This window comes from Leopardus geoffroyi, chromosome A2, assembly GCF_018350155.1.
Source record: "Leopardus geoffroyi isolate Oge1 chromosome A2, O.geoffroyi_Oge1_pat1.0, whole genome shotgun sequence".
NCBI classification, from domain to species: domain Eukaryota; kingdom Metazoa; phylum Chordata; class Mammalia; order Carnivora; family Felidae; genus Leopardus; species Leopardus geoffroyi.
Genome location: NC_059331.1, coordinates 32485812 through 32767096, shown reverse-complemented (window position 1 = coordinate 32767096; position 281285 = coordinate 32485812). Strand labels below are relative to the sequence as shown.

Genomic DNA, 281285 nt, shown 5'->3' with positions numbered 1-281285 from the left:
TCGGTGTTGTGACAAAAGCAAATAAAGTGAATGTGAGGAGACCCATGTGAGACCAGATCAGATTTTGGGTAAGTATTAAAAGTGGGCATAAACTATTCTGGAGGAGTGTTTTTTGTTTGTTATTTATAGGTATATTTATTCATTTGCAGTATGAAAGATGATCAAATCTCTTAGGTCTTTAAAATGTAATTTCTTTGCAAAACATGTCTGAGTCGAGCCCCCTCCTTACTGTTTTTTTTTATTCATTGAGAGAAAATTGTTTTCACCCCAAACACGCATTTTCTGCCCTGCTGACTAAAAATGAAATATGACAGGAGGGAAAAAAAAAACGCACCAGGCTTCCTGGGAGAACCATTCCAGAACTTCTCAGCTTGTTAGGAGTGAGGAGAAAGCCGAGCGGTTGTCGTAATGAAGTCATTTCTAGCAGCTGCCTTATGTGTGAGACCTGCCTGTCTTACCATAAAAAGAATGCTCCTTGACAGGAGAGTTTGTCTGAGGAAAGACAGAAGTTCTTAGCCACTAACTTCCTCAGAATGGTTGGTTTATTCCTTAAATGCACTTGCGCTGATTTTCTACTTTAGGGTAGAAGAGTTGGAACCTTTTATACAAGAGTTTCTCATTTTCTTTTGAGTCTCTGTATAATCTGAGTGAGATTGTGTTTGAAAAGCTATCTCTAGATGCCAGAAAAGTAATATGCCCTGGATTATGGCAGATTTTGTAGTTTGGACCAACCCATCTGCTAATGACAGCCAGAAACCGGGACAAAATGTTTTATATATATATATATAAAATATATATAAATATAATATATATATTATATTTATATATAAAAATATATATAAATATAATATATATATTATATTTATATATAAAAATATATATATTATATTTATATATATAAATATATAAAAAATATATATTATATTTATATATAAATATATAAAAATATATATAAATATAATATATATAAATACATATTTATATATAATATATAAATTTATCATATATATAAATATACATAAATATATATATATAAATTCATTTATTTATTTATTTATTTATTTATTTAAAGGCTTAAGAGTGCTAAAAAGGTTATGAAAAATTTGGGGGCCAAGATGGAGGAGCTAGAAGCCCTCGAGAGAGGTGAAACCAGTATTTTTGGCTGCTTTAATTCTGGTTGCCCTCATTGGTTCTGAAAGGAGTACCTGGATGTTTGCACACTGACAGCCTCGTGGGGCCGGGAAGACAAAAGTTGGAGTTCAGGACCTTCCAAGAGCAGAGAAGTTGTTAAAACACTATGGACTGGGCTGGGCACATAAAGAGCCCCTCCTCAATTAGACCAGGTAAACTGGGGGTAAACCTGGCTTCTTAGGGTCTGCAGTTCATCTTTGCCTTATCTGGGTGGTTCCTGAAATTACATAGAGCTGGTTCTAGATTCCTCCTGCTTCCGGTTGTGACAAAAGTAAATGAATGATTCTTTTTGGGAGAAGGTAACATGATTCGAGTTCTCAAATTATTTCTGTGGACGCCATTTTAACGTATAGGCCATTACATTTATATCCACAGGGAATCACGCAGACAAGGAGACTACACATGACTAATTACAGACAGGACAACAGACAGTAGAGATAGGCCCTACCCAGATGTTGCAAAGATCAAACACATTTTAAAATAGCTATGCTGAAAAATGAAAAGTCATGTCAGGAAACTGGGAAAATGACTCCACGGATTTTAAAAAGAACCACATACAAACATGGGAATTGAAAACTGCAGTAATTAAAATTAACATCTAAAGAGATGAGTTTAATAACAAATTAGGTATGGACGAAGAGAGCAGTAGTGAGCTGTAAGATGTCAGAATAAAAATGTATATCTCAAACTGCCGGGGCCCATCAGTAATGGGATGAGCTCGTGAGAGGTCTAGAATAACTCTACTGAGCTAGATTCCATGATCCCACCCTTTATGTGAAGAATTCAGAAGAAAGTTTTTGTAGAACACTGTTCAGAAATTACAGTGGATTGCTGTATTTATTGGTCAGGGGCCAGCTGCCGATAACAGAAGATAACCCACTTGACTTAAATAGAAAGGGATTAAATATACAAAGATGTAAGGACTTGCAAAACCCTTGGAAGGACTGAAGGAACAGGCTGTGGGCTGGGCTTTCATGGAAGATTTCCAAACATACAGTGCACAGGAGGTTTACCAAGGGAGCGACACCCTCTGCAATGATTAGAGCCACACCACAGATGTTGATTCCAAGACTGAGTTGCCTTGGTGTGACCCGTACCAGCAAATTATTTGCCCGGAACCCTTTTTCCTGCTACCTGTGAAGCTGGGGACCATCTATAATTATCTCGCCAAAATGCCTCCACGAATGCACTTGCCAGAATAAACAACATAAGCTGCTAAATTTTGCATGAGTATGTCTGCTGGCAGGAGCTGCCCTGTGCACATCTGAGCTGTAAGGGAGTCTGGGATGGGTGGTTTTTTTTTTAGCTTTCCAGCCTCTGGCATCCAATAGGGCATGCTACAAGGGGGTCGGAGCAGAAAAATGTGAGCCCGTTTGCAAAATCTATCACATTTGTTGTTTTTGTTTGCCTGGTACCGCATCATCCTGTTTCCTCTAGAAACAGAACTTTTTTATTTTATTTTTTTTCTATGAGGGAACAATTTACTCAGTCATAGACACTGACTCACATCTGCCAGTTAGATGAACCTGTCTCTCTAGAGTTCTGCAAGACTCTTCTTCAAGGCTCCTCCGCTAAAGCCACGAAAAAGGCTTGTTTCTACTACTGATAATTCTAAACATAGAGGATGTGAATGTGAAGGCCACTGGTGATGGATGATTTCCCATAAAGAGAGGGCGTATCTGAAAATGAAACTAAGCAGATTCAGGAAGATCTAAGAAATGGAGGGTGATACAGGTTTTTTTGATGTTGCTTGAACCTCTGGATCAAACCTGTGCCCGAGGCTCTTAACCTTTGGTTAAGACCTTTGGTTTCAACCTTTGGTTAAAGCCTCCTCAGTTTTATGGTCCTATAAATTCCCTTTTGCTTAGACTTGTTCTGGTTGGATTTCTGTCATTTGCAATATAGAGTTCTGACTCATAGTCATGTGAATTAACCTATTTTGATGTGCCTCTTCCTATATTTATAGATGGAAACCATCTCTCTGTATAAAAACGATCACAACGATGGTAGCAGAAGTCCACAGAAGTCCACATTTCATTGGTAAAGGCTTTGGGGGAGGGATTCTGAACGCCTCACTTCAGGCCTACATCAGAGCTCCTCGCGCGTGGCAGTCTGGACAATTCATCCCTTTAAGGTAGTGGGTAAACCAGGTCGTGTCGTTTATTTTATTTTATTAAAAAAAATTTTTTTTAACGTTTATTTATTTTTGAGACAGAGAGAGACAGAGCATGAACAGGGGAGGGGCAGAGAGAGAGGGAGACACAGAATCGGAAACAGGCTCCAGGCTCCGAGCCGTCAGCCCAGAGCCCGACGCGGGGCTCGAACTCACGGACCGTGAGATCGTGACCTGAGCTGAAGTTGGAGGCTTAACCGACTGAGCCACCCAGGCACCCCCAGGTTGTGTCGTTTAAAACTGCGGTGACCGCATTAGCAGTAAACGTTAGATTATGTCTTGTACTTTTCTCAGGAGTCTTCAGCAGTCACCCTTCTAGGTGTAGGACTAGATTATTTATTCATTTATTCATTCAACATTTTGGAAGCTCAGTTCTCTGGAGGACGACAGTTACCTTTCAGACAAAGAAGTAGCTATTGAGCTCTACTGTTCACAGGCTTTTCATGGTTCCACATCGCTTGGAAAAAAGGCTGCATTTTTGGCCCTTCACAATCTAGTCATCATGTGCCCCTGAAACCATAGATGCAGGTCATCTTTGCTCAGAGAGCCTTGCAGTAGACACACGGTGACAGTTACCTCTTTCCTAACAAGACTTTGCCCTCCCCTAACCCTAATACTGCCACTTTCTGCTTGTATCAATCTCTGGAATATGGACACACTTCCTTGCCTAGTTATTTTTCAAAATTGGGATCAGGTGGTCCTTCTTCTGTAACCTGATCTTTATACTAAGATCAAACCCTCCTTTGAGCTCCCTGTGTATTTTTTCACATTACTCTTATTAGACTTACCACGTCATAATTAAGACATTTTGTATGTGCTCTTTCCTTTCTTACACTGTAAACGTATATTCTGTTCACACTGTAATCTCTGACCCCAAACAAACTCAGTTCCTCTCTTGTATTCTGTTGTGACATCAAATGTTTTTTGCAATATTTATTACGATTGGAATTTTATAGTTACTTGTGTGGCTTTTGGATTAACTTGTGTCTTTTTTACTAGGTCACGAGCCAAAAGGGCAAGACAGATTTTGCTTACCAACTTATCCCTACTGCTGAACACTGTCTCTGATACATGATAGGTGCTAAAAATATTTAGTGAATAGATGGGTAAAATTTTGTTGAATAAATGAGTGAATCATAGATAATAGAATGTTAATCCCCTTCAGGAATGTTCGAAGCTTAAGAAGAGAAGACAAGAGAAGATAATGCTTTCTTCTACTGGAATGAACTCGCCTTGTCAATAACAGTGGAATTTTAAGGTGAGGGGCGACTTATTTTTTTTTATCATATATTTAAAAACATTTTTAAATGTTTATTTATTTTTGAGAGAGAGAGAGAGAGCGAGAGAGAGCAAGTGGGCGAGGGGCAGAGAGAGAGGGAGAGAATCGAAGCAGGCTCCAGGCTCCTAGCTGTCGGCACAGAGCCCCACACAGAGCTTGAACTCATGGACCACAAGATCATGACCTGAGCTGAAGTCGGACATTAACTGACTGAGCCGCCCAGGTGCCTCTCCCTGCAAATGTTTCTCAGATCTCCCTGCCCATCCCACTACTTATGCAACTACTGGAATTTACGATTACCTAGAGAAACTGAGAGATTAATTTCAAATTCTGGGCATCAGAAAGGATTGGATTTGCCTGTCGTATGGTAGCCTTTGGCATCGACTCCCTTGTCAGACAATCTTGTGAACTGTCAGGGGACTCCCATGCATTCCGTTCCTTCTTTTGGTCAAGGTCTTGATGGTAGTTGACAGTTAAAGCTGAGCTTTACCCAACAAGAAGGTTAATAAAGTTCAAAAATGAGTCCAGTGTTTTAGAGCTGCTAGCTTATCATTTAATTATCTCTCTGCTGGTTGGCATTAAACTGCAGTACAATGGTGTGTTTTTACCCCTGGCCCCTCATATGAGTTCCTGTGGAATCGCAATTTAAACAGCACAGCGTGCCAAGTGTTACAGCCCCCTCCCTTCCAGTAAGGGCCTAGACTATATTAAAAATCGCCTCTGCTCTACCTTTCTCCCTACTTCACTTTGATTGTGTATGTTTTTTCCCCCTTATCACAGAAGCAATACACATTTATAGGAGGGGAAAAAAAGATAAGCAAAGGGAAGAAAATAAAAAGACCAGCAATCCCACCAGGCAGAGACAGCCACTGATAACATATCAATTTATATCATTAGAATCGCTTGGGGAGCTTTTAAGGCATACCAATGGTTGTATGTCACCCCTGGAGTTTCTGATTCAAGTGGTCTGGAGTGGGCTTGGGCAGGGATCGTTTTTTAAGGTCTGATGTGCAGGTGAAAACCACATGTCTGGACATGTAGTATATCAAATGTATATTTTACCAAAACGGGCACTCTGTAATACAGTTTTATAACTTGATTTTATCATTTAATAGTTAATTACTAATGTCTTGCAATAGAAGGATAAGATATCTAACCCGTCTTTTTCATGGCCTCGTAGTATGGTTTGACTTCCTTAACTGTTTCCTTGTGGTTGGATAGGCAGGATGTTTTCACCCCTTTGCAAGGATGCAGAGTGCAGGAGTTGAGGGTGGAAATGGAAGCAGAGGAGGCTTTGGAAAGCTCAGTCACTGGTGCAGAGAAAACGAATCCAAGCTCATCTTGGGTTATGACGGATGACACAAAGACTGGAATTCCTTGGCTATAGAGCTATGATTTTCGGTGGGGAAATCTCTGAATAATTGCTTATTAGCCCGAGACATATCCAGAAACTCATTCAGTTACTTATTTCCCATTCATTCAGTTATTCATTCATTCAATCAACACAAACAGAGCATTACATCGGGCCCCCTCCCCACACTGGGAATACAAGATGGGTAACATTTTGTTCTTTACCTCAAGGGGCTTATTATCATAAAAGGGCGGAAAGAGATATCCAAATAGCTACACCGGTATTTACTGAGCCCTTATACTGTTCCGGGTGCTCTTTTAAGTGAATTTCCTCAGTTAATGTTCAACACCACCTGATGAAGTCACTTTTATTATCCCCTTCTACAGGGGAGGAGACTGAGGCCCCGAGAGCTTACGTTGTTCAAGGTTAAAAAGCCAGTGAGGGACAGAACCAGGAAATCAAGCTGAGGCAGTTTGGCTCCAGGGTCCAAGCTTGTAACCCCTGTATGCTGCTGCATTGATAAACATGTCAAAGGACAGTAGATACCATAATAGGATTCATAAAAGAGGAAGTGGTGAGCTTTAATGTGGGAAGGAAATAAGGAGGAAACATTTCAGGAAATGCTTTGGAGCTCAGAAAAACTATTTCAGTTTCTAAAGGAAAATACCATGAGAAGGGAGAATAGGTAGATGTGTGCTCTCCGTATCCCTAATGTTGTAAATCCTGTTTGCTGAGAATATTTTATTTCTGGGGTACCTGGGTGGCTCAGTCGGTTAAACATCTAACTCATGATTTCGGCCCAGGTCATGATCTCACAGTTTGCGAGTTCAAGCTCTGTATCAGGCTCCACACCAGCAGTGCAGACCCTGCTTGGGATCCTCTCTTCCTTTCTCTCTGCCCACTCCCCACAAATAATAAATAAATAAATAAATAAATAAATAAATAAATAAATAAATAACTTTAGAACATTTTATTTCCTCTCTACATCTGCTGTATCTATAGAAAGACTAATTGAGGTAGTCTTGTCGGTCTTGGATTGTGGGTGAACCCACTGATGGGACACTGGAGCCATCAGGCTGAGAAGGATGGGACACCCGCAGTGGGAGAAAGGCCAAGCTTGTGGCCCTTTGTCTAGGGGCGGGTGAAAGCGTGTCACAAAGGAATGGGGGGTAATGTCACGAAGGCTTTCCTCCTAAGGGAGGCCCCTGAGTCAAGAGCACACAAGATAAGACTCTGGAGAAAAATCTAGTTTTTTGTTAGGTCTGGGGAGACTGCTCAAGGAGTTCTGATCAGTAGATTTATCTGGAGAGGTATTCCAGAATGCCTAGTGTTAAATTCCACATTGCTTTAGGTCCTTGGCTGTCTGGAGGAGGATGCCGGTTAGAAGAAGAATCCCCTGAACTCATCAAGCAAAAAATAAGCACAGAAGTAGGTATGGACAATAGGGGGCAGAAAATCACAAGTGAGGATTAAAAAGCAGACCATCCCTGGGGGGTTAAAAAAAAAATCCTTATATATTTCTATACATTTTTAACAGACTAGGTTCTGGTCTTTGTTCCGTGACCATCTGGGTGGGTTTGTTTATACAAATATAGAAGTAGGAGCTGTAGAGATGTGAATTTCTCTGTTACAATGTCTTGGGCTGAAAGTAACACAAGATCCTTCCCCAAATGGACTTAGAGATTTTAAAAAGTTTGCTCAGGAAACAAAGTCTAGAGGTAGAGGGCCTGCAGGGTTAATTGATTCAGCACTCAAGGAATTTAGTTTTGTTAATCAGTGTAAGTAATGCCACACGCTATGTATTAGCCTACGTGCGCTGTTGTAAGAAAATACCATAGACCGAGTGTCTTGAAAACCGCAGACATTTATTTACAGTTCTGGAGATTCAAGATCAGGGTGCCAGCATGGTCAGGTTTGGTTGAGGACCTTCTTCTGGGTTGCACACTACTGAACTCCTTGGATTCTCACATGGTGGAAAGAGAGAGGGCTAGCTCTCTAGTCTCTTATAAGGCACCCATCCCATTGATGAGGGCTATACCCTCATGACCTAATCACCTCACCAAGGCCCCACCATCAAATACCATAAGTTTGTGTATTAGATTTCAACACATGAATTGGGGAACGATACAGTCAGTCTACAACATGCTTTAACAAACTAGTCCCGAGATCTCCATGGCTTAACACAGTACAATACTACTACTCATTTGTGTAAGTACTCTATGAAAATAGATACTTTTATCGCATCCAAGGACCTTGGCTTCATCTATGCTCCAGCTCTACCATCTTGAAGGCTTCAGAAGCACCCTAGCATGACCCAACCTGCAGATGGAGAAAGAGAAGGAATATGGAGGAACAAGCAGGACATTTTAGAGTCCAGGTCTAGAAGCTACAACTATCATAGTCTATGGATCAGGACTCCATTCTTTTGGCACTGTCTAACTTCACGGGAGGCTATTCAGTGTGATTTGCTATATGATCGGGAGGAAAAGGAAATGGGCTTGGTGAACTTAATATGTTATTTCTGTCTCATTGGTTCTTTCCATTTGTCTGCGGCCATTCTCAAAGTCACTTTCCTCCTCCTTCTGGTGGCAAGATGCCTGTAACACTTTTAGGTGTCCTATCAAACCATCATGGCTGAGGGAAGAAAAGAGACAATCTCTTTTTTGGGCTATCTCCTATGAATGAGGACACTTTTCTTATGAGCCCCTCAGGAAACCTTCTCTCACCTGTCTCTTGGCCTGGATTGGGTCACCTGCCCCTACCTATGTTTGTCAATCACTTCTTTGATAAGTCAAGCCTGTCCTCAGAGTTGGGGATAGGGGAGGTCCTCTGAAGCACGTGGTTGCTTGGATAGATGAATCCCTAAAAATCTCAGGGTTCTGTTAGGATGCAATAGAGGGAAATGTCAATCTTCCACGCATCAGCGTGGTGCATTCTGCAAACTTGGAAGGAACTAAATTGGTTTCCCTGGGCAATGAGTGTAGAGGGCACTAAGGAGGTGGACTGGTGATCTGACAAGTGTTCTGATCTGGTTGCTCTCTTCATCCCTTGTCTTCTAGCAAATTCTTCCTTGCCCTCAGGATACTTTTGTAGAAACAGGAAAAGGGCTGAATTTTTTCATCTGAGTTGACAAACAGCGAAAGAGAATACGGACGTGGAAGCTGGTGATCGAGGAGAAATGAGAAATGGCCGAAACCATTGGGAAGGCATCATAAACCTTGGTGTAAGACTGATCTGCCTTTAATTCATTCTCTGTTTTTCTCTTTCTCTTCATCCTATCCATTCATTTGTTTATCCATCCCTGGTACTGGTTCGTGTCCATGGTATATAAATGTTAACTCCCTGCCCTCAAGCAGCTCACAGACTGTGAGGGAGACATGCAAGTAGTCATAATATTGGGATCCAAGTGTTCACAGGATGCTTGAAAGCAGCACAGAAGCGTACTCAGTCCAGATTGACAGGCGACCCAGAAGGTTTCTGAAGGCTTAGTAGGAATAATGCACATAGAATGGATAGACTGCAGGTGAAGAATGATACTGGATAAGGACCCTGGAGGCTCCAGTTTATGCAGAGTCCTGGGGTCAGGAAAGTGAAAGGTACCTTAGGAATACTTTGAGTAGTTAATCATGGGCAAAGTCAGAACAATGGCTGCTAAATGCTATGAAGCATAACAAGGGGCTTGTTAAAATGCACTTAATGGAACCCATCACAGAGATTCTAACGAGTGAATCTGGGGTGAGATCCAGGAAACCAGCATTTTATTTTATTTTATTTTATTTATTTAAAAAAAATTTTTTTTGACGTTTATTTACTTTTGAGACAGAGAGAGACAGAGCATGAACGGGGGAGGGTCACAGAGAGAGGGAGACACAGAATCTGAAACAGGCTCCAGGCTCTGAGCTGTCAGCACAGAGCCCGACGCGGGGCTCGAACCCACGGACCGTGAGATCATGACCTGAGCCGAAGTCGGACGCTTAACCGACCGAGCCACCCAGGCGCCCCGAAACCAGCATTTTAAAGAAAACTCCCCAGGTAACTCTAAGGACAGGTCATTCTACAATCCACTATGAAACAAGGGTGTTGTGTGATGTGCTGGACGCTCGGAAAAAAAAAGCCGTGGTCTGTTGCTACTCAAAATGTGGTCCTTGAAGTCCTGGAGTGTCACCTGGAGCTTGTTAGAAATGCAGAATCCCAGGCCTCACTCTAGACCTTCTGAATCAGAACGCACATTTTAACAAGACCCTTAAGCAGTCTGATGAACATTGCAATTATTAATGTACCTCTGTGGAATTTGGGGGGCAGGTGCTATAAGTAAGTAGTCTTGTCGTTACTGGTTAGTTGCCGTATCTACTAAGTGATCGCAAGCCACTGAAAAGGTGCGGTTTAGGGAGTGGTGTGGTCAGATTTGTTCTTTCAATTGGAGATACTAATCGAGTATTTCTGTTTTGCTCAACATTCTCCCTATATTTTCCCTTTCTCTCTGTTCCCGAAAGTAGCCGGGCCTTTGACTTTTCCTTCAGCCTAGGTTTTTACCTCCATGATTGAGAACCAGTGTTGCCTGAAGACAATGCTTTTCTTGCCTTTTTGAAAGCCTAAGCTTGTAAAAGATATGGGACTAAGGGTCCTAGCTTATAGAGCCGAGGGAGAGTGATTGAGGTCAAGGATAGAGAATAAGGGAGTATTCCAAGGAATTTGGACGTACCTAAATGTGGTGAAGCTCACTGGGGACTGAGATGGGGCAGATCCATCCAATGCCCTATTCCTGGGTTGGGGAAGAGTGATGTGTACACAGCAAACCCAGAAAAGGACCATAAGCTGAAGGGGTCTAAAACTAGTCCAAGATGGCTATGTCCCCAGCAAAGCAGGGCAGCCAGAGTCTCCTTGGAGCAGTGTGCATAGATGCCCTAGCAGATAAATAGAACGTCACCCTCTTGCTTGGGGTTGGGTAAGACCTTGGGAACCGGGTGTTTCTGGGAGGGCAGAAACACCAATGATGACCGAGAATTTCCTGAATTCTTGAAAAGCTAAGCATTGGGAGTTAGACGATTTGATTTAAATGAATAAAAAACATAGAATTTCTTGTCGTCTTGAGATGAGAGATGAGATGCGACATTTAGAATGTTCCCCATAATGCTTCTTTTGTTGTGAATTTCAGGAGAGGCAAAAAATTATAGTAATGTGAACACAGTGGTTTTTTTTTTTCTTAGAATGAGAAAAAAATCACAAGTAACACATTTCAAAAAGCTGATAGATACCACACACATCACACAAAATCCAGAAAAAGAGCATTATACTTTTATTAGTTAACTGCCTGACATATCTCCATAGTTGAAGAACTTTTCATATGATATTTTATCATATTTTTTTCATAGTTTATTTATTTATTTTGAGAGAGAGGGAGAAAGAGAGGGAGAGAGCGTGCAAACAGGGGAGGGACAGAGAGAGAGAGAGAGGAGGGGAGAGAGAGAATACTGAGTAGGCTCCATGCTGTCAGTGCAGAGCCTGACGTGGGGCTCGACCTCATGAACCGTGAGGTCATGACTTCAGCCAAGATCAAGAGACAGACGTATACCTGACTGAGCCACTCAGGCACCCCTCATATTGTTTTTAAGGAGAGAATAGGAAGATATTAGAGATTCAATCTCTTCTCTCACATATTTGATCAAAATTTGATTTTTACTATTTGTGGCTTATAACGGTTATTTTCACCTGCACACATAGCAAGATCGTACATTGAAAAAATTGTTTTAAAAATTGTTGTCAAATTTGGGAAAACCTCTATTTCTTCCATATTGTAAGCTCTACGAATAGAAAGAGTGTTTTGCATATGAGCCTCTGGCTCTATATATTTCAATGTTTTTTTTTTTTTTTTTTTTTTTTCTTTTTAACATGTTTGTGCTGTCAGTTACTACAGGACACATTCATACTGAGATATGGCCTCCGGCTCAGGGCCTGCACATCACTACATGGAAACGACTATGAACCACATAAATACAATTTACTAAACCCAAATTAAATCTGTCTCCAACTTTAACACAATTCCAGCGGTGCTCATGGCCATTCCAGGACTTCAAATGAAAGCAGAAGTGTGAAGGAAGCCACATGGAACGAGACAGAAACACAGGGTGCTCAATGGCACAGTTTAGACTGTTGCCTCACCTTCTCAGTAAAGCAGAAACCTTCAAGAAGCCATCGGAGCTCTCTCCGTCTTTGACGTGGGAAGACTCCAGACAACGCATGCTGTAGTCATTGGTGCTGCCACGTTCCCATCATCCATCTGCCCTCTTTTCTCAGCTGTAAGTAACATTTCCAATAATGTTGGATGTGCCCCCCCCCCCTTTATCATTTTGTAGTTCTAGAACGACAGGATTGTAGGAATTCTAAACTTGCAGCAGTTTTCAGCCTTTCTGTTTTCCATCAGGCAGCGCTTTACTCTTGCTTGGTGGAATATCCAGGGCCTCCTTGCACATTTGAGTTTGGTATTATCTTTGAGTATCTCTCATATCTTCTACCGGGTGGTTACCATGTCTCTCTGGTTCTTGAGTTAAGGATGACCAATACATGCATGCTTATCTGGGGCCAGCTCTATGGATGCCACCACATACGTTATGCCTGCGTTCATCTTACAACTACATATATGTGTAAAATGTCATCTCTTCCATGAACCCACTCTCTCGTTCTCTCCAAGAGCAAAGGGACTCGTGCTCTTCTGAATCTCCCTTCCTGTCGACCGATAGTAGCTGTTCTCAACCTTGGCTACGCATCAGAATCATCTGTGCGTTGTTTAAACCAATCACAAGCAGGCAGGAATTTACCCCCAGTACATGGAATCGGCATCTCGAGAGGTGGAACAGAGGTATCTGCATATTTTTAAAAACTCTCCAAGTGATTCTGATGCACATGCATAGCTAAGTGCCACTGGTCCCTGTCTCTTGGGGGCTGCTTGTTCTTCCCCTCCTTGTGAAGCCGTTTTCTGTGGATGTCACTCTTCTCTCCTTCTGGATTTAAAACTCGGGATCTTATCAGTCTGCGGCCCCTTTCCTAATAGTTCCTCCACCCCAACACATGTACACAGTCTCTTTCGGTGCCGTATACAAAATAGGTAATGAAAAAAAAATAGGTAATGATTGCGTTGACAAATGTGATTATTAGCCTACGTTGAACAGTAATAAATACTGCAGCCAAAGAAAAACGTGCACGGTATCTGATAAAGGAAGTAAAACAATCTCAACATCCCAAATTTTTAATTAAGGAAAAAGTTGCAAACATCCAAGCCCTAAAAAGTTCATTGAAGAAGACTTCAATGAAATTTTAAGTTTAAGTAAAAAAAAAAAAGCTTTTTGAAATTGCAGAAACCTTTCATGTTCTTTAACAACAGATCAGTAAATACAGGCCACTCAGAAAAGACAAAAAGCCCCATACATTCGGTGTCCCTTCCAAGAGAAATCCTGTCATTTCTATCCAGGGCAGGCTACTTGATGTATGAAGTGTGTTCCAGTTTACTTCATGAGATAGTCAACCTGGCCTTTCAACTGGGCCCAGCTGGAGATCTGCACGTGACTCCAAGATGAACAAAATGCACACACGCCTTTCCAGCTCACTCTTATCTAAAATGCCACCAGGATTTATTCCTCTGGCTGAAAACTCGGTGCCATGATCGAAATGCAAATCCTAGCTAAGAATGTCCTGCTTTGCTGCCCTGAGCACTTCTACTGTCTTGTTAAATTCTCCCAGAAGCCTGGGAAGAAAGGCTTTACAGATGAGGAAACTGACAGAGTGAAGTGTTGGATTTGAACTCAGACCATCTTGGGGTTCATGGGCTCTGCAGTCTACCAAGATTTTAGGAACTACTGTGATTCATCAAGCTTTTGCAGTCACTTCTCTGCGTGACCACGTTTGATCAGCTGCACGGCTGAGATTTAGTTTTGATGGGTGGAGGGAATTGCTGGTCCAGAATTGGTGTGCTTGGGAAGGGGGGTGCCAAGGATCAAGAAAGGGGAGCCTCATAGTAGAGAGGTGAGAAAAGTTCTTAGTCTCTCCTGAAAAATGTCACAAAATGGACCTTCTCAGTCTCATCTTGTGACGGTCTCCTTCCTGCTTATTTGATTTTAACTCTGTGTTTATGTCTGCCCAACACATTGATTTTCACCTTTCCCGTGTCTCCCATTGGAAATGATTCTCCTCTCCTTCCCCCCTACTTTCCTCGCCTACTGCTATCAGGGTCCCCTTCTTCATGGAGAGTGAAAGTTCTTCAGGGAAACCTGTCCCTCCTGCTTAACTAGGCAAGACAAACCTATCACAATCACAACCTCTTAGAGCACTTTTGCTGGTCTATCATGGAACCCTGATGGGGTTCTGTGTGAAACAATAGACCAGCAGGGGGCACACTTAAAACAAAAACAAATACTACAAACAAACAAAAACGAAAACCAGGAATAAAAGATAAATGGAAAGGGGGCTTCTTGTTGTTCAAGACATGGGGAATGTCCACAGCCTTAGGCAAAGCTGAAACTCCTGGACCGGGTTAAAAAGAGCTCGTCAGAAAGCAAAGTCTGGCCTAGGAGGGGATGAGTCAAGAAAAGCACATGGACTGGTTTTTTAGGCACCCCTACTATGCATTCAATCCCCAGACATCTATCATAGGCCAATGTGTCTATCTTGAGATGATCACGGAGGTGGTGCTGGAGTTTACAAACCCAACGGAAATGGAACATTTGTCAGAAGAGCTGTCCCTGGAAGGGTGACGAGTACACTTCCAGAGGCTAGTTTATGCGGTCTCTTTGTGTGTCACCTTATCTCAGAGGTCAGCTTGGCTGCATCCTCTTTGCGTCAGTGATTCATAGAACATCCAAAGTTTTCTGGATCATTTTCCTACCAATATCTCGCCCAGAGAGCTGAGTAGTGGCTAATCAAGAGAAAAATACCCAGGCCCAATTTTTGAGGTAGGAGTAAGGATTTGTGCGTTATTTGGTATTAGGGTTCTGCCCTTACATTACTTATTCTTTGCAAGTAATCTTTTGCAAACCAGAAGCACTGACCATCAATTTTATGAGATACACTTCTCAGAAGTCTCCAGAGCATGCCACCATTTTTTTTTTTTTTTTTAATTCTCTGATCTGTCTCATTGAGTTTAGTTTTAGGTTGTGATTGGAACTCCTAATTAATCTCTGCAAACATGGAGATGTGGAGAGGAACTCAGCAGAAAAGCAATTAAAGAGCTCTCTATGATTGTTTTTCCCATTAACCAAGTCTATTGAAATCACTAGGCCAGCTGTGGCAAGTCTATTTAATAACTTTCTTTTCATTTCCTGATTTCTTACTCAGTTTCTCCTGAACTCCTCATTCCTGGGCAGCCTGGATTATTGTTTGCTATTTCCGTCCATATGCTACTTTAAAATAATCACATGTGGATTTATGTTGAAGTCTGCCCCTTAGAACTGATTTCCTTGGCCAGCAGTTAGCAATGATGGAAACCAATGTAACAAAGGCCTGAGATAAATGATGAAGGAATATAAACAAGAAATGTATCTTCCCCTCCCCAGCATAATGTTCAATAAGGTGCTGAAATAATAAATTTTATTTTTAATTAAAAATAAATCTTTCCCCGAAAAGGCCCCTCATGTAGTGAGGCACAAGGGGGCAGTGTTACGTCAAATTACATTAAATTAAACTTCACGAAGATGTGATTCCTTGTGGAAACTTGGAGGGATTAGATTAATCATGATGTTGGAAATGAGAATCCCTTGCTAGTGGCCGAAAGAATGTGAATAATGCAAGAGGAAAGTTCAAAACCCATCATCCAGTGCTCAGATCCATGGACCATGCTTCGTGTTAGCCAATAGACAGATCTGAGAAGAGGTGAGAGACTAATCTTCAGCGACTGAGCCTTATCAGGGACTTTGCAGGCCATGACACTCTTGAATCCATTCTTAATGGCCTTTGGATTTTAAAAGTCATGACAATATTTATAATTTGGTATTGTTCTAGAGAGCTCTAGAGAGATGGTGCTAGGCCAAAGAAAAGGTAGGGGGTGGGCGGGGGGAGATAGTTGAGAAAAAACCCTCATTATTGCAAAGTTTTTGTATCTCAGTGTTCTAGGGTCAGTGGACTTCAGGTCTTCCCTTAAGCATCTGGGCAGCTGAATGTGATTCAAGCTCCCAAGATGCATTAGTGTTTCAGGTTCTACAAGGTGCTAGCCAAGGGGTATGATTGGCCTATGAACCAAGTGGTCTTCATTGTGTGGGCTTTGTCCCTATTTGCATGCCTCATATTCTTCTGGTATCTTCCTCCTTCCCTCTGGTTATCATGATTTCGTTTTCCCTCCACAGGATACTTCCATCGACTACTCCTTGATGATTCCTCAGAAAGTCTCTTCGTCATCTTGTGCTTCATTTCTACACCTATAGAAATTGGTCAGAATGAAACTATAAAGTTTACACATGAAATAAAATGAGGTGAGTCTTTAGCATAATGACTGGCACATTTGTTTTTTAATAAATGGTAAATACTTGTATTATCACTCTGTTTCTTTCAGTCTGTGATATGAATGATATCACTTCTCTCATAATTTTAAGGTATTTTCAGCATCACAATATCCTTATTTTTTTTAATGTTTAATTTTTTTTTGAGAGTATGAGAGTGAGAGAGAGAAAGCACAAGGAGGGGAGGTGCAGAGAGAGAAGGAGACACAGAATCTGAAGCAGTCTCCAGGCTCCAAGCTATCCGCACAGAGCCAGATGCGGGGCTTGAACCCACGAACTGTGAGATCATGACAAGCTGAAGTGGGACGCTTAACTGACTGAGCCACCCAGACACCCCTAAAAAATTTTTTTTAGAGAGATTTACTAAAATTAGGTTGATGCTGTAATTGCTAACTTATCATTCAAGCTGGGACACCTTTGAAAGTGAAAGGTAATGCTATTAATAATTATGCTAGAATAACAGGCATAAAGCTGGACTATCTTAGCCAAATCAAGATGAATGGTCATGGTATTATACAGGTTTTGCTGAAGCAATATTCAGATTCGAAATGCAGGAAGCCTGTCAAATGAAGCTTTATGATCCAAGCATGCAATGAGAAATGTCCATTGCAGGAATTGCAGAGAGAAGGAAACATAGCCGTTGGAATCCTTTTCCCAATGTCATTGGAATAGAAGCTCTATCCTTATGCTTTTTAGTATGAAAATCTCCAATACCAACAAGAAAACCATGCCTATGTCAAGCCTCCAGCCCAATGCTTCTTAGAATCTAGGGCCTGTTTCTCCTGAACCTCTCTCTTTCTCTCTTTTTTTTTTTTTTTTCAGGCCAATTTTCACAGCCCTGAAAGCTGGGTGGGGAGTTTTGATTATTTCCTAGCACCTGGAGAGTTTGCAGGTCCTGTTGGGTATGGGGCTAGGCCTAGGGATAGGATACCATTGAAATATCACCTACTCAGGGTAGGACTGTGGGAACTCAGGCCAACTCAGTGCCCCACCTCCATGGTGCCATTAGATTCTGATTACATTAGATTCTGATCACATTACATTCTGTGTATTGTCTATTGAGGACAAGAAAATCTGTCTCATTCATCATTGTCACCAACCTATGAGGACAGTGCCTGGCACATAGTTCAATGTCCTTGAATTAAGGAGGAAAGAAAATAATGATGTAAGCCCCTGAAGAGTTGGAAGGAAAAGCTGCCAACACCCAGAAAGGACACACAAGATCCTTCCAAGGAAGACATAAAAATTATAATTATAGCAACTAACCATTTATTGTGCTCTTACTATGTGCCAGGGCTTGCTAAGCACTTTATCTTGTGATTTCATTGAATCTTTACAGTGCAGTAGTCTTATTTCCGTATTATAGAGGGGGAAACTGAGGCGCAGAGATTTTGACAGCTTGCCCCAAATCATATGGCTGCTAAGTCAATTTAGACAAATGTGAAGGCTTCAGACAGAGCTGCCAAAGGAGTTTCTGGGAGGTAAAACAAGGCAGGGGCTCTCCAAGGTGGGTGAGTGGCACTTCCATACTAAAGCTAACATGAAACCATCATTAACCCAAAATTCTATGATCATTTCCTTCTAAAAAACGTAGACCTATCCATCAAGACATTTACCTGTTCTTTCTCTGTTCTCTGAGAATCTTTTTTTCCACATAGTTTGGACTCTGGTGACTTCTCCACTTTTAAATGATTTCTCTTTGGAGAGGTTACTTGAGTTCCTTAAAAAAAAATCCAATACTGACTTAGCAAGTGCCACTTGCCACAACTGGTAATGTTTGTGGGGTTGGTGCAAAGGGTTTTGAGTAGTTAAGAAAGATTTCCTCTAAGTAGAGAAGAGAAGTCATTTACTTCTCTGGTTGGTATTTGCTGGTGAATTCACTCTAATTCTACTTGCCTATTACAGCTTCTCCTTGGGCACTTCCTGAGAGCCAGGTACATTTGCCCCTTTCCTTTGTCTCACAGATTAATGGGCAGCGATCTGCCTTACAATGTGCTGGCTCCTTGCATCCCTCCTGCTGAGTCAGAAACAATCTGCTAATAGGACAGATTCTAGCCTTTTGCAAAGATTCTTGCCTGCTGTTTTGACACCATTCCAGGACATGTTGTTGGTGGGTAGGAAAGAAGGAGATACGGGCAATTGGAATTGTTCTCCCAATATTATTTTGTAGCCCAGATATCTTAAAAGAGCGAGCACATTGTGTTTGGTGTGTGTTTGGTGTGTTTAATTGATCATTGTAAACAACAACAAAATCAATATTTTTAGTCTGCTCTGATTGTATGCTTGACAGCTCCTATTTAAGAATGGTCTAGGAGTTAAAACTTTATAGTTAAAGCTCCCTGCTATTTAGAGGATGGAGTATTTTTTTCCTGCACAGCATCTGTTTTATATCCCTCAGGATGATCTAGGTATTGACGCTATAGCAAACAACCCAGTATCTTAATAATGCCTAACAAGAAAGGTTTATTTCTTTCTCAGATGCATGTCTATGGTGTTTTGTCTGGGGGTTATTCTTAGACATTCTCTCCGAGACCCAGGTTGGGGAGGTTTTATCTAAATGCATGCTTCCTTGGTCACTGCAGCAGTGGGAATAAAATATGGAGAATCAGATATAGGCCTACAAAGCCTCTTCCAGTAGTGACACGAGCTCATATTTTGTAGGCCAAAGCAAGTCACTTGTCCACATCTAAATTCAAAGAAACTGGGAAGTATAAACTTATCATGTGCCTTGAAGGCAGAAAGCTAAAAATACTTGGTGAACAGCACTAATGGCCTCCATACCTTCTTTTTTCCCATCAACTTTTTATCATGGAAATTACAGACACAGAGAAATATTGAAAAGTTATATCTTGGAGTGAACATCCATATACCTTCTACTCCTAGACTCAACGATGGTTCAGTATGGGCATACTTGGACTCTTCTCTTTTTGTCTTTGTCTATCTGTTGGCCTGGCTCTTTCTACTTTGTGTGTGTGTGTGTGTGTGTGTGTGTCCGGCCCTCTCATAATGGTAAAATACATGAGTTTTGCTTTGAGAAAACAGATTTCCCATCTTTTTTTTTTAAATAAATTTTTAAAAATGTTTTTATTTTTGAGAGAGAGAGAGAGAGATTGAGAGAGAGAGAGAGAGAGAGACTGTGACCAGGGGAGAGGTAGAGAGTGAAGGAGCCACAGAATCTAAAGCAGGCTCCAGGCTCTGAGCTGTCAGCACAGAGCCTGATGCAGGGCTTGAAGTCATGAGCCATGAGATCATGACCTGGGCCGAAGTCGGATGTTTAACTGAGTGAACCACACAGGCACTCCTAGATTTCTCCTTTTTAATCATGTAATTGTAGGACACTGACAACTTGACTTCTCCCAAGCTCCCTTGTAGTTGCTGCAAGAGGAGACTCTTCTTCCTTGTCTGGCTCGTGCACTATGAGGAGGTGGTGTTCAAACTGCTGTGGCCAGTTTGCGTCCATGAAGAGAGAGCTAGGAACCACTAAGGGCTCAGCACGGGAAGCCTGAGGGGAAAGCCAACAAGGGAGGAATCAGACTAAAGCGAGAGGAAGGAATAGGTCCTTGATGGTGATGTTTGAGTCTACTCTGAAATCAGGTTTACTTCTGGGCTTTTCATATGGGTGAGAAAATAAATAGCCTTTTTAATGTCTACGAATGTAAGTAAGAGACTGGAGGAGAAGACCCCTGTGAACACCATGACACCTAAGTTGTGTCATGTGATACGTGGCTTGTGAATGATGACTGACTACATAAAAGTCGTCTAGCACATCTGCCTTTCTCATCTACGATCACCCATTTCATGATAATACAGAGTTACCATTTGTATAAACAAAACTGTCCTCATCTAGGCTTTTGATTTCTTATATTTTTCAGGATATTTGAAATTGCAAGTGGCCAGTACAAGCCAAACGTGGCTCATGTAATGGGTAAGCCTGGTGGTGGCTCATGCTTCAGGCATGACTGGCGGAATCCGGGGGTTCAAATGATGTTTCCCTCATCCTGCATGTGGGCTCTCCCCTCAAGGTAGGGAAAAAATGAGCTCTAGCCATCGCAGAATCACACTGACCCAGTTAAACGGTCCCAGAAGGAAGAGGTACTTCTCTCCACCTGTGTCCATATATGCCTTCAGGGAAGGCGCCTGCTCAGATCACTTGCCCTTTCTCTGTCCATTGCCATTGCAGAGGAATCCTGGAATAATTTTGTTCTCGTGGGCAGGGACAACATGATTGACCACACGTGAAATAGGTGGTGATGGTGGCGGGTGTCACTTCCAGAAATAAGGGTGCTAGTTAGATGAAAGCAATGGGATCCTCTCCATCCACCCGCGTACCCATGCAGCCAGCTACCCAGACAAGTGGGCAGTCATTCACTGACAGCGTATTGTAGCCATCGCAGTATGCTAAGCCATGTCTGAGATTCCTAAGGACAGTGAGACACAACTCACAAATCAAGACGGCGCAAGGTCAGAAGAGCTAAGCGGGGTAAGGGAGACGGTGGAAAGCCTACGAACGTTCAGCTGAAGGAACTATTCCCTATAGCTAGGGGAAATTGGGAATGACTTCTCAGAGATAGCATAGTGATGTAGTGCATGTGTTACTGGCACTTAAAAACTAGGGTTTGATTCGTGGCTCCTCTAGTTATTAGCTGCGTAACATTGGCACTCTTTAGATTTGCTTCACTGTCTCCAAAAGGGGAGTAAGATAGGATCTGCCTCATAGGGACATGGTGTGGAGATGAGGCACGCGTGAGCTTTTAGCATCACGCCTGGCGTGAAACAAAAGTTCAATGAATGGCAGATGTCATGGTTTTGTTGCAGTGGTTTTGAGAGCTTTATTTGAAAAGTTGCACCTGGAAAAGAAATGTGGCATCCTTAATGACATTTGTGAATGTCCTGAGGGTACTGAAAGCTGGCACGATCACGAAAACACCCGTGTCTTGTTTGTAGGAATGAGGGAGGACAGCGTCCCTGTTTTTCATGATGGACAGTAGCCGCATGGTGGGTGGCAGCTGGATTGTGTCATACCCAGTTGTGTGCCTGAGACTGTGCGTTTCCTACTGAAGAGGACAAAGAGACATCTAAAGAAAAATAGACGTGAATCATAGGGAAAAGGGCACTGGGTCTGTTTTGGATTAGTGGAGAGGAAATGGGTGGAAAACATTTGGTTGTTTGAGCATAAGAAGAGCTATTTAAAAAGTCCCAGGTTTGTGTGTTCTCCAGAATGTTTCTTCCTAGTAATAAAGCCTGCGAAGTCATGTGACACAGGAAAAAAGATGTAATTTGGATTTGGAAGAACGGGCTTTAGCCTTGACCCGACCAGGTTCTGCTTTGTGAATGGGGGAAAACTCACCTAGGGTGGTCAGCCTCATTTTCCCCACCGGCAATTCAGGGTGATGCTCTGCCTTCCTCGCAGGGTTTCAGCGGGCACGCGGGGGAATCAAGTGACTTAATGAAATATGCGTTGTTGGAGGAGTCGTTAGCACTATGGGACAGTGCAAGGACTATTAGGCACAGGGTACAAAGGAGTGTGGTGAAGCCAAGACGGCACCAGGACCCCATATCACAGTGTGGGGCTCTTCTACCTGGGGTGTGTACCAAAGCCTGGAATTCATAGTCCCGTCTTTCAGGATGACTTCTTTGCCATGAGGGCATTTCGATATTGTGTTTTTCATTTCGTTGAAAATCTAACAAAACAACGTAAGCATGTTCTACATCATCTGGTTCCCCTTATAAACAAGTATTGCCATGCAGTGCCCACATTTGCATTGGTGTTTATAACTGTGTTGGAGTCAAGAAGAACTACTTTGATTGTCCCAGGCTAAAGAGTGAAGGCAGACTTTATACACAAATTATAAATTCCTGCCAAGAAAAGGCTATGTAATATCATGAGGTACTGTAGGAGCAACGCGAGGAAATTTGCAAGTGGTGATTTAGGGTCAGCAAAAGCCTCTCTCATATTACAATTTGCATTAGTATGAATTTTTAGTTTTGTTTGGATTTACTTGTTTATAGTCATGATATTTATCAGTAAAAGAAAGGCTTGCCTGGTTTTTTTTATTGGTATTGTGTTAATATTGTAATAACAATAATTATCACTTTAAATTTTTTTTTAATGTTTATTTATTTTTGAGACAGAGAGAGACAGAGCATGAATGCGGGAGGGGCAGAGAGAGAGGGAGACACAGAATCCAAAGCAGGCTCCAGGCTCTGAGCCATCAGCCCAGAGCCCGACGCTGGGCTCGAACTCACGGATGGCGAGATCGTGACCTGAGCCGAAGTCGGACTCTCAACCGACTGAGCCACCCAGGCGCCCCAATAATTATCACTTTAAAAGTTATTTAAGCAAAGTTTGGGGATTGGCATGACTTTATTTTTTCATTAAAAATGACGCTTATGGTATTTGTTTGAGGAACGGTATTGTTGAATGTAAAAGCTTGCGCTTGAAATAAGCACATGAAAAAATGCTTAATATTATTGGTTACTGGAGGCATGCAAATTGAAACCATAGCACAGTATTACCACATGTCCATCAGAGTTGTTACAATGAAAAAGACTAACCCATACCAAGTGTTGGTGAGAATATGGAGCCAGTAGTACTCTCGTGTGGTGCTGGGAAGAGTGAAAAATGGTGTAGTCACTCTGGAAACCAATCTGGTAGTTTCTCAAAGAGTTGAAGACAATTAATGTATGACCCAGCCATTCCACTCCCAGGTATTTATGCCAGAGAACTGAAAGCATATATTCACACAAAGATACTATCTGAGTGCTCATAGCCGTGTTATTTGTAATCGTCTCAAACTAGAAATAATCTATATGTTCATCAACAGGTCAGTCGATTAACAAATGGTGGGATAGCTGTACAGTGGGTTATTATTGAGCAGTAGAAAGGCATGAACCATTGATACACCCTACAACATGGATGTATCTCAACATCAATGTGCTGAGTAAAAGAAAACAGCCAAAAAAGGTACACAGTTTATGGTTGCATTTATATAAAACTCTAGAAAATGCGAATCAGGGTGTATGTAGGGACAGAAAGGTCGGTGGTTGCCTGGGGGTGGGGTGGGCTCAGGGAGAGAGGGATGACAAAAAGCATGGTAAAGTCGGGGAGAAGGATCAAATCTTTTCTTGATTGCGGCCATGATTTCACAGATGTAGACAATTCACAACTCACCACCTCATCCCCTTTAAGTACTCATATTTATCTTATGTCAATTATAGTTCAATAAAGGTGTTAAAAAAAAACCACAGTGTCCCCAAACTTGCCACCAGGCAGGCTTGGCTTTTAATGTCAGCTTTGCCTCTCACTATTAATGTCAGTGTGGGGAAATTGCTTCATTTTTTGAGCGTCAGATGTGAAACGGATATACTACCTACCCCAGAAGGCTGTCATACAATCAAGTGAAATATATGTGCCTTCTAGCAAAGTACTCAGTACGTACTGAATACCCAGGATGGGGTATTATCCCCACCCTGGAGTGGGTATTGTACCTAGCAGAAAGCAATGTGGGTCATATGCGTAAACATCTACTCTCTGATTTCTGGAGATCATAGCACATTCCGTGCACTTCTGTGAATACTGCAGTATAAATGTACTGCCTTCCACCTAAGAATCTTGTATGCATAGATACTAACAATAAAAGCACCCACTGCCCAGGCTGCATGCTATGTTAGGGCAAACAGAATCTCCAGGTGTGAGAACCAGGTATCAGTGTTTTGAAAGCTCCAAGGTGACTCAGCTGTACAGGGACATGAGAGAACTCCATCTCTGTGCTCCTCAAGGTCTCATCCTTAGACCAGCCGCATAGCATGTGGCAGTTTCTTAGACATGCGGCATCTCAGGCCCAAGCCAGATCTGCTGAATGAAAAGCTTCATTTTTAACAAGAACCCCAGGTGATTTGTGTGTACGTGAAAGATCGAGAAGCAATAGGAGGGATGATCCTAGGGGGTCTTTCTGTCAAACACCGTGCCAAATTTTTTAGTATGGTGTGATCATATCCCGTTTTAAATCTTATTGGGAGGAATCAAGGGGACCAGAAGATTACACCTCAGAGAGAGAGGAAGTTCAGTGAAAAATTTGCTAGAGGCATTGCTTACTTCCCAGAACAGAAGGCCCTCAATTAGGCCTTTAGAAAATGATAATCTGGGATGACTGGGGACGAATTGACCTCAACAGAAACTCTGTATTTATATACTTACCAAATGGCTTCATTTATGAGGTTCATTTTCAGACACTTTCCAAATGCTGCAATTAACAGTTAATAAATTTTCCTTTCAGAAACCTGATTTCATGGGCCAATATTTTAGTTCGATTGTAACCAATCAAACTAAATTGTCTGTGTGCTAGGCTTTGTGCAAGAACTTTTACTATACTGTCTCATTTAACCCCCATATAAGCCTACGAAACAGTTACCATCAGGAAAATCATTTTTGTAAATAAGGGCAGCATGATATAGGGAACTCAGTGACTTGCCCAAGGTCCCATCCAGCTGGAAATTGGCAGCACAGAGATTTGAATCCATATGCGTGTAGATCAAAGCTTTTGTGTGTGCCAAGGCTAATCATGAAGAGATAAGTGAAGAGTATGATTCTGGAGTCGGCCCACAATATAATAAGGATTCCAGTTCCTGGGGTTCCTGGGTGGCTCAGTCAGTGAAGCGTCAGACTCTTGATTTTGGCTCAGCTCATGATCTCACAGTCGTGGGATCGAGCCTTGGGGTCGAGCCCTGGGGTCGAGCCCTGTGTCCGGCTCAGTGCTGAGCGTGGAGCCTGCTTGGGATTCTCTCCTTCCGTCTCCCTCTGCCCCTCCCACACGTGTGTGCGTGTGTGCTCTCTCTCAAAAAATTTTAAAAAAATGAAAATACATTTAAAGAAACATAGAAAAGGAGGGAAGGAAGGATGGAAGGAAGTCAGAATGACTTTGCTGCATATAACATGACTGTGAGGCAGGAGAGAAGATCCATAATGCTCCAGCGGACTAGCAGAGATCAAGTAATAATTCTTATGGACAGGAGCACAGCATTCAACCTCCCCCCAGCCCCCCAACTTAGAAGGCTCGGAGTAGGGAAAATAATGTAGATAGGAAGGATGGAGTTGTAGGAGAGATAGAAGCATTGATCACAGAATGTGCCCGCTTTACATCTTTGCCTAAATGGAGTGATACGTGTAACTATCATGTCTGGCACATGGCCTGACATCTAATAGCACTTAAATGGTAACCATCACTAGACCCAAGGACAGATCCATTGTTACTGTTTTCTCTCAAACAAGAGTCTCTGTAGAAACCAGCTATCTTCTCTTTTTCCGAAAGAAAGTCACTTCCAACTAGAAGCTCAGCCCCACCCAGCACGATCCTAACTTTATATCAAAGGTTATGAAATACCTCTGTGCAATTGCTCTCCTGTAATTCTTTTCTTTATCTAATGTAATTTTTACTGTCACTGAGTTTTAAACATATGTCTTAATTAAACAAGAAACACATATTTTTGTGGAAAAAGAGAAACACGTATAAGCAAAGCTAAGGAAAAAAAATCTAACTCCAATCTTTTGCTGTTTAGTATTTAGGTAATGGACAATGTTACTATTATAAATAGTGCTGACATGACCATTCCCATCTGCAAATTTTGTGTATATCCTTTATTATTTCACTAGGATATATTCTGCCAGCGGAACCATCAAAGCCAACTGTCACCGGTTTTGGTTGTGACCTCTAGCACTAGATTTGGGGGAGAAACCCCAGGTAGAAATTTATCTCTGTCATTGGGGGAAATGACTTGAGAAGTGGTGAGAATGTGCCCTTTCTGATTTATACCTACTTTTTCCTGAGACTGAGTCTGCTCTGGGGTGTCTCAGAGGTAACATTTCAAAATGGTATTTGGGAAACGCACCTAAGAAAAATGCCCAAGGACTGCGTTTTCAATTCTTCAGATTTTCCCCCAGGGTTTCCTGCATAGCTGCCTTTGGGCTCCAAGTCTGAAATGCCAATAGGAACCGTGATCTCTCTATTGAGTACAAAAGTTTCTTCCTTCTCCAAGAGAACTCAAACTACTATTTTAGGCACTTTTGCACAGCTTGAATTGTGGAAAATTGTATCATTTTACCATCAACAAAGACAAAGGTGCTCACATTGGTCATCCCAGTGATTAATAGAGCATCAGCACGGACAGATGCCAGATCTAAGCCAACCAATCACGCTCAAAGTATTTTCTCTAAAAGCAAAGTGAAAATTAGAAAGAAAATCAATTCTTTTCACTCGGAAAAGAAAGGACATAGACGAACATGGTGGGGCTTACCATTGGGAAAAACTCACCTCTGTCTACCAAGATAACACGATCAGTGATGGATGAGTTCCCCACAAGCTGAGGAAAAGACGAGCACCTTGGAGGTCCTAAATCAATTTGGTGTTAAGGACCTCAGATGATTTGTGCTGCCTTCAAATTACCTATAAGGAGAGAGATGTAGCTGCTGACTTGGAAATTAAGGATTTAAAATATTCTCCAGTGGTTCTTGGGGGGAATTCTATAACATGTTTGTAGCAGTGTCTCCAGTTTTGTGGCCCAAAATGGACCTCTAGTCTCAACACTCAGCTGACTTGTGTTTTTGCAAGGCTCTCAAGTGTCCAGCAACGAAGAGAGGTAGTCTAACCACATAGCAAAATAGGATTCCCATTGTCAGCCTCTTGTTTATAGTATTTGGCCAGCTGAGATGTTTTAATCGTGTGATCTTTATAAAGCACTTATGTGGAAAACCTGAACCTACAAATGTGTTAGAGATGGCAAACTAATTTTTTTGTTGGATGGGCAGATATGTAAGGCACTTCACAAGAGGATGGCCAAGTGGACAATCAGTATTTGAAAGTATTTGAAAGGTGCCCAACATCATTCATGACCATAGAAATGCAAATTAAAACCACAATGAGATGCCACTACAAATCCACCAAAATGAACTTGATCTTAGCCAAAAGGCCAAGAAGCGATACAAATCCACCAAAATGGCTAAAAGTGACTGCACATCAGAAAGCTGAAAACATGTATGTATGTCTCATGGCTCAGTAATTTTACACTAAATGTGTTAAATATCCCAAAAGAATGTGTTCACACGTACACTGAAAGGCAGATAGAAGAATGTTCATAGAAGTGCTATTTTTAATAGCCACAAAGTTAGAATCAACCCAATCTGATCAACAATAAAATGGATTTAAAAAGTGCATTACAGTTATACAGAAATCCAAAACCATAGAGTAAATACTGCGTGATTCCATTATATGTAGTCAAAACGCTACCCAGACTGATTAAGGTGTCAGAGGTCAAGATAGTGGCTACCTCTCACGGGGGAGGGGGAGTGACTGGGAGACAACAGGACAGAAGCTTCTAGAATGCTGGTTACATTCTATTTCTTGCCTGATCACATGAACAAGAACAACTTGCAAAAATTCATTAAGCCATACACTTATATATGTGGGGCATTTTTGTGCATGTGTGTTATACTTCACTGACATAATTTACTTACCTAAAAAAAAAAGGTTGCCATGAGAGATGCCTGATACATCAACAGGCCATCTCATTTTACCAGGTGAAGAAAAGGGCTATGATTGATTCAAGGATAATGGTTTTTATAATTATATCTTATTTTCCTCACTAAATGTAAGATGAAAATTTGTGGGCAAACACATTTTGCTAAATTGAATCTTGTTCTTTAAGGAGACCCTGCGATGAATCCATTTGACAAGGTCCTTGCTCTCTAATTCATCTTGTCTATGAACTAAGACTTCCAGTCATTAAGCTTGCTCCCCGAGAAGAGGACCCGGATGGCTTCAAATATGGGTCATCGGCTGTTGCTTTGTTCTTATTTATTTCTCTATTTACCCATTATTTAAAGTTAATCTATAGCCTCAAATAGCATCTACATTCACCACCGTATTCATTTCCTGGGGCGGCCATAACAAATCACTACAAACTGGATAGGTTCAAACAACAGAAATGTACTCTATCATGGTTCTGGGGGGACAGAAGTCTGGAATCAAGGTGGTTAAACTCCCTGTGAAGCCTCTAAAGGGGAATCTTTGTCTTTTCCAGTTTCTGGGGGCTCCTGGTATTTCATAGCTTGTGACAGCAAAAGTCCAGTCTCTGTTTCTTCTTCCCCTAGCGTTCAGTTCTCTGTGTGGCTCTGAGTTCGTCCCTCTTTTTTTTTTTTTTTTATTAAGTTTATTTATTTTTGAGAGGCGGGGGGGGGGGTGTGTGTGTGGAGAGGATGAGTGGGGGAGGGACAGAGAGAGAGGGAGATACGGAATCTGAAAGAGGCTCCAGGCTCTGCGCTGTCAGCATAGAGTCTGGTGCGGAGCTCAGACTCGGAACCTGTAAGATCATGACCTGAGCCAAAGTCGGACGCTTAACCTGCTAGACCACCCAGGTGCCCCTTTTGCCTCTTCTTAAAAGGAAGAAGGGCCATGCTAAATCCAGGTTTTTATATTGAACACCTTAACTAATTACATTTGCCAAGATCCTATTTCCAGATAGGTCATATTCTGGACATTTGCATGGACGTGAATTTGGGAGAGAGGAGACCACCATTCAGCCAACTACAGTGGGCTAAGCTGACCATAGCACTGCATTGGGTGTTCTTGGCTACAGGAACTGGGAACTCCCAAGAACCCCATCTCCTGAAATACTGATTTTTCCCTCCAGTCATTCTCCATTTTTTTTTTAACATTTATTTATTTTTGAGACAGAGAGAGACAGAGCATGAGCAGGGGAGGGTCAGAGAGAGAGGGAGACACAGAATCCGAAACAGGCTCCAGGCTCCGAGCTGTCAGCCCAGAGCCCGATGCGGGGGCTCGAACTCACGAACCGTGAGATCATGATGTGAGCCGAAGTCAGACGCCCAACCGACTGAGCCACCCAGGCGCCCCTCATTCTCCATTTTCTAGTCTCTGCTAGATGCCTGACATTACCCCGGACACAGAAGATAAAGAACTCAACAACTCATGTTCAGATGTGGCTAGGTGCCAGTATTTTAATCACTGAACCCTCTCCCTAATCCTGTCGTTTTATAGATGTTGCAACGGTGGTGGAAGACGGTTTAGGTAACTTTGTCAAAGTCACACAATTAGGAAGTAATTGCTCTCGGGTCTATCTGCCCGAAAAATCAAATGCCTGCCCTTAAAACTATACCACATGGCAGCAAGCATTAATTGTATGCTCACTACGGGCTAGGCCCTAAAATAGACCATAAAGCACAAAGATGAATGAGATCTCAAGACCCTGCCTCTGAGAAGCTCGGGACATACATACCTACTTACATCAACAGTATTAATGGTACACCATTCCCTCAACAAATAGGCAGTGAAATCCCCACATCTGTTAGGCAGGGTTTTAAGTGCTGGTGAGTGAATGGTTGACAAATGTGACACGTAAGACCCCTTCTTTCCTGGGGCTTACAGCTGGTTGGAGAAAACAGGATAATAATAAGTACACAAAAGGACACCTGGGTGGCTTAGTCGCTTGAGCATCTGACTCTTGATTTCGGCTCAGGTCTTGATCTCACAGTTCGTGAGAATGAACCTCACTTTGGGCTCTGTGCTGACAGCAAGGAACCTTCTTGGGATTCTCTCTCTCCCTCTCTCTCTGCCTCTCTCCTGCTAGTGTTGTCTTGCTCTCTCAAAAATAGATAAACTTAAAAAAATAAGTATACAAAGAGGAAATAGGAAATGTTGACAACATGATAAATATTATAAAGGGAATGGACTGGGAAATCAGTAAGCACTGATTTCAGTGCTTCAGTTCAGAATCACTCCTTCTGGACAAACAGTAATTTGGAAATGACCTTTGAAAGCAGAACCAAGGGTCGGCACTTGAAGTGATAAAGCCTAGTGGTTAGGTTACAAGGCTCTATATAAGCCCCAGCAAAGGCGTTTATGACTTGGGTGACACCAGGTGAGTCACTAAAAACCTCATCTGTAGGACAGAGATGACAATAGTCCCGCTTTATAGGGTTGTTTTACAAATTTAGTTAATAGACTTAACTTACACTGCACCTGTACATCGTGAGGGCTCAGCAGAGACTAGAACTCATATTATCACGTAGGAATAAGATTAAAGAAGGGGATGGGGTGATAAGGGATTGTTAAAGCTTTCCTGCCTCCCCCTACCCACAAGTACCACTATGCGTTGAGTGGACCTGCTTCCACAGCATAGGAGCCTGGAACTCACAGCAAGCCCACACTCAGCTTAGGGAGACAACGGCAGACCACAGGGGAGGATGCGGTGAGAATCTTGCTTTTATTTGTCCTTACAGTTGAGAGCCTTTAAACCAAGCCCTTCTCTCCTCCTCTGGGCACTGAGACTGTTTCCTACTACATCCACGCTGCTCACTGCCCAGCGGAGCCTTCCCGCCCAGTAGCCGGTTCTGTGTCGCATACACAGGCATTGTTGGTAACATCTCATCACACATGCAGGGGCACTTTGAATACCGACAGCAGTGACCGGCCGCTGGATACGGCACACAATTGCAGAGCGGATTTCTCTCTCTCCCCCTACCGTGATATGATAGATTTCATTCTGGGAGAGCTCTGTGGGCAAGATTTAAGTATGTTTTTCCCTGCTGTGAGTCTGGAATAAAGTCTTCACAGATTGCCAAAGCAGGTTCAGTGAATCACTCCTGCTTACTGGAGTTCTTCGCTCCTCTGCGTGGAGCATACAGCCTGATTTAGTAAATGTCACTCTTGCCTTCCATTCATCACCAGCCTCAGACACACTGCCAGGCGGTGAAACTCCGTTGCAGATGTTGCTATCAGCCTGTTACAGTAGTGAAGAGCCTTTGCCCACAGTGGCTTTTCTAAAGGGACATGGCTCTTTAGCATGCCAGGGTGACTCTGTGGCCTAAGAACCGATTCCTGAGACCAATACATAAGCATCAGCTCTGGAAAAAGCCTGTTTCAAAGCTGGCTGGCAGTTCCTGTTACCATGTAGAATTTTCTTTTCTGTTGAAGAGGTGGACCATCTGCCTTGTTTGAACAAAATATTGCCAGAGGATAAAAATACTGACTCAGGAATGGTGGGGCTCATGTTTGATTCTATTGCTTACTGTTTTTGTAGCTTTGGGCAAGTCAGTTCAGCTCTCTGATCCACAGTTTGTTCTTCTGTAGAATAGTACTTAATTTGGGGGGGGGGTGTTGTGTGGTATAATGTGTGTAAAATATGGGACCTGGACCCTAGTCAGCACTCAATAAAAGGTGGTGATTGTTAACACTGCTTTATTACTGCTGGGGTTCATCTTATTATTGATGTTACTTTAAACCAGGCTAATGGTTAGAACTTGGCTTTCCCGGAGAGGTTGGAGAGAGAGAGATTTGTTTTTTCTTCCATCTGGACCAAAATGTCAGGGAGAAATGTACCTGGTCAGTTCAGACATTGTGGAGGCTATTCACTGTGCTGTTAAAAAAAAGGGAGCACTGGATTTACAGCCACAAAATTTGACGTGGGGCTCAAGCTTCTCCACTAACTACCTGTTGGAATTTAGGCAAGTCACTTAGTCCTTTTGAACTTTCTTTTTCCCTCATGCAGCCTTCAAATGGTTGCCGGGAGGATTAATAACAATGTGTCATGCTTATCATTACAGTATCTACTATCTATTGAGTGCAAGGTATAGCTCAGGCATCGTGCTGAGGTCTTTAACAAATGTCAACGTATTTAGTCATCTCAACAATCCTGTGAGATAGATACTATCTCCAGCTTAACGTGACTCTAAAGCCTTATGTTTAACCACTCGTTGCTTGGTTAAAGGAGATCATGTCTTTAGAGATAAAAATTCTCCAGGTACCTGGGTGGCTCAGTGGGTTCAGCATCCGACTTTGGCTCAGGTCACATCTGGCTCTGAGCTGACAGCTCAGAGCCTGGAGCCCGCTTCAGATTCTGTGTCTCCCTTGATCTTTCTGCCCCTCCCCCGCTAGCACTCTGTCTTTCAGAAATAAATAAGCCTTAAAAAGTTTTTAAAAAAGATAAAAATTCTCTTTCTCCAAGTCTTTTTTTCTCAGAAAAAAAAAAAAAAAAAAAAAAAAGATTTCTCCAAAGTCTTTTGAGGCCCTGGGTCCCTAATATGACATTTAGGAAATTTTAAATTCTGACACAGGCCACATTCCCATCCTCATATCCTATAGCTGAGACCCGTGTTCCTTTACTAGAGCCATAATTTTTTTGCCATTTCCCAGAATGCCATTCTCACACAGGCCTCTGAGCCTTTGTGTATCTGTTCCCTCTGACTGTAATGTTCTTCCCCTTCAAAACTCTTCTTATTCCCTTAGGATCAAAACAAGTGAACTTTTCTATAACCTGTGACTCTGATCTGTCAGGTAGAGCCGGTCACCTTGTCTTTTGTGTTTTCTGGGCACCCTGCATATGACTCTCATAGAGCACATATCACTTTGTTCCAGGATTATCTCTGAGAATCTGTGATTATCTCTGTTCAAAACATTGGTCAGTAAACTTTGAATTCCCAGTATCATACACAGTGCCTGGCACAAAGTAGATGATTAATACATGCTTATGGAATGAATGAATGGAATGTGTCTCGTGGGGATTCCCCCACCCCCTTTATACCTCACTGACCTTCCCGACCTCACTTGTGATAGGAAAGAGTTCTTTCAGCTGAGTAATGTGTTAACACTGTAAGGTATGTTAGGACAGGCGATCTGTATTATTTAGAGAAAATTGGTTAGTGTTATAGTTACTCCCTTTTTATGCACAAAATTTAGGCAAATGGGTCTGGTCTGGTCTGGGGTTAGGGAACACTTGCCATTGTATGTATCCCAAGCACACAATTGCCCCCCAAATTCCACACAAGAAGTGTATCCTGAGACTGTAATCAGTACTGGTGAAAATATTTCCTTTTTTTCTTTAAATGTTTGAGAGAGAGAGAGAGAGGGGGAGAGAGAGAGAGAGAGAGAGAGAGAGGGAGAACCTGAATGGTGGAGGGGCAGAGAGAGAGGGAGACACAGGATCTGAAGCAGGCTCCAGGCTCTGAGCTATCAGCACAGGGCACGACGTGGGGCTTGAACTTACCAAATGCGAGATCATGACCTGAGCTGAAGTCGGACGCTCAACCGACTGAGCCACCCAGGGCCCCCAAGATTTGTGAAATTATGCACCAAGGTGTTAGCAATGTTTTTCTCTGGTGGGTGGAATTATAGGCATAAAACCGCTTTTGTGTAATAAAGATATTCTGAAATTATGTTTACTATTAAAATGTATCTGTATCTATGGCACTATTTGTAGGGTTTGTTTCCTAAATGCTCACGCTTCCATTACATTAAAATAAAAATTTTCTTCCGAAATGATAGTGAAATGGCTGTAACTGATCAAAGTCTCCTTTCTATTATTTGTGACAAACTCTTCTGAAAATGACGTCTTTTGGACAATTCAGAATTGGATTTCTGGGGTGAAAAATTATCTTAGTATAGCCAGAAGGAGAGGGTGAATTATAATTGCTTCTTTAAATGGATTGTATGTTGAGAGTTCTAACTGATTGATTTACAGTTGAAATCAGGCTTTCAAAAAATTCCCCAAATAGATCCACAGACCAAAATGGTAAACACATCCACACTCCAGAGATAGTATTATAATGAGACATTTAGAATAGAGATCATAGGAAACCACAATTGCAGGCAAGGTGCCATCTGCAAGGCTAATGTAATTATATAGACCCAATCTCACATAGTTTTTCTCTTCACCAAATTCTTCTGGTGCTGAAGTTCTAGTCCTTGATTATGTGATATCTTATATTCTTCCCTACTCGTTATTTGGAATCAATTTGTTTCTCTTCATCACATGGTAATTTTCTTAAGTAAGGATATGCCCTATATGTTTCTTCCCTAGCAAAAAACAAAACAAAACAAAACAAAACAAAAACAGCTAGGGATTCTGAGTAGAGAGTAGTAGATGAGGATCCTTGACCTTGACCTGTTTTTAATATCTCAAAATGTCAACCAGACATGGTATATTTTCCCACCTTAGAACCAGTTAGGGCAACTAAAATGACCATTTTCTTTGCCCTCGCTGGAGCTATATATACAGAATGGTAATCTTAGTTATTTCTTGTTTCCTAGATGTGCCAATTGGCTGCTAAGGACATTTCTGGGATGTGTGTGGAGGACCAATGATCAGAGCCCTATAGTTTGATAGTGAAAGAATTGCAAACTGTTGGCCAAGGACATACATGAACACAATGTTAATGTTATACATTATTTGGCTTGGGGTTGGGGAAGCCTATTTCATCAAGATAAGTTATTCACTCTGCTTGACATCAAATCGAGTTGACCGAATAGCAAGTTATTGACTGAGATTTTCAATTCCACTTGTTTGTTTTGAGACAGTAGTTTCCTGTAAGTTGCATTAGAATCACCTAGGGGAACTTTTATGTTACAGATTCTTCAGTTTTCCTCTTCTCTATCCCAAGATTCTGATTTAGTAGGTCTGGGGTAAGGCCTGGGAACATGAATTTTTAACAAGCCCCCAGGTAATTATTATGCACACTTAAATACAGGAATTTCTACTGTAGATCAAAATTAAGTAACTTATGGGGCGCCTGGGTGGCTCAGTCGGTTGAGCGTCCGGCTTCGGCTCAGGTCATGATCTCACGGTTCGTGAGCTTGAGCCCCGCGTCCGGCTCTGTGCTGACCGCTCAGAGCCTGGAGCCTGCTTCGGATTCTGTGTCTCCCTCTCTCTCTGACCCTCCCCTGTTCATGCTCTGTCTGTCTCTGTCTCAAAAATAAATAAACATTGAAATTCAGTAACTTAAAAAAGAGTAGTTAGGTTTAAAGTTTATTTTTAAGTCTATGAAAAAGTAAAGAAGCCTGCAAGTGACATACCTAGGATAATTGCTAGAATGTTCCAGCTCTTGCCATCTCTTCTTTCTCCCTAATCTTATCCCCAGAGACAGCTTCTGGGTAACATTCCCTAAATGAAATGTGAAGACTGTGTTACCTGCCATGAGATTAATGAAATTCTCTGCTGATAGTATGACTCTTTTCCCTCTGGCTTCAAGGATGTGGAGACTCTAAAGAATGGCTAATATCAAAATGACAAGAAACAACAAGGGTTAGAGAAGATGTGGAAAAAAGGGAACACTGTGCACTGTCAGTGGGAGTGTGAATGGGTGTAGCCACTCTGGAAAACAGTATGAAGTTTCTAAAAAAAACTAAAAATAGAAATACCAGATGATCCAGTCATTCCACTTCTGGGTGTTTACCTGGAAAAAAAAAGGACAACATTAAGAAGCTATATGCACTCCTATATTTATTGCAATATTATTTCTAATAGCCAAGCTATGGAAACCCCTTATGTGCCTATCGATAGGTGAACGGATAAAGAAGATGTGGTGTATATATATATATATATATATATACACACACAATGGAGTATATATATATATATATATACTCAGCCATAAAAATAATGAAATCTTGCCATTCCTGACAACATGGATGAAACTAAAGGGCATCATGCTAAGTGAAATATCAAAGACAATGGGGATGGAAAAATACAGCACAGGGCATATAATCAATAATATTGCAATAAGTGTATGGTGAGAAATGGTAAGTACAATTCATCCTTGTGGGCATTTCATAGTGTATATAAATGTTGAATCAGTATGCCATTCACCTGAAACTAACATAATATTATATGTCAACTATAATTCACTTAAAATTTTTTTTAAAAAAGGATATGAAGACTTGAGAGACAAGGGGAAAAAAAGAGAGACAGATGGCTTTAGTGCACATTCATAATTCTGTTTAAAAAAGGTATAATTTGCTTCCAGACTATCTGTGAATAGATACACATTAACCTAATTATTATTCGCCTCTTCTTATAAGATCATGTGTTTTTCCAAAATTATAGGCAAGCCAGACTCTTATCTTTGCTGGGTTTGAATTCAGGATGTTTTCCGGTTTGGAAGCTGAACCCCTAAAAATGTTTCATTTAATTGTAACAATGCAGGGAGATGTCCCACTGCTCTGAAGAAAGTTATAAATAGTTATGTAAATAATCAAAACCAACATACTTTAATATAAATAGAGCCTCACATAAATTGGAGATCAACATGTGGAAATCGACATGAAGGAATATTTGTAGTAAATGAAATTTTCTGTTAGAATGATTACATTTAAAATATTTAAGATTTGGGGCACCTGGGTGTCTCAGTCAGTAGAGTATCCAGCTTTAGCCCAGGTCATGATCTCAGTGTTCTTGAGAACCTCGCATCAGGCTAGCTGCTGTCAGCACAGAGCCTGTTCAGATCCTCTGTCCCCCTCTCACTGCCCCTCACCTACTCACGCTCTCTCTCAAAAAGTAACATTTGGGGGCACCTGGGTGGCTCAGTCCGTTAAGCATCCAACTTCGGCTCAGGTCATGATCTCACTGTTCGTGAGTTCGAGCCCCGTGTCGGGCCCTGTGCTGACCGCTCAGAGCCTGGAGCCTGTTTCAGATTCTGTGTCTCCCTCTCTCTCTGCCCGTCCCCTGTTCATGCTCTGTCTCTCTCTGTCTCAAAAATAAATAAAAACATTAAAAAAATTAAAAAAATAATAAACATTTGAGAAAAAAAATTTCAAGATTCAATGCTAAGTGATGAAATCAACCCCAAAATATAACTAGCCCGAACCAAATTTGGGAGTCTTTTGTGTTCCTAAATCCAATTCCACTCTGTGTGTGTGTGTGTGTGTGTGTGTGTGTGGTGGGGGTAGGTGGGGAGCTTTCTCAGACCAACAACAAGCAATGCTATGGACATCAGCTGGGTATCCTACAATTCAATTCAATTCTGATACTGTCTACCTGGAGAGAGCATCAGATTCCACAGTTGAAGAGTTTAGTCCTTCAGGACCTCCCCGCTCCCTTCAGATGCCAATCACAAGCCTAGGTTGTCACCTGTGCTGCTGACAGCTGCTGCAGATTGAAAGTTCCCGTGACCTCCTCAGGTTTGATTAATCCTCTAGAACAGCTCACAGAACTCAAGGAAACATGTTATTTACTAGATCACCAGTTTCTTATACAAAGATGTGACTCCGGAACAGCTAGATGGAAGAGATGCATAGGGCAAGGCACCGGGAAAGAACGGAGCTTACACGCCCTTTCCAAGCACAGCACTCTCCCTTACCTCCAAGTGTTTACCAACCTGGAAGTTCTCTGAACCAAATTCTTTTTTTTTTTTTTTTTTTTTTTTTTTTTTTTTATGCAGGTTTCATTACTTGGGCATGATTAATTGAATCATTCATTGGTCATTGGTTATTGATCAAATCTCCAGACCCTCTCTCCTCCTGGAAGATCATGGGGTGAGACTGAAAGTTCCAACCCTCTGATGACAGAGTTGATTCCCCGGGGGAACCAGCCCAGGTCCTTGAGTTACCTAGGGTCTTTGCAAAAGTCACCTCATTAACATAACAAAAGACATTTCCGTGGCTCTTATCATAAGAGATTTCAAGGATTTTAGGAGAGGTGCCAGAAATAGGACAGGGACCAAATATATCCAAGCAGTGCCCCCCTTATCCGAGGTTTCCCTTTCCATAGTTTTAGTTACCTGTGGTCGACCGCGGGTTTGGAAGCAGACCATACTCTTTGTGACGAATCGTCGGAAGGTGAATAGAAGCCTAGCGTGATCGTCCTTCTGACGAATCGTCAGCAGGTCAACAGAAACTAATGTTACTTATATACGTCCCGTTGCGTCTGTCATTTCACTTTGCTCAGTCTTGTCGTGTGGGCGTTTTACCTTCTCCTGTGGTCGCAAGAAGGGTGAGTACAGTACAGTAAGATATTTTGAGAAAGACCGCATCATTTTTTATTACGGTGTATTGTTATAATTGTTCCATTTTTAGTTCGTATTGTTAATCTCTTGCTGTGCCTCATTTATAAGTTAAACTTTATCATAGGTATGTGTGTATAGGAAAAAAACATAGTATATATGGGGTTTGGTACTATCTACAGTTTCAGGCATCTCCTGGGAGTCTCGCAATGTAGTTCTTGCATGTAAGGGGGACTCCTGTGTTTCTTACAAATCGCAATATCACGGGGAGGAATCCAAATTGAAAAATAAATACTGATGGTCATTTTTGTTTATCTTATTAAATTTATTGTAATTTCTCCTTTGTTTTCCAAACTCACTACACAAAGCGCATGATAACTTTCGGATCAGAAAGCAGATTTTTTAAAGACTGTCCGTCTCTACCTTGGGTACTTGCCTAACATTCATTTATCCACTCCTGTACAAAGGTTTGGATGTTACATAAAGAATACAGATCAATGTTTTGTGAAAGACATGCAGCTTTGGGGTCAAATGAGAGGGAAGCTGGGCCCTGGGGTTGCAAAGGTAGCAAGTGTCTGGTCGATTTGGAGTCACCCGCCCCCTCCCACCATATGAAACATTACCAACAACCTCAGCCCTCTTTCCCACAGAGTCCTGGCATCAAACATCCCAACACCCCACTAGTTACCAGCAATTGATTGGAGATGCACACAGGGAGCCATCTACTCATCTTTGCTGGCTTAATAGAGAGTCCTTGCCCCTAAGGCACTGTATCTAATTGGGAGACATGGCAAACAGGAGATAAAGCAAAGTATAAAGATTAATTCCTAGTCCAAAATAACCAAAGAAGAAATGCCAGAAGGCAGTCCGTGATTAATTGCCAAATGAATCATAGGAGGAGGGCATTTTATTTGGGGATGGTGAGAACAAATATTTTCCAATATGTACCAACACTGTCTATGTGATGTCAAAATATGTGGAAGAAAAATGTCTCCACCTCCCACTTTGCAGGTCAGATTCTTTTCCACTCCTGGATGGTCACGGCTGACACACACCTAGTTAAACAGTGACCCTGAACGTGTTGGTTTCTCTCTCTGGGTCTTAATTTTCTTTTACTTTAAAGTGAGTCAGGGGGCTCTGCTATGAGAGGTTGTGGCAAATGTGACAATACGTAAATATTTTGAAACCGTAGGAGAAGGGCATGACAGTTACCGTCGTAAAACCCCTCCAGAGCTTTTATTTTCAGGAACTCAGTTTATCCCACGGTTCAAATAATGGCCTCACCTTGTGTCTGCTGTGATAAGGCATCTTTTCCACTCTACTTGGGAAGATTTGCCAAACAAGTTGTGAGATGGTAATTGAATTTAACCCCCCTTTAGGGTGTCTGTATTGCTTTCTCACCTATGCTTGATAAGAGGTATATAGGCAGATAGTGGTGGTGACAAGGTGGTTACTGAGTGTATGAATTCAAGTTGTGTTGCTTCCCAATAGTGGGGTGGTGGCTACGTCACTTTAATTTGTAAAAGCACGAATTTTGTCATGAGGTTTCACAGCAGCAGAACATTTCGTAGTCTTTTTAGACTGCTTGCCAGCTTGAGGAAGCGTGTGAGGGCAGAGATGCTTATCCCATAGAACGGCAGGATAAGGAATGGCATTTTCCAGTGCTGTGCTAGGAGTCCAAAGACTTGGAGATTAGTGCCAACTTGGCTGCTTAGCTGTATGCCTCTGAGTGTTGTGTCTGTTTTTTTTTTTCTCTCTGCCAAACTCCCACTTTCTCCTTTTTTTTTTTTTTTTTTTTTTTGAGAGCGAGAGTGCTATTGAATAAGGGGAGAGCGGGCGAGAGGGAGAGAGAGAGAAGCAGGGCTCACTCAAAGTTGGGCTCATGTTTTTACTCAAAGCGGGGCTTGAGCTCACCCGAAGCGGAGCTCAAACTCAACCTGATTTGGGGCTCACACTCATGAGCTGTGAGATCATGACCTGAGCTGACGTCAGATGCTTAACAACTGAGCCACCCAGGTGCCTCCCACTTTCCCCTTAGGGTAACAGAAACCCGTTTATCATGATTAACTGACCCTTCTCCATTTAATGCACATCCCTGACTGAGGGATGGAATATGAATAGACCTGACCATTAAGAACAACGGTGTTTGAATGAGAGATGGTCCTGTGACCCAAACTGGGCCAATCAGAGTGAGTCCTGAGACCCTGCTATAAGTTTTAAGGAAGAAGAATTCTCTTTTCCATGGGAGGCTACTAAACTTACAGATGGCTGCCTTCTCACTCTGTGGATCACCTGCCTGAGAATGAAGCCAAACCAGAAGAGAAGAGATGTGCAAGAAGAGAAAAACATATCCCAGATAAATAGGGTGTGATCACCTAGACTCATACATTCCTGAATCCAGAAATACCCCACTCAGGACCTCAGGGGCCTGGGCATCAGGATGTTGGCTGATTTGCTTAAGCTCTGAATTAGGTTTCTGTCATTTGCAGCCAGAGTTCCTAACTTACTGGGTAGGCATTTTTCCATCAGGGCCTCAACTTTCTTTTCTTTAAAGGGCCAGCTCCTTAAAAGAAAACAAAAACTTTATTTTGCCATTTGATTAAAAAAAGAATGTGTGAAAAAAAAGCAGTATATGCTCATTGTAAAGTTCTTATGATATAGGAGAGGTTTCTTAGGTTGTGTCCACGTTTATCCGTTAAGTGTTGCCGTATAACCAATTGTACTCAAATCCAGTGGCTTGAAATAGCGTTTGTTATTACTCATGACTCAAATGTTGAGTTTGTTCTGCCGACGTGACCCAAACTTAGGGGATCCCTCTGGAGGTTGCTTACGTGTCTAAGGTCAGCTGGTGTACTCACATAGCCTCATCTGTAAATCTGGTGAGGCTGGCTGTCAGGTAGGGCAGTGATGTGTTTGGGCTGTTTCTCTTATCACACAGCAGGCTGGTCTGGGGCTTATTCTCGTAGTGGCTGAGCAGGGCCTAAAAGAGCAAGTGGAAGCCTTCTGAGGCCTAGGTTTTTCACTGTCAGAACTTTCCTCCTGCTGCTTCTGTTGGCCAGAGCAAGTCACAATGCCAGCCAGCCAAGATTCAGGAGAAGGAGAAACCGATCCACATTTTGGTGGGAGGAGTTGCAAAATCACATTGCAGGAGGCATACCCACAGGAAGGGGGAATAATAGGTCCTGTTTTTATAATCACTACTTAAATGCAGTGAAATAATCACTGTTAATATTGTAAAGTACTTTCCTTGATTTATACTCAGAATACATATCTTCTATTTCTTTTTATTTTGGAGAATACATATTTTCCGGAAAACATTTCGTTTCATTTTTGGCGGTTGCTTACGAAAAATCAATACTTATGTATTGTCCTGCAACTTATTGTTTTCAATTTGACAGTTTATCTTGAACATATTTTTATGTCTCTGCATATTAACCTCTTCTGTAGAGATTGAATGTAGATCATTTTCTTAGCTCTGGCTTTCTGAGAGTCTGGAATTTTGTGACTCATTATGAATCAAATTTCCCCAATCCTCAAGCTAATGTCTTCAAAGTGGCACGAGAACTGTTGGAATCCCAAACAGCTGAAAAGTTGAGCCTATAATCCTGGCTGAGAATATGTGTCAACTTTGAGTGTTGAGTGATTTCACCCTTGCTGGTTAGCAAATTACTTATCATTATTATTACGAATTTTTATAATGGTAATTACAAGATTGTCTCTATTGAAATTCTAGCAAATGACTCTCATTACCCCATGGAAGTATATGCTCAATGTTCTGGATATAGTTGTCTTCTGGTTTTCACCAATTTAGCAAATGCTAAATAAAATTGGAAGACAGAGTAAGCTACTGAGAAAGGGAGTCCCATTATGGTAAGTGAAATGCTCACCATGTTGATTCCACGGCATCAAGTTAAAGAGCGATGATGGACTGAGGATTATTGGGCTCTGGCTCTTTGGTTTTGAGAAGTCATGAAGTCTTGAGAGCTGCTCACAGTTCTTCAAAGCATGCCCTCATAGTTCCTAAGTACCCTCAGCCGGAAGACAGCTTATACTGTAGTATCCGACTTTGGAAACCTGAACAGATTTCTTTTGTGTTATGATTAAGATCTTTTGGGAAATTTTAGCTAATAGATGTTAGCTAAAGAATGTCAAGGCAGTTATGGATCCTATGGTAAGTGATTCATCACTGAAATAGCTGCTTTCAATCTTTTTTTCCTTTAGCATAACCAACATGTAAGCATCAGTTACATTGACAGAATTGATCGAACCTATGTGATATGGCTAAAAGTGGACTTCTGTATCTATTATAAGGCAGAATTTTTCCCTCTATTCTTTCATTTATTCATTCAAAAATATTTATTGATCATCTACGGTTTGCTATGGGAATATAAAGATGAATACCACAGTTTTTGTCCTCAAAGTCTTACATTTTAGTAAAGAGAAATTGATACCTATAATGTGATTTAAAGAGTTCCATGGACAAGAAGTAATATTATGGTATAAAGAAAATTTGAGATGACTTAGAAAGATACCTAAAAATAATATAATATATAATAGCTTATGTAATATTTCTTTCAGTCAGGTTTCTTCAGAGAAACAGAACTAATAGAAGAATATCTATCTACCGTCTATCTGTTATCTTCTGTTAGGGGAGAGAGAGAGAGTCAGGGAGAGAGAGAGAGAGAGAGAGAGATGGATGGATTTATTTTAAGGAAATGGCTTCCAAGATTTTGGAGGCTGGAAAGTCCAAAATCTGCAGGGCAGGCTGGCAGGCTACAGACTCAGGGAAAGTTCAAGTCCAAAGGCAATCTGATGGCAGAATTTCTTGTTCCTCTGAGAACTCCAATCTTGTTTTCTTAAAGCCTTCAAATGATTGGATGAGACTTACCCACATAATGGACAGTAGTCTGCTTTACTCGCTCTACTGATTTAAATGATAATCACATGTAAAAAAAAATACCTTCACAACAACATCTGGGCTAGCATTCGACCCAAGTTGACATATAAAATTAACCATCACAATCTACCCCTTGTTAATTTGTACCTATACACATTTCCTTAACCCATAGTTAATTTCCAAATAAAGACAATAACAAGGACATACTCATATCTGACATACATGTATCCTTCTTATATCTTAAAAAGCACCAATCCTTGGGCAATGTCTACTCTTCTCCTTGATATGTAACTTAAATATTATGATGTAAAGTTAACAATACTTAAGTACTATGATGTAATGTTAAACCATCTTAGGGTATATGATATGGGAATAAGAGAAGGAAGAAAAAGATATTTGTTTGATATATACACATACAATTGTTACAAAATGAGTAAGTACTAATGACAATTATGGTTTCTGTTTATTTAACTAGCCTTATAGTCATAACTGATATTTATGACTATCATCTACCACTACCCATTTTGTATTCATTTTGTTCCGATCAGGCATCTCAGCTGTTTGTGGTTCTTGTTTTTCTTTTTTAATTTCTGAAAGAGAGAGAAGGGGACAAGGGAAGAGGGAGAAAGAGAGAGAGAGACAGAGAAAGAGAGAGAGAGTGTTAAGCAGGCTCCATACTCAGTGCAGAGCCCAATGCGGGGCTCCATCCCATGACCCTGGGATCATGACTTGAGCCAAAATCAAGAGTGTGATACTCAGCTGAGCCACCCAGGTGCCCCTGAGCTGGTTGTGGTTCTTTACATTGTGTGGTGACCCAACCATTCATTCTTGAAGAGACGGGGCTTTAGTAGTCCTGCCTAATTTTATTTGTTATAGTTTTCCATTGACTTTAATCCCAAAGCAAGAGAGTACTATGGGACACCCTAAAGGATCTCCTATATTCCATACACACTCTTCCTAACCTCCATGTGGAGTGTGATCTGGTTTTCCCTTGGTGATTAGGATCAGTCGCCCCAGCCACCATACTAACTCCCTTCTTTCCTTGTTAATTTGGAGGCATGAGGAGCCCAAAGTGGTAGGGTGGCAGTCTTAACTTCCAATTGATGGAATTATTGTTGTGTTTTCTGGTGAAAGCATTCCTTCCCCTGGAACTAGGACCTCTAGCTCCACAGAGGATAAGGTTTCAGGGTTAGGAAGCCCCAAATTTTGTAAGGATCACTAAGGATATTTGCTAGTAGATCGCCCCTTGATTCCTGGAATCATCCATCTTGGCTATGGAAGAAAGAGCACCATATATTAGATGCTAATTCAGAGCATATATAGCCTCCTAGAGAACCTCGTCTCAGCTCTGCAAGGCTTTGCTCCCTAGCTAGCATTATAATTGAGTCTTTGAAAGATCATTCCACCAGTCTGACAAGCTTGCCACTCCAGAATACTGGGTAACATGCTAAAACCAGTAAATTCCATAATCATAGGCCCATTGCTGCACTTCATTTTCTATGAAGTGAGTTCCTTGATCAGAAGCACTTTTGTGTGGAATAACATGAATGTGGTTAAGGTGTTCTGTAAGTCCACAGATGGTAGTTTTGGCAGAAGCATTGAGTGCAAGGAAGGCAAATCTATATCCAGGTTAAGTGTCTATTCCAGTAAAAACAAAATGCTGCCTCTTTCCTGATGGAAGCAGTCCAGTGTAATCAGCCTGCCACCAGGTAACTGCTGATCACCTGGAGAATGCTGCTAATCAGGAACTCAGTTCTGGTCTCTGCTGCTGAGAGAGGTTAGGAGAGGTTAAGGTCACATAGCTAATAAGGAAATGCAACTCCAAAGTCTGTGTCTTAACTGGTGTACTCTATCTGGCTTGTGGCAATGAGAAATGGCCCCAACGTGAGCACAAAGTAAAATAGTTTTCAGAAAAACCCTGGGGTTTAGGATGAAGTACCTAATTAAACTCACAAGACCTAACTTTGATTACAAGTTAGCTAGTAACTTTTTATATGAGTAGCTCCCTTTATCCTTCTGTGCATAATTTGTAAAATGATCCTATTAACCCAAATCGTGAGTCTTCAAATGATGTTCATAATGTTTGGTTGTTCCAAGGTTCTAGCAGTGAGAGGGCAAATGGGTGGCTTCTGCGTAGCTCCTCACTGCCATCTTTTCTTTAGCCAGAGAATCTTAACTTTCAACAGTTTCATCTGTAGGAGACTGAAGATCACTGGAACCGAAGATCAGATATCTTCTGTCTTCAATACTATAGCAGCGTGATATTGAGATTCAGCCAACATTTACTATACCAGAAGTTCTTCTACTTATGAGCTTTAAACCTAAAACTTGTTTTCAGTTATGTATTGTTTAGTGGATTAACACATCCATGTGTTATTTGTTATGATTTTTCTTAGTTGGACAAGTGGTTCTTTCGCTCCACATGGTATTGGCTTGGATAGCTCATGAAGTTTCATTCAACTAATGACTGAGCTGTAAGGCTCCAGAAGTCCCGTTTCACATGTCTGAGGTCTCAGCACTGGCAGATAGTTAGGAAGCCTTGATTCTTTACCTCGTGTCTTTTCATACTCCATGGCCTCTACGTGAGGCGTCTCCCAACACAGGCTAGCCTGGACTTAGGTAGCATGGTGGCTTCTTTTACTTGTCATTTATGCTATATTTGATTGGTCAGTGCATGTTGCAATGACAGTCCAGGTTTAAAGGGAAGCGAAATAGGGGCGCCTGGGTGGCTCAGGTGGTTGAGTGTCCGGCTTCCACTCAAGTCATGATCTCATGGTTTGTGAGTTCGAGCCCCACTTTGGGCTCTGTGCTGACAGCTCAGAGCCTGGAGCCTGTTTCAGATTCTGTGTCTCCCTTTCTCTCTGCTCCCCACCCTGCTCATGCTCTGTCTCTCTCTGTCTGTCTCAAAAATAAATAAACATTAAAAAATTTTTTAAAAAATAAAGGGAAGAGAAATAGATTTCCACCTCTGATAGTAGGAGCTATGTGTACCTACAGGAAGGAGAAATTATTGGCTTGTTTTTGGTTTCATTGATTTTCTTTACTGGTTTTCGATTCTTTATTTCATTAATTTCTGCTCTGATCTTTATTATTTCCTAACGTCTACTTGTTTTGTGTTAGTTTACTCTTTTATTTCTTCTCTCAGTGTCTTACGTCTTAAGGTAGAAGGTTATGCTATCAATTTCTTTTTCTTTCTCTTTCTTTCTTTCTTTCTTTCTTTCTTTCTTTCTTTCTTTCTTTCTTTCTCTTTCTTTCTGAGAGAGAGTGCACACACACAAGCAGGAGAGAGGGGCAGAGAGAGAGAGAGAGTGCGAAAGCGAATCCTAGGTGGGCTCCATGGTCATGCTTACCACAGAGCACAATGCAGGGCTTGATCCCTCAACCCTGGGATCATGACCTGAGTTGAAATCAAGAGTTGGATGCCAACCAACTGAATCACCCAGGCACCCCATTTCTTTCTTATCTTTAAATATAGTCATTTATAGCTATAAATTTCTCTTTAAACACTCTTTAGCTGCATACCATGAGTTTTGGTATCATGTCTTATTTTCACTCAACACAAAGTGTTTTCTTTCATTCGTGATTTCTTCTTTGATCCATTCGTTATTTAGGAGTGGGTTGTTTAATTTACGATACTTTTGTCTTTCCACAATTTCTTTTATTGACTGATTTATAATTTATTCAGTTGTGGTCAAACAACATACTATGTATTATTTCAGTTATTTTGAATATATTGAGGGTTGTTTTGTGGCCTAGCATATGGTCTGTTCTTTCAAGTGAGTTCCTTATGAATAATGTGTCTCCTCTGTTGTTTGTTGGAGCATTTTACATATGTCTTTTAGGTCTACCTGGTTTACCTTGTTCAAGTCTTCTCTTAACTTATTGATATCATAGTTATATTGAAGGTAAAGTATTGCAGTCCCAGCTGTTACTGTCGAATTGTTTATTTCTTCTGCAGTTCTGTCAGTTTTGCTTCCTGTATTTTGGAGCTCTGTTGTTAGGTGCATAGATGTTTATAACTGTTGTATCTTCCTGACTGACTGACTCTTTACCACTATGAAGTGTCCATATTTATCTCTAGCAACATTTTTTTTGTTTTAAAAAATATTTTGTCTAATATTAGTGTAACTACTTCAGCTTTTTTGTTATTGCTATTTACATGGCATATATTTTCCCCATCCTTTTACTTTCTGTATAGTTGTGTCTTTGAATTTAAAGTGTGTATACTATAGTTGGATCTCTACCTTTTAATTGGATTACTTAATCCATCACATTTGATGTTATTACTATATAATGGGATTTATGTGTGCCATTTTACTTTCTGTTTTCTACATAATACATGTCTAATGTGCTCCCCTATCCTTCCTTTGTTTCTTCCTTATGCATTAAGTGAGTATTTTCTTTTCTTTTTTTTTTTTAACGTTTATTTATTTATTTTTTATTTATTTTTTTTTAATTTTTTTTTCAACGTTTATTTATTTTTGGGACAGAGAGAGACAGAGCATGAACGGGGGAGGGGCAGAGAGAGAGGGAGACACAGAATCGGAAACAGGCTCCAGGCTCTGAGCCATCAGCCCAGAGCCTGACGCGGGGCTTGAACTCACGGACCGCGAGATCGTGACCTGGCTGAAGTCGGACGCTTAACCGACTGCGCCACCCAGGCGCCCATAACGTTTATTTATTTTTGAGACAGAGAGAGACAGAGCATGAACAGGGGAGGGGCAGAGAGAGAGGCAGACACAGAATCCGAAACAGGCTCCAGGTTCTGAGCTGTCAGCACAGAGCCCGATGCGGGGCTCGAACTCACCGACTGTGAGATCATGACCTGAGCTGAAGTCAGACGCCCAACTGACCAAGCCACCCAGGCACCCCTAAGTCAGTATTTTCTAATGAAACATGTAAATTCCTTTAATGATCTTTTCACTATATATTTTTTGGTTATTTTCTTGGTGATTGCTTTAGGGCTGACCAAATACATATGAATTTATAAGAATCAACTTTAGATTTGTTACAAATGTAATTCTGGTATGATACAGACATTCTTCCTATGTAGTTCTATTCCATTTTCCCCTGTTTATGTTATTATTGTTACATATATAACATCTATACATGTTATAGACTCAATAATACATTGTCATAATTATTGCTTTATATAATTTTAAATCTGTAAGCAAACTTGAGAGGAAAAAGGAGACAAGTATATGTTTATAGAGTTTGTTATATTAACCTTCCTATTGACATTTTGCAGTTCTTTTCATTTCTGTGAATTCAAGTTACCATCTGGTGTGATTTCTTTACTCCAGTATAGCTTTGCTCCGACCCACCACCTTTGTGATGTTATTGTCAAATATTCAACACTTCTATGTGTTATAGGCCTAACTATACAAGTATATGCACCTTTTTTTTATACAGCTGCTTATTAAATTAGTTAACAGAAGAAAGTAAATGAAATAATCCTTTATACTGTCTTTTATGACTACACATACCTTTGCTGGTACATATTGTGTGTGTGTGTGTGTGTGTGTGTGTGTGTGTGTGTGTATGGATTTCAGTTACCATCTGGGAATATTTTCTTTCAGGCTAATGAACTTCCTTTAGTTTTCTGATAAGGTGATTAATGACAATTTTTGTAGACAATCTATCTCAAATTATTATAGAATTCAGCAAAGCCATGTGCTGGACCAGAAGCATATCAGCTGTACCTATTACCAACAGATGGCATTAGAGTTTGCATCAGTAGAATCACAAATGCACTTATGATCATATTGGTTGGAGCTTTAAGTTTAAGTAGAGGCCCTTCAGTAACGCTGGCCAGTGTGCTAAGCAAGCCTTCTGGGGAGGATCCCAGGAAGGTCAAAGAAGGGCAAGCTCCCAGGCATGGGCTAGGGCTTTGTAGTGGTCAAAAGTGGCTGCCTTGGTTGGTATGATTCACAAAACAGAGGATAGGAGGCTTCTAGCTTTGGCTTCTTTCTAAGACAAAGAAAATATTCTCAATTATGCTGTGGCAGCTTGAAAATGGGTCATATCTACAGTCTTAGCTATTTTGTGGTGACCCTGTAATCTAAACCAGCTCCTTCCTCTCTATTCAATTTGGAAAAATCATTAAAACGAAACAAGATCCCAATTAGGAAAGACATACTACATAATAGATAATTACTGTTTTTTCAAAAAATGAGTATCTTTGGATATACCTGGATTGGGAGAAGCAGTGCCAAACACCATGGGCTAGGTACCATGCTTTACATCATCAGCAGTTTCTCTCTAATGCTTCATGAAAACAACCCTGTGAGTCAGATGCTATTATCTCCTGTCTATAGAAGCAGAATCTGGAGCTCTGAGAGTTTTTAAGTAACACATCTAGTGAGTGGAAGAGAGTTGAAATTCAGGTCTTTGTGTCCCAAGTCTTATGGCAGTTTTGAGGGTCACAATGGTAAATTTGAGGTGTTGAGAGCACTTTTTAGTTCTTCTGCTTTAGCTTGGACCATTTTTGTTAACATCCCACCCTTTGCCATTCTGCCTGTACCCAGTTTATGGTCCGTGGTTTGCTCTGTTTTATGTGTAGACTGATACCCTAACTAATTATACATTCTATTTGATGGTTCAGTCATTTGGAAATTTTAGCATATATTTTTTTCTGTCCTTTTTACTGATAGGAATAAATTTGTGGTGCACATTTGCCTTCTAAATAGTAAAAAGTTAGACTGGGGTTTGTTGATGTGTCAAGTTGACTTGCAGGTTGTGACACCTTGAACATTCTCATGAAATTATTGTAATCAAAGCTGATTAGATTGCTGGATGGTGGGTGAAAAATACTGGCCTGGCTGTCATGCCATCTTATTGCATCACTCTGTCTACCATAAACCAGTTAACTGACTGTAGGCAAGTTATTTTGTCTTGCTGGACTTTAATTCTGTTCAACTAAGGGGTTGTATCTGATACTCTTAAGGTTCTTTGAATTTAGGACTAGGACTTTGCTATGGCCTCATTAGACCATTAGCTATGGCTCCCATCAGAGGTTAGGAGAAAAAGAACTCCGAAGGCCTAAGAGCTGGTGTTTTCCTTGTCCCTCCATCATTCTAGCTGCAGGGCACACAAGGCAATTGCCCAGCTGTCGGCTCATCCAAGCTCTTTCCCATGCAACCTGTACAGTTCCATTTGAAATCTCATGCCTTGTTACCTTCTGAGATTTTTTGGTTTCTGAATGCAGAGACTCACTTCCCACAATCTTAGTACCACCAGTATAATGATGGTACTTGTTGCCTTGTATTGAGCCCTACTATATTCCAGTGTTATGCTATGTTTTGAACACCTACTATAGGAACTGTTTAAAGCACTTTCCATAGATTATCTCATCTAACAATCGCAACCTGTCAGTAAAGTGGATTCATGATTATCCCTAATGTGTTAAGATGAAGAAAATGAAGACCAGAGAGAGAGTAAGAAGCAGAACTAGGTTTAGAACTCAGGCTCTCTGACACCAGAACCTGTATTTTCACTACCAGCCTGTGTCCTGTGGGAAGTGAAAGATCTCAGTACAATTAACCTGAAAGGGGATTCTGGGCATGTGGTACATCTTTTTAAACTGTATGTCTGCTTCCCAGCGGGAGAGGAATGGAATGAATATTTGGAGATAACCAGGATGTGTAATCTTGGGCTTTAGATAAAATTACTAAAAATAATTTAAGACCAGATAGGAAGTTCTCAGTAGTTCAGAACTAAGAACCACCTATCAAGGTAGGGAGCTAGAAGAAAGAAAGGCAAGTATGGTGTTACCATGGGTAGATGGAAAGGACAGGACCCTTCCATTCAAGTTGGATGATACAAGAATGAAGACCAATAAGCCAAGTGTTTGGGTATCATGTCCCCTGTCACAATTGCATCTAATGGAATTATAGGCTCAAGCAAACCACTTCAAAATGGCTTCTACCTTGGCATGCATGGAGATGTATGCCTATGGCATCAGTCATCTAGCCATAAGACCAAAGAACTGTTCTAACCAGTGTGGCCTCCCACCCATGTGAGGTGCCTTTTGTGGACAACACTGGGTGAGACTACAGAGTGGAGACAGTTGTCCTTTCTGACCTTGCTTCTATTCTTTGGGTCAAAGGTCGTAGGTGGAGAAAGGAACATCCAGGCTACTTCTCACCAAAAACTCATGTCTTAGTCTTTGTGCTCAGATTGTTCATTATCAGCTTGGGAAGGAACATCACTAGGGTTTAAAAGGTCAGAACCAACTATACAGTATCAGTTATTATATCGGTATTTTGGTGGTGGGCAGCACTTTTGTAGTTAAGCTTTCTGCTGACTTGCACTGTTTCTCTGTAGATCACTTATCTTGGTTTAATAAGTAGATGGCAGGTTATTTTGTGTGTTCTTGAATGAATTTGACATGTACACAACTTGAATCAAGCTGAGAAAATTCCCTGTTGCTGCTTTACTCTTTTACCTCAACTTTGACCTTCCCACACAGGAAACACGCTCACAAGAACGATCTTCAGGCTATCTGCTAATGCTGTTGTTCTTCAAGGGCAGTCTAACGTTGCCTTTGCGTAGGTGGGAAAATGGAGACACTTATTCAAGAATAAGTAGCAAACGTACGAAATCTAGAATGTACCCCTCTATGTAGGGGAAAGTTACTAAATAATGAATAATAATTCCTTTTACATAATACAAATATAATACAAATATACATAATACAAATTACAAAAATAGTAATTCTTTTTTTAAAAAAAAGTGCAATTGGGGCACCTGGGTGGCTCAGTCAGTTAAGCATCCGACTTTGACTCAGGTCATGATCTCACCGTTCATGGGTTCGAGCCCCACATCAGGCTCTGTGCTGACAGCTGGAATGTGGAGCCTGCTTCAGTTTCTGTGTCCCCCTCTCTCTCTGCCCCTTCCCTGCTTGTGCTCTGTCTCTGTCTCTCTCAAAAATAAACCTTAAAAAAAAAAAAAAGCGCAACTATTTCCAAAATAAAGCACTCTGGAGTCTAAAATCTCTTTTAAGCCTCTACATCAATGATTTTTATGCAAATTATTTCATTGTTTTTCTTGTGCCAAATGCAAGTAATGATAGTCCTTTTAAAAAGCTTAACAAAGAGCTGTTCTAATGGTGTCAATTTGGTTTTACAGATTCATTTAGCTGGAGGAACCTATTTACAATAGCCAAACAGGATTTTATGGAGTAATTAGTGGCTAGAAAGAAAGAGGAACAAACATTTTCTTGAAATAAGGGGATCTCAAATGCCTTTGGTAAGCAGATAGCTTGTGATGTTCTTCCATTTCCATCAGATTCATCCACTCTGAACTCTAGCTACCATTCCTACAGACCCAAAGTGCACCTTTGTTCCCAAGCAGTGGGGCCAGTGAGAGTGACTTCTGTGGCTTGGATCGGAAGAACTTGATCCAAAGCCAGTCTTCCTTTAGACCAAGAAAATTTTGATTCTGGCATATGTAAGGCTTGGAGAAGGTCTGGTACCATCATAAGGACCATCTACCATTCCCACTCTTCAACCATTTAACAACAAGTTAAAAGTAAATGAGGTAAATCTAGTTTTCATTTTCTAACACTACTGTTGACTACAATCCTGTAATATATAGAAATTCTCGAGCAGTCTAGGTTTGGGAAAACCCCTCCCTTCAATTCCCTAAAAGGATTTCTCTGCCAGCATTGATTTCTGTACCAAGAACTCTATCCTAAGACACTTGTGGCTTTAAGTTTGGCTTATGAAGATGAAGTGAGAATACCCCTGCAGGGATACTTCGACAGCTCCTAAAATGGCTCTCAATGTTCCCTGCCTCCTGGTATTCATGCCCTTGTGCAAGACTGTGCTGAACCTACTGACATGCTTTTTAGAGTAGAATAGGGCAGAGTGATGGGGTGTCACTTCTGGGATTAGATTTTAAAAGACTAATTTCTGTCTTGCTCTTACTCTCTGTCTTTCTCATTTGCTTCTCCTAATGGTAGCCAGCTGCCATGTTGTGAGTTGCCCCTGAGAAAAATTCATGTTGCAAAGAAATGAGGGTGTCTTCTTGGCAATATCCAGTGAGGAGCTGAGACTCTCAGCCCACATGTCATGAGAATATAAATCCTGCTAGTAATTATATAGGTGAATTTGTAAGTGGATCCTTCCCCAGTTAAGCCTTCAAATGAGACCTCAGTACTGATGCTTTGATTGTAGCCTAAGAGATCCTGAAACAGAAGACCCAGCTGAGCTGCTCCTGTGTACTTGGCTCATAGAAACTGAGATGATAAATGTTTTAACCCACTAATTTTGGGGTCTTAAAGTAACATTTGCATCCTAAAGTAGAATAATTATTAAGTCAAGTTCTAATCTTTATCCTAACTCCTCAGTTTTGTACTTTTATTCCTTTGTTTTCAGTTGGATTAAATATGTTAATGTGTATTAAAAATGAATTGCGTATTTTGTTTTCCAACATTAGCATGTAGCATTTGTATGAATAATTATGATTGTAATTTGTTTCTGCTAAAATTGTATCTGTCTCTTTAGCTCTTTCCTGACCCCTTCTTTCTAAAAGCATACTTAATTAAACAGAACTCTTTTTGCAAGTGTCAGAAACCAAATTCAAGCTAGCTTAAGGATAAATTAGGCTTTTTAATTCATGTGTGTGAAAAGTCCAAGGAGGTGGATCTTGGCTTAACTATAACTAGATGCAAGAGTTTCAGGCATCATGACCCAGTTGCTCTCTCTGTCTGTCCATTTCCTCAAACTCTCTGCTTTCCACACTTCTGTCTCTGCACTCTTGGTTCTCTTGTCCTATCATTATTTCCAGGCCAACTCTCTTCTTCCTGTCTGCAAAAATGTTACCCCACGGTTAGGGAATCCAGAGAAAAGGGCAACATCCCCTTTTTCTAGATTATGCAGTGATTCCCCCAAGGGTCTCTGATTGGCTCTGAAGGGTGACACAACCCCTGGCTAAGACCAATTACTATCTGTAGGATGGGCTACTCTGATTGGCCAGGTCCAGCTACATATCTGTCCCTGAGGCAGAGAACTCTTAGTTACCTGGTAGACAACCCCAGAAAAATCAGATGGAATTGGGGAGGGTAAGAGTTCCTAAAAGGGAAAAAAATACCAGGCAGCTATAAAGTACCACATATCCACTGAGGGGAAAGGTAACAATTTATTTTTTAGGATATATGGTTATTTGTTGCTGTATAACAAATCATCCCAACTTGATAGCCTAGAGCAATGATAATCATTTATATTATATTTCTTAGAGTACTGTGGGCTGATAGGGCTGAACTAGATGTTTCCCACTTGGGGTCATTCAAGCAGGTATAATCAGATGGTGGCTAACCTGGGGTCATCTTAAATACATCATCACTCATATATTTGGTGCCTGGCCTGGAAAGACTCAAACAGCTGGCATTTCTTGCTTCTCTCTCCCTCTCTGTGATGTCTTCAGTATGGTAGTTATAAGGTAGCCAGATTTCTTGCATGGTGGCTAGAGGTCTGTGTCCAAAAGGAGAAGAGACAGGAGTCTATGCCTCTCTAAAAGGAGAGAGAGCCAGGTGCATTTTAGGGATCAAGCTCCAGAAGTCACACACAAGTCCACTGCCTTCTCGTCCTTAGAAGGGAACCATGTTTAAAGGGAGTGGAATGAGATTCCACTCTTGAAGAGAGGAGCATCAAAGAATTTGTGGACACATTTTTGCATCATCACATGTAAATTTTAAAACATCATTTTTGTTTGAGCCAGAACTTACTGTGAATTATTTCCAGATGAGATCAAGAGTTGGCTGAGACCTAAGTGTGTTTGACAGAGGAAGGTGGTAAAGTCACTAAATCCAAAGAGGTTATTTCTAGAGTAGAAAAATGTTTTTAATTTATTTTCTTAATCAGTACTGGAAATCCCCAAGAAGCATATGATTTAATACTGAAAATTTATACACACACGGGTCTGTGTTTGTTGTTATATTTATTGACTTCAGCAATCCTCACACTGAAGGGAGGGTAGTGTATTTGGTCAGTGATAGACCATTGTAGTTCCTGTACATACAGAGCTCCTAGATACATTTACAGCCTTGTTTTCTTGTGGAAACTGCCATTTTTATTGAAGAAAGATATTCTGAATTGTAGAATTGCTTTTTGCTCTCCAGGTTTACCTAATCTTCTTTTATGCCATTATTTGTAGTATATTTCTCAAGGATTTCTAAATTTGTGTGTGTGTGTAAAGAAATGGCTTAAAATGTTTTATTAGCCAAACCAAATGAAGCAGCTATCCTTTTCTATCCGCGGAAAACTTTAATGGCTGGCCTTATCAACTCTGTTTGCAACAGTTTGGATTGTGACTTTGGACAAGTTATGTCATCTTTCTTTGCCTCAGCTTCTTTGTTGGGCCGCATTGGGCATGGAGTTTATTCAGGAGCTCGTGTCCAAAACCCATAAACCTTAAAGCCTGAGGCACTCAGCTTCACAAAAGCCCTCCCATGTATGTATCTTACCAAATTCCTTCTAGATGTGCCTAAACCCCGTTAACATTGAAATGGGCATGCTTGGCTTCTCAGCACTTCCCCCACTGCCTCTGGGTCACTACCGTATGCTTTCACTCTTGTGCTGATAAGATACTGGAAGAGATGGAGCATGCAAGATGGATTTTATGATCACCCCGTTCCTCTGTCGGTAGGATATAGTAAGAGGAAGAAACGCAAGCTGGATTTCATGATATCATTTGGGGGTTACCTTCTCTGGGAGCGGTTGAAATATGAATACTATGGCAACCTTGCAGTGCTGAGGCTAGACTCCTGCCAGTATGTCTCCTTGGGAGAGGTGGGGTAGGGACTCAAGCAAACACCAGAACATACTACTGAGCTTGAGCAGGATATATCTGTGAATTCTGGTGGTGGGAGTTGGGTTCAGACACTCTCTGTCTCGGAGCACAAGTGCCTCTCCTGATGTTTCAGTAAACAAACACTGTCATTATTTAAAATTAGGACATTCTTGTGATTTGTTCTTAGACATTGAAGTCTGTGAATCATCCCCTCAGTACTGGAGTTTCCCTCTGGAGTGTGTGGCCGTAAACACAGGGAGAACAATGAACGAGGCTGGCCCTTGGAAAGGGAATCCTCTTAATGCCTTTCATCTGTAAACACGGGGTCCAAACTAGGGTCACCTCTGGAGTCTTTGTCAACCATAAGCCTTTGCTTTCAGAATCTTATTTATCTACTTCTTAGTATAGTGCCCAGCAGACCATGAGAGTTCAATAAATATTCAATGAATGAATGAGTTTATCCAAACAGCAAGAAATAGTGGAAAGAGTATGGCTGTTGGAGGTGCACAGACTGGAGTTTTATTCCCAGCCTTACCTCTTTTAACTTTGACTTTGGGCATGCCATGTATGGTTTCTAATCAATTAGGAGCCAACCAGAAAAAGAAAAAAAGTTTATGTACTTAAAATTCAGGGACTATAAGGCAGAGAATTAGTTATATGGGTGATGGAAGAGAGGCTAAGAAAGCCATAGGAGTTGGCAGACAGCAGCTGGAGGAAGCTTGGAGCACCTCTAGGGGTGAGGGACAAAGAGGGGAGGTAGAATTACTGAACCTCAGGGTCTACAGTCAACTGGCACAAGGCCACTAAGTAGGAAGATGTAGGTTGAGCTTTAATTTCAGCTTATACCATGAAAATAATAGTTACTACCCATATTCTTTTTCAGACTACTTATGCCCTCTCCACCCCATCCAACCTAATTCTAATAGCCTCATCCTATTAAGAGTCACTGAAATAAGTCAAGTTTAATCAGTGAATAGTAAGCCTGGTTCCTAGCAGATGCTTAGTAAGTTTTTTAGCAAAATGAAATTGTAATGTAAACATGTGTGAGAGAAGTAGCAGATAGTTGCCATCACCTTGGTGTGAAATAGTTTATAAGATCCTTTCCTGGATGCTAGGTGACAGACGGACCTGGTATCCGCTCTGGTTCCTTATTCAGGGGTACATCAAGAGGTCAAAATGCCTTAAAAACATGACCAGCCCACATCTTTTGGCATAATTGAATTACAAATACATGGTCTAAATTCTCCCATCTATCCCAAAGGTATTACCTGGCAGGTATTCCTTGCTCTAAACCGAACTTTGGTATGTGTATCTCATATGCTTTTTAAGGATTCCTGACACCCTTAATCCTATCTCTCCCTAATGAAAGTAAATACAACCAGTAATGCTGAGACTTGGAGTAACCATGAATTAGCATTTAGCCTCTCTGAGGGAAGGCCCCTAGACTGACTTTTTAATTCTTCTAGAGAATTAAAATTAGACCTTTGCCTCTTTGCTGTGTAAAGCAGGCTTTTTGGTATTGGTCAAGATGACACTTCACTTCATGTGCTTAATCCCTGTTTTCTAAAAGGTGACGGACTTTGACTAGGAGAAAGCATTTAAAAGGTTCAGATAAAAATCTTCCTTGGGGGCTAGAAGAAGGATGGATTAAGCAGTTGAGACTTTCTTTTCCTCAGACACGACGTCTTTCAAAAAATACCTTTTGGCCCCACGTTTCTTACTATAGAGAATGTTTGTGCTTAAGAGAGAATTTGTGAATGTTTATGGACACAAAACCTTCATCTAATTTTATCAAATATAATGAACATCATTAGAGTGGTGTGTTTGTTTCCAGAAAAAGAAGAGGACAACATTAAGAAGTTATTATAAAGTTATTGATTTTTTCCCCTGTTGTTTCTCAGAATTGCCACACCCAGTCTTATCTCAGATTCTTTTGTTTATGTCCTGACAGGAACTCTCTTCAGCCAGCTCGATCTCTTCTGTCATTTGGGGGTCACTGAGATCTCGGGTCAAATGTCACCTGTTCAGAGAAGCCTTCCTTGACCACCCAGCTGACAAAGTCTCCATTTTCATAGAGCCGACCTTTCAGGGAAGACGACAAACAAACTGATGAACATTTAATGTTTAATGTGACAAGACACAAAGTAAGGATAAGGGAGACAGAGATCTGGATGAGAGGCTAGATGACGACCTTATTGGCCATTGAGCAAAGACTTCCCTGATCAGTGGATATTTGTACCAGGTAAGGGCAGGACCTTGCTCTGTGCATTTAAAGAAAAGAAAGAAAGCCAGAGGTTTGGACTGGAGTCACTGAGAGGGTGAAGGGAAGAGATGAGAAGCGTGAGGTGACTGTTCATGGGTCAGATCACAGAGACCATGATAAAACTTTGGTTCTGAGCTGAAGGGAAACAGGGCCTAATTTTCATTTGATGATTCTCGTTGTTTTATGGAAATTAGACTTCAGGAGAGTAAGGGAGGAAGCAGGGAGACCAGTTAGGGGGCTCTTCTTTGGCATTTCTGTGGGTGATTGGGTAAAGGATTCGTGTACTTGAATTCCCTTTTGGTTTCTGGACTGTATTTCATTGACTGCCATTCTCTAAACTCTGACTGCCCATAGCAAACTGGGATTTAGCTGGTTCATATGTGCCTCAAGCACTCCCAACGTACCAGCCTCGGTGCCAAGCACAAGGGTAAGAACTTGCCAACCCACAGTTATTGATATAACTGAAAGATGGCATGATCCTGAATGGGGAAAAGCCCCAAGTCTTCAGATGTAGCTGTTTCAGCTAGTGATTTCTTAGTTCCCTGAGGCTTATTTCACAGAAGGTGTTTCAAGGGGTGGGGTGGGAGAATGAGCTGCTTTGTTTCTTTACCTGCTTCCCTACTTGTAAAAATGTTTGTGAGACACGCACGTGGCCTGAACACCAGAAGGAAGATTAGCAGAAAGGAGGAAAAATCAGATTCATCCTTTGAGGCATCTGGCAAGGGCAGAGAGGTCCTGAGCTCAAAGGAGGCTCTTCTGCTTGACATAACTCATTCTTTCGGCTCTGTTCAACACAGGAAGAATTTTTGAGGCCAAGCGTATTCAGTTTGGGACCCCAGAGTGCCAAGGGAGAAGTGTCTGTGTGGTGTGAATATCATTACCAGGCTCCGGTGGCTGGTAGCCAGCCTGGTAGGCTCCCGTTGCATGACATTGAAGCGACCGCATCTCCTATGACATCCAGAGATGGCAGGAGGCAGAAGGACTCTGAAAAGACCAAGCTGGAAAGCTTTCCGGTGTCGTGTGTAGTACTGCAGAGCCTGATGTCTTGAGCCTCTTTGAAACAGAAAATGAATTATAGACAGATTTGTGAGAGAGTGGCTCTACAGAAAATGCCTTTGGAATCTTAGGGCCTTCCTGTCCCCCCTCCTTTACTTGTTATCAGCTGTTAATGCAATAGTTTGCATTCATCCTGGGTATCACGTTGAACTGGAGTTGAAAAGTGTCTGCAGTTCCAACAGGCCCAATGCTTGGGGAGATAAAGACGGTCAGGATGCCAAGACCAACAAATAAATTAAATCCGCGTCATGGTTACTCTGTTTTGCTAACACGGCCTGGTGCTCAGGTTAAAATTTATTACACGGAGCTTCTCAGGGTCTTAATTTTAACTTAAGTCGTAATATCCCAAGACTTAAAGAACTGCCTTTTGTGGCTTATTTTGCCTAGTTTCCTTGGGTGGGGGGCTCAGCGATTTGCATAATGCTGGGTTAAACGACCTAGGAATATATGATACAAGGATATTTTGTAGAACAGGAATAATCTGTGCTGTGAAGCACACCACGCTAGTAGCAAGATTTTATATATTGACCTCAAGACTTCTGCTGAGTCTATTACTGTCTCTATTTTCTGTCCTCCTTTTGAGAGTTGAGGAATGTAGACCACAGCACAGAGCAGATCATTGATCTATCAGGGTGCAACATAAACCAGACCTAGCAAGGTGACATCGACTGGACAGCTCCTAGAAGAATGTGAACAGTGGCTGTCTGTAAAGCAATGATTCACTGACGTGGGGAGCCGTGCAGACTCCAGTCCGGTCAATCTGCTGGCCACAGAAATGCTTCAGAGGAGTCTCTTCCTCTGTTCCCAGGTAGCATCCACTCACCTTTGATTTGGTTCCATCTATTCGGATCCCACTTCTCATTTGGAGACTGTTTTTGATGGATGGGATGGAGCAGGGCTGCTGTCCTGCTGCAATCCACAGCCTCCCCTCCGCTCCGTCCCACCCATTGTCAATTTAGTCTGTGTCACTGCTTCTCAGCCATGGATGACCTTGCTCCAGAAGATATTTTCTATGTGTGGAGTCATTGTAGATTGTCACAACTGGGAGGGGAGTGCTCCTGGTGTCTAGTGTGTACAGGACAGGGATGCTGGACACCCTACAATGCACAGGACAGCTGCCAACAACAAAGAATTATCCGGCCCCAGATGTCTAGAGTAAGAGGTGGAGAAACCCTGCCTGACGTGAATGATCTAATCCTTGCCCATCCCAGCCTCCTCTGCCCCAGTGTCTTCTAAGATGGATTCTGGAAAGAAGATATGCATGCATTTCGTTTTGCTTTAAGATTCCGTTTAGTAATCTCTGTCCCACAGGGAATACTGAGTTGTTCTTGAGAGCAAATCGGCTTTGGAATGGGGCAAATGGGGTTCCCCTCTCTGGGTTTGCTGGATACTATCTGTGTGGCCTTGAGCAAGTTAACCCCTGGAAACTCAGTTCCTTCGTTTGTAAAATGAAGGATATAATATCTGTGGTGAGGATTAGACAAGAATACAGAAAACGGAGAACCATGTCTTGCCCTTAGTGAGACTTGATAAGTGGTTGTTTTATAAAGAAGATTGAGCTAGACTTCATAAGCCAAACCTTTGAACAAGGCACTGCCGATAAGCATCTGTGCTAAGCAGAACGAGTGATTGCTGCATTTATTATTTTTATTGTCAGTGATTAGGAAAATATATGGCAGTTTCTGTGTCAAATAAAGATCCCCTGACCACTCTCCCCTCTGGGGAAAAACTTTGCTTTATGTGTGGCATATGATCTTTAGAATGGAGGCGTTGAAATCAAGATAGAAATACCATTATAAACAAAAGCAACTGAGGAAAGAGTGAACCCATAAAAAATTAAAGAATCACTTGGATTCTGTGGTGATATTTTGGAAATACTCTAACTGAAAAAAAATGCTATTTCTCAGGAGACGTTCTTTTATCTTGAACCATATCGCTTAATGATCCTGGCCTATACCTGTATCCACAACCTGACTCCCTAGAAATTTTTCTGAGGTACCAGAATTTCCAAGCAGGTTTCTCTGTAACCACACGAGTAGGGCTTCTAATAGGATTCTGAGAATGCCTTCAATATGGCTTATGATAGATGTCTGTGATAGAAGGCCCCTGTGGTTTTCATTTTGGAGTTGACTTAATCAAAAACAATCAGGATAACAAAAGAGGGTGAGAGGGAGTCGGCTTTTCCCAATTTTACTATTGTGTGGCCAATTTAATGTCAGCCTTTTCAAAGGGTTTTAAAATATAAGACAGCAGGAAAAACAATTTAATATAGAAATACCAGCATGGACTAAACTTTAGTAGACTAAATCAAGCATGAGGAAGTAGAGTGTATTAAGGGTACTGATTTTGCTTTTTTTTTTTTTTCCTCTAATTTCAATGCTCAACAGCAGAGTACCATAGAGTTTGCTTCTCCATGCATGAACATAACTGGAGAAGACTTTCATAAGATACACGCCAGCAGGTACTAGAGTACTTCTCATCAGAGTCTTCAGCCAGTCTGATTTCCCTGTTGGTTAAATATGATGAGAATTTAAGATAGGCCTAGACAGAAAAAGAGAGTGATTATATAATGTGATATCCACACTTATCCAAAATATTTCTTCTACTCAGCTGGAGTACCTGAAATTCCTCTGTAAATTTTCCTTTGAGTTAGAGCATTGTAAGCCCTAGAGCACAGATATGGTATTTTATGTGGAAACAGCAACCCAGTGGCTATCAACTTTGACTGCATATTAGAATCACCTGGAGAGTCTAAAAAATATTTATGCCATTCAATATCTATAAGAAAATATAATTTAATTGCTGTAGGGTAGAACTAGGCATCAGTATCTGTTAAAAAAACAAACAAACAAAAACGTCTTTCACACAATTTTCTAATCTGCAACAAGGCTTGAAAACAATTGCAATAACAATTTAAGCTCGGGTCCTTGGATATTTTTTTTCTGAATCAAAACATCTGCTGATTACCACACAGTTTATCGATCACAGTTACTCACCTTGGCATTGACTCATGAAGTAAAATCTTGGGTTGGGGTAAAGGGAACCGAGAAATTGGAGAGAAACGAAGGAAAGGCTCATGTAGGGTGGGCAAGCTCCTCCACAGCAGGGGGCGCTGCCCTGAGCTGTCAGAGCAGATGCTGCTTCATATGGTGTCCACTCTTTCGCATACCCCTAACTTTGAGAATCAGGGTATCAGGAAACCAGTACCTACTGACTCTTTCACACTGAATTCATCCTGTTAGCAGCAGTCTCCTAGCAAAAACCTAAGTCAGGGGAGGGAAGGGAGAGTTAAGAGTATTCAGGGACTAGAGATGCAGGGTGTGGGACTGGCTGTCTAGTTGGGGTGGGAAGGGTTTAATAATAGAGCAGCACTGGACTGATTTGGGATAGAATAACAGGTGTTACCTGCTTCCTAGGGCTGCGTTGGTTCAGCCAAGTTCTTGGGTATTGGGAAGTTTCATAAACATAGTGCCCTTTATAAGAATTCTAGAGATGAACCGTAACAAACTTGGAGCTAAAAAAAAAAAAAAAAAAAGGTCTTTTAATGAGAATTAATGGTTCTCAATAAACTCCTGAGGGTCACATAACAACCAAACTATAAATTGTAAAGCCTGAGACACAAGCAAGGGGTCACTGTAATTGTGTACATCTTTAAACCAGTGACCTTCTGTTTGCCTGTTGGTGGCCAGGGCGCTCTCTCCTGCAGATCCAATCATCTGTGTTTTTTATGAGCCTAAAAAGTTCCAGGGAAAAGAGCAGTCCTGTTTTCAAGTGCTCCTCCAATCCCAGCCTGGCTCTGCCAGCATTTCCTCCTACCCCAAAACCTTCTCTATAACAACCCTGGTCTGTTGCTATAAGGTAAAAGTTGGAAATACAAACTTAATTGAAAATTCATACTTAAAAGTCCAGTGTGTAATTGTCCTCTGATGTGGGAATTTTGCCTTGTCTCACATTAATCAAAGATGCTCTTTGATATTAGTCTACCTTTGACTCATTTCAAGTTGATTTGAAAAAATGATGAACACTGAAAAAGGTATGTTCTTGCGGCTATTGAGCATGCTCCAGAGTTTAAGATCAGAAATCTAAAAATCAATCCATGCCATGTGCTTTCAGACACATTTCTAAGCTGTAGTGATTTATTAAAAACATTTGCCAGATATTTTCTTGTTCCTCGTTTTCTACAAATGCTTAACTGCTCATGGACAAGATTTTCCTTGACAACAATGAAGCATTACGTTGCTGAGCGGTTATTTATGTGATTTTTGAGGTCACGAGGATATGTGATCTCACCATCACTACCACCTTCAAAGAAAAGGAGAGTTAATCTTATTTCCTAGCAGCCTACTGGTAAGTGAAAAATATCCTGGTGGCAAAGACAGGTTGTTACTGAAAGGTCATTCCAGCTCCACTGTAGAACAGCCTTCATTCCTGGTTCGGAATCAGTGTTTAATGTCTGTACAAATGATTAGTGACAGGTCTTCATATACAGCTTCAAGGCTTTCTTCTTAGCCCGAGACCCCCATCCAGCCCTTCTAAAACTGCCGCTGTATACATCTTTATTCATTTATTCAATTATTATTTATTTATCTATCTATCTATTTACTTACTTACTTACTTTAAAAAGTTCTGCTGTTGGTTTTGGACCTTCGGTAGAAGGCTTCAGTTAATTGTACTCAGCGGTTGCTGCCACATTATCATCATTGTTCTATGAGAGATTCTCTTCTGTTCTGTTTGTCCCTAGTCCTAGTGGGATGGGCTGCAGCCACCCTCATTTTCCCAAAAAGTTATCCCGGTGCTATCAGCATGGGCATGCAACTTCCCTGAAAAGCCAACACCTGTGCACGGTCCGTTTTGGCCTTCTTTTGCCTACACACAAGGCAGCTCTCAAAGCCCTATACAGGTGGAAGGAGATCTCCCTCCTGGGGCATAACCCATGATACATCTGGCTGCACTCTGGCCCACGAACATTTCTGCACGAGATGCTGTCATGAAGGGAAGCTGCATGTCCGACATCCTGCTGCAGTCCTTCCCTCGGGGACTTCTGCTGTGTCCATATGAGGTTTACAGGGTGTGTGTCAAAGCCTGCACTCAACAAAGATCTGCATGCACCTGTTTGCAGTCCTTTGTAACTGCTGCACAGTACTCTGTGATGTGCATCCATTGAATTTTACCTAGTCTGCTGTCCCCGTAGTGGACACCCAATGCCTAGCCACCATACACAGTGTAAAAGAACACAGTTATTCATGTCCCATTTTGAACCTGGGGGAAGTTTCCCTTGGAGTAGAATTTCCAGGTCACAGGCAATGCATATATATAATTAATCTGAATATTTCCAGGTGGCTCTACAATAAAAAATTGCCCCTCTGCTGAAAGCTGATTGGTAGTTGGATTCTGTTAGAAAATTGACCCTGGAAAGGTAGTCTAATCACTTGAATTGGGCACCTGAAGTCTTCCAAGTTTTGGAAATGGCCAGTTTCTGTCACCATGTCTAGAGTGGCAGAGAAAGCTGTTTTACAGAGACAGACCAAGTGGACTGTTCAGAAATACAGAGCATCATGCAGAGAGGTAAAGAGATCCAACAAATGGCTATCTAGTTCTTGGGTCCCATCCTCCCTTAACTATTTCCTGCCCTTGAGTTTCACAATATATTTTGTTCTCCTATCCCACAGCAGTATTCAGAGAATTACTGTTACTTCTGACCAAAATGAGCTTTTAACACAAAAGGGATGAATCCTTATAAAAATCACGGACAACAGCATCAACAACAACAAAAGCTTTAATCTGAATGAAAGTGTTGCTAAGTTTGCTTAAAGCCATGTTCTAGAGATTTTTGGAAATGAAGTCTTGGGTTTGAATGAAAGTCAAGTTTTATCAGTGATTTTTCTCATGAAAGATGGGATACTTTCATCAGATAGAAGCAGTCCTTAAATTTCTATTCAGGGGTTTAAAAAAATAAGGTAATAATATACATCAGAGAAGTTTCATAGGATGAGGACCCTACAGAAATTAGATTGCAAGTTGCTAATGTGAAGACAGCTGTTCTAACATCTGACTTTCAAGCAAAATTTTTGGCATCCTGCAAGCAGAGTGTGTATACAATGAGTTGAACTTTTCCTATTTAAATATTTTGTATTAGAGTATAAATTGCTCTTCATTTAATCATGAATTTTAGCATAACTTTAAAATTGTAGGTATTTCTTCAGTCAATTCACTCTGCCCTCACCTGTCCTAGAATGCTTGGATGGGCTAGACTCGAGTTTGAGTAGACACTGGTTTCATTAACGTTTTTTTGCAAGACTGGTTAAAAACTGTCTAGTGAGTTTCATTTCAGGGAAATGCAGTGTTGAGTCACAAATATAGGAGTTGAAGGATTTAAGATCACTGAAAATAGTTCCTTTCTTTTATGACCAAAAAGTATACAGAGAACAGAAAACCTTGATGGCGGGACATAAAATATGAAATAATGCCAAGATACCTCTTTCTCTTCTTTCTTTCTGGGTTGCGACAACACTAAAGCTAATGCGGCTGTTTCTATAGCTTTATTAAGAAAAATGTTTTTCATCGTGTAGGGTTACTTGTGAGATCATTTTTTTTTTGTTTTGTTGGAACTACCTCTTCCATCCCCATTTTCTCATATCTGACAGTTGTTCCATCCTCCGTGTGTCTTTTGCCCCAAAAGTTTATCTTTTCTTTCCTCCCATTGTATTTTTCTTGGTTCATAGCCCATATGTTGTGAATCTCAGATAAAATGTAGTAAAATTCAGATTTATGGCAAGAGAAAATCAGAATCAGGTGGTTTGCAGTTAAAGGAAAACAGGCTTGTGATGGCAAACATTTTGCAAAATCATATGTAAACCTGGAATATATTGGGTCTTCTTCACAGAAAAGAATAAGAAAGGTAAGTTAAAATGACCTTGATTTTTCAGTTGAACATTTCCACATGATCAAGGCATAGATTGGTACAACAGTTGAGGTTGTGAGAAAGCAAGAGCCAAGGTCCTGTGAATTCACCAAAAAGAAATTTAGCTTTTTCCAGTTTGTAAGCACTTGCTTTTCCCATGAAGATAAAAGGCAGAATTTCAAGGCCACAATTCTTTTGCTCCTAGGAAATATTTTTGTGTTCATACTATTGTTACAAAGTTTAACTTTTTTCTTTCTTTTTTCTTTTTAAAATGAATTGTTGGGGTTTTACCACATGTTTAAGTTTTAAACCTCTTTTAGTCTTTTAAACTCATGAAATGAATCAGGAAAAGTGGATGTGGGCACCCCAGTCCCTGGTTTCTAGGGTGTGGGATAGCCTTCTTCCCTCGAGTTGAATTTGTGTGGATACCTTTTGCTCCCTGTAAATAGAAAGCAGAGGTCTTGCGTGGAGAGACTGTGGTCATGACCTGTCAGCAACAAAGCCCTCTTTCCTCTTTGAGGGCTAAGTAGATGGGACTTGAGGGAGGAGTTTCCTGGACAGTCTCCTAAAAGGCCTACATTAAAAGCTGCCAAAAAGTGTAAAAATGTTTTATTTTGCCAATGTAGGGTTTCAAGAAAATGTTAAATTTCATTGTACTCTCTACCACTCCTTTTTACTAACCTCCAGCTTAATTCACACATTTATGCTGCTTGCTTGGCCTCTGTGGGGATTTTCTAATGCTTGGCTTTAGACAATAGACAAATGGCACCTCACACCGTTTATTCATTTATCCATCCATCCATCCATCCACAAAAGTTTACTTAGTCCTTTCTATTTACTAGGCACTGTATTATATGTTGAGGATGTAATGGTAACATTAAAATATCAAGTCTCTGCTATCCAGGAACTTGAGTCTATACAAAAGACAGGCGCTATTCAAGCAGCCCTACTGAATGAGTGCATCATTAGAAACATACCTAAACACTGTAAAGGAAAGACACTGCCTCTAGATGCAAGAAGGGGATATGGTCAGAGAATGCTGTCCCCAGCAGACCAGTTGAGATGGAATCTGAAGAGTGAGCAGGGATTAATGGAGAAAAAGGGGGTGAGAGAGCACTGTGGCCTAAGGAAGCATTTGTGCAAGGTTATGTGACACCAAGGGCTTGGTGTGACCATAGCACAGTGAGGTGATCTTGAGCTGGCTGAACACATGGGGAACTGGCTTCAGTTGAAAGGGTCAGGTGCACAGTGGCCATCTCTACAAGGGCATATCAATTAAGGTATTTGTTTTTTATCCTAAGAACAATGAATGTCACTGAAGACAGGGCTGTAGCCTGGTAGATATTTCACAAGAGACACCTTGGCTGCTAAGTGAAGGCAGAGGAGCAGCAGGGAAGCAGTGAGACCAGCCAGGAGAAAGCTGTTGCTGGGAGAGAATGGTGGGTTGGACTTGTGTGCTACAGGGGACTTGGAGAGTGTTTGGCAGAGCAATAGATAGATAAAAATGATAGTCCCAGGTGATGGGTTAGATGTGAGGGTGAGGAAGAGACAGGTATCAAGAGTGATTCCTAGATTTTTGGCTGTGCAACAAGAGGGATGGTGGTAAATATCAGCAAAATAGATTACTTTGGAAGAAGTAATCCTACTGCTTCTTGGTCATTAGTGTCTTACAGCCTCTCTCTGGTCACCTGTGTTTCATCTCCAAGTCAGTATACTCCAGCTACAACTTGAGAAAGATAGTGCCGTGGGAAGATTTTGAAAGGTGACAGGGAGCAAAAGAAAGAACACATTCAAAAAAATGTTTATTTATTTTGAGAGAGAGAGAGCACTCATGAACATGGTGGTTGGGGAGAGCAGAGAGGGAGAGAAAGAATCCCAAGCAGGCTCGGTACTGTCAGCATGGAGCCCAATGCTGGACTTGATCTCATGAACTGTGAGATCATGGCCTAAGCCGAAATCAAGAGCCAGATGCTTAACCAACTGAATCACCCAGACACCAAAACAACACATTTTTTACTGAGCACTTACGATGTGCCAAGCAATGAGTAAAACAGTGGGGTTTTAGTAGTAGGGAAAATTAGATCCTGTTCCTGCTCTTTTGGAATGCCTTGTCTAATAGGGGAGACAAGCAATAAATAATTAGAGTTACTTCATTAATTTTTTTTTTCTGTGATAAGTACCATAAGAGTAAGACAAAGTGAACTAATCAGGTCTGGTTGGGAGTGGGGGAGGGAGCATGGTCAAGGCAGGTACCCAAAGAGGGAGAATAAGAATAAGAATAATAAAATATTCCAGGAGAAGGAAATAAACATTTTTTGGAGGTCCCAAGGAATAAAATGCATGGAATATCTAAAAAACCAAGGGGCACCTGCTTGAGCATCAGTTGAGCTCAGTCTTTGGCTCAGGTCATGATCTCGCTCGCAGCTTGTGAGTTCGAGCTCTGCATCGGGCTCTGTGCTGACAGCTCAGAGCCTGAAGCCTCCTTCCCATTCTGTGTCTCCGTCTCTCTGTCCTCCCCCTCTCACGTTCTCTCTCTCTCTCTCTCTCAAAAATAAGTAAATGTTAAAAAAATAACAAAAAATAAAAATAAAAAACCGAGACAGCGATGTCCTTCCACCTGGTGAAAACAGGGGCATGGTGTGACAGTGATGTCTGATAGAAATGGGGTGGAGACACAGTCCTGGCAGTTAGGGCTTCACTGCTGTCATTTATGTAGGCAACTGAAAGTTGCTTTTTACACCTTCCCATTCTTAGAACCCAAAAGAAAAAAAGAGGAACTGAATGGATGGGGTGTGGTGCTAACAAGGCAGAAATTGTAACTACACACTAGTGGAAAGCAAGGAGGGTGGTCTCGAGGAAGAGTTTTGAACTTCATCTGTACTTCTGACTCAAGCTCTGATTCATCCCTTTTGTGTTTTGCCCTGGCATCCTTGGTCTGGGATTATTTTATTTTATTTCATTTTGTTTTTATTTATTTTGAGAGAGAGAGGGAGGAACAGAGAGAGAGGGAGAGAGAGAGAATCCCAAGCAGGCTCTGCACTGTCAGCACAGAGCCCAGTGCGGGGCTCAAACTCACGAACCGTGAGATCATGACCTGAGCTGAAGCCTAGAGTTGGTCGCTCAACAGACTGAACCACCCAGGGGCCTCTGGGATAATTTTATTTGATGTCCCTTTAGTTACCATTAGTTCTTGAGGTTACTTTTGGACCAGGGTTATAGAAGATGTATGATATGGCAGGTGAACAGCTTCCTTAAGCACCCCCTTCCTCCCCACCGTGGACATGTTTTCTCCCGTGTACTTACCTCACCACCTTCTTCAGAAGACAGGGGCATCATTCTTGCCCTGGATGAGAAAGGAGGTGAAGATGATTCGTAAAAAATAAGATGCCACAGTGACATAGTCTTTGTGGCTCTGTGCACCCTGCCTGCCTTCTTTTCTGACATGTATTTTGGTAGGAGATGCCCTGTGGTTCTCTTCCTCTTATTTTTTATTAAAATTTCCCTATCCTCTCTTCTCAGATTTGGTGTCCTTTGCCCTGCATAATCAGAATCCTTTCCTCATGTTGTAAGTTCCTTTTGTGAACTACAGGAAAAATAGGCCCCGTAAAGAGCTCTGTCTCATTTAATAACCGGCTTGAAAGGAAGAAACGTGTCAAGGAGCATTTTAATCTTTCCCATTTTCTAGATACACTCAGCTGAACATTAATTTGAGGCACCTCTTTAGAAAGGAGATCATGGCTTTCGTATCTCAGTGGCTTTCCTGATAATTTCAGTCATATGCATGTTCAGACATTGGGAGTTTCTTAATGGGCAGTTCTGGGGACAGCATGATTGGTTCTATCTGGGAAATGAAATAATCTCCCACTTGTATATTTCTGCTATCAAAGATGTTCCAGCAATAGCTTTTCTCGGCCTGAAGACAGAAAAACATAAATAGCTTTTAGATTTGTTTTGAAACACATTAGGCACCCTAGATTTCACTTGAGTTGGTGTGTGTGTGTGTGTGTGTGTGTGTGTGTGTGTGTGTGTGTGTGTGTTTGGGTCAAGGAAGGCACAGCAAACACAGGGCCATGGAAAGAACATAGAACAGGGATTCCAAGTTAGAGTCTTGGCTCTGTCTGCCTCCAGTCTAGCTGTATAATCCTGAGCACATTCTGCTATAGTGAACATTAAAATATCAAGTCTCTGCTATCCAGGAACTTGAGTTTGTGCAAAACATGGGGTCTCTGTTTCTTCATCTGTGAAATGGAAATAAGGATCATAATTCCCACCCATCCTCATCAGTGTGCTGATTTGAAGATATGGAGAAATGCTTTATGCACGTGAGAAGATTATTACAGAATTGCTTCTTTTCCCCCTATGGGATGATCATTCGTCGGTACATTCATTCAGTGATGCTGGGGAGTGGCATGGCCTGACTTGGTAGGGAGAGGTTGACTGGAGGGGTCACCAGTGGAGGAGGCAGAGGGGACCAGAAAAGAAGTGAGAGTGGCCTGGACCCCTGTGGTGATGAGAAGGTAGCAAGAAGTGGACGATTCAAGATGAGATGCAGTGGTCTGGTCAGAATCTTTCGAGGGGGAGATAAAAGTAAAGAACAGGATGAGTTCTTGAGGACAAATGGTAGAAAGGTGTGCTCTGAGAAGGAATAGGCTGGTGAGGCTTGGGAACTACTTTTTTGTTTCCTTTTTAATCCTCAAAATCGTATGTTTAGAAAGGCTAAGGAAAAAAGTTGCTTTCTACATAAAAGACTACAAGTCGTCAAACTGATGGCTTTTCATTTTATATGCATATGGCATGAGTAATTTCTTTCTCTATTAACTTCCAATGACCTTAAACTAATTTCCCGGGGTGTGGCAATAGCAAGCTCCCAAAGAAATTTGAACCTTGTAGCATGGTTCAAAATGACTTTTATGTCTTATTGAACAAAGGCTGACTTTTGGGAGAATCGCAATACCCATGGAAAGTGTTAAGACACAGACTCACAATGGAGCTGCCAACACTTTCATTTGGCTGTTACACATTCATTGTTAACAGAATCAGAATAACTATCAGTACCAATCTGCGTAGTAAAGCCTGCATTATAAATCTGCGTAATGGTAACGGGCCTGTTGCCTGACTAACTTACTCTTTTTTTAATATTGCTGAGTGACAAATGGATAGCACGTGGATATGAGTTATGCTGTTTGAAAATATCACAACAGCAGACGACACTGTTTAAAGACTGATTGAATTGGATTAACTACAAAAAGCATGCCTACTTTTATTACATTCTCTACTTCTAGATGGGCTAGTGCATAGTTTTTTATGATAGAAGTTAACGTACCATTATTATTCCACCTAAGTAAATGAAGGACACACATTTGTGCCACTTTTCATTCACATAGTACTGTGAATTTTCTAGCTATATTTTGTGGGAGTCATTTATTTTTGTAAAATTTCCTAATTACTCATGCATTTGGTGAGCATTTGTTATACCATATGATAGCCATTGTTCTAGGCAAGGGGATTCATGGAGGACAGGCAGAGATGATTTCTTCCCTTCTGAATGGGCAAGACTGACACATTCCCCAAAAGGAAACATGCAGATTCATAAAACAATTGCAAGGGGTAACATAATGCAGGGCCAAGTGTATTGTGGGGGGTACTTGAATTTTAGTTTGAGGGTAATGGGGTAGCTTTGTAGAGTTTTAGGCAAAGGAATATTAAGATCTAGTATAGATAAAAGATTATCATTTTGATACTGTGTGGAGGATATACCAGGCAGAATAGAATAGTCAATAAGCACAATAAAAGATATTCAACATCATTAGTCATTAGGGAAAGCATAATGAGATACTCACCACAGTGAGATAGCACTTCACGTTCCCTAGGAAGACTGAAATCAAAATGAAAGATGCGATAAATATTGGCAGAGAGGTAGAGGAATTGGTAGGTACTTCATATATTGCTTGTGAGAATGTAAAGTAGTGAGGCCACTTTGGAAAACGGTTAGGCAATTCTTCAAAATGTGAAATATAGAGTTAACCATAGACCCAACAATTCTGCTCTAGGTCTGTGCCCAGGACAAATGAAAATATGTGTTCACAGAAATACTTGTATATAAATGTTAATAACAGCATTACTCGTAATAGCCAAAAAAGTAGAAATAATCCAGATGACCATCAACTGATGAATGAATATAGAAAATGTATTATATCCACACAATGTAATATTATTCAGCCACAAAAAAGAATAAAGTATGATACAATGAGGATAAACCTTGAAAACATTATGCTAAGTGAACCAAGCCAGTCAGAAAAGACTGCATATCATAGGATTCCTTTTATATGACATGCTCAGCATAGGCAAATCCATAGAGACGGAAGGGGATTCATGTGTGTCCAGAGGTAGAGGATGGGGGTGAGGATTGGCTTCTGATGACTCTGGGGTTTATTTCTGGGGTGATGAACATGTTTTGGAATTAGACAGTGGTGATGATTGCAGAACTCAGTGAATATACTCAGCTCCTTGTACCCTTAAAAGGGTAAATTGGATGGTATGTACATTTTATCTCAGTAAAGACGTCAAGAAAAAGACAAATGAGAGAGGCGACCAGTAAGAACCAGTAATACATAGCCGGCGTCTCTTCTTGCTAATGTGTCACAATTGGACAGGCCTTGCAAGTGCTCCTGGGGAATGAAAGTGTCTAATACATACACACTAGCAATCAGGGTTCCCTCAAATTGCTCTCTGTACCTCACATACCAGCTCCACAAAATGACCTCCATTTCTCAGAACCAGTCGTGCACTTTTATTTTTACTTGCCTTTGCTCAGTCTGCTATGATTTTCTTTGCCTTCTTTTTCTATTAGAAAAAAAAATTACTAATTCTACAAGCTCATTTCAGATTCCTCCTTGAAACTCTTCTTGGTTGCCTGGCCCTTTAGTACATCATTCTTGTTTTCTCTGGGCCTATTACATGTGGCCTGTGTGTCTGTAAGAACTCAACCATGCATTTCAAAGAACTGCTTCGTTTTTGATGTTTTTCTTTCTTTTTTTTTTATTTTAAGTGTAATTAACATACAGTGTTATATTTGTTTCAGGTGCACAGTATAGTGACTCAACAATTCCATACGTTACTCAGTGCTCATCATAAGTGTACTCTTAACCCTCTTTGTTTAACTCATCCTCCTACCACCTCCCCTCTGGCAACCACCAGTTTGTTCTTTGTATTTAAGAGTCTGGTTTTTTGTTGCTGTTGTTGTGGTTTTTTTTTTGGGGGGGGTCTCATTTTTTCCCTTTGTTTTGTTTGTTAAATTCCACATGTAAGTGAAATCATATGGCATTTGTCTTTATCTGACTGATGAATTTCACTTAGAATTATACCCTGTGGGTCCATCCATGTTTTTTAGATGGCAAGATTGCATTCTTTTTTGTGGGTGAGTAATATTCCATAGATGTTTTCTAAAGAAGACCTACCAATGGCCAACAGATACATGGAAAGATGTGCAACGTCAGTCATTATCAGGGAAATGCAAATCAAAACCACCATGATATATCACCTTACACCTATCAGAATGGCCAAATCAGCAACAACAAAAAACATTAAGTGTTGCAAGGGTATGAAGAAAAAAGAACCCCATGAGAATGCAAATTGGTGCAACCACTGTGGAAAACAGTGTGGAGGTTCCTCAAAAATTAAAAATAGTATTACCGTATGATCCAGTTAATTCCACTCCTGGGTATTTACCCAAAGAATACAAAAACATTAATTCAAAAAGATATATGTACCCCTATGTTTATTTCAGAGATCCACTTTGATTTCACTCTTTCTTTCCTTCTCTTCCCCTTTCTCTTCTCCCTTCTCACCTCTTCCTTTCCTTCCTTTCTTCTTCTCCAACCCCTTTTGCTCTCTTCTTCCATTCCTTTTTGACAATCAGAAAGAAGTTTCGGGCACCTGGGTGACTTAGTCGGTTAAGCGTCTGACTCTTGATTTCAGCTCATGTTGTGATCTCAGAGGTTCATGGGATCAAGACCCACATTGGGCTCCACACTGACAATGCAGAGCCTGCTGGGGATTCTCTATTTCCCTCTCTCTCCGCCCTTCCCCTGTGCGCTCTCTCTCTCTTTCTCTCAAAATAAATCATAAATAAATTTTAAAAAACCTTTAAAAAAAGAAGGAAATTTCTTTGCCCTCTAAAGCTGCTAAAGTAGTATCTACTGTCTGTACATACTAGATCTAGTGTCTTCAGATCTGCCTGCAGTTGGTTTCCCAAGGCTACTTGTATAATGGAGATGTTCCTCTTACAGAGGTTCACCTTACTCTCATTACAACGTTTCCCTCCTTCCACAACTCAGCTTCTGCTGGAAGTGTCAAAAAGGATGTAACAAGCAAATTGTTTTATAATCCATTCGGCATAACTTCCCAGTAAATATTTGTTGAGCAGCTACTACATGCCAGGCACTACTTCCAAGGGATGGAGCAGGAATCAAAACAGTCAAAGTCCTTGATATTAGTTAAGATCAGAAAATGACAAGCGTGCTGCAGAAGTTTAAGTTAGGAGATGTGAGAAAGAGTGAGTGAGAGGCATCTTGAGGTTGAATGGCCAGAGAAGGTCTGTGGGGAGATGTCATTTGAGCTCTGATCTGAATGACCGGAAGGAGCAAAGAAAAAGCATTTGAGGCAGAGGGGACAGCTCATGCACAGCTCTAGGGTCAGATGGCATTTGGAGTATTAAAGGACCGGAAGAAGGTTTGGTGTGACTTGAGTTTGGCAGATGAGGGAGAGGAAGCAGCAGGGCCTCTGGAGGAAGAGCCACAGGCTAGATCTTCTGCGGAGTGTGCACGTCAGTGGAAGGGGTTGAGATTGACTCCAATTCCAAAGAGAAACCACTAGAGGAAAACGGGCATGTGCACAGGTTTGTAAATGTGTTGACATGTGGGCATTTCACGTTAAAAGTGGTTTTTCTTTTTGGCCTCCAAAATAGGAACATCCTAGCTCAGAAAGTGAAAAAGGAAGGTGGAAAGATAGACAAGAGGAGCTGACTAGCCAAGCATTGACCTGGTAAACAGGGAACAGTACACAATCCTGAGCTTCATGTGGCAAAGAGAGAACATCTAGGGGTGTGCTTGCCAGAGTTGCACAATAAATATCGTGGCTATGGTATTTTTGCATAATTTAATTCCGGCTTAAAGGCAACTGGAAAGGATTCTTTTTTATTAGAGTTTTAAAAGCCCCTTCCTGTTAAAAACGTAAACCCGTAAACCAAGATGGCCTTAAAAAAAGAGCCCTTTTATTGCCCCACAGAAGAGAATGTGGATCTCACAATGGAACTGAAAAAAGATCCTGTTGCTTAGAGAGACAAAGAACTATAGCAGCACATATTTCTAGCCAGGAATTTTAAAGAGCACTTTGGAAGAAATAATGCGTTACGATAGAGAGCTATTGAATATAGCAAAAGCTTTAATAACGTTTATTCCTCTTGGATATTGGAAATTCCATTCCTAGTATTTACCTTTAGGACAAGTTCATGGACCTACACAATCATTTATCTCTAAGGGTGTTCGACCATTTTTAAAAAAATAGTAAAGATTTGGAAACCTTCTAAATACCCAGTAATAGGAAAATGGTTAACTAAATACTCTGAGGCAATGTAATATCTTGCATTAGGCACAATAATGTTGTAGAAGAATATTTAATGAGAAGAAATGTTTCTGTGAAGTATGGTTAAGTGAAAAATATGACACTTTCCCCCAATAATTGGCAGTTAAGTGGAAACAAATCAGGTTACAAAATAGCATGTACACTTTGGCCTCAGTTCTGAAATTGTTTAAAAAGCCAATTGGAAGAAAACTTTTTCAAAATGTTAACAGTGGTTATTTCGGAGAGGCTGAGTAGCAGACGATTTTTTTTCCCTTTTAATTTATTTTCTGAAATTTCTAAACTGAATATAAATAAAAAAGTAATAAGAGAAATCCATTCATTTTTAATGGGTTATAACAAATTAATAAAAAAATTAACAATTTAATGAATAAAAATAGCTAAAGATTTACCTCCTGTGTGCCAGGCACTAATCACTTTACCTTTTCTGAAGTAAGTTTGTTTAATGCTTTTATTCATCTTCTGAGACAGGTACTATTATTAATTTCACTTACCATTAACAAAACTGAGGCACAAAGATGTTAATAACATACCCAAGCCACACATCTAACAAATACTTTTCCTCAAAACATTAATTCACTGGGTTTGGGATCCCACACGGCATGACATTCCAAGTCTGCCCTTTTAACTGTAGTACTATACTTCTAGCAAATACCTATACAGAAAGTAAAAAGTTTCTCTGTTGTCAGACAGATAATGAGATTTGTTTGCTCAATTTCATTTTTAAAGATTATCACCAGTTCCTGGGGCGCCTGGGTGGCTCAGTCACTTGGGTGTCCAACTTTGGCTCAGGTCATGATCTCACAATTCGTAGGTTCAAGCTCCACATCAGGCTCTGTGCTGGCAGCTTGGAGTCTGGAGCCTGCTTCTGATTCTGTGTCTCTCGCTAGCTCTCTGCCCCTCCCCTGCTCATGCTATGTCTTTCTCTCTCTCTTTCTCTCAAAAATAAATAAACATTAAAAAAAAAAAAAAAGATTATCGCCAGTTCCTTAGTGAGGAGTGGCCAGATACTGTCTTTTACCATCAACTTTCTAGAATGTAGACTTCCTTATAAATATGGAGCCTCTCCGATTTTGCGATTAAGGAGCACTTCTTTGTATTCTGGAATACGTAGTTACTTAGACACATGGATCATTCCAGACTTTCTGAGTCAGGATTTTAATGACTCGCCAATGGGAAAAAAACCAGGTAAGCTGACTTTGCATAATTGCCTTAAGTAGGCTTCTACCCCTCTGGGTTGGCAGTGGGCTACACCACTTGTATTTACTGTCTTTTGTGCCAGTTGGCTTAGGCCGGCTCTTGTCACGTGTTCTTTTCATAAGGCTAGAGTCTACTTTAGAAAGAACACACAATAAGAGACACAAAAGAAAACTTTATACCAGGAACGAAGCTCAAAAGAAGCGGGAGTGAGAACGGCCAGTAACTGTGACAGTCGTATATGTCATCTAACATATATTGTTAATAAGTGTTTGCTAAGTGCTGGGCATGGTACTGAGCATACATAACTTAGGTTATTCCCATCATTCTTCACAACGTGTGCTGTGAGATGGGTGCTATCATTCTCCCTACTTTATGCTAGAGGAAGCTGGTGCTTGGAGAAATAAATTGCCCAAGGCCATGCAGCCAGCGCGAGTCCTTTGAATCACAAGGCTATTGTTTCCACAAGGGCAAATGGCTTCTTTTACCATCACCACCCTATCTCCCTGACGCTTCTCCAAATAAGAATCCATAAATTACTGTTTTTTATTATTATTATTATAGTTCTGCTGGGTGGTAAAGAAATTAAGCTTTTTTCTTTTTGTGAGCTCTCCATGTTCTTTGTGAGAGAAGGAATCCTTTCCCTCCTATTATAAAAACTCTGTACTGAAATGTTTGTGTTCCTTTGGCCGCTCCTAAGGATTCCTGATCCTGAGCTGTGCTGGCAGGCAATGTGATGCTCCATGGTACGGAGATCTGGGAACAGTCGGATCGTTGCAAAATGATTTCAGTGGGCAATGAGTCAGAGTGGCTGGAAGCCTTTGGAATCTGACAAATTCACACCCTTCTTTATTTACCTGTCACTGTGGCTTACTTGGGGTATTCCCAGACTTCAGGGCTGACGTCCCAGTCACTCTGGTGTCTGAGCATGGCTGAAAGGCTTTCTTGTTTTGCATCTCTCTGGCCTGTCTTCTGTGCAGCATCCGAGGCCACAGGCGCAGAAAGAGCTGGCCACTGTCAGAGGATCGGGCTGGCTCTTGGCCGTCTGGGAGATCAGAGCCCCCATGTGGGGACAGCTCCTCTGTCTCTGCCTGCTGCTTGCCAGAAGTCCCTGTTTGTCAGCAGTTATGCGGTGGTCCTTCAAATTGGGTATTCCCACCGAATGCATGGTCATTGCCGCTTGAGTCATTTTCAGCTCGTTTTTAATGTGGCACCTTTTCCTCATTGGCATTCTATACTGATCTCCACTCTCATGTCCTGAAAAAGATACTCTTTCACCTTGCTGTTGAACACATGCTCCAAGTGACTACGGTGCTTATAACCTCACTTGCAGCATCGCTTTTCTGTTTTAGCTCATGCTTCAGTGAATTATGCATTTTAAAAAGAATAATCACTCATTCCCTTACATAAGAAACAACCAATGCTCATTTTTTTTTTTTTTTAAATAGAAGAGGTAGAAAAAAGAAAATGAAAACTACATGCAGTTGAAGTGGCCGGAGATGACCATTGTCATTATACAGGTGTCTTCCTTTTGTATTGGTGCATGTATCCTACACTTTATGGGTAGAGGTATACATATAGCCATACAGCTGTGAAAATTTATTTGAAAAATTGTCTGCACCTGTAGCTGGGTGACCAAGGAGGATGGACATATTCTCTTGAGAAAATTGTTGTTTTGTTTGGCTGATACTTATTTTTCTCATTTAAAACATGAATACATCGGGGCGCCTGGGTGGCTCAGTCGGTTAAGCAGCCGACTTCGGCTCAGGTCATGATGTCACGGTCCGTGAGTTCGAGCCCCATGTCGGGCTCTGTGCTGACAGTTCAGAGCCTGGAGCCTGTTTCAGATTCTGTGTCTCCCTCTCTCTGACCCTCCCCTGTTCATGCTCTGTCTCTCCCTGTCTCAAAAATAAAACGTTAAAAAAAAAAACACATGAATACATCACAGTATACAAATACTCAGTGTATACTTTGAGAAATTCTTACATATATATGTACATGTATATCTAGATCTAGATCTAGATGTCTTTATATATACCTATACAACAGCTATCGAGACTGGGACAGGATGTTTTCAGTGCCCCTACCCCTCCAAGATTCGCACTTGTCTCTTTTCATTCTCTCCTTTAAGAGAAACCACTGTTCTGATCTCTCTTCCCATAGGTTAATTTTGTTACTTATTGAACTTCATATAATTGGAATCATACATTAATTACCCTTTGGTGTCTGATTTCTTTTGATTAATATCACACCTGTGAAAGTCATCTATGTTGTCGAATTAACAGTAGTTTGCTCTTTTTTTTTTTTAACTGCATAGTGTTCCTTGTCTGAATATGCCACAGTTAATTTTGTTGATGAACAATTTTGAATTGTTCCCAGTTTTAGGCTTCCCATTCACTTCCAAGCTCATTCACGTATTTTTTTGGGAGGATTCGGTTACTTGTGCGTTGTTGGACAGCGTTTTGGCTCCTTATGTGCTGTGGACCACCGTCAGTTCCTTCCCTTACGTGTAAGCTTCTCCATTGAGCAACTGACAGCACGGTAGCAAAGACGCAAGAGGGTAGGAGAAAATGCCAGCAAGGGAGAAAGCTAGCAAGATGGAAGCTAGACTCTCTCGTAACGTCATCATGGAAGTGACATCCCATTACCTGTGCTATATATATGTATTTTTTTGTTAGGGGTGAGTCACCAGGTTTCATACATACTCCCATGAAAGGGGTTACCCTGGATGTGGATACCAGGAGGTGAGGATCACCGGAAATCCCAGTGATCACTGTCACAGGCTGCCTACCACATCTATATAACGTTTGAGGACATGGTGCTGATACACCACAGAAAAGCTCTAAGCATTTTTTACCACCTACAACTTCGCAGCTAGGAACTTCCATAAGAATAGTAGAAATGTTTTCCTTTGATAGGAGGCCATATATCAGTGGAGGTGTTTTTGGCATTTACTAATGCACTCAGTAACTTGATTTGAGAAGTCAACTGTGCAATACTGTATAATTTCAAACACTTTTCTAGCAAAACTGTATTACTTTTAATTAGACTGATTTAAAGCTGTTAAGATTCTTGTCAGAAATAATTTTTAAGTGGATGTGTCAAGATAAAAACAGCAGTTGTCAAGTGAAGAAAGCAGTAATTTGTGCATGTACTGTCTGGCTTATGAGCAGTTGGGTCTTTAAATGCTAACTGAGCATTTGTGCTTACAATTTCTTTTATAGAAGCCATTCTGGCAGTTAGATATTCAAACCGTTGGAATGCTATTGTTTGTGGTAAATATTTGTCCTATGACTAGCGAATTAAAATTTGTTCCTACCCTGTAATATAGACAAAAGCATCACTAAGAAGAGAAAGCATTTAAGCAATTCAGTTCAGCAATTGGTCAAACACAGAGCATGAGCAAAGCATTCTGGGTGATTACAGAGTGGAATAATAACAATAATGAGGACCACTCTTTGATGAAAGCAAATCAGGTGACTTTATGCACTTGGAAAAGCTTAAATTCTTTTTGGAATCTTTTTAGGCTATTAATTTCTTTAGAAAGCTTTTTGCTGTTGGGCAATGAAAAGGAGGGCTTTTGCCTGATCTCTGTGGCAGGATTTGTTAGTACCGGTACTTGATATTTTGGGTCACACGATTCTTTGTTGTTGTGGGGGCTGTCCTGTGCATTGTAAGATATTTAGCAGCACCCTGGGCTTCTACTCACTAGATGCTGATAGTTCTGTTCCCTCCACCCCAGTTGTGACAATGAGATATATTTCCAGACATTGCCAGATGGACCTGGGCTTGTATGGAGGCAAGCAAAATCACCACTCTGTGGGAATTAACACAGCTTTTGAATTAGGGAATCCTAAATTAACAAGATGTAATGTTATCTTACTTTTATACATTGCATTTATAAATCTGTTATCTTTTCTCTTGGTCCTCAAAAGCAAAATTCCATATGGTATATAAAAGATCATTCATTTTCCTATTTGTGGAGTCAATAAACATTCATCAAATACTGTGTGCAATTGGCTTTATGCAGGCATTGTGAAATATATGAAAAAATGGAGATTTTTCTTCTCAAGAGGCTTGAAATCTCAGAGGTGGTGTAGAGATTTAAGTTATATACATATACATATACATATATATATATATAGAGAGAGAGAGAGAGAGAGAGGGAGGGAGAGAGTTATTTAAGTTATATATATATGTATATATATAGAGAGAGATTTAAGTTATATATATATATATATATGGAGAGAGAGATTTAAGTTATATATATATTTATATATATGGGGGGAGAGAGATTTAAGTTATATATATATATATATATATATATATATATATATACATATATATATATATTTATATATGGGGGGAGAGAGAGAGAGAGGGAGAGAGGGAGAGTGCGAGTGTGCGCACTAAGTTTGACAAAAGAAAGAGGTAAAATGTATAGCATATTTTAAAGAAGAACTTCTCTATTTCCCTTGAAGACCGGTAGTAAGGGTACATTCATCCCTCAGCTGGGGTTCTGGAACCTGAGTTTAAGAGGGTGAAGTTGACCTGTAGTTTTAAGGTATGAGAGTAGACCTGGAGCTGGAGCTAGTCATCTGGGCCAGAACATTAAATCTAAGGGGCTAGGCAGAGAGGTAGAAACCCAGCCCAAAGCCAAAGGTTCTCAACCAGAAGTGGCAAGGTGGAGGACACACATATTTAACAGGACCAAAAAAGGGAGGAGCTTGGAGAAGTTTCCTGAAACACTGATAAACAGAACTGGGTCCTTTTTGTAGGAAACTGGTAACAAGCCCAAGGTGCGGTAGGAGCCGTGAGAGCACTACACTGTTTTCATGGGAGGGAGGTCTGCAGTGGGCTCACGGTTCTTCTGTTACCCATGTTGCCCAGTAGGTCAGCAGTTTCACATGGAGAGCAATTCCAAGCCAAATGCAGGCAGTACAAGACTAATTTTCAGAGGTTCCTGCTTCCAAGAACAGAATGCTGGCCAGCCGTGCAGCCAGCATCTTCACCATTAGAGCTTTGTGTGGGGGATGAGCCTCCAAAAACATAAAAACTGTCCCGAGAAGGTATTATTATCTACAAATCTCTTAGCATTGCAGTGCTCAAAGTATATTCAAAAGACTGTTAATATATGTTACCCTGAATAGTTTTATCAGTTAATTAGTTTTGGAAATACTAAGCAAAATAAGTTAAACGTATTCCTTTACCAGAGGACTTCTCAGAGCCTTTAAGATGTATCATAAGTCTCAGATGGAGGCATCAAATGTAAACATTTCCCACATTTATGTAATTACAAAGCCTTTCATCATGTAACATCTCATGAGAATACAGTCTATGCTACATGCTTTGTGTAACTCTGGTTCTGAGTGAGTTTGTGAAATGAGTGGCTAGACTTTAAGTGAATAGTGTATCTCAGGGAAAAATGCATCAACATGCGAACCTTCACAGATCTGCCTCCCTCACCTGCTGAAGAAAAACCTGACTTTGCCAGCTTGCCTCCGGGGCTCCTCCTGCTCCACCAAATAGATTTCTGTCTTGATCATCATCATCTTGGTCTTTATTATATACATCACTGCAAATGGTGAGGTCTGGAGATGCTAATTACTCTAGAAAGGTCAAAAAGCAAATGGTAGGAGGAAAATGATAGAGATATTAAGGGGGAAATGAAAAGTGGGACAGGTTTGGAGAGGAATCGTTGGTGTTAGGGCAGCACAAGTTCACTGACCTTTAGAGCCACCTTCATTCATCTCAGAATTGGAGAAAGAGGGAATGCTCAGAGAATATTTTTCCGGGAGTTACAAGAATAATACTTAAGCTGGCATTTTTCCATATCAAAATGTAGTAAACATTTAAATTGATTTTTATTTACTTGTGGTTGCTAGGCTGAATTTCTTTAAGTATGAAAATGAGATGAAGTAGAGCTTTAAGATGGTCTCCAAAAGGCCGGTCTTTATAAGGGTTATAGCGGGGAATATTTAGTGGGAAACAAAGGTCATCAGTTAAGGCACAGGAGGGTCAGAGTGTGTGAGTATCCTGGAAATAAAGGCTTAATGAGATAAGCCAGTGAATAGATGCTATTTTTGTCTTCCCACCCACCTTCTGGGAACACCAAACACAGCTCTTTTCGTAGGAACTGTTCTGGTTGTGAGGAGCTGCTAATCACAAGACCTAGCCCTGTGGCTGCTGGCGTGGGCACACAAGTAGGCCAGGCCAATCATAGCTACCTGTTTCCAAGGCTACGGGAATGAGTGCATGACCCAGTTCAGGCCAATCAGAGTCCTTTCCTGCAATTTTATATAGAGCCATGAGGGAAGAGAGATGCTCTGATGTGGCTAAGCAGGGGTGATGGAAAGCTGGAGTTTTCTGCACTCATGCTTCTTTACCATTCCATCGCTGAGGCTGGCCACTAGCCAGCAGCCAATCAGTAGAAAAGGAGGACATCAAGGAGAATCTGAGCTGGGAGGTGGAGAGGGATGGTAAAATATAATCACATTGTCTAAGTTACTGGGCTCCTTGAGGCCAGCTTAACCCTGGACTTCCCCATTACTAGAGCCAAACACTCCCGTGTAGCTTAATGAATTTAAGTTTAGTTTCTGTCACTTGTAATCAAAGGAGTCCCATGGATTTACCCAGCATTGTTCTGAGTGTCTTGAGGACAGAAAGGTAGAAATGGTTGCAATGAAGGGCCATGAAGAGGGAGATAAAAGGTGTTACTATAAGCTTTCTCATGAGCTCTGCTTAGAGCAGAACCTGATGGGGAACCTGAAGTCATACCAGGGGCGGAGAGGCGACGGTAAAGTGAGCAGGAACTGAGGAATTAATATCTTTTTCTTGCCCTGAGTTGGCTGCCCTCTTGCAGCGATAAGGTGAGATGAACTGGGTTCCTTGAATGGTGCTTTCATTTTGAATTACCTAAATTTATGCTCTAAAGGTTGATTTTTTTTTTTTTCTGTCTTGTCTGTTTCATCCCTGTGGTTGCTATGGTATATTTGGGTAAAAATAATAGACTGGCCCACGGTTTTTATCAGTTGCTTGTTTTAACCACCTCATTATGGTTAGAAGAGGCTATAGGTACAAAGAAAATATGGTGCTCCTTAATGATTCATCTGGCACGGCATTTGTGCTGTCGACGTGAGTGTGATGAAATAGTGGAATCTACCCACATGCGCTGAGCACAGTTACTCCCATCACCAAGGCAGGGCAGTGTGCTTTACTGCATTGTATCCACAGATTCTTCTCATGTACACTCCCCATGTATACCTTTGGGAAATTCAGTTCATGCTGCACAAATTAATGCCTCACTTTGTGTCTTTGTGAAAGGCAGTAACTAAACAGATGATATGCTTTGAAGTAGGAAGCATTTGAGATCTTGAAAGAAAAGACAGAGACCGTATTGATTTTTTTGCCGTGAACCTGAAACACAAATGAGAGCGCCGCCTCAGGTTTTTTTGTTATTTTATTTCTCCATCCTTCTGTTAAAAAGAAAGTCCTGATGTAGTTGCCTCTGGTCCTTACTTGTCACCTACCGTCTCTTCAATTCCCTCTACACCTATAGGGTTGACGTAGTAGAAACTCAAGTTGAATTAGAAATCCCTTTCTAAAAGCAATTGAACCAGGAAATTAACTTCCTCTTTGGTCTGTGTGCATGAGTGTGAGGTGTGGGCATGGCTTTGTGGAAGGAGGTTGGGCATGGCTTGTGGTCCTGGTCAGTAAACTCCTCACAAACTTGGCGGCAGGGCTAGGGAAATATTCACCATAATCCAGGCACTTTTCTGTCAAAAAAAAAAAAAAAAAAAAAAAGTCTCTGGGCTCTAGAGAGTCCTGTGGGGATTTGATAAATGTTTTAATTTAAAAAATAGCTTATACTACTAGGCATTGGATAAAGACACTTGGGGTGTGTAGCCAAGTGAATGGAAGGAACGTGGGGAAAGTGATGATGAGGATGATGATGGTGATGGTGATAACGATGATGACGATATGGCTAATACTTACTAAACACGTGTGAGGCATTTTTTGAATCATTCTACGTGTGTTCTCCTTTACTTGCTACAGTGACTTTCTGAGGTTGCCCACCTCTCAGATGAGGAAACTGAGGTACTGCGACAGAGCTCACACAGCTAGTGTAATGGAAGGGGATTTGGACCCAGATTTGTGGGACTTCAGGAACTGACTGGGATTCAACTAGTGAATGATAATTTGGTATGCTTATCCAGGGAATGGGTGTCTTGCCAGGCTATTTCTGGAGATGCCCAAGCCTATGTTGGGGGTTATTGTGAGGGAGATTATAAAGAGGCTTTTCATGTATTAGGCAAGGAGATTAAGAAGAAGACTCAGAGGGGAAAGGCACCTGGTGGGGGAATGACCTAAGAATTTGGACAAATCAGCTGGGGTTACATATTATAAGGATTTGGTGTCTTAAGCCTGAAAGCTTTAGGAAGCATTTGGAAGGCTTCAAGCTGAGAGGGACTTGCATTTTTGTAAGATGACACCGTTTCACTGTGAAAAATGGACCTGAGTGGCCGCAGGAAATTTTAGGAGGTCATTCCATTGATAACGTTGACATGGGGAAGGTGATCATGGCTCAGACTAGGCGCCTTGTTTAAAATAAATTCACCAATTTGGGCCGTGTCATCCCCACATGTTTAGTCTGCCACACTCCCATCCATCCCTCCTGCCTTGTGATCTTTTCTGTTGCGCATCACTTTCAGCTGGTCTGAAAACTTGGGGGAATTTTCTGAACAAGCCGCTCCTCAAATGTGGGTAGGCAGGGAGAATTAGCACAAATAAGTGACTTAATCTTGGCCCTGGATGGAGGTGTCTGGATGAAAGGCCAGTTACATCTTTAACTGAGATGGAAGGAAGTGGGTCTGAAGGATTGGGTTTGTCCTCAGCACCAGGCGGAAAGATTGAAGTTACTCTCTGTTCCCAAGTCAGGCATCTCTGGGGACTAGAAAAAGCTGTGAACTGAGTTGGGACGCATTGTTTTTAAACTCTGGGACCTTGGCCATGTCACTGAATGGCCTTAAGCCTGCCACTTTATCTAGATAGTGGGAATAATAATGCCTGCCCTCTGTTTCTCACAGATTCCTGGCAATATCCAATCCAATGGCGTACATGGAAAAGTCACAAACCATTCTATACACATTAACTGTCACGTCCAGTCAGTGAAGTGGAAGGCCATTTTTGGATGCAAAGAACAACCTTATGAGGCAAGCGTGCTCATTTCAAAATTTCAATTTTCTTAAGTATCTGAGTATTTTAAGGGTCATTTCTAGGATCCGTTTGTACTTTCTATTGTAAGTAGCTGCATAAAAGCTGGCATTTCTGTTTCGGAGAAGCAGTACTGCAGAGCGCTAAGAGCATGGACTTTGGAGTGAGATATAAGTTCAACTCTATGCTCTGCTTTTTGACACCTGTGTGAGCTTGGCAAAATTATTTAGCTCCTCTGAATCTTCGTTTACTCCTCTGCAAAATGGGTGTATTAGCAGAACAGGCCTCATAAGCCTGTTTTGAGAACTAAACGAAACGTTACATGTAAAGTTGTTAACACAGTGGTTAGTCTATGTGAAGAACTCATTAGGTAGTAGCTATCGCTATGTCTATGTTTTAAAATTTTTACCTTTTAGCTGCATTTCTCATTTAATTGTCTGGTATCAATGGGGGGAGGGCTGGAGGTCTGACTGTTATGCATGGTACTTATGCATGGTACTTACGCATGGGTACTCATTTATCCACTTAGGTAGATTCTGCATGGACATAGGAAGGGTCTCCTCCCCATCATTCCCACCCATATTCTTAGGAAATGCTCTAAGGGAAGGAATCAGATGGGAGAGGGGTAGAGACAGCTTGTTGTTGGAAGGCATAATGATGAGATCAAATGACATTAGGCCACTCCGCATTCGTGACGTTCCCAGGCCCCCTGAGCACCCACGACACTGCAGAGAAGTTCCCACCGGGCTTGCATCATCAGTGGTGTTCCCGCTTGCAGCCTCATGGGAACGCATGTGGGGGCCGCGTCCAGGGGTGATGCTGACGCACAGCTGTGCGCTGGTCCAAACAGTTCCGGGGAGGCACTGGGCGCCGGGCAAAGCCGGCACTTGTGATGTCACAGAGGAATCTCAGGGCTTGGAAGGCTGACAGAATGCCTTTGCCAGCCCTGGGCTGCAAATCAGAAGGGAATTCGGCCTCCAGAAAGTTCACTTTCACTCCAGCCTGGAGCCAGTCAGAATCAGTGCAGGGCTCTTAACAGATTATAGATCGATTCTGCTGAAATGGAGAAAAATGCAAAAGGGACATCTTCTCATTCCGAGTAGCACCCGCTGATCCTCTCTAAGCAGATGGACTGATGATTACTCCCATCAATAAGGAGGAAACGCTCAGCTCAGCCTTGCCGACCTGCGGATTCCCTCCTTCTTTGCCAAAGCTGAGAATGTGTATGGAACAAAAACTGTAGGGGGAGCTATTTTGTTTTGAATGATGAGTGTAATCTGCCTTTTCAAGTAAGCAAGATATTGAGAACAATTTCACTTTTTGGGGCATTATGAAAGTGCTCTAGAAGGAGGCACAGGTCATTATATAGGAAACTGTGTAATATGCATCAGTGTGGATCTGAATGAGGTACGAGGCCCATGCTCTCCCAGTTATATCACATGGTATTTGGGCATCTTGGGGTAAAGTTGGGGGCACAGTCTTGAAAGCAAGACAGCCCTGGGTCCAGATCACAGCTCAGCTACTTAGCATCTCAGCAGCCTTGGACAAGTTGCTTCATAACCCTGTAAAAGGGTAAAAAGGAAAGAGGAACGTCTGCACTAAGTTCTTGCTCGGATTTAATTTGACACTGCATTTAAAATTCAGCCAGTAGTCTGCACTCAACAAATGGTTTTTCTATCCTCCTTATTTCTCTAGAGTGTCAGATACCTCACTCTTTCATACTCATCTATGAATGTTGCGCTTCTAATTGGTTTCTTGCCTTTTATAAAGAAGATGCGATTGGGCTTACAAAATAGGGCACATACTCAAGATTGGTCCTGCTGTTAAGTGTCCTCTGCTCATTACTTTGATGGGATGGTTTGAGGATGAAGTCTTTGCTAAAGAGTATCTGATGCTGTAGGAGAATGTGTTTGTGCCTGAGCACAGGTCAGAAGAGAAACTAATGATGGAATGGCATTTGCTTCTGTGGAGAGGCCTGGGCAGTGACTTGAAAATGATTTTTTGAACAAAAGCATATTTCCTGGTATACCAAGGATATATGGCTGTGACAGCCCAGGGACTGCTCGGCTCCTTACTCAGACATAATACTGCTCAGGGTAAGTCTCCTCCAGAACCCAGAAGACTATAAGGTAACAGCAAGCCAATTTCTCTGCCTCCAACAAAATAAAGATTGCTTTGGAATCCATCTTATAAATCACAAATGGGGCTTACTACTAGGCCAAGGAAACAATTAGTAGTTATCCAGTAAGTGGAATCAATAGAGGAAAAAACAACCGACCCACAAAAACACAGCAACATATTACAAGGGAAAATGTTCTGCATATTGTCTTCTGTCGTGCTGGGCTAGGACATCTTAATGAAGAGCTATATTCTCTCAGGATGGTACCCCAGAGAGCTTATCAGAAGTGTTACTAAGAAGTCATGGTCTTAATTTTTTTTTCTCTCCAGCCTCGTGTGTACAAGAGAATTCCATATTTGACAGCATCCTGGTACTTCCTTTATTTAACAAAGACATCTTAATGTTTCCATGACGGTAACATGTGAGTTACCTCACGTCCAGTCTTAAAATAGTTGTTACACTTAAGGAGTATTATTAGAATAAACCTGGAAGGAAACACGGAGACAATTACTCTAATTCCCTCGTTTTATAGGAGAGAATCCAGGGGCCCTAGTGCCTTCTCAAGGCTGCACAATGACTGGGGTCAGGGCTGGCTTGAGAATTCAGAATTGTATTTCCATACCAATGCTCCTTTTATTTTTTGACATATAATAATTCTTCTTGGTCTAGAAGAAGATTAGAGTATTAACAGTAGTTTACATGTAAGAGAATACCACCAAACAGGCCCACTGTATAAATCATTGCAGAATATCATAGAGGAGGGACCACAAAGACCACAACGGTTGCATTTTACAGTCAAAGAACATGTGGCACAGAGAAGTTGAATGACTTTCTAGGAACAACCTGGCTAATAATCTATGGAGTCAAGATTTGAACTTGTTGGATCTGGCATATCTGGTACTGGTTAGAATATCTGCTGGAGTTGGCCTGGGGTTTTACTGGACTCATCTCTGTTTTAGAGTATTCTGAGAGATGTCCTGACCCTGCTTCCGCGGGCTATGAGGAAGCTTGCACTTTGGAAACACATGACAGAGGTTGGAAGTGTGGATTATTTATAGCCTGAGAGGAGAAAGTTGTTCAACTTCATTTCCATCCTTAACCACATGGGAGAATAGGTTGGAATAATAGGAAGACCCTCAGTGGTTGCGAAGTGTGTGTGTATACATTGTGGTGGGGACTGTATTATGCCTGAGAGTCCTTTGGTTTTCTCTTTTCCCTTCAGCTTTCTGAGATGCTCTGCCTTATAGCCCAAAAGAGGTGGCTTTCATGGCTCCTCTGACTGAACTCGGGGTAGATACAGATGGCCCCTCTGAGAACATCCCACCAGGGTTTTTGCAATTAGGCATAGTGATTGAATTAGTTAACTTTGGAGAGATGTGTTGGAGTCACCTAGACTTGTGATCCGAAGCCTCCGTCTCTGGGATGCCACAGTCTGACACGGGTTTGTAACCAGGAGGCAACTGTGTGGAGAGAGAGAGAGGGGTAGGTGAGGGAATGAATGCATTGCATATGCTTTCTCTTCCTCTATCTACAGGTACTTGAACCCTGATTTTTCAGCATCACCATGAGTATTGTGACCATAACGCCAACACAAGGGAAATGAAAATGGGTCTTAATAATATCATTTGGGTCTGGAACCTAGTTGTGCCCCAAAGCCAGCGTCTATCCTGGGCATTTCTGAAAAAGAGGCTTCTCTCTATCTCTCTCTCTCTTTTTTGATTTAAGTGACTTCGAGTTGAAGTTTTAGTCCCATGCAAGAGAAGGAGTTGTAACTGACACAGGAGCTTTGCACTGCCAGTAAATTGCTTTGCTTTGCAGAATGCAAAGCCAAGCTTCAAGAAGAAAGAAAAGAAGTGCTGGGATGGCTCCTTTTTGATTCTAGTTTCTTATTTATTTCTTGTTTTGTTGTTTTTGTAAAGAACATATAAGAAACTCTCCAACTGAATGCCACATGGTGCCTAGATCCTATCCTTCTTCAGCAAAAACGTTTTTCTGTTCTCTGGATCGTTCCTGGATACTGTAGTTCTAGAAATGAAGACATGGAGAGGGCTGGCTGGAGTCAAATTAAAAAAAAAAAAAAAAAGCAATCTGAAGGGGGTAGAAATGATCAAAGCAAAGAAAAAAGAGTGAAATATCCTAATCTGAAGATGATTTCGTTTTCCAAAAGCTCCTAGCAAATTGAGAAGGCAGCCAAAGGAAAGGCTTGTCTGGGAAGGTATGCATCAAATAAAAGCAACGGCCATGGAAACAGAAGGTCTGTCTTCTAAAATGGATTTCTGGCAGTGAAACTCACTGGCTATAGCCAGCCCAGACCGAACTCCTTTCTTCATCCTTGAATGAATCACTATGGTCCCAGGGATGTGATGCTGTGCTTGGTCAGACTTGAGTCACCTGTCCACTTCTGGATCTATGGAGATGATGGACATCACCCTGCTGAGATTATGGAAAGAGCAGTATGGGGAAAATCAGGATGCAAAAGAAGAATGAATGGAAGTCAGGCAGGTAACAAACAGAAACCAACAGATGAGAGTTCTCTTGAAAGCAGGCGCTGTGTAGAATCCAAGCTTCTTTAATGACATATTTCTGAATGAAACATTTCTGTCTAAGATAAGCATTTCTGTGGGATTTATAGGAAGCATAGCTGTCTCTCTGTGCTGGATATTTTACACAGGAATTGTTCTGAAATACTTAGAATGTTAAAAACCTGCAGAATACTTTTGTTTTACAAATATAACAATACTGAGAAAGTAAGGATTGGATATTATGAAATTGCGAAGACTTCAGTTTCAGTTACTTGTTTCTTTAAAGTTTATTTATTTATTTTGAGGTGGGGGAGGGGTGGAGAGAGAAGGAGAGGGAAAATTCCAAGCAGGCTCCACACTGTCAGTGCAGAGCCCAGTGCAGGGCTTAATCTCACGAGACGTGAAACCATGACCTGAGCCAAAATCAAGAGTCAGATGCTCAACCAACTGAGCCACCCAGGCACCCCTCAGTTACTTGTTACATGGCCTTATGATAGACTCAGGATTTTCTTCAGAGTACGTTAATATAAATAATTTCAGAGCCATAAAGACTAATTTTTGTGAAATTATCAGCCCTAGGCTCTTTGAATATACCACATTCAGAACTTTCTCAGTGATGCAGCTATAGAGAAGGAAAACACTAGCTGGGGTGATGAATTGGCTCACTGGAATGGTTCTTGGAATTACATCACCACCTTGCAATAAGGTTCCATAAAAAAAAAAAATACAAAGATTTGGGTTTGGTAATTTTCCCACCGCACTTTTCTTATTCCTTTCCAAAAATTTTAATACATCAATAACTTATTAATTTGAAATTCTTCCCTCTAACATAGGAAGTGTGTCTCTTTCTGAGAAGATGGATGCTCACCAAAAAATAAAGCATGTGGAAGGTAAATCGGTGTTTTTGGATGGATGCCTTGTTGGAAGAAGACAAGAGGGTGGTCATGCCATTCTTACCTGACTTTCCCTTCTTCCACTTGATACTCTGCCTTCAGAAGCAGGTAAACATGCCATCCATCATATTATCTGTTTCCTTTGTAGTAAATTTGACTGGTTTTAATCACTATATTTTGTTGACTTGATGTAATGTGCAGTATTTGAGTTGAAAGGGGGGCATGAACAGCTAAAATGACATCTCATTTTTTTCAGGGACCTTTGTTCTTAAACACAGGAAGTTGTAAAATCTCCAGTAGCAAATTTCATTAGGTTTAGGCAATACTATAACTGATGGCATTCTATTGAGTCAATGCCTTGAATGCGAATCAGGAGATTAACTATTGTGGCAAACTGTCAATCTTGACTCCTAAATTATTGTGAGTAGCGAATTTTTTGTTCTGGCTTTGAAGTTGAATTATTCTTTTCACTCAGTATGTCAGTCAGAAAAGAGATTTGTCTTCTCAGCTGAGCTCTGCCTGGTTTTCTTTAGGTAATTAATATTTCCCCTTTCTCCCACACTATGCCATTACTTTGTTATTATTCTCATTCATCAAGACCCAAATATTTCTTTAAAATTCTGAGGGGCTTGACAGGTTAAACTGTATCCCATTATTGATGATATTAAACAACACCTTCTGAAAAGTTGTCTTTAGGCTTTCTGTCAGATTTTCAGTAAAATGTCATCATATTTGTATCTTTATTTCTTTAAGAGAGAGGGAGAGAGAGAGGTCATTCAGAATCACTTGCTAACGCTCTCTACAACATGTTTTTAGACAAAAAAAATATGGTTTGGGAAAGAAGAAAAATATCAATTTTTTGGAAGCATTGTAAAATATCCATTATTAACAGGCATGTGAGCCTAAGTGCGCACACATGTATGTCCAGGAATGTTCATTTCTGCCATGTTTGTATCCCCTAAAAAACAAAAATAGAAACAACCTAAATTTCCAAATGGATGAAAAGTTAAATAAACCATGACACAATGTAATGTTATGTGTTATTTAAAAAGGATGAGGGGCGCCTGGGTGGCTCAGTCGATTAAGCATCCGACTTCAGCTCAGGTCACGATCTCACGGTCCGTGAGTTCGAGCCCCGCGTTGGGCTCTGGGCTGATGGCTCGGAGCCTGGAGCCTGCTTCCGATTCTGTGTCTCCCTCTCTCTCTGTCCCTCCCCCATTCATGCTCTGTCTCTCTCTGTCTCAAAAATAAATAAACGTTAAAAAAAATTTATTAAAAAGGATGAAGTACATTTACCTAGACTCGCTTGAAATGGAGCTCATGAAATATCACTAGGAATAAAAAAGCAATTGCATAATAGTATAGTAGAATCATTTTTTTGGTAAAATATATGTCTTTATCTTATATATGTTAATGTATATGAACTGTTCATTGTAGTTAGTTCTGAGTAATGAGAATTGTCAGTAATGAGTTGGGGAGGGCTTTTGTTGCACCTTAACATAACCTGTGTGGTTTTTTTTTTTAATGCTAAGCATGCATAAAGATTTTCAAATGCATATGGACAAAATAAAATAAGTCATTAAGCTCTCTCATTTTATAAGTGAGAGAACTGAACATGGAGAAATTCAATGACTTTCTTACTCTAGTCCAGCTCATTCGAGCCAGAGATGGAATTTGGATTCAGCTCTTTGGGCTTCAACATCTGTATGATTACTCCTGCATATTACTCCTCTTTCTTACATTAATCATAAACATTGTTTTAATAACCAATATCTGCATCTTTGAAATCAAACAGAAATAAACCCCTTGTCCCCACCACAAAAACCTTGGAATTTAAATCTTAGAAGCTTAAATCTTACTTTTCTTCACCATATCGACAAATCCACTTTCCTCTAGGAATTAGAATTAAATTTATGCTGCATTTACGCTGCTTTGAGTCACAGTTTAATCACACAACGCTAGGAAAGTCTCTACGGCTCAGCTCTTCTGACAAAGGTGCTCACTGTAGTGATACCTGTGAATCCATTTCACAAAGACTCGCTATCCAGGTGGACTCTCCATTGGGCTGTTTCTTCTGCTTATTTCTTGGTCTCATTCTTTCTTTTCTTCCTGTGTCACTGTCTGCAGGAAGTGGCTCCACATAGATGCTCCAGCATCCAAATACACCCTGCTGAGTAATTTATTCACTGTTTTCTTCCAGTCTTTATGTTGTAGACATTTGGACTTACTAAACTGTTGATTCTCTTTCCTTCTGGGGGATCTGAACTCTCTGAGTGCTGAGGAAGGAAACCTTGCAAGGGCGAGTGGAAGACGAGCAGCAGAACAGGGAGTTTCTGAGCGAAATTTCAATGTCAGCCAGTCATCGGTGTCCTCTTCCTTACCAACCATCAATGCAATTCTTGTCATCATCAGTGCCACCTGTTATTGGGCATTGACGAGAGCCTGGATTAGGCACTTGACAGAGACTTATGCCTCAGTACAGTCCTTTGGGCTGGATACTCTTAGTGTTCCATTGATACGTAAGAGGTGGAAGCAAATAAGGTAAGGCTTAGGTGATTTGTTCAAAGTCATACTGGCTAAGGAGTACCTTGCCTGTTTTGGAGGAGAATCTTCTTCTCTCAGGTTTCAGTCTTTGAGTTGGAAAAAAAAAAGGCCAAGAAACCATAATAAGACTCATCACAGAAGTGGAATTCTCTAACACTGTCTTTCTCCCAATGTATTCAGCTTATTAGTGTATAGGGGAGCTCTAACTTTCTGAAAACGTCTATTGATTTTCTTGTGTGTGTGGGGATTTACAGAGACAATTCGTAGGCCTCAGATGCCGTTGTAACATTCACTGCTTTGCTGTGGATAGGAAGGATGTTTGTGAAAGAAGGCCAAGTAATGTCATCATTTGGCCTCATTTGTGAAATGAATGGCTGTGTTCCTGGCACTGAGAAGGATGCCCTAAAGCCATTTGAAAGATGAAAGGGCTTATCTTGAAACAAGGTTTTCTGGAAGATCACAAACCAACCGTCTAAAATGTTAGTTCAGATAAAATGAGAGCAAAGAACTATTGGAATCTTCAAGTTGAAATTTCTAATTAGGATTTTAACAACTTGTACAGAAATTATCCTCACTGCAGCCTTTGCAATTGATTCTTCTTATAGGAAGGGGAGAACGTTTTCTTATCCCTTGCTTATGGACTTCAAAGATATACAGTGATTAGAGTGTTTTCATTTTGCCCAGCTTTGGTATCGGGGCGTTCCTGTTGGATTCTCTAGTCAAAATTCTTGTCTGCAGCTTGGAGCTGATTTTAATATAAATAGCAGGTTTGTCGTATCTCAGGTGCTTATTAAAATGTCATTTAGCAATTAGCTGAATCAAGAAAGGAACATAGTACACCTTTATTCTGCCTCGAAGCTTATAGATATCTACGTTGGGAATCTCACTTTGCTTCCATCATACTGAAGCAGCTGTTGGTTTGGGTGACTGGGCTATACCTTTATAAGGAGCCATTGCTGCTCTTTGGAGATATCTGAAGGGGAATAACTTCTGCTACCTTCTCTCTACTAACATCACCAATTTTGGAAGTGATAACAATCGATTCCCTAAGGCCATCAGCCTCTATGTAGTGTGTTATGAAATATAAAAATTACATTGAAATATTGTACACGTGTTTAGATTTCACATAATCTTGAAAGTTGGATATCAAGTGCTATCCTAAAGGAAAGAAAGAAAGAAAGAAGGAAAGAAAAAGAGAAACAAAAGAAGGAAGGAAGGAGGGAGGGAAGGAAGGAAGGAAGGAAGGAAGGAAGGAAGGAAGAAAAAGATGCTTTACCCCTCTAAAATCCAGACTGCAATAATGTATACGTCACTATTAGCATGGGATTCCCCACCCCCGCCCTGCCCCTGCTCCTGCTCCAACGGATTTGGGGGCAATCTCTGAGATGTTGCTATCACACTAAAGGGTTAAGTTTTTTAGGACAAGTCTGAAAGAGTTTAATTTTCTCAGCACGTTGCCTCATCTCTGGTAGCTGCCACAACATGCCTCATTTTGGTAGCACAGCAGTTGACACATTCTTTGGGCATGGAAAAAGTAACAAAAATCAGGAATCTCCCCTCCTCACTCTCACCAGTGAGAGCTATGAAGAAATATAAGGATTTGCATGCTTAGTATAATGAAAATATTTTTTTCCAGTGTTGTTTGGTTCTGAATTAATAATAAGCAAAAGGAAAAGAAGCTCAGTACACAGGGTGTGCTGTGCACCTAACAAAATTTAATAATTGGTTAATTGGCACATCAATTTTTCTGTTATTTTTTTAGAATTGACAACTAATCCACTTGCCTACTTCCTATTAAATACATTTCCACCCCCCCCCCCCACCCAAGGAAATGTCTCAAGTCTTCTTTTTTGTTCATTCTTTTCAAAATTCTGGATTAGGAATCTCAAAAAAAAAAAAAAAAAAAAAAAAGACATTGGGCCAGCTTCTGGAATAGTGGAAGAAGGACCTCCAAAAATTCACTGTTCCATGAAAGAAATGAGAACACTGGCAAAAGTGTCAAGATCAACTTTAGGGGATCTCTGGAAATGAAAACTGGCAAAAATCTAGGAAGGGTTTATTCAAAAACAATGGGTGAATCTTAGCAAGAACAGCACGATTTATGACACTTTTAAACTTGTCATAATTCTACCCTCTTCCTGAGCTCGGTAGCCTTGAAAACCAGCAGGCTTGCGCTGTCATAGCTGTGAAAATCAGCAGCCTTGCCAGCCACTGGAGGGGAAAAATGGCTTTGGAGCTCCCCTAAAGCTTACTCCCCAGAGAATTTCCACTATCTGGCCTGTCTGTAAGTTTGCTGAAAACAAGTTCCAGGACTTGTTTGTTTGTTGAAGTCATCATGATGTATATTATTAATAAGAAGTTCTGAACGAATATTTCGTGGTTCAATGACACTATTGAAGACCCAAGATATTCATTTTCCCGTCATCCTAAGTGAATTGATTCATCTTCCTTGTGTTGGTAACCTCATGGTCACAGGGTGGCTGCCACAGCTTTAGGCACTGTGTCCCTAGCATCCCATGCAGGAAGGAGAGTAGTATGTGGGAGATCAGTCTCCTTTAATTAGTGGAGAAGGTTTGAGAAGCTCAAATGTTCTCTTATGTCTCATTTCCCAGAATTGGGTCACATAGCCGCTCCTAGTTGCAAGGGAAGCTGGAAAAGAGAATATTTGACAAAGGAGATGAGAATTATCATGATTTATTCAGAGAAATTATGACTTATCTGTGGAAGTTCGGCACATTAAAGCCTGAACAAAAAAGGGTTTTCTTCTTTCTTTCTCTCTCTCTCCTTTCCTTTCTTTTCCTTTTTTCTTTTTCTTTCTTTCTTTCTTTCTTTCCTTCTTTCTTTCTTTCTTTCTTTCTTTCTTTCTTTCTTTCTTTCTCTTTCTTTTCTCTTTTCTTTCTTTCTCTCCCTCTCTCTCTCTCCCTTCCTTCTTTCCTTCCTTCCTTCCTTCCTTCCTTCCTTCCTTCCTTCCTTCCTTCCTTCCTTCTGCCTTCCTGCCTTCCTGACTTCCTGACTTCCTTTCTTTTTAATTTTTTTTTAAATCTGGGAAGATTTGGGGGCAGAAGGAAAGTAATAGTGTTAGTTACAGGCAAGGATTGTCCCTGATTCATCTTTTTAAATTGAAGTATAGTTAACATATAATATCCTGTTAGTTTCAGGTGTATGTCATAGTTATGTGATATTTTTCTACATTATGAAATGATCCCCCACAATAAGTCTAGTTACCGTCTCTTACTATGCAAAGTTATTACGGTATTATTGACTGTGTTCTTTCTGCTGTACCGTTTATCTCTGAGAGTTTGTCCTCCCCTCCCTCTGAAAACTTCTTCCCTGTGGTAACCAGTAGTTTGTTTCCTGCATCTATGAGTCCGTTTCTGTTTTGTTATATTTGTTCATCAGTTGTTTTTTTTTCCAGACTCCACACATAAATGAAATCATGCAGTATTTGTCTTTTTCTGAATTCACTTTGTATGATACCCTCCAGCTCCATCCATGTTGTTGCACATGGCAAGATTTCATTCTTTTTTTATCATTGAGTGACATTCCATTGCATACATACACCACATCTTCTTTATCCATTCACCTATCAGTAGACACTTGGGTTGTTTCCTTATCTTGGCTATTGTAAATAATGCTGTAATGAACATAGGGGTACACATATCCTTTTGAATTGATGTTTTTGTTTTCTTTGGATAAAAAACCACAAATGGAATTGCTGGATCTTATGAGAGTTCTTTTTGTGTGTGTGTGTGTGTGTGTGTGTGTGTGTATGTGTGTGTGGAACCTCCATTACTATTTTCCATAGTGATTACACCAATTTACATTGTCACCAATAGTATATGAAGATGCCCTTTTCTCCACATTCTCATTAACTTTTGATGATAGTTATTCTGACAGATGTGAGGTGACACCTTGTTGTGGTTTTGATTTGCATTTCTCCAATGGTTAGTGACGTTGAGCACCTTTTCGTGTGCTTTATGGCCATGTGTAGATCTTCTTTGGAAAAATGTCTCTTCAGATCTTCTGCCCATTCTTTAGTCTGGCTGGTCTTTTTGATGTTAGGTTGCATAAGTTCTTTATATATTTTGGATTTTAACTTCTTACTGGTTATATTATTTGCAAGCATCTTCTGCCATTCAGTAGGTTGCCTTTTCATTTTGTGGATGGGTTTATTCACTGTGCAGAAGCTTTTCAGTTTGATGTAATTCCGTTTGTTTATTTTAACTTTTGTTGCCCGTGCCTGAGGAGAATGGTCCAAAAAATATTGCTAAGATCACTGTCAAAGAGCTTCCTGCTTATGTTTCCTCTAGGAGTATAATGGTTTTAGGTCTTACATTGAAGTCTTTAATCCCTTTTGAATTTATTTTCAAATATGGTGTAAGATAGTGGTACATTTTCATTCTTTTGCATGTAGTTGTCCAGTTTTTTCAATACCAGTTATTGAAGAGTCCATCTTTTCCTTGTGGTATATTCTTGCCTTTGTTGTAGATGTATTGACCACATAAGCGTGAGTTTATCTCTGGGCCCTCTATTCTGTCCTGTTGATCTTTGTGTCTGTTTTTGTGCCAGAGTCATACTGTTTTGATTATTTAGCTTTTTAGTATAATTTGAGATCAGGGAACACAATACCTCCAGCTTTGTTCTTCCTTCTCAAGATTACCTTGGCTATTCGGGGTCCTTTGTGGTTCCATACAAGTTTTAAGATTGTTTGTTCTAGTTCTGTGAAAAAAGCCTTTGGTGTTTTGATGGGGAGAGCATTAAATCTATAGATTGTTTTGAGTAGTCTGGACATTTAACAATATTAATTCTTGTAGTTAATGAGCATGGCATCTTTTTTTCATTTATTTGTGTTGGTTTTAATTTCTTTCTTTGATGTCTTACAGTTTTCAGAGTATAGATCTTTCACCATCTTGCTCAAATTTATTCCAATGAATTTTATTTTATTTTTTTTTTGATGCAATTGTCAATAAGATTGGTTTCTTAATTTCTCTTTCTGGTAGCTTGTTATTAATATATAGAAACACAAATTGTTTCTGTGTGTTAATTTTGTATCCTGCAACTTTCTTGAATTCATGTATTCTAATAGTTTTTTTGGTGGAGTTTGTAGATTTTCTGTATATAGTAAAAATCTTGGTGTATGTATATATATAAATATACGTACATTCACAATGTATATATAGATACGTACACAATAGAATATTATTCTGAATACCACTATATGCTACAACATGATGCTAAGTAAAAAAGTCATCCAAAAGGCCACATGTTGCAGTGTTCCATTTATATGAATTGTCCATCAGCAGATTTATAGAGATATAAATTGATTATATTTATAGATTATTTAGATTTATAGAATCTTTAGCTGTTATAGATTATTGCAGGGATGGGGTGGAGGAGGAGGTGGGGAGTGACTTTTAGTGTTTAATGTATGGGGATTCTTTTGGGAATGATGAAAATGTCTTGGAATTCGATAGTGGTGAGGTTGCACAACTTTGTGAATATATTTAAAACACTGAGTTGTACATTTTAAAAGGATGAATTTTATGGTATGTGAGTTATATCTCAATAAAGCTGTTATTAAAAAAAAAGTCACTCCCCAGCTGTTTTCAATTAATGCTCTCAGGGCTAATGTGTATGAATGACTCAGCAGAACCCCGTTGTTTCTAACTTATATTTTTAAGAGAGCCAAACTATTTTGCAATACAGCAAACATATATTAAACAAAATGTAATCATCACATTTCACTGTTATAAACTGGATAAACAAAACAGATTTCTTTACAGGCACCATATGGAGATGGGATTCACCCATAAATACATCCAAGTTGCTTTGGTCATTTTATAGTGAGCTTGGGTTGGCAGAGAAAAAGAGAAAGGGAAGTTAAGGCAGAACAACTCAAGCCTGATGATTTTGCTCTTGATCAGCAACACTAAAAAGGCTTTCGTTGGATTCTTAACTGACCAGCCTGGCTCCCTTTTACTGATTACTTTCAACAGATAACAGTTTCTTGGCTAGGTACTGGTAATTATTTTAGATGTTGAGATTTTACTGTGATTAAATTAATTAAAATCTGTCTTCCTGGCATCCTAAGAAAAGACTATACCTCTCAGAGTTTAAGCAGTTTTTTTTTCCCTTAACTTGGAGAACGATTAAAAAGAGGTTGGTGTCTCCTTGAAAAAGAAAAACTCAGACTCCTCTACCCAGTACCATAATAAAAAATGATAATCAATAAAACACTTGAGCATTTAGCAATGAAGATGACTTTAGACCATTCCTCTGTGTTTTTTGTTGGTTTGACCCATTTCTTTCCAGGTAAATACCTTTGTTTACTTAATACTCACATCTTATTCTAACATTCCAATGTTAACATTTTTTTTCCCAGTCCCTGGGATGTACATGAATATATTACAAATAGATAATATCCTGCTGGCATGCTTTTAAATGCTGTTAGAAATAACCAAGTACATCATTTAAAAAAGAGCGCACGTAAGAACTTTTAACAGTGTGAGTTTTGAAACTTGAGTTTTTAGGTGTTCACATGCCTAAGTATTTACATTTTGCTCTGTGTTTGCTAACTTAAGTCTTACATGCTCGTATGATCTTGATATAACCAAGGATGTAAACCTGAGGAAGTGTAATTGTGAAATTGGATTGCAATTTGCATATTCCATGGAAGCAAACTAAGAATATTGTTTAGGCTATGTGTTGACAGGTTATTTCAGGGAGTGGTTGAAACATACATCAAGTATAACTCTTCCTCCTAGTGAACCTCTTGTGCTGTTTGACAGTTACTTTACTTTGGACATATTTGTATTAATTTTGTCACAAGAGGGCAAACAGGAAGACTTTGAACTGTCATTTGCAAACTGAATTATTTATATCATTTTTTATATTCTAAGGAATCTGGGGGCAGAACTTGTTGAGACCTGATTTATATTGTGGAATTCCCATGTGGATATGAATATGGTAATATAGAAGGATAATTGAAATTTTGTTGCTTTTTCTTAGTGAATGGTTTTGCTGAAGAATGCGTGTTAATTACAAGTTAGAAGAAACAATGTCTTTAGAATGTTGAACCTGTATTGGTGACCAAAGTAGTCTAGCATTGTCATAAACAACTGAAAGATCTCAAAATGTTCCTAAATGAGGTAGGGTGGTATTGTCCCAGGTCTGCTCAGCAACATGAATCCCAAAAGGAAGAATTAGATTAGTAGGAAATTGGGGTTGGCCTAATTTTGGAACAATTACATCCAGAATGGGAGTGCTTTTTCAGAACTTGGTCAGAATCAAAGTAATCTTCGAAAATTTTGGAGATTGAACTCAGGAATTTTAGGATAACAGATCCCCATGCATACATGTATGAATCCATGATATCATTTCTATGTTCCATTCATGCAGGCATCATTAATGGATCAGGATAAACTTTACTCTTAAACCCTAAGATAAAGTATGATAGCGAGCCTCCAAGATGTCCCCCAATAGTCCTAGCCCCGTGTATCCATGCCCTTCTGTGGTTCCTTCCCATATTGCATAAGGCTGGCCTGTTTTACCAGTAGAATACTGCAGAAGTGAAGTATAGGAAAAGTGTGACTTCTGAGGCCAAGTCATAAAAGACATTGTAACAACTGCGTTGCTCTCTCTTGCATCCCTTCCTCTGGGGGCAGCCAGCTGCCATGTCATGAGGACCTTCAAGCAAACCTATGAAGAATTCTAATGATGAGGCCCCCACTAACACTCAACACCAACTTGGTAGTCATCTGAGTGAACCATCTTAGAACCGGATCCTCCAGCTCCAGTGGTGTCTTCAGTTACTGAGACCTCATGAGAGGCCCTGAGCCAGAACCACACAGCTAAGCTTCTCATTTCCTGACCTCTAGAAACTACAAGAGATAGTAAATTTTTTATTCTTGGGGCACCTGGGTATCTCAGTCGGTTGAGCAGCCGACTTTTGATTTCAGCTCAGGTCATGATCTCATGGTTTGTGCGATGTAGCTCCCGTGTCAGGTTCTACACTGACAGTGCTGAGCATTGTTGTTTAGCCTGCTGCATTCGGGGGTATTTTGTTACAAAGCAATAGGTAACTAATGCACAGGGTGTGAAAGGTGATTCTAGCAAGCTTAAATGAGGCAATGGGGAAAATGAATGAGGGAAGACAGGTAAGGTTTGTAAATGTGGGCAACTGGACTCAATCCCATTGAAGAAACTTTAAGGATTGTTTAGTTTGTGCTGAGAGTTGTGTCACAAAGGGGTGGGGAAGCTTGTGTATCTTCACACCAACTGCCCTTCCTCAGTGACTGAAGATTGCCCAGGGGGCCATAAAATCCTCAGTACTTCCTGGCTGCCTTGCCCTTGGCCTTTGAAAGAATCAGAAAATCCTCAGAGAAGCAGAAAGCTGTAGGTGGTTGAAATGGAAGGCTGTCAGCCTGTAAAAGAACTGTTCCATCGAGGCTATAGGTGAACCCAAGATGGGAGTGGATTGAGTGGATTATGGGGTGGATTATAGAGTGAGGCTTCAATACTGTCTGCCATACAGCTTCGGTCTTTTTCATTGCCACACTTGGAGCAGCCATGCCCAAACAATTCGAGAGGAGATTCCCACTGGTCTTCCATAGTCCTCTAGTCTAGAATACACTCCCCACTCTTTGTTCTGCCTTTTCCCTCAACACCACTTTCCACCAAGTGAGGTCGTACATAACGCTCAAAGATCAAAGGTTAGCTTCCCAGGGAACCTTCCCTAATAATTCCTTGTTTGGCTAAGTTGCTGGTTGTTGCTTTAAATAGTCACATGGATGGTAATCACTTCTTTATGTGTTTATCTCTCTGACTTGCCTGCTGGGGAACTTTTGCTCATCCTTAATACTCCCTGTGTCTGGCATATATTAGACCCTCAAAAAATAGGAGCTAAAAGAGCAGAACTAGAGGCCTCGAGGTAAAGGTGCAAACCTCACTGTTCCACAATAGTCCCTCAGAGCTTATTCTCCCTCAGAGGTACTCACAGACATGTGTTTTACAACGGGTAAAAGAATCGTATTTACATACTTCTGGATTACTTGGATTACTCTCTATAGAAGGAGTAATCCAAGTGAGAATAAAGATTTTGCCAAACTGGGTTTAGGAAGATAGAATTTTAATCTTTAAGCCATCCCAGTACTTGAATTTGCTTACTGTATGTACTTTTTAAATTGTATTCTACTGGCTTGGTAGAGAAACTTTTTACTTAAAAAAAAATGGACTCTCCTCAGCAAAGTCATTGAACAGCTATGTTACCATGTTAAGTGTGGCATGAGGTTTGGTTCCCATTATTAAAGTTTGAAGGATATTGTTTATATGGGGAGAAGGGGGTGGGAAGTGACCAGCGCTATTTGAAAGCTGGCATTGTTTCTAAAGGTCCTTGGGGAATGTTACCATCCCCAAACATTAACAGATGTCATTCTCCTGTCCTGGATTGACCCAAGGCCCTTACCCATGGTTCGCTTGTGCAGCGATTTAGCTCGTGTGGATTTTGTCATCTTTCCCTCCAGGGCAGGACGAGCAAGTAGAAGAGAAGTGAGTTTCATTTTACCTCATTTTGCTTTGTTTTCCTCTCATCGCAGCCACTCTGCGGCTTATGTTTAGAGCATCCAATAGTTGCTGGACCTGGAGGATCCCTTCTTGTTGGATGCCAAGAGTTAAATGGATTCAGTACATTTTCCAGGGGGCATTATGAAAGGTGCTAACAGATGTCGATTTCAGCTTTGTCATTAAAGTGCTTCTCAAAAGCCACCTGATGTCTCTGGGTTAGAGCTTTTCTTTCAGCCTTTTCTCATTACATTTTAGCTCTGTTTTGTGAATAAACCTTTGAAGAAATCTGAGAGCTATTTTAGAAACCCAAGGAGTAGAACACTTGAAACGTCTAAGCTCTGAAATATGCGTTTGACCTTATTCCTCATGCCAATGGTCCAGAGAAGGCAAAGGCAGATGCTGAGTACTTACTGTGCTCTGAAAGATGATATTTCTTTAAAAAGTTAGCCATAAGTTTTATTATAATTGCATATATGCATACAATTACCCTCTGTGGTCTTTGTAAAAAAAAAACTCTTAAGATTTGGTGTTAAAAATTCATGTCATGTTTGGAAGCTTTGAGTGGTTTTGTTTATCCTAAAGGCGGATATAGTACATCTAGTAATATGCATTCAAATACTCTTTCTTTCTATAGTCACCTGTCATAGAGACAAGGAATAAATACCAGTATAGCTTTACAATGTGCATTTTCAGACATGGCTTGGGACCTATCTGACTTCAAGTAAACCATAGAAATCTCTTAATTCAGCTGATTTCATTTCACTTTGGTTCTAGTTGACGCCACGTAGTTTTTGATGGGGGCGCTAATTCAATTAGGATTGTGTGCAGTATTTGACTTTCAGCTAGTAGGAAATGATCTGGTACAGACATAAAATGTCAAGGATAGACCTTGTATTTGCTGACCAAGCATCCCCGCCCTTTTTCTTAGAGAAAAGCAGCCCAAGTGTCCATGTAGGAACCACCAACCTGTCATTTTCAGTCTTTCTCCCACTCCCCTAGATGGGGATGATTTTACTTTGAGGCTCCTGTAGTGGGCACAAGACTCAGACTGGGCCAATCCAAAAACCAAGTTTTACCAGATTATAATGATTGTTTCAGGGATGTATGGGCACCTGTCCTAAATCAAGCCTTCCTGAGAACTTTTGCTGGAATTAGCAGGGAAGAGTTGCACATATCTTCAGGATCTTGGATGCCAAGAATCTTAAACTCAGACTTGTCAGTGACCATGGTGGTAGAGAGAATCTTCCCTTGATATGAAGCACTTCAGAGAAGAGCTGAGGCAAGAGATGGTGAGAAAAAGAGTCCTGTGAGATCTAACCATGCCAGGAACAACTCACCTTAGCCTTCCCTCATAAATGAGCCAGTAAGGTCCCCTTTGTTGTTGTTATTGTTGTTATTCAAGCCCAACAGTTGGAGCCCAAACTAAACTACAGAACTGCGTGGGTGATCTTTCGGAGGGTGGACTGTGACTTCCTGAAGACTTGACTGGGTCCTGGGAAGTGGGGTAAGGAGGGCTATAAAGAAATGTGCTGGTCTGGCTGTCACTCCAGTTCTTTGCCTGGAGCACCCTCATTTCTGGCAATTACTTTTTTTACTCATTTTTGGGTAGAGGGAGCCAGAATGAATGCAGAACACGTGCTGGGGGTCAAACCCTTCTTTATACTAAGCCAACAACCTCATGCCAGTCCTTTCCAGGACTAAAAGCTTGAGCTTCCCATCTGTGGGCTGCATTTTCTTCAGTGTTGGATCAAGGTGGATACGTTTCAAGCGGTTTTGAGGAGCCTTTGCCTCGAGGTCTTGGGGAGGAATTCACTACAGGAAATAAAGGACATTAAGTCGTCACTTATGGGGTTTCCCTCCTGCATTTCCCATCCTGTTCAAACTGCAATGGTGTGTTCATAATTGCATTTGAAGAAGGAAAGAAAAGGCTTTTTCTTAACAGTGTTTGAAAACACCTTACATCTCTAAGCTTCCTTCTTGCTTGTTTCTCTGATATCTTCAAGATGTTAATCCCTGAGAACTTCATGTTGAAGTGTCTAGAGCCTGGTCTGCAACTCAGCTGAGCTAAATCTCTAGATTGATGCATTGAGCCAAAGATGCTGTGTTTACCCTCTCCCATTTCTACATCGTTGGTTTGAGTTCTTGGTGGTGTTAATGATGTTCAGATCACTGACTTCCTCTCTGAAAAGGGCCTACTTAACGTATGGCTTAATGTATTTCTTTCTTTTTAAAAGAAACTGTTAAATTTTTTAAAAATCACGTGAGTAGTACCTGTTCATTATAGAGAATTTAGAAAATCAAAATATGAAGGGGGAAGTTATCTTCCATAGTCCCCCTACCTCAAAATAAGCCACTTTTCTGCTGAAATCTCTCTGATAGCTTTCCATTGCATTTGGAATTAAATCCCCTCTCCTGAGCCTGGCCCACCACCCCCCTGCCAGTCCCCAAGCATATCCGTTGGCCCCCTTGCATTCTATGACTTCCTTGACTTCTTTTAGTTCTTTGGAAGGGTTCATGTGCTTTCACTTCCAGACCTTTGTGCCTGTTGTTACCCTCCTTCTTCACTTTGCTAGTTGCTGCCTGCCCTTATGGTCTCAGCTTAGAGGACCTCTGGGAAAGCTGCTTTTCCCAAAGGGGTCTTTATTAGGCACCTACTTCCAGAATATTATCTATTGTCCTGAGCAGTATCCCAATTTAATTTTGTCACTTGTTTATTTACTTTTATTTCCCCATAGCTCCATGATAACAGAAACTAACCAAATATTTTTCAGCATTTATACCCCCAGTGCTTAGTTCTCATCTGGTATAAAGTCATTACTCAGTATAGATTGGCTGAATGAATCAACGTTGTTCAACAATTTGTTTTAAATTGAGACTTCATTTTTTAAAAAAGGTTTTAGGTTCCAAGTAAAGTTGAAGGGAAGGTACAAAATATTTCATATACCCCTTCTCCCTCATATGTGCAGCCTACCTGATTATCAGCATGCCCCCCAGAATGGTACATTTGTTATAAGTGATGAATCTACAAGGATGAATTATAATCACCCAAAGCCCATAGTTTACAGTTTATTCTTTAAAATTTTTTTTTGTTTATTTATTTTTATTTTATTTATTTTGAGAGAAAGAGGGAGGTGCGTGTGTGTGCATGTGAGCACAGGCGTGGGCGTGCGAGTAGGGAAGGGGCAGAGAGAGAGTGAGAAAGAGAGAATCCCAAGCAGGCTCTGCACTATTGGTGCAGAGCCTGATGTGGGGCTCGAACTCATGAACCCTGAGATCGTGACCTGGGCAGAAACCAAGAGACGGCTGCTTAACGGACTGAGTCACCCAGGTGCCCCATGTTACAATTTATTCTTGGTATTTGGACAAATGTATAATGATATGTATCCAGCATTATGGTATCCTAACAGGGTATTTCTACCACCCTAAAAATCCTCTGTGCTCTGCCTGTTCATCCCCCCTTCCCCTTCCCAGCAACCACTGATCTTTTTACTGTCTCGATAGATTTACTTTTTCCAGAATGTCCTATAACTGGAATCATACAGTATACAGCCTTTCAGGTTGGCTTATTTCACTTCGTAATATGTACTTAAGTTTGCTCCTTGTCTTTTCATGGCTTCCTAGCTCATTTTCTTTTAGTGTGGAATAATACTCTCTTGTCTGCGTGTACGACAGTTTACCCATGCATGAACTGAAGGACATCTTGCTTGCTTCCAGGTGTTGGCAATTGTGACTAACGCTGCTATAAACATCCAGGTGCAGGTTTTTGTGCAGACATGTTTTTAACTCTTTCGGCTAAATACTGATGTATGTGATTGCTGGATTGTATGCTAAGTGTATGTTTAGTTTTTTAAGAATCTACCAAACTGTCTTCCAAAGTGTCTGTACTATTTTTCTTTTCCACCAGCAGTAATGAGACTTCTTTTTTTTTTTTAATTTTTTTTTTAACGTTTATTTACTTTTGAGACAGAGAGACAGAGCATGAACGGGGGAGGGTCAGAGAGAGAAAGGGAGACATAGAATCTGAAACAGGCTCCAGGCTGTGAGTTGTCAGCACAGAGCCCGACGCGGGGCTCGAACTCACGAGCCGTGAGATCATGACCTGAGCCGAAGTCGGACGCTTAACCGACTGAGCCACCCAGGCACCCCAGTAATGAGACTTCTTATTGTTCTGTATCCTCACCAACATTTAGTGTTATCAGTGTTCTGGATTTGGGCCATTCTAATAAGTGTTTAGTGGTATTTTGTTGTTTTTAATTTTGTATTTGTGTGATGGCATGATTTGGAGCATGTTTTCACATGCTTATTTAACATCTACATGTTTCTTTGGTAAGGTGTTTGTTAAAGTCTTTGGCCCAGTATTTAACTGTGGTTTTTTTTTTTTTTATTATTAAGTTTTAAGTGTTCTTTGTGTATTTTGGATAGCAGTTCTTTATCAGATATGTCTTTTGCAAATACTTTCTCCCTGTCTGTGGCTTGTCCTTTGACATTTTCTTTTGCAGAGCAGAATTTTTTTTACTTTTAATTCTTTCATGGATTGTGCCTTTGATGTCATATCTAAAAAAGTTATAACTATACCCACAGTCAGCTGGATTTTTCCTGTGCTGTCTTGTAGGAGGTTTATAGTTTGCATTTTTACATTTAAATTTGTGATCCATTTTTGAGTGAAGTTTTGTGAAGGATATAAGGCCTGTGTCTAGGTTCATTTCTTTGCATATGGGTGTCTAGTTGTGCTGGAACCATTTATTGAAAAGACTATCTTCACATCTTTATATTTCCTTTGCTCCTTTTTGAAAACCAGTTGACTGTGTATACGTGGGTCTACTTCAGGGCTTTCTACTCTACTGCTATCAGTGTACTCATTGATCTGCTTACGTATTCATTTGCAATACCATACTGTTTTGATTATTGTAGCTTTATAGTAAGCCTTGAAGTCAGGTAGTTTTAGTCCTCCAGCTTTGTTTTCCTTCAATATTGCGTTGGCCATTTTGCATCTTTTGCCTCTCTGTATAAACTTTGGAATCAGTTTGTTAATACCCATGAAATAACTTGCTGGGATTTTGATTGGGATTGCTTTGAATCTGTAGATTAAGTTGGGAAGATCTGACATCATGACAGTATTGAGCCTTCCTATCCTTCAACACAGACCATCTGTCCATTCATTTAGTTTCTGTGAACTTTTTGATACACGTTTTTGGTCTGTTTTTTCTCCAAAAATTTATTTTTTAAACATAGTTTGTGCCAATAGTTGAAGCTTTAGCCTTTCTTTGGGTGCCCTGTTAAACCTTGATGCAGCAGGGAGAACAGTTTCTCCTTGTTTTAATTGCTGTCTCTTCCATGCTGGGCATTGCCATAATTTATGTGCCCTGCCCCTGCTCTGTGCCAGGCACTGTGCTGGATGCCTGTCCAGATGTTCAGATCTAGTGTATTGCCTAGGACTGGGCAGTATAGCAAGGCTATATTACTCCCATTCTCTAGGTAAGAGAATGGAGGCTTCTAGAAGTTAAGTAACTTACCCAAGGACACACAATGTTTAAGTATCTAAATTGAGGTCTGAACTGGAATTTGGAAGTATGAATTCAAGGTATCGCTTTACCCCTACGATTGTTGCCTGCCTATGAACACAGGCCAGACTGTAAAGAAGTCTTTGTTGATCCATATTCAAGTTTTCACTGGATTCCAACAAAATAAAGAGCTTAAAAGATGAAATTGTCTCCTAATTCCATTAGCTTATCTGGATGGTGAGGTTGCATACGTAGTAGACATGAAATTGTAAGTAAAGGTTTGACCCATCTTAATATGGAACGTCTTTCATTGTTGCTGCTGCTGCATTGGAAGAGGTTGTTTAGCTGATCTGAGAATGAGATGTCTTCCCCAAGGATGACAAGGAAATAGTTCCTCACTTCCATGAAATAGAATTAAGTAATTTGATTTTAAAAACCAAGCCCTCCCTGTCCTGAAGGGAATGACAACCAAATTTTGGCCTGCTGAAATTAGGTTCTGCTTTAAATAAGGCACTGGTTTCCTGGCGGGCCAAACAAAGAAAATAGGTTTGTGGATGGTGGGTAGTTGAGCAGTAGTCTATGAGAAGAAAATCATAGAGAAAGGAGCCTAAAACCTGTGGCTCTGGGAAGAAGGGATTCGGCACTACCTAGGAGCTGTTTGGGAGGTGGTTGGTGAACTGGCCCTCAGAAGAAGCCGTGGGTCAGCACACTTATTAGCACACTACTCACTCCCACAAAATTACTAACTTCACATGGCATACGCCGAGCTCCAGCTGACTGACCGTCTAATCTTCATATAAGAGTATTTGAAGAACCCTTGGCAGGGACAGTCTGGCAGGAACACCTGACCCAAGGCCTTTCTCTGCCTCCATCTAAGAATTCATGAGTGTATCTTCCCTTCCTTCTCCCAGATCTACTGTAGATTTAAGGGGACCTCTTAAAGCAGGATGGAAATGAGCGCCCTCCTGTTGTGAAATGGGACTGACCATGGAGCAGACATGTCTCTTAAGCCCACTTGAATGAAGAGCCTTGCTTTGGGTGGTTTCAGAATGTAAGACTGGAATCAGAATGCAGACAGCACAGTCCAGATACCCTTTCATCTTTCATAGAAATGGTGCCACAACTAAGCTGTTAGAGGGTGGTTTCTGATATGTGTTCTGATGAAGTCGTGTTTCAGCAGAATCTTGCACAACTCAAGAACAGTGGTGAGCCTTCCTCATGATTTTGTAGCCTTATTTTTGCTTCTCTCTTTCTGCTTCCTGAATCTACTTACCCTTCCAGATTTTGTATTATGTTTGATCCTACCATGAAATTCTGACTCTGCTCTTCCTGTAAAAAGTCCATCCTCCTCAGTATTTTGTGAAGCATCAGTCGTTTCCCTCTAGAGTTGGGATGCACCTCAGGAAAAGGTTGTATCAGTTATCTGCAGCTAATTACTGTGACCTTCGGATCCTGGAAGTAACCTTCCCTGCAATGGCAGCCATCTGTGAAAGTGTGCTTTGATGGTTTACCTTGTAGATTTATATCACAGCGCCTGGCACAGTGCCCATAGCTCCATCCTTTCCATCCTCATTTATGGAATGAATTAATAAGTTTTTGCATATTTGCATGAGTAAAAAAGCAAAAAAAAAAAAAACACAACAAACCACATGCACCTATAAATATCAAAGTGAAATTGGGAAGTTTAGAAATTGGCAGAGTGAAAGGAAAAGTCATTCTCTTATCTGAAGAGTCCACCAAATACACCAATGAGAAGCAACATTGGTAACTGCCCGTCATGCCTCAGAGGTCACTGTATGTCCCATATCACCAGCCCAGACCAGTTCTCTTTGTCATGCCATGCACAGGTAGAGCCGCTCCTAGGTAGCCCTTGTAACAGTGACAAACTCCTTTCTCACTGCTGTGACATCACATTTATTGCTTCCATCTGCTATCTAAGTTTTATAACCTGTGCAACTTTGATGTCTAGACTGGCCTCACATTTAAAGAGTGAGTACATGGGGGATGAGGTAGTGGTAGTAGTCCCACAGCTAGAAGCAGAATCCCTTTATTTCACCTTTGGTTCAGAATCTTTTCCTCTTTAACTTCCTTTCCTTTCCTGCAAATTAGGACTCACGTGCTCAGATGTTTTCTGAGGTTGTAGTGGGAAATATAAACGAGGGAAGATGCCAGGTTTAAGATAAAAGGGAGTGGTAGTGAGTGTGGTGAACTCAAGCCTGTGCTCCTTCTGAAGGACAAACGTACATTTTAGCTCTAAGTATTCATGCATGAGAGGGCATTGACAAACCTTCTCTTAGAGAAGTCTGAAGTTTGGGACTGAGTTGGGGCACCTGTGTCTCCTAAGGCCATGAACATGTAAAAATGTTCAGCTTTTGTATTTTGGCCGCGAATTTTTTAAAAAGTTGAAAATCTATCATGTGGACTAAATAGCACATGTATTCAACACCTGCCTATAGTCTTTCACTGGAAAAATTCTGCTTTATACTTCCCATTGAACTTGACTGCAAAGCTAGCACACACATGTATAAGTAGTGTCTCAAATCATTTGATAGGTTTTAAAGTTTTAATTTAAGTTCCAGTTAGTTGACATGTAGTGTAATAATATTAGTTACAGGTGTACAACATAGTGATTCAGCATTTCTGTACTTTCCCTGGGCCTCATCAGGACAGGTGCACTCCTTAATCCTCATCACCTATTTAACCCATCCCCCACCCAGCTCTCTTCTGGTAACCATCAGTTTGTTCCCTACAATTAAGAGTCTGTTTCTTGGTTTGCCTTTCTCTCTCTCTTCTCTTTTTTCCCCTTTGATTGTTTTGTTTCTTAGATTCCACACGAGTGAAATCATATGGTATTTGACTTTCTGTGATTGAATTATTTTGCTTAGCATAATACTCTCGAGCTCCTTCCATGTCATTGACAAATGGCAAGGTTTCATTCCTTTTATGGCTGAGTAATATTCCATAGTGTGTGTGTGTGTGTGTGTGTGTGTGTGTGTGTGTGTATCACATCTTCTTTATCCATTCACTAATTGATGGACACTTGGGATATTTCCATAATTTGGCTATTGTAGATAGTGTTGCTATAAACTTTGGGATGCGTGTATCCCTTTGAATTAGTGTTTTTGTATTCTTTAGGTAAATACCAAGTAGTGGGATTGCTGGATCATTGGGTGGTTCTATTTTTAGCTTTTTCACAAACCTCCATGCTATTTTCCACAGTGCTTGCACCAGTTTGCATTCCCACCAACAGTGCAAGAGGGTTCCCTTTTCTCCACATCCTCTCCAGCATCTGTAGTCTCCTGATTTGTTCGTTTTAGCCACTCTGACCGGTGTGAGGTGGTATCTGAGTGTGGTTTTGATTTGTATTTCCCTGATGATGAGTGCTACGGAGCATCTTTTCATGTGTCTGTTGGTCATCTGGATGTCTTCTTTGGAAAGGTGTCTATTTGTGTCTTCTGCTCACTTTAATTGGATTATTCATTTTTGGGGTGTTGAGTTTTATAAGGTCTTTATATATTTTGTTTTATAACTCTTTACTGGATATGTCATTTGAAAATATCTTCTCCCATTCCATTAGCTGCCTTTTAGTTTTGTTGACTGCTTCCTTTGCTGTGCAGCAGCTTTAAGTAATTTGATATTTATCTGTGCCTCTCTATACTAATATCTGAAGATGATTTCTTTTCTAAAAACATCTTTATGTGAATTTAAAGTTCTCACTCTAATGCTACCCTTTCACTCTCTTGTGTTTTATTAAAAGAAACAAGGGTGCGCTTAAATTTGTGTCTCTTTGCAAGTAGGAGAGTTAGTGGTCAAGAATACAGTCTCTGGAAACTTTATGCCTGGATATGTGACCTTGGGCAAACTACTTGGTCTTGCCATGCTTCAGTTTCTTATATATATCAAATAGAGATAATAATAGTACCTATTTCATAGAGTTGTTACAAGGATTAACAGAGTTATGTGTAAATTGTTTAGATTAAAGCCAGGCACACAGTAAACACACAGTATTTTTTGCTATTTTTAGGATTATCTTGTTAGTATTTTTTGGGGAATTGCTTATCCTTGGATCTACCCATCGATTTTGTTTTTCGTGTAGATCACAGCTGAATGACGTTTGGTTGCATGGACTGCTTTTTACAACATGTTGGCAGATGAGTGTTAAGTGTAGCAAAACAAAATCCCCAGGTCTTCTCAGTTGGGTATCCTCTTGTGGGACTCAAGAAGCCCCCAGGACATGTAGACACTAGCAAAAAAGAAGGGACAGAACTGGGAGAGACCTTCCAGAGACAGCTTCTGAAGTTCTGAGATAGGGGCCCAGGCTGATTTAAAACTGAGATCCCTTTTATACTAGACTAAAACTATTTCTGATGTTGTCACCAATATGCCATTAAATACAGCAACCTCTGTTGCTCTGATGGCTTACTGGGCTATTCCTTTTTCTTAAAATTTCTACTAAGAGGTTTGAATCTTCAGAGTCATTTTCTGATGCTCTTGTCTTTTATTAACCTCATTCTTTTTTTTTTTTTTTAATTTTTTTTTCAACGTTTATTTATTTTTGGGACAGAGAGAGACAGAGCATGAACAGGGGAGGGGCAGAGAGAGAGGGAGACACAGAATCGGAAACAGGCTCCAGGCTCTGAGCCATCAGCCCAGAGCCTGACGCGGGGCTCGAACTCACGGACCGCGAGATCGTGACCTGGCTGAAGTCAGACGCTTAACCGACTGCGCCACCCAGGCGCCCCTAACCTCATTCTTTATCATTGAATGTAGTCATTATCTTGCAACACACATATACCATTTTAGAGCATACACTTTCTAGCTGGTTGAACAGCCTAGAACCTCCTGCTCAGGTAGAGGAACAAACCCATTTTATGTGGCAAAGGTGTGTCCAGAAATAAATCATGCAATATATTGCTTGTATTTCTTAATAGTGTACACAGCAAGGGTGTGATAGCTTTTGTGTATTGTATGGTGGTAGGACCAGTCCAGGATCGGACCTCAGAAACAACTCATAGTTGGACTGCCTACCTGTAGCATGCCTTTGACTTGAGGCTACCTTGATATGTGCAGAAACCCTCTAAGGAAGAGGAGATGAGCACATCTATTCAGGTGGCAGGCTCCATGAAAGGACTATGGAGCATCAGTGGGTTGTTGCCATGATGTTAAAATTGACGCATTTTCTCTTTGAGCTGTCAGAGAGGCAATGGTGGTTTCGCTTGGAGAGGGGTTCTTCTTCTTTAGAAAGGTTCTTTCTTAGATGTTCTTTCTCTGACCCCTTCTTTTGTATGGATCTTCTCTTTCATTAATCTTTTTTCTTCCCTTTTCAGGGAAAAGGCTGGAAGGGATTTCACTTTCAGGGAAAAGGATGGAAGGACTTTACTGGGGTGTGCTCGCCAGACCCTGCCACTTCCCACACTAACATTTATGAGGTAGAAAGAAGAGAACTTGGAGAATCTGTGAAATTTGATGTGGAAGACCGAAGGATGTGATCATTTCCTGAGGCAGGGGACATCTTGACAGGGTGACTATGGCAGGCACCCCTGGTCTCCTCGGTCTGCCCTAGGAACTCATTTGATGGTGGGCGATGTGTGTGAGATAAAGCATGGCTGGACAGTAAGAGGTCACTGGACTTCCACTGTGACCCCTTTGGGATTACTTCCCACATGCCTGGGCCTTATCACTTCCGTCGATCAGGACTTTCTCTTACTATAAAAAGTGCAATGGGACCAAAATCCATATTATCCACATCTCTGCTCATGTGCACCATGACCCTATTATGCTTGGGATTAAGTGATTTCGTTAGAGTTTTGGGCTTTGGTTCAAGAATTTGATTGTTCTTTGATGTCTTCTCTGATTTGTAGGAAACCAAACTTTATTTCTCTATTTTGATTTGCTTTTTCTTGAAGTGTGATTTCCCCCTCGATTGAAACAGAAATGTTATCAAGAGTAGAAGCATCGTGGGCTGTCTCCTGGGTGTTCATCGTATGATGTCTTCGTGATAGCCCAATTACAGGGAACAAAGCATTTTAGGCGACATCTCACCGGAGACTTGTAAACCATATTGTCACTTTGATTTCTCTTCTATCGCTTATTTTTGTATTTTCTTTGCTTTGGCTACAGTCCTCCATGTGGTTTTTAATCCATCCCAGGTGCTCAACTTTTAAAATGTATTTGTGTGGTCAACATGTTACACCAGAATGGCCTCTCTTAATCTGGAGTGAGTTTAGGGCTCATTTTACATGTGTTTGTACCAATTCTTGTTTCGAAAATTCAAAGGCCTTTCCATTTTTATGGATACTGTTAAGGAAGCTATTCATATCCTGGTAATCATATGATTAATACACACTCCATTTCATGGCTTCTAACATAGCCAACTGTAGATGAAATATTTTAGGTAGCTATGAATTCTATTTGAAGTTGTGATAAGAACTGACATTTATGTTTGCCACTGATAAAGGGATTTTTTAAATGTCCATTTACTGATTCAGCACTGGGAATTCTTTATAAGCGGAAAAGAAAATAACATAACTTTGACATCTTGGCCTCTGTTGCTGCAGAGTCTCTACCCTAGGCCTTAATGCAGCAAGGGTGATGACTTTGCTGTCTAATAGAATTTCTTGGAATACTAGAAATGTTTTACCCTGTATTGACCAATATGGTAGCCCCAGTAACCACATGTGACTGTTAAGTGTTTGAAATGTTGCTAGTGTGCCTTAGAAACTAAGATTTTGGTTTCCTTTTATTAATCTAAATTTAAATAGTCACATGCATCTTGTAGCTAGTTGTAGTATTCATGAACAGAAGGTTGATTATAGAGACTTCTGTTAAGTTTGTGAATTATTTTCCTGTTCTTCCTCACCTTGTATTTAAATCTGCCTTGAAAAATGAATAATGATGGTGATAATAACATTCTTGAGTCCTTATTATGTTCTGTGTGTTGTCTGTGCTATGTGTTTTAACATGCATTGCCTCATTTAACCTTAACCTCAAACTGTAAGAGAGCTACTATTTCCATTTCTGCTTTTTTGTTGTTAAAGTGGAGACAGAGAGAAGGGAGTTAACGTGCCCATGGTCACCCAGGGAATTGGTGTTGTAGCCTGAGGCCAAGTGATTCTACATGGGTGCTTTTGTATCTCTACCAGACGCTAAGCTGTTTATGCTTCTCCCTTGTTTATGATTTGTCTAAATGGGAGCTGTAGTAATTCCCTAGGGCTGCCATAATAAACTACCACCAATTGGGTGGCTTAGAACAACAGACATTTATTGTCTTGCTGGCTGTTTTGGAAGCTCCTACCCACAGGGCCCTGCTACCTCTGAGAAAATGTGGAGAAGAGCCCCTCCTTGCCTCTTCCTGGCTTCTGGTCGTTTGCTGACAATATGTCTTCAGCATCCTTGCCTGTAGGTGCGTTACTCCCGTCCTTGTAGTGACATGGTGCCTTCCTGTATGTCTCTGTTCATGTGGCTTCCTTCTTATGAGGACAACAGTCACATGGGATTAGGGGCCCATCTTCCTCCACTATGAACCCATCTTAAGTGATTACATCTGTGAGAGCCCTTTTAACCAATAAAGTCACATTCTGAGGGGTTAGGGGTTAGGACTTTAACATATCTTTTTAGGGGGACAAATTCAACCTAAAACAGGAGCCTACTTTATTTTGTTAGGATTAGTGACTTTTCTGCATTCTTGCATAATTTTATACCGCAAATGTCTGGAAGCACAGTATCACAATGGGGAGAGCATCACACTGGGAATCAGAAGACCTGGGGTTTGAATCCTGGGAGTACCTTAGTCCCACCATTCCTTGGTCTTCTCATCTGTAAAATGGGGATTGCAAAAGCAGCCATCTGATTCCCCACTTCTCTCCTTTTTTTCTGTCAGATCTTGCCAAGGGAAGGAAGCATACAGGCTGCGACCGGCACAAAGCCATTCCTTCCATAGGCTGAGCCTTTGAATTAGTGGCAGTGGCTTTTTCTCTCACAGCTCCTGTCTCCGTGCAAATGTCAGGACCCAGCACTTCCCACAAGTTTGGGGGAAGGCAGGGAAACGTCATGGCAGAAGGCAGTATGACTTTGCACTCGCACAGGTTTTCAAGACTCCCAAGATGCCGTTGTGTTGCACAATGGCTGATCCTGGTGGAAGAGGAGGAAGCAATGGGGCTAAGAGGCACCACCACGTGGCGGGATGCTGTGGAGAGAAAGCCGAGCAACAGAAGGCCCTGCTGTGAATCCAGCTACAGTGTCCAGCTGCGTGACCACAGGGGACAGACTCCCTCTCTGTCCTCAGTCATCTCCTCTACTGTCACATGGAATTAGATTCTGTGCTCACTGAGCCCTCGTCTGCCCTTCCTCTTATTGACTGACGTGGAGTTCAGCCGAAGAAAAGTTTGCTTGTTTGGCCCATAGTCATTTTCATCTTTTTCAGATTTGGCATTTCTTTGGAAGTGCGGAGGGAAAGTTTGACCGTTGATTACATGCAGTCTGCAGCTTAGTGCTGGTACCTCCTTGGAAGCTAAGGAATGTTCGTTATATGTGTGCTGCTCATCTTCCTCATGTCTAGAAGCCCAAACTTCAAATGCCTGTACTGCTGCTATCTAAAAAGTCTGGCAGTAATTCTTCTCAGTACCTCTTAATCAGTGTTCTTGCAGTAAGTGGTGTGGGGTGCTCTCCTCTCTACCCTCCAGGCCTCAGTCTTCTAGGACGCTTCCACAGTTCAGTGACTCAAGTCTCTGTGTGTAGCTTAGCAGCTAGGAGAAGACACAGGACATCAGTGGGCAAATAAAGAAGAGCTGGGGACCGTACCCATTCTTGTCTTCACGATTAGCCGTGCCTCAAATTATAAACAGAGACAGAATCTTGACTTTCACAGTATTTTTTCCAGCATTGGAAAGCCAGCGGCAAAAGATGTGCATCGCTCTAGTCATTAGCTGCTGTGGTCTGAGCAGACCTGCTCAGATTGTTAGATGTCTATTTGTTCCCACGCTCTACAACTTAGTTTCGTAAAGAAGCTGACTTGCTGGAGTAGGAGTAGTGTCCAGTGATTTGAAAAAGTATGCCTTGAAAAAGTAATGATTCTTGGGGCGCCTGGGTGGCTCAGTCAGTTAAGCGGCCGACTTCGGCTCAGGTCATGATCTCGCGGCCCGTGAGTTCGAGCCCCGTGTCGGGCTCTGTGCTGACAGCTCAGAGCCTGGAGCCTGTTTCAGATTCTGTGTCTCCCTATCTCTGACCCTCCCCTGTTCATGCTCTGTCTCTCTCTGTCTCAAAAATAAATAATGTAAAAAAAAAAATTTATAAAAAAAAACAAAACAAAAAGTAATGATTCTCAGGGCACCTGGGTGGCTCACTCGGTTAAGCACCCGACTTGAGCTCAGGTCATGATCTCATGGTTTGTGAGTTTGAGCCCCACATTGGGCTCTGTGCCAACAGTGTGGAGCCTGGAGCCTGTTTCAGATTCTGTGTCTCCCTCTCTGCCTGTCCCTCCCCCTCCCCCCCCCTCGCTCATGTGCTCTCTCTTGTCTCTTTCAAAAATAAACATTTAAAAAATGATTCTTATTTATTTAATTATTTTTAAAGTTTATTTATGTATTTTGAGAGAGAGAGACAGACAGACAGATGGGGCAGGCAGAGAGAGAGGGAGAGAGAATCCCAAGCAGGCTCTGTGCTGTCAGTGCAAAGCCCAGTGTGGGGCTTTATCTCACAAACCAGGAGATCATGACCTGAGGCAAAATCAAGGGTCAGAAGCTTAACCAGCGGATCCACCCAGGCCTCCCAATAATGATTCTCTTTTAAATGGACACTCTTAATTTGTTATGCAGCATTTCTTCTTAAAATACGATTTTTCCTTTCAAAGATTTTGTGCAAAATGTACACTAACCTTGCTCCTCACTTAGAAATCTTGAGTGAAAATTTATCTTCCAATTATGATTATGTCAATTTCCTAAATCATGTAATAGCATTTTAAAGGAGTTTAATAAATGTTTATTTAATATGCAGCATTGGGTTAGGTTGCATTTAGATGGAAATAAGGGGGAAAAAAATCCCCAGACAGCAGTGGCTTAAAGAAGGTTGAAGTGAATTTTTTTCATATTTTAGAAGCTAGGGGAAGTCCATCTAGGGATGGTATATGGCATCAGAGAACAAGGTTTCTTCTATACTGTTTTCCTGTCACATGTATTTTCTTTTCCATGTACGTCTCCTGGTCCAAAATGGCTGCTCACTTCCAGCCATTACATCAGTATTTTAGCCCGCAGTAAAGATAATGGAGTTGCAAAGGGCACTCTCCCTGTTAAGTAACTTTGCTACAAGTTGCACACACCATTTCTGCTTATATCCTATAAATCACTTAGGGCCAAGGTTATAACTAGTTGTAAAGAAGGCTAGTGAATGTAGATTTTATTCCAGGTTGCCTTGTGCACAGTTGAAAAAACAAGTGTTCTTTGATTGAAAGAAGAGTAGGAAGGATTTTAAGAGAACAGGTAGTGGCCTCTCCTCAAGCACTGTGTCCCAGGCCAAGCAGGTGTTAAGCTGTCTGTTCTCTGCTTAACTCTTGAGTCTCATCTTTCAAATCATTTTTTTCATGGAAATTCTAATGTCCTATAGAATGACCTCTCGGTTTTTCAGACTGCACTTTACTGGCATTGAACCTTTATCTGAGCTGTTTCCCAGTCTAGAATGCTCTCCTCTTTCTCACCCTGATCCCATATTCAACTCCGACTTGGCTTCTGGATCTTTGTTCAAGTTCCATATTTTCAACTAACACTTACATGGTCCCATCCACGTAAGGTTCTATCATCAAATGTTTTTCTAGAACCATGTTCCCTTTCCTTAGAGCATTCATCACTGTTTTCATTTATATCTGTCTGGTGACCTATGACCTCCCAATCCATGAGACTATCAGTACTCCCTGAGGGTAGAAATTATGCTTGTGGTTTTCACTGCCAAACCCTCTGGGCTATCAGAGTGCTCGGCATATGATAGACATTTAATAAATATATGTTGAATGAATGAATGTATCAATAAATGCTCTGACAAAAAAATTAGTAGTTTCACTAGAGTGAGACAATATACACAGTTTACTTAGTACATGCATGAAATATATGCAAATAGATAAAATCATTAAAGAAAAAAATTGAGAGTGAAGCAATCTACTGAATCAGTATATCTCTCTGATAGATTCCATTTTCCCTTCCACCATGATTTTTTGTTATTGTTGTGATTTAGATTTAGCATAATAGTAAATCCGGTCTTCACATTAGTGACAATGGTGGTTCTCTCTGAGTAATGAGTTTGTTGATAAGCTTTACATTTTTCCAGTAGGCTCTGTTGGTGGTGTTTTGATCTGATCATGCACATGAGGGAATGTGGTTCTGTTCCTACTTTGTACACATAGCTCTATTCTCTCTGTGTTGGTTTTCTCATTTAGAAATGGGCATAGTAAGAGCACCCAACTCTTAGATATGTATTGGTTTGGATAGACTGTGCTGCCCTAACATATCCTCCCCAAACTCAGATGCTCAACCCAACAAGGGTTTATTTTTCATTCACACAAAATCTGCTGTGAGTCAGGGGGCTCCCCAGGGCAACTGCTATCCATCCACTGGCTCAGCAGTCATCCAGGTCACCTCAATCTTGTGACATTGCCACTTCAATGCATACCTTGCTGGAAAAGGAAAGAGAGCTGGAAGACAGGGATCATTATTCCTCAGCTCTTAAATGCTTCAGGTTGGAAGGGACACATGCCACATCTGCACAGAGCCCATTTGTCAGAGCCAGTCACACAGCCCCCTCTAATGCAGAGGACAGGAAAAATCAGGGGAGCACATGAATTTCAGGGGGCAGAGAATGTATCAACCATGGGGCAACTGCACCAGTTAAATAATGGTTGATGCTGATGGGGATGATGGCGATGACAACGCCAACAACATTCTGATAGACATTCCCTTGAGAGCACACATTTCATTTCCCTTGATCCGTCACACTCCCTGCCTCTCCAAACAGGCAGTAATTAATACCACAAAGACCCTGAATAATATGTTTGCTTTATAACAGAACACACAAAAAAGAGCCTTGATGAGTGCTAGCCATATTGATGATGACGGGATTCTAATGAAGGAGTGAGAAATTGCAGCTAGATGTACCAGAGAAGTCTCCATAGAAATACTGAATACATTTGAACTGAATACATACAAATACTGAATACGTATGTGTGTCAAATAGGATTTCAAAGAGTAGGGGAAGTAGTCAGAAGGGAGGATGTTGGGAATTCCAAATAAAGGACTAGTAGGAGCAGTGCTCCTGAGGCATCACAATGTCACCCGTGATGGAGGGGAATGACACATAGTCTGGCCAGTAGGGAGGGAGTGAGGTGGGAATGAGAATCCCCTTGAAGGGATTGTCAGGATTGTTGAGTTGCTGCTAAGAAAGTCTTCTTCAACTAGAAAGATGCTGCAGCCTTTCTGTCCGCAAATTCCTGGTCTCGACTTGGCTCTCCTTCTCTGCTCCAGCTTTCCGTGTACCAGATCCCAAAGAAAGGAAGACACTCACATTTTTGTGATCTGTTCATCTGATAGTCTATGAACAAAGAAAGCCTTTTACTCCCCCAGACCCACGCTATGATTTCGGTACACTTTGTAATAAAAATATGGCAAATGACTTTGAAACAAAAATATCTTCTTATTTTTTGGATACTTTCATTGACTCTCCCTGTTCTTCTCTAGTAGTTGGTAGGGTTGGGCTATCTATCAGGCTTCCGTCTCTCTCATCTATTTGGGGAAAATAGGTTTGTAAGAGATTTTTGATTTGTCTTTTCATCTGTTGGTTTTCAAGTTTTCAGAGAGTGAGCGAATGTCACTGGGCTTTGCTGTCCTTTTTTTTCCTGAGGAACATGTCCTTTCTATCTCTGTGGAAACTCTCTGGAAGTGTTACCAGTATTGTTGCTAGAAGTGACTGATGCTTTGTGCTGTAGGAATTACTGCTTCCTCCTGGAAATGTGAGGCATTGTTACTTGATTGGACTAGATTCTCTTAGGGAGTGTTCAATGTTTCTTCTAAAAGTTACATTTCTCTTGGCTAACATTAACAACTCAGGCAACAACAGATGTTGGCAAGGATGCGGAGAAAGAGGATCTCTTTTGCACTGCTGGTGGGAATGCAAACTGGCGCAGCCACTCTGGAAAACAGTATGGAGCTTCCTCAAAAAACTAAATATAGAGCTACCCTACGACCCAGCAATTGCACTACTAGGTATTTATCCAAGGGATACAGGTGTGCTTTTTCCAAGGGACACATGCCCCCCCTATGTTTATAGCAGCACTATCAACAATAGCCAAAGTATGGAAAGAGCCCACATGTCCATTGATGGATGCATGGATAAAGAAGATGTGGTATATATATACAATGGAGTATTAATCGGTAATCAAAAAGAATGAAATCTTGCCATTCACAGCTACGTGGATGGAACTAGACAGTATCATGCCAAGTGAAATTAGTCAGTCAGAGAAAGACAAAAATCATGACTTCACTCATATGAGGACTTTAAGAGACAAAACAGATGAACATAAGGAAAGGGAAGCAAAAGAATATAAAAACAGGGAGGGTGACAAAGCAGAAGGGACTCATGAATATGGAGAACAAACAGAGGGTTACTGGAGGGGGTGTGGGAGGGGGGATGGGCTGAATGGGTCAGGGGCATTAAGGAATCTCCTGAAGTCATTGTTGCACTACATGCTAACTAATTTGGATGTAAGTTAAAAAAATTAAAAAAAAAAATAAAAGCCAGATATTTCATGATATCCCAAGAAGAAAGAGAAAAGAGAAAACTCATGGTGGAATGTAAAATGCGGAGTAGCCCAGCTCAGAGGATGAAGCTCAACCGGGAGTCTGTGGAGACTCAGGGGAAGAACATCGCCCCAGGCAGAATGTGGTGACTACCACTATTGCATGCCATGGACACATCCTCCCAAATGTGATTGGGAACAAAAATGAAGGCTCTCAGGGTGTATCGCTACATTAATCAAGGGAACCGGGATCCTCATGCTTTCTTTATGCATGCAGGAATAAATTAAAGTTAAAAACAATCCATCATAGCCACTCCAAGGTGCAGGCCCCTTGCTTGGAAAACGAAAAGCAAGGGAAGAGAATTGCATCTGGTAGTAAGGCATGTTGTTCTGGAACCAGCCGAATTAATGAGTACTTAGAAGAGGTCTGGCAGCCAAGTGAGTTGTCAGCTTGTTGGTATCACTCTAGTGGCTGGGGAATTTGAGATAATGGGAAAAGAAAGGGAGGATTGGGGCATTACAGGCTGAGAGAGAGCAGGCTGTATCAGATGCCCATGGGAGCAGAGAGCTTAGATGTCATTATAAAAAAAATGACCTGACTAGCAACAAAGATTGATGATAAAAGAAGAAAGGAAAGGGAAGGCCCTTTTGAAAGAGCTTTTGCCTTGATCAGGGGGTAATTTATTTACTGTTTAACATGGCAAGAGATGCAAAATGAGATTCCGGGGTTGGATAGGGGGTTTTCAGATTTGGCAGTCAGTTGGGGGCTTAAAATAGAGTTTTCTGAACCTGTAGGCCAAACAGGTATGGCAGTTTAGCAGTGTGTGCACGAGGAGGAATTAGCCTACAGCAGTGTGGGAGGACAGACATCTGGTGGCTGACGCTGCACGTGAATTTGCAAATAGAATGTGGAAGATCTGAGACCAGACCAAACAAGGAACACTGCCAAAGGTGTACGGAGGAATGTCTCTGGGCCACAGTGTGAAGTAGGTTTTCATCAAAATAAAAACTCTCATTTGCTGAGATTTAACCAGCAGGATTTATATTTTTAATTTTTTTCAAGTTTATTTACTTATTTTGAGAGAGAGACAGTGTGAGCATGGGAGGGGTAGAGAGGGAGGGAGAGAGAGAATCCCAGGCAGGCTCCGCACCTCCAGCACAGAGCCCCATGCGGGGCCCAAACCCGCAACAACTGTGAGATCATGACCTGAGCCGAAACCAAGAGTCAGACGCTTAATCAACTGAGCCACCCAGGAGGCCCTTCATCAGGCGTATATTATTTTACTTAATCTTATAACAAATTATGAGTTAGTTGAAATTGTTTTGGCTCTTTTATAGATGGATTAGAGGAAGACTCAGAGATGTTAAGTGATGTGGGCAGAGTACACAGCTAAGGTGAAGGGGCTTGAGATGAGAGGTATTGAACTCAGAGTTCAAGATCTTTTTTTTTTTTTTTTTTAATGTTTTCATTTATTGTTGAGCGAGTGAGAGACAGAGTGTGAGTGGGGAAGGGGCAGAGAGAGAGGGAGGCAGAGACTCTGAAGCGGCTCCAGGCTCTAAGCTGTCAGCACAGAGCCCCACGTGGGGCTCGAACCCACTAACCGCAAGACCATGACCTGAGCTCAAGTCTGACGGTTAAGTGACTGAGCCACCCAGATGCCCCTTGAGTTCAAGCTCTTAACTGCTGCCTCTTTTATGGGACTCTAAGGGATAGTGTACATGCATGAAGATCGAGGTAAACATATCCTGCTTCAGGCAGGGGTTAAAGGGCAAAAATACATGTTGAAAACCATGTTGTTTCCTATATACTTTTCTTGACTCTGTTGCCTCAGATCCCTGGCCTAATCTTTGTTTTGTTTTGTTTTGTTTATTGTCTTTTCCCCTTCCTTTATTCATACCTGCCTCTTAGACTGTGGTTTTGATCTACCTTCTCATTCAGTTTTGCTTTTTGTTTACAGCCAAACAGTCATCATAGGATAGTAATTAAAAGTGTGGCTTCTGATGCGGGGTTGCCTGGGTTCAAATCCCAGCTTTGCTACTTGACTAGCTGTGATGGCCTCTTACGCTTCAATTCCGTCATCTGTCTTATTTATCATGCCTGTATAACAAACCACTGCACAACTCAGTGGCTTAAAGTAACCACAACTACTTCGCTGTTCACAGTCCTGCCATTTGGCCAGGGCTTGGCTGGTCTTTGTTCCCTGTGGTCCTCTAACTGGATGTGAAGGAGCCAAGACCACCTCATTCACAGGCCTGGGAACCTTAGGTGGGGTGGATGGAACAGCAGAGGACTGATTGACTCTTTCTGTTTCTTCATGGTCTCTCATCATTCAGCGACGTAGCCCGTGCTTCTTCACACGGCATCTGGATCTCAGAAAGGCACAAGGAAACCTGCCGAATCTCTTAAGGGGGTAGGCCCAGAAATCACATAATGTCATTTTGGTTGCCTTTTTTTTTTTTTTTTTTTTGGTCTGAGAGTGTCATGAGGCCAGTCCAGTTTCAAGGAAAGGGAAATAGCCTCCCACCCCCCACCTTGGTGTTAGGAATAGCATGTGTGTCAGGGATAGGTGGAATTGTGGGAAACTATTTTTGTAGATCATCTATCACATGAAGATCATTGGGTTGTGGAGACAGGTAGTTCGTATTATCCTGACCACAACTTCCCGAGTCGTCAGGAGAAAAGTGTAACTTGGTAGAGACTCTGAGATTCTTTTTTGAGATAAAATACACATCAGTGCAGATTTCGAGCAGGACATGAATTTACTGGCAGCGAACCCTCAATATAAGCCAACTGGATGTATTAAGGTAAAAAAATGAAAACAAATACCATTTAGGTGACATTTTGTTTCCTTTAAAGGCAGAGGCATGCTAAGTGTTTCCAAATAGCTCATTCCTCCATAGCCATATAAATTATAATTTGATTTCCATGGGGGTTTAAAAAGATTATTACTGGGGTGCCTGGGTGGCTCAATCAGTTGAGCATCTGACTTCAGCTCAGGTCATGATGTCACCACTTGTGGGTTCGAGCCCCACGTCGGGCTCTGTGCTGGCATTTCAGGGCCTGGAGCCTGCTTCGGATTCTGTGTCTCCCTCTCTCTCAGCCCCTCCCCTGCTCACACTCTGTCTCTCTCTCTCTGTCTCTCAAAAATAAATACTAAAAATTTAAAAAAGTAAAAAAGATTATTATAGGAATGAGTTTGAAATAAAGCCAACTTGCCTAAGAAATCCGGAGTTTACAGGTTCTTCTTGTAAGTAGCTTATTGTAGACAACATGGAATAGTTTCTGTCTACCGCTTTGACAAAACCTATGTCACAGTATGTTACATGTATCATAAATATGTGGACCCAATCAGTGCAGGTGCACTCATGATGATGATTGCTGAGAGGTGTCAAAACTTCTGAAGAAAAACCCATGAGTGATGGGATATATAAAGTCATACAAGGTAGAATGAGACAGGGGCCTCAATAAATCCAGTAAGCTAAATATCCTGAATCTCATGTCTTATTATAGATATGAAGATTCCTGTTTTTCCTTTTTCCTGGAGGCTCTTCTCTATAGCATTTCATGCCCCGCTTCATAGACACAGAGCTGAGTGCTGAGTTCTTTAGGCCACCTCCATGGATGACCATTATATGCCCATTTGACTTACATGATATCAAATACACACAATAGGTAAGCCCCCAGTTACTGCATTCATGGATGAAATTAGTCCAATTATATAGGAAAAACACAGAGGAAGAATGGGTAAATGATTTCAGAGGTTTCACCAACATGGAAAGTGACACCTCACTCCTTGTTCAGGAGGCAATTAAGATTTCTTCATGCTCTGGAAAAATCTAGAGGCCATGAGAAAGGTTGACTACTAATTAGAATGTATTCTGGGTGATCTAGATGTAATTTAGATGGTGCAGGAATTTCATCTTCAGATGCTAATAGCTTGGTAAGATTAGACTCTACCTTCATACTTCTACTGTTGCGCTTTATGTATGGTGGTGTATTTGTTTGCCCCCTCTATTTGGATGTAAGTTAACTTGCAGTAACAGAGAGAGGCCCCAAATTATAGTGGCTGAAATAAGATGGAAGTTTTATTCCTCTCTTACAGAACAAACAATGAACAGTCTAGAGTGCCTATACTATACTAACCATGGATCTTCTATCTCTAGGTCCAAGGAGGTGGCTTTAGTTATTGTTATCTCCTAGCCACCTGGAGGGGGAAAAGGGAAGGTGAAGGCAAGCAGCTTCCTTAGAAGATCATAGTGTAGAAGTTGCATGTATCACTGATGTTCACATCCCATTGGCCCGATTTTGGTCACATGTCTGTATCTGATTAAAGGGAGGCTGAAAAAGGTAGTTTCTAGCAAGGTAGCCATGTGCCCTACTGCACTTGGATGGGTGGGTAGAGAATCTGTAATTAAAAGGAATAGCGTAAAATAAATACTACAAGATGATTAACAATTCATACTCCTCATTATACTGTGAGGCCTTTGAGGGGCAATACTTTTATTCATCTACAAAAAGCAGGTGCTCGTTAAATGTCTCTTTAATACAATCAGGTATTATATAATTTTTTCCTGAATGTGCATTTATGCTTATTTGTCTTTCTTTGAACATTAATTATGTTCAGCAAAAGCTTCATATTATAGTTTACACAAATTAGGCATTCACCCATAATCAGCAGATATTTGTGAAGTATCTATATGCAATACACTTTTCTATGCTCTGGAGATTTGGCAGAGAATAAGACTGACATAATCCTAGCCCTCCAGGGTCTTCTTCCATGAAGGATGGCAGATATTTAGTAAATACTTGTAAGTAATTAAGTAAATAATTTTAAGAATACATAAGTCACAAAGGAAAAGTTCCAGTTGTTATGGAATATATATTAAGGACCCCAACTCAATCTAGAGAATTAGAGACCCTTCGCTGAGGAATTACATGTTTAAGTAATCAATCAGTCAATCAGGAAATAGTTATTGAGTATCTCCTTTATCCTGAGTACTTTCCTAGGAAGTGAGGTGGAAAAGGAGTAAGATAAGAGTAGGGAATATTTAGATGAATAGAGTGGGGAAGAATATCTTAGGCAAAAGAGATGGCATGTACAGTGACCTGGAGAGAACCTGTGGTGTTCCAGGAACTGAGGAAAGTCAACATGGCTGGAGCTAAAAGAGAGATGGAACAGTGGAGGAAGGAAGGCTGGAGTGGTGTGTAGGATTCCAATAAAAAAGTCTTTTTGGGGGCGCCTGGGTGGCGCAGTCGGTTGAGCGTCCGACTTCAGCCAGGTCACGATCTCGCGGTCCGTGAGTTCGAGCCCCGCGTCGGGCTCTGGGCTGATGGCTCAGAGCCTGGAGCCTGTTTCCGATTCTGTGTCTCCCTCTCTCTCTGCCCCTCCCCCGTTCATGCTCTGTCTCTCTCTGTCCCAAAAATAAAAATAAACATTGAAAAAAAAATTAAAAAAAAAAAAAAGTCTTTGTGGGCCATCTTAAGGTTTAGGGTCTTCAGCCTACAAGCAATGGGAGGTCTTTGAGTGTATAAGCCAAAGAATTCCATTCATTCGTTCATTCATTCATTCATTCATTTTTATTGAACAAATGGCTTCTTTAACCTTTATAATAGGCAAGCATTGGTCAGGTCCTAGATATAGAGCAGCAAATAAGACAGGTGTGTTTGAGACTGCTAATTGCACTCTGATAGTAGTTTCCCCCTTTTTCTTTAATAATAAAATCCTTAGTGTAGACATACAGTCTGATACACGAAAGCCATCTTCGAACAGTACAAATACTCTGACATACAAATACCTCAAATGGAAGTCTGAAGGGACATCAGCTCATCAAACCTGGACCCCCACACTCATTTTAGTTACCAAAGTGTTCCTCTAACCTACCAGGCATAGGAGCAAGCTGCCCTGAATCTGCACTGCTGCCCAGAGGTGAGTGTGTTTTGTTTGATGACAGACTTTGTGGTTCAGTTCACCCTGCCAATCTCTATCTGCAAATCATAGATTTTAGACTTGCACAGTGACATTACTCCATGCTGAATCTGATTAACCTTTTGCAAAGGGTCAAATAGATACTTGGGAAGAGAAAGCAATGATTTGTGGGGGGTCCGTTGTTCACAGAGAAGTTGTACTTTGTCTGCCAGCAAGGATACTCTTTCCTCAACACTCTGAAATTAAGACTTTTGTCATTGAGCTAGAGGTCATGCTTAGAGCAGTTGATGGGTGTGGTTCACTCCTCCTGACTTGGTTTCTTCCTTCCCAGTACTACAGCATCACTCTGTCTTATTCCTTGGGACTGACAGATGAAGATGCTCTTTTGATTGACTAGACAGCAGATGGAGCATAAGGAATATCGTCCTGTGGACAAAATAGATGGAATACTTTACTCCTTTCTTCTCCAAGACAGCAGGGATTATAAGAAGGATTTCTGTAACCAAGGGTTGGAAGGGGCATTTAGATCCCGGATTTGACTCTAGTTTCTATCCATAACTTCTGACTTGTCTCATTGTCGTGGAAAAGCCACGTCACATTTCTCCTTAATCGGGTTCACTTTTTTCTATCAAGGTTAATGTCATTACCTGTTACTTATTAGAGAGCCATGAGGAGGTTATTTGGATGAACTTCACAGAAGAAGGGTTTGTGTCCTGGGTAACCAATTTGTTTATCTATGGGAAGAGCCCTGGCCTGGGAATCAGGGGACTCTTGTTTTAGTTTTAAGCTCTTTCTCTGATTCACTCATCTAGGGACCTTTAGTCATGCTGGTAATGACCCCAGCCCACTAACCAGTTCTCAGGAACTCTGCGGACAGGATATCATGTTTATACTCACTGAACTATTAGGAACGCCAGAGCTGTGAGTAATTATGCACACGGAGCTCAAACAATGATTATATGAACTCATATGAACATGGAGATCAAACAATGCTTATATGAACTCTTTCACTATAGTTGATAATCTGAAAGGAGATATCAAACAGTGGTTAGTCTTGGACTGTGGAGTCAGGTAAGCACAGGCTCACCCATCTGCTCTTCCGCTTTTAACTGTGTGAACTTCAGCAAGTTTCTTAACCTCTCTGAGGCTCAGTTTCTTTATCTACCAAAGAAGGATGATAAAATAGTACCTTCCTCCAGGATGCAGTGATGATTAAGTACATCCATGCATAGGGAGTATTTATCACAATGTCTGGCACCTGGTAAATAGTAAAAAGTAGCTTATAAGTTTGTTTAATTTATTAATACATAATAATAAGTGAGTGAGTGAGCACTTTTACATACCCTAAATGACTTGACTTGGAAGTCTTAGTGAAGAGAAAATAAGAGAATTTTGCATAAGCAACAAAGCTGTGACAGTGCGGTATGGACTGGGAAAAAAATGGTACTCTTTGGAAGCTGTGGAGTGTGGAGGTAGTTGGGAAATCCTCATGACAAGAAAACTCAGAAAATGGAAATTTCTTGATTGCCTCTAGAAACCTTATGTAACAGTATTGTTTGCCTTCTTTCCCATCCTTACCAAAAAAGAAAGAAACAGGAAGGAAGGAAGGAAGGAAGGAAGGAAGGAAGAAGGAAGGAAGGAAGGAAGGAAGGAAGGAAAGAAGGAAGGAAAGAAGGAAAGAGAAGAGAAAGGAAGGGAAAGGAAAGGAAGGGAGAGGAAGAGAAGGAAAGGAAAGGTGAAGTTCTCTTATTCTTTAGAACTCCTGCTCCACTAGTATTCCTTCAGCCAAAGGGTAGATCCTCATTTGTTTGATCCCATCAAGAATTCTTTTCGCCAATAAATTATTTTAGGAGTAGGCATGAAATCTAGTACTGGTCTTTAAAAAATGAGGAGAGGTTGGCTAGGGGACTTCTCAGAAAGAACTTTTCCAGAAGGTTCTATTTCACTCTTTAAGAGGCAGTCTTTTTTGCTACATCTTGTTTCATCCACATATGAAACTTGGAACTGTGTGGGAGCTATCTTGTGATTATGAGGAGAGCTATTGACTGCTTGAGGGCCAATCATGGAAATTATTTGTTCTCCTCAGGAGGCAAGTTACCCAAGAGTCAGAAGGGTGTCTTCTTATAAATGAGTAGTGAAGTAGAACACACTGAGTTCCTGGATCATGTGCATAGTATAATGTGATACACACACACACACACACACCATTGATAATGTTAGTAAGTATGAGATCTGATTACAGGTCTACAGCTAAGAAGGAAACATATGGTTGACATATTGGAGTCCATTGACTTTTTTTTTTTTTTTTTAATCTGTGTGATTCACCAGAAGCAAAATTAAAACTGATCTTTATTCCAGGGTAATTTAAGAAGAACAACCCAGAGGAAACTATTTCTTTCTCTCTCTCAGGTAGTATCTAGCCTAGTAGAAACCAGTAGAACTTACTCCCTTATAGAGTAGGTGAGAGCATTTACACCACTCTGTCCCCGCCTCACAGGTGAGATATAGAGGAGTTCAAATATTTTAGTCCCTAGTGAGAAATGGGATTCACTGGAAACTCAGGAATGATGCTGTCCATTTCTGGATGCTAGAAATCTGCTCTCCAAACTCAGATACCACAAGGAAACTGTCCTTCGGAGTTTTGGAGACCCAACTGAAGGGGACTAAGGACTGTCCTTTTATCTTTAGGTTTTTACTATTTTTCTCTATAGGTATGATCATGTGGCAGGCCATGGAAATTGGGCAAGTTTTTAAGCTCTGTTCATTAGAATTGTATACTTTTAGAGTATTATACTTAGTAACAGAGTTGAAAAAAACTTTAATATTGTGGTTCTAAAATCTCATCAATGGCTGTGACACTACTAGCTCATCCAATGGTGAATCAAACCCAAAAGCAATAATATAAAAAAGGGACTATCAAACCAACCATCTAATGTTATAATAACAGTGGCTCTTAGTAAAAGCACCTTCCTCTAGGGCTTGTGTGAGAAATATGTAGGTGCAATTTTGGTTTTCCCAAGGATTGAAAATATCTGTAGCTTTGTGCTTTTATGCACAGATGAAATCATCTGACTCCTTTATCATGAACTGTAATTTAGTACCCAAACATGCAGATATATTTTGCATAATATATTATGACAAGTGACTTTGTCCCCTTCCTATTACAGTTAGGGCATATTTGTGTATTTATTTTAGTGATATGTTGGTATGTTATATTGTTGGCAAATTTTATTTCAGAATATTCAAGAGGGTGTTGCAAAGTAATTGGCTGATAACCACTACTTTACACAAAGAGAAAACTTTCTTATGGTTCAACAGAAGTTTTCAACTTTATCACCAGTTGATTGAGAGTCGTGTGGATATAACCTTTCTCCTTCCAGAAAGCTTTTCATCAGTGCCAACTCCTCCTAGCTCTAAAAACATTTGAAGAAGAGAAAATTCATTATTGGCAAATAATTTAGTAATGAGCCCGTGGGGAGCGGGTACATCAGAAGAACAATTGAGAGGACAATTTTGTGTGTTTCTGGATATTTAACTAACCTGTTTCATGATTTACAGTACTGACTACCAAAGTGTATTTGCCACATGTGACTTTCCCTTTCCTCCCAGGTTATTTTTGTATTTGAGGTTTATTTCTTAAGCTGTGTTTCTTGGTTACCAATTTTTAAAAGAGCTGAAATCTGCATGACTATTGGATGTGGAATGTCGAGCTGGTTTTACTTGACAAAGCACACTGTAGTAAAAATTGCAACCAAAGTCGTTCCTGTATGCTTACAAGATTCTGGCCTCTTCTGTGCATAGGTTTACAGTTCGTTTCTTATAAGACCATAATCCTGAGGTCACGAGGCTTTCTAGAGCACTGCTTTCATCGGCAAAGAAAAAGTCAGTCTTCATTTCCAGGGCTGATGCATTAAGGTGGGACCAGCCATTTTGGCATGATGCAACGAGCCATACAATAATGTGTGTGCGTATGTATGTGGAAAAGTTTATTTCCCATGGCTTTTCAAGCCCCGAATTTGAGTTGAAATGTAAATATACTATCCTAGAAACATAACTCATTATGAAATTCTCAGGCTAACTCTAATTCAAATTACTTACAGAATTAGTCTGGACAGTGAAGCACAAAGAATGAGCTATATTACAGTTGAGGTTGAAGCTGAGTGCCCAAGGTCTAGTCCCTGATGCAGAGGTAAATAAAAAAAAAAGGGGGAGGGGTCCCAAATCATTGGTTAAAAGACTCTAGCAAGTGACGGGGAAAGTGAACAGTTCCAGATGAACTCTGTCAACATAAAACACATATTGGGAAGGCAGATTGTGAAGAGGTAGCTTGTGCCCTTACAGAACTTCGCATTCCTGTGGGAGTTTTCCCTTATGATGCTGGCACTCTTTCCCACCACCACCGTCTCTTTCTTGGCATGTGAAATGAAACATTTCTTCCTGTATGCTTTGGGGTGCCCCTTTTAGTGATGTCAACATATGGATCATTCCAAGGGTAAAAAGGAGCTCAAACTTTATTTAGAGAGGTGCAAGAAAGAATTCCTTTAATTCTTACAGAGAAATCCCTACTAATTAGAAAGTTCTAGCCCTGGAAGGTATCGCAAGTTGCCAGCTTATCAACAGGACCAGAATCCTAAGATAGGTATTTCCTTAAGCCAGAACAAGTAGAAATAGGACATGTGACTTAATTAGTATGTCCAAGATTTCTTTTTTGGAGAGAGAGAAAAAGATGAAAAAATGATCTTTAATATGAATTAATAGTACAGTTTATCTCAGGGGAAACAAAAGTCAAAACAAAAATATGAAATCACTTTGCCAGGGAAATCATTTATCAGTTGTGCTTACAGAGAAGTTATGATGCCTTTGATTTTGAAGGCACATTTGTCCAATCTGTCATTCTGTATATAGGAAACTTTTCAGGCTTACTATTGAACAGTTGGATTTGATGAAAATGTACTATAGATATCCAGCCTATTGGTAGTATTCTCTTATAAACACCTTATCATTTGAGTTCTAATGGAGAATTGTCACCCTAACCTTGATTTAAAAAAAAAAAGCACCCACAGATACTGAAATTAACAGTAATAAGCAATACTGTGTTGCCCATGACGGTTTCGGCTGTGAAATGAGAAACGTCTCCCTTACTTTACTCTATTGGAAATCAAAACATCTTAAAACAACATAATAGCATATGTATACAATGTTTGCCTTTTGGGTTTTCTGACTCAATTTCTGAAGTGAATGGGGGGTGTTTTTGTTCTTCTGTTTTGCTGGATGTGAGATTCTCTGAAGGAACTGAATTTCAGTGTTACAAGTAATTGAATCTTTCAGGGCAGAAACAATGGAAGATCAAATGGAGCCTAGCGTCTTCTTAGAGGAGCAAGTCGAAAATGCCACAAGTCTACCTACCCTCAGGCACATTTATGGCTTGGTGTCTGGTGAATCTTCAGATTCACACTCTCCAACCCCTATTGTCTATGCCTGGCAAAGGCAGAAGATTAGTATCAACAGGCAGACAGCCTATGCTGGATTTTTGGAGATACAGATCGTACCTTTGACTGGGTTATAGATCAAGGAAGCTTGCAATTTAGACAGTCCCTGGAAGGAGATTTGCAAATCAGGAAGAGGCATCCACGTTGATAGTGAAAAAAGAAGCCTGAGAAAAGAAAGAGAAAATGCATGAGGATTCTAATCTAGGAGACCAGTGATCTCATATTTTAACCTGGACAACTTCTGGCTTCTGTATTGTAGTTAGTTGGAAGTAGAGGCAAAAATGAGGGTATGGATCTTGTCTCTGTTGCATCCTGTATTCGGTGATGGCAGATGAAGGGGTCACCTCTGAAATCTCATGGGCAGAAGTAGGGTATTTGTTTACCACCAGTTAGCTTCCACTTGAATGTATGAGTTTGGAAATTTGCTTTCCTCAAAAGAAGTTTAAAGGGGATGTTTGGAGAGATCATTTACCATTTCTGCTCCTCCAGTAAAATGTTTACATGATTTACATCTATGGAAGGTAGGAGGATTAAGATTAATCATAAAATGCACTCTGTTTGAAATATGAGCACATGGCCGGCTGACATCCAGAACAGGAGTGGTCAGCGGTTCTGATTTCTGACTCAAAGGGTTACAAATGGATTTCTCTGGGCTATAAGTCACTCCTAGTCTTGACTCATTCTTTGGTACTACTGTTTATTGCTCTTTCATTGTTAATTTGTTCATTCGATAAAGAAGTATTACACTCCCTTTAGTTCTGAGCTTGGTGTTGGGTTTTAAAAACATTATAATTCTGTTAGAGTGGTCCTCACCTGCTGCCATTTTGGCTTCCTTACATTTCATTCTTCACCCAGAGCCAGAGTGAACTCTTTAAAAACGTAAGTCAGATCAGGTCATACCTTAACCAAGACCCTCTAATGCCTCTTCCTCTCCCTGAAAGTAGTATCTGAACTTCTCCTGCTGACCTCTAAACTCACAGCAGCTGGGCCTTACCCAGATAAGTGCCACACTTACTGTAGGTGTATGACCCAAGATGAGCGAGGAGACCAGGGTAAATATGTGCATGGTGTTAATAAACCTTAAATTTTTAAATATCTAATTAATGAAGAGAGATAGAGCACAAGTGGGAGAGGGGCAGAGAGAGAGAGGGAGAAAGAGAACCCCAAGCAGGCTCCATACCAGTAGCACAGAGCTCGACGTGAGGCTTGAACCCATGAACAATGATATTATGACCTAAGCCTAAACCAAGAGTTGGATGCTCAACCTACTGAGATACCTAAGTGCCCCAATAAACCTTAAATTTTAAGATGAAAATACATATAAAGAAGGTAGATGGAAAGTAATACAAGATGAGTTTGGGGAGGTTGGCAAGACATTTTAGGTAAGGGTAAAGGTCTTTATCCTAAATACAAGGAGAATCATTGAAGGGTAATAAGGTCTGATGTCTGTTTGTAAAAGTTCCCTTGGGGCTGCCATGGGGAGGATGGATTGAAGAGACCAAGGATATAAACTAGAGGCCCAGATAGGCGATTGTCGTAGTAGCTCAGGTAGTACAAAATGGGTGAATGAAAAATGTATTTTGGAAGCAAAATTGATAGGATTTGATTTTATTTTAGAAACTCAGTGTACTTGACTTAGGATTCCGTCAAAGATATTCCAACATCTTTTCTTGAAAATGAATGAAGCAGTTGCTAAGAGGTTTGTTTCCATTTGCCCCCCAAAAAGCATAATATTGTCAACAAAAGTGTATTACCTTGGAATAAAAAAATACCAAGGAGTTAAGACATGTGGTAATAATACTCATCTCCTCTGAGAAGGGGACAGTGAACAAATATACTATCTTGGATAACTAAGTTTAAGTAAAAAATTGTAACCTATAAGAGGGTTGAAGACTTTCTGATGGAGACCATCTATTGAGTGTAGCCATAGCACATTTTGAACATGTCTCATACAACTGCAAAATATCAACTGTAAAATATCTGCGAAGTATAGTTGAAAGCTCTGGCATCATAACACTTCCGGTGAGGTTCTTGTAGCTAAGGACCAGACGACTGGCTAAGGACCATCTTGCAATGGTACTTGTACGCTACCTTTTCACACTTTCAATTAAGATGGGCTAGTAATTGAGCCTCACAATCTGCTTGCTGCCTAGCAAGTCCTCTTCAGCAAGTTTGAGTTTTGCATGTGAACAGTTAGTCATTAGTCTTAATTTTGCACTGCGTGCAGCTGGTCCTCATATTGTTCAAAGCAAGTGACATCATGAATTTTCCCAAGATTCATTAATACCAGTGGTTATACGTTGGTTTCTAACTATTTAAAATACCTTCTGAAGTCCTCTATTCTTCCCCCAAGAACGTATTAACCTGAAATCAAAATTATTAATAGTTTGGATATTACCAACAGGAATTTTAGCCTTCTGTTTGTCTTTATAAAAACAACTTTTTAATCAGTATTATTTATAATGCTGTCAGCCTGCCACATTTGTCTGGCATGCACTCCAGAAGGGTTGCATAAGCCTCTTCTCTCTCCAAAGGGAGGTTTTAATCATGAATTTTCTCCTGTATTTGTATTTCATCTAACTTAAGGACTTGCTAAAAGTTATGTAGGTAACGACTGTGTTTCGAGTCCTTAGAAATTCTGCCCCTTGTTGCTTTCCTTTTCTCTTCCTACCATATCCCTACTTTTTTCCTTCCTTCTTGTTACCCGTCTTCTGTCTCCATGTCTCCCTCCTATTTGTCTCCAAGTGGTTTTATCTTCAAGCTAATTTATATGAGCCAGACCCAGAGCTATACATGAAGGCAGACAGAACCCTTGGCCTGAAGATAATACAACTAAATGGAGGAGACAGATTAAGAAATTGTAATATTGGTAAGAAGGGCTGTTAGAGAGGTACAGTTAAAGTATTTAGGTAGCTTATGGAACTGACTCATGTGCTCTTTATTTCCTTCATACATCCAGTTAACGAATATTTTTGGAGTCTGTATGTGACAGACACACTACTGGGATTAAGGAGCGTAAGTAAAACCTAGGAGGAGGCGGTCAGGAAGAGCAGTTGAATATGTGGTGATATAACTGCAAATGTGGTATATGTTATCATTGGAAAGTGAGGGTCCTATGATCATGTAACAGAGGGCACTACTTAGATTGAGTGTCAAAGGTGGACTTGTCCTGAGGACTTGATGTTTACACTGTGCGTTGAAGGATGAAGGAGAGCTACAAAGGCAGCAGGCAGGGGACAGTGATCTGGACAAAGACCCCATGGCAGGAGAAAGGCAGTGTAGCTGAAGAGCAAAAAGCTAAGGGAGGAAGGGGTGCAGCATGAATGAGGGAGCTGGCAGTTTGTGTGGGACCGTGCATTTCATCTTAAAGGTTTTGATCTTAATCCCAAGAGCCGTGAGAACACATTTAAGCAGAAGAGGAATGGGATCCTGTCCCTCTCAGCAATTGATTTTCCCGTAAAAAATCCTGGCTTTGACTTGTGGCCAATTTCTACAGTGGATTTGGTGGCTGGGGGATTGGAGATGAGTACCTAGTATTAGTGCATTAACTGTAATTAGAATTCATATGCCAACAGCCCAAGCCAGAAAACAGTGGGCCAATGAAGCATGGCCTGAGGATTTAAAAATCTACCAAGAGACACAGTGCTGTGTCTTGGAGGTTTACACAGTCAGCTTTGAGAGCAGCAATCCACCTAACATGATTTTTTGCCTTCACCATGTTTGTATGATAACCTGTGGAACACCTGAAGTATTATAGCCTTGGTATGGTCATTGGAAAGAACGTTCAGATCAGCAACCTCCCTTCCTCGATCTCTCCTCTTTTCCTCTCTATTTTTAATCTGAAAGATGTGGGTCATACCTATACCAGCAATTAGTGATAAAAATTGAATACTCACACCACATTTTGCGAACTTCAACACTCTTCTTGCCATCGGTATCGGCGTGTGTATGTTTCACAGGCTTCTTTCCATGGACCAATTGAAATACTGCCCCAGAGACAAAGAGCACCTAATGTCATGAAGGTCTTTGAAATTGTTCTGAAGTTAAATACGTGGTAATTTGTCCAAGTCAAACAGGATCGTGTATAGGTAATGCAATATTAAAGGCTATGTGTAAATTAAAACAAAATTCTTTATTTTGTTGTCATAAACATACCCAACCTGAGCTCAAATCAGACAAGCACCAAAAAGAGCAAAAGAGCCAAGGGTTTCTCTTATTTTTTTCCTAATCTCAAAGCTGTTTTAAAGATATATTTTATGAGAGTTGTTTTCTAAGGAGAGCCATCACCTCATCTCCAGTAACCTTTAAAGATTGTTTATGAGAGATTTATCTTGGTTTATATATTTTTTGAAATGCACAGATTATACACAGCAGTCACAAGACTCGGGGTTATTATAGTTTACCAAGTGGTTTATAAATTCCCTTTCCCACCATCACTTTTACTCCTGTAGGCTCCAAAATCAATACTCTGTTATGTACATAGAAAGAGTAAAGGCTGTCAGTGCTGAAGCAGTTCACTTAGCTAACAACCAGAGCTGAAATATTCTGTTTAAGTTCTACAAGTTGAAGATTATTTTTGATGATTTTTCATTCACTCCAGCCTTGGAAATACAGAGCTAAATCGGGGCGCCTGGGTGGCTCAGTTGGTTAAACATCGGACTTCAGCTCAGGTCATGATCTCATGGTTTGTGAGTTCGAGCCCTGCGTCAGGCTCTGTGCTGATGGCTCAGAGCCTGAAGCCTGCTTTGGATTCTGTGTCTCCCTCTCTCTCTCTGCCCCTCCCTTGTGCATGCTCTGTCTCTTGTCACTCTCTCAAAAATAAACAAACATGAAAAAAATTAAAAAGAAATACAGAACTAAAATATTAAGTAATTCAGTACAAAGATGGATGAAAGTCAACAAAATCATTATGAAGTAATGAAAAAAGTATCTTCCATTTTGGAAAGGGTATAGAATGATGACTGCTTATTTTAGTTTGCAGAAGAGGTCTTATTTTTATTTTGCCTTTCCCACGCTATTGTCTACAAAAGGACAGGAAAATCCCACAAACAGGTAACTCATCTAAAGCTGGGGTGCATAGTGGTTCCCTCTCCTCTGTTTTCACACAGAAGCGTCACCGGTCATGACACCTGAAGATAGTGAAGAAGAAATGTTAATATTTTTGCCCTCTCTCAATGAACGACGGCTGGAGACTCGTTGAACAACGCACAGCTTTTCTTCAGATTTGCTTCCCCTCCCCTCCATATTTATTTACAACTGCCCTCCATCTTTCTTCCCTTCTTGTCTCCACTTTTCCTTAAAATTCACCCACAGAATTACCCTGCCTGAATCTTTCTCTTTGCATTTCCCCTCCTTGGCTCATCTCTTCATTACATTTGTCTGTTCAGCCTGTCCAACCTCCCAGTTGTCTCATCTGTTCGTTTTAGACAACATCAAAGGCAAGAAGACTGAACAAGAAGTAAGGAGTCTTGCTCCTTGACAGGATAATTGGAGCAGACAGATAGAACTTAGACCCTTTGTTTCCAGATTTGAATGTTCACATCTGCCACCTGGGAAACCTTGTTCAAAAAGCAGATTTTGATTCAGTGGGTCTGAAATAGCACGTCAGAGTCTTCATTTCTTATCAGCTCCTGGGAGAGTCCGTTATTGCTGGATCCTGGACCACACTTTGGAAAACAGTGTCTCCAGAGAACACTCAAGCTAGGTACCACGAGAGAGAAGGATGTAGAGAAATTAGCTAGGCTGTATCTCCATGAACACCTTGAAAACGTGTGCTGTATTTGCCACTGTAGCCCATGGACTGACACAATTCACCATATTCAGCAAATGTATATGTGTTTTTCTAATGACTGAAAACAGCAAGCTTTGATTGTTCCTGGCTTTTCAATCTTATCTTCCCTTAACATTTGAAATGCCCAAGTAGTGCCACATTTCTTGGAGGAACTCCATTTATTCCAGACATTCATCGGACATGTGATTTACACTGAATCCAGAGGCACTGAAGTACTGTTGTCTGACCCTTGCCATTTTCAGAGATTCATTCTTCACTCCCAGGTACACTCACACCCCACACTTGGCCATAGCTCACTTCTGACAGCTTGGTTTGGATCTTAATCACGGCTCTCAAAAGTTTTAGTTAACATAGCTTTATCCATGAACTTAATCAGCAAGCTCTCCACTCTGTCATTTCAGCCATTGATCAAACAACAGCCACTAAATCAGAGAGAGCTCTGGCAGATCCCTGAAAACTAGGCCCATTCTTGAAGCTGAGCCATTGATGGAAACTCCTTGTATATTGCTTTTTAACCACTTATTTACCAGTTTCATTTTAACTGGATTATCTCAGAACAGCTCATTAACAGTGTCTAAAAAATTTTATTTAATACCAAATGTGAAACTTGCATTTTATTTTAAAAATGCGAAAAGTTTTGGGGCACCTGGGTGGCTCAGTCAGTTAAGCGTCTGGCTCTTGATTTCAGCTCAGGTCATGATCTCATGGTTCGTGAGTTCGAGCATTTTGTCGGGCTCTGCACTGGTAGCATGGAACCTGCTTGGGATTCTCTCTCTCCCTCTCTCTGCCCCTCCCCTGCTTATGCTCACTCTCTCTCTCCTTCTCCCTCTCTCTCTGCCCCTGAAAAAATAAATAAATAAAGCTTAACAAATTTTTAAAAATGCAGTAAGTTTGGAAGTGTATAATATAAAATGTGGAATTTGTCTCCATTCTTTCTGTAATCTGATTCCCCTTCCCAGAGACACCCATTAAATATTGTTTTTCCTTCTGGAATTTTTATTTGCATTTTATATAATGTGTCAGAAACATTAATGTCAGCTCGATAACCATGTCCTCTTCCCATTCTCAGTACCTCTGTAGCTCAGATGGGCCACAGGAATAGTTTAGATTTGTATGCTATAAGCAGAAGCGACATGGGTCATTGCTGGGCTGATGGATAAAATAGTAGTATGAGTTCTCTATGACCTCTGTGAGCTCTATGAGTTTTTCCTCTTTACTTTCAAAGGCTGAGGAGGCCCCATGTTCCAAGTAGTACAGATTCAAAATGGTGGAACCACTGTCAGCCTGGGTCTCTGATGACTGTGTAGGTTACAGCTCTCTCTTGCTGCATGTGTGTGATTCATGTACTATGAGGAAAACATACCTTTGTGTTTAATTACTAAGATGTCAGGGTTAATTAGTTACCACAGCAAAACCGATCAGTGTCTGATTAACGTATACATCTACAGTTATGTTTTCTTTTTATTTAATAAGATCAAACTATATATATTGCCCATCTTATTTTTTTCACTTAACATTTCTATACATCAATCCTTATAGGTGTATAATTATCCTAAAATTATAAAACCATTGTCTTAGAACCAGATTTTGACATCTTTAATAATCATCCGCTTAACACAGACTCTGACAAAATTTATCTGTATGGTAAATATTGAATATATACCTGTCTGCAAGTGTGTGTGTGTGTGTGTGTGTGTGTGTGTGTGTGTGTGCGTGTGTGTGTGTATGTAAATATTTGCCATTTATAAATGCATTTACAATAACTGTGTACGACTTTAGATGTAAAACAATATAACATGACAGATTCTGGGAGGCCTGAATAGCATTCCTGTGAAGAAAAAATATTGAAGGAAAATTTTTTAAAATGTTTATTTATTTATTTTTGAGAGAGAGAGAGAGAGAGAGAGAGAGAGCAAGCAGGGGAGGATCAGAGAGAGAGAGAGGGAGATAGAATCCTAGGCAGGCTCCGTGCTGTCAGGGTAGAACCTGGTATGGGGCTTGAACTCACGAACCATGAGATCATGACCTGAACTGAAACTGACTGGATCACCCAGGCGCCCTGAAATAAATTTTTTTTAAGATAAAAAAGTTACTGCAATGAGCCAAAAGCAAACAGCATCACTTTGTTCCTGCATGAAAAAATTTAGGATACCTAATTCTTAAAAAGTGGGCATAGCAGAAAACAAAGGAAAACATAAAGATAAAAACTACCAAAATGACTGAAAGTATAGCTAATTTTCAAGGGATGATAAATCAGTGTTTTTACATTTTTAATGGAATTTTAAGAAGAGTTTAATTAATCTAGGAATTTATTGTAGGAACATATAGCATAAGAAAACTACCTGAGCTTTTGTTTATAACCTTGATCTGTGAGATGAGGTCAGGGGAAAGTTTTTTTTTTTTTTTTAATCATCTTTTAAAAAGATTCAAAAGACCTTTGAATATTTACTTTAGGGTTCCTGTTTGTCAGTTCTCTTTCACTAAGTCGTGTGTGGTTAGAGCTCACCGTAATATAGGACTAGCTCAGAGAATCATTTCTGTTGTGGACATTGATTGATTGTACAGTATTTTGATTTCCACATCTTTTGCCTTTTCTGACAGTACCCTGATTTCCATTCAGGGGACCCGTTGTATGCTGTCTTATAACAGTACCTTTTGTGGTGACATCTGTTTTTCTGTCTTGGTGGGATAGAAAATCAAGCGCATCCCGTTTATCATGGAAGTGAAGGGGAGCCTGGATGTGTCCTCTCTCAGCTTCTCCTCCCATCCATTCTGGCCTGGGAAAAACTGAGAAAGAAAAGAAAGTGGAGGCAATGATGGGTCAGACTCTAAAGGCGGGTTCTGAATGTGCTAATGTGGAAGGACAGAGAGCCAGCCTCCGCTTTCTCTTTTTTTTACTTCCTTTCCTCTCTTTCATTTTCTTTTTAGTATTTTCCATTCTCTTTCTCCCCAATTTTTTGTCACTTTTTGTTTTCTCCCACTACTTGCCCTCTTAATCTTCCTTTCCTGTTTCTTCCCGGCCTGTACTTTGGCTTCCTTTGGATACTTAAGGCATCCATTCCCAGAAATCTCTTTTAACATGTCTCATGTCTCTTTTCTGCCTTGCCATCTGACAATGTTTGCATCTCTAATAAAGTTTTATCCTTCTCTTCATCCCTTCCCATATCCTTATCCTTTCATTATATTAAGATATTCAAAGAAAGAAAAATGTCTTGGCTGTGTTTTCAACAAGTCAAACTGGATGTAATCTCATTGTTTGCTAAGAAAAGAATTTCATGTTACTTTGCAGGGGTCTCCTTTGTCTGGATGTTTCACTCATCATTGGCTACTCTTTTTGACTGTGAGGAATGTACACTGTGCTCAAACTATGTTGTCTGCACAAACATTTGCAACAGTTTGGTCCTGAGAACTCCAGTCTTCTGCACATAATGATTGTTTTGCTCTGTTCTCTGAATCTAATTTTCATATATTTTTTTCATTATCTCAAGTGAATTTTAGCTGGAGCTGCAAAACCCACAAAAATGTAAATGGTTTTGTCAGTTGTGGACACAAGGCCAAATAGCTTCAAGCATCTCCCAGCCCCCTCAACTGTAACCTCTATTTCCTCTCTCTTATCCCTTCTCTGTCCCCTTCCTGCTCCCCAGCATACTCTCCCATTATATTTCACAGTAACAGTACTGTTAGAAAGACAATACATAAAAGCATATTCTATTGGAAACCATAAACCACTGAGCTGGCCATCAGAAGACCAGTATCATTGGTATTATACAAACGTCTATTATTTTTCAGCAGAGAAAGAGATGTTGTCAGAAATTCTTATTCTGTTCACTGTATAGAGACAATGAGGTTATACAAATGCATAGACCCAAGAAATATGATCAACGCCCTTGTGGTTTGTGTGATCAGTTTCTGTGATGAATGGCAGGCCACTAAGCAGGATCAGTTAAAGTAGAAGGAGGAAGCCTTGGGTTTATATTAGGTAGTGGTCCTTTAAGGTCAGCTTTGAGTATTTCCGTGTGCATTTCATCATGAATCTGATTATTAGCCCTGCTCATGATGATATATTTTGACTATCTCAAAGGAAACTTTGGGCACACTATTATTTGATCCAAATAAATAGAAAGAAAATATATTTAGAAAGACATTCTAATACCAGAAGGAAGTCCAAGATGAACAGGTCCAACTCCCTTATTCTATGACCTAGAAGCTGTAGCCTAAAGAAATTAGAAACTTGTTCAAGTCATGTAGGCATTTCTAGATCACATGAGGTCCAGAATCAAGCTCTTTGGTCTCTATGATTCGTGCCCCTGCCTCTTCTTTGAAATTCATTTCCTCTTTGAAATTCATGTTTGTGTAATTTTACTCTGTGATAATTATATTTGTATGTCTTCTGCATCGAAAGTCCTTTTTGGTAGTTGTAATAAATTCAACAAATATGTATTCATTCACATCTTTACTTGTTAAAGTTTATGACATGCAAAGATTTGTGCTTGTGATTTGAATGGGTGTGGAGGGAATATAGTCATATGAGTTTTCTATTGCTGATAGAACAAAGAATGACAAAGTTCATGGATTAAAACAGCTCAAGTTCATTGTCTTACAGTTCTCCAGGTTAGAAGTCTCACAATAGTGGTTAAGAGTTTGGGTTCTGGACCTCAACTGGCTTTGGTTTGAATGACTACCATGTGACTTTGGACAACTTACTTAACCATTCTCTGACTTAGTTTCCTCTTTTGTAAAATGTGGATATTGATGGTAACTGCTGTTAGGGCTACTGTGAAGATTATAGGAGTTAGCTCATATTAAGTACATAGAGCAGTGCCCGGCACGTGGTTAAGTACAAGAGAGAGAGAGAGAGATGATTCTTGTTATTATGTTACTCCTATTAAGAAAACTGAGCAACTTGGGGTGCCTGGGTGGCGCAGTCGGTTAAGCGTCCGACTTCAGCCAGGTCACGATCTCGCGGTCCAGGAGTTCGAGCCCCGCGTCAGGCTCTGGGCTGATGGCTCAGAGCCTGGAGCCTGTTTCCCATTCTGTGTCTCCCTCTCTCTCTGCCCCTCCCCCGTTCATGCTCTGTCTCTCTCTGTCCCAAAAATAAATAAAATAAACGTTGAAAAAAAAAAAAAAGAAAAGAAAACTGAGCAACAAAATTTCTGCTACTTAGGAGCGTACAGTTGAATTGTCACAAAGTGTCACAAATGAATTATCTAATTACTTGAATAATTCTAATGTATTAACATGAGTGGGCTTGGTGTGTCAGAGAAGACGGGATGTTTGGAGTAGGAGACAGTAAAAGAGAAGCCTTAATCCAAAAAGAAAGTTGAATCTGCGTGTTGCTGCACAAGTGTCACAAATGGACCTAATTTGTTCATTGGCCTTTGTCAAGAACATTCATTAAATACTGGCAGCCTCTGACAATAACAGCTGGGTAGGAAGTAGATGTCTCTTCTCCTACATATAAATTTTTCTATCAGGTAATATGGCATTTGTGAGTGCCTGGCTCAAACCGATTTCTGCCCCATGTGTGAAAGTTTACAAGCAAGCCTCTTCTATAATCCTATTTGCTAACTCTGCCACTTTAGGTTCTCTGGTCAACACCTTGAGTAAAAGAGTCACTCCAAGACAAATGTGGCCATGCTCTAATGGTTTGGATTAACTGACCCAGTTGTGTCAGGCAGCTGAAACAGCCATGATGTTTTACCGACATCATATATGTATGAATGTATGAATGAAATCCCTGCAGGAGCATTGTCAGGCTGCTGGCTCACCAGATTCCTATGCCCCACCTTTGTAAGGATGAGAGCTCCTCTGTAGCATTTATAATTTACATGTCTTGAATACCATTCACTTCACCAATGAAAAATTTACTTCCAACCCTCTGGTGTAACTTTAGATAGAGATATTTGACATGCTTGCTGTAGAATGGCTCAGTTACGGACTCGTGGTTGGGGTCTTTCAAATGTTAACTAACCCGACTAGTATTCTTCAGATTTAATCATCTGACTCTAGATTCTAAGAATAGATTTAATATGTACTCGTACACCTGTATATTGTGCAACCTATTAAAATATTTTCAAGTAAATTACATATAGTGGAACAAATGGCTATAGTTGAGGGTTTGTATTGTAGAGCAGCAGGCAGTAAGGTTGCAAGTGGTCTTTGCCTCTTAGGTGTTCTTGTTATTCATTCTTAACATTGCCAAATTCTCTATTGGATAAAACCTTCATCATGAAAATATAGTCTCAAATCTCTCCTAATAAAAATTTCCCTTGACTCCACCTTCCCTGCTGGATATTACCTCATTTCTTTGCTTTTCTTCATAAGCAAATCATAATAACTCTAGTTCTTAGTTTTCCTTTCTTACTTTTTTATGACAAAATATTTTTGAAACTTTCAAATACGTCTTGCAGGTACAGAAAAGTAAATAAAATGTATGTATACAGTTTAAGGAGTAAAAATAACATGAACACCCATAAACCCATTTCCAACTTGAGAGGTAGAATACTATTCACATCCTAGAATCTTCTTATGTGGCCTTCCTCAGTCAAGTCCCTCTGTCCTTTCCTTGCCCCAAAGTAAGCATATAATGCCTTCTGTGTTAATTATCCCCTCACCCATCTTTTATATTTACCACACTTATATGTATTAAACTGTTGTTTGGTTTTGAAAAACTCTGAAGTAAGCAGAAGTTTGGCTGTTTGGGCAAAAGACCCTACTGTCATCATTAGAAGAATGGCTCAGGAAGAGAAGCTCAACAGCATTTCTGGGGCATAGTCTAGTTTTAACTTTCTTGAAAATTTAAGAGTCTCTAATGTAGAAATAAGTGAGCAAGGTTAGCAGAGAGCCAGGAAAACAGGGGTTCCCACATTGGGGCATTGGCACAGATTCTGTCATCAGCAGAAATATGGTCAACACATTTGGGATGCTCTGTATATTCTGTTCTTAAGTGAACGATGACCTCCTTTTGAGGAGTATGTCAAAGCAGAATTTTTCTGTATGGTGCAATGTCCTTAGCTGATCCTTGCGTCAAGGACATAGAGGAGAGCGGGAATACGTCAGCACATTGCTTACACTGCCAAGTATAGTTAAGAATCTGGGGCATTCCATCTTTCGTTCAGGATAAACTGGCAGTGGGCATCTTGGTGATGGCAGCCTCAGGATTTCTGTTTCCATAGTCACCCTGAACAAATCTGGACTCACAGCTTTCTTTGGTGCTCGGCTGTCACCCTGGGATCTCCCATCCCTGCCATCCCAGAATTCCTTCCTTTGTCTCTCTTCAGTTTATTTTCTCATTTTTGACAGAAGCTATTTTTTGGTAACTGTTGAAGAAGGGTTACACAGAAGGTACATTTTTTTTTGAGAATGTGCATATTTAATTGTGATCCTTTTATCCTCATTCTTGACTCACAACTTAACTGAGTGCAGAATTCTACGTTGAAATAATTTTCCTTGCTTCCAGTGGTATGTTGAGAATTTCCAAGGCATTCTGATTTCTCATGCTTTGTTTATGACCCATTACTCTTTTGTCTTTTCTTTCTGAAAATCTGTAGATTATTTATCTCCAGTAATGTGTTTATTTAATGTTTTAATTTTGGCATTCAATGAGTCTTTCAATCTAATTACTAATGTACTTCAGGAAATCTTGAGTTATTTTGTTGATGATTTCTACTCCTCCCTTTGTTTACAGTGCTCCTATTTCTTGGAAGTTGGACTTCCCAGACTTTTTTATGTTTTTAGTTTTCTTATTTTTTCCTCTTCTGTTTTTCCTCTGTATATATATTTTTGTTTTCCTTTCTAACAGATCTCCTTAATTCTGTCTCCCAGTTCTTCTACATACTTTTTTATTTTTGATACCATATATTTATTTTTTAGGAGCATCTTGTTTTGTTATGAAATAAGTATATATATTCTTGGAAATATTTGGAAAGTATTAAAAATGATAATTTTTTGAAGTTTACTTTCTGTATGGTGTCTGTTTCTTTCAAGTTCCTTCACCCCCTCCCCGCCCCATATATTTTAATGGTCTCTTTCTTCCATATATCTGGTAATTCTTGACCATATGCTTATGATTGAGAGTTGGGGGCACTGAACCAATGGGATAACCTGAATATGTGGGTAGGGCTTGTCAACTTTGAGCTCTACTTCAGGACATTTGGGTGGGTCATTTTGGCATGAACCTTCAATGTAAGTATCTTTAGATCCTTTTCATCTTGATTTGATCAGGTTCCCTTGAGAAAGTGTCTCAAAGAGTAGATTCTGGATCCCTGTGGTTTTGGAGCCAAGTAGGAAAGCAGATAGGGAATCTTGATTCAATATTGAATATGCATATGGTCATTTAATCTGCTTGTTTTCATGACAACATTCACTTTATCAACTAATCCAGAGAACTTCTGTTTTATTTTCTATACAGAAAAATCCTCTAGACTTCTGTAGGGTAGCAGAGGGGTAGTTAATCAACACGGTAAAATGGAGGGAATCTAGACCTCTGTTTTTCAAACAACTTTCACCCAGTCCTTTTCATTTTAGTGAACTTCCCAAATCCCTTAGTTCTAGAGTTACTAACTATTGCTAATTCCTGTGTCTGTTGAGGACTCTGTGGTGTCAATTGGTTTATGCTCAGATTTTCTCATGAGTAGCTTGGAATTTAGCTTTCCTGAATCTCTTAAGCCAGTTGCCCCTCTCACCCATCTGCTTTCAAGCTTCCACATTATGTTGCTATTGTCTTTTCTCCTGTTCTCCCCATATTTGTAGGCTTGTGTCTTTATCATCATCAACAACAGCAACAGCAGCAACAACAACAGCAACTCTGTTGTTGTCTTACTGAAGTATTGGGAGGAAGTGAATTAGATGTGTGTTTCGTTCAACATGGCACAGACGTTGCCATTATTCTGCAGCTTGCTTTGATCTGGTTTCTGTTTCTATTGCATCAGTAAAAGTGATCTTATTTAGGTCACTAGAGACCTCCATGTTGTCTTATTTAGCAGGCATTTTAGGGATTCATTTTACTGGACCTCAACGCTATTTGACATTCATACTCATTCCTTGCACTCACTGTCTTGGCTTCTGTGGTATGGATATTTTCTGATTTTTCACCTGTTTTTAAATTGGCCCTGTCTACTGGCTTCTCCACCTTTGAGCCACACTGTAAATCATAGTTTTCTTTGGTTCCTTGTGTCATGTATTTATTCTGTCATCCTAGGTCAGCAATCTGTTTATCATAGCCTTAAAAAAACACCTGTATGTTGATTCTTGCCAATTTTCATCTCCATTATTGATCTCTGGGTTTCAGTCTTCTATGTCCAATTATTCATTTTTCTCATAGCATATTCCATTTTACATTTAGAGTAATTTGCATATATAATTATGCCCTTATTTTCTTTCTAGACTCTTAAGCCTATTAAGGAAGAAACTATATCTTTCTCACCATTGTTCACTTAGCACAGCACCTGTCATATGGTAACAATATATATATTGTTATATATTCATATATATATATATGTTCATATATATATATGAATATAGGTTAGATTTTGGCCCCATGTTCATTCCCCATCCTCATCATATTATGCCCTTTCTCTAGGACAGAGTTGGGGACTTCTCAGACCATTGGATACAGGCGTGGATCATGGTCCTTGTTGTTTTCTTTTCTTTTCTTTTTTATGTGCCTCAATCAAAACCTTAGAGAAAAGATTCAGCCACTTGGTAACATACATTTAAAATTAGACAGCTGAGGAAAAAGTGATCATTTATATTAGGAGAGTTGAATAAAAGTTTATTACTGAAGCTTCCATTCATTTTGTGGAAAACAAACCGCAAATTATCTGCATTTAATTTCTTGCCAAAAATCACATTAAAAAGGGGGTATGCTTCTTTTTGTTTTGTTTTTCTTTCCAGTTTCCATAGTTTTCCATAAGGGGAAAATGCATCATGAGATTAATCAGACACCTAATCATGTTTTTTCCCCAGTTCTGAAGTCTACATTCACTCCTGACATCTTTATTTGTTGAAATATCATTTGGGGGATCCAGGTAGAGCACAACTGAAAACCAGGGGATTTCCACCAACCTCCTGGCTCAAAGGTTCCCTTTTAGTTTTTCACATTGCCTAAGGATGGTAAGACAAAGATTATTGAAAAGAAAACAATGATTGCCAGGTAGTGTGATATGGAAAACTCAGTGTTGGCTGTTTAGGGAATAGCACCTCCCACGCTGTTGAAACAGCCTTGCTTTATCATGTGTTGAAATCATATTTTAGGTTCTCAGCCATGCTTCTATGTCTCTGGTGGCTAAGCCTGTCTCTGAAGTGAGTTCAACTGGGCCTAGATTAAAAACCAACTTAGTTCAAAGAACATTTCCACTATATACTAACCAGACCTGGCCAGTGAAACAACCCTTTGGGAGTTGTTTCCCATTTTTAATGATTTTAAAAGGTACAATTAGCTTGATAATGATTGATACAATTTGGTCAATAAAATAGTCTAAGACATTTTTTTTCACATGTATTTTTAAGAGTTACTACACAACAGATACTGTTCTAGTTACTCTAGATATTGTAGCAAACAAGCCAAAAAGTTGGAGGAAGATAGAAAATAAGCAAATAAAAAATATTGAAAATCCAAATAATTTTTGAAAGAAGAAAATAGTGTGATGTGATATAAAATGTCTTAGAGTTGATATGTGTTTATAGGTTCTTTAGACCAAGGTGATCATGGTAGATATCTTTGAGGTACTTTGAAGCTGAAATTTGAACAACAACAAGGAGTCAGTCCTAAGATGGAAGAAAAACAGCATTTTATATGGGAGAAATAGTGGGGGCTGAACATCTAGACCATCAGAAAGCTTGATGTGCCGGCAGAATGAAAAGACCAGCATGGCTGGCTGTAGTGAGGAAAGTGCGATAGTTTTTGGTGATAACATCAGAAGGGTCGGTGGGGATTGGATCAGGTAGGGCATTAAGCCTCAAAGACTACTCAAAGGACCCAAAGCCATAGTGTTAAGATGTTTTTCACAATAATACTAAAGCTTATTTGACTTTTTCACTTCTGTTCTCTCATGAGCCTATGAAAGAATTTTCCAGAGACGACATACAACTTTTCTTGTATGTAGAGTATACACACACGTCCTTCAAATGTGTGAGTTCTCAGGGCAATGAACTAACGTGAAATCTAAGGAAAGTCAGGCGGCTCCAAGGAGAAATGGTACATGAGCCATACAAGCTGATAAGAAACATGACAGATAAAAAATTTAATACATGAGATAAAGGCTAGGGATGGCTAACATGAAAGTATAGAAACCCTGAGAGCCTCAGAATGGAGAGGACTTGACACCTACTAACAGGCTCTTTTACACAGACCTTACTGGGTACTCATGAGAAAGAGTGGAGGCCGAATTAGAGTCCACGGTGAAGCTCTTTTGTGGTGCATGTGTAGAGGAAGGGAACAGCAACCTCTCTAGGAAAGGCATGAAGCCTGACCCAGGTCCTTCAGTTAGAACTATCAGAAGACATTTAAAATTAATATGATTAGGGGCACCTGGTCGTGATCTCACGGTTCGTGATTTTGAGCCCCGCATCAGGCTCTGTGTTGATGGTGTGGAGCCTGCTTGGGATTCTTTCCCATTAGTTCTCTCTCTCTCTCTCTCTCTCTCTCTCTCTCTCTCTCTCTCTCTCCCTCTCTCCCTCTCTCCCCCTCTCTCCCCCCCTCCCAAAAAGAAGTGAACTTAAAAAAATAAAATTGATATGATTAATATGTTGAAGGTTCTAGTAGAAAGCATGGACAGTATATAATTTCAGATGATGAACTTCAGCAGAGAGATGGAAATTATAAGAAACCATCATGGGGACCCTGGGTGTCTCAGTTGGTTAAGCATCTGACTTAGGCTCAGGTCATGATCTTGCAGTTCATGAGTTTGAGCCCTGCATCAGGCTCTGTGCTGAGTGCTCAGAGCCTGGAGCCTGTTTCAGATTCTGTGACTCCCTCCCTCTCTCTGCCCCTCGCTCACTCACACTCTGTCTCTGTCTCTCTCAAAAAATAAACATTAAAAATTTTAAGAACCATCACATGGCAATGCTGCATATAAAAAAAAGAAAACCTTTGACAAGTTCATCTATAGACTCAATACAGTTCAGGACAGAATCAATGAAACTGAACATAGGCCAATAGAAATTATCCAGTCTGAGACACAAATGGAAAACAAAACTCAAAGCTGAGCATACAAGAGTTATGGACAAATATCAAATGATCGATAGGATGCCAAGTTATAGATCTAAGAAACACAGGGAACACCAAGTAGGATTCTAATACAACCCCCCCAAAAAAACCCTAGCTGAACAAAACCCCAAAACATAGACACATGATAATCAAATTTCTCAAAATCAAAGATGAAGACAAGTTCTTGAAGGTAGTGTAAGAAAAACAGATTCATCTTATAAAGAGGAACAAAGATAGAAATTAAAAAAGACTGCTCATCAGAACTCCACAAGCCAGAAGGCAATGGAGTGACGTCTAAAGCACTGAAAAAAAAAAACGTCATCCCAGAATTCTATACCCAACAGACAATATCTTTCAAAAACAAAAGAGAAATAAGGACTTTTCAAACAAATAAAGACCAAGAGAATTCATTACCAGGGAATCCGTTTTATAAAGAATATTAAAGGAAGTTCTTCAGGCAGAAGAATATAATTCCAGGTAAAAACATGGATCTCTGTGAAGAAATGAAGAACACTAGAAATGGCATTAATGAACATTAATATCAAGTCCTTTTTTTTTTTTTTACTTTAAATTGCTCTGAAAGATGACTCATTGTCTAAAGCAAGCTGTAATATATTGTTTATTTAGGAAAATGTATGAGTATAATATAGAAAACAATAGCAAAAGGAGAGGAGAGAGGAACTAGAAAAATACTCTTGTAACTTCCTTGTACAAGATGGTGTGGAGCAGTATAATATTGAGGGTAGATTAATTAAAGATACATAAGCTCCAGAGCAAACACTAAAAATTATTTTAAAAGAGGCATGAAAATACCTCATCTTTAATTTCTAAAATGGTAAATATAAATAGCTATACCCTAGCTCTTAGTGTTTCTCATTAATTTTTACGAGTGTAATATTTGGTCCTGAGACCAAGAAGTTTTAGACTTGCTGCTGTTAACATCTCGAAGGGCTTGGTAAGGAATCTTGAGTTTTATTCTAAGTGTGATTTGTGATTGGAAGCTATTTAAGAGGTTTAAACAAAGAAATAAAATCTAGATTTACATGATAAACAAATGTGGAGAATGGAGTTTGTGACACAAGAAGGGTCAGAAGACCAGTCAGAGGCTACCGTGACCAGTAGCCCACGTGTGGTGGTGGCTTGGACAGAAATGGTGGTGATGGACAGGAGTGGATGGATTGGATGATTTTTAGATGTTGAATGGATCACACATATGTAAGTTTGGGATGAGAGAAAAGGATTAATTAAGGATAACTCAGACTTTAATCAACTTCTTGACAAATTTCATTCTTTTAAAGTGTTCAACTAGATGAGTGTAGACAGATGTTTACACCTGTGAAACCTCCATTATAATACAGAAATATAGGATATTTCTGCTAGTCCTAAGCCATTCTTTGCGCCCCTTCACAGGACTCCTAGATTTTTTAGTTTAGCAACTGAAAGAATCTACAATTCCCTCTCTCACACTTACCGTGTTGCTACATTGTAATTGCTTGTTTATCCCCAAATACAGTGAGCTCCTTGGAATAATAATGACTGTGTGTTCCTGCATAGAGTCTGGCACATAATGAGCATACAGTAAAATGCTTGATGAATAAGTGAATGTGAATGATGCTCAGTTTGCTGAGATTTCCCATCATTATTAAGATGGAATTCTTCATATCTGACTAGGGTAAAAAATACTCACTTCCATCCCCAGTTGCCAGGTAGACTGTAATTTATTGTTTCATTGGCAAGATACCTCTTTGTTGGTGTGAGTCTGGCTTTTTTGAGCAATAGGCAATATCTGTAAGTGGGCTGGCTGGAACAACAAAGGCATTCTAGGACTGGAGTGATGATAACTGATCAGCAGAGACTCCAGCCTCTTGAGCTCTGAGTGTTGACACAAGGAACCCAGACAACCTTCAAAATATGCTTCATCCATATTTTCCGTAATGTGGTACTGCCTTTGGGGAGAACATTGATGGAGATTTAGACCATGCATCACATTTTAAAAACTGCACTGTTGGTGGGAATGCAAACTGGTTTAGCTGCTCTGGAAAACAGTGTGGAGGTTCCTTGAAAAATTAAAAATAGATCTACCCTATGACCCAGCAATAGCACTGCTAGGAATTTACCCAAGGGATACAGGAGTACTGATGCATAGGGGCACTTGTACCCCAATGTTGATAGCGGGACTTTCAACAATAGCCAAATTATGGAAAGAGCCTAAATGTCCATCAACGAATGAATGGATAAAGAAATTGTGGTTTATATACACAATGGAATACTACGTGGCAACGAGAAAGAGTGAAATCTGGCCTTTTGTAGCAACGTGGATGGAACTGGAGAGTGTTATGCTAAGTGAAATAAGTCATACAGAGAAAGACAGATACCGTATGTTTTCACTCTTATGTGGATCCTGAGAAATTTAACAGAAGACCATGGTGGAGGGGAAGGAAAAAAAAAAAAAGGTTAGAGAGGGAGGGAGCCAAAACATATGAGACTGTTAAAAACTGAGAACAAACTGAGAGTTGATGGAGGTGGGAGCGAGGGGAGGGTGGGTGATGGGCATTGAGGAGGGCACCTGTTGGGATGAGCACTGGGTGTTGTATGGAAACCAATGTGACAATAAATTTCATATTAAAAAAATTGAAGTATAACATATATATAATAAAGGACACAATGAATTTTTACATATGTATTCACCTGTGTAACCATCACTCACATCAAGATATAGAACATTTCCAGTAGCCCAGACTGTAAGAGTCAAAGGGAGTAAAGGGAGGCAAAGTGAATGATCTGTCTGAATTAATGAAAACAGACTGAAATGTATAGTGTAGTAGCTCAAATTTATTTTCATTTCTATCCATTATATAACAAAAGGGATTTAATGCCATCTGGCATATCATATGATGCACTTTCATAGTATTTGAAGGTGGATTGATTAATCAAGTATGTATATTGTAAACCTCTGGACAATCACTAAAATGTTTTTAAAGAGGTGTATAAGTTTAGGTAATACATGATTGCCTATATTTAATCATTACATTTCTTGTTTTGTTGCCTGAGGATATATTCAAAACTTTAAAAAATTGTCTTTAAACTTTCTCCTCTGAGCTCTTATTTTATTTATACCTTCATTTGCTTAAACAACTCACTTCACCAGAGAGAACAGAAAGAAAACCTTCATCACAGACTTGGTTGAATAATTGCATTGTTCAAATTAGTGTGGCCTGAGCTGAAAAGGTTGTACAGGTAATAATAAAGAGTTATTTTTCTGCATTTCTTATTCCAGTCAGTTGCATTACAGCTAAGTAGTGATGGTGTTTGGAGGAGCCCATGCTGCTTCATTTGGGCACCTTACAGATTCACTGACTAATTTAAAATATGTCAACAGCGATAGAATGAAAACAAAAATAAGAAAATAATGTCTGTCTGCATTGCATTGAAAGTCAGATTTACTGGAAGTTGAGAGAGAGAGAGAGGCAACCCATAAGAGACTCTCAGCTGTAGAGAACAAACTGAGGGTTGCTGGAGAGGAGGTGGGGGGGGGATGGGTTAAATGGGGGATGGGCATTAAAGAGGGCACTTGTTGGGGTGAGCCCTGGGTGTTATATGTGAGTGCTGAATCACTAAATCCTACTCCTGAAATCAATATTATACCATATGTTAACTAAAATTTAAATAAAAACTTGAAATACCAAAACAGACCTTAAATAAAACATTGAAAAAATAAAGCCATAACCCATTTCCCTAGGAGAATACTATGTAAAAGGCTCACATGTATTAAATAACTAATGTTCTTCTAATAACAACAGTATTTGCATTTGTAAGAGCCTTCTAACTTTTCACTGGCTCTTACGCATATAATCTCATTTAAGATCATTTTATATGCCTAAAACACACATAAATGTTGGATTCCAAACCTAGATGAAATTTGCAACAGATTTTGAAGTAGTGATGAATTGCTACGGATGTACCCTCAAGAACATGCCTTCCATAACAAGAACAGCGTGTGTCTTTAAACCTCCAATGCTTAGAGGCTGACAGTTGATATATTAGTGTAAGAGGCAAGCTCGTTTCCAAGTCCCTCCCAGGAATCATGTGCACGTTTTTCAGATATGGAGTGTTCGGAATTGTTTTTAATTTGGAGCCAAGAACTTTGTCTTTTCAGCTGACTCCTTTTCTTGTTTTTACCTGTATCCCCTTGAGCTGGGGTTGTAAGGAGAGTGATTAAAATCAAACAGATACCTCCTTTCTGTGGCCAGGGAGAGAACATTCTGTAAGGCAGGGGGATTATTGGTAGAGGGAACAGCAGATTTTAAGTAAAACCTTCCACAGTGAGATGATACCAGGCATTTGGTGGGGGTGGGCTATTGCTTGAGGGCATGACAAAGCTGGGAAGAGGTGTGTGTTTGTGAATCCAAAATACTGGTCAGGGAGAAAAATGGTTAAAACTTGTGTAGGTCTATCCACTGTTGCTCATAGTGAATAAGCTGAGAACACAAAGACCAGAGCTAATTGTATAGTTACTATGGTAGGGGCTTAGGAGCCTAAGTTTGGGTTAAAGCTGAATGATGTTTGATTCCTAGGTCAGTGACCCAGGGTGACTTACTTACATCTCTTGGGCCTCTCTTTGTGAAATGAGGATTATCTAGTTCTCTAACATAGATTGATTCAAAGTTTAGTTGGAATAATTTACATGAAACATTTAACATTCCATTTCGTACACAATAATTGCTAAATAAATGCTACCCACCATCAGGGTGAAATTTAACTGGTGCTATCAGAATGAATGTGCGTAAATTCAAGAGGCTAAACAGTGAAAATGGTGGGAGGTCAGACTGAGGTCCGGAAATACCAAAATGAAAGAGTGAGATTTCATGTATGTCATGGGTAGTCAGGACTTGGAAACCAGCCAAAGTGTTGCTTCCTCATTTAGGGTTTCCTGCGTTCATACAATGGTAGAATGAATGTTGAACTGCTAATTCTATGAGACATAGAAATGTCATTCTACTAGAGTTTAATTTTTCCCACTGTAATCTTGATTACTATACATTTATACTTACCAACATGTTAATCATAAGTTTTGCATCAGTAACTTTACTTCATATCTGTGTAAGTAGCCACAGAACTTTTTTAAAAAGTGAAATTGGAATGAATAAGATTTTTGTTGGTCATACTTTGTCAAGTGTTACATCACTGTTTTCTAGGAAAATTTTTGAAAACTTTCCTTTCCCCTGTCTTTTCCACTCCCCTCCCCAACAACAAATTGAAGTAACTGCTTCTCTGCTGAGATTCCAGGCACCATATACCTGTATATCTGGACATACTACACTGATGATGATGATATTGTTGTTACTGAGAGACTTCTTTTTTTTTTTTTGTAAGATACACGGTTCTATGATCACAAAATACAAAGATGGGAAAGCAGCAAATGTGGAACCTACCTTCTTTTTTAAAAAAATATGTTTATTTATTTTGAGAGAGACAGAAAGAGGGAAAGCAGGGGAGGGACAGAGAAAGAGGGAGAGAGAGAGAATCCCAAGCAGGCTCTGTGCTGTCAGCACGGAGCCCGATGTGGAGCTCGATCTCACCAACCACGAGATCATGACCCGAGCCGAAACCAAGAGCCAAATGCCTAACCTACTGAGCCACCAGGCACCGCAATGACTGACTGAGTGACTTCTGTGTGCCAGGCACCGTGCTCAGCCTTTTGAAACTAACTCCTTTAATTCCTACAGCAACTTGTGAGGCAAGTGGGAAAGCTCAGCACAGAGAGGTTGAACAACCTGTCCTAAATCAAACGATGAATAAGCAACAACGTTTGTATTCCGAACAGGGCAGCTGACTCCAAAGCCCGAACTTTTGGCCTCAGTGGCTAGATTGAGGTCAACATTAAGGGAAAGCATTGTTTGCTTTCAGTAGGGAGCCCACATGTACCAAGTTGCCCAAGACAGTCTAGTTTATGCCTAGTATAATTACTAATAGCATTCACTTTCACTCCTAAATTGTCTTGGCTGATGATAAATTGTTGGATGATAAATTCTGTGGTCTCCCTAGTCTTTATACCCGTCTCTCATTAGGGCTTATACCTCCATTTATTATCACCCCCCCAGATAAGAGCTGTATGATGCCTACCTAGAGCCTTCTTCTCTCCTCCATGTTGGCACATTTTAATGCCAAAGTGTCTGCAGAATCGCAGAAGCTCTTGCAGGTGCTGTAGCTACATGTCTGTCACCACGACACCCTTTATTCATACTCGGATGTCTCTACACACTCTGTCACTATGCCTTGATAAGCACTGACTGCATAGTGGTCCTGGTTTGGGGATGATCCCTGACAATGCTTCTGTGATTTTCCCCTCAGCTTCGTGCACCCCTACCCCATTCCATGAAATTCTCTACTTGGATGCTGAGACATCCTGGCTTGGCTTGGTGACTTTGTTTCCTTGCGTGAGAAGCCGATGATCACAAGTTATAATATACATTCTCCAGAGGGGCATCCTTCCTTAGAAATAGGCTGTTCACCTGCTAAAGGGAGGAGAACATTGAATAGACCTACATAGTCCCAACTGAAAGTCCCATTTGTTTACGAATTATCCTTTGCAAAGCTTACTTCATATAACTGTGTAGATGTTTCTAAACACGTGGTGAAAAATTTGCCTCTGATGTTACGAACACAATAAAAGAATGGGAGGTTGGGACAAAGAACCTCTCATTTTTACCCCGTTAAATGAGAAACACTACCTCCTGTTGGCTCCAGGTCAGTGCTCTGTTGTGTCGGCCGGGACCCGAAGCATCCTCTCTCCCATCCTCCCCGTTGCTGGGAGAACCTGTTCCACATCCACACAGGGGCCTGAGGCTGAAGGTCCTGAGGTGGAGACAGAGTGGGTAGCCTCTTTCACTGCAGTCACCTTCAGGTCTTGAGGTCCTGCACCTTCTGTTAGGTTGTGCATCGGAAGACCCAGAGCATGAGTGTAAGATGGTAGAGTTCGTTACCTGAGAAAGCAAGTACTGTGTACACGGTAAATACCCACGTCTTTTCCTTCACCTAGGGTGATGTTTAAAGTGGCTCGTCCTTGAAACAATTTCCAAGAATCATCCGATACATTCCACAAGCATTTAAAGACTCTAATGATAATCCATGATATCTCTATCCCAGTTCCAGCCTTGTTATTGCCTTACTTACCCCGAGATGTAAATAATATGGTTTTCAGTTTCATCGGACCCATGCTAGGCGGAGCTAGCCGTATGGCCACTGCAGGCCAAAGCCTGACGTTCTTTCCCTTCTACTCGGCCTCCTTCCAATTTCTCTTCCTTCTTTACAACGGAAATCCTACGTAAACAGAGAAGAGGTGCAAAAGCCAGTGTGTAAAGGAATATCCTTTTAGACAGTTTCTTCAAAAGGCACACCGGTACTGCATTTAAATGAACATTCTGGTCTTCATTTATATTCAGGCAATCCAATGTGCAGAAGTGAAGTATAGAGCAGAGAGTATGACCATTGTCATGCTGTGTTCATCTAATGCATCTAGACAGCTTTAAAGATATATACACAAAGAATTTGGCGAATGTAAATGTCCTCTGACATTTCCTTGGTGGTAAACATAATAAGCATCTGACTTCCTCAGCTTCATTTGCCTTATTACTGAAAGTATATTCTCCTTGTCTTTTTCTCTTAACCACCTTAAGAAATCATATTAAATTACTTTGTATCTTTTAAAAAGTGTAAAAACACTGTTTGGAGAGAACAACAGGACGCTGAGTTTAACAAGAAGCGTCTTTTATACCCATCAATTTGCTGAATGTAAAAATTTGGGAAAGAGAAAATTGAAGAGAAAAAAAACACTTAAAGGCTGATTCTTTATACCCAAAAGAATGTTTTAGAATTAATAAACTTCATTTTTAGAGCAGTTTTAGATTCATAGCAAAACTGAGTTGAAGTATAGAGTACTCCCTGCCCCTCCCCTGCCACAACTTGTAATCGGAAGACCTATGCTGACATTGCCTTATCACCCAAGTCCGTCGTTTGCATCAGGGTTCACCCCGGTGGTGGAGTACCTTCCATGGGTTTGGACAAATACGTTGTGACACATATCTACCATTGGAGTGTTGTACAAATAGTTTCACTGACCTAAAAATTTTCTGTGCTCCACCTACTCATCCCTCTTACCCCCCTACCCCCTTGCAACCAGTGATCTTTTTGCGGTCTCCATAGTTGGTAATGGGGCTGTAAGCCTCACAATTGCCTCCATATCATAACCTCAGTATGTAGTGAGATTTCCTCCTTGCCCAACATCTTAAAGTTTTGCATTTTTGTCTTAATTGGGGATGGCTGATTTCTATAAAAAGAAACTCTCAAGCTTGTTCAACTAAAGAGAAAGGTCAGTTATGGCTACAACAAGCAACGTAGTTGGGTTTGAGGGTACGAGCTTTGGGACTAGACAGAACTGAGTTTTAATCCTTTTGCTACCAGTCACTAATCATAAGACGTGTGACAACAAATGACTAGATCTGTCTAAGCCTTGCTTTTGTCGTCTGTAAAATTGGAATAATAACAGTTCTTCATAGGGCTGTTGGAGGATTAAATGAAACAGTGTATGTATGATGCCTTGGATCTGTGCTCAGTAATATTGGCCATTATATGTTTATCACAACTTTGGATTCCAAATCTTCGTGAGGTAGTAGTAGGCGGCAAATGGTTAGGAATGGAAGATACTTCTGTCTCTCTGGGGCCACCTGTTTAGCCTTTTTGTTTCCTTCATGGTCTTTCCCCGCTTTTTTGCTTTTGTAATCTTTACTCTCTCTTGACTAACTGCCTCAGTTTTCTCTTTCTGTCTCTTCATTGACATGGCCAATGTGACCACTCATCCTAAAATCTACTTGACTTTATGTTCCAGTGTCATCCACAATTAAGTACAGATTCTGAATATTGAACTAAGATATTGACACATTGGGTCAGTTTTTCACTCAGAATATAATTAAGCCTAATGGTCAGGTTGTTGACTTCCAACATAATAAGTGCTGCTGTTCATCCTACTTTGAGTTTCAAAGCGTTTTGTTCTATCATTTCTGATCCTCTGGGTTTCGGAGTTAAGGCCTTGAAAAAAAAATGTTTTCCTTGTTTAAAATCCAAAAGATCTGTCACTTAATAGGTTCAGGATTCTCGTAAGTTCTGCAAACTTTTCAAAGGGACATTTCGAAAGCTTCTAGACAAAGATAATTGTGTCAAAAGGGAAACAGCTGTCTCTGTATTTGCTGAGGAGAATAAAATTAAACAAATAGCAGAGATGGGACTCACGTATAATTAAAATTGGATTATTGTGGCATTTGGCTTACCAGCTGGGAGCTGGATTCCTCTGCTTCTGTATCCATTCTCTTTCCATTCCTTGATTCCCACACTGTATCCCATCCTTCATTCTGTGTTTCCTTTTCATTGCACCAGAATGTTCTTTGTCTTGCCTCACAGAATGTTCCTCCTTCCTTACACTCCATCACCACTCCTTCCCTTCCCCAAAGAGTATTTGTTCTTTTTCTTTCTGTTTGTTTTATCCATTTTATTGTTGTTTTTGTTGTTGTTTTATTTTGTTTTGCTAAGAGAAGGGTATGATACACTCTTACATTGCTTTCCTTTTATTTATTTCTGGGAACAATAATTTTAGCTTTTTGTGTGGTGAAATCTCACAGGATTCATTAAAGTCAGTTTCAGAAGTACAGTATTAATCTCTTGCTGTTTACATGTAAGCAATTTCAACCAGTTTTCCAAATGTTTATATACATGGTCAGAGGCTGTGGTTTACCTCCCTACTTTGTTTGGGAAAACCAAACTAAAACAGCAAAGCCTTTTCTCTTTTGCCTGGGTTCATGACCATAGTTTCTTCCTTGAATAGGATTGACATTGTTCCGTTGTGTTGTGGATGCTATAAAATCACAAAGTAATTTGTGCTGAAAATCTCAAAATTCGTGTCAATCAGAAAAGATTTATATGTGTTTATAAGGGTGCCAGCATTTTTTATTTCATTAAAATACCACAACAGCTGACCAGCAGTATTTTTGATTGGTTCATTCCACAAATGTTACCAAGTATTACAAAAAAAAGATTCTACAAAGACCTAGAAGTAAAGAGAGGTAAGAGGGTGTAAGATAGATATATACCGATACCTCTTTAGTGAAAGAGTCAAGCAATAAAGGTTGTAGAATTGTTTAAATTTTCCATGTTATTGTGGGATATCTATGTGAAGGATTATTAGAAATGCTTACGCGTTGATTGTATCCTTCGAAAGGGGAAAATCACTGAATAAATGGGTTTTGAGTGTTTTTTACTTATTTAAAACAACTAAATGAATTTGCATCTTAACCTGAAATCTCAATTTTTGTCCACTTTGTCTTTTTTCAGATCTTCAACAGATATTTTCTGAGCTTCTCTTGTGAATTCGACCTGTGCTCTGTGCTGCAAATACGGTGATACCAAAAATGATTATAATAACAATGTGTTTTCTAGTACTGAGTCCGATATTAGGCAAGTAATCACATCTTTACATTTATTTACAAATTCAGTTCCATGCTGTGAGGAAAAGTACAAGGAGCTACAAGAGCGTTATAGAGGACCTAATTTAGTTTATGGTGTTATGTAATACAGAGCAGAGTGTTCAATTATATTGGGATGGAATCAGACCTCGGTACCCATTCTGACTGTGCTGTTTACTTGCTTTATGACCAAAGAAAAGTGACATAACCTCTTTAAGCCCCTTCTGTGAAATGGGCACATGAATCAATGCTTTCTATTTCAACAGTTTGTTGCAAGGAGGTAAACAAGAGCTTAGACATAGAATGAGAACTTTTAAACAGTAGCCTTTATTGTTAATTCTAACCAATTATTGTTAATGAAACACAGAGAAGAAGAAGTAGGAAAATAGGCATTATTTGGAAGCATCTGTGTGCACAGACCCCCATGTGGAGCAGTGCTAAGACTTTATAGTTCCCGGAGTTCCGAATAGTGAGTGTTACTGAGCCTCCTTTCGTTCTGCAGCTCTCTGTCCCTGGTTTTGAATGTTGTGACTCGATTTCCTCTTGATTCTGAAGCAGGGGAAGAACTCTGTGTGGGCCTGGTCGTGAGTCTACCTGAGGTTATGTTTTACATCCATTTCCACTGTTATCTACACGTCATCGATCTTGGTCCCTGACATGCCTTGAAATATGAGCTTTGCCTCAGCCAGGCCTCTTTTCACGTCCTCCTTCCCAAAGCTAGAAGCAAAATAATTGCTTTTAAAGTGTAGTTAAGACTTCAGAAGGGTAGCAGAGTGGACAGCCTGAGACCCAAATGCCCTATTGATTTACAAAGCACACAACGCAGCGGCAGGCAGGCCAGCTGCTGCACACCGCCCTGCGTGGGGTCGCATGCAGGAGGCCCACCCCACCCCCAGCCCCAAGAAAGGGTTTTGCAAAATAGGAGCAGGAGTAAGGCAGCTTCTTCACCCATTTCTCCCTACTTCTGTGTCAGAGCTCTCAGAAGAGATGGGGGCAGAAATATGTAGCTGTGGGATTCTGTCTACTCACTGGTTGTTATTCTGCATAAGTTTATGGGTGAGGATTAAGGCAGCAGCAGTACTAACAGGCAACGCTTTGGGAACCTTTACAGTGTGCCTAAGACCATGCCAAAGGCTATCCTGACATGTCCTTGTTTTGTTATTCCTACAACCTTATGGGAAAGAAACTATCCTTATCTACCTTTCAGGGATGAAAAAGCTGAGACTCAGAGAAAGTGTCCCGTGTCTGAGGCCACTGAGCTTGCAAATGGCAGTATTAGTGTTCCCACCCAACTCTTGCTGATGCAGCGTCCACTGGCACACGGATGATGAAATGATATCACTAGATACGTATTCAGCGGTTTGCTTATTCAACATTGATTTGTTGACTGTCTGCTACCTGCCAGACCATCTAGGCATCAGAGATAAAGCAGTAAGAAACAGGCAAAATTCCTTACCTTATGAAGCTTATATTCTAGAGGAAGAAGACAAAAAATAAACAAAATATGTAAATTTTATAGTGCAAAGTGGTAAATGGTAAGGGAGAGAAATTAAGGAGGAGGGGGTGTAGTTTTAAATAGAGTCGTCGGCAGAATCTCACTAAAAAGGTGACTTATCACACATTGCAGATATAAAGCTTCTCATTCAGGGCCTGGGGCTGAGAATGTCCTTGAGGTCAGTTCTTTTGTTTCTCCTTAGAGAGCCCGGGAGGTCTTCTTCTCGAGGATCTTTGAGCAAGCTATTTGTACATTGACCCAAACGAAACACAAAGACATTTGTAAACATTCTAAACCTCACTCTTGAGTCACTGAATATGGAATTCATCAAGTGCTTTGGTCTTGGAAATTCTATTAAGACTCCTTTATGGTTAAGAGTTGATGTTGAAATAGGTTTGGGTATGAATATGTAAAATGGGCTGCTGGATATATTCTCTCTTAGCTTAAAAGTCCCCACCAAATTCATTAGTGAGGAAAGGCCCTAGTCACGATGTCCATACCTTCCCAACACACCCACGGAGTGAAACCACAAAGTGAACAGGTGGAGGCTAGACTTGCTTCCTAGAATTGAGTTTATTCAATCAAGAAAGTTACAGAAAATGGATAAGGAAGATGTAGTATATATAAATAATGAATATCACACAGCCACAAAAAAGAATGAGATTGTGCCATTTACGCCAACATGGATGGAACTAGAGTGCTACGCTGAATGAAGTAAGTCAGTCCCAGAATGACAAATACCATACAATTTCACTCATATGTGCAATCTGAAAAACATGAATAAACAAACACGAAAGCAGATTTAGGTCTATAAATACAGAGAGCAAACTGCTGGTTTCCAGAGGAGAGGCGGGAAGGGGGATGGGCCACATGGGTGAGGGGGAGAGTGAGATACAGCTTTCAAGTTATGGAAGGAAGAAGTGACAGGAATAAAAGGCACGGCATAGGGTATATAGTCAGTGATACTGTAATAATGTTGTATGGCGACAGATGGTCGCTACACTGTGGTGAGCACAGCATAGCATATAAAGAAGTTGAATCACTATGTTGTCCACCTGAAATGAATACATTGTGTGTCAAGCATGGTCAAAGAAAATGTTACATAAATATAGAAGATGTGGCAAGAATATGTTTCACACATACATCCACGTTTCAGTAAAAATTATGACAGTAAGAACTTTTAAGATCATTGGGACAACTTCGATGCATCGGGCACCAATATGGTGAAATTTGTCACTCAAGAGAGAGCTCGGCCTAAAATAAACTTTCCAACCATTTTTGAAGAAAATGGTCACATAAACAGGATAGAAAAGGTAGTTGGAGATATATTTAGTTTTTAAAAACTGTTTTACAGTGATAGACACGGCCTGAGTGGCAGTCCCGGGTGTATAATGAATGTGCTAACAACAAATGATTTTCCCCTGAGCGGATCCAGTGGGACCTTGCTGTCCTTGAAGCGTCACTTGCTGCTAGTCTTTGCCCTTGAAACCAATCTGCTATATCTCCTTAAAAAGTGTCCACACTTCAGATTTCAGTGATTCCAAGTGGCCATCACCCCAGTTATTTCTAATTAGTGAGATTTGCCGCTTAGAGGCTTTGCTGTGCTTGTGTGTGAGTGGCCTACAAATGACTGGTCACAGGTGCTTAATGCCAACATTCCATTTTGCTTCAGGTACCAGTTTTCAACCCCACCTTGCCCTTTTACTAGTTTTAAGAGCTAGGTAAGTAGGATTAATTTCTGTTTCAATATCTCCAGCTGTTTTTGAATCATTAATGCTGCTTTTACTGCAGTGTATTTCCTATTCATTACAGAATAAAAATGAACATGCCTTGGGGCCTTTCACATTCTCTCAGCCTTCTCAGTTTTTTTTTTTTAAAGCCCACTCTGAACCTCCTAAAACTTAATGTATTTTCTAGGCTAATTCATGTCTGGTGGTGATATGCCCATTTTGCTAAAAATCAAGACACTTCCCAGTCTTGACATTTCATTTCATCAGCTCAAAATTTCCAAGCCAATCTAAAACAGATCAGCAATGTCGACCATAGCAGGAGTCATACAACAAGGTAATTCTGCCCTTTTACTGAGAAACTTAACTTCCTCCCAAAGTTTTATATAGTATTATATCACTCACCTAGGAACGATTAAAATTCTTATGGAAAAAACCTGTCCGTCCCCTGGTGAAATGAAGAAAAAATATGAGGTAGTTGGAATTAACAGGAAAGTAGTGCTGGAGTTGAAGTGTGATTTGTAAATTAAATAGCAGGGGTCAAAACACTCCAGCCTCTTCAGGGGATTTGCCAGTAATGTAAAGGTGTCACCCAGTCCAGGCCAAAGATACTGTAGAGCGACAAGCAAGGCTGCACAGAAGAGAGCAAATGTTCCATTTCAGCCATTCATGATCAGCTTTTAAGGGCACAGCAACTAGGAACAAAATGCACAAGTCAAACAAATCACATCTCTGGGTCAGATTTGGCCTGTGAGCTGTCAACTTAGAAACTCAGTGACTGACAAAACTAGCTTATAATTACCTGGCCAAGAGAAACAGTGGGTAACCAGATGCTGATATTACAGATACCCAAGTCTTTTTTTTTTTAATATGAAATTTATTGTCAAAATTGGTTTCCATACAACACCCAGTGCTCATCCCAACAGGTGCCCTCCTCAATACCCATCACCCACCCTCCCCTCCCTCCCACCCCCCATCAACTCTCAGATTGTTCTCAGTTTTTAAGAGTCTTTTATGGTTTGACTTCCTCCCTCTCTAACTTTTTTTTTTCCCTTCCCCTCCCCCATGGTCTTCTGTTAAGAAGTGGCTAAAAATGAACAAATCAGGAGACTATAGATGCTGGAAAGGATGTGGAGAAATGGGAGCCCTCTTGCACTGTTGGTGGGAATGCAAACGGGTGCAGCCACTCTGGAAAACAGTGTGGAGGTTCCTCAAAAAAATTAAAAATAGATCTACCCTATGACCCAGCAATAGCACTGCTAGGAATTTACCCAAGGGATACAGGAGTACTGATGCATAGGGGCACTTGTACCCCAATGTTTATAGCAGCACTCTCAGCAATAGCCAAATTGTGGAAAGAGCCTAAATGTCCATCAACGGATGAATGGATAAAGAAATTGTGGTTTATATACACAATGGAATACTACGTGACAACGAGAAAGAATGAAATCTGGCCTTTTGTAGCAACGTGGATGCAACTGGAGAGTGTTATGCTAAGTGAAATAAGTAATGAGAAAGACAGATACCGTATGTTTTCACTCTTATGTGGATCCTGAGAAACTTACCACAAGACCATGGGGGAGGGGAAGGAACAAAAAAAGAGGTTAGAGAGGGAGGGAGCCAAACCATAAGAGACTCTTAAAAACTGAGTACACATACCCAAGTCTTAAAGGACTTTCCATATAACTTGCATTTGTCTTTAAGGTGGGATATTTATTTATGCAACTATTTGTGCTGCTCCGTGGCTTTAGCATAAGGCTATTTGCAGAGCACACTAACATGGAATCCTCCACGTTAGAAATTCATTCTATGTAATGTGGAAAGAAGGTCAGCCAAATGTCAATGGTTGTGGTCCTCCATTCTTCAATGGAAGCCCTCCTGTCCCATAGCATTGACCTATTAACTCTCTTTTGAAAAGAAGCCATTTATATATATATACATATATACATGTATGTATATATATATACATGCCATTTATATATATATCTCATATGTATATGTATATATATATATATATCACATGTATATGTATATATCTATCTCCTATGTGTATGTATATACACACACACACACACATACATATGATATATAATAATTTGCTTACAGATAATGCTGCCCTTTGTATCCACATATGGTTTTGAAAGAAACTGGCCTTTTCCCAGTTCTTCTTTTCACTCTTGCCATGGATATTTCCAATAGACAAGAAGGCTATGAATCTGGAAAACCCCCCTTTTACAGAGAAGAAACACTCAGGCTTTTTTTTAAAGATGTGTTAAAACCAGACTCATGCAGTTGGAAGCAATTTTAATCATCATGTCAATTAAATGATAGCATATCATTATCTGTAAGGATGGAATGTGTTTCATGGATTGATGGGTAGAAATTCCCTGCAATAGTGCTCTTTCCTTAAGGACCCCGTGCCTTTATAGGGTCACTTTCTTAAATGTTGCCTCCCTGTTCGTTAATAATGTACTCAAGATGTCATTCTGTGGCCTCGTATTTTACTTTTTCTTTCAATTCTTTGGTATCAGAAGCTACTGAATCTGCATCTTGTTTTCTCAGATACCATGTGTGAATAGCTGTTGGTGGCGGTTTGTGTTATACCCATCCTAGGGAATATGTCCACATTTTTTTCAACGTTTATTTATTTTTGGGACAGAGAGAGACAAAGCATGAACGGGCGAGGGGCAGAGAGAGAGGGAGACACAGAATCGGAAACAGGCTCCAGGCTCTGAGCCATCAGCCCAGAGCCCGACGCGGGGCTCGAACTCACGGACCGCGAGATCGTGACCTGGCTGAAGTCGGACGCTTAACCGACTGTGCCACCCAGGCGCCCCGGGAATATGTCCACATTTTAAGGCAGGTGAGAGAAACTTCCTGGCAGGTCTAAAATTGTATCTATATAGTCAGTGACGATTCTTCATAAGCACAGGCTCACCTCCAACAGAGGTGCAGTACAACACAAAGAATATTTCTCTCCCAACCAAATAACCCTTATGGTGGTGGTCTCAAAGTAGAGCTCCTAAGTCAGCAGTTATCAGCTGTGGTACTTGTTAGAAATATAAACTCTTGGGCTTAAACACAGACCTACTGAATGAGAAACTATGGGGATGAGGTCCAGAAATCTGTGTTTTAGTAAGCGCTCTTGGCACTTCTGAGGCCTGTTAAACTTACACATCCATTTTAGTATTATTTTCCTCCAAGCTCTGTAAGCAGCCTGGATTTTGCCACCCATCTCCCCAACTAGACTGAATTCCAAAAGAGCAGGGAGCTCATCTGCTTGTTTATCATGAAATCCCTGTCTCCAGCAGTAATTCCAGGCACAGAGTAGGTGTACATTATGCATTTGTTGAATGTCTGAAGGAATGCGTGAGTGATTGGCTAAGCGCTTCCTCCTGTCATGGTATGTGGCATAAAGGCCACGACACTCCCAGCCCGGTCATACAGGGAGGTTAGGGGGTTGCATAGGGTTTCTTAGGAGCTGCGCTGCTTTGTTTTAAATCTTTGCTCCCTCATCTGTCAACTGTATGTCCTTTGGCAAGTTGCTTAACCTCTCTGCCTTGGTTTTGTCATCTCTAACATGGAGATGAAAACAGTACGTCAGCTTCATATAGGGTTTTTTTTTTTTTTTGTTCTTTGTTAGATTAAATTACTTGTGTGGTGGCATTTGTTATTGTATTACCACTGTGATTCTCCCTTCCCAAGTGGCAGCCAGGCCGCTCTCCACCCAACCTGCAGAGTCTCTGACAAAGGTCTGGATAGAATTTGCCCTGCCCCTTCAACAGCATCGTATTAGGAGGACTAGATCCTGCAGACATCATCCCAACTCCTAGCTTTATCATTCTCAGGATTCATTGCATCATCTATTACTTTGATTAATATTTACATTGAAAATAATGCATTGCAGGAATACTTAAATGGACTCTCATAATCTGGTTGCATACACAGTACTGATGATCTGATAGGTTTTCTGATGGCACAGCTTCTCTCCAGTCTTTCCGTACTTCTTGACGCGGGCCTTTATTTCTGTTACCTTTACCAGGACCTCAAATGGTTGTCATGGTTAAATCATTAAAATACAAACAAGTTGTTTTTTCTTCTAGTTCTGCCACATGCAGTAGTGTGCTGTTTATTATCTGCTCTGACTAATCCTCATTTCGTTTTTAATGCTCAGCATTTTCCTTTCTGTGGAGAGCCATACATTGGCAGGAGTTCAAGGAAAGGCTGCAAATGCTTCGTAGAAACTATTTTAATCCCAAACAGTTAATGTTTGGAGAACAGGTTGAAACATATGTAATATAGGCACCAAACTGTAGGCAATTATCTCCAAAGGGCAATAGGGGACAGAGAATAAAGGCCATGCTGCCCTGAGGTTGAGGGTGAAAACCGAAGAAACACCTTCCTTGGCTTTCCAAGGGTCACAGTGTCAACTGAAGAATGAAATGATGAGACAAATGGAACAGCTTGATAACACCCAAATGGGTGTATTTATTCACACAATTCAAGCCTGACTACTGGAGTTCTTATTCCTGTCCATTGACAGCCATTCTGAGCATTGTAACAAGATCCAGAACCCGATGTCTGGAAATTCTTAATGATACTCTGGACAAAGTGGATGAGAGGTGACAAGCCAGAGGGAATGTGTGCAGAAGTTTTGGCTCAAAAACCCTGTGACTTCCAGCAGCGGTTCTGTGTGTTGGTTTCATCATTTGAACAACAGAAAGATAATAGCTGCCGCCTAATTTTCTGAAGATACAAATGGATGTCCCAGAGTTAGAGTTGTGTTCTGTTTGAATAATGCTATTTGTGCTGTTCTTCAAGCATTGCGTGGGACATGACAAGCTGTCTCTGGTCTTCTTTTCCATGGTTTCATCCTGCCATTTAACCATATGTATTCACACACACACACACACACACACACACACACACACACACACACACACCATGTAATCCTTGGTAAAGCACCGTGTGTTATATTGCTGCTATAAGGCAGCATTAATTATTATTCAAAATCCACCATGCAGCTATTATACAGTGTGATTTTCAGAAGGGAAGAACACTGTCGGAAGCATAATGGCACCTTGCAGGATCAGTTAGGGGGAAAATATGAGCTAAGGAGGCGGAAATCCTTGTTTAGACTTACAGAGAAATAATGACAAGCCATGAAAAGTTCCACAGGCCTTTGTAGCACTGAAATCTTTCCTCTAGGACCAACTTCTATGAAAATACACTACGCCTGGAATTTGCCCTGTCAAAGCCAGACATATTTTTTTAATTGAATCTTGCTCTGAGCATAGTGAATTTTTTTTTCCCCATCTGTAATTTGCTTTTTATGTGAATGGAGAGATGTTCTGTTTCTCTTCTTTGGAGGATTGTCATATTCCTGTAAAAACAATCAGTGTTGGGCCATTTATCTCTTGCTTCATCAAACTGTGATGTGGGCTGTAAGTACGTGTACGTTCGCAATATAGATTTTTTATTTCTGTATTTTATAGTCGTATTATTGGCGAGTGGCTCTCATTTATTTTCCAGAACATTTCTAGGCTGATGACAACTCTTTAGTCTTTGTTTGTTAACTGTGTCCTGTCTGTCTACCTTTTCATGTAATAATTGCTTTCAGGGAATAAAACAGAAATGGGGTATTGCTTTGTTTAATATTTTTCAAATCAAATACAGCATAGCACAACCATCTGTGAAAATACATTTCAGCTTTCATCAAATTCTGCCAAGGCTTTTTTGAGGATTAATAATCCCTTCATGTGGGCATGCTTCTATGGCTAATGTAGTATTGTTGGGCAGAGCCTCAGTTATATTTATGTTCTGACTCAGGTAAAAAAATAAATAAATAGGGGCGCCTGGGTGGCTCAGTCGGTTAAGCGACCGACTTCAGCTCAGGTCACGATCTCGCGGTCCGTGAGTTCAAGCCCCGCGCCGGGCTCTGGGCTGATGGCTCAGAGCCTGGAGCCTGTTTCCGATTCTGTGTCTCCCTCTCTCTCTGCCCCTCCCCCGTTCATGCTCTGTCTCTCTCTGTCCCAAAAATAAAAAATAAATAAATAAATAAATAAATAAATAAACCGACTTGTTGAAGGGAGAAAAAATTCAGTTTTTTCACTCCTAAATATGTGTTGCTTGCAGAACAAGTGCCTTTGGAATGGAAGATATTGTTGAAAGGCTTTTCTTGGTGGAAAATGTGGAAGTCAAAGCTATATTCGTTTTCCTTTTAGGTGGAGTCCAATTCTCAATCAATGGAAAGGCCCCTTACAGAGCTCCACCCGTATTAGCAGAACATGGACTGCCTGATGCCTTTTAAAGGTGATTTTTCTTTGGCTGATATGGGAGAAAAGGGCTTATGTCTCAGCTGTTTTTTTTTTTTTTCTTAGCAATTGTGACTACTGTCCTTTCTGCCCATCTTCATGTTCTATATGCCGCTTGCCCCCCCTTTCATTTCCCAAAGCCCCACAAACCCAGAGCTGTTGCAGGGAACAGGGTGAGTGAGACAGGCTGTGGCAGGGACTGCGAGATAGTACAGAACGTTAAGACACTAGAATTTTATTAAGACACACCACTATCTTTCAAAGTTTCTTGGCAACTTCTTCCAATAGGAATTTCTTACAGGCCGTTTGGAGACTCCTGTCCCCAGACTGCCACAATTCTCTAAGTATTTTCACAGGAAACAGAACATACTCAAATGTTATTGATAAAGTCATTGACCAAGTGTAAGGAAATAAGCTATGTTCAATCAGTTCTGTTATAACACTTGTTTTGAATACACAGATTTGTTCCAATGCCATTGATATACCTTGGAACGATTTGGACGTAGTTTTTTGTTTGTTTGTTTGTTTTATTTACTTACTTATTTTGAGAGAGAGAAGAGAGAGAGCACAAGTGGGGGAGGGGCAAAGCGAGAGAGAAAGAGAGAGAGAGAGAGGGAGAGGATCCAAAGTGGGCTCTGCGTTAACAGGAGAGAGCCTGGTGTGGGGCTTGAACTCACGTACTGCAAGATCATGACCTGAGCAGAAGTCTGTGGGCGTAGTTTTGCATTTGCTTATGCGTGATGTGATCCATGAAAAGCGTTTGGTGAACCCAGAAATCTGCACCCAGTGGAACCAGACAGTGTAGGAATACATACAATGCACACCCCCTCCCCAGACAGCCATGATCCTCCTCAGTTCACCACAGCCGCACGAGCCACACCATGCCCATCTGGTAAGGCAACTTTCTTTGCATTTCAGATAAGCTTCCTGCTGACGCTTTGCAACGGTTTACAAGCTGCAACCCTTATGAAATGTACTTCCACAAGCACATCCCAAGGTCTTGTTCAAGGTAAAAAGATAACATTTATTGTCTTTATGTGTTTCTTAATTGTGTAACACCGTCAACCATTTTTGTTAGGTTCCTCTGTTTTTAAGATGTCATAGGTACAGTTTGTGTGCCTCTAACCCCATTTTCCCATAAGCTCCTTGGTATTGTTGACAAAAATTTGCAGAGCATGATGGTTTCGAGAACACCTACGTTGCTTATAGCAGAAGTGACTGTCTTGAAGCAGCACTTCTATGGCAGGGAAGAGCAGGGAGCTGTCACTGCTTTCAGGCCTGAAGGACAAGGACAGAGAAACAGACTCTGGAACCCAGAGTGGTTGCCGGTTGCCTAACATCTGCTAGCCAGAGGCCTAGCATAAAGAGAGGCTGGGGAATAAACACCCTGGACTCACTCTCCTCCCACCCTCCAGTCTTTGGCAATTACCTCCCATTAATGGGCCGAACCCAATGCGAAGCCAGTGGGTTAGGGAGTCTGTTTATTGCCATCCATGGAGTTTAAACACACTGCATAGAGCAGGGCTGAGGGATGGATCTGAAGGCATCATCTTGCCCAACACCATTAGGGAAGTTACTTTTTAAGGAATTGTTTTTATTTTATTACGTAAATCCATTTTATTCTTCTCTTTCTGGATCTCTTAGATCTCAGCCAGGGCTTGAGGAGATTCATAAAGGTGTTTTTCTAAACAAAGGAAAAGTTTCTGCCAAAAAAGAATCTGCACTCCTTTTAGTCAAACCAGTTCAAACAGCCAACTTAGAAAATAACATATTTTCACACACACACCCCGCCCCGCTTCTCATTATATATGCACTCATAACTGTGTTCATGGTCATTTCCATGTGAACCCCTTTCTAAGGGCAAACATGTTTTCACATTTAACGCTTGAATTTTGCCCAGCTTGGTTGGATACTGTTACATAATTCACTAACTTTTGTGCCTGGTCAAGAAGAGGAATACTAAAGGCATGGTATAATTCACTTGCTGGTATACTGCCCTTCAATGTGGAAATTGATTTTTATTGTAGTCCCATTACAGGACAACTGGCCATTTTCCAGTACTGGAATGGGGGGAAGGTGGCTTGAAATGAGTCTCTGTAGTGTGTCCATTTCCCAGATGTCCCAGCTTGATCTGAAATTCAGAAGAGACCATGAGCTCACAGCCTTAAGGGTAATTATGCAGTAGGATGTTCGAGCTTAAATGAATCAATTTGTCATTGACTAGGGTAGGGTATGTCTTCCCTGCCCAGAAACAGCCTGCAGACAAAAGGAGATGTATTTCACGTGGTCCTATAGAGTTCAGATGTTTATTGGAGAAGAAAATATAAAAAATGTTAAACTTCAAAAGAAGAGTAAACATACATCTTTTTAAAAATTTTTCTTATTCTTTTTTTAAAAAAATAAGAGGCCCAAGTTTTATTCTTCCATAAGTAAAATTTATTGCCACATTAGCCATAATTCACTTTGCTTCATGCTAAAGTGAAGTGGGTTGCTCATACTGGTTAGCCTTTCACTGGGGAAGGAAATTTGATGCTATTGATAATGTTGACAGGATAATGGAGATGAAAATTTAGATTCTCCTGCAGGCTCATGTACTTTTAAAAATGGAGATATAATTCATCCATCAGAAAATCCGTCCTTTTGAAACATACAATTCAGTGGGTTTTAGCATATTCACAAAGCTGTACAGCTATCACCACTGTCTAATTTCACAGTATTTTTTATCACTCCCCAAAGAAACCCCATATTGGTTAGCCATCACTCTCTATTCCTTCTACCCCCCACCCCTGGCAGCCATCAATCTGTTTTCTGTTCTGTGCATTTACCTGTTTTGGACATTTCGTATAATTGGAATCTTGTCATCTGTGGCTTTTTTTTTGCATCTGGCTTCTTTCACTTAGCACACTGTCCTAAAGGTTTATCCTTGTATAGCATGTTTCAGGACTTTGTGTCTTTTTATTGCCACATAATATTCCAGTACATACCGCATTTTGTTTATCCATCAATCAACTGATGGGCCTTTGGATGTTTCTACTTTTTGGCTATAGTGAATAATGCTGCTATGAACATTCATGTACATGTTATTGTGTGGACATATGTTTTCATTTCCCTAGTAGTAGAATTGCCGAGTTATGCAGTAACTCTAAATTTAAACTTTTGGTGAACTGCCAGTCTGTTTTCCAAAGTGGGCACAAAATTTCACATTCCTAACAACAGCATATGAGGGTTCTGCTTTCTCCGTAACTTTGCCAACAGTTGTTGCCTTTGTCTGTTTGACTACAGACATTTTAGTGGGTGTGAAGTCATATTTCATTGTGATTTTCATTTGCATTTCCCTGCTGGCTAATAATGTTCAACATCTTTTCATGTATTTGTTGGCCATTTGTGTATCTTCTTTGGAGAAGTGTCTACTGGGATCCTTTATCATTTTCTTATTGGGTTATTTGTTATTTTATTGTTGTATTGTACCTGTTCTTTATATATTCCTTATGAGTCCCTCATCAAATCTATGATTTACAAATATTTTCTATCATTCTATAGGTTGCCTTTTATATTCTTTATGGTATCCTTTGAAGCACAAACGTTTTTAAATTTTTTATGAGTTCTAATTCATCTGTTTTTCTTTCATCACTTGGGATTTTGGTGTCATATCTAAGACAACCTTGCCTAACCTAAGATCATGAACATTTTTGCCTATATTCTTCTAGTAGTTTTATAGTTTCATCTCTTATATCTAGGTTTGTGATCCATTTTGAGTTATTTTTTTTCACTTTGAATTAATTTTTATGTATGATGTGAGGAAAGAGCCCGACTTTATTCTGTTGCATGTGGATATCAAGTTGTCCTAGGAACATTTGTTGAAAAGACTTTTATTTTCCTATTGAATTGTCTTGCAATACTGTTGAACATCAACGGGCCCTAAATGTATGGGTTTGTTTCTAGACTGTTAGTTATATTCTGGGCTCACAGACATTGAGAACTAGACGGGCCCTTTCAGATCACAGAGTATAGGAGTCACACATTCTGGTGTCTGTCAAGCGCAGTCAGGCTTCATGAGTAAAGTGTACCAGGTGTACTTGGGGAACATGGGCTTTACCCAGTGGTTGTCATATGGAAGTGTAAGATGAGGTTGGTTGTATCTTTTAATTTTTCAAAAGAAACCAGAAATTGTGTTTCTTCTTCTGGCAAAATGTCTTAAGTTATAGCCAAGCAACTAATTTAGTTAAAAAAAAATGCTGACTGGCCATAGGAAACATATCTTTAGGCAGAACTTGGCCCATTGTCCACCAGTTTTCAACTGAAACACTTCAGCCCTTTCCTGTGTATAGATAAGGTTGCCAGGTCTCAGTTTAGGTGGGTAATCCTAGGTTGCATTGTTATTTGTGGCAAATTCAGATCTAGAAATTGATATCGATGCTTTCTACTTCCTAGTTGAATATTACTAATATACTAATATCCTAAGAATTCATTATTTTTCTAATCATATTTTCTTTTTAATGTTTATTTATTGAGAGAGAGAGAGAGAGAGAGAGAGGCAGAGAGGCAGAGAGAGAGAGTCCCAAGCAGGCTCCATGCTGTCAGCAGAGAGCCTGAATTGGGGCTCAGTCTCAGGAACTGTGAGATCATGACCTGAGCGAAAATCAAGAGTCAGATGCTTAACTGACTGGGCCACCCAGGCTTCCCTCTAATAATATTTTCTTATTACCATGACTAGATATTATGTCTTCTTTTAATTAAAAAAAAAAATCCCACAAATACAACCAACCAAACAAAGGACCCCTTAGAGACCTAAACACATGTTTAGGTGGGAGCTATGTTAGTAACTGTTCTCTATTGTAATCATTTAAAATAAGATATCTAACCTGTTTTCAGAAGTGCAGTATAAAGACTTTGTTTTTTGTCTGATCATAGACAAAAAAGCAATGCACAGCTCTTATCCCCAGGACTACACACACACACACACACACACACACACACACACACACACACACACACACCATCTCTCCTCACAATGAATGAGGCATGCCTCTGAAAGTCTTGCCTCAGTTGTCATGGCTGTAAATATACCACATGTGGAAGGATTAGAACTCATTGGTCTCAATTTTATGTGCTCTGTTTTGTGTTCAAGGCCTTTGTCAACAACAGGCATTTCCTTCCCTGAGATCCTCTCAATGACATATTTTCTGATTCCAATAATGAATCCAGGAGGGATGTTCCCAACTCCTGTGCCAGAATCTGTTGAAGAAACGTTAGTCTCCTGCAGTATTAATGCATGTGTTTCCCAACTTTTTCACATTTAATTCAGTTCAGCAGATATGTGATGAAGACAGATGTGCCAAGAATAATTATGGGACTACTAACATGAATTAAAAGTGTGACAGTCCAAAAGACAAACTAAGCAGAAAGAAATCTGTTATAACTAAAGCTGAAGACAATAGATTGAAGTGGAATATGACAATGGCTTCCCGATGGGGGAGCTACACAAGACTTCACATTGTATGGACATTTGTACATCCAGGGGAAGTGATTCACACACACCAAGACAAAAATGTGCAAATACACCGAAATTCAGGATTAATGGATTGCGTCTACGCTAGGTTAAATCTGGCCAAAGATTAAGGAACAATTCAGTCATCCTGAATTCTTAACCTGCTTATCATCAGCCTCCAGATGTTTGATATTTAAATAAAGTGATTGGATAATTGATGGAATTTTACTTTTCATTTAGTAATTTGGAATAGTGAATAATATGCAGTCTGCCAAATCTTTAGAGAAAATTTTGTTACCCTCCTAATTTATTTCCAAGCGGCAGGAGAGAATTTGAAAGTGATCAAGAGGTTATTTGGGGAAAATTAACTATAATATGGTCAACTCTTCTTCACTTCACAGTTACCTTGGGTTTATATGTATATGACAAGATGCTTTTACTAATTGTTAAGATTCTCATTTTTTTTTTTCTTACTTTGCCAGAGGACCTCATTGTTCTTGAACTTTTGGGAAAAGACCGTGTATTAGTCTGAGACACATTTGCCAAGATGGGATTAAATGAGCAAGGATTTAATTAGGGGAAACACCTGGGATGGAGAATGGGGAAGGAACTGGTAAGACTGGGAATGCCATCGGATGACGAAACTGTCTGCCCCAAGTAAAGTGAGGGGGAAGGGAATTTGATGAGAATCTATTAGATTGCTGTGCTGTCTCAGGAGCTTTGGCAAAGCCACTGAGGAGTCCTTGAGCCAAAGTTGGCTGTTAGATGGGGCCCATATCGCCCAGTAATAAAATTGCTTTAGTATCCCCACCACACCCAGATGGTGGGAGCAGCCTGTGGGAAAAGTGAGGGCTGGGTGCAAATGTGGTGGTAGATTGCAGACTGTAGCCTTTGGGTCTTCAGTTAATTATACTCCCTGGAGTTCGAAGTCTTTAAAGTGCAGTTTCATGGCAGACAAAAATGGTAATTTTGTTAGGTTATAGATTAGCTGTAATAAGAGACCCCAGAATATAGTGGTTTCAACAAGACAGAGTTTTATTTATCTCTTAAATTGAGGTTTCAAGGTGGATATTGGGGATCCAGGCTCCTTCTATCTTGTTGCTCTACTATCCAGGCATGTTCCCTTTATTCCCATAATGAGTGGCGGCCCAAGATGGCTCAGCAGCATGTTGGCATTGCAGCCACTGGACAGAGGAGGGAGAGGGGAAAGGCGGGAAGCACCTTTCCCTTAAAGGGCACGAGCTAGAAGCTGGATACCTTCCGTTCTGCTCATATTTTATTTGCCAGAACTCAGTTATATTAGTTACCTGTGGCTGCTGTAACACATTACCACAAATTTAGTAGCTAAAAACCACTGAAATTTATACTCTCACAATTCTCTGTTTCCGTGGCTGAAATGCAGGTGTCCACATGGCTGCACTCCTTCTGGGGGCTCAAGAGGACAGTCTCCTTGCATCTTCCACCTTCTGGTGACTCCTTGGCTGTGACTGCATCACTCCGATCTCTGCATGCTCACATCACCTGCTCCTATTCTGCATGTAATCTCCCTCTGCCTCTGTTTTATAAGGACACTGGTGATTGCCTTTAGGAGCCGCCTGAATAAGCCACGATACTCTCTTCATCTCAAGGTCCTTAACTCAATCACATCGGCAGAGTCTTTTACCATGTAAGGGGACATTCGCACGTTCCAGGGTCTAGGACCTGGATATCCTGGGAAGTCGTAATCCAGACTACCACAGTCCTATGGCCACACTTAGCTTTATGCAGCATCAGAAATAATAGTCTTTTGTGGAGTGCTATATTCCTAACACAAGTTAGCATGTCTTATTACTAAAGTTAGACTGGGAATGGGTATAGGGTTCCAATCAGCCATCCCTTCTTGAGAAATTTCTTCAAATTAATGTGGTTTGAACCTTAGAGTAAAAAACTTCACATCATCAACTCTAAATTATATAATATTTGGAGTATTTGAAATCCAAGACAAGTTGGACTGGAAGGATATTGTTTTTGCCTGACCACTGTTATGATGCCTCTCCTGCTTTTTCCGGTGATAGTGCCCTAATTTCTAATTTTCCTTTGAGTAAATGCCTCCTGCCGGATTTCAGTCCATGTGCTGTGGGATGCATGTACCCTCTATCTGGACAATTTGCATTTTTTGTTGGTTCAAATCTGGGTGTGAAATCCACAGGGATTCTCCAAAGACCATAGGACTTACAGAAACAATGGGGAAAGTGGAGGTCTCTTTCCAGTGGGATTGCTGAACTGATAGACGTAAGCTGGAACTGCCGATAATTCTCTTTGCACAGGGTGTGACGAGCCTGCCCAGGAGCGCAGTCAACCCGCAGGAAGAGGGATGTGAGGGACGGGCAGAACCGTGTTCTTGGTGACGTCATTTGGGTGCCTGTGTCTAGACACACCTGAACCAAATATACCCCTGGACCTTTTATGGGAGTCAGTGAGTGAGTGTCTCCATCCTAGCCCCTCTTTTACCTGTTCTTTTGCCACTTGGGTTGCGTTCTGTCCCTTGGAACCAAGAGGCCTGACTAATGCAAAGTTGAAGAAAACGCATCAAGTTGTAGGCAAAGTCAAGGCCAAAATTCAGATGTCCTTCCTTTTGAGCTGCTCTATTGTGGTGCCTTTCCTTCTTCTCACATAATGGCTGTTGACCAGTTTCTTTTGATTCCACTACAAAGTGGAAGTCATTTAGTCCCTTAGTCAATCTTGATTTAAAAAAAAAAAATGGCTTGAGTTCTTACGTGATTTCTTCTCATCTGGCCTACAAGCTTCAACAGCTTATCAAAGGAACATCACTGACAAATAGAATTTGTGACAACGTTGAATACCCTGGTTTGGGTTGGGAAATAAGGAAGGAAAAGAGGGTAATTTCAAAATGCCAAGAAGAAGTAAGGAAGAGATTGATGACCTTTTTTGTTGTTGTTTCCGGCAGATTTATAATGCAATAAAAAGTTTGTTCTGCAATCATTTAGCCCATGTGGTTGATATTAGATTTTTCAGTCAAAACTGTTCATGTCTTCAAGAGGGTCTGAAGCTTTTTATTTAAGTGAAGGATGCTGCTAAAATGTTGAACTCAACATTCCCCCTGAAGTTCTTTCAAGACTATTATGAATAGTCCAGTTTTAAGAAATTCCAGATGAATTGTGCACAGCAAGATGAAAGACGGAGCGTACAAGCATCTGTGCACAGGAATTATGCAGAAGTATGCAAATTTTAACCCCAGTGATGATGGAAATGTTAACCTTATGTTTCAGTAATAATAATAACTACTCTGATCTAATGGTGAGCTAATAGGTGCAAAGGGCACTTGGAATCGAGAATTAATAAGAAGTAAGAAGGCTCCCCCCTGTCCCACCCCGACGACATGAGGTTATTTATCTGAATACCTTCTTGTTCAGTGCAGTTCACCATAGAAACAAATATTAACAACGACATGTTCGTGGCACAGGTACTTGTCATTAAATGTAAACCTGTTTTATAAAAATGTGATCCTTAGGCTTCCATAAAACAGGATGCTGATTTATTTTTTTAGAAGCTGAATCCTTAAACTAAGAAACCTATGGCAGTGTTCGAATTTGGTGGCAAGCGTATGTCAAGTCTTCCTGTGTTGGGAAGGGAAGGGAAACTCATGGGCCTGAAACAATGCCAAGGAGAAGACTCCAGATCTGGGCCAGTGCTCTAAAGTTCTAGAAATAAGGCTAGCTGCCACTCATTGAGTGCTCACTATGTGCCAGGCACAAAAAAGCACTTTGTAGTTACAGTATCATTAAAACCTCAGAATAGCCCTATGGGTTAGGGAAAACAGAGGGTTCCCTAAATTTTCAAAGCTGGAAAGAGGTGGAGCAGAATCTATTCAAGTCTCTCCAAGCTGGTAAACACTCTGCTGTGAACACTGTGCTGTGTTGTGGGTACCCTCAAACCTCACCCTGTAACACGCAACATGTCACTGATGCTACATTTAACTGTTATGTATCCACAGTCTGTCAGGCCAACTCTGAAATATCTTCTTCCCTTCAATTAAAAAAAAATTCTTGTAGGTGGTTAAAATCATTTTACTTTGCAAGTGATGCATAAATCTGCAAAAAAAATAAAATTTTGCAGGTAAGGGTAGAGTTGGCTTCGCTATCACCACTGGCGTTACTCTTTTCCTGGCTTGATACTGGGACTCCATGATGACCAGTGCCTGAGACTCACCCTGCCCATGTTTGGCAGCCATTTCTCAGGAAGAGAAAGTGTAGAGGAGATCTCCAGGGGAACTCTCACCAGGTCCTGTCTTTCTCGGAGCCTCTTAGCTTGTTCTGACATCCTCAACATGCCCTTTTCGTCTCATCGTCCAGTACAACTTCCAGCTCCAACCATCATGCTGACTTTTGCTAATAGGGAAGAAGAAGAAGGTAAGGAGAAGGCGTGCTCATTCTCTTTAAAGACTTGAATTGAAAGGTACATGTATCTCTTCTGCTCACATCTCCATTATTCAAAGCAAGGTCACATGGCTGCGTTCCCTGTGTGTTTGTATATAGTTATGGCAGATATTGCCAATAGTTTCCCAACATCCATTCCTCACTCTTTTCAGTAATGGACTCTCCAAATTTCATCTCACTCTGGTGAGATTCTACGTTGCCCAGCCTCTCTTGTGGCGGTACTAGGATCTGGCCTGCGCTATCCTGGCCTGATGAATAGGTTTCACAGCTGACTAGGCATCTGTGTGGCTACCCTGGAGTTTCTGTAACTCATATCTGTGTACAAATTGGACCTACTCCTCAAAAAGTCCTGGAACAAATTGAAGGAGGGTAGGATGGAAAATGTAGGACAACTGAAAATCTCTATTACATTTAGTTTAAACATACAGAATGCAGGGCCACCTGGGTGGCTCAGTCCATCTGGCGTGTCTGACTCTTGATTTCGTCTCAGGATCATGACCTGAGTTGGCTGTGAGACTGAGCCCAGCATCAGGCTACATGCTGAATGTGGAGCCTGCTTGAGATTTCTCTCTCTCTCTCTTTCTCTTTCTGTCTCTCGCCTCCTGCCCCTCTGCTCCTCTGCCCTGCTCATGCATTCTCTCTCTCTAAAAAAAAAAAAAATGAAAATAAAAACAAAACAAAACAAAACAAAAACCCCATATGTAATGCAGCTAAATCAGTGCTCAGAAGGGAACGTTGTAACCTTAAATGTACATGTTAAAAAAGAAAAAACAATAGAAAAGTAATGTGCCCAGAACTCACGAGTTAGAACAAGAACAGAGTAAACCCAAAGAAAGTAGAAAGGAGACACTAATAAAGATAAGAACAAACATCAGTGAAACAGAAAACAAGTAATAGAGATGATCTGCAGAAACCAAGTATGGTTCTTTGAAAAGATTAATGAAGTCGACAAGCAATAAAGAAGAAAGGACACAAAACATAACTGAGGGCAAAAAGGGGACATAATTATATAATGGTGACTTAAAATATTGTAAGTGTTATTGTGAATAACTCTATGCTGATACACCTGATAATATCTAAAATTATTATTTCTTAGAAAATCTATCCATTGCCAGTGTTGATTTCAATGGGGATGAAGGACTTATGAAGCTGCGAAAACCCTTGATTCGGGAGTCAAACATATATCCACTCTCTCCCCTCCTCCCACCTCCCCTCACGTCCCACATGGATTTTAAGTCAAGTTTTACCACCCCGTCAACAGAGTAGAGAACTTGTAGCTTCCGTGAATTGTCTAACACTCCAAATCCTCTTTGGAGGAAAGCATATTCTCCCTTCCTGTGGCAAACTTCCTAGGTCCCCTCTTAAGGACCAAGGCATACATTCCCCTAGACGCTGGGAGTGGTGGCTGCAGACCACTCATAGCTAAGTCCCTTTCCAGGAATGTCCCCTGGGCCCACATCCAAGACTGGTAGATGCAGTAGGTCAAGAGCCCAGCCCCAGTGAATTGATTTAAGACAGCTTGGAAGGACGACCCTAGTTACATTGCCGAGGCTTCCTCGGGAGCTGCTTTGCACTTCCGCTCTGGCCCCTGTCCTTGCCCCCATAGGAATTGATCCTGAGAGCCTCACCAGTAAAGTTCTTGCACATAAATCTCTATCCCACAGTTTGATTCCCAGGGAATATGGTCAAAGACAATAATAAAACCAGACAAGGATGGTATGAGAAAGTAAAATTATAGGCCTCGTTTAAAAAATACATTATGATGAGGTTGATTTTTCTCAGGACTCGAGATAGTATAACATTTGAAATCTGGTAATATACTTAACTACAGAAGCAAATTAAAGAGAGACTATATGATTGTTTCACTAGCAAAGAACTCATACAATTCCACTCCAAGTAATGATAATTAAAAATATACATATTACTCCAGTCTCATCGAGAGAAAAATCTTCAGAAAATTCCAGTTGAGGGGGATCCTATAACACACCTAACCCACTGTCCTTGAAATGGCCAAAGTCATCAAAAACAAAGAAATTCTAAGAAGCTGTCGTAGCCAAGAAGATCCTAAAGAAACATGATTATTTAGTATGTGGTACCATGGATGGGCCAGAAAAAGGACTTATGTAAAAACTAAGAAAATCTAAATATCCTTTAGGTTTTAGTTAATAATAAAGTATCAATATTGGTTCATGTAACAAATGTATGTTACTATAATAATGTTTTAATAATAATGCCCATCACCCAATTTCCCTTCTCCCCCACCACCCCCATCAACCCTCAGTTTGTTCTCTGTATTTAAGAGTCTCTTATGGTTTGCCTCCCTCTCTCTCTGTTTGTAACTATTTTTTCCCCTTCCCTTCCCCCGTGGTCTTCTGTTAAGTTTCTTATGATCCACATATGAGTGAAAACATATGATATCAGTCTTTCTGTGACTGACTTTTTTCACTTAGCACAATACCTTCCAGTTCCATCCACATTACTGCAAATGGCATGATTTCATTCTTTCTCAATGTCAAGTAGTATTCCGTTGTGTATATAAACCACATCTTCTTTATCCATTCATAAGTTGATGGACATTTAGGGCCTATCCATAATTTGGGTATTGTTGATAATGCTGCTATCAACATTGGGGTACGTGTGCCTTTATGCATCAGCACTTTTGTATCCCTTGGATAAATTCCTAGTGGTGCTATTGCTGGGTCGTAGGGTAGTTCTAATTTTAACTTTTTGAGGAAACTCCACACTGTTTTACACAGTGGCTGCATTTCTTTAAAAATATATATATGTTTGTATATATATATGTTTATATATATATTTTTCCCTTGGACATTATTTGCATTTAATATTAAATGGCTATTCTTGTCAAATAAATAAGACAAGAAAAATTAAGACCTAAAAAAATTTTAAAGAAAGATATACATAGTAGTGCTATTACTGGGTCTTAGGGTAGTTCTAATTTTAATTTTTTGAGGAACCTCCATACTGTTTTCCAGAGTGGCTGCCTTTCTTTATATATATATTTATATTTATATTTATATTTATATTTATATTTATATTTATATTTATATTCATATTTATATTTTTATATATAAATCAATGTTTTCCTTGGACATTATTTGCGTTTACCATTAAGTGGCTATTCTTGCCAGGTAAATAAGACAAGAAAAATAAAGACCTAAAAAATTTTTAAAAAGACATACAAAAACTAAAATGGTAGATAGAAATTTATTGCTTGTTTGCACATGATTGTCAGCATTGCAAATATAAGAGAATACAAACTAAGCAATAACTGGAGACTTCAGCAAGATTGCAGGATACAAAATCAATATACGAAATCATATATACTATTCTTGCTTTAACCAGTTAGAAAATGTGATAATAATATATCACAATATCCCACAATATCCCACACACAAATCCATAAAAACTACAGAATCCTTAAAGGCAAACCTAAGAAAAGATAGAGAGACCTTTAAGGATGAAATAATTTAAAATTATTGAAAGATATAAGAAAATACTGTTAGAAATCATATTCTTAGATGGTAAGGCTCAGAATGATATCTATATCAATCCTCCTCAAATTAATTTCTAAATTCTATGTAACATAAATTCAAGACCTAAAAAAAGATGATTAAATTCCTATATTTTAGAAGGTTGTGCCACTTATGCCCTACCTCCTTTTATTCTTTCCTTTCCTTTCCTTTTTTTTTTTGAGAGAGAGAGAGAGAGCATGTGAGCAGGGAAGCGGGGAAGAGGGGCACTGTGCAAGAGAGAGAAAGAGACAGAGAGAGAGAGAGAGACAGAGAGAGAGAGAGAGAATCCCAAGCAGGCTCCATGCTTAGCACAGAGCCCAATGTAGGGCTCGATCCGATGACTCTGGGATCATGACCTGAGCCGAAATCAAAAGTCAGATGCCTAACTGCACCACCCAGGTGCCCCATACCCTACCTCTTATTAATATCAAGCATATATTTGATATGGGGTGCTTTTTTTTAAGGTGCAAATAGATTGTTACTAAGAAAGTGATCTCTCATTGCCACTGTAATTGTTTCTAAATAACATGTAAATATCTGTGAAAGAGTGTTTCTCAGATCCCTAAATTCATTGTAAGTTTCAGGCTAAGTGTTGAGAAATTTGACTTCCAAAAGATAAAAAAATAATAGTTTTAAAAAATAGTCATCATTTAAAAAAAATGAAAAGAAAAATCTTTTTAGGTCTATGGGACAAATAAGTTATAAACTTAATAGCTAACATTTAGAAAGCACTTTTTATGTGCTAGCCTGTATGCTTAAAGCTTTGAGTAGATTTTGTCATTTAAGATCTCAAAATAATATGGCATTTTTATCTCTTTTTATTGGTATGGAAATTGAAATTCGGAAAATTAGGGAACTCATAAGGTCACCTAACATGTAACCAGCGGAGAAGATGTGCTGGTGACGAGAGCAACTGAAAAGAAATTTGATCCTTTAGGTTCCAAGTTGCACAGTCTGTTAACCATACATAATTCCTCTTATATTGTTTGCATTAAAAAACAAGAGCCATTGGGAACTGAGGGACTTTTATTCTGGTCCAAGTTTTATAGCGATATACTCAGGACGTTAGTTCTAAGTTAGTTTATTCCCGAACAAATACATTATTGAGTGCCTAATAAGTGTAGGACGCTATTAGAAGGAGTGGTAAGCACATGGTGCCTATTCTCCAGGACTCTGTAGTCTTTTAATAGTAGTGACATGGGGCTCTGGAGAGACATCCGTGTAAGTTGTGATTTTCTTTGTGCACAAAATCTAATATGATCATCTCATTCTGAATGGTTAATATTTCTTTCTCTTGGTAGTGGCAGAACTGAAAATTCTCAAGGCACTTGCCATAGAATATATTAAGCATTCAAGACAGATGCATTGGTAATTCTGCTCAAGGTACATAATTATCACAAGGGAATTATTTTATAAAACATGGATGTCAGCCAATATATTTTTGAACTAGAATTGAGTATGAAATCTTCAGGTTAAAACATACTGTTGTATTATTTAGTGCCTTCCATTTTTAGAGAGTGAGAAATGTAGTTATTTAGACTTTTGACAGTGTGGATGTACTTTAAAATGACTGTGACAGGGAATTTTATTCTAGAATTATCTTTTGATACCAAAAAAAGAAACACACATTTGAGTTACTTACATATCTGTAGACCCAGCAAATTATATGATTTCTTCATCCTAGTTAAGTCAATCCCAGTCGTGGTACACATCATGCATTTGAGGGGTGGTTTCTTTCTCCAAGTACTTATTATGAGGTTAGCTCATCCTTCTGGCCAAAATTATTTTATGAACTTCCTCTAAACAAAGTGTTATTTTGCCAGGTCAGTCACAGGCCACTGCTTGGTTATAGCTCAGGATAGGAGGTGGCAATTACTTTTCTTACCAGGCTCAAGACCATATTATAGGCACCATGTGTCATATACTAAGTCAGTAGTTCTCAACAGGGGTGTGATTTTTTCCTGCTAGTGGACATTGAACAATGTCTGGAGACATTTATAATTGTTGCCACGGCGGGGTGGGAATGCTAATAGCATCTGGGGGAATAGAAGCCAGAAATGCTCTAAATATCCTAAAATGCACAGAATAGCCCCACAGTAAAGAATTAATCCAAGTAAAGAATTATCTGACCCCAAATGTCAATAGTGTCAAGGTCAAGAAACTCTGTTCTAGAAGGAAAACATGGCACAGTCAGTTAAATAATTTTTTTTTCTGTTACCATATACAGGGAATACATAAGAATACTTAATAATTTTAAATTTGTGGTTCAAGTTATATAATCCCATTCAGAGACAATCCATGACAGGCTAAGTATGTGGGAGAAACTTTCCTAAGGTATTTATCCTGTCCGTGATTTTTGGTCATGACATGGGGCCAACCCTAGAACCAGTTGCCAGAGAGCAAGATTTTCCTGCACCCTCACTTTTCCACTCTCCTTCTCTTTTTCCCAACTGCACTTTTGTCTATTTAACACAACTTTGTCTACTAGGACTTTCTGTGATGATGAAAATATTCTCTATGTGGCCCTTCAGTATGGCAGCTACTAGCTACAAGTGGCTATTATGTACTTGAAATGTCATGAATGGGCCTCTGGAACTAATCTTTAAGATTTTATATGATTATAATCAATTTAAGTAGAAATGCAAACAGCCGTATGTGGCTAGTAGCTACCATAACAGACAGTGCAGATTTCACATCCTCTCACCCACCATCGCAGGTCCTATCTCTTTCTGGGTCTCACATCAGGAATGGATTGTCATTGTTTCAAGCTCCCTCACATTTTGCTTCTGAATATTTGGAGAGAGATATTTGGACTCTGAAAGGGAAACTAGGGAAAGAAATTCCTAAGTGACTTGACCTCCAAAGACATACCAGCCGGGAAAAAAAAAAATCTGAGTTTAAACTCCAGAAGTTAGGCTCTTTCAATTTACAAATCTACACGATACAAAGGCTGGCGTCCTATATATATATCCTCTCCCTTAAAGAGTGCCTCTCTCTGTCCTAGACTTAAGCGATCACACAAGTTCCCTTCTACATATAGTGATGATACCTTTCTCTTAAAGAGAAGAGTAAGCCTTCCAAGGACAAGAGACTGTCATTTCAACAGAATTAATAAAGGGTGTTGTATTTTTGCTTCCCCTGTCCCAATGAAACTTCTTTTGTTTTCAAATTCCCTTCCTCTCCTGCACTCCTCCCTTTCCACCTGCCCACCTTTCTCTCCCTTTCCTTCCCCATCTGCTTTCCTCACATCTCCTCACCCCTTCACCTCTCTCTCTCCCTATCACTTGGATTTCAAACCCTCTACAACCTGGCCCATGACGATCTCTTCTAAGTTAACAAAGGAACTCGTTAAATATTCATTGGGATTCCATATCTATGCCTAACTGGCCATCAGGAAAAAAATCTTTGTAACCGACTGTGCTATCTCCCTTCACAGGATAAGACACATATATGGTTAGTCTGGACTATTTGTTTGGGCCCTCTGAAAAGCAGGCACTAGGACAGGATTAGATGGGCAAGCACTTTACTGGGGGGAAATACCTGTGAAGGAAGAAGCCAGAGGAGCCAGAGGAGGTGTGGAAAGCCATCGGACTGTGTGCCATCTGACCCTGTGAGAAGGGAAGGAAGGAAGCCTGCATAGGAAGGGTCCAGACTGCTGTGCTCTTCAACATGGCTGAATGGGAATCCTTCAGCCACAGTTGCCCATCAGACGAGCTTCTATCTCCCAGGAACAAGTATGCCTCAGTTTCCCTGCTGTGCTCAGTCATTGGCTGGAAGCCAATGGGAATAATGGCCTCAGTGCAATGCATGGCAGATCACAGATCCAAGGCTACGACCCATGACCAACTGTGATTCCTGCAGTAGACCTGAGAGGTAAATTCTCATGACCAGCATATCTAAATCATACTTAAATTTTTCCGGGCTTGGTGAGAAAGGACAGGGCCCCTTATGTCATGAGCTGTATTTAAGTAGTGCCCCATGACTGACCTGGTCAAATGCTAGTTTATTTAAAGGAAGCTTATGGAATATTTTTGCCCAGTCTCCTTTCCACATTGCACACTATTACAGCAATGAGGTGTTCTCACGTCTTCCCAATCCTTACGCTCCTCTCACACATGTATTCCTTTTGCCTGGAATAAGCCTTCTGTAACCAGTTCTCCAGATCAGTTCCTTCAAATTTCCACTCAACTGCCTATCCATAGGAGAGTATTCCTGAGTCCTGGACTAAGATAGACCTCAAATCTCTCTGGAATTCGAGCCTAACAATCCTCCTTCTGGATTCTTAGTACTTTTTCACATTGTCCTTTTTGTCTCATAAACATTTGATATGTGAAGGCATAGACTGTATCTCTTTAATTTACCAGAGCCAGGCAGAGAGCCAATTAATACTTCTTGAATAAATTAATACTTTGTGTCAGATATGCTGCAATAAAAAAGATGAATAATGAAGTCCTTGCTTTCAATATGCTTAAAATCTAGTATGGGTTTCTCAGCAGAAGATGCTGTAAAAATATTGGAGTTAATGAAATATCTGAATTAAAGGGTTTTTCAGAAGATTTGAAGCTTCAGGTTTGTAGGTCAAGGATCAATCACCAGAGGATGTTACATTAAAGTTTTACCAAGCTGACTTTTATAATAGATAGGACTAATGTTGATGAATGCTCTGTCTGCATGTAAATGAATACTCCTAGGAGGAGTTTTAAATGACATCTAGGAAAATGATCTCAGTTTACACCCTTCTAATTTGGCATTTGAAGTCATTTTACCAGCTTTAGAATGAAGGTTGTCTTTGAATTTTCTATGAATGAAAAATTTGCTACAGCAGTGAAGCATGTGTATATGATGGTGGGATATCTATGATTTGTAGAGTTTATGTCTGACCAGTATGCTTTCTCATATGCCTATCTCCTAGAAAGTAACTTTTTTTTTTTTTCATTTATGGCATCCCATCCCATATGGTTCTGCTAGGAATGACTTTATCTTTAGCACTACAGGGATTGGCAGATAATACTATATTTTTATTTAGAATTAGTAGACTTACTACATTCCAGGCACTGTTCTAATCACTTGAAGTATAGTAACCTTCTAATTCTTATAATGACAGCATGAAGTACTTTTATTATTGTCCTTGATTTAGAGATGAGAAACCTGAGTTCCAGAGAAGTTGATGAACTTATCCCGCATGGTGAGTGACAGAGGTAGGATCTGAACTTAGGTTGGCGAGCACAGTGTAATCACCACACTCATCTGCCTTCCGTGCTTTAGGCTGCCATGTCAGAACTTCTCTTCCTAGGCAACAGTAGTTAATTCAGAAATGGAGATGTGGCTCCTCTGGGAATTTTGCTAACACTAATAGGAAAAAGATGGCACCGTCGTTTCTTAAGGGTCTTTGGCTCTAAGAATGATGTAAGTCCCAAGAATCCGTGTTTATCACCAAAGAAGAGAGTTCATCTCAGAGAGGACACAGACAGGTGAGGAAAACAGAGCTGAGGACGGAGAAGTGTTAACTAACACCTGGTGATGGCATTTGAAAATCCTATATTATAACTAACTGTTCTGAATCTTTTCAAATATACACCAAAGTAGAGAGGTTAAGTATAATGAACTTCCCACTCTGACATATGCCCATCATGTGGGTTTAGCAGTTATCTACATTTCAGCAATATAGGTATACCTCGGAGATGCCACGGGTTCAGTTCCAGGCCACCACAATAAAGTAAATATCACACAAAAAAAGTGAATATTGCAAGAAAGCACATCGAATGAATTTTTTTTGTTTCCCAACACATATAAAAGTTATGTTTAAGCTGTGCTGTAGTCTCTTAAGTGTGCAACAGCATTATGTCTGAAAAAAAAAAAAAACAACAACAAACCAATGTATATACCTTCATTAAACAATACTTTATCTCAAAAAATGTTAACCATCACCTGAGCTTTTAGTGCTTTGTTAGTCTTGCTGGTAGATGGTCTTGCCTCTGTGTTGATGGCTGCTGACTGACCAGGGTAATGGTTCCTGAAGGTTGGGTTGGCTGTGGCAATTTCTTAAAATAAGACAACAATAGGGGCTCCTGGGTGGCTCAGTGGGTTAAGCGTCTGAATCTTGATTTCGGTTCAGGTCATAATCTCACAGCTGTGAGATCAAGCCCCCCCCCATAAGGCTCAGCATTGAGCACAGAGCCTGTTTGGGATTCTCTCTCTCTCTCTCTCTCTCTCTCTCTCTCTGCCCCTCTCCTGCTCATGCACACATGTGATACATGCACAAGTGTGCGCGCTCTCTCAGAAAAAAAAGACAATAATGAAGTGTGCCACATTGATTGACCCTCACGAATACTTGCTCTGTAGCATGTGATAGCATTTTACCCACAACAGTACATTTTTCAAAACTGGAGTCAGTCCTTTCAAACCCTGCTGCTGCTCTGTCAACTAAGTTTAATATTCTAAATCCTTAGTTATCATGTCAGCAGTTTTCATACCATCAGGAGTAGATTCCATGGTTTCATACCATCAGGAGTAGATTCCATTTCAAGAAACCACTGTCTTTGCTTATCTATGAGAAGCAATTCTTTATTCACTCAAGTTTTATCACGAGATTGCACAAATTCACTTCTACCTTCAGGCTCCACATCTAGTGCTAGTTCTCTTGCTGTTTCCACCTCATCTGAAGTTACTTTCCCACTGCAATCTTGAACCCCTCAAAGTCCTCCACGAGTGTTGAAATCACCTTCTTCCAAACTCCAGTTAATGTTGACATTTGACCTCTTTCCATGAATCGTAAATGTTCTTAATGGCATCGTAAATGTTGTTAATGGTCCCCTTTCTAGAAGTTTTTAATTTACTTTACCCAGATCCATCAGAAGAATCACCATCTATGGCAACTATAACCTTACAAAATGTATTTCTTAAATAATGAAACTTGAAAGTTGAAATGACTCCTTGATTCATGGGCTGCAGAATGGATGTTGTGTTGGCAAGCAGGAAAACATCAACCTCATCGTCCATCTCCATCAGAACTCTTGGGTAACCAGGTGCATCATCAATGAGCAGTAGTATTTTGAAAGGAATCATTTTTTCTGAGCAGTAGGTCTCAACATTGAGCTTAAACTGTTGAGTAAACCATGTTGTAAACAGATGTGCTGTCATCCAGCATTTGTTGTTTCATTTACAGAGCACAGGCAGAGTACATGTAGCTTAATTCTTCAGGGCCTTAGGAGTTTTGGAACGGTAAATGAGCGTAGACTTCAACTAAAAGTCACCAGCTGCATTAGCCCTTAACAAGTGAGTCAGCCTGTCTGTCCTTTGAAGCTTTAAAGCCAGAAATTGACTTCTCCTCTCTAGCTATGAAAGTCCTAGATGGCCTCTTCTTCCAATAGAAGGTTGTTTCATCTATATTGAAAATATGTTGTTTAGACTAGCCACCTTCATGAACTCTCTTAGCTGGATCTTCTGGATAACTTGCTGCAGCTACTGTATCAGCACTTGCTGCTTCACCTTGCACTTTTTATGTTTTGGGGTTTTTAAAAACCTCACGAATCAACTTCTGGTAGCTTCAGACTTTTCTTCTATAGCTTCATTACCTCTCTCAGCTTCATAGAGTTGAAGAGAGTTAAGGCTTTGTTCTGAATTAGGCTCTGGCTCAAGGAGATGTTGTCGCTGGTTTGATCTTCTATCCAGACCACTAAAACTTTCTCCATATTTGTAATAAGGCTGTTTCACGTTCTTATTATTCATATGTTCACTGGAGTAGCACTTTTAACTTCTTCAGGAACTTTGCCTTTGCATTCACCACTTGGCTAGTTGGTATGAGAAGCCTAGCTTTCTGCTTATCTCAGCTTTCGACGTGCCATCTTCAGTAAGCTTAATTAATTTTAGCTTTTGATTTAAAGTGAGACATGTGTGACTTCCTTTCACTGGAACACCTAGAGGACATTATACAGTTGTTAAGTGACCTAATTTCAATAGTTTTGTATATCTTAGAGAATAGGGAGGCCTATGGGCAGAGAGAGAGAGACAGAGAGAGAGAGGGAGAGAGAGGAGAGAGAGGTATGGGGCAATGGTTGGTTGGTGGTGTAGTCAAAACACATAAAATATTTATAGGTTAAGTTCACCGTCTTATATGTGTGTAGTTCATGGCGCTCCAAACAATTAAAATAGCAACATCAAAGTCACTGATTATGGATTCACCATAACAAGTATAATAATGAAAATGTTTGAAATATTTGCAAGAACTACCAAATTGTGACACAGAGACACAAAGCGAGAAGATGTCTTAGACATCATTTTATTTCTCCATAATTGCTATATGTTGTGTCTCCAACAGAGAAGGACTTTTAAAAAGCATACCTACAGTGCTGTTAACACACATAGCAAAATTAATAATTCTGTTATCCCAATTGTATATTGTTGACATCATCTGAATCTAGCTGTGCCACAAGCCAATCAATTCCCTTTTCTGTTTAAGACAGAGTAAGTTGAAGGTTCTGTTACTTGCAACCAAAGTAGTGTGCTGAACAAACCACCACGGGAAGAGTTTTGGGGCACCTGGGTGGCTCAGTTGAGCGTCCAGCTTTGGCTCAGGTCATGATCTCGCAGTTCTTGGGTTCAAGCCCTGTGTCAAGCTCTGTGCTGACAGCTCAGAGCCTGGAGCCTGCTTCAGATTCTGTGTCTCCCTCTCTCTCTCTGCTCCTCCCCTGCTGGTGCTCTGTCTCTCTCTCAAAAATAAATTTAAAAGTAATAAAGAAAAACACTTCTTTAGCAGTAGCACATGATTTTTTCAGATGGTCTTTGATAGCATACATTAACATATAAATAATGAGTTTACCAAGAATCAGTCCATAGATAACAAATCCATTAGAGCTTCATAATTCTCCATAGATTGCAAAATACTTTCACATACATTATGTTCACAGTAGCTTATGAATTGGTCAGTGATTATCATCCTTAGTTTATATGAGGAAGCTAAGATACAGATTAGTTCAAGAGATTTTTCCAAAGCCAAGAAAAATGATATGAAAGGTCATAATCAGAACCATCTTCTTCCTACACTCCCAGTGACTCCTAGTGGCTGTTTCCTATGAACCTTTGTGAGTCACTAGTTCCAGGTCAGTAAGAGCATCTAGCTAAAGATATAAGTAAATAATATATCTTAAGAACAATTCAAATGTGTGTATGTGTTACAGTTCAAGTTAAGCAACACAGGAAAAATAATCTGATATCCTAGACAACTTATAGTTTCTATCAAAAAAAGTATGGCAAAACTTTCTAAACACTTTCTATTAGTCCTTTTAAAGAGGTGCTTACTTAGTAGCATTTAGCTTTGATCTTGTGATATGAGGGAAAGTCAACAAGTTTTCGTGAAGAACCACTATCCCAAGAACTTTAAATTAGACTCTTGCTTTCCAAAGTGTTAGCCAAGCAATACAACTTGGTAAACTGTCTTCTGCTCCATTTATCTAATTTGAAAGGATAAAGGCCTAAGCTGACCTGGCAGGATTTGAACTCATGGTTCCAGGAAATCTAAATGAGGCAAAGATAATGCTTGGCCATGGATCATTACCTCTGGCAGGGAACATGGACAGCTTCAAGCTTGTTTACACTGACAAAGCGTTTTATGATAAGGGATTAAAATACTCCCTAACAGCAGAGAGTCTTGGTGTCTGTCTTAATGCAATAGGTAGATCATTCCAGAACACTTCTGAAAAAGGCCTTTGTTTGGGATACTTTCCATGGGAAGGGATAAGGAACTTACGTGTTACCAAAAACAAACAAAAAAGGCAACCAAGTTGTTCTTCCCTACTATAATATGAATAAGGCCCAAGGAGAGAGACAATCTTACCTTGCTTTAAGATACGGTTCAAAAGAGGTAATTTTCTCCTCCCTCAGGCTCTGCAGTAAAGTGGAAGAGTTGGAACTTAAGAGAAAGACTAGCAGCTTCTGTTCACAGCTTAGATAATCACTTCTTGCCTGTCTGTAGGCAGATTGTTTCATCAGTTTGAGGAGCCTTGATTAAGGGTGTCTCAATTTACCCATCTAAAATAATAGCTGTTTCATCAGGGGTATTGTGGGGTTTAATTAAAGCCTGTGAAGGGTAATGAGATCTTCAGATAAGACCCTGTGTAAACACTAAGTAATGTGTGTCTGTATACATACTTGCCATATAGAGATATAGACCTAGGTCTACAAAACTGGATTATCAGACAAAACTGTTTTCTTTATCACATCAATATGCCTCATGCTCATCCCACACTTAGAAGATAAATTCCTTCAGGCCAGTGTTCTCTAAGGATTGCCAAATACTCAGGTAAAGCACTTGGGTTAAACGTTAGATGCCACAACCAAGTTCAGGTCACTTGCCTTACTACAATGTTTCCCAAACCTCAGGCATTCCTTTTATTTCCCTGCTTCTGCTTCACATATTGTACTATTTCTGCCTACCACCTGTACCATTGTTTACTTATTATCTTTAAGTTGGGATACTTTTTTGCTTTAAAAAGCTTATTCAAGGCAAAAGCTTTTTATGACTATTGTTCATAGAAAACTAGTGTTTTCTATTTGTCTAAACATATATTTATTAAAAATGTTAAGGCTTCTTTGTGGTATTTTTAAAGTATCCTGCATATCACTAGTTTATGTGTATCACATTTAGATGAGGTCCAAAGTAGAGATATTTCAAAATTTCATATAATCCCAAGACTGCTTATATTTATGGCACATTTTGATGCTGTTCTTTTCTGGCAGCTTTATCAATGAACTATGGTAACAAACTCCTCTAAACTGAGAGGCTTGAGCAATAATAATTTATTATCACTCTTCAAGCGTCGATAGGTCAGCTGGGCAGTTCTGCTGATCTGAGCTAGACTTGGCTGGCATTGGCTGGCTTGTTCATGTGTTTGTGACCAGCTGGCAGGTTGGCCAGAGCTGGTTGGTCTAGAATGGCCTCCCTTACATCTCTGGTGGTTGTCTGGTTCTTGCCCTGGGGTAATGCATGGAGTGGACCATGTCTTTTATCTTCCAACAGGCTATGCTAGACTCATTCCCATGTTTCAAGGTTCCAAGAGAAAGCCAAAGCCATAAGGCTTTTTGACGCCCACACTAGAATCTGGAACCACCTCACTTCCACCACATTTTATTGGTCAAAGAAACTTGCAATGCCAGTTCACATTCAAGCAATAAGAAAATGGGACTTTTGCTGTAAAGTCACATTGTAGGAGGCCCTGAGTCAGGGAAAAATGAAGACCTACAGCTATGTTTGTAGCCAAGTTACCGTAAATATTTAACGTCTGCTCAGATTTGACTTTGAAAATAGCAAAGTGAATGTGAAGTGACGAGGGAAGATGACATGCAGTTACGAAACTTGGTTCCTGAGCCCCATGCTTTGTGGTGAGGTGATCTTGGATAAGTTATTTCCTTTTTCTATGTCTCTGTTTCCTTGTCTGCAAAGAGAGGACTTGGGTGACCACGAGTCACTGAATCAAGGATCGATCATGGCATGTCTGTTAGGAGTAAGTAGGTTTTGCTACAGTCCTGAGCTGCTGCTATAATGCTGAAGACTCATTTGGGACACATATTCCCCCAGAGGACTTCGTGAAGGGGCCTGAATTCATTTGTGTCATACCCTGAAGCAACTTATGCTGGAGAACATTGCCAATAAACAGTAGAGCAATAAGTCAACAGTTAGTGTAGCCCAACATCTGGGTGTGATACCAACAGAGGCAGTCAGTTTAAGAGAAAGCTCAGAGAAGGAAACAGAGATTCCTGCAGAAAACACTGTCACCTGGGTTGACTGTGTACATGCCCAGGTTTCTTAGAGAAACCAAACAAAATTGATAAGCATTTAGCATTCTGCTCAAGAAAAGAGAGAGAGAGAGGAAGAGGAAGAGGGAGAGAGAGAGAGAAGACAAATTGCTAAATAGATAATGAACGAGGGGGTAATACTAATAACTTCAAAGAAATAAAAATGATTACAAAAGAATATTACAAACAACTATATGTCAACAAATTAGATAACCAAGATGAAATGGAAAAATTCCTAGAAAAATACAAAGCATAAGAACTGACTCAAGAAGATATAGGAACTCAGATTAGAAACCTATAACAAGAAAAGCCCAGGACCAGATGGCTTCAGTGATGAATTTCAGCAAAATTTTAAAGTATCAATACCAATTCTTCACAAAGTCTCTCAAAAAAAAAAAAAAAATAGAAGGGAACATTTCTTAACTCAGTCTGTGAGTCCAGTATTATACTGATATGAAAACCTGACAAAAACATCACAAGAAAAGAAAATTACAGCTGATATCTCTTATGAATAAAGATACAACATCTTCAACAAAATACTATCAAATTGAATCCAGCAATATAGAAAAAGAAGTATACACCATAACAAAGTGGGATTTATCCTAGGAACACAGGTTTAGCTTAATATTTAAAAATCAATTAATGCAATATACTATATCAATAGCACAAGGGGCAAAAAACCATATAATTATTTCAATAAATACAGAAAAAGCATTTGACAAAATCCAACTCTCCTTTTTGACAAAAAAAAAACACTTAATAAACTATGAAAGAACAAAATTTTCTCAGTGATTAAGGATAGCTACAATATACCCATAGCTAACATTATACTTAAAGGCAAGACTGAAACCTTTTCCCCATGATCAGGAACAAGACAAGAATGTCCATTTATGCCACTTTAATTTAACATTAGGCTTGAAATTTTAGTCAGGAAGATTAGGCAAGAAAAATAAAAGGCATCCAAATTTCTTCTTTTTTTCAGATGAGGCATATATATACATACATATATATGTATATGTATATATTTTTTAAATTTTTAAATTTTTAAATTTAAATCCCAGTTAACATGCAGTGTAATATTAGTTTCAGGTGTACAATATAGTGATTCAACAATTCCAGGGGCGCCTGGGTGGCGCAGTCGGTTAAGCGTCCAACTTCAGCCAGGTCACGATTTCGCGGTCCGTGAGTTTGAGCCCCGCGTCAGGCTCTGGGCTGATGGCTCGGAGCCTGGAGCCTGTTTCCGATTCTGTGTCTCCCTCTCTCTCTGCCCCTCCCCCATTCATGCTCTGCTTCTCTCTGTCCCAAAAATAAATAAACGTTGAAAAAAAAATGTAAAAAAAAACAAAAAACAAAAAACAAAACAATTCCATACATCACCAGGTGCTCATCACAATAAGTGCACTGCTTAATCCCCATCATCTGTTTCACTTATCCCCCGCCCCCCCCCACCCCCGTAACTATCAATTTGTTCTCTATAGTTAAAAGTCGGCTTCTGGGTTTTTCTCTCTCTTTTTTTAAAGGCATCCAAATTAAAAGGGAAGAAGTAAAACTATCTCTGTTTGCAGGTGGAATGATCTAATTTATAGAGAAAACTCTAAAGAATAAAAAATATATATTAAAGCTAATAAGTGAGGTCAAGTTTGCAGGACAAAGATCAACATACAAAAGTCAATTGGATGTAAATACAGTAACAATGGACTAAGTAAAAATAAGATTAAAAAATGAAATTCCCAGGAGCGCCTGGGTGGCTCAGTCCATTGAGCATCTGACTCTTGACTTTAGCTCAGGTCATGATCTCACAGTTTGTGAGTTCAAGCCCCACGTCGGGCTCAGTACTAACAGTGTGGAGCCTTCTTGGGATTCTGTCTCCCTCTCTCTCTCCTCTTCCCCCCTCCCCCCCCAAAACAAATGAATAAACTTAAAAAAAAACAGAAATGAAATTCCATTTACATTAGCATTAAAAAGAACAAAACACTTAGGACTCAATTTGTCAAAGCATTGCAAAACTTATACTCTGAAAACTATAAGGCTTTGCTAAAATTAAGGCATAAATAAATGAAAACTCATTTCATGTTCATGGGTTGGAAGACTTATATTGTTAAAATGGCATTACTCAAATTGATCCTCTAGGTCCACCCATGTTGTCTTAAATGGCATGATCTCATTTTTTGTTTTTTAAGTAGGCTTCACGCCTAGCATGGAGCCGTGCAGGACTTCAACTCATGACCCTGAGATCAAGACCTGAGCTTAGATCAAGAGTCAGTTGTTCAACCGACTGACTCACTCAGGTGCCCCATGAATTGTACATTTTAAATGGGTGCGTTGCATAATATATGAATTATAAATCGATAAGTTTATATACATAAGAGAATATACCAACCAAAAGAGAACAATCCATGAATGCCAACAACAAAAACATGCCTGGTGTCAAATTTAGCTCATCACCAATTTGTGGTTCCCAGAATAGATTCTCTCTAAGGTCTTCTTTAGCTTCAGGATTTTCATTTTGTGGCGGAGAAGTCTGACCTGAAAAAAATGAATTAATGTTCAGTATGGAGGACCAACAGGTGACTCGAGTTGATGATCTACATCTAGATCCATCCATCCATCTATCTTTCTATCGATCTTTGTTTTAATTTTTAAAAGTTATTTAATTTTCTTTTGAGAGAGAGATTGAGTGTGCCTGCAAGTGCATGCAAGAGTGCGAGCGAGGGAGAGGCAGAGAGAGAGGGAGAAAGAGAATGCCAAACAGGCTCTCCCTAACTCACAAACCGTGAGATCATGACCTGAGCCAAAGCAAGAGTTGGATGCTTAAATGACTGGGCCACCCAGGTGCCCATCTACCTATCTTTCTATGTATCCATCTCAGCTGACCAGAAGTATGGAGAGATGAGGAATGAATGTTATGCCTAATTAACCAGATAGACCAAAAGAAAGAGTTGGTTGCTAATTCCAAACTTAAAACAACACAGTATGAAGACTAAAATTTCCTCCTTGGTGAGGACACATGATATTATGAACTGAGATGCAGAGAAGGTCCTGGAAAGAGCAAGCGGTTTAAGAATCAAATAGTACTGGGTACAAATTCAGGCTTTGTCAACAATTACTGTAACCTTAGACTTACCATTTCCAGGCCTCAGTTGCCTTATCTATAAATGAAGACAACAATAACTATATTAGAAACTTGCTGGGGGATTAAATAAAACATGGTTAAAAGTGCCTAGCATGTTGAAGAGACTCGGAAATATTAATTTTCCTTCCTTTTGCATGGTAGAAAATCCAACTATAGAATATAAGATGATATAGAGAACAAGAAAATATTTGTTCAGATTCACTAACTTAGACCCGAATCCACCATCCTGTTCCATACTGTCATATCCTCCTTTTGAGAAATTCACCACATATGCTCTCCCTATATTCTGGGGAAAGCATAATGTACTATCAGCATGATAGCGTGTGATTTAGAAAATTGCGTTATTTGACTGAAAGGAGAAAAGAAAATTCCCTACCATCACTGCTGCTACCAAATGTCATCAACCCGCTGCTTCTGGATTTCAGAATAAATTGGGTGAGAAGGATAAAGAAAATTATTTGCCCAGGAACAAAATTCAGCTTTAAACCCAGAAGTGGTCCTAAAGCAGAATTTGGTATAAAACCCTGTGTGTGCAGCCAAGTGCTACAAAAGAGAAGTGCAAGGTGTTCCAGGAGATGATGGAGTGAGAGGGGCTAACTGTGTCCAACTGGCTCTTAAAGTCACTGCATCATCATCTGTGCTTCCTCTCCATTCCCCTCCCCACCAAATGGTTGGAAACTGGCCTTTTTGAAGTTGGTCTTTTAAACAATCATTCGCTGTCTTTAAAAAGTTTTAAATGGCTGTCTCAGTAAAAGCGAAATCAATATTCTTTCAGCCCAGGCTTTTAGCAGATAATGTCTCCCCATAAATCATGGGCATAATGACATTGGAATAATTCATCATCTCATTACATTTACATATGATGCGCCACATTGTTCTGAGGTGAAGGTTATCTTCCCTGCCTGGGATTCCATCCAGAAACAAATAAAAGACCAAGGAACCTGATGATTTCATGGTCCGTTTATAGAAGCTGTTGTGGATCAGTTTTCTGTCTGTCAGCTACTTTTTCTTTACACTACTTTTTCTGTGCACACACTGCATGGATATATCCTTCCAGTGCAAGAATTTCAATAACCCGTAAAACTTTAACTGTTGAAGAGGCGTCTGTCTGGGATGAAGATGTTCTCTGTACGTTGGGCTTCTTTTTATATCAGTGCCAGGTCCAAGGCTATCAGTAAAACAGCCTTTATTGAGCTCCTACTCTGTTTGTAGTGTGGCACTGAGTGGTGGGGATACACATGAAAAAAAAAAAAGACAAATGTGGTTTGCTCTCATTGGGCTTACCGTCACATGGGGATAGATGATCAAAGAACTCTTTACAGGTAATCATGCCATCTTTGCTAGTGGTAAGTACTAGCAAAGTACAAGTTGACAAAGGATGCTATCAGTAAAGGAACCTCCTACTTGGTCTGGTGGGGCATAAATTATGGAAGGCAGCTCTAAGAGTGATGTCTAAGGTAAGGCGTTAATGTGAGGTATTCGAATTGAGCATTTCAGATGCAGAGAACATCAATACTGCTCAATAAATACTTGATGAAGGAATGAATGAACAAAAGAACAACCACAAAAGAGAGTGAATAAATAGTTCAGATAGTGATTCAAATTTTGAGGACCTATCTTCCGCTGGCAGAAGAGAGTTGAATTAGTGAAATATCAGTGAAGAGATGTTTAGACCTGTGGCATTACCCCTTCGCCAAAAACTCTTGCCATTTATACACACTGCTGGAATCCTGACCGGGGTAAGTACTTTGAAGGAAACAGACCTGAGTGTGAATTTCAGACTTATCCCTTATGGTCAACTTGGTCCAAGTTTTCCTTAGGCAAGTTACATTCTGAATCTCAATTTCTTCAGGTTAAGGATGTGAATCAAAAGGTTCTCTTAAGGCTTCTGTGAAGATTAGAACAGATGATACATGTCAAAGCAGTAAAATACAGGGGTTAAGAAGGTAGGATGGGTCCCTTAGCAGATTGCGTCTGAATCTCTGCTGGGCCACTACTTGGCCATGAGATCTTGAGCAAGTTGCAAATAATAATGCTATAATACAACATATGTGTTTTTGAAAATCACTGCTTTGCAAAACCAGGCAATAAGAACCACAGAGCTTATGGGGAAAATGAAGCAAGGGACACAAAACAAAAACTTGTCAGTATTTAGGAGTCTAAATGGTAGTTTACGCTTGTTAGATAGCTGGGAAATACATAAATATGACAATAAAAATTGCACTTAGCCTTGAAAAAGATATTGAATTTGCTTGCAGCAATGGGCATTGAAAGGGTTGCAACTTGTGGGCATTTGTGAAGCAGGTGGAAGCCGGGTTATCTGAAATGGGACAGAAAATTGTGGCGGCAGACAGGGATGATGTGGTTCATAACCGTTGGTGACCTGAAGGTGGATGGCCGAAATGCAAATATGTGTTTTGTGCATTTCTATGGAGCCCAGTTCAGCCAAGTGCAGTTTCTGCATCCGCCCAGTGTGTGTTGCAGTGACAAATAAGCATGAGCAAACGTGAAAATCACAAATTCACATTAGGGTCAAATTGTTTCCTAAAACATCAACTATGTTGGAATAAAAACCTTTAGAGCAGAACTGTATGTATTTATCTCTGCTCTGCCTCAGTTCTCTCATCTGTGAAGGGGACATAGTGCCAACCTCATGGGGTGGGTATGATCGTCATTACACAAGATGATTCCATATAAAATACCTGGTACTGGGCCTGACCTATAGGTGTGATCCCTTTTCTCTAAGCATTTAACATTTCATTTTGTGTTAAATTTGATTTGGAGAGTTTTAGTGGAGGGTGTGTGTCACTTCTCAGTGAGTGAGGGATCTGCCTTGCTGCACAGAGCTTGACAGGGGCACGCTCCTACTCGCTCCTGGTAAATGCACTGAGTCTCCTACCCCCTTCCGTCGAACAAACAGCACTGAGGACGGAGACCGAAGGCCCCATCTTCACAGGGAGGAAGCAGGGAGAAGAAATGGCATCAGCGGCTCTCTAGACTCAGCGAAGGGACAAGGGCCACAGGGTGAGTGTTCACCTTAAGCCATGGCCTCAACTCCCCTGTACCTGCACCTGGTACCGATGGGTCACATAAACTCTCTGTAGCTGTAATCCATTTCTCTGTGACCCTCCAAACTGGGCCTGATAGAGGTTTCTCCATCAACGATTACACTTGGTCCAGCCTGCAATGAAACCCAAATGGGTAATTTCATCTTTCATCTGCCCTCCTTTTGGGTAGCTGCAAACCGCCAGCTCAGAACAGATGTGAGGGGCCAGAGCATGACTCATAGGGTTTGGTTGGCTGAGCTGGAAAAGACAGGCGGTCTGTGTGCGTGAGGTGCATGTGAGTTGCTTGCAGTAAACTCATGAGGCATCAGAGCAGGCATCTGTGTGGGCTCTCCTTGTGTTGTTTGCTTCCAGCTGAATGGCTTACAAGCTCCTTAGTCACATAGTCTCTTTCCTTTCCAGAGGTTTCTGCCCCACCTGTGTGTGAGGGGGCATAGTGCTGCCTCCTGCTTGGCATCCAGACCCAGAATACCCTCTCTTATTTGACATTCCATTCTCTTCCAAGGGTGACCTCATTCCCCACACCTCCATCGCCACCTTCCATCCCTTCTTCTGGCTCTGAACCATCAAGGATGCCTTTTATTAGCTCCTTGACACCTCATCTTGTTTGTCCCTGTGACCTCCAGCTCTCTGATCATAGTCTTTTATGTATCCACATCTCCTATCCCCCCAACACAGAACAGAGGGTTGGCGTGATTCAGAGTACAGACTTTGGAGGCAGATGGAGCTGGCCTGGAATTCTGCTTCTTCTGCTTATAAGTGGGAAAATGCTTCACTTTTCTAAGCTTTAGTTGTCCTATTTCTCCAAATGGGAAACTAGTACCTTCCTCTTTGGGGTTGCTGTAAGGATTAAATGAGATAATATCTTTGAAAGATTCAACACAATGCCTGGCAGAGATTAGATACTCCATAACTGTAGCTGTTGTGATTATTAGGTAGTTTGACTGACAACCAGGGGTATGATCCCCATGGAGCTAAAGCCACACGGTTAGGAAATGCACAAATAGTTATCAGATGAATGAGTTATCACTTATCATTAATTTTTAATGCTCTAGTCAATATATATATTTTTCAGTCAATATATTTTTATTTTGCTTTTTTTTTTTAAGTTTCTTTATTTTTGAGAGAGCGAGAACAACCAGGGGAGGGACAGAGAGAAAGGAAGAGAGAGAATCCCAAGCAAGCTCTACACTCTAAGCACAGAGCCCGACACAGGGCTCGATCCCATGAACCATGAGATCATGATCTGAGTTGAAATCAAGAGTCAGATGCTTAACCAACCGAGCCACCCAGGCGCTCCAGTCAATATATTTTTATATGAATGTTTCATTCATTCATTTTTATCAATTGTCCAATATGGATCAGGCTCAAGCAAGGAAAAGGAAGATAGGAGTAAAGAGGAGAGACAGTCATTGCCCTCCTTGGAGTCTCTAATTCAGCAGAAGAATGCATTGCAGGGTATTACCCATTCTGGACTTATTCCCCCTGAGAAACTGTCTCCTGAAGGACTTTTGACATGAATTTTTTTTTCACCTGCATATATTTGAGTACATCAGGGAATGAAATATAGATTTTGACCAGCAAAATGATGCATCACATAGGTAGAACACTGATGAAATAATGAACAAAAGCCAAATGCGGAAACCATGAAATAAAGTAGACCGTATCACCAAAAGTCAACTGCCGAAACGATTAACACTCGTTGACCTTGGCTTTCATGAGATTTATGGTCTATAATATTTTTAAGTTGGACTTAGAAGCTGCCTTACCATTTTGACTGGATTCCTATTTAATATAAAAGTCCTGTTTATGTTCATGGATGAACTGTTTCATGATGAAGGAATTAGCTTATATTATAAAGCAGTGTTTCTCAAAGCATAGATTCCAGGTGATAGCACCCAATATTGGTTTTTTTGTTTTGTCTGTTTTAGTTTATTTTTAACATGTATCTTTGGTTGATTTTGACACAGATGGTATTCACTACCTGTGAGAAAGCAGATAGATTGGTTTCTGAGAACTACAGAAATAAGTTCAAAATGAGTAAGAATGCCAGGCCCTTGGGAATAGAAGCAGGTGGAATTGGTACTATGGGAATGACATTCAGGTGGAATACTTAGAAGTTTGAGGTATTGTCTGGAATGCTCCAAGTTTGCATCTTCACAAACCCAAAAAGTATAAAATCCACTTGCCCAGACTTTTAGCTTTATTAACTCAACCTCAGTCCACAAGTGCCTCTAAAGAGCTGTGTTAATAGAAATACTGAAAAGACTGCTTGTAAGGAATTTGCAGTTGATTTAGAGATATAAGACACCTTCATATGAAGCTTTCAAATAGCAGCATGGGCTAGCAGATGTGTGCCCTCCAAATAATCCATGTAACAGGAATTCAGAAGCAGGAGACATCTCGTCCAGCTAGAGGAGTTAGTGGCCAGCCAGGTCTAACTTGAGGGAATGAATTTAGTGAGCTCTAAAAGAGATGAAGCTTGTATCTAGGAAAAAGGTGAGAATAGGTCATCCCTTGTAGGAACCACAGTACAAATTGTACAGGAAAGCACTGGTGTTTTCATCAGACATTGGTCCTCAAAGGGAGCACAGTCACCAGGAGGCGTTTAGAAATTTGTGTGGATGATTTAGATTGTCACACCTGGGGAGATGCTACTGGCATTTAGTGGGTGGCATCTGGGGGTGCTAGGCATCCTGTTATGAGTGCGATGAACACACAAGATAGCAAATGTACTTGAGTCTTGTATGACTTTCAGATATCCTGCTGGACATTCATTGGGCTGAAAAACCTACATATGATTATCTTAGGTAGATGATAGATGTTAGATGTTAATAGATAGATGGTTTAATATTATTACATTTTCTGGGATTGTAACTACAGAGAGTAGGTTTCAGGGTTTTTCTAAGCATTGTTCACCATTTCAGAAAATCATATCACTAGTAACAATCCCACTTGTGAAAATTTGGGATTGAGTTTCACTTTGAGTTTGTAACTGTCATACTCATGGGAACTCCACGCATATATATGTGAATGTTCTTTAGTTCTCATTTCAAAATGTGTGATGGAAAGGTGTGGGGAAGTAGGTTCTACTTATATAAATGGGTTAGAAAAAAGCTTAGGGCAGAAGGCCGCCTCGTTGGGGTGAAAGCCCCCAGGCTAGGTATCCAGCTATTGTAATGAGATCACAGATCACGAGTAAAATTACTTTCCATCTGACGCCAATATACTATTGTGCTTTGATCACAAACTCCACTTGACTCCCCCAGACCCTTTGCTTCTTACACACAGAAGTTAATAATTACTATCTGATTGTTTTCTCCACATTCATGTGTGTTAAGTTCTTGTTTTCCTCACTTTCACCACGTGGGTAATATCTTGTAGGCTCAATAAATACGGAGACGAAACGCCCGCTGGGGGCATTTGTCTCCTGGACATTACGCCTCTCGTATTCATTTCTGCATCTGCTCTCTTGCTGGACAAGGGAGAACTTCATACTTTTACTCTGTGACTGAAAGGGAAAGAATAGACACATTCTGTGAATACTGTAACTTTTCTTAAATCCAAGGTGATTTAATGAAAGTAGGTGAAGCAGCAGTAGGTGTCTTCAGTGTAATCGTGCCTGAGTGCTTATATTTTAAAATGTGTTAATTTATCTTCTTATTATTAGCAGTCCATTTAAATGAGTTTTCTTTGTTTCTCTTCTATATTATAGTGAGGTGATCTTGTTAATATTTTTCCAATTGTATGTGTACATTGGCTATGTTACCAAATATTTATCATAGAAATGGGATGTAGAGTTTGAGAAGCATAAAAACTCCTAGGTTAAGACATCAAACCTGAGAATTACAAAGGACATGTTGCCTTAAATTCCCTGGGAGTCGGGGGTCAGGGCTGGGGTGGGCATGGAATGGGAGTGAATCTTTGATCATCTTTTGGTCTTACCTTCCTAGTGCCAAAATAAAGTTAGCTCAGATATGTCAATTTTTAGTCATCTATTTTAACAAGAGGTAGATAGGCCTTTTAATATTTTTTGCAATGTTTAAATAACTTAGATACGAATATTTATGCAATAACAGACTTGACCAAGAAAATGGCTCTTAATATAACTTCTTTTTCAGCATTTTCAGTGGATCAAAATGTTTTCCTCATGTTCGGAAACCATAGCATCAGAGGGGACTCCCCTGAGAAGATTTATCTGAATAAGCCATTTTAGTGATAAGTAAAGAACACAACCCAATAGCCTTCCCCCCACCCCACCACCACAGTTTATGTTCTTAAGCTCAATGGAGTTCCTTTTTCTTCTTTTTACAAACTAAATAATGCTTCCCCCACCGCCTGACAGATGGTTGATGCTTCCCAGAACTCCATGCTTCTCCAGAAACTATTCCTCAGGCATGTCGGAAGATCACTTAAACCAAACTTTGGCAAGAGGGAGGAATCTTGTTTCCTCAAAGACATAATGAAATAAGGAAGGCACGAGAGTCAGGTCTCTAACAGTTGGGGCTAGAAGTTGTTCATAAACGGTGTTAGAGAATTGGTGCCAGAGTAAATCCTAGGCCTAGTTTCTCAATATCTGAGGATGGAAGAATGCATCACAGAGGCTTATAAAAGTCTACCAAGAGAAAATAAACTCACTGCTTTTACTTACAAATGAGTTTTCATGTCATTTTAAGAAACAAAAGCATGAAGCCATAAAGTCAATAATGATTGGTTACGGAAACATGACTGGTGTATTGCTGTTAGGTGTTTAATAAAAAGAATCATCTAAACTCAGTCCCAAAGATCCCCCCGATCATTATTTGAGATGAGTTTCTATTATGAGGGATAAATAACCAGGAAACAGCAAATGCAGTGCTCGTTTTATGCTGGAATTGCAGCCAGATGCCACGTTAGCTGTTCTTGGGCCTGCTGTATCTGGTAAGAAGGGGCTCCTCATACCACAAATGGAATGCAAGGGAAATAAATAAATGAATAAAGCTCATCCATGGTGAGCATGCGGTTTGGATTGGTCTGAGAAAAACAGTCAAGTCATTTTCACCTAGGAAATGCTTTTTGTAATGTGATACACCCAGAAATTTCTGTCAAAGAGTCCTTTTAGGATGGCTGCCTGCTGCCGAGTACATGAAATGGACTAACTTGTTTCGGTTTGGGTTTTGATTTTCTAGGAAGTTGTTTTGGCATCAAGTGAACATTGGCTAACATTTTCAACTGGGCAATAGTCAACAGTATGGTTACGTTTAAGAGCTTAGGCTTTGTAGGCTTAATAGATTTGGGTTTGAAACCACAGGCTTGGGAAAGTGAATGTAAGAGCAATAGCAATGATAACGTTATATCATGAAAAATATTATAAGTACAATTAGAGAAACTAGTACAATGAACTGTCATGTACCCATCACCCAACTTCAGACATTACCAACATTTTGGGCAAGTTACTTAACCATGTTCTCAGCAGTAAAATGAAAACAGGAATTCTCCTGTCCAAGAGTTCTTATGAGGAATATCATAGCAATAGCATATGTGACTTTTTAGCATGCATAGAGGCTGGCATATAATAAATGCTTTGAAAAGTTTATTGACATTTAAATCAAGAATATTCTTGGGGTGAAGACACTACAACCTATGCTGAGCAGAAGGTAGGATCTTTGTGGTTTTTACTGGTGTTCGGAAGTTCACAGAGCATATAGGCCCTAGGCATGAAATGATTAGATCTTTTCTTAAAGAAGTAACCCCCAACTAGTGCAGGAATCCAGTGCTTAGCTAACTAGGGCTGTATCTCAGCGAAAATTCCAAACGACTCGTGAAGGGCAAATAAAGCTCCATAGGGAGATGAGACTGTCCTTGAAATAACAATAGGTACAATAAAACAACAAGTTTATAGCTAGACAGTCTTACCCTAAGGAAAGAATATTCTTTTTCCTTAGGTCTCTGGGCCACCAGCATGAGATGACCTCACAGTTAAGAACAGTCCTGCCATTTCCTCTTGGCTATTCTCACAGGCCCTTGTGGCAGTGAGTGAAAACATTCTTTTGGAGCCAGAAATAGTTGTTGCACTCAGCGTAGAATGAGAAACTTTTTGCTGAGCTTTGGGATTCAGAATGATTAATTTGCAGAAAGCTCTTGAGGGCCAATTAGATGGGGCTCCCCTGCTTGGAGAGGCGATAGGCAAGACTAGTTTTGGAAGATGAAAAATGAGCCGGGTACCCATGCTGCTTTGCAGAGCAACTAAAAAAAAGAAAAAAATGCTAGGGAGAGAAAGGGGAGCTTCACCCTTGATTTGTAGGGATCATCATGACCTGCAAAGAGTCAGCGGACAGGGTACGTAGATGTAGAAGTTCTTAGATCCAGAACTAGTTTTTAAATTTTGTTAGTTAAATTGTAAATGGTAAATTGTAAAGTATGTTAATTTTAAAAGGGGAGTTATACCATAGACCGCATGCTTTTAGGTCTCAGATCTGCCACCTAAACGTCTAGACAAAATTCTTAATCCATGCTAGCTTTAGTGTCCTCGTCTGTAAAATGGGGATGATAATAGTGTCCTTTTCATGAAGTTTTACCAGGGTAAAAGAGATAACACACATTAATGCATGTGCACTGCTTTTATTTATTTACTTTTGGGAGAAACAGAGACAGCGTGAATGGGGGAGGGGCAGAGAGAAGGAAAGAGAGAGGAACCCAGGCAGGCTCCTCGCTGCCAGCGCAGAGCCTGATGCGGGGCTCGAACTCAGGAAACCATGAGGTCATGGCCTGAGCCAAAACCAAGAGTCAGACCCTTACCCGATGGAGCCACCCAGGTGGCCCTCTAGCCTGCTTTTAAATACGAAAGGTAAAGGTTTACATCATCATTGCAATCATTACTACTATTCTTCTCATGAGTTTATTGGTGAGGCTACAGGATGGAGAACTTTTTCTGAATGGCACTTCTGTTGCTATTAACTTGGCACTAGGTGGATAATGACCTGGATGTGGAAATCTCCATGCAGTGATTTTATGGTCTCCTTGTACCAAACTGCAGAAAATCCATGCATAAATCACACCTCTTCTCTCTGGCATCCAATCTGTTGACTCTACTTCTACTGTAAACAGTGAGTCAGTGCTGTATCTGGCAGGATGGGAGTTTAAAAACAACAACAAAGTCTGATTCTTTTGGTTTGATCCTAGCCTAGGGCCCATTACTAAGTAAGTGTTCAGAACTGATTAGTTGAATGAATGAATGAATGAATGATGCACATTTTCAGTGTCTATTTTGGTTCTTTTACCTAGGGAAAAGTACTAGGCCATGCTTTGTTGTTTTTCTAATGTTTGTTTTATCTGCCTAACCCTAGACAAAATCAGCCAGCTCCCGTAATATATATTCTCCTTGTTTCATAACTCATCTCATTACTTGTTTTTATTTGAATAGAAGCTGAACAGTAAAAACTTGTATTTAATTTTAAAAAGCAACTCAACAAGCCCCCTTTTAGAAGAGTACAATATTGATCAAAGAAGACACAATCCATAGTGAATGAATTTAAAAGTGTAATGAATTTAAAAGTTCTTTCAAGGGACCAGGGTAGAAAAGCCCAAATACTTGGGTATTAGGGATGACTTTGGAAACCAATGCCATCTTGTCCATTTGCATTTCATTATTCCTTCTGTCTGCTGGGCCCACTGCATTCGCTATCAAAATGCATTTATTGCTTAATGGGAGTTAGACACTAAACTGAACAGTTAATCCCTTACAACCATATTTTGAGTATCTATTCTTATGTTTGTTTTATCCATGAATAAAAAATGAGTCTCAGAGAGGTTGAGCACCTTGTCCAAGTTTACACAGCAGGTAAGCTGCAGAGCCAAGCTGGCTCTGAATCCCAACTCAACTGGCTCTGAATCCCAAACTCTTGTTTGCTGTTGAGCAAGGACTGATTGGGGCCAGCCAAAATTTTTTTTTTTTTTCCCATAGACATTCAGACAGACTCTTCAAGTAGGATAAAGGACTTCTGTGATCTTTAACTTGACATTGTCTTTGCCTTCCCCTGGCCTGATCAGCACATCTTCCCTTGATTATCCATTCTCCGAAGGTGATTGGCCAATGAGAGAACTAAGACCAGGATCTAGGACTTGGCGCTGAGATCTCCTTTGATGAAAATAAGGAGTTGGTAAAATTTTGCAACTATTTTGGGCACCGAGACGACAAATACAAAATGAATGTGGTATTCAATAAAAATGTAATGAGATCAGAAGTCCAGTTGCAGTGGTACGAAGAGTAAAGAGAGGTAAAAATGGAAAGTGTGAACTTTTGATTCATCTGACAGTGAACAGGGAGGGGAAATAATGTATTTGAACTGTAAATGGAAAGAGGAGAGATTGAAAATAATAGCAAATAAAGGCTGGGGGTGAGACACCCTCTCCCCCCCACCCCCGGTTTCAGGTATAGCCTACTCCCCATCTCTTCTCTCTCCCTTCACCAAATCAGCTCTAATCATGGTCACCTCTACCTTCCTAATTCCAATCGATATTCCTTAGTCTTTAGTTTAGTTGACTTCTGAGCAGCACTTGCATGACTGCCTACTGTTGCCTCCCTTCCTTGGCTTCAGGGCACAATTCTTCCTGAGTTTTGTCCTATTACTCCTTGTCTCTCTCATGTGTTGGCTCACCTTCTACCCAGAAGTTAAATGTTAGAAGCCCTACACCCTCTACTCTTTTTATTCTAGTTTCCCTCCCTGGTGATCTCATCCACCCCCATAGTTTCATATCACACATATTCTCACATGACTCACAGTTTTTATCTCCAGTCTTGATCTCACCACTTAACTCCAGACCCGTACATTAACTGTCTACTTGCCATCTTTTGAATGCCTCAAAGGGACCTCACACTCAGCAAGTCCAAGACTGAGCGCATAATCTTCTCCTCCCGGCCGGGTCCTCATCCAGGGTGTCTCTCGGTGAACAGCAACACTGTCTAGTTGCTCAAGTAGAAGCCAGGAAACTATTCTCTCTCTTAACCCTCATATTCATCACTATGTCCTACTGATTTCATCCTCCTCAATCTCTCTTGAATCTATCTGCTTCTGTCTCACACTCTAGTCCAAGCCACAACTCTTTTTTTAGACAACTGCAACATACCTTCTGATTGGTCTACCTCCATCCACGCTGTCCTCCCTGCAGTATTTTCTTCACCCTGATGCTAGAGTGATTTTTTTTCCTTCAGATGTAAATTGGGTCACATGACCTCCATGCTTTGAATCCTTCAATAATTTTCCATTCTCCTTAGGACATAATCAGAAACCCATGCCCTGGTCTACCAGATGCTGTATAGTCTAAGGCAGTGGTTCTCAAAATATGGTCTAAGAATGCATCGACATCACCCAGGTGTGTGTTTTCAAATTCAAAGTCTACTGTATCAGAAACTCTGGGGATGGGGTCCAGCACACTGTGTTTTAGCAGGTCCTCCAGATGATTATGATGTGTCTACTCAAGTTTGAAAAACCACTGCTCTAGAGCCTACTTTCCTTTCTGGCCAAATCTGGCCTCTTGCTCTTACTATTCCAGTCTCTTACACCTTTTTTTTTTTTTTTCCATTCCCTCATATAGCAACATGTTTCTTTCTACCACAGGACCTTTACACAGCTCTTTTCCTTAGAAGCTTCATCCTCTCCTCCTTCCCTGGTTCATGTCTACTTTTCCTTGAGATCTTAGCTTAAGAAAGCTGATGATGACTAATTCCTCCTAATACCATAGAATGCTTCTGCATAACACTTAAAATAGTTGTATTTATTTTCTCATTTTTCTGGTTACAGATTAACATCTGTCTCCCCCACTAGACTATAAACTCCAAAAGAATTAGGACGGTATCTGGTTTTGCTTGTTGCTGTTTGTAGTGTCTGGTAAGAGGATAGAGCCTGTGCTCAGATGAATTTTCCCTTACAGTTTGTGTAAACTATTCGAGAGCACAGACAGACCGGAGTTCTCATGGTCAGCTTCCAGTGCCTTCTTCCTCTCAAATGGGATACCTCCCTCACAGGTTTAGGGGGCCGATGGAGTGAAGTACTACATGGATAAAACCTGGGACACGGCGAAGCACAAAGTCTTGGATAAATGTTAGCTCCGAGCATCGTCATAATTACAACTACACCGTTAATTACCATTATTCCAGTTTCCAAAATCTCCCTTAGTCTTAAGGTTGAGTGTGATGAAAACCAAATAGAGTGGTTCTTAACAAGAATGCACATTTTAAAATTATAAGATAAAAATCAGGTATCTGTGCAAGATCTCAATTTTTTTCCCTCAAAAATTATTTAGCTGCCAATATATTTGCTCCAGGAACTTCTTGTTAGCCTGTTCACTGGTTTCTAAGGCCATTCACTGATTAGGAAATAATTAGGGAGCACCCGTATGTGCCCGTATGTACTAGGTTCCGGGGCTGTGTTAGTGCTCACGATGGGCACGGTCCTCATAGAGTTGACAGTCCAGTGGGAAAACTGTTCACCACAGTGACAATAAATGCTATGAAGAAGTACAAGGTCCTACATTATGTGTTTGAACCTAGGAGGCCACCCATAAGCTGGGAGAGGTTTTCTCCTCTAAGCTCACCTTTGGCTCACAGGTTGAAGCTGCCTGTGCACAAAGCAGATCAAGCAACTGGAGTACACAGTGGCATATGCAGCAAAACCAATCAGTGAAGTCGATGTTTTCCTCCCGCTCCGAGTCAAACTGGTCTCTGTATGTGCTAATTCTGTGTCGTTCTTATAAACAGGGTTTCCATGAAAACCGGCTCTGAGAGGAACAAAAGGGAAAGGCTGGCCAGGAAGCCTGCATTGTTAACGTGTTTCCCAGGTGCTTGATATGTACACGTAGTGGCTGAGAACTATTCCTCGTTAGGCTCTCTGCCTGATTTTTCTTTGGCTGGCTCTGATTTCTTTACCACCCTGAACACCTGGGGCCAAGACTCCTTTTCATAGCAGTGTGAAAGCAATCCTTTCTCTTTCTCTTTTCTCAGTTTGGTCCAGGTCTTAATCTTTGAACAGCATCAAATATTCATCGCCTTTGACAAAGCTGGCGTTGGAGGATCCAGGATTTTTCAAAAGCAGGTCTTGCCTTACCATTGGTGATCCAGTGAGCCTTTCAGCAAGACTGACTCTAAATCATCCAGGCTCAATTAGTTTATTTCAAAGAAATATCCAGGTGTTGTTTGACCTTCAAACATATGGACTGCTGGAGTAAATGAAAGGCCTGCCTGTTCCCATAATGCCGCGGGAACTGGATGGGGTAATTCTTTTTCATATTCCCTGAGTTTTGTAGAGGGATTATTAGGTTTGGGTTAAGTGAGTTATTTACTTTAGCAACCGCTCAGCGGTGGGCTGCATTTGCCTTGCTGAGGGAACAGCCAGGTGTGAGCTGTCACTAAGCACCAGTAAAATAGTGAGAGGTAGGGAGAGGGATTGGGCCACGGACGTAGTGCGTGAGCTCTGAGATTTGGGGGAAACCGCCCGGGGCACAACCAGAGGCAATAAGGTGGGTGTCTAGCCGAGCTTTGTGTCCAGGGCTTAGCAAGTTTCCGTAGCAGGACAGAATGGGTCCTGGGGGTCTTGTCTTTTTGCCTTTTCCCGGCACAGGGGGTGATTGCCATCCCCAGACTCCTGACTTAATATCCTAAGGTTTTCTTTCGGAGGGTATTCTATCTGGAATTGTCAGAACTTGGTGCAAAGGCCTGTTTTTGCAGCCTTAACAGTTTCTAAGAACTGGGGCAGTGTTGCAAATAATTGTCCCGTAGCCAGGAGCATGGTTTTTGGAATTAGAAAGATTTCAAATCACGGTTCATCCTGTTTGTTAGTTGGATGACCTCAGACAAGTTACTTCTCTGAGCCCCAGTTTTCTGGAGATGGAGCTGTTAATTCTTTTTTGAGCCGTTCACAAAGTATGTTTAAAAAGTATTTCAATACACATCCAACTAAAAAAGGATTTAATGGTCAAATATACTTGGAAAACCCTTTAGACTTTCTTCTTCTCTCTGGGATTTGATCATGCATATTGTCAGATTAAAGGCTCTGAGAAGCTCCGAAGGTAACAAACCTGTTTAACTTAGTTTCATCCAAAATGTCAAAATATATTTGAGTTCATGAACTTTTTTCTTTTGTAGAAAATGGGAGCGGTGTTTCATGAAATACAAATGACCTCATAGGATTGTTGTAAGATTCAAGAATTTAAAATGAATGCTTCCCGTGATGTCTGGCCCAGAGTAAGTACTCAATAGTAGTATTACAGTCGTATGATTATTATTAATGAGGGATTTCGGTTTCCAAAACAGAAAACTCTAAATATGATATACCTGATTTTTTTTTTTTTTTAATCACAGGTACTTTATCAGTGTTTGCCGGCTGGAAATGTACAGATTTCAGCTGTCAGTTATGGGTAGAGGTTGGAAGTTTATTGAGTGCCTACCACATGTCTGGGCATCCATTAGGTTCTTTAACCAAATTATCACTACATTTAATGGTCACACCTGCTCAACAAAGTAGATATTATTCTTCCATTTGTAAATACCAAAGTTGAGGCTCAAGGATGACACGTGACCTGCCCAAGTTGTGTAGACACCCGGTCGTGAAATGGGAAATTTGGCTTGGATTTGTTTTCCTCAAAGCCCTTTATTATTCTCAGTGGGTATTCTACAAATCAGGGATCTGGAGGAAATTTACAGTAGTCTACCTGAAATCAAACACTTGACCAACGTGAGGTGATGCAGGACTCAATACTTTGGGGAAGTCCCATTCCAACCCTACCAAAAATCTTGCCTGTATGGGATTCACCTTGTTCTGCCACTTTGAAGCCTTGCATTTAATCCCTGTGCCCAAAGCACTTCCCCTGTATCTTCTTCCTCAGCTAGCTCTCATTCACTTGTCAGTCCTTTTCCTTGTCTGCCTCCCCATCCTGCTGAGCAGGAGGCCAGCATTGTATCCCGAGCACATAACACCTTGTGTTCCGTAGATATTTATAGATAAGTGAATGGTATCGTTTCATGACTGGTTATTTCTGCCCTAGAGTCGTAAAGAAAAGGAAAATAAGGTTATTATTTAATAAGCACCATCTCTGTGATACATAAGAGTCTCAGAACATGGTTTCATGGAGTTTTTGGCAATAACATTGAAAATTTCTGTGTAGAATGATGCCGGCCACTAAACTATAAGGAAAGCTTTGGGCCACAGTGGAGATTGTTGAAAATGGCAGCCTAATTTTGCCTGAGTCTTGAGGGTGTCTACAGAATGGTGCACAGCTCTGCAGGTTCAGAAACTCTCTTTTTCACAGAACTGTATCTTGACGAGAGGGTGGTGTTTGTGACGCCGCTCAAAGAAACCAATTCACGTGAATGCTGCTCAGTTATAATGGTTACTGTCTGTGGTGACTTCTTTTACCACGCTGTGTCCTAAGCACATCTCACGTGTTACCTCTCATTTTCCTGGTATTTCTTTAGAGTACTGATTAGTATTTGCATTACAAACGAGAGGGCATGGCATAAGCCCTGAGAAGTTTTGCCACTTGCCAAAGACCTGTAGCTAGTGAGTGGCAGAGCAAGAAGTTAAATTCAGGTCTGTCTCTGAAGCTCATTTTGCCTCACGGGGCTACCTGGTCATCCAAGATGGGAGCTCTCTCCCTCTTCTTTTTATGGGAGTTGCATTGTCAACGTAATTGGTACTGGACATGAATGAATAAGTTCTCTCTGAAAACTATCCTTGTGAGAAGGATACACACTGACCTTAAACTAAAATTCAAGGCAAATGTTCCTTTAAAGCTTTGTCCGCTCGGCTTAATCATGCTACCGGCTCATCTTCCTCAATGCCAAGAACATTTTGATGGTGATAACAAGGAGCAGTTGTTAATATCTGAACATCTATTTCGGTGCTTAATTCTGAATCCATGCTTAGCCTTTGAAATCAAATTCTCCTTATGTTCCATTTCTTTGTTTGAGAGTACCTCACATTAGGCTTGTTTTAGTTCGACATTAATTATAGTTTTGCACGCAGAGAGTATCCCTGGTTTTGAGAGCCTGACTAACTTTCTCAGTGGTTGAGGGATTATTTCCTGCAAAGATTTCCATGGATGAATTCTTTGATGCATTTTATTTTGATCTTACCTATTTCAGGGCATATCTGGAAGGCAAGGAAGAGCTGGGAAAATTGATTTTCTTGAGCCCATCCTCAAAGACTGGCATATTGATGAGATAATTGTTTTGGTTCAAATGACCAAGTACTGGGGAAGCAACACTAAAGCAAAGGGCGTATATGTTCAGTATATGCTGGAAAATTATATCCAGGTGATGGGAAACTAGAAGAGGTAACCAAAGCCTGTGACCATTTGTGATACTAACTCCTCACTTGCAAATGCCACAGCCTCTTAATGTTGGAAACTAGTGATGCTGCCACCTGGTTGTGACAATTACAGGCCCCCTGGCACAGGGCAGGGCACACAGCATAGAATCAACAAGGGGTGATAGATATTCTCTCCATTTCAATTCCAATGAGATGATTTTTTTTGAGATGATCTTTTTTTAAAAAAAATTATTTTACTTTTATTTGGGGGGGGTAGAGAGAGAGAGAGAGCCTGCGAGCATGGGAAAGGGGCAGAGAGAGAGAGAGAGAGAGAGAGAGAGAATCTTAAGCAGGCTCCATGCTCAGCAGAGAGCTGGATATGGGGCTTGATCCTACAACCCTGGGATCATGACCTGAGCCAAAATCAAGATTTGGGTGCTCAACCTACTGAGCCACGCAGGTACCCCAAGGTGATCTATTCTAATTTGGCTTCTATTTCCCAAAGGTATAATTGGATACTTGGGGCTCTTTATGATTAACTGTATAGGGGCCAGTTCCTGAAAGAGTAGTCATCTCCAGGCCTCTTTTCTATTTCTTTTTTTTTTTTTTTAATTTTTTTGTAACATTTTATTTATTTTGAGAGAGAGACAGAGACAGAGTGCAAGCTGGTGAGGGGCAGAGAGAGAGAGAGAGAGAGAGAGAGAGGGAGACACAGAATCCAAAGCAGGCTCCAGGCTCTGAGCTGTCAGCACAGAGCCCGACGCGGGGCTCAAACCCACAAACCGTGAGATCATGACCTGAGCCGAAGTTGGACGCTTAACCGACTGAGTCACCCAGGCGCCCCTCTATTTCCATTTAAATGAAGGGATGCTTCTTTCTGTCAGAGTTTCTCAAATGTTCGATCTGAAAACCAGTGTATGAGATTCACTTGGGGCACTTTTATTTTTAAATGTTCCCACTTTACACCTACCTTACCTACATTTCAGAGGGTGAGGTTTGGGTTTCCATGATTTTTAACAAGCTTCTCAAATGGGTCTTCTTAGCAGATTTCTAGCTTCAAAACGACCATCTGCAAGAGGTCAGGATTCAGAGGAGGAAGGAGCTGGGAAAAGCCTGGTAGATCATATAGTCCGTTAATTCCCTTCATTTGACAGATGAGGAAATCGAGGCGTGGAAAAGCACCAAAGTTGTTAACAGCTCAGAGAGGACCTCAGTGTAGGTTTTTTCAGATTTTTCCCAAAGACTAGGACAAAAATCCTTTTGTTTGACGTTCCCTTTTTCTTTTTAAAAAAGCGTTTATTTATTTTGAGAGAGAGAGAGAGAGGTCAGGAGAGGGGTGGGGGTGGGGGGAGAGAGAGAGAGAATATCCCAAGCAGGTTCACAGCTGCCAGCACAGAACCTGATGCAGGCCTCGAACCCACGAACCATGGGATCATGACCTGAGCCAAAAGCAAGAGTTGGCGCTCAACTGACTGAGCCACCCAGACGCTCCTGACATTCCCTCTTTCTGCCAGGAAATGGATTTGCTCTGTAAGGCTATATTTTATAAAGAAGAAATGGTGACTTGGTAAAGTCCTCATGGCAGCACCACCCTCCTTTAGAGTCTCAAACAGTTACATTTCAACTAACCTGTTGTGAATTCCTCTGTGATTCCCCGTTGTCCTGAGAGTAGGGCTCATGTGGCTCATGGGTGAAGTGAGTCGTATTCTTCCTTCTGCTATTGTCTCTGCGCTGTTTTTCCTAGCCAAGCTCTCTTCCTTTTTTGACGTGTGAGGGGTCAGGTTACCTAGCTCTCCCCACCTCAACTGGAAACATTTCTCTGAGTTCCCAGTTGTGGGTGACAGACCCTCCCAGGTGCCTACTTGGCATCCTGTACCCTTTTCAAATGGATAGGTAGTAGTATATCACAATTGTGTTGGTGCTTTTCTCCTTAACCGTGTTTTTAAACTCCCAAGGACAGTAATTATGTTTTGTGTGGTAGGAGCACACATACATGATATGTGTATAATAGAGGCACTCAGTAAACTACACACTAAATAAGTAACAGGATTGGGGTGCCTGGGTGGCGCAGTCGGTTAAGCGTCCGACTTCAGCCAGGTCACGATCTCGCGGTCCGTGAGTTCGAGCCCCGCGTCGGGCTCTGTGCTGACAACAGCTCAGAGCCTGGAGCCTGTTTCACATTCTGTGTCTCCCTCTCTCTCTGACCCTCCCCCGTTCATGCTCTGTCTCTCTCTCTCTCTGTCTCAGAAGTAAATAAACGTGAAAAAAAAATTTAAAAAAAAATAAGTAACAGGATGATCATCAGGTCCCCGTAGCAGAACATTCAAGCAGATAATGATCTGCCTGGAATAATGATAATGTTAGTAAGTGACAGAAGATGAGATGGGTTAGGGAAAGTGGGATCGATCCTGGAAGGCTTGGGTTGCGAGTGAATGGTCGTGATTTGCTGATGGGGGTGTGTGAAGAAGATTCCTGTGGCAGCGGTGAGGAGCAGGGGTGGGTGTGAGAGGAGGCTAGGAACCACGTGAAGATTGTGATGTGACTCGGGTAGTCCAGACTCCAGGCAGTGAGGGTCAGGAGCAGGATGGTGGGTGCGGGAATGAGGAGAAAGGAACGAATCCCAGAAATGCTGCCATGAAAGAATCAAGAGTGCTTCATAGGAGAGAGTCTAAGATTGTTCCCAGGTGTATCTGTCTTCTTTCATTAAGAAGAAATTGGTTCATTAATAACTCAACAAACATTGATGGAGGTATGAGGCACTGCGTTACGACAGTAACTAAAACAGGCACACTCCTTGCTGTTCTGTAAGTGCAGGAGACAGATAACAGATAAGTAAACAAACCCAAGAAGGGGTGCCTGCCTAACAGAACAGGCAGGTAACGAACCTCACGAATTAAGCTGAATAATTTATGTAAAGCCCTTGGCACAGTACTTGGTATACAGTAAAAGCTCAATAAGTGTTTTCATGTCCCTCTACCGAGTGCCCGTTTCCTACCAAGTTCTATGTCCTGGGCTTTGCATGTATTAACTTGTCCTTATAACCACTTTGGCAGAAGGTGTGATTGTCCTTTTTAGTTTCAGATAAGGAATCAGAAGCTAAAAGAAATTAATCAACTTCCCCGAATTCCCAGAGTTAGTGAGCAGAAATGCCTAGGTATGCCCAACCCTCGGAACCCAATTCCGTTCTCTTTCCATTATCCCAATGTAGTTTTTGCTAAGCGGTAGTGTTAGGGTGGTCTGCTTTATGGTGAATCTGGCAGGCTCTACACTTGCCTATCCATTCAGGGAGCTGAAACAGCAAAGGTCAAGCAAATGGCAGCGGTTACATGTGTCTCAGTTACCGTCATCCAGGTATGCCCCATCGGACGGTCATTCCCCACCTTCCAATGAACATCTTTGATTTGGAAGGAGATTTGCATAATGTGACATTTTAGCAACTCTTTTAAGAATGTGTTCATTTATTTCTGTATTTTTAGAAATCTTAGACTATAGAGAAAGCACCTACAGTATTGCTCAACTCAGATTCTGGATATAGACAGTGGTAGGATAAAAAGTATAACCCTTGCAGGGGTGCCTGGGTGGGTCAGTCAGTTAAGCATCTGACGTTAGCTCAGGTCATGATTTCATAGTTCATGAGTTTGAGCCCCGTGTCAGGCTCTCTGCTGTCAGCACAGAACCCACTTAGATCCCCTGTCCCCATCTGTCTCTGCCCCTCCCCTGCTTGTGCTCTCTCTCTTTCTCTCTCTCTCTCTCTGAAAAATAAACATTTTTTAAGTATGACATTTGCAGATCTAGTTGAAGTCTTTTTTTAAAAAAATTTTTTGAGAGATAGAGAGTGAGCAGGGGAGAGGAAGAGAGAGGGGGAGACAGAATCCCAATCCCGAATCCGACAGTGCAGAGCCTGATGTGGAGCTCAAACCCATGAACGGTGAGATCATGACCTCAGTCGAAATCAAGAGTCTGACCCCTAACCAACTGAACCACCAGGTACCCCTGGTTGAAGTCTTTTTCTTTTTTCTTTTCTTTTTTTTTTTTTGCCACTCACTAGAATGAAATTAAACAGCTCACTCAATGCCCTCTATGCTATGTTCTCATTACTTATGAATGATGAAGAAATAGGAGGGCAATAATAGCACCTACCTTATCGAGTGCATTTGGCATCGAATTAATAAAAGTAAGTAAAGTGTGTTCTTAACTAGTGGCACCTTTGCTCCCTCAGGAGTTATTTCACAGTGCCTGGAGATAGTTTTGTTTGTCACAACTGGGGGAGTGCCGCTGGAATCTAGTGAAAAGTGACTAAGGATGCTCTAAAACATCCTACAATGCCTGGATCGTCTCCTCGGCAAAGAATTATTCAGCCCAAGGTGTGAATACTTGCCCAGGTTAAGAAACTTTGGTCTGTATCCCAGTACCTGCTGTGTAGCAATGCAAAAACAAAAACAAAAACAGAAAAACCCTCCTAAAATGATCCAGGAATGTGGAACACTTGGAAGAGCTGACATATAGCACACTCAGACGAAAATACATCTGAGGAATTGATTAAATATTTCACTTTTCATCTAACTGTGTTGAAGTCCTGAAACAGACATTTATTTCCATCTGTCGATTAGGGGTGTGGGGTGTGGAGGTTCTTTGTCCATTGTTGAGGAGTTTCAGAGGCTGAATTTGCATTTGATGGCAAGCTCTGTTTTTTTCATTTCAAGAGTGGCCGACTCTACGACACGGCTTTTGGAAAGGGAGGTTTATTTGTTTTTAAGTATTCTTTTTGTAACTTAAAAGCATCTTGAATTATTAAACCAGTTATTTTCCAGGCCTGTAAATGTTTTCAGCATGTTGCCTTAAGTTTTCCCTGAGTCAGCACATAGCATTGCATGTTGGAAGACCTCAGTCAGAACCATTTCCTTAAGATGTCGGTAATTTCCTTCGGGGTTGTGATGTTTTCTTCGGGGTTGTGCTCATTCTGACAAGAGAGGGTGTTTCTCTCCCAGACCCCCCCCATTCATAGCTGTGGTGGGGACTCTGCTCAGAGCAAAGGTGTGTGCACCACAATTTCAGACTAAAGAAAAGGATAAAAAAGAGAATCACAGGTGATCATTTAATACTTTCCCCTGATGTTAGACTCTTGCTTACTTCTAGCCAGGAGTCAAACCATGAGGTAAATCCTCCAACCCACGTTTTATGAGAGACAATAAGAGAGAACTTGGTTGGAGTTACAACTAAAAAATTATTTTTTTGTGCTTCGAAGCCAAATGCTTTTACAAGAGGCAGAAAAAGAAAAAGAAAAGAAAGAAAGAAAAAACACACGAGTCAAACTGATGAAAACCAGTCAAAATATGGCCTTGTTGTGGCTGATACAGCTACCCTGGCTGGTCCCAAAACACAGAAGGCTTCTTCAGGCATGGCTCTCAACACTGATTGAACCAGATTTCTGTGTCAACTGCTTGAAAGCTGCACCACACATTTCCTGAGTATATTATTGAAAATTATCAGACCTGTTTTGTTCATTACCAGGAGCCTGAAAAATGACGGGCAAACGTTGCTGCAAGCCTTTCTCTAGCAAGTAGAGGCCGACTTTGAAACAAATGTCCTCGCAGCCTGTGAATACATCATGTAGAGCCTTGGGCCTTGGGGCAGGTTCCCTTCCTAATAACTCCAAGGAAATCTCCACTGGCCCCTGAAGAGGGTGGACAGCCTCCCACCTAAGTGTGTTCACTTAATAAGCACTCACAACCTATGGTTCGTTGTCAAGGAGCAAATGTGTTCATTCTTAGTATTTATTTGAAACAATATTCATTGATACAGAAACCAGAGCAAGAAATGTTTTTCCTCTTTATGCCAAGAAATCTGAATTAACGGCATCAGGAAATCAGGAGATTATACCCTGTGAGGACTGGAAGGGACATAGCTCATGACCCAACTCAGTTTTACAGAGAGGCTCCTAAGATCCCCAGGTGAATTAGGCCTGAATGGGGAATGCCAGAACCCCAGCCAGCGGTCTCTGTGCTATAATACATGTGGCGGTCGAGGTCTTACTTTTGCTAACTCTTCTCTTTGTTGTCTTCGGCTAAGACTAGACTACTCAGCTCTTATTTCTCCTGATATTGCTAACAGTTCATTTATAACCCCTACCCCCTTCCCCCCCCCCCATCTGACTTTGAAGAACCTGAATTCATTTAGGCCTTGATTAGTGGTAATTATTTACCTGTCAGACCCCAGCTGGACTGCATCACCAAAGCTGAGTCACATAGCCTTGCTTCCAGTGACTGCTTCCAAACAATTAAATCAGAGAAGCACCTGTGTAAATATGTAATATTTGGCGATAAGAAAATGATTAGGCAACAGACACCGAGCTGAACTGCTGAAAAAAAATAGTGAATATTTTCCCCTGGGGGCTTTTCACATATGCCTTTAAGCGTTTCCAATCTCAAGAAGAAGGTCAGGTTATTTTCCCACCCCTCCTACCCCTTGTTTGTGTGGAAAATATAGCTCATCTGATACCACCAGATTTGATTTGTTTGCAAACATTAAAATTTCAAGGAAACCTTCTCCTGTGTAAGCTGAGAGAGAAGAAGTTGAAATAGGGTGACAGACTAACCACTGATTTTCTTTTCCAAAGCCAAACTCTCTATCTCAATAGACAAGCTGACAATTGAAACTCATCTTGGACAGTGATCTCTGTTGTTATTTGAATTTAGGGCTTCAGTGATGAGATCCAAAGTGCAGGAGAGTGGAAAGAATGAGGGTTTTTGTAAACAGACCAGGAGATGAATCCCAACATTACCACCCGGGAGAGCTGTGTGACTTGTAGCATGTTTGGAGCCTCAGTTTCCAAATAGGTTAGAAATGACGTAATTCGTAACCCAACATGCCGGGCCGTGTGTAAAATGCCATTCTCAGTGCCTGCTGAGCAAATATTCACTGTGCTCCATTCCATAACAGTAGACTGGAAAATCTATTCAGTATTCCATAGTTAAAACTGTTGGTGATTTTTAAAAATTGTTTTCTGATGAAGATCACTTTTTAGCAATAGGATGTACCACCAGCAAGTGATTCTAAAATTTCTCTCTTATATTTCAGAAGCTAACCTGCCCTCGTTTTGGTATTTGTACCTTCTTTAACACAAATTCATATGGACTAACTATAAGAGAATCTTTTTTACAATTGGGCATAAAAAGATACTGACCCTAGCTGACCCGCATTGATTGTTTGCTGTTTCATTCGACTTGGCTGGTATTTTTAGCTAAAGGACATCTACAGGTGGTTTTGCATGGGCCCACTCCTGTTGTGTTCCTTGTACAGTTACGGACGCCTTTTTGTGCAGAGCTCAAACCTGTTTCATTTCTTCCCAAGCTCTGCGATCTTGAGCACGTTAAATATTCTTAGCGCTTCAATATCTTCACTTGTCAAGTGGAGAGGATGATAATTAACGCGTAATGTTATTCAGAGAATTCCGTGAGTAACCGTAGAGAACTTAGAACAGTTACTTGAACAGAGGGGAGAAAAACCTGTAGTTGTAGTTGTTACATTACTGACACTAATGTAAGCAGCTTACCATAGAGCTGGGCTCACAGAGCTAGTGTGCAGAACAGAGCGTTCAGACCCTCAATCAAATCTTTCCAAGTCGAAAATGTTACTGTTAAAAAATGTTATCCTCTTTCTTTAAAGTTCTTAATTTCATTTAGTTTGAATGCAACGTTTTATTTGTGGTTTCCGAATTAGACAAGGAAAAGTAAGAATGCCTTCTATGGAATGTTACTAATTATTCATAGAAGCAGGTCCAGTTGTCCTTGGACCTTGAGTCTAAATTGAGATAGTCACTAGTTTTTAAAATCCACAGGATACCATTCACTGTCTGACCTCAAGTTGATAGGGGATAATAGCAAAAAGTTGTCACAAGTCAGGGTTTATTTGCTATCTATTTTAAAGTGAACATTTTGAAACCAGGATATGGAATGTTTGAGGATATAGACATATCTGATTCTGCTGCACTAAGATGGGAAGTTACTCGAAGCTACCTGATCGCTTTGTCTGTTTGATGTCTTCTATTTTTGATGAGCCCTTTGCTTGTTGGTAGAGCTGTCTTACTACTGTAAAAAGTGACTCTCCTGAACTCCCCCACAATTCCTGAAGCCAAAAGATGTACTTAAGTTGTGACAGCACAGCTAATGTAGATTTGTAAAAGGCTGTGAAAGGAGTTATAAGTGCAAAACTTAAAGATAAGAAGGATCATTTTACTTGGGGCACATCCTTTCCCTTCCTAATCCGTTAAGCAAATTGATTAGTGTTAAATGAAAAGATGTGGTGGGGTGATTTGCTTTAGAATAGAAAAAGCACTTGGAATTATTAAGCTGCCTACACATCTGTAAAATAAATTTACTCTGAAATTCCCATTAGATCTCACTGAATTCACTGAGCAATATGGCCTCCCTGTTTTGTTTAATAGCTCTTCATTCTCAAGGGTGTTAACTCATTGTGTTAGACCAGAGCTTTAATGTTCTTCTTCCCCGAGGCCTTATCACTTATCTACAACGTTGATTAACTCTGTACATCCATATACCATGGTCCAATTGAATAAGCTGTATGACAAGTATCTCCACAGTAATACCATAAAATCTAAGCAGAGAAATAGATGGTACACTGATAAATAGAAATGCATGCGCTAAATTCTAAAAATATGTTTTCCCACTTCTGCGGTTTCAAAGCCACAGTTTAAATACCCCCAGCCCTTTCCGTAAATGCATCAATGTATTATTCTCTACATTTGCTTTCTTTTTTCTTTTTTTAGTGAACATTCATCCAGTTTTTCTAGGAAGTTGAAGAAATCATTATTCTAATACTACATTTTTGGTCACTTATTTATCATTAACCTTAAATTTTTTCATCTGGTTTAAATATTCTGCTAGTACCTCTTACAGCTGACTTTCTGGTCAATTTCCACTTAAATTTCTGCAGGTGCAGACTCTCAGGCAGCTATTTATTGATTGTCTGTCTCCTTGCTAAAGGTTACTAACTTCATCAACGGTAGTGCTATAAATTACACCTGTTAAGATTCTCTCATTGTTGCTAGCTGACAATGTACTTTTGTTTTTTGGCTGTTCAGTGTTGTTGACCTGCATTGTGTCCAATCACTCTACAAAGACTGGTGGACTGAATTATTCCTGGGTGCCATTACCCAGTTGACACTTTGAGCTCCTGAATCATCAGCTGAAACCAAAAATCTCATGTTTTTGGCAACAACACCCACAGTTTGTATTATCTTTAGTCCAAAGAGGCTTTCAGAGCATGAAAAGAGTATTGAGTCTTCAAGCTTTTTCCTCCTGCCTCCTTTCACCAATGCATGGCATTCAGGAATGTAGACTTGGGATAACAGCCTTAGTTTGTTGTGTTTAGAAGAAGAAGAAATAAAGTAAACTTGCTAAAGATCTGCCTAAAGAACAATTAACTTAAGCATTGCGGCATCAATATGAGCTCGAAGATTATAGATCTGTGGGTCTCAGTTGGTTTACCACCGACCTTACATGGGTACGTCACCTAATTGGGAACAGTCTGTGAAGTTTTCTTTTTGTACAACTGAAAGCATTTGCAGACAGGACAACAGCTATCACTTATTATGTTGGTCATGCACCATGATGGGGGAAGGGGCTCAAACTTACCAAGTGTAGGAAAAGGGAGACATCAGAGAATACAAATCTGAAAAAAAAGAAATAGAAGAAAGATAAATGATACAAAAGATGTATAGGCAGAAACCTAAAATAACTTTGCCCTGTGAGTGTGTAAATAAACATATTCTCAAGTTTATTGAAGTATAATTTACATACTACAAAATGAATGTGCCCGTTTAAAATGTGTAGCTCAGTGAGTTTTGATATATGCATAAACACATGTAACCATCACCTAAGTCAAGAAACAGAAAATTTCCAACTCACTAAACTATTCTCTTCTGCTCCTGCCCAGACAACTTCCCAACCCAACCTTAGTTGCCATTACATTACTATCAGTATAGACTAATCTATCTATACAAATGGAATCATGTGCTATATATTCTTTTGTGTGTGGCTGCTTTCACTCAGCAAAATATTTTTGAGGCTCATTCATATTGTATGTATCAACAAACACTCACATAAATAGACTAGCAGACTGTGCACACATACTTTTTATTTTTTAGGTTCATACATAGGAGATGAACTGATGGGTTATATGGTAAGTTTATATTTAACTTTACAAGAAACTACCAAACTGTGTTCTAAGATACTTACACCATTTACACTCCCACCACGAATGGGTGACATTTCCAGATCTGTATTCTTGGCAAATATTAGTAATGTTCCTCTTTTTTTCATTTTAATCATTTTAGTGGGTATAGAGTGGTTTAAAATTGCATTTCTTTGGTGACTGTGATTTGAAATATCTTTCAGTGCTGATTGGCCACTTATATATTTTTTTCATTTGCGAGGTGTATATTCAATGCTTTTGCCCATTTTTAAAATTTGGTTGTGTTTTTATTATTGACTTATGACAGTTTTTTTATACATATATTCTGGGTAAAGAAAAGTATTACAACTATTTTCTTTGAATTTTTGACTTGACATCTTTTTTTGTGGTTGTTTTATCAGTAGCAAAATTTTTAATTTTGATGAAATCTAATTTATCAGTTTTTCAAATGGTTAGTACTTTTTGTGTCCTAAGAAATCTTTGCCTAAATAAAGTCACAACTTTGTACAGTTTTAGATTTTACATTCAGTTCTGGGATCTGTTCCTAGTTTATTTTTGTATGTGATAGGAACTTGGGTTCAAAGTTGATATTTTCCAACACAGACATCTGACTGTTACAGCACCAGTTTTTGAAAAGACTATCCTTTCTTCTCTTTGTTCAAGTTCACTGACCTTTACCTCTGCAGAATCAAACTGCTATTACACCTAGTGGATTTTTTCACTTTAAATATTTTTCTGTTTTAGAAGTTTCACTGGTTCTTTTTTTTTAACAGTTTTCATTTCTGTTACTGTATTCATGTTTTTTTTTTTTAATTTTTTTTTTCAACGTTTATTTATTTTTGGGACAGAGAGAGACAGAGCATGAACAGGGGAGGGTCAGAGAGAGGGAGACACAGAATCGGAAACAGGCTCCAGGCTCTGAGCCATCAGCCCAGAGCCCGACGCGGGGCTCGAACTCACGGACCGCGAGATCGTGACCTGGCTGAAGTCGGACGCTTAACCGACTGCGCCACCCAGGCGCCCCTGTATTCATGTTTTTTTAATCCAACTATTTATGATAGCTATTTTAAAGTCTTCGTATGCTAATTACATATTCTCTGTCACTTGTGGGTCTATTTCTGTTGCCTAATTTTTCTTCTGCTTGTGGGGGAAGAAAAAGGTTTTTTTCTAATCCTTTGCAGGTGTGGTAATTTTAGATTAGATGCGGTGCTTTCTTAATGTTGTACTGTTGAATGTCCAGGTTTTATGATGTTCCTTTAAATAGTGTTGCTCTGTGATCTGGCAGTCATTTAAAGTATGGATCACTTTAATCTTTATGAGACTTGTTTTTAAGATGTGTTAGGGAAGGTATGGAGTAGTCTTTATTCCAGGGATAATTTTGTATCATTACTGAGGCATGGCCATTCTAGGGTCTCTACTAACTGCTTAATGGTTTCAGTGATGTTTCTTCTCTCTGGCTGGCCAGAGCTTGAAGATGGTTCAGCCCAATGGGAGATAAGGTAGCCCTTAAGTTTAATTATTGTTCTTTCCCCAGGTCTGTACCTTGTGGAGTATTGCTCTGTATGGCTTGATAATCACCCAAAGGCTCAAAGGCGCCCTTGTGCATATTTTTTGAATTTCTTTCCTAAATATCTCTTTCCTTTCTAGTACTTTGCCCCACAAATTCCAGTCACTTCAGCTTACTCAGTCTTTGAACTCTGTCTGTTCCAGTTAGTGAGGGCCCATGTTCTACCTGGGCTTCCTTTCCCTGACTAGCAATCTGAAAAGTATCTCCTGGTTAAAAAAAAAAAAATTCCATTATATCCTTACCTCATCTGTTTTCTTTTTCTTAGGGATCATAGTCTTGTGCTGTCTGTAGTCCACGATCTGAAAACAGTGGTAATACATAGATTTTTTCAGTTTTCTAATTGTTTATGGTAGGTGGTTTCTTCAGTAGCTGTTAATCCATCATGGCCAGAAGAACAGGTATATTTTTAAATTTTTTTAATGTTTTTATTTATTTTTGAGAGACCAAGAGACACGAAGCATGAATGGGGGAGGGACAGAGAGAGAGGGTGACACAGAATCCAAAGCAGGCTCCAGGCTCTGACCTGTCAGCACAGAGCCTGACAAGGGGCTCAAACTCACGAACAGGGAGATCATGACCTGAGCTGAAGTGGGACGCTTAACTGACTGAGCTGCCCAGTAGCTACTGTATATTTAATATAAAGGTATTAAAAATACCTACTATATTTTTAAAGAGTACAATGAAGGTAGTTACTTTACTACAAATAGGGCTGTAGTGTTAAAGGTTACCTCAGATGGGATTCATTCCTCTAGAGATCACTAGTCAAAATCAGGTTTTGAGATCTATGCTGTATGGAGGTGCTTTTCTCAAACAGGAGTTGCTTGTATTCTACTTTTTGTGAGTTTTGCTGTAAGACACTTGCATTGTAATTTACTTAAAATATTTTAATTAAGTTGACTTGCTTGTAACTTTATTTGAAAAGTAAACTCTACAACATTATGATAAATGGAGTTGAAAAACGAATTGTATTTTTCTTACCCATATTGAAAAAAAAGTTTTTGGGGCGCCTGGGTGGCGCAGTCGGTTAAGCGTCCGACTTCAGCCAGGTCACGATCTCGCGGTCCGTGAGTTCGAGCCCCGCGTCGGGCTCTGGGCTGACGGCTCAGAGCCTGGAGCCTGCTTCCGATTCTGTGTCTCCCTCTCTCTCTGTCCCTCCCCCGTTCATGCTCTGTCTCTCTCTGTCCCAAAAATAAATAAATGTTGAAAAAAAAAAATAAAAAAAAAAAAAAAAAGAAAAAAAAGGTTTCATTTTAAAGAGTAATTATCTTTGGACTTCTGAAGACATCTTATACCCCACCAGGGGTATTTTTCTACACCTAGCCGTGCTGGAATAGATCATACGGACATTGGATGAAGAAATAACATAGGTAATAGAGAGAAAAAATGTAAAGTCCATTTTTTCATTTGTAGTTTCTGATACAACCGTAAAATTTTAAAACTAGGATGGCCTTAGAGAATATCTAAACCTACTCCCTATTTCACAGATGTACTGGTTTCTTTTCAAGGCCTCACAGCTGGCTAATTAACTCAATATATAATCATCAAGGGCTGAGCATGATCTAGGAGCTTGGAATACAGCAGTGAACAAAACAAGACTTCTTGGAGCTTATGTTCTAGTGAGGAATGGAACCCCTTTCTTTGGCTCTGTGTCCAACTGTGTATTGTTTACTGGTCTATTTACAACAAAAGAGACTACCCGAACCTTGTAATACCTGTCCCCATCCTGTCTCTCGGCACCTTTAGAAATAAGGTTTTGCTTTATGAAAAATCAACCCACTTCCATAATCATCGTATTCTAACTCACCTGAGATGTGCCAGTTCACATGATGACACTTTATTCTTCCTAATGGGGCTACTTCTCATGCTTTTTACTTTAGCCATAAAAGGGAAAACAAATCTCTCCTTTTTACAAGGAAGTGCCCATTACCCATTGCAATTACGTAATGTGGAATTTCGTGGGATATGGTCAACCTCTGGTTGCAACACACATTAGAGCTTTTAGACAGGGTCTTCTGGTTTCTTATCTCATCTTGTGTCATGATCTTGTTCTTGTCCTATTCTACTCTCTCTTGATATATCACTCTCTCAAGGTGTTTGTGCCGTTTATCTGTATCAGTTCCCATGTCCCAGCTCTGTCTCCTTTCAGACCTGGAAACTCTTACCAGATCAAGTCTCTTCTGGTCTGAGGAACAGAAGTCTCTCCTCTGACATTCCAGTCCTGAAAGCAGACTCTGTTCCTGACAACTTCAATGTTTTTTACAGGCACAGCCACCCCCAGAGAGGCAGAAAGGGTAGGATGGAAGAAATCATCAGAAATGAGTTTGGGCACACAGTTGACTCTCTCTCTTTTGTCTTTAAGTCTGTGGAATTAGTGAAAGCTTCTATGAACTCATGGAATTTTCAGCCTTTGGAATTCCCAGACGTCTTCAGGTTGTCTTTGAAGAATGCTTATTTTACAACGTGTGTTTTTCCTTGGAAAAAGAGAAAAGCAGAGTGAGCCTTGTTAAAGGGATAGCTGAGACTTGAAGATAACTCCCTTTTATATGAAGGCTTTGTGCAAGGCACTTTACATGCTTTTTCACTTTTGACTTCACAGCAATCTGATGAGAAATGAACTATAAGTATATGAACTCATTTTAAAATGAAGACGTAGGCATAGAATCTTGAGGAGACCATTTAGCTTACTTAACGTCAGTCAATCTATAGTTAGGTCAAGATTCAGTTGTGTTTGATACCAATGAAACCCTTCAATAGCTTGTTAACATCAGTGTCAAGGTAAAATCATGAATACAAAAATATGTATAAAACATTAAGCATAGGATTTGTCCTTGTATATTCATTTGATAGCTGAACTGACACAGAGTCTGTGGGATTTGTCTCAAAAATCACTAAATGAAATAAGTGGTGGTCTGAATCAGAACCGTACTCTTTTGAATTTTATTCTAATGTTTTTCCGACACAGCATTGTAATTCCAAGAGAAAACCATTCATCTTGGCAGTGACTTGGTTAAAACCCAGTGTATGAACAGTCACAACACAGAGATTTTAAAGATAGAGTTATAACACTGGCATTATGAAAATATTCAATTATTTTGAATTCAACAACTATTTATTCAAAATATTTATTGAAGGGCGCTTGGGTGACTCACTTGGTTAAGCTTCTGACTCTTGATTTTGGCTCAGGTCATGATTTCACGGTTGGCGAGTTGGGAGTCCTGAGACAGGTCCTGTGCTGACAGCAGACCCTGGCTGGGATTCTCTCACTGTCCTTCTCTCTCTGTCCCTTCCCTGCTCTGTCTCTCTGTCTCTTTCTCACTCACCATGTGTGTGTGTGTGTTTGTGTGTTTGTTTGTTTGTTTATTGAGAGAGAGCAGGGGAGGGGCAGAGAGAGGGAGAGAGAGAGAACCCCAAGCAGGCTCCGCACTATCATCACTGTGCCTGACACAGAGCTCGAATCATGGATTCATGCCTTGAGCCAAAATCAAGAGTGGGACACTTAACCGATCAAGCCACCCAGGTGACCTTCATGTCCTTTTACTGATTATATTATGCCTTTCTGCTACTAGGCATCCCTAATAAGCTATTCTATTACCAGATTAAAACAAAATTGCCTTGTTCTGTCTAGATTAACTATCTTTTCCTGAAAGACTGGTAGATAAGTAACAGGTGAGAATACAGTGGGCTCTGTCTCTTTCCTCAAAATGCCTTGTTAGGATACATGCTGTTTGAAAGAAAAAAAATAATAATAGTTCAGTCAGAACCACACAGTCATTGAAAACAATCTTGTTTCAATTGCCATCACTGCAAATGCAATTATGGGCAATTCTCATGAGTCTCTGCTAATGGGAAGAGGGTGTAACATGGATGGTTGACAGGCTCAGATAATCCAAATAACTGATTTTCAGCATTTCCCCCACTAAACATATTCACCAGAGTTGCTAGCAAGTAATGGAAATTGCTGATTCTAGTTTCCTTCCTCTCCTCCCCACACCCAGGCCCCCCAACCCCAGTCACCCTTTGATGGAGATACAGTGAGCAATGAAATGGCCATAAACCTGTGGGAGGAAGGAGAAGGAAAGTCCATCAATCCTTGAATAAATTAGAGCTATTTTAATCCAACGCTTTAGAAATGGAAAGTCCTACTCCTATAGAATATCGTTTTGCTCACTGTATTTGTTCAAGAAATACATCTCAAATGCCATTTTATTAAATCCTCATCACAGAACTAATGTGTCAATTCATTTTCTCTGTTTAAAAACATTAACATTACCGATAACTTTTCCTTGACCTTTGCCCTCCGTCTCAGACCTGCCTCCTTTTCTCAAAAGGAACACAACAATCCTGATGCTTGTCAGTGTCCAGCTTTTTATCTATTCAAATTGCTTTTATGTATGCACGCAGAAATTCAGTCAGAGAAAGTAATCATGTCCTTTTGGTTGGCAGTAATGGTAGATGATTCGATTGTTGCAGCGTGAGGTAGACCTGCTGTGCATTGCCCACGTGACTCTTCCATGAAGGACTCCTTGCCTCATCATGGAATGTCGTTAGCAGACAGTCTTCAGCTGTCAAGCCCTTCATGGACTGACAACTTGCACAGAAGCTCCTCAGCCTCACCCCTTTCAGATTCAGCCAGCGTTCAATAACCGATCCGGTTCCGTTTGAAACCACTGTGCACATTCTTACGCCAGTTCAGTGCAAGACTCTAAATGTTGGCCCATCTTGGGACAACTCAGAATGAACTTTTAGGTTCAGAACACTGTGGAGTGACTGAAGCTGCCGTTGGGCCTGCATTGCAGCTCAGCTTTTTCCTCTGACCGATCCTGCTTCCTCAGATACTGATAAAATGAATATTCCTTAATAAGTTTCCTGAACAGTAAACACCATCTTAGAGTTTGCCTCCAAGGAACCCATTCTGTGACATGCGTCTCGCTTGCTTTTTCACTCAGTGGTATGTCTTAGAAGGCTCATTTGCTAGTAAACATAGATCAGCCTTATTCTTTTAATATTCTTACAGTATTTGTGTCGGAAACTGAGTAGTTGTTCATCAAAAGCCTGATTCCCATTCTTCCCGAACCTGTATCTGGACCACATCATGAATAGATACGGCTTAGGTTACTGCATTCTGGCCACTGAATTGTGGAAAGAAGTGATCTGTGACCCAGGCTCGATCTATTCAAATGTCAAAGTCTTTACTGCCTTTCCTCATGCCTTGTGTGCTAGCAGAATGCAAAAGATTTAGCAGAAGTTTCCAAGGTCCCAGGGAATGGCAGAGCCACCTACGAAATAAGGTTGGGTAACGGAATCACCACATAGGCTGTCCACGAACCGCACAACAAATTATGAATCTGTTGAAATATTTAGGGTTATTTCTTCAAGGAATTAGCTTCTCTTATTTAAAAGTGAAAGGACCTTTCAGTTGTGTCCCGTTTCTCTCACTAATGCAAACCACGCCATTCTAAATATTTTGTGCCTGCCTTCTTGGGTGTGTTTCTCTAGTGTTAAACACAGTGAAGTAGACTTACTAGGTCTTGAGATGATGCATAAGCTTTAACATCAATGGATGTTTTCACAGCGCTTTCCTAAATGGTGAAACCAATTTCTACTTTCATTAGTAGTGCATTGGAATACCTGTCTCTGATCATTTAAACATGGAATTTCACTTCTGACTCCCAAATATTTTCATTCGTGGTTGAATTTTAGTTGGTTCCACGTCTCAAGTTCTAGGACATAAAATTTAAAAAATAGTAGACACTGGGCGCACCTGGGTGCCTCAGTCAGTTAAGCATCTGACTCTTGATTTCAGTTCAGGTCGTCATCTCGCAGTTCATGAGTTTGAGCCCCACATTGGGCTCCACACTGATGGTCTGAAGCCTGCTTGGGATTCTCTGTGTCCCTCTTTCTCTGCCCCTCCCCTTCTCGCTCTCTATCACTCTCTCAAAATAAATAAATACTTTTTAAAAAAAATTATAGACGCTTGACACAGTTTAGTCTCCTTGAAGGTAGTCCCTAACATTCATGCCATGAAGTTACTCACCCTGTTGCCATAGAAGGAATTTGAACTCTGTATGCCAAGACCGATGTATACCCATGTGTGCAGAGCTCCTGAATGAGCCCTATCAACTGACCAGATTCTACCTCAGACAGCTTTGCTGTTAACTATTCCTCATTCAGTAAAAGGTGAAAGATTTATGCAATCTGAAGGGAAACCAGAGTATTAACTATTCCTCATACAGAAAGAAAAAAAATGATGATAAAAAATATGCTACTGACTTCTATTTGTTGAGTATGTAATATATACTTTCCACAGAGCCTCTGCTCAGCATTTTATCTGCGTTCACTTATTTGAGTCTCACAGAAGTCCTCTGATATTGAAGTTTCTCTTGTTTAGCCCTGCTTTTCACCTGAGGAAATTGAGGTCCAGGTAATATATTTCACAGGTGACAAAGCTAAGGCATAAACCTAAGGCCTTCGGACTCTAGACCCAGAACTAGAATCTCTTTCCTCTTGCACTCTGTTTATATACAACTCTCATCAAAGTCGGAGGGGTGACACATTATTTAATTCCATTTTGCTCACTGATAGAAGTCAAGGGCTGTGGTGGTCTTTGTGTTTGTGGGGGTTAACCAAGTCATGAGGAGATATGCTTTGTGACTGTAGAGGGTTTATTTTAATGGGTGGTCCATCACATAGGAGGGGTGAGCCCTCTATCTCAGCTCTGGAGGAAAAAAAGCATAAAAGCATACAGTTCCGTAAGTCATTTAAAGGTTTAAAAAAACCAGTAAAATCTGTATTCTGGGTAGCTGCTTGCAAAGCAGCTATAATCACTTGGCCAAATCACATCTTGCTCACTGTTCCTCCCTGAACTTCCTTTGTCCTCAAACTGAATATAACGCAGAGGAGGTCTGTGTGGGTCTGGGACATGATGGAATTTGGACCAGCTGTTTGCAAAGGTTACATTAGAAACTCAAAAAGCCAAAAGGGGTTGCAGTGAAAACTGGCTTCTGAAGTTGGAGTCCCCACATGGTGTCTCATGTCTATACCAAGAAACCACGGGTAGGGCTGGAACTGGCAACACATAAATCTTCCCGAGATGAAAAAAATGTTAGGCCCTATCGATGAGGCACAAGAACATATTTGACTTCCCACATTTCTTCCATTTTTGTGGTTTTTGAGGTTGCAGTAGAATTCAAACCTCTCTGGGTTCAAGTTCATCTAGTCTTGACAAAATATGACTTCCTGTGTCAGCAAAAGAAGGTTTTGATTAAAAAAAAAAAAAGAGGACAATTAGATCAAATAGTTTTTACCAACTATAAATGGATCAAGGTTAGATTTCCCTTAAAATATACAGGGGTCAAAAATCTGGGAATGAAACATAAGCAGTGGGCTCATTTGGTGTTTCCTCAGGCCATACCACGTTGGAAACCCTGAGTTCCTGTAAATCCCAAACTGGGTAAAGGGACAGGCAGAGCCCAAAGAAAAAGAAGGTTAAATGGGTATGGGTAATCCTTTGAACGGAAGGCTTACATTTGGTTTCTTCTCAGGCAAATGTGTTTCTTCAAAGCTGTCATCCATTTGTGTCATGATATATGTTTGTTCATTTCAGCAACTTCTATCATGTTTGCTTCATGTCCACTACAGTTGCAGATTTGTTCTACAGCAGAGAATGGAATAGATGGAATCTCTTACAGTCTTTGGGGGAAGAGATAAGGAAATAAGCACAGCTATTCATAAGCCAGTATTTGCAAACTGAGCCCGGTGCTATGAAGAAAGTGATTGGGATTCTCTGATAAAGAATGAAGGGAGAGACCTCTGTAGACAAAGTCTGCAGGGGAGATGTGGCCGAAGGAGAACCGTCTGATGGAGACACGTGCAGACTGAGACTGGGCAAAGTTTCTCAGGCTGGGGTGCTGCTCAAATAAAGACTCTGAGACTGGGGAAACTTCGGACTGATTGGAGGCTGTGGTGAGAGCCTACTGGGACAGTGGGAGGCTGGCTCCAGCAGTGGCCAGTGGGTCTCAGACAATGAGATTGCTCTGGAGAGTTTTAAACAGGGAGGTGACAGGGTCCAATTTACATTGTAGGATTATCGGTCCAGCTGTGATGTTCACACTCCATCTGGGGGAGATAGGTCGGCAAGGGCATATACGGTGGAAGCGAAGAATGTAGATAGTGGGCAATTCTAATAGTTCAAGTGCAGCAGAGCAGAGGAACAAGAGTGAGATATATCTGTTTATCTGTTCTCTTGCCATTGGCTGGACCTCCATCAAAGCTGACATGCATGTGAAATGTTTGTGTAAGTTTGATTGTGTTGCATGAATTCCATTAAGCCCTCTCAGGGGAAATAACAATTAGGGAAACCGCAAGGCCATTACTGCAGCTTGAAACTGTCAGTTGCCAGAGACTGCAAGTATCCAAAGCACCTATATCTGTGATTATAGTAATGTGCAAAATAATTGAACTTCTGGGATTCTGCAAGCGTCTGCATGTGATGTGTGGTGCATGTGGTTGCCGGGTAGTGAGCTCGGGCAAGGATATTAGAAGGTGCACTTGGCTTTAGTCTCTTTTCCATCTCCTTGACGTGAGGTTGCATAGAGAAGGCAGTGAACTACCAGCAAAAATGAGTTTTGTTTTAATTTGTCTGTGTGTATGCTCATGGAATACCTTAAAAGAAGGGGAGGCATGATCTCTGTTTTCAAATGGCAGTGTGTGGAGACCAGAGCTATGAATTTTAAAGCTCCAGTTGAGATTTTTGACTGGCCTTTGCATGTTCCACTGCTTGTGGAAAGGCTTCACCAAAAGCAGACATTTCTTTAAGCTGTGCTGAGCCAATGTCTTACCTATACATTTGTTTTTATTTTAGTATTTCATTGTCCACCAAAATGTTTATGGAGTTCTAAGGTTATCCATGAACTCATTGTTTTGGAGAAAGGGAATTGGATGTCCCAAACAGTAGGATTGCTAGGCGCCACTGAACGGCCATTTGAGATCTGTGGCCATGAATTTAAAATGCTGTCGATCAGCACTTTTACTTTTAAAAAGTCACAATGCCATATTCTTCTAAGGCAAATAGTCTCTTCAGTGGGAAGTTGCTTTAATTCATTTCCCTTGATATCTGTGGTTTGAGTCTTTCTTTGATTAAGTGATAGGTATTTCCTGAGCATATATTAGGAGCCAAGCGCTGTGCTGACAGATCATCAGTAATCAGATAAGGGAGGCAGAATGAAAAAAAAAAAGAAGATAGAAGTAGGAGAGAGGGATGAAAAATAACTCAGGAAAAGAAACTTTAAAATCCTTCCGGTGTTCGCTTTTTAGTCTGTCATTTTCCATCTGTATGACCTTGGATGAAATCACTTTATCTACGTCTTTGTTGCCCTCTCTAAATCTGAAGTCTTAATTAAACTATAGAGTCCTTGGTGGCCTTTCAGGGAAAGGTGTAACTGCAGTGTCAAGTATGACACATATTTTATATTTCAGACTTGTCTGAAACTGATAAGCTCTAAGGATTTTGATATCTTATTTAACAGGTAGCAACAGCAAGTAACTTTGATAAAGTTCTCCTCAGAGGTTGAGAACTTGGTGAAGTTTTCTGTACAGAAAAGAAAAAGAAAAAAAAAATGCTATTCAGCAGACTGATTTGCTCTAAATTTTTCCTGTTTCACCTAGAAGACAAGAGCACAGGAGCTCTTGGGAGCTTTAGATATTGTGTGTGTGTGTGTGTGTGTGTGTGTGTGTGTGTGTGTGTGTGTGTTAGGCTGAGCTGTGTGTGGGCAGTGTTGGCCATCTGTCTTTTTTTTTTTTTTTACATCAAAATATAAAGCATTTGGGGATTTGTAAATATAAATATAAAGCCTGGGTGGCTCAGTTGGTCAAGCGTCCGACTCTTGATTTTGTCTCAGGTCATGATCTCACAGTGCGTGGGTTTGAGCCTGGTGTCTGGCTCCAAACCGGGCAGGGAGCCTGTTTAAGATTCTCTCTTTTCCTCTCCCTCTGCCCCTGCCCCACTCACTTGCACGCATCTCATTTGCTTTCACTTTTGTTCATTTCTGGGTCTCCATGTTGATAGAATCCAAGTGCTAATTTAGCCAAGTAAGTCTAATCCCCTAGAAGCCTCAACAGTCAGCCAATAATTCAGTGCCACACCACAGAACTTTCAGTTCAACTTTGCAGATTTGTGAAGGCAAAGGATTAAAAAGGGCTTCCCCCATAAAGCAGAAACAACACTGAAAAATCTACAATTATATGGAACTTTCCATCGTCCATGCTGTTATAGCAGCCTTTCCAGCTCCATTGTCTATAGGAGTGGTTGTCAGTCTGGGGCAGTTTTGCCTCCTAGGGCACATTTGCAATGCGTAGACACTTTTTGATTGTCATGGCTCAGAGGTAGATGCGGAGGCCAGGGATACTGCAAAATATCCAGCAATGCAGAAGACAGCCCTCACAACAATGTGTGATCTGGACCAAAATGTCCATAGTGACAATGCTGAGGATAAGGAACCTGGGTCTGTATCACCCCTTTAAACCCAGAATCACATGCGCCACTTTTCCAGGTTTTTAAGCTTGCTTAGAGAAAAAGCTAAAGATTGAATTTAATTTAGATTTTCGCATGATAACGTCAATAGCTTTCTGATGCAAAGGACTTTCAAGTTTGTAACATCAAATGTAAAACAGGTCAATTGGTAATAATAAAAATAATAATCCCTTACATACATAAGGGTGTGCAAAACAAATTGACATATATCACTGTGTTTGATTATCACTTCAGTCCTGTTTAAGCGTTATGGCTGGCAACATAACCATTCTATAGAAAGGAAATTATTTTTGCCTGTTGAATCTCTGGAAATGGCTTTTCAACTTGTTATGACACTTTAATTACTGAGGAGTCACCAACAAATCTGTCACATGTCAAGTATTTCTAGGAGGAAATATTCAGTGTGTGGGCTGCCCATGTCTCTTCCACTGGGCGTGAGTGAACTTACCTGGGAGGAAAATGGAAGATTAGGGACTGCCTGGGAAGTGGTAAATTGCATGGTACGCCACGATTGTGCCACAAAAATTAACGTTTTTGGGTAGCAGCAGTAGATAACTGGAAGTGTCATTCTTACTTGAGCTGCCTTTTTTAGAGAACCTAAAATAGAATGGGGTTTTGATCAAGGGAAATTCCTGGGCTCTGGTCTGTTCTTTGTATGGCTTTAACATGCTGTGGTCCATAGACCATAACTTGAAAATTTAGTGAAGAAAGGATCAGGGATATCACAGGCTCAGATGTTGTTTGGGTCTCTTTGGCAAGCCAAAAAAATAAGAATATACATGTGTCAAATCCGTTAGACACTTAAAGGTCCTCCTTTGATTCTGGAAATGTCTTTAAGACAGTGCCACAAGACCAGGCAGACACAAGGATTCAGGAGAGTCCTTGCTGAATGTGAAATGAGTTCTTGCCTTGTTCAGGATGGGCACAGAGCACATGGCATTTAAACCCAGGGTTTCGCAGCAGGCCGAGCAGGGCAAAGTGCTAGTTTGAGCACTAGCTCACTGAGACGGTAGCAGTTACACAATAGTGGATTTCCTCACCCACTAGATGGGATGGTCTACTTTGGGGTAGCAGAGAGGATTAAAGCTGTGATGTAACGGACTTAGCAGAGCCAAGCACGTTGTAAGCACTTGAGGACAGCACAGCCTTCTTCAAGAGGCTGTGAGGTTTCGATTATGGCTCTTCTTGCTGGTATGATCCCTTTTCGTGGTATTTCCTCAGTATATCTGTTTGTTCGCTCTTGCCCGTGTGCAAGGCCACTATCCTAAATCAAACTCGTGACATGTTTTGCGAACACCTCATGAATGACACCACACCCTGCCTCTGCCGAGAACCCTTCGAAGAACTTTCCCAAAGAAGTAAGTCTTCCTTTGCCTGTCCTTTAAATCTTGGAGCTCCTGAGTTTTTTCTCCTCATCCAGCTGCTGCTGGCATGAATTCCCTGATGCTGTGTTTTAATAAGCATTGTATACACCAGTGTTCACAGAAGCACTATTCACTGGAGCCAAAAGAGGGAAGCAACCCAGCTGTCCATCAACACATGAACGGATAAACAAAATGTGATATATACACACAATGGAATATTATTCAGCCTTAAAAAGAAAGGCAGTTCTGAAAGATGTGACAACATGGAACAACCTCGAAGACATTACACTAGGTGAAAAGAGCCCGTCAGAAGAGGCCAAATGCTATACGAATTCACTCACCGAGACACTTAGAGAAGACAAACCTGTAGACATGCAAAGGAGAAGAGTGGTTAAAACAGCAAACTTTGTTATGGCATATTTTACCACAGTAGAAAAGATATTTAAAGTAAATAGAGTATAATACTGAAAGAAAAATTGCCAATAATTATTGATTACCACGTACCAGGCATCGGGCTGGTCACGTTATGTATAGTCATTCGTTTAAACCTTCCATGAACCCTTAGAGATCGGTGCTATGGTGGTTCGTATTTACCAACGAGAAAATTAAAGCCCTAAGAGGTCAAGTAAGCCCAAGGTCATGCAGTTAGGAAGTTGCAGAGCGGCGATTGAAACCCAGATAGCAAGTGCTAAATTCTTCCTCCCTATGCTTACTCCCTCGCCTGGTGCCAGTGTGTTGACAACCATCACATTTTGAATCTCTAGCCCAGACCTTGGGAGCATGACAATGATGATGGTGCTATTGATGTTTTACTAACAATATTTTCAGGCTCTTCAAAAAATGATGAAATACTGCCCATCATCCCGATTTAAAGTTGAGAAATCTGAAGCATAGGGAGGTTAAATGACTTGTTTGAGTTCACTCATCCATGGCAGAGCCAGGATTTACACCTAGGTCAGTCTGATTTAAAGCCATATTCTTAAATATAACTGCGTTCTTGAATATCCCACAGCACCCTATTCTAAGATAAACTCTCTTTTTCTTCTCATATTTTAAAATTTCTGAACTGGGGATATAACTTATTATATCCATACAGTGTTCTTCCTGCATCCCGGCATTAACTTGACAGATGGACTTGGTAGAACTCAGGAAATAGGGTATTTATCACTCTAGATATACTAAGTGCTCAGAAGTTTGTTAGAACATGATGTGCCCCACGATTCCCAAAACCTGGCTCTTATGCACAGACCTAAATGAAAGAATCAGGAACCCAGATGAGAAGAACAAGTATATATAGGAAAGAATTCTCTTCCAGCAACTCAGTGAGATGCTTCTGGGACCAGAAAAACCTTGGCTATCCCACCTAGAGAGTGTGCCTATCTAATTTCTAAAGGTTTAACTCATTTTACATGATTTTGATCACCCCTGTTACAGCCACCTTTTTCTCTTGTCCATGCTTCATTCCCTTCTTAGTGAGCATCTCTGTCTCACTGCTAAGAACTGAGACCCTTGGTGCCTCTGGGTCTTTTCATGGGCAGCGGTGTTTTGCATCAACTCACATTGTTGCCTCTTTACCAGTTTTACAATTGCCCTCAGAAACTCCAGAAAATGGAACTGGACAACTTGGAGCCCAAGCGCAATTTCTAAGACTTAAATCCCTGACCCCATAGAGACCCTAAGAGATGCTGTGGAATGCAAAGTCCACCACCAAATCCAATCTGCTTTGTTCTGTGAAAGAGTTCCCTAACAGCCATGAATCATTAGGCATCATAACGAAAGGGCCAATTTTCCTGCTGTATAAAACCAGCTTTTCATAAAAATAGGCATCCTTGATGTCATGGGTAAAATTAAGTGACCCGAATGCAATTTTTTAACAAAGGAAATAGTGGTTAAGAGTTTTTGCCATCATTTTTTTCCCCTGGAGTATATCTTGCCTGTACCCAAATCTAGATCTGGAATAGTTTACTGGTAATAATAATTAGACATTACCATGACAACTGCCACGTTGAAACATTGCTGGTGGCAGAAGATACGACTTCCCAGGAAAAAGATTTTTTGAGGAAATACATGTACTATTTCAAGGCATAACAGCAATATGTGTGGTTACTTTAAGATATACTACAATTTTCCCAATTGTTACTGATAATGTTAATCCAAAATGCAGTTGAAATTTCAGTGTGATGGTCACAACAATTTAAAGGTTGACTTGACTGCTATTACCTTCTAGAAGGAGAGGAAGGAGCTTGTGCTTGGAGAGGGCTGTCATCAAATATTCATGCTATAAAAATTCTGCAAAATAAAATGATGGTTTCTAAACAAATGTCAAGAATTAGATGGCATTCGGTGAATGGTTCCCAGATGAGTGTAAATAGTGTTTCTTTAATTAAAAGCAAGCAAAAAATAACTAATTAAATGTCATGATAGGACAGGGAAAGTATAAAGAGACAAAGGGCTCAGTGGGAAACCATGCCAGAGAATTGGACTCTGGTCCTGAGGAGAGGGCAGCCACGAGCACCTTCCTCATTTCTGTAGAGCTGGGTTCCAACAATGCCAAATAGTACCATTGTGGCAAAATCGCATCTACAGAAAGGAGAGCCTTAGCTAGGTAGGGAAGGAGCCTGCAGTGAATGTAATTGGGAACATATGTTGGTGTTATTTTTTTTTTAATGTTTATTTATTTTTGAGAGAGAGAGAGAGAGAGAGAGAGAGCAGGGGAGGGGCAGAGAGAGAGAGAGACGGAGACAGAATCCGAAGCAGGCTCCAGGCTCTGAGCTGTCAGCACAGAGCCCTACGCAGGGCTCAAATCCACACACCGTGAGATCGTGACCTGAGCTGAAGCCAGGCGCTCAAACCACTGAGCCACCCAGGCACCTCATATCTTGCTATTATTAAAAATAATAGTAACTACCACTGACTGAGTACCTCATTTGTTCCAAGGAGTTTGAAAGCACTTTATGAACGCTATCTCACCAGGTGAAGCTTGTGTGTCGGGAAACAGCAAAGCACACAAAATCTTTTTTTTTTCTTTCTTTTCTTTTTTGCCAGAAATTGCTATTTTGGATTTCTCAAAAAGCATTAAATGAGTCTCAGAGGAAAACTTGGAATGTTGCTGAACTACCTTTGTTCATATTTTGAATTGGTATTGTTTTTATTTGAAAGTACATAACACGTTGCCGGGGGGGTGGGGGTTGTGGGCAGCACCGTAATCTTTGCAGGAACAAAAGTTCTAAAGCTTTAGCAGGGGCCACTGGGTCTCCACCACCACTCCTTTGTGAATTAGTTGCCATTAGGTAATGCCAGGACTAGGAGAAAACTAGGGCGTGCAACTTTAAGTGAGATTGGAGCACCGATCCCCCACCTACCCTGAACTTGCTCTGAACCACTTAACAGCAGCACCTCCTGTCCATCCTGGAGACACTGCCTGTTGCCAATCCCCCTTGTTGTTTTTATCTGCACTTTGTGTCTGATTCCATATCATCACTCCCCGGGATATTTCTACCCAGGTTGAAAACACACATCCCACTTCCAGGCATCTGCTTCACGTTTCCTGGATGGCCCAGTAATGTGTTTGTTTAGCTCACTTCACATTAGACTATAGATTTTGCCAGTGGCCTTTTGAACACCAGCCTCAGGATGTTTGTTTTTGTAAGTTTTTGTCTTATCTCACTTCCTCTGAAAAAGCCTGACTTTTCACAGCTTGGCTGAAGCCTGAATACACAGCTCTCGCAGCTCTCTGTGCCTTGTCTAACATCTTGCCAGTGCATGAGGCTAAATGATATGCAGTTTGAAAATCATGACCATTCTACGTTTCATTTCACCAAACAGGCAGAAGGGCATTCTAAGAACATAGACAAGAGTATATAGTAAAGTGCATCAGCAGTGGTCCCTCTGCCTCCTCTCTCTTCCTCTCCCTCCCTCCCTTTCCAGCCCCACCCCCTTCTCTCTCACTGGGGAAGTGGGATGAAGTTCAGTGATTCTCAAAGGCAAGGGAAGCACCTGGGGAACGTGTTAAAATGCAAATCCACAGACCAAGTCCTCAGAGATTCAGACTCAAAACAGCTGAATGAGTGCTGGGACTCTTTTTAACACCTCCTTTCCCCATTACCACCCCTAGCATTTTGATGAAATAGTTGGTCTATCTGAACCTAAAGAAACCCCAGTAAACCGGTCAAAATCTTATATTTGAATATCTCTGTCTCAGACCTGGCTTTGAATTCTAGTTTAGTAATTGCCTGACTGGGTAACCTTCTGAATCTCTGTTTCCCTCAACTGTGGAGAACAGGTTTTGTGAGGATTCAGTGGGCTAGGTGCAAAATGAATGTTCAAAAATAGTAGTTCTCATTAAATCATTATATTCTAAAGAAACGCAAAAGAGATGAAAATAGTAGAAAACAGCATCTTATTAATGGTGTTGTAGGAGGAGAAAGTCGTTTTTAGTCTATGTGAAACTAAAGGCGAAACTTGGACTATGTATGAAAGACAGAAAGCAAATGCCTAGCTCTTTTATTTCCAGGGGCCTTCAGCCCCTATCTCTCCCTTAACTTGGTCCTTTCCTCAGCCCCATCTCCGCTCAGCATCCTTTGGGAGATTTCTTGAATTCACTTCCTCAGGGAGGGTGACCTTCCTGACCTGTAGGTTAAATCCACATCACCAGTTACTTCCTCTTGATGTGTTCATTACGTGTTATTGTTAATTACGAGTTTCATGTCTGCCTTCCTGCTGGACTGTGAGCCCCACTAAGAGGTGGGGTCTTGTGGGCTATTAGAGCCTTATTTCTTTCAGGAGGTTCATAGTATGAGCCTGATGCATATCTTTGGAGGGAATAAATCAACGTAAAGAAGATTTTTTAAAAATTCATGAGTGCTTTTCAACTAGGGAATGGAATGTCTTGGGGATACCAACTTTCCTGTCATGGCCGGTCCTTCCAAATGGACCACTTGGATATCGTGCTAAGGAAATCCCTTCAGGAATCCGTAAGTTCTCTTTCAGTTGGCCAGTTTTCCAGAACACATGAAGAAAATCTTAGGCAGTTTCTTGAAGAAAGACAAAGTCATAACAAAGAGCTTTGTTTTGCCTTTTGCGAGGAGTTAGACAAATTGCACAAGGAAACGCCAGATGACAACATCAATTTTAATTATGTCTCAGTGAAACACCTGAAGGTACCATTTAAATGATGCACTGCTATAGTTCACAGGACCTCCAAAGGATGAAGGGAGAATTAATGAAGTAGAGACAGAATGATTTTATTTACCAAACTACTCACAGCTTTGCTGCGTTTGATTTTGTTTTCTTTCCTCATATGGAGAAATTTTAGCTTGGCATTAATATTCCCACAAAAGAAAGGTGATTCACGAGGTGAATGAATTAAGCATTCTACCAGACTTGTTCTCAAAAGTTGGAAAAACAGCAAAAATCACACATTATTTCAAGCCTGGAAAAGCTGAGCTAATATTTTTTTCTCCATTGTCTTTCATTTTCTGCTTCTGGCCAAAAATAGAAAGCCACTTGTATATCCTTTTAAACATGTTCTTAGGGGAAAAGGCACCTTCCAAGTGGAAGCAAGAATGGAGAATAAATGCTAAGTTCTATTTCTTTTGGCATATAGACTTCATTTGAATTTTGTTCATAAGGCTGGGGTTTTCATTACTGCAGAATAAAAGTCTTAACTGGAAGCTTTGGAAAGGTGAAGAAGGCCACTTAACTCCTAGCCATGTTCTTAATCAATTTAGTCCTCATTACATCTGAACTATTCTCCTTCTATTGGCCAATTTCTCCAAGTATTTGTATTCCATTATTTTCGAAGAAAATCAAGAGTGCCATACAGAATGACGGTTAGGTGTGACAAGCATATAAGCGTACATAAATTATACATTCCTCATTTATTTGCAAAGTTATGGAGATGCAATTTTTAAGGAATTTCTTTTTTTTTTTAATATATGAAATTTATTGTCACATTGGTTTCCATACAACACCCAGTGCTCATCCCAAAAGGTGCCCTCCTCAATACCCATCACCCACCCTCCCCTCCCTCCCACCCCCCATCAACCCTCAGTTTGTTCTCAGTTTTTAACAGTCTCTTATGCTTTGGCTCTCTCCCACTCTAACCTCTTTTTTTTTTTTTTTTTCCTTCCCCTCCCCCATGGGTTTCTGTTAAGTTTCTCAGGATCCACATAAGAGTGAAACCATATGGTATCTGTCTTTCTCTGTATGGCTTATTTCACTTAGCATCACACTCTCCAGTTCCATCCACGTTGCTACAAAGGGCCGTATTTCATTCTTTCTCATTGCTGCGTAGTACTCCATTGTATATATAAAGCACAACTTCTTTATCCATTCATCAGTTGATGGACATTTAGGCTCTTTCCATAATTTGGCTGTTGTTGAGAGTGCTGCTATAAACATTGGGGTACAAGTGCCCCTATGCATCAGTACTCCTGTATCCCTTGGATAAATTCCTAGCAGTGCTATTACTGGGTCATAGGGTAGGTCTATTTTTAATTTTCTGAGGAACCTCCACACTGCTTTCCAGAGCGGCTGCACCAATTTGCATTCCCACTAACAGTGCAAGAGGGTTCCCGTTTCTCCACATCCTCTCCAGCATCTATAGTCTCCTGATTTGTTCATTTTGGCCACTCTGGCGTGAGGTGATATCTGAGTGTGGTTTTGATTTGTATTTCCCTGATAAGGAGCGATGTTGAACATCTTTTCATGTGCCTGTTGGCCATCCGGATGTCTTCTTTAGAGAAGTGTCTGTTCATGTTTTCTGCCCATTTCTTCACTGGGTTATTTGTTTTTCGGGTGTGGAGTTTGGTGAGCTCTTTATAGATTTTGGATACTAGCCCTTTGTCTGATATGTCATTTGCAAATATCTTTTCCCATTCCGTTGGTTGCCTTTTAGTTTTGTTGGTTGTTTCCTTTGCTGTGCAGAAGCTTTTTATCTTCACAAGGTCCCAGTAATTCACTTTTGCTTTTAATTCCCTTGCCTTTGGGGATGTGTCGAGTAAGAGATTGCTACGGCTGAGGTCAGAGAGGTCTTTTCCTGCTTTCTCCTCTAAGGTCTTGATGGTTTCCTGTCTCACATTCAGGTCCTTTATCCATTTTGAGTTTATTTTTGTGAATGGTGTCAGAAAGTGGTCTAGTTTCAACCTTCTGCATGTTGCTGTCCAGTTCTGCCAGCACCATTTGTTAAAGAGACTGTCTTTTTTCCATTGGATGTTCTTTCCTGCTTTGTCAAAGATGAGTTGGCCATACGTTTGTGGGTCTAGTTCTGGGGTTTCTATTCTATTCCATTGGTCTATGTGTCTGTTTTTGTGCCAATACCATGCTGTCTTGATGATGACAGCTTTGTAGTAGAGGCTAAAGTCTGGGATTGTGATGCCTCCTGCTTTGGTCTTCTTCTTCAAAATTCCTTTGGCTATTCGGGGCCTTTTGTGGTTCCATATGAATTTTAGGATTGCTTGTTCTAGTTTCGAGAAGAATGCTGGTGCAATTTTGATTGGGATTGCATTGAATGTGTAGATAGCTTTGGGTAGTATTGACATTTTGACAATATTTATTTTTCCAATCCATGAGCAGGGAATGTCTTTCCGTTTCTTTAAATCTTCTTCAATTACCTTTATAAGTTTTCTATAGTTTTCAGCATACAGATCTTTTACATCTTTGGTTAGATTTATTCCTAGGTATTTTATGCTTCTTGGTGTAATTGTGAATGGGATAAGTTTCTTTATTTGTCTTTCTGTTGCTTCATTGTTAGTGTATAAGAATGCAACTGATTTCTGTACATTGATTTTGTATCCTGCAACTTTGCTGAATTCATGTAAAGGAATTTCTATACATTCCCCTATTCATTCCTTTGAGCCCATTTGTTTTCTTTCTTTCAAGAAAGAAAATACACTGAAAACAAAGACAAAGTGTACTCTCTGGCAAAGTATTAATAGCTCCAATAACAGAGTACCTCTGAGTTCTGGGAGGTCATTTTGCAAAGGCTCTGGACTTAGTCTGGTTGATGAAAGCCCCTGATACTTGTTAGTGGTTTGAGCCTTATCAGGTTTATCACTTGCCGTAAGTACAAAGAAAAGCCAGTGTGGGGACAACCATCTCATCAGATAGGAAAGCCCTGAAATGTCCTGTGGTGATACCACACGACCAGCGAAATCCGTGAGAAAAAAGAGCATGTTGTTGCTCTCCTACATTGGAAAAAGCGACAAGAAAAGGATTACTTTACTGAAGCAGTTTCCAAGGTGAATTCCTTACATGATATTTTATGGTCAAAAAGTTTCTGCATAAAAGGTCTACGCTATTTGTATTTGTAGAGAGTCACACGCATTTTAGTCAATTAAAGACCTTAGGAATTCCTGAAACCGTGTATATTTTATCTAACGTTTCCCAAATTCATTTGACCCCTTTTTTATAGCACACCTATTAACAAGAACTAGACGAATTAAAAAGATAGTTCCTTGGGGCACCTGGGTGGCTCAGTCAGTTAAGCATCTGCCTCTTGATGTCAGCTCAGGTCATGATCTTAGGGTTTCGTGAGTTCCAGCCCTGTGTGGAGCTCTGTGTTGGCAATGCAGAGGCTGCTTGGGATTTTCTCTCTCTCCCTCTCTCTGCCCCTCCCCCATTTGTGCTGTCTCTGTTTCTCTCAAAATAAATAAATAAACTTTAAAAATATATATTAAAAAAATAGTTCCTTAACCCATAAGTCCGTCTGTGCCCCCCAGCCCTTCTCTTACTTGAGACTCTATAATGCAAATTATAGTAGTTGCATGCCACACATATGTATAACGAATTATTAGTATTTTTCCACTTAATGCTTTTTGACTTTCTTTCTCTGCCATAAAATAATCTGAATTCTCCTATTTTAGAAATCTATGAAGTAAGGTCCCAGTAGGGGATCACTAGCATGGGGGAGGGGGTGGGGGGGTGGGCAGGGTTGTGGGGCGCATTCAACCACAGCTTACCAGTTAGGAATTCCATTCTGATGAGCTAACAGGTATGCACAGGGTGTGACCCAGCCTGGCTGTGAAGCCTATTTGTGTACTGACTGCCGAGTCCTCTCTACTTGCCCTGTGTTTGGTGTCTACTTACCCAGCGTGAAGTCAGATATGAGCACTGTGCCTGGCGCCTTCTGTCCCACTGCCTCTCTCACTCCAAGCATTTTATGGGGAGCTGGTACTCTGTCATCCAAATGACTCCCCTCATTCCCTGTGTCAGGTACACTTCATTTTTCTTGTCTTGGTTTCTGCAAGAGGCCACAGACCAGATGGAGGAAAAGTGAGGGATGATCCATCAACTGTGCGTGCAAATGTTTGGAGGATTTTCACTTCCTTTCAATTAGGAGCCGGCTGTTCTCAAAGGATCCCCCTACCTCCAAGGCCCAATTTTTTTCGAGAGCAGACAGCTAGAATTTCATCTCACTGTCAGAGCTAGGACTCTGGGAAAAAGTAACCCGGTAGGAAAGAGGTAACTGACAAGGAAAAGTTATATTCCAGTAGGCTGATGGGAGCTGATAGGGTTCCAGATGTTCTCCAGATACACCTAGAAGCTAATTCCAGGTTTCATATTCCCATTTGGAGATTTTTAGTCTCTTCTTCATTATCATTTCCTAGTAGAATGTATTGGCTCCTTTTTATTCCCTTAAAAAGTAATCCATATTCATTGCTCAAAATTGCAACTATACAAATGAGCAAAATGATAAAAATAAAAGTCACTCATAAAACCACTATTCAAATAGAATCATAGTTAATATCCTAATGTATTTCTCCTATCTTTTTTCCTTGTATAAATATTTGTAGTTTATTTTAAAATACTGGAATATCTGTGCATAATGTATCATAAATATCTTTTTCCACCTCACTGTACACCTCACTTGTCTTTCGTGCCATGGCATCTTCTTCTGTGATATCATTTCTGGAGGCTGTATGAAATCCCGTCCACAGGTCTGTGTGTGTTGATATTGGATCTGTCCCTTCATGCAACTCAAAGTAGTGATTGAATGTTTCATATTGTTGCTTATTATAAACAGGACTATGGTTAATACCTCTGTGACTAAGTCTTTGCACATACCCTTGACTTTCTCTGCTTCTTTTCTTGAGAGATAAACCCACAGAAAAGTGCATAAAACATTTTTGCAGTTAGTTGAATAATGGTAAAAATGGGCATCCATGATTGAATGACAGTATGAATGTCATACTTAATGCTATAGAACTGTATGCGAATAATGGCCAAAATGCTAAATTTCATGTTCTATATATTTTACAACAAGAAAAAAGGAAAGGAAAAAAAGAACACTGATATAATTACTATGCTGAGCCAGAAAAAGATCATTGCCCCAGCCCATGAGCCCATCACAGCTCCCTCAGCCTCTCCTGGAGGTAACCACCATTATGGTATCTTTCTCTTCATCTTAGTTTTACCTAACATGAATGAATACCCCAAAATATATGTTTCTGAATTTTTATCGAAATGGAATCAGAGTTTTGTATGTGACTTCTTTGGCTCAGTATATGCTCACAAGATTTATTTGTGTCGTGTGTCCCTTTACATTGCTGCATGGCACGCCATGTGTGCATATACTGTAATTTATCCATTGTACCCAAGGTGGATATCCCAGGTTTGATCTGCTGCAGTCTACAATCATCCTAGGGCACATACGCACCCATTTCTCTAAGGTACACACCCAAGGTTGAAATCACTGAGTCGTGGGATAAGTGTATCTTTAACTTGAGTAGATACCCAAGTAAGTGATTACATTATTCATACCAGCTGTGTATGAATTCCCAAAGTTCTGTGTTCTCCAAACATTTGGTGTTTTCAGACTTAACATTTTTTTTTCTCAATCCAGTAGATGTACACAATGGCATTTCATTTTGGTTTTTATTTGCATATTTTGTATTATGAGGTTGAGCACCTTTTCATATATTTATTGATTGGTCATTTGGATTTCCTCTTTTGTAAAACAAAAGACTTGAATCTTTTGCAGAACTTTTTCTGTTGTCTTGCCTATTTTTTTCTTAAGGTTTTGGGAGAGTTCTTTTTGTTTTCTGAGAACAAGCCTTTTGTTGGTTATGTGTTACCCCAATATATAGATTTCACTCTCTTAATGGTATATTTTTTTACTGTAGCGAAATATATAACCCTTTCCATATTGTCCTTTGTATTTGAAAACATTCTTATCTACACTGCATTCCTGAAAACATGGTTTATTCTCTCCTATATGAGTCAGAAACTAATTGGAATTATTTTGTATGTGATATTATATGGAAATATATAAATATATATTTAAATTATAAATTATATAATTTAAATATATTTATAAATATATCTTTCTTATAAGCATAAATATATACATACATGTAAATATATATGTATATATTCTATAATTATATATACATATTTGGTATATTATGTATATGATATATATATTTATATTTATTTCCACATAACATATTACTATTATATATAATATATATTCCATAATTATGTGCACATATTCCACATATATATTTATATATTTCCTTCTTCTTTTTCAAAAAACATGGATACCCAATTGTCTTAGCAACATTTATTGAAATCTTTCCTTTCCCTCCCAAACTGCCATGCATGTGTCTTACAACAAACGCCCATATTACATGCATGGGTCGTTTCTGGGTTTGCTGCTCCTTTCCACTGGTCTGTTTACCTATCCTGATCTACAGTTAATTCTGATATAATAATTCTTGATCCCTGGCAGGGCATACGTTCCCATACTACTGTTGTTCTTCTTGCCTATATTCATCCTTGGCAATTCCGTATACATTCTAGATTCAGCTTCTCATATTGTTGAAAAATTTGGAAACATAATTGGGATTATATTGGAGGAGAATTTAATCTTTATAATATTGATGCTCTCAATCTGTGAGCATTTGTTTAGGTCTTCTTTAATGTCTATTAATATTTTATAATTTATTCATTAGAAGTCTTAGAACTCTTCTGTTAGATTTTTTCTTACACATTTTTGATGCTATTATGAATGCTATATTTTAATTTTAATTTTTTGTTTGCTAGTATATAGTACAGTTGATTTTTTATATTGATATCTAGAAAAGATGTTTAATTATTGTATTAATACATGTAACATATCTATAGTTTTGGGAGGTTTTATATATATAAAATCATACCATTTTTAAAGGACAGGTTTTTTTTCTTCCTTCTTCATCTTTATGGCTTTTCTTTCTTTTTTTTCTTTCTTTCTTCATTCATTTGTTCTTTTTTCTTTCTTTTTTTTTTTTGACTCGCTGCACTGACTAGAACCTTCTGTATAATTCTTACTAGAAGTAATAGTGAGGAGCTTCGTCTTTTCTTGATCTGAAAGTAGGAATATACCTTCAAGTGAAATGACGGCTGGGGTTCTTTTTGTGGCTCTACTTTATCAAATTAAGTAAATTAGGTCCCTCATATTCCTAGTTTGCTCCAGGATTTTCTTTTCTTTTCTTTTCTTTTTTTTAAATCCTGAATGAGTGTAGAATTTTTTTGTCAAATGCTTTTTGCGTTTCTGCATCCTTGGAAATCATCGTAGGAATATTCTCTTTTAAAAATGTTTTGGTTATCTATTACATCATAAGAAGCCATGCCAGTATTTAGTGGATTAGAAGAACCACCATTTTAGTGGACCTTCCACATCTGTGGAATGAGAGGACTTAGCAAGATGACTGTTCAGCTCCTGTTACTTGGATGCTCTCATGCAGTCACGGGGAGAAAGTGTCTGGGGCTGGAGTCACCTGGAAGCTCAGCTTGGCTGTTGGAGCATCCTATATGGCTCATTGCGTGTCTGGCATCTCAGTAGAAATGGCTTGCAGTCCCAGTGCAGCTGAGATGTTGGGATGGCTGGACCAGTCTTTGTCCACAGTCTTAGGCCTTTCTCTCTCTCTCTCTCTCTCTCTCTCTCTCTCTCTCTCTCTCTCTCTCTCTGGCTTCCGGAAGTTCTCTCCAGCTGGATAGCAGACTTCTTACATGGTGATCCAATGTGCACAGAAGGAGCTGCCTGTCTTTCCTAAGGCATGTTCCTGGAATTGGCACAGCACCGCTTCTGCCACATTCAGTTGATTAAAATAAGTCACAAGCCAGCCCAGATTCAGTGCCAGAAGACTATGCAAGGATATGATGCCAAGAGGCCATCTCTAAGACCAGCTACCACAACATATTAATGTGGTGAATTACATCAATTAGACTTTCTAATGTCTTCTAGCCTTGCATACTTGGGATAAACCTAAGTCAAAATGAATTCTTCTTGAACATAATATATAACTTGTTTAGGTTGGCTAATTTTTACTCTTCCCTCACAATAAATTTCAAGAGAAATTGGAGGTATCCTTGCCCTCAAAAAGAATCCAAGAATACTCATATGAAAATACTTGAATGGATGAATCTAGAGGGTATAATGCTAAGCAAAATAAGTCAGAGAAGGACAAATACCATATCGTTTTACTCATATGTGGAATTTAAGAAACAAACAACAACAACCGCAACAACAGATGAGCAAGGGGAAAGGAGACAAACCAAGAAGGCTACCATTTTAACTATAGAAAGCAAACTGATGGTTACCAGAGGGGAGGTGGGTGGGGAGGTTGGGTGAAATAGGCAATGTGGATTAAGGAATACATGCGTGATGAGCACTGAGAGATGTATGAAGTGCTGAACCACTATATTGTATACCTGAAACCAATATAACACTGTGTTCACTCTACTGGAATTTAAAATAAAATAAAATAAATAGTTGAGACACGAAGTTCTCTCCTCTCCTCATGTGTGCCCTAAGATGAAACTTCTTTGACCTTTCCTTGGAGGGGGTGGGACATTGGAACAATTTTATTGTGCTCCCAGCATGACAGGCATCGGACCATGAGCAGCCATGATTTCACTTGGTGACTCACTGTCACATTGGCATGTCCTGTTCCCTGCTGATGGTGCTACCTTTTACACGAAAGCATTCAGAACACCCAGCATGGGCAATGAAGTGAATCTCCCTCACAGCCTCCTCTTCTGGGCAGCCTCACATTGGTTGCATTGGAAGGATTATGACAGCAACTTCCTTAAATCCTGTGGTGCCCACCTAATGGAGGGTGACTCATGCCTCTGACAGGGAAGTTAATGTTTCTTCTCACCGCTTATTTTGGTCACTCTTCCAATTTCCTCCCCACATCTGTTGATCCTATCTTCCACTAAGTTTACGTAAGGATTATAGGACATCACTATAAGGTGATTGGGCTAGCATTTAGTTACTATTATAGCAGATTGTATTTGAAACATTATAGCTTAAAATGTACCATGCACTCTCTATATATAATTATTATGTATAATTATATATAATACATAATGTACGTATAATGTACATGCTTTGTGTATGTATACATATATAAAAATGTATTTCCAGTGATGCATATTTTTATACCACATGCTGTGTGTATATGCTTTATATATTGTGGTGGACAAAACGTAGCTACAAATTCGTCAGTGTTTCTCCTATTGAGAGGTGAGTCTTTGACTCCTACCCTTGAATCTGGATGAGCTCAGAAACTGCTTTGACCAAGAGGATATTGAAGAGGTGATGCTGTGACCATTTTCACGCTCAGGCTTTAATAGCATGGCAGCTTCCACATCCTGTCCCTTGAAACACTCATTCAGGGAGAAGCCACCTACCATAGGGGAAGTCAGCCAATCTGAGACCACCATGCTCTGAGGAAGACCAGCTTAACCACAGGGGAGTAGAGAGGCCTGACCAGCTCCCACTCAGGTATACTGGCGACCCCAGCCGAGGAAGCAGACTTGTGAGTGAAGAATCATCACATGATCCAACCTGAACCACCATCTATTTATACCACCTGATATAGAGATTATAGGAGATACCAGTCCATTTATGAATAAAGATGAATGCAGTTTGGGTCATGTGATTGACATGTTGTGGGACATCCTATACTTAGAGAATATAGAAATTTAGGGTGAATGAGCTGGACTTAATATATAGACCTACAAATCCTGAATGTGCATATTGTTTTTATTGCCATCACTGGATATGGCCTACTCCTGTTCTTAGTCCCTCAGTGTGGACAAGGGTCACACCCCTAGGGGAGTGTAATAGAATCACACCTGTGGAGAAAGACAGTGTGTGTCACACAGCTTGAATGAACCCCTCTCCCAGGCAATTTTATTATGTGTCCCCAAGGAACAGTGCCAACCCTGTCCCATCCCTTGCCAAAAACAAAAGTAAAATAAAATTCAGAAGTATTATGTTAGACTATAGGCTGTTGTTCGTGAGATCGGCATGAACTTTTGTGTGGATCATTTCCCACTGTTGAAGTTTTCTTTTATCACATTATCTCTTCTATTTTCTTTAATATGGTCTGTAAAGACCTACACCATCTGGTCCTTGCCTACCACTATGACTTCATTTCTTTTAACTTACTCTTCATTGACTGTGCTCCAGCCACCCTGACTTCTTTTTTTAATCTACCCTTTCAATATACCATTCCCATTGGGGGTCCACTTATTCTTTCTGTGTAAGAGCTTCATCCCTAGATCCTTTAACTACATCCTTCCCAAAATTCCACTCAGAACCCAGGTGGTACCTTCTCAGAGAGGCTATGTTTACATCCTACACCAACATGAGAATTCATCGTCTTTATAGCACCTATTTAGGGTGAAAATTAAAAAGAAAAAAATTTGTTTGTAGTACTATTAGCTCCACAAGAACAGGATTTTTGAGTTTATAATTCCCAGTTACAAGTGAGTACATGGTAGATTTTCAATAAATAACTGCTGGATGAATAAATGAATGGTCATCTGTATGTGAAAGAGGGGGACCAAGAGAGGGGCGAGCGGGGCCATTGAGCGTGTGTCTTACAAGACTGTCTCCAGTGCTCCCATGTCTAGTGCCCTAGTCAATGGTTCTCAACCTCAGATACACATTGAAGATGTCTAGGGACCCACTAAAACTTGAGACCTACTCCCAGAAATTCTGATGTCATTTTTTGGGTGTAGCCTAGGCATCAAGATTTTTCAAAGTTCCCCAGATGACTGTTATGTGTGTCCCAGGTGAGAACCAGTCGTTAGGTATTAATAAAACTGAGGTTATCTTTTCCTGGACCTCTTGTGACTTATTTTTTTAAATGTTTATGTATTTATTTTGAGAAAAAGAGAGAGAGTGAGAATGAGTGAGGGACAGGGAGAGAGAGAGGGAGAGAAAGAGAGAATCCCAAGCAGACTCCACACTGAGCACTGAGTCCAAAGTGGGGCTCGATCTCACAATTGTGAGATCATGACTTGTGCTGAAATCTAGAGTCTGATGATCAACCAACTCAGCCACTCAGGTTTCCCCTAACTTCTTTATTAAGTAAATTCTGAGACTCTCTAACTCCAGAGCCACCCAGCAATACTAATCACTAAAGATATCTCCAAAGTACTTGGTCTAAAGAAAGATCTGGACTGCTTGTGTTTACCTTAAGGATCAAATTCCCATTGACTGGTGGGAACCTTTTAGTTTATAAGAGAAGATACATAGAGCTTTTGTTATAAACTAGCAATGGTATGTGAGCTGAATTCAGAATTTTCCACATTAGTGTCTTTCTTGGTCATTGCATATTAAAGTAGGGTAGGAAAGTAACTTAATAGTCCTCCTGGGAACAGGAGCAGGTTTTGACATTTTGAAGGTCATGTTTCTGCCCCTTAGGGAAGCATTTGAGAAAACGGAGCCAGGTTCATTCCCTAAGCCCATCTCTTGGGTATCATGGGGAAGGTACTAATGGCATTGATGTATGTGCACTATGGAGCACGATGTTGGTTGAGAAAAAAACTTAAAGCAACAAAACCCTGTTTTCAAAGAAAATCAAACTGCAATTCTAAAACTGATCAAAGTGGAGTGGTTCGTTTGAAGGAGACTTTGTAGCTTGGAGGCCACTCAGTGTAGGCTGCCTCACACAGTCCCTATCCCCAGATGGCCCTGGAGGACTGAAGCCTATGGCTCTGCCAAAGGTAACTTGAAAGGCACACTTGCAGTTGATGCTTTTAGGAGTAGCAATTATAGAGAAGTTAAAAGTAGTAACAATTAGGTAAGGATGTGCTGTGTTTACCTTGGTTTCAAGATTGAGTATGGTGTCAGGATTAATCAGGTTGGCCCTTTTCTAGGATCATTTCAATATACACAAGCATGACCTGGGAACCTTGGTGAAATGCAGGTTCTGATTCAGTGGGTGTTGGGTGGGACCCAAGATCTGCATTTCTGATTAGCTCCCAAGAGCTGCCATTGCTCTTTCAAATCACAGTTCATATATCAACATCCCCCAGGAGACTTATTAAAAATGTAGATCTTGGTGCCCCATCCTAGAACTTCTGGCTGCAACCCCTCTACCTGAGGGTTTGGAAGTCTTTGTTTTTAACAATTTCCTTAGACTTTAATGATGTTCAGTAAGTTTGAGAACTGTGCTCTAGCAGGTGTCTGCCTACACGGAACCCTTCAGGAACCCAGGAGGAGGGCCTGTGGCTCACCACGTGCCAGGGCTGGAGGAGGGTTTGGAGATCACTCTTTTATTGATTAGAAAACTGAACTCCCAAAGGGCAAATAGTTCTTTCAGGTGCCCATCACCAGCTGGCAGCAGAGCAGAGCAGATGCCAGTGTGGACGACCACCCAACCCTCAACTTGCATTCAGAACTTGGACTCTGAGAAGTAGAAGAGATGGCCTAGAATTTAGCCTCGGCTTCAACATTTACTAAGTGTGTGATCTTGGCAGCTTTGCTCAACTGTTCTGTGTTTCCTCATTTGTAAATTGAAAATATCAATAGATGCTATGTCATGAGCTTTTGTGACCAGGTCAGCGGATGTTTAACATGTTTAACATGATTCCTGGTACATAGTAAGTACTGAATCCCATGATAGCCTCTGGATTACAAAAGTGAGATCATGATTGCAAAAGTCATACCAGAAGACGTAGCATTAGGAATCTCTTGCCAACTGCCAATTTGTAAGATTTTGAAATGGGACGTCTTTGAAATGATCATGTATAGCGCACAGACCATAGATCTCGAATGAACACACCTGGGTTTGTACAGCTTCTCGGGAGAACTTTTCTATGGCATAAGGTAGGATCACCTTTGTATAATAAAGTGGTTACTAAGATACTGAGGAACCAGGTTACTGGAGTGAATCACTCTCGGCAGATAAAATGGCAAGATGGGGTGCGGAGGGCTGAATTCTCTCCTGGGATTCTCTCCACAGGGTCCAAGTATTGGTTGACTGGCTTAGAGTTTGCTGCAGTTATGTGGTGCAACAGCTTTGAGCAATGTGTTTTAATCTTCACACAGAGAGTGTAGGAAAGATATTTTTAGCCTGATTACTAAATAGAGGAATGTGAGTTTGAAACGCATGCTTCAAGAGTTCAGTAGGGGAATGGTACTGTGTGATTATTACTATCAGGAAGTGTGTTTTTTTGCACATGACCCAGGTTTTCAGAATAGTTCTGATATTCAGACGTTCTGCTGTTCTATGAGTAAAATTCTACCTGTCTGAGCAGATACGCTGATTTTGTGGGGAAGTGGTTGGGAAAACATGGCCACTATAGACCAATATGATCATATCAACAATACATGGTGTTTGAGGAAAGGGTAGTACGTACTATAAGTAGATGTGACTTCTCCTTTGTCTTAGTAATGAGTCAGATTTTTTTCAGTTTCAAATGACAGACACTAACTCAAACTGGCTGAGGCGAAAAGGGGATTCCCTGACTCTTATACAGAAAAGTCCAGAGGATTCATGGCTGGCCTGGATGCATATTTTCAAACAGTGACCCAGCAAAGCCACCTCTCTTCACCTGCTTACTCTTGTTTCCCTATGTTGGTGTTATGTTTCCCTTGTTTCCCTATGTAGGCTCCCTCTTTGGGTGACACCAGGAGCCCAGAGTTCATGTCCTATGAGCTTGGCATTCATATATAAAGAAAATGACTTCCCATAGTGTTAGAGTGAAAGGTCTGAAAATTCACTCTGGCCGCACCTGGGTCATTTGTCTCCCCCATACCTTCCAGAGAGGGGACTGGTATCAGCAGCACCTGAACCACATAGAGTGCAAGAGTCCTCAAAGGAAACTGAGGCATTGAGTTCAAAAAACGAGGGCATGGGTGCTGGACAGGGAAACATAATAAATGTTTTTATATCCTTTGCTTCCCATCACTTCTTTATACCCAGTCTGCCTAGAATAAAATTCTGCCACATACCACTGACAAAAGACATACTATCTCTTCTACAAGCGATCTGCCTCTTGCCCAAATGATATTCACTTGTCCACCATTTTCTTTTTCCACCTGTACAGCATGAACTTCACTGAGGTCTTAGTTCTGGCTGTTGACTGTCCCTCCCCATATGATTGTCCCTTGGAGATTTTTTTTTCCCCCACACTGTCACCCTTTTGCCTCCCGGTCTCCCTAAAAGTTTGTCACTCAACTCTTGTAATTCCCTTCAAAATGTGGAAGGAAGGAAAATGCCTATAGCTGCAGACAACCAAGAAGAATTTCTTCTAGGATTTCTTCTCCCATCCAAGTACTAACCAGGCCCGACCCTGCTTAGCTTCCGAGATCAGACGAGATCGGGCGCGTTCAGGGGGGTATGGCTGTAGACTAGGATTTCTTCTGAGAAACGTGTCAACACAGTTTCATCACCATATGTAGTATCTTTGGCAAACTGCAGAATGGACCCACTGTTCATTTTAGTTCACCAGGGCAAGTGCTGTAGGAGTGATCTGCTTGGATCCAATTTGCAGTTTGCTTTTAGAGAGCTAATTAGATATGAATTTGCAAATGAGAAAAGCTACCCTTGTGTGTAGCAATTTGCTTTATTAAATGAGAAATGACATGGTGTGTGTAATGTTCTTAGCATGGTAGGTTCACAGTTACGCAGAGAGTGGAAAAGTTCCAAGGGTGATTGGTGCTCAATGTATAGCTGAATGTCATAGATTTAGAAAGGGCCTCAGACAGCCAAAAAGGGACATTTTAATAAAATGTACATTTTCATTCAGCACAGTACATCAGAACCTCCCAGAGGGTTTGTTAAAAAGAATTAAGATTTATTGACTGCTAAGTGTCAGACACTAGGCAGAACCCGTTCGCTCTTCCAAACATTCTGCAGGGAATTTTATATTTTATATTGAAGGGTTAACTGACTTCCTCTTGGTGACATAGCTAGGCTATGAGGGAACTTCAGGCCAGTGGACCCCAGACCCCAAGCTCTGACATACCATGATCCCTTTGGCTACTTAGAAATTATCCATGGCTACCTGCTGGGTTTTAAATATTTTAAAAAAAAATTTTTAGAACAGTTTTAGGCTCACTACAAAATTGAAAGGAAAGTACAGAAGCAGCCTATATACTCCTTGCCCTCCTCTCCCCCCCAACATGTGCAGCTCTCCCATTATCAACATCTCCCACCAGACTGGTTCATTTGTTATAATCAATGAACCTACAGTAATACATTGTTATCACTCAGAGCCCATAGTTTATCTAAGGGTTCACCCTTGGTGTTCTGCATTTCATGGGTTTGGACAAACGTATAATGACAGATATCTGTCATTATACAGAATATTGTCACTGCCCTAAAAATCCTCTGTGCTTCCCTGTCATCCCACCCCTGCTCCTCCCCTGCCATGGCAACCATTAAAATTTGTAGAGTTTCCCTTGCCCTTTATAGAATGTCAAAGAGTAGAAACTATATAGTATATAGCCTCCTAGATTGGCTTCTTTCACTTAGTAATATACATTTAAGGTTCTCCCATGGCTTTTTATGGCTTCATAGCTCATTTCTTTCTAGCACTGAATAATATTCCATTGTCTGGTTGTAGTAAAGTTTACCAATTCTCCTGCTGAAGGACATCTTGGTTGCTTCCAAGCATGGGCAATTATGAATAAAGCTGCTGTAAACCTCCATGTGCAGGTTTTTATACAGCCACATGTTTTCAGCTCCTTTGGGTAAATATCAAAGAGCACAGTTTCTGGAGTGAATGGTAAGATTATGTGTAGTTTTTTTTGTTTTTTTTTTAATTTTTTTTTTCAACGTTTATTTATTTTTGGGACAGAGAGAGACAGAGTATGAACGGGGGAGGGGCAGAGAGAGAGGGAGACACAGAATCGGAAACAGGCTCCAAGCTCTGAGCCATCAGCCCAGAGCCTGACGCGGGGCTCGAACTCACGGACCGCGAGATCGTGACCTGGCTGAAGTCGGACGCTTAACCGACTGCGCCACCCAGGCGCCCCATGTGTAGTTTTTAAAGTAACTTCAAAACTGTCTTCCAAAGTGGCCGCACCATTTTTCATTCCCAGCAGCAGCAAATGCAACTTTCCTGTTGCTCCATATCGTTGTCAGCATTCGGGTTGTCAGTGTTCTGGATTTTAGCCATTCTAATAGGTGTGCTACTAACTGTTTTTAAATTTTTCATTAAAAATGTATTGCATGCTTTCTAAGTGGTAGAGAACAGATGTGTGTGATGCTCTGTGAATTTTTGAGAAGCAACTGCCAGATAGTACCTGAGATGGAAAATAACAATAACTAAAATCTGTTGCGTATTGACTAAGTGCCATGTCTTGTGTTAAGCACTTTCTATATTTTCATTTTGAAATGTATTTAATCCTCCTACAAACTTCCTGAGTTAGATACCACCCCATTTTGGAATAAGGAAACACAGAGAGGAGAAGACACTTGCTTCAGGGCATCCAGTAAGTGAGTGATAGAACTGAGGGTGGAGTCCAGATAGTTTGGCTCCATGGCCTTTGCCTTTGACCTCTATGCAGCACCATCCCGCAGCGCGCCTTGCCACACCAGATCCTATCAGCCTCTGTCGGGAGCAATGATACCCTGTTACCATACGAGAGTATGGTCAGTTACCATACGAGAGTTACCATACGTCAGTTACCATAGGAGAGTTACCATACGTCAGTTACCATACGAGAGTATCTAACCCCACCCCACAAGCCACTGCTGTCTTTTAAAGCCATCACTATCAAAATGTTAGGTGGTATTTTATTTTTAAATTCACTGTCAAAAAGACAAAGTTTTTGGAGAGTGAGATAGTATCACTGAGGAAAGAGAGAATACTACATTATCAGTTTATTCAACAGATTTCCCAAGAGGGACTGCATGTGCCTGGTTCTGTGCGAGCCATTGGGAGGCAGTACCACAAGAATGCACGCAGTATAGTGATAGGTATGCAAATCAGTACTCTAGGGCGATATGCTGAGTTTTGAAGTAGAGGGGAGGCCTAGGTGCTTTGGGGGGCTTGTTCGGAGCCACCCATGACAGCCCCTGAACTGCATCTTCCCCAGTAGGTAATGGAAGGCTGTTCTTTAGTTAACGGGATGAGGTTCTGCAAAAGTACGTGCTTAGTGAAAAATATATCTCGTTGCCAAACAAACAAAATAGATAATAGAAATGTAAACAATTAATGAGTTAATCAGAGGTCGGCAACCTTGGTTTAGGTATCCACAGTGTCTCCACAGTATCTTCCAGTCTCCTGCTATCTCTACCTTCTCGGTTGTTGGCATTCATATTTACACGTTTTACCTCATTGTCACGAGATAGAGGTTATCGCTCCAAACAGAACCAAGGTAGAAAGTTGACAAAGAGAGTGGTAGTGAAAGAGATCTTTTCCTGTAATGGAAATGTCCTTTTATTAACAGGGTGGAGAGGATATGAGACTCTACGGGGCACATCCTTGCACATTACAGTCACGACAGAATGACCGTTTCTCTGTCTGTAAAGAATTGGCTGGACTTAGAATGGCATCTAACAGCACTTCTATTTAGAAAGTACTTTGGAGGGGTACCTGGATGGCTCAGTTGGTTGAGCATCCAACTCTTGATCTCAGCTCGGTTGTTGATCTCAGGGTCATGAGTTCAAGCCCTGCGCTTGGCTCCATGCTGGGCGTGGAGCCTACTTAAAAGAAGAAAAAAAATAATCCACTTTAAAAAGAAACAATATGTAGTAGGTTGCTTCCAAGATCAAATAAGTATTTTCCTCAAAAGCATGTGTCCTGATGTTTCCAAGGCCACATAAGTTAAAATCTTCTGGATTGAGCCAAGGTTTTCTTTTTTGTAGGACTTGTAAGAATCTTTAGCATGTTTATGATTTCTTTGAATCCCCAGGCATGCATTATTGGATCAGTGTGGTGATTTACTTTAGTAAGCATTTAACAAACAGGGTAATGTTTTGTATATGGGTACGTGCAAGTTAGCCTACCCAGTAGGAAAAATTAGCATTTGAAGCAACCCTCAGAAAGACTTGTACCTCAGAGGTAGTTGCTCAGACATTGTGAATGCTACTTTTGCAATCTACACCATAGGTTTGCAGAAAGGAAATAGAAATGTCTTTTTATTATTTTTTTTTTTTCAAAATTTTTTTTTTTTTAACGTTTATTTATTTTTGGGACAGAGAGAGACAGAGCATGAACGGGGGAGGGGCAGAGAGAGAGGGAGACACAGCATCGGAAACAGGCTCCAGGCTCTGAGCCATCAGCCCAGAGCCCGACGCGGGGCTCGAACTCACGGACCGCGAGATCGCGACCTGGCTGAAGTCGGACGCTTAACCGACTGCGCCACCCAGGCGCCCCGTCTTTTTATTATTAAAATTAGTGGTTTTCAGATGTATTACAAGCCAGAATGATCTCACAGCCCTACAACCCTCCCTTGAACCACGGGAACCAGAGGATTCAGTCATCTGATCTCTTTGGTCCTTGAGGTGTTGCACCCACACTTGACGGAGCTCTCTGCCACGTGACACCGTCCTGTAGTCTGCTAGTATAGCACCCAGCAGACTGTGATCTCAGCCCGTCTTAGGCAGAGTGAATATTTTATGCAAGGGGCTTATGCGAGATCCCAAAGGTAGACTGGGACTTTCTAGAACTTACAAGAACAGTATGCGTTCATGTGTATTTGCCTATTTGCGGTTGCATATGTGTATGTTTGGCAGAATGTGGTCTAGGACTTGCTTGTGTTAGGAGTTTTTATGTGGCAGTGGGAATGTGCGGTGGAGTGGAAGGTACATCGGAAGGCTTGGGAAATACTGGTGAAAATATTCATGACACCAACACAACCATTTTGCATGGGCAGATGGGCTTAGGGTATTGACTATGGAATGTTTTCAGTGTGATACCGCTCATAACTAGTGTTCTCAGGAACACACTTTGGGAAATAAACTTAGATGCAGGGAGTAAATTTCTTCGGTGATATTTCCATTAGTCTGGAGTAGCCTGGGACCATTGATCTAGGTCTTTCCTGTTTGTTTTTTGATTCTCTAATCTGTCGTGTAATTTAAAAGAAAAGTGTTAGAGAGTTATCACGGTGAAATCTCTTTTGATTTTGATTTTAATGAACTGCTTTTTTTGAAAAGCGTAAGATTGAGGAAGTTTGAGAAAAAACGAAATACATGGTCACTCCACCTATGCACTGATAGCAGATATGTAGATGAAAAATGAAGCATGGAAGGCATTATCTGGATGTTTCTATGTGTTTAAATGCTTCCTATTTATAGAGTGACATTTAGGTGACTGAACATTTTGCTTTCAGAAGCATGATGCTGTAAGACCCATCTTAAGATAGAAAGTCCTTTGTGGTGAGAACATTCACTGCTTTTCTGTGGCATCTACAACCAGCACACATCTAGTAATCAAAAGGAGAACTGCATGGAATAAATACAGTAGTTGACTTCTGCCCAAATCCTTTTGAAAAGAGGAAGTGGAGCCTTTCTGCTCTTTGACACACAAAAGCACATTGCTTTATAATGGATTCCACAGAAAAAGCAAAATCCAAACAAAGCAGCATCTTTTTACTGTAACCTATGTACAATGTAAGTGAGATGCCAAGTATGCAAATGGTGGGAGGGAAGAAATGCATTTTCACTACCCCAGTTACTGGACATTGTTTAGAAATACGAGTAGTAATTGCCCATGAGTTAGGTGATTAATGTGCACATTTTTTCCTCTTCCTCTTCTTCTTTAATATTTGAGGCTCAGTCTAATTATTATATACTATTTCTTTGATGATTTCTTTTTTTGTAAATGATGGGGTGGTGGTCTGAGAACTAGATCCATCTTCTATCCGCCCAAGTCAGCAGGGTGAAATATAATAGCAGTTCCTTCCTTACTGATGCCTCTTTCTAGACACCAGTAAGATCTTCTCATGTCCATTATAAGCTCAGTTCTGAAAGCAAAGCCAGATCGATCCCATTTATTCTAGTGGTCCAAGTGCAAGTGAAATCAGTGCCATTATGCAGCAATTTCTGCCAAGTAGACAATGCAGGGTCCCAGTTTGGAAACCACAGCAGCGTAACTAGACATTCAGCCTGCCCCCATCCCCCCACCCCCCTACATTCCACACCCTTTATTGGTTCCTGACTATGTGTGAGTTGACTAGTCTAACCAACTCCCCTTCACTATGAGATAGGGACCTTCTTTAGTTTGCCTTTGTGGCTCTATTTCCCTCCACCCTTCCCAGGACTTGGGCCAGTGCCCCATCCAAGTAGGGTCTAGATGTTGGTTGACTAAATACTTTTGAAGGACTTGAAAGAACTGTTGAGGGGTGGGGAAAATGGCTTTGCTGGAGCTGCACATGAAGGAGGTTTGATTCTACAGGCTGGAATGAAGTAAAGTAGGAGGATGAAGGATGTTTGAAAAACTGGGGGTGGAAGTCACTAGGGAAAAAAGAAATGCAAAAGGGAATTTTGTCTTCCGTTTTGGAGTTAAATTCATCAAGGCTATATAAATCTCAATGCATCAAAAGTGACACCACCTCATAAAATCTTAGACTGTAATGTCTAATGTGGTTGTCAGTAGTCACATGTAGCTATTATATTTAGACTGATTAGAATTAAATAAAATAAAACATTTAGTTCTTGAGTCATACTAACCACATTTTAAGGGGTCAGGTGCCACATACAACTATTGACTGCTGTATAAGACAACACAGATGTAGAACATTTACATCATCTCAGAATGCTGTGTCAGACAGCACTGCTCTAGGGGATGATAAAATCATTTTGTCAGTCTCCTTGTTCTTTGATTCTACAAATACTAACTGAGCACCTGCTTTGCTCCTGGCACTGCACTGAGAAAGGTCTGATATGTTTAAGGGCATAGACTCTGGAATAGCTGGAACAGAGTCTGGTTAGGCTGTCACTCACTGTGTGACGTTGGGCAAGTCACTTAACGTGCCTCTGCTTTTGCTGAATCATCTCTAAAGTGAAAATAATAAAATTATCTCATAGGGTTGGTGTGAGGATTAAATGAGTGTGTGTATGTGTGTACATGTGTGCACACATGTAGGAATTGACATGCATGTGTGCATGTATGTGAGTGTAATTATGTGTGTATATATTTGTGTATGTGTGTGTATATATGTATGTGTATCTTAGAACTACTCCTGGCACATATTCTGTGCTTGGTCAGTAGGAGCTGTTAATAATTGCACTATATATATTTTAATGTTTATTTATTTATTTTGAGAGACAGAGAGAGAGAAAGCATGTGTGAATTGGGGAGGGGTAGAGAGAGAGGGAGAGGTAGAATCCCAAGCAGGCTCTGTGCTGTCAGTGTGGAGACCCGCACAGGGCTCAATCTCATGAACCATACGATCATGACTTGAGCTGAAATCAAGAGTCAGGTGCTTAACCGACTGAGCCACCCAGGCACCCCAGTAGTCGGTATTTATTACAGAGCAGCAAAGAAAACAACTGTGCTTCATGCTGTCCTGGAATTTACCATCTTGTGGGAGCAGCAGACAATAAATCATTAAAGAAATTAATAATTACCAAGTATGTCAAGAACTGCAAAGGAAATGAATGGGACGACGCAAGAGAGAATAATATGGGGAGAACTAGCTAGAAAGCTTCTCCGAGGAGGTAACATTTAAGAAAACAAAGAGGAGAAATGCCAGTCTTGGAAAGGGAGAAGGGGAGAACCAAGACAGAGGTAAGCATACCATGAAGGAGGACAGTGTGACTATAACAGAAAGGGAGGGGTTCCAGATGAGGTTAGAAGGAGAGGAAAAGAGAGCTGAAGCCAGTGGTGCACAGTGTGCACTAGGGGACGTATATTTATATTATATGTAAAAGGATCACTCTGGGAACTGTTCATGATATGGATTGGAGGTGGGGGACATAAGAATGTAGGCAGAGTGCATTAGAAGTCTATTCTAACAGATCGGGGGGGGGGGATGATTTAGACTCAGATAGGAGGCATGGAAGTGGAAAGAAGTGAGCAGTTTCTAGATAGTGAGCAGTTGACAGGACCAATGAGACTTGCCAGTGGATTATATGTAGTTGGTAAGAGGGAGGCATCCAGGCTGATGCTTATATTTTTTACTTTATTAACCAGGACAATAGTAGTTTCATTTACTGAAATAAGGAATACCTGTAGAGAACATTTTTGGTAAAAACAAACAAACAAACAAACCCAAACCTACTTGATGACAAATAGTCTGCTAAATATGGAACTATGGTGTCCATATGAAAGGCTGGGTTTGAGATAGGCACATGGGCATCATTACCTCATAGATGATATTTAAGAGGCAGAATAGGAGACCAGTTTCTGGAATGATACAGTATAGACACAGTAAACTTTTTACCCCAGCAAAATAACTATTTAACTGAAGAAAATTTATCTATCTAGACATTCTCTCTCCCTCCCTCTCTCTCTCTCCCCCATATATATAATATATAGATACAATTAAAAATATATACAAGTATGTGAAAATATAAATACATAAATCTCCTTAAAGTCTCTAGAAATTGTCCTAAGGGCATATAGTAAATGGAGAAATATTCACCCAAATAAATTTACTAAATCTCAGTAAGAACCATAAAGTCTGTAATATTTGAGCCATGATACCCACTTCCCAGCTGTATCTTATGGAATCACCAGTGAAAGGGCAGGCTTCCAGCATTTTTCATTGTCTCCCCAAAACCCCATGTTTCAAAAGCTCTTTTCACAGTGGACTGGAGTTTCCATCTAGCCCCAACTTGTGGGACAGAAGCTATATGCCAAATATGACAGGCTAATAGTATTGGACTCTAGTCATGCTTGAGCAGTTTTCAGGTAGAGTAGGAGTCCCATGCTAGGAGGGTCAAGTCAAGAATAATAGGGGCCACCATCCCTCCCCAATGCCTGATTATAGACATAGAGCAGGGGTGTCACTGCATGAGAAGTGGGCCTCTCTCCCCATGCCAAATTCTTGTTCAGTAGCATAGAGCTTCAGTCCAGGGTGGAGAGGCAGGCCACTACATCTGTGACTGAGGGGAGTGACTTTATCTGGAATAAAACATGGTGAATTCTGTGCCTACAGTGTTGCTGAAAACAATGGTGATCTTGATGGAGAGTAATTATGAAGATGCTAATAACTCCGTGACATTGGTAGCAATGAGTAAAATGTAGAGCAATCAGAAGTTTAACAACAACAACAAAAAACAAACAAACAAACAAACAAACAAAAAACAGCCACAGAAATTGACCACCAAGAAGAGCCCTCCTGGCATCATAGGCAACCTTGGGGGTTGAAGGAGCAGTACACAAGTAATAGACGGTCTCTACTCAAGAGTAATCAGAACAAGACACAGGGCAGACTTGAAAATATTTCCAAGCTCCACACAGAAAAAATGAAATAAATACAAATCTAGCATTGGCACCAGGGGCCTAAGGATAGCCTCTAACCAAACACTGACTGAGCAATAAGCTACTGGAACCCAGGAGCAACTTCTAAGAAGATAGGCTTAAAAATAAAATCACATATATCCCGGGTAGTCTGGAAGACTGTGTGTGTATGTGTGAGGCTGCACTCTCAGGAGTGAATGGAGAGGGGTAGTCCCTAGAAAAACAGGGCACAAAAAATGTAAACGTCTTCATCTGTGGAAGTAGCCTCAATGCTACTCACATATCCACTGTAAAGGCAAAAGTCTAATTACCAGCAAGGATTAAGCATGACCTTTAACCAATAAGTGGCTTATGCCAATTAATTAGTGACCCCGAAATAACCCGACTAAAAGACAAAAACAAAAAATAAGAGGGATATCACAAACTGCACACTGGGTGGAAATAGACGTCACGGATTTAGTTTAGCCAAGTAATGAAACAAATAAATCAATAACTTGGAAAACACGAATAATATCAATCCCTGAGGGCAAGGGCTGATGTAGAATCAATGTCCAGAGTTGCTGCAATACATTATCTAAAATGTCTAGTTTTCAACAAAAAAATTTGCAAGATACTCAAAGAAACAGAAAAGTGTGACCTATACGAAAGGAAAAAAAGAAGGTGTTAGTAACTATTTTGAAGGAATTCAGGTGTCGAACTTAGCAAAGACTTTAAAACAGCCATTATAAATGTGTTCAAAGAACTAAAGAAGCGCATGTTTAAACAATTAAAGGGACCTATGAGAACAATGTGTCTTCCAATTAAAACAGTCAATAAAGAGTTAGGAATTATAAAAAATGAACCAAATACAAACTGTAGTTGAAAAGTGTAACAGAAATGAAAAATTTACTAGAAGAGTTCAAAAGTAGATTTTCTCTGTCAGACAAAAAATGGCCCCAGAAATTTGAATAGATATCAATAGAGATCATGCAATTTGAAAAGAAAAAAAATTTTTAAAAAGGAAAAATGAATATAATGAATAAGAAAAATATAGGCCATCATTAAACATATCAATGTACATGTAATGAAAATAATACAAGGAAAGGAGAAGCAGAAGAGGCAGAAAAAATATTCAAAGAACTAATAGCTGAAAACGTCCCAAATTTCATGAAAAATTATACATTCAAGAAGTTCCATAAGTAGGATAAACACAAATAGACCACATTCAGACACATAATAGTAAAATATTTGAAAGTCAAAAACAAAGAGAACACCTTGAAAGCAGTGACAAATGACTCATCACATACAAGATCAAAAACAAAGAAACTCCATCAAGGTAGACAGCCAACTTTTGACTACAATGTAGGCCAGAAGGCAATGGGATGGCATATCTAAAGTGATGAGAGAAAAAACTGTCAAGCAAGAATCAGCAAAACCCTTTTAAAGATGAAAGCAAAGTAAATATATTCCCAGATAAACAAAAGCTGGGAGATTTTGTTGATAGCAGACCTGCCTTACAAGAAATGCTGATGGAAGTTGTTTGGGCTGAAAAGTAGTAGCATCAGACAATAATTTGAACCAACACACACACACACACACACACACACACACACACACACACACTCACACACAAACATGGAGTGTCAATACAGATAATTTTAAAAGACAATGTAGAGTGATGTCATGGAAGACGATGAAGTAGGAAACTTCAGGAACCAGTCCCACCCCTGGGGGAAAAAAGCACCTTTGAGGAGGCATTTATAATCAGAATCAACTATTGGAAATCTGGAGTCTGGTCAAACTCTGGCAGTATCTAGGAGAGTGCCTAAGTAAGACGCTGGCCAATGAATTTTTGCATTTCACAGAGAAGCTACCCTCTTCCATTTTCTGGCCTTGCATCAGGTAGCTGTGGGAATGGCAGCCTATGTTTCTGATGTGTCTTGAAGCTGCCAGGTTGTACAATAAGCACCTTGGTTTCCAAGGATCAGGGTTATATGTGTTGATCTGTTTTGCAGATTACTGAGGGACCAGTGCATAAGTTGGCTATTATTGCAGCCCTCTTAGACTGAAGCAGCTTCAGGGCAGCATTTGTTGGGTAATTAAAAGAATAGAATGCCTTTATTTCTCTTTCTTTATTGGATCCATGCATTCAAGGAATTCTCCATCAGGCCACTAGCCAACTGCTGAGATAACAGAACAGAGACTTTAGTGAGCGATCACACCTGACAGGAAAGAGGGTCCTTGCAAAAATAGTTGAGAGAAGTCAGTAAACAAACAGATGACTATATCCCTCTACAAGCAACATCAGCAGTCCCGGGGGGAAAAGGAGAATCTGAATCCTAGAGGTACCACATTATGACATAAAAAATGTCCAGTTCTCAACAAAAAATTACAAAGTAATGAATCAGAAATGTGTGGCCTGTTCATAGGGGAAACAAATCAACATAACATAACTCTGAGAAAGCCTAGAACTTGGGCATGCCAGACAAGACTTTAAATTAATGATACTAATATATGTGAAGAGATAAAGGAATTAATAGACAAGACCTAAAGGAATTGAAGAAAATAATGTAGGAACAATTAGTGAAATACCAATGAAGACAGATTTTTTTATATTTGAGAGAGAGAGTGTGCGTGAGTGGGGGAGAGGGAGAGACAGTATCCCAAGCATGCTCCACACTCAGCACAGAGCCCAATCAATGCAAGGCTCGATCCCAAGACCCTGGACCTGAGCCGAAAACAAGAGTCAGACATTCCAACTGACTGAGCCACCCAGGTACCTGGACAGAAATTTCTAAAAGGAACTAAATAGAAATGCCTATATATGTGTGTGTGTGTATATATATATATATGAAAGTTGAAATATATATATGTATATATATATGAAAGTTGAAATGAAAAATTAACAAAAAGTGTTCAACAGCAGATTTATTTTTTTTTTCAATATATGAAATTTATTGTCAAATTGGTTTCCATACAACACCCAGTGCTCATCCCAAAAGGTGCCCTCCTCAATACCCATCACCCACCCTCCCCTCCCTCCCACCCCCCATCAACCCTCAGTTTGTTCTCAGTTTTTAACAGTCTCTTATGCTTTGGCTCTCTCCCACTCTAACCTCTTTTTTTTTTTCCTTCCCCTCCCCCATGGGTTTCTGTTAAGTTTCTCAAGATCCACATAAGAGTGAAACCATATGGTATCTGTCTTTCTCTGTATGGCTTATTTCACTTAGCATCACACTCTCCAGTTCCATCCACGTTGCTACAAAAGGCCATATTTCATTCTTTCTCATTGCCACGTAGTATTCCATTGTGTATATAAATCACAATTTCTTTATCCATTCATCAGTTGATGGACATTTAGGCTCAACAGCAGATTTAAACAGGCAGAAGAAAGAATCTGCAAACCTGAAGATAAAACTATTGAACAATTGAAATAACCAGTTCTGAGGAACAGAAAGAAGAAAGCATGAAGAAAAATGAACAGAGCCAAAAAAACCTATGAGATACCATTAAAGGTATCAACATATGCTTTCTGGAAGTCCTAGAAGGAGTAGAAGGAAAAGGGAAAGAAAGGGGTGTAGAAAACATATTTGAATAAATAACAAGGGAAAGCTTCCTAATTTTGCTTAAACACATCAATTTATACATTTAAGAATCTCATACAACTCCAAGGAGAAAAAAGAGATCCACATCAAGAAACATTCTAATCAAACTGTCAAAAGCAAAGGCACATCTTAAAAGTAGGAAGAGAAGGGACTCATCACATATAAGGGATCCCTAATAAGATTATCAGCTAGTTTTTTCCTCTGAAACCATGAAGGCCAGAAGGCAGTGAGATGATATATTTATTGTGAAAGAAAAAAAAAAGTGTCAACTAAGAATTCTGTCTGACAAAATTATCCTTTAGAAACAAAGGAGAAATTAAGAATTTCCAAGATATTAAAGCTAAGAGAGGGGCACCTGGGTGGCGCAGTCGGTTAGGCGTCCGACTTCAGCCAGGTCACGATCTCGCGGTCCGTGAGTTCGAGCCCCGCGTCGGGCTCTGGGCTGATGGCTCAGAGCCTGGAGCCTGTTTCCGATTCTGTGTCTCCCTCTCTCTCTGCCCCTCCCCCGTTCATGCTCTGTCTCTCTCTGTCCCAAAAATGAATAAACGTTGAAAAAAAAAATTAAAAAAAAAAAAAAAAAAAAAAAGCTAAGAGAGTTTATGTACACCTGCCCTAAAAAAGAATGCTAAAAAGAGACCTAGAGGTATAGTTCTACCATAGTAAAGGTAATTGCATAAAAGCTAGTATTACAGAATTTGGGGCTTTTTCCTTCTCTTTTTTGTTTCCTGTATTATTTAAAAGACAAATGCATAAAACAGTAATGTAAATCTATGTTAATGGGCACAGAATATATAAAGATGTAATTTGTGATAATAATAACAATAAAAATGAGTTGGAAGACTGGATAGGACCAGAATTAATGTATACTATTGAAGCCAAGCTGGAGTTGGTATCAGTTCAAACTAGACTGATACATATTGAGGGTTTGACTGTAATCCCCATAGTAACTGCTAAGAAAATAACTAAGAATTATACAGGTAAGGGAATGAAAAAGTAATAAAAAATACTATGCTAGAAAAAAAATCAAGCACAAATGAAGTTGGTACTGATGAACTGAGGAACAAAAACAATATAAGGCATATATAAAATAAATAGCAAAGTGGCGGAACTAAGTCCTTCATTATCAGTAATAATTCTAAATGTAAATCAAACTCACCAATGAAAAGGCAGAGATTGACAGAATGGATTTTTACAAAATGTTTTATACATGTGCCCTATGTTTATTGCAGCCTTATTTACAATAGCCAAACTATGGAAGCAGCCCAGGTATCCATCAATAGATGAATGGATAAAGAAGTTGTGATACATAGGTTTACAATGGAATGTTACTCAGCCATAAGAAATTTTGCCATTTGCAACAAGATAGATAGAGGTCGAGCATATAATGCCAAGTGAAATAAATAGGAAGAAAACAAATACTATATGATCTCGCTCATGTGTGGAATTTAAAACAGAAAACAAGCAAAGAAAAAAAGAGAGAGAGAGAGAGAGAGACAAACCAAGAAACAGACTCTTAATTACAGAGAACAAACTGATGATTACCAGAGGGGAGGTGGGCAGGGGGATGGAGGGGTTATAGGTGGTAAGGATTAAAGATTACACTTATCATGATGAAAAAAAGAAAAATAAAAATGTTTTAAATATATGCTATTTATAAGAGACTCACTTTAGGTCCAAAGGCACAAATAAGTTGAAAGTTAAAGAATGGAAAGCAATATTCCATGCCAATAGTAACCAAAAGAGAGCTGGGTTTTTATACTAATACCAGACAAAGTAGGTGTAAGTCAAAAATTGTTAAGAGACTAAGAAGGACATTGTGTAGTGTATATGCAAAGCGAATAAAGACAAAATAGAGGGGAGAAATAGACACTTCTACAATGATAGTTGGAGACTTCAATACTCCACTTCCAAAAGTGAAAATGAATAGAACATCTAGCCAAACTACCAATCAAGAAAGAGAGAACCAGAACAATACTATAAACCAATTAAATCTAGAAGACATATTAAAGAACATTTCATTGAACATCAGCAAAATACACATTCTTCTTAAGTTCATACAGAACATACGAATATACGATATGTTAGGTCTTAAGTTCATACAGAACATACGAATATACGATATGTTAGGTCTTAAGTTCATACAGAACATACGAATATACGATATGTTAGGTCATAAAACAATTCTCAATAAATTTAAAAAGATTGAAATAATACAAAATATATTCTCCAACCACACAGGTTGAAGCTGGAAATCAATAGCAGAAAACTGGAGAAGTCACAAATATGTGTCAGTTAAATAGCATACTCTTCACCATTGGGTCAAAGATTAAATCACTAGGGAAATTAGAAAGAATGAAAATGAAAGCACAACATACTTAAACTTACAGGATGCAGTGAAAGCAGTACCCACAGGGAAATTTGGAGCTTTTTAATGCCTACATTAAAAATAAAGCTCTCAATTGGGGCTCCTGGGTGGCTCAGTGGATTAAGCATCCGACTTCAGCTCAGGTCATGATCTCGCAGTCTGTGGGTTTGAGCCCCACATCGGGCTCTGTGCTGACAGCTCAGAGCCTGGAGCCTGCTTCGGATTTTAGCTGTAGTAAGAATTTTTAGCTGTAGTAAGAAAACGCAGAAGACACAAATAGCTAAAATAAGACATGAATGTAGAGCTATTGTTGCTTACTTTATAGAACTAAAAGGAATGTAAGAGAATACAATGAACAATTATAATCCAATTAATATATTGGGTAACCTACATGAAATGGAAAAATCCCTAAAATCACACAAATTACCAAAAGTGACTCAAGAAGAAAATAGCAATCACAGCATAGAACAAATAAAGCGTTTGAATAAGTACTAAATGATATCTCAACAAAGGAAAGTCCAGGACCAGAAATCTCCAGTGTGAATTTCACCAAACATTTAAAGAAGAATTAACACCAATCCTTCTTAAACTCTTCCAGAAATTTGAAAAGGAAGGAATACTAACTAAAGTAATCTATGACATCAGCATTGCTTTGATAACAAAACCAGACAAAGATACCACAAGAAAAAAAGCTACAGGCCAATATCCCTTTTAATATAGATCCAAATAACCTCAACAAAATGGTAACAAACCAAATACAACAGTGGGCTAAAATGAGTATATAGTATGTCCAAATGGAATTTATCCCAGGAATTCAAACATAATAAACGTGTCTTTTAACATAAAAGAATTAATTAGTGTGATATGCTATGTTGATAGAATTGGGAATAAAACCACATAATCATTTCAGTAGATTCAGAAAAAGCCTTTGACAAATTCAACATCCTTTCATGATAAAAAAAAATTTTATAAATTAAGAATATAATGTGTTAAATTTTTTTTTAAAGAAGGGGCACCTGGCTGGCTCAGTCGGTTAAGCTTCCGACTTCGGCTGAGGTCAGGACCACACAGTCCATGAGTTCGAGCCCCACATCGGGCTCTGTGCTGTCAGTTCAGAGCTTGGAGCCTGCTTCGGATTCTGTGTCTCCCTCTCTTTCTCTGCCCCTCCCCCCACTCATGCTCTGTCTCTCTGTCTCTCAAAAAAAGAATAAACATTTTAAAGAATATAATGGAACTCAATAAAGGGCATTTACCACAAATCCACAGCTAGCATCAGAGTCAATGGTGAAAGACTGAGAACTTTCCTTCTAAGCTCAAGAACAACAGAAGGATGTAGGCTTTCACCACTACTGTTGCACATTGCACTAGAAGTCCTAGGCAAAGCAATTAGGCAAGAAAAAAAAATAAAGGCTTCTAAATTGAAAAGGAAGAAGTAAAACTTTTGCTATTTGCCCATGAAATGATTCTATATAGCAAAACGCCCAAAGAACACACACATACAAAAACTATTAAAGCTAGTAAAGAAATTCGGCACAATTACGGAGTACATAATCAAAATCAGTTATGTTTCTACACAAAAACGAACAATCTGAAAAGAAAATTAAGAAAATAATTCTATTTATAATAGCATCCAAAAGAGTACTGTAGGGAGATGAAAGTCTTGTACATTGACAATTACAAACCATTGCTGAAAGAAATTTTTAAAGATCTGATTAAATGGGAAAGGACTCTGTGTTCACGAATTAGAAGATTTAAGGTTGATAAGATGCCAATATTCCCCAAACCAACCTACAATGTCAGTGCATCCCTATCAGAATTCCAGTGGCCTTTTTACAGAAATGGGAAGATACACCTCAAATTCAAAAATATTCCTCAAAATCTATTTGGACCCCGGAATAGATTAAACAATATTGAAAAAGTAAAACAGTAGAAGAGTCACATTTCCTGTTTTCAAAACTTATTACAAAGCTACAGCAATCAAAACTGTGGTATGAGCATAAAGATAGACATATGGAACAGCAGGAAAAAATTGAGGGTTCAGAATAAACCCAAAAATCTATTGCCACTTGACTTTCAACAAGGGTACCAAGATCATTTAATGGGATAAGAATGGTCTCTTCAACAAATGGTGCTGGGACAGCTGAGTATACACATAGGAAAGAATGAAGCTGGACCTGTGTCACACTCCATTTATAAAAATTAACTAAAAGTGATTAACAACCTAAATATAAGAACTAAAATAATAAAGCTGTTATAGAATAGAGCATAAGGGTACATTTTCACGACCTCATTTTGCCAGTGGATTCTCAGATTTGATACCAAACGCATGAGCAAGAAAAAAAGAATAAACGAATTTGACTTCATAAAAATGAAATACTTTCATACATCGAAAACTATTATCAAGAAAGTGGAAGGGCAATCTAGAGAATGGAGAAAATATTTGCAAATCCTATATTTGATAAGGGACACTTTACTATTAAGAATAAATAAAGTCTTTTTACAACTCAAAAACACAAGGACAGACAACCCAATTTTTTAAAAAAGCAAAGGGCTTGAAAAGTTATTTCTTTTAAGAAGATATTCCAATGACCAAAAGCACATGAAATCATGTTCCATATCATTGTCATGAAAGAAATGCAAATTAAACCACAATGAGATACCACCTCATGCTCATTAAGATGCCTATTAAAAAGGTGGGGTGGGGGGAAACCAAGAATAGTAACAATTCACTAGGATGTGGAGAAATAGAAACACTTGTATACTGCTGATAGGAATATAAAATGGTGCAGGCAGTATGGATATAATTTGGCATTTCTTTAAATAGTAAAAACGGAATTAGTATATGACACAGCAGTTTACTTCTGAGTATATATCTAAGAGAAATAAAAACATGCCTGCATAGAAAATGGTACATGGAAGTTGATAGCAGCATCATGCCTTGTAGCCGAAAGATGAAACTGTAAACAACCCAAATGTTCATCAGCAGATGAGTGGATAAACAAATTGTGTGGGGCGCCTGGGTGGCGCAGTCGGTTAAGCGTCCGACTTCAGCCAGGTCACGATCTCGCGGTCCGTGAGTTTGAGCCCCGCGTCAGGCTCTGGGCTGATGGCTCAGAGCCTGGAGCCTGTTTCCGATTCTGTGTCTCCCTCTCTCTCTGCCCCTCCCCTGTTCATGCTCTGTCTCTGTCCCAAAAATAAATAAACGTTGGAAAAAAAAATTAAAAAAAAAAATTGTGGTATATATATACAATGAAGTATTACTTAGTCCTAAAGAAGGAATGAACCTACTGATAAATGCTACAACACAGATGAACCTCAAAAACATTATGCTAAGGGAAAGAATCTAGAAACATATTGTAGGATTCCTTTTATATGAAATATCCAGAGTAGATACATCCATAGAAGCCACAAAGCAGACTAGTGTTTGCCAGAAGACGGGGGGAGGGAAAAATGGCAGGTGATTACTTCATGGATGTGGAATATTCTTCTGGGGGACATTGGAAGGCTTTAAAACTAGAAAAGGTGGTGGTTGAACAACATTGTGAATGCACTGAGTGCTTCTGAATTCTATAATTTACTATGGTTAATTATATGTTATGTCAATTTCACCTCAATTTTTTAAAAAATGACAAAAAAAGGCAATGTAATTGCATTATTTCCCCCCTTTTTCCTCTTAACCGATTTTAAAAAGTAAATGTGTATATATAAAACAATGTATATATAATTATACTGAAGGGCTTATACTGTACAGCAAGGGAATGCAGTCGAAAGCAACAGTACAAAGGAGGTGGTTGGGAATAAAGCTGTTTGGGGGGTAAGGAAATGATACCAGATGATAATTGAATCCATAGGAATAATAGAGATGAATCAGCAATGGTAAAAAGATCAATATAATAAATTCTATAAATAGGTACTTGCTCGTCTTCTCCCAGGGCCTGTAAAATACATAAGATTACATAAAGTAATGATTATTACAATGCATTGTTTAGTTTGTAACATATTTAGATCAAATGTGTAGAAAAATCATATTATAAAAGGAAGGGGGAACAGCACTTGATAGAAGTAGAGTTTCTACTTTTCACTGGAACTAAGCTACTAAAAATATGAAGTAGATTTTGATAAGCTAAAATGTATATTATAAGCTCTAGAATAACCACTAAGAAAATATTTTTAATGCAATGAAATGTGAGTGAAATCAAAATGTTACACTAGGAAATATCCATTAAATCCAAAGGAAGACAGTAAAAGAGAAACAGAGGAGCAAAGAAATTTGAGACCTAGAAAATCAAAAACCAAGGGGCCAGATGTAAATCCAACCATATCAGTAATACTATGTAATATGCATGATCAAACAATCCAGTTCACAAGTAGAGGTTTTTAGATTGATTTTATTTTTTAAATATAACTTATTGTCAAGTTGGCTAACATACAGAGTATAAAGTATGCTCTTGGTTTTCGGGGTAGATTCCCATGGTTCATCACTTACATACAACACTGAGTGCTCATCCCAACAAGTGCCTTCCTCAATGCCCATCACCCATCTTTCCCCTCTCCCCCACCCTCCCCTAAAAAACCAAGCAAGATCCAACTGTATGCTGTCTACAGGAGATCATTTGGATTCAAAGATTTTATATATATACAAATATATTCAAATATGGAGAGAGAGAGAACAAGTTTGTAAAAAGATATATCATGAAAATAGCAACT

At 40.3% G+C, this 281285-nt stretch overlaps 3 long non-coding RNA genes across 9 annotated transcripts; 2 read left to right on the top strand and 1 right to left on the bottom strand.

The window, feature by feature from the left end:
• The first annotated feature begins 6955 nt into the window (after positions 1–6955).
• LOC123607591 lies at positions 6956–22568 on the top strand. 2 transcript variants are annotated; one of them, XR_006716790.1, is made up of 5 exons: positions 6956–7422; positions 9054–9217; positions 12040–12290; positions 16323–16448; positions 20348–22568. It is a non-coding gene; the product is annotated as an uncharacterized LOC123607591 (long non-coding RNA). The 2 variants fall into 2 exon arrangements; XR_006716789.1 differs by having other exon boundaries at positions 6956–7426.
• A 15613-nt stretch (positions 22569–38181) lies between these two features.
• On the top strand, positions 38182–218214 carry LOC123605831. Of its 4 annotated transcripts, XR_006715919.1 has the most exons (6): positions 38182–38246; positions 90253–90835; positions 91689–91856; positions 172498–172585; positions 173506–173596; positions 216151–218214. It is a non-coding gene; the product is annotated as an uncharacterized LOC123605831 (long non-coding RNA). The 4 variants fall into 4 exon arrangements; XR_006715916.1 differs by lacking the exon at positions 38182–38246 and having other exon boundaries at positions 89650–90835; XR_006715917.1 differs by lacking the exons at positions 38182–38246; positions 172498–172585; positions 173506–173596; positions 216151–218214 and adding an exon at positions 117234–118502 and having other exon boundaries at positions 89650–90835.
• A 4824-nt stretch (positions 218215–223038) lies between these two features.
• LOC123605829 lies at positions 223039–233351 on the bottom strand. Of its 3 annotated transcripts, none has more exons than XR_006715915.1 (5): positions 232256–233351; positions 230336–230392; positions 227968–228004; positions 224517–224608; positions 223039–223370 (listed from the first exon to the last, which is right to left on the bottom strand). It is a non-coding gene; the product is annotated as an uncharacterized LOC123605829 (long non-coding RNA). The 3 variants fall into 3 exon arrangements; XR_006715914.1 differs by lacking the exon at positions 230336–230392 and having other exon boundaries at positions 232256–232564; positions 233243–233351; XR_006715913.1 differs by lacking the exon at positions 230336–230392.
• Positions 233352–281285: the final 47934 nt, after the last annotated feature.